Source organism: Dermacentor variabilis, chromosome 6 (genome assembly GCF_050947875.1).
Source record: "Dermacentor variabilis isolate Ectoservices chromosome 6, ASM5094787v1, whole genome shotgun sequence".
Lineage (NCBI taxonomy): Eukaryota > Metazoa > Arthropoda > Arachnida > Ixodida > Ixodidae > Dermacentor > Dermacentor variabilis.
Genome location: NC_134573.1, coordinates 102,432,606 through 102,718,169, shown reverse-complemented (window position 1 = coordinate 102,718,169; position 285,564 = coordinate 102,432,606). Strand labels below are relative to the sequence as shown.

The following is a 285,564-nucleotide window of genomic DNA, read 5'->3' as shown; positions in this document are numbered from 1 at the left end:
AAGGTGCCTCTGTTTTCTATATCTTAATGTAGAACTAGCAAAAAGAAAAAGAATAGTAAACTTGTGCGACCTTGCGTAATCATAACGCGATTGCCAGCTAAGCTTCTTCTTTCGGGTAGTTGCAATAATAATTTCACTCGCTTGCAAACAAATCACATCTTTTAAAACCCTGCCCGCATACGACTCGCCAGTTTGAAACATTGCGTGCATATAACGCCTTCGAGCACTTGTTGAGAATTTTTCGCAGAGGCAGTAGCACACCCGCACATAGAGTACATCGCGAGATCATTAGCTATTTATGTCCCACCCATGTTCACTTAGTCTAGCATTGCGGGCACTTGTATAGTGCTGCCAGGGCAGCGTGCTAAATTTTACAGCACTCGCAAAATGCACTCATAACGGCGTGGAGCACTCGCATACGTAATTTATTCCGAAGGGTGCACTTAATTCACATACCTTGATCTTTAATTAAACATGACCGATAATTATTAATGGGGTTTTTACGCGCCAAAACCACTTTCTGATTATGAGGCACGCTGTAGTGGAGGACTCCGGAAATTTCGACCACCTGGGGTTCTTTAACGTGCACCTAAATCTAAGTATACGGGTGTTTTCGCATTTCGCCCCCATCGGAATGCGGCCGCCGTGGCCGGGATTCGATCCCGCGACGTCGTGCTCAGCAACCTAGCACCATAGCCACTGAGCAACCACGGCGGGTAAACATAACCGATAACGTGATCCTCATATTCGCGAAATATAGGCAAGGTGCCTGATTCAACTTGCCGAGGACACCGGGAAAGCCTACTAAGAATTTAGTGTCACGAATGAAAATAAGTAATGAACGAGAATTGCGTAATTAGTTACAATGCTCCTAATTAGGCCATAAACGATGAAGTTTCGCTGGAATACACTTAACATGTCCACAATTTTCACCGAACGTGAACTCGGTGTCGTGTATAGTTAGTTTATGACTCTGAGAAACGTTGCGGATGACGGCCGTATGGCACTCTGAAATGCTTCATTTAGTAAATTTCTGCAAAGTCTGCAATTACCTACACAGAATGGACGTTTGTCGAACGTGCTTCCCATTTCAACGAAATATATACAACGTGCCGGGCATGGTTCACCGAACAGACCGGAAGGAACCGAGCACATTCCTTATGTACCGCATGCTTATTATTTTGAAGAAGGCGGGAATTGAGTAATTATTTTCAAAGCATATAATTAATCTACGCACTTCACACTTTCGGTAGACGTTATCTGCTTCTCGCACTGCTTCTCGTATTACAATGATGACACTGAAAACATATTTAATAAATAAAGGTCACTTTTATTAAGATTGAGATTTGCAATTCGGGCAACCATGCTTCAAACCTTTCTATTATTCCTTTCGTCCAACATTTGTTTACGTATACAGCTGGATAATACCAATATGCTAGAAAAAAAAATACTTGTATAGCGTTGCCAAGCGTTACCATTAGCGCATATATCTACATTTGTTTATTGATTGTGCATGAAGCTCCTTTTAGCTTTCTTGAATATATATTTTACACATGTGTAGATGATGATATCTTTTGCACCTATGCAATTTAGTTTCTTTTATCTTTTGCACCTATGCAATTTAGTTTCTTTTTTGTATTTGCTTAACTCTTTGCCAAAGAAACGGTCTAGAATCAGGTCAAGCGGCTGTTTCCTTGCCCTTCCATTTGGTTCTTATTGTTTCTCTGTAAGAAACGGGGAGAAAATGAGAAATAAGGTTGAAAGTTAACAATCACCTATAGCAGGCCTTTATTATTTCATAAAAAATTCCTGCCGTCTTTGGTCCTCCCAGAGCAGTAGAGAGGCTTTGTAAACGTTTCAGATACCGCTTCCAAGGAGGCCGAAAACGGGGATTTACCCCATGTTCATTTAGTCCCTAATTAACGCATACACTTCAAAATGTCCCTGTATTAGAAAGAATATAAAGATCTCATCCCGTCCCTCCTTTTTTTCATGCCTTTCCTTTTGTCCCCGCTCTTCTTTCCATCTTTACTTCCCTTTTTCCTTCCCTTAGTGCAAGGTAGCAAAACCGGAGGCTTTAACCCTGGTTAACCTCCCTGCCTTTCTCTCATTCTCATCGCTCTCTCTCAACATGTCCCTGCGTATTAACCTGTAATATCTTCAGCATTTCCACAATATATATATCCGTGAGTGATAAGAGCTTTCTAAGAAAACCGTGAAAACAGGCACATAAGGTGTTTGAGGGGTTCTAGCTGCACTAACAGCTTCACCGTAAAAAAAAAAAAGCTTTTTTTTTCTAGTTATTACGCACATTCGGTAAACCAAACGGAACCCTAGATAGGCACTCACCGTAACAAACTTAATCTGAAGTCGTGCTTTGCTGAAAACTGTTAGGACTCGGACGACTAATGTCAGCATCGTTTTTCAACCCTGCGACCAGCATCGCAACAGGGAGCTCAAGTTGCGGCACCGCCGACTCAGCTGCCTATGGGACCATTCCAGCTGCTCGCCCCTGATGTCTACATGCCCGCAGGAAATGCCAACTACGGCTTCGTCCTCCCTTCCCATCTGTTTCCACAAGCCCCGCCAGGTGAGAAGGCCTAACGCGACGCCCTGCAAGCACGAGGATCGCGCAGCAGTTAGCGTAGACCCACATAGAAAACGCAGGGGCGAGCACACGTAGCGACGGTGCGTTCAATTAAAGAGCACACAGCCCTTCCTAAAATGACCGTTTTCATTCTACGTATATGTTAGCGTAAACGTGTCAATCGCGTCAAATTTAACATTGAAATATTTTTGTCATTAATTTCACGGAAACGGCCTTGAAACACAGCAACGTTTCAAGTGCGTTATGACATCTGAAGGAGTCGCTACCAGACCTTGTACCAACTGTATGACGTACCACTGAAACAGAATCTCGGTGCCATTGTTAATATCCGTTACTCTAGATGGTTTCGAAATTACACACGAAGTTACCATAGGAACAAGGTGATATTATCGAGACAATGAACCGTTATAAGTCATATGAAAAAAAAAATGACTGCAAACTTTGGGGACCTTGCAGAATCACAACCCAAATGCCAGCTGCGCCTGCTACGTCCTGCCTGCTCTTTGCTATACGGGAGCGCCATGACGCCAAAAAAGAAAACGTCATTTTCAGTTCCCGTGCAACTTTTTCGCACCTCTCTTTTACCGTCCTCACGGCCTGTGCATGCCGCTCTGAGCCCAGCTATCATGCCAGTGTCCTTTAACGTGCTTCTATTCCCAATTAATGATTGCAAATAACACTTGTGGACATTGAAAGCTATTTGCAATACCTTATTCAAAATGTAGATGGCGAACTGTATATGTTAGCACTTCTTCAAGCAGATATATCTCGCCATTTGCGCACAGACGCGATTCTCAAACTTATGTATACCAGCAGAACTTTTTGTTGGGCTAGTTGGTGCATCTTACTGAAGTACTAAAGCGCCAAACAGGAGACACAGGAAGAGACACGGACGAGCGCTTACACTGTTCGAAGGACCATCTCAAAGGCTCTGGCGACACTTCAGAGATGTTCTGCGGTGCACTTGATGCACCTGCAACTTCAAAATTTCTCCAGCATGTTCCTCCCAAAGCACAGTGTGATACCACATAGCTCCATATTTATGCAATTGTTATTGTTCACAAACGTTAAGGCGTTCTACATTGGCGCGGCTGAGCGCGGCCGCGTGGACAGTATCTTGAAAGCAATCTGTGATAAGTACACTGCCTAGGTGCGCCGAGGGCTGATAGCTTCGTAAGCCCTGTGGTCTCGCCACCTAATTCGCGTTGAAGCGAGAGGCAACACGAAAGCCAATTCGCTCGCTGCTGCTGCCGCCCTTCCTCACGTTTTCATATCAAGTGTCCGCGGTCATCTACTGAGGTTCGTTTATGTTTGCCTGTGAGGGCGCGACACCATGCTTCTTAATTTAGTTAGTTTAGTTAGTAACCGAATGTTTACGATTTGGGAAGTTACCGCAAGGAACACACGAGACTTGAACAAAGGAGCAACACGAAGGGGACCAGCACCTTCAAGGATGCGCGTCTCTTTCTCTTCTGGCGGTGCCTTGTCAGCTATTCGTTGCACAGCCGTGAGCCAATCAGTCTTGTCCACTGAAGGGACCAGACTGTATTTAGGACCGTGCTGCCGCAGTGCTTCCACTTGAGCAGGAACAGTTGCGCTGTCTTAATGGGTGACCGGAACACCACCGACTTCACTTTTTGCCATCTTGGGAAGCCGTCCACGCACTCGGTTCCAGAGGGAAATCTGTCGATAACTGCTGTGTGCGTTTGAAGCATCGCCAACACCTCCAGCCAGACGAACTGTCCTCCACCTGTTGAAAGCACAAGGTGCGAAGCCATTCCTTGAAGATTCTGACTTGTCTCGATTTCGACTTGGCACGGTTCGTCTGGCTGGAGGCGTTGGCGACAGTTCAAACGCACGGCGCAGCTATCGACAGATTTCCTCTGCAACCGAGTGCGTGGACAGCTTCCCAGTAATGCAAAAGGGGAAGTCGCGAAAGTTTCATGCACTGGAAACAGTTTTACAGTGCATGAAAAACGGCTGATGCTTCAAAATATAGTGTTGTGCGAAATGCGGCACATTGAATTAATATGCGACCCGGTTGCTCCTGATGGTTTCATTTTGGTGTTTCGGCATCTGTTGCAGCGAACACAGTGTTCGCGTCCAATGTGCCTCCTCCGTATCCTGGCCTTTACCCGCGCGATCCGACAAGTACATCGTACGCTCCTCCTTCAGTCACCGAGGAATTTAAGCGCTCAGCACAGCCCCCACCGCCGGGAATCAAGAGTTCTGCGAGTCATCCTGAGCAAAGTGGCAAGGAAGCAGATGAAGCGCCCGGTGCGCAGGCCCCGGCACAAGGATCCCAGGGCTCTTCGAGCAAGGAGTCACGAGACTGATTCTACGACTGCGAGCTACGTGACTCCACTTGTGCGCAAGTGAAATTAGCAGGGACACTCTGTCACAGGCTTCAGATAAAGCATTCGGAGAATGGAAAAATCGTCAACATGCCTGAGCATTCCATGCTACATTAAGGAAAGCCTATACATAAATGTTCGCTGTGCCAAAAAAAAAATGCCAAGTCGCAAGTTAATAAACCTGCAAATTTGGTTTGTTCATTTGCTATAAAATCCAACGCTAGATACATAAACAAGCATTCTTTTTTTTTCTTCCTGTACTCTTATTTTTAATGCTTTCGCTTGTTAGCTGACGCAAGTGATTACGCACAACACTGCTTCCTGCCAGTAAACAGGGTTCGAAATTTCCAAAGCAAATGGAAAAGTCACCCTTATTACAGGTTATGAATTAGCACGCCGGAGCGTTAATGTGGCGATCTCGGCACACTAAAATAAAGAAAAGAAAGAAAAGAACTACCGTAAATAAACTCTGTGGTGTACGTGCCAGAAACACGATGTGATTATGAGGCACGCCATAGTGGGATACCCTGGGTTATTTTTTACAACCTGGTGTTCTCCAACGGGCACCTAAATTTAAGTACACGAATGATTGTGGCATGTTTCTGTGGGCAGATCATGCCTTCGTCTTGCTTCACGCCTTGTCGTGACGGCGAAATGCACATACGAAAGCAAGCGTCCAAACGGCAGGCGACTCGTTCAAAGCTTAGAAATTAGCTCACAAAACCATAAACGTACACATAGCCCGCAAATTTCGAAGTACAGTGCGTGCTCTCGTAGCGGTGAAGAGCGGGTAGGAGAGGGGGCGGGTCGTATTGTCACTCATTCGTCACTCATTCGGAGGAGGAGGAGGAGGCAATGCTGTTACGCACTCGTTTGCAGCGCGTCATGTTCGTTCGTTCGGGCTATTCGCTTATACTATCAGTCATTGTCGATTATTTCTGCGCAGTTTTACACCGAAGCTGCATATGGTTAGGGCTCCATGTACTTTTCCTGCACGTTCGTCAACAATAAAAAGGTGCGCGTGAGCTGATCCCGGAGATAATGCAATACCAAGCCGATGCGCTGTGAGGGTGAAGCAGGAGCCAAGCACTCGACCCCTCATAATAATAATTATTATTATTATTATTATTATTATTATTATTATTATTATTATTATTATTATTATTATTATTATTATTATTATTATTATTATTATTATTATTATTATTATTATTATTATTATTATTATTAATGAACTAAATAGATAAATAAAGGTGCATTGTTTCAAGTCAATGGGTATACTGGAATCGTTTGTGAAAAGCACATGGACTCCCGAACAGAAGGCGCTGCCATATAATCAAAGGCCAAAATGTATCTGCACCCATACACCTTTGACTCGCGAGAGAACAACGCCACAGACTGTGGGAATGTCTGGGCCGTACAAACTGAAAACTGAATGGCGATATCCACTGTGTATATGATGACCACGCACTTTGCATGCATTAGCCGTGATGACACTACCCCTGTGAACATCGATGGAGACTTCAGTGGGGACACTTATAAACCCGGCAAGAAATGGTTCACTCAGTTCGTGCTAAAAGAGTTTGGTTTGAAGTGCCACGCCAATTCATGTCACTCAACTACTCAAGAACTGTCATGTATACATCTAACTTTGGCCAAGATTCTGTCTAAGGTTCTAACCGAGTCAATCAGTGTATGTCACAGTAATCACAAAAATATCGTCACTAACATCACCAGATGATGAAAATAAATTTAGTTCATCATCATCATCATCATCATCATCACCATCATCCTGGTTACGCCCACTGCAGGGCAAAAGCGTCTCCCATACTTCTCCAACTACCCCGGTTATGTACTAATTGTGGCCATGTTGTCCCTGCAAACTTCTTAATCTCATCCGCCCACCTAACTTTCTGTCGCCCCCTGCTATGCTTCCCTTTCCTCGGAATCCAGTCCGTAACCCTTAATTACCATCGGTTATCTTCCCTCCTCATTACATGACCTGCCCATGCCCCATTTCTTTTTCTTGATTTCGACTAAGATGTCATTAACTCGCGTTTGTTCCCTCACCCAATCTGCTCTTTTCTTATCCCTTAACGTTACACCCATCATTCTTCTTTCCATAGCTCGTTGCGTCGTCCTCAATTTAAGTAGAACCCTTTTCGTAAGCCTCCAGGTTTCTGCCCCGTACGTGAGTACTGGTGAGACACAGCTGTTATACACATTTCGATAATGGTTTAGTTAAATCTTAAACTGTTCTGTGTATTTCATCATCTTTTTATTCCTATTGGCTGACGAGCTGTACTTGATTGTGATTTCATCGATATTTCTTAACTACTCTTCGGTATTTATTATCTCGGCCTCTGAGATCTCCTTGACTTCGGGCTCGTGTCGCAGCCAAGTGCTCGCTATTGACGGTAGTAAGCCGTCGAAGCTACTGCCCAATGCTTTGGCGCTGTCGTCGACGTAGAGGTAGCCGGGATGTCGATGATCAACTCCCCAGCTTTTTTCCTTTCCTACCCCGTAATCGCAGCAACGGCGGTAGTGGTTGATCACTAACTCGTTGCTGTCCACGTAGACCGCTTCTTCGGATGCGCGACAGAACTCGGTGATCCTATGTATCGCCGCAGAGCAAACAGCTCGAGCGCGAGCGATGTACTTGAGCGTAAAGTTGTGCTTGACTACACCCGAATGAGTGTTCAGGATCCTGGACCGCAGCGGCAGCACACCCCGCCGAACGTAGTCGTGGTTCAATTGGTGCTCGTAGCAAAAGGTGCGGCTCCTCAGAACAAGGCTGCCCACTTTGCGCGCGCCCCGCCTACTTTCGACGTTCTCGATTAAGGCCGACAGGTTGCCGCCGTACTTGCCGCTTGGGACTACGAGTTCGTCGAAGTCGACGTTCACGAAGTACTCCGTCTTAAAGCGGGACCGGAACGCGCAGTCCGACAGCATCGCGGCCTGGCCCCAGCCGACGTTTGAGTCGTTGTACGGGATAGTCAACTTGAAGGGCACCAGTGTGACGTCCCAGCCTTCGGCTTGCAGTCGCCCCACCAGCCGCAGCATGGACTGACTCATATTCAAGTCGTAGAAGAAGAACGACTCGGCGCCGATCATCCTGTAGTGAGTCACAAACTCGACGACCTCCCACAGCCTGATCGTTCGTCCGTGAACGGGTCGCACGCACACGGAGCTGCATTTGGTGGGCGCTGCTGCAGGTGGCTTCTGCACCGGCAGCTGCACTTGTTCAGTCTCGGGTGTCCCAACGGCTCTGAGAGTTATAGACGCGTGCTCCGGAAGTTCAGCAACGTCTTGCAGAGGGCAGATCAGGTGAGTCCTGAGGAACACGTGGGGGAACTCTTCCGACATTTCTTTCATGAGCACGCGCCTTCGCAGCGACTGTCCGTCGGCGGTGCGAACGAGGCATTCGATCGCGCCTGTACGCGACGAGGACGAGTTGCCCAGCTTGACGTCTCTTCGCACGAGGCCGACGACGTGGATGCCCGAAACAGTAGCGTTCGACAGGTAAGCCGAGAAGACGTGGACCTTGTCCTTCAGCAGAACACTCCACGACGTCGATTCTGCTCGAGAAATTGCCTCGTCACTGGTGTTTTGCAGCCGCCGGATCAGAGGCCCTTCCCAGTCGTCTATGTACCTCGTCAGAAGCCGCTCGTTCTGGCTCGGACACATCATTTCTGGAGAAAACGCGCGAGAGAAGAAAAACAAGGTGCAGCTCAGAGTTTCGGCCGACGCCCCAAGTTTCTGACGACACTAAAAAAACTTTGTATCCCGAGTGTCTTCCAATGCGGATGTAAAGCATTTCTCTTCGCATATTACATTTCCGTGGTTGTTTACGTTGTGTGCATCTTGGACCCTCACTGTAAGTGACCATTCCATACGCTCGTCCGAAGCGTCGAATAAAATGCCTCACTAACTTCCTGTACCTTTCACGAATCGTGCATTAATCGCACCGTGCTATCACGAGCTGTTAAGCGACTGGCTGTGATGGCTCGGCACCTGAGCGTTAAGAAACTCGTTTCATTCTGAGAATAAAACGAGTTTCTTAACAAACGAGCGGCGGCTGTGCTGTGGTCGCCGCTCGAGCCTTTGCATTGTCCGTGGCTCGTAGCCCAATACGGTAAACGTCTGCGCCCAGGGCAGATGAATGGGCTGATGAAGAGAATGGACTGAAGGAGAAAAGTGCTGACGCACAGCGTGCGCGGTGTAAGCTTAGATATGTTGCCCTTTTGAATTATTTCACTTTCATTGTACGGAATGCGCGTTAAGAAATAGGAGGTAGTGGCAAGAGAAAAGGGGAACGGAGTTGGGGGGACACGTCGAGCAGCCGCATTGACTGCCGGGAAGAAGTGCAGTGACGTCACTGGTTAGGGTACGCGTACAAAAAGATCCCGTTGTCGAAATTAATCTAGAGCCCTCCACCGCGGTCTCTCTCGTATGCCGTGCATACTCTCGTAACGTTGGGCGCTATGCTCTATGAACTCATCAGCCAACGATGTCTAAAGAGTAACACCTTCCAAATGGAACAGCGCGAAATACGGGACAATTTGAGACAAACACAAAATCCATAGAATCCCTTCAGAATCGATCAGCCCGTTTTATTATGTCGAACTATTCACGTACCGCTAGTGTCTCGCAGATGAAATCGTGACTTAACCTTCCCAACTTTCAAACTCGGCCCAACATCACGAGCCTTTGTTTATTCCACAAAGTGTTTCCATCACCGTTCATCGAATCAGCAAGTCATTTCACAGCCAGTGTAGTTATCTTCCCGTATCGATCACAGCAATAAGGTAGCTGTTCCTCTTTGTCGCACTGACATGTTCCTGCATTCTTTTATGCCGAAAACCTGTTTTGAGTGGAACCGCCTTCCCTCTTCTATCACCACCTTAACCGATGCATCATCATTCAAGACCGCTGTAACAGATCATCTTTTAAAATGACTCGAATTTTGCTGTTTTTTTTTCTTTTTATTTTGCTGATGTTACTCTGTTTATCTTTTCCTTGTGCTTATAAGCTTGAATATCTTTTTTTTTTTTGTAAACCATGTACCCAACCCCTCTGTAATGCCTATTGGGCCCACAGGGTATGATAATAAATAAATAAATAAATAAATAAATAAATAAATAAATAAATAAATAAATAAATAAATAAATAAATAAATAAATAAGTAAATACTGAATTCTCTAGCGCAGTGGGCGAAATGCGCACCGGAAGGTGCATGGAGAAGGGGAGACACGAGGTGGCAGAGCGCACACTACCAATCTTCTTTTTTTCTTCTTTTTCTTTATGGAGTGCCAAGACGCCAATATAAAGGCAGGTTGCACTTGCGCCACCTGGAGGGAACCAGCCGTCTATAAAAATGTTTAATTTATAATTATTATTTGCGTATCTTGTCAGCCTTTTTGAGCAGAAAGGTCAACCACATGTCACTTCAACCTGATGATACCAAAAGACCGCGCGTGGATCGGCCTTACTATAACATGAGCGAGAGAGTGGTACCAATACAAACACTGAACGTAATATCAAACTCGAAGCAGTCAACTTAAATTAACTGACACCTGCGTCAAGTTCAGGAAACCAACATGGATTTAAAAACATGGCACTTAAAATTTTTTTGCGTTTATTGGGTCCTGAGTGGGTGGGGAGGGGGTTCCTCAGGACCCAATAAAGTTATTTCCTCCTCCTCCTCCGTTCCTTCCTCTCTCGTCTCTCCATTTTATCGCGCAGTTTGCGGTGTGAATTTCGCGTAGTACACTGCACGATTCAGCGAAAGACAAACACAGTGAGCAACTACAGTAAGAAAAATTTAACACAGTGATCGGCTGTTCAGCTTTTGTCGAACACTACCGTGCTCGGGAAAGGATACTCAAGATTTAAGATTCGAGATTCATTTTATTTCTCTAGGAGAAAATGCGCGGCACACAAAAAATGCCTTGAAGCAGCTTGGCGTGGCCCGGGGCACGTCAAGCAAGGAGTAGAGCATTTGGTACAGTTTTCACGTGCATCGTAAGTAAACAAGCAGCACACATGCCTCATTTAAGTTCACAGAAATCGAACCAAATTATGAAACAGTCTTTCGTACACCACATCTGACGCCGTGCCAGGAGACCGACATATCAAATATCTAAAGGGCGGCTCAGCAAAAATGCTAGCAAGGGTGAGTATATAGCTTGCTGATTCTCCCGCAGCGCCCATCCTCCCTCATCTTCTTTTTACTCGTTTCGAAAAGCAAAGACACTTCTTTTATTGGTCATAGGCTTGCCAGAAACCGTCGCGAACTCCACATGCAATTATTTCACGCGGCACATTTTATGACACTAATGGATGGTTGAATTAAATTAAGTTTCTGCAGGTTATTATTCTTCTCTTATCGGGATTTGTCTCACCTGTAGTAGACAGTATGGTCCGTCGAGGTCGGTTTTGGTGCCAAAGCTTTCTTTTACTCAGTATTACACCGTCTTTGGAGATCATCTGTGAGTGATAGTATTTCGAATGCCTTCTCTTTTGACTGTATCATGAGAAGCCAACAAACAAACACACCAAGGACAACAACACACCAAAGACACCAAGGTTGTCCTTGGTGTCTTTCTTTGTTGGCTTCTCATGATACGATTAATAAAAATCGGGCCCCTCGGTTAACCCGTTTTCTTCTCGTTCTCTTTTGACTAATGATTTTAAACACAGTTTTGAAGCCTTGTGACGCGTTACAATACCTATGTGCCCAATACTACGTACACGTACCTCGGTGCGAGCGACTCTAAACGCGTAGCTGCGTTACATGTAAGAGACTAGATTATGCGACCAAATGAGTGGGTAAGAATTTACAACGGTGAGACGTAGTATATGTATGTATGCGACATTGTCACTGTGTGTGACCACGTCGCGCCTTGACAGACTGTTTGGCAGCACCCACGCGAATGCTTCAATTATTTCATTATTTTGTCTCATTTTTCGCCCCATTTTCTCCTTATCCGTTACAGTGTAGCAAACCGGAGACAGCCTCTGGTTAACCTCCACGTCTTTTTGCTTTTCCTTGTATCACTTTCTTTTTTTTCCTTCCTCCAATTTCCCCTGCCCAACAATACATCAGACAGCGAAGCAACATTTATACACTTAACTGCTAACAACCAAAGGGGGCTGCTTACCAGAAGCCTCATCCACCTCGAATAGAGCGGGTGCCGTTAACGAAGATGATGGCTTCACCGTGGTCCAAATCAGGTACGTCACCCCACAGACGATCAGCGCACAGGCCAGGGTAGATTGCGGTCGAGGTGATGCTGAACATGCATATACCCATTTTCAGTGCAATCGCTCTCACAAGCACCCAGTCACGAAATTACGCAGTACCATGGCCTCTATCTTTTTACATCGCCTATATACACATAATCCATAGTCCCCTATTGCCCTTGGCGGCTGACACTGTGGTTAGATGCAGCCAATGAAAGCATTATGTGCAAACGGAGTTTCATCATCATCGTCATCGTCATCGTAATACCGTTTTATGCTCACTGCCAGACAAATACCTCCTCCAGCGATGTCGATTATTCCTGTCTTGCGTAACTTGACTCCATATCCTGCTTCCGTATTTCATTATCTCGTTCAGCGCCCCCTAATCTTTTGCCCTCCCTGCCTGCGTTTCTCTTCCCTTTGCACCCATACATATTAGTAAAGATCCTCCATGGTTGCTTAGTGGCTATCGTCTTGGGCTGCTTAGCACGAGGTCGCGGGATCGAATCCCGGCCACGGCGGCCGCATTTTGATGGGGGCGAAATGCGAAAACACTCACGTACTTAGATTTAGGTGCACGTTAAGGAACCCTAGGTGATCTAAGTTTTCGGAGTCTCCCATTACGGCGTGCCTTAATCAGATTGTGGTTTTGGCACGTAAAACCCCATAAATTAATTTCGGCTATTACTAAAGTTCACCTCCGTTCATCTGTTCGCCGCATTAAGTAGTTTTACTTTGTCCGTAAAGGCAGTGCCCATATCGGAATACCGGGTCACCAGAGATATAAACGCGAGTGGAATGAGTAGAAGGGTTGGTGGCGCGCTTTGATGGAGCATATTTTAACCTGGGAGGACACAAAGCTATTAATTATTGCAGTAACCAAGTATGTTATACTTAGCTGCTCTCGTAAATTTTGAGCAGTGTCGTAAACATGTAGCTGTTCTTTTGTTTGTTTGTTTGTTTGTTTGTTTGTTTGTTTGTTTGTTTTTCGACAAGGACACCCGCATAATACCAAAGCATGTTTGGCATGTTGTGAATCAACAAAGGGTCACAAGATGTTGGTACCAGCGTTGTTGCGTCAGCTCACGCCTCCAGTAAACCGGTATTCCGTGAAGAATAGTATGTTCACGGACAAGCTATAGCGGACGAGCCCGATGCGGGCTGAGTTTCCGGCGCGTAGTTTCGGGAATATTACGTGACCTGTTGGCAGTGAACATACATCTGTGCTGCTGTGCTGAATCGGGCTCTTTTGCAGCTCTTCTGACCTCGCTGCTACGGCCTACAGTAATTAAGAGTAACCATTAGGTTGTTCCAGAAGAGTGATTCACTAATCAAGTCGACCTTAATATCCTTATTTAGAGTCATTTTCAAGGCCAGCCTCAACATTTTTTTTTCCCTGTTGAGCACGAAACCGCACGAGTGTGGTTCAAGCGCAGACAGCGCGAAAGAGGCGTGATCATGCTGTAGTACCGCCATACCTGGTTCAGCCATTTCCTCCCTCGTTCTTCTTTCCGGGTACAAGACGCTGAACTTTGGCGCGGCTGCAGCAATTGCGAGGAAAATCACATTAGTTACGACGGAAAATACGTGAGGTCACTAGCTCAAGTTCGCGCAAGGAATGACTTGCAGATACAGTAGCCAATTCCCGCATTTCGGCTACTCCAGCAAGCTTCCTACCGTGCGCAACTCGGCATAGTGGAAAAACTCGAAAGCATAACGATGAGTTGATGCTGCCGTGATCAAACGCACTGCATGCATGAGAGGCGAAATAACAGACAACAAAAAACAAAGCTATAAAATTACGACACTACGAAGACCTACAAAAGGCTTCACCACGTTGTCCAAGAGCCGCAGCAAAACACTGGAGTTTCATGCGCCGATGCCAGTGGCAACTTTCCTCCTGCCTTAAAAACGCTGGTCCAGCTTCCGAAGTCGGCAGATGCCTTGGTTTGTAAGAACTGCCTGCTTTGGCTCAAACTATAGCTTATTACACTATATATCTTTAAAATGCAGCAGACCGTTACTGCCGGACTAAGGAGCCGGTAGCGAGCTGGAAGTAAATCCCAGAAGAGCCACACATGATTCGCCAACCACAGTTAGGTTAGCCATCGTAGTTCGGTCACCCACGGTGAAGGCTGCAGGCAAACGTAACATCGCGAAGATGCAGTGGCTCAAACGTCAATAAGCCTAAGAGATGACCGCCTCCCCGGAGTGCCGTGCGCACAGGCCGTAATAGTTGCAGTTGATGCAACATGACAAATTTTATACTCATGTGAGATTCAAGCTACATATTAGCAAACTAAAAAGAGAGAGAGAGAAAGAAAAGCGGGGGAGAGGGACTGCGATGCAGAATTTAGAAAAAGACATAATAAATCTATCAGCGCTTCAAAAAGTAGAGATGAATACACCGATATTCTGCTGCTTCTTCGCCATCTAACGCTTAGATTGATATATACCTGACCTCAAATATAGATATTAAAAAATGCCACCATGTGTTCACCCTGACTTTCCTTAAAATGCACTCCAGTGCAGTTCTGTCGCAACTGCGCTAATCCTAAAATGAAAACTGGAACTCCGATTAATAGAAACGTTCGTTCACAGAAGACGGTGGTGCAGGACCCTCACGACGTCACGCTCCAAGAAGGCGCTCCTTTGGCAACTGAGCTTGGTGACGCCGTGGGAGAATCGAGAGACTGCACAAAGCAAGCCGCGACGCGGTACGGCCTGCCCAAATTCGATCGAAAGGCATCTGCCGCTGGTAGGGTGAGGCTAACGTGTCTGCGTGTTTTCATGCGTCTGATAGGAAGCAATGCGTAGTTTAATTAGGAAAGCCCTCTTTAATTAACTAATTTGCGCGTGCCACGTTCTTCTTGACGCCCACTAAAGGGTAAATTGGAATCGTGTTGTGGGCGAACATTCCCGTTGAATAATATGGCTCCGCCTTAGGAGTTTCTCCGCAATTCATTCCTCTGATTCCTAACGGCCGCCGCCGCTAAATAATGTGCTGCTTGGAGGAGGACGGGGGGGTGGGGGGGTTGTTATGATCTGTAAGTGTCCACCTGGTGACATGTCCAATTCATCTGCTGAAGTTCTGATTGGCTAAGCTCGGCTACACGTCAGAATACAGGCGCCCCCAGCCTATCATCGCTTCAGCAGCAGACGAAGTGGATATGTCCACTAGGTGAGCTCTTAGAGAATCCACCTCCCCCCCCCCCCGCCCCATTATTTCATCACAACTGAACTGTGACCTTCTTTGGTTTGCATATAGCACATTGAAATGTCTGGGCAGCCTCGACTCACGAATATACTGGCGTGTCATAACACCGCGCGCTGGTCACTTTTGCCGGGATGAGTCTGTCTGCACAAACTGTGGAGACCGCCCACCGTCATATCGCTTTCCGCAGTCGTTATCCGCGAAGCAGCAAAAAAAAAAACTCAGTGCCCTCACACTAAGTGAAGAATGAACAGCGAAGCTGCCTATATGTGGGCCCCTTAATGGCAAACTACACACCAGCCGCGGATTGGCTCGGCTTCGCACTATATCTCTTCGGGATCGGCGCGCATGTAGGGAGTGCTTAACGCCTGCGTCACCTCCGCCGCAGGTCGGCCCGATATTGCACTATCTTCAGTATCGGCCCATGTTTTGTGTCTACATACGGACACGATCCTGGAGGAACTAGCCCTTAACAGCCCCGCTGTAAAATTACGAACGCTTCCCCTATCAGAAAATGGGGGTAAGCGAAGTTTTGTCCAGCGTGCACCTGACCTTCGTCACGGTTAAGTAACCACCAGGTAACGGTGCCGCATTGATGCGGCCTCCGGCTCCCTTAGCTCGTGACCTTCTCGTTGCTGTCGGATTGCTGGGCTCGGCGGCTGGATCGGCGCGCCGACGGCGAGCCCTTTCACGGGCGAGTTCTAGCCGCCGCTCGTCGAACGCTGCCAGTTCCTCGGGGGAACGAACAACGCGTGGCCACCCCATCCGTTTTCCGAGGATGAACTGAACGGAAACGAAACCGGCGCAGTACACGAAACCCTTTGCTGCCCTTTCCCTCCTCGACGGAAGCGAAACGGCTCTGATTGGTTGCGGAATTCCTGTTAACGACCCACGCTCCGGAGCCGGCGCAGCTGTCAACTCATCAAACCGCCCTTTCCCGCAGCTGCTCTGCTCAAGAAGCAACTGGGTTTCCGCATGACCACTGCAACGCCACTTGTGCGCCCCCCCCCCCAATACAAGCTTCGCTTGAAAAAGAAAAAAAACGTGGCCAGGTATTCCCCGGCGCATTTTCCCTCACATGTTGCTTCCTGAGCCAGTGCCGCACAGATGTGGTTTCTCATACCGCATTAGTCAGTAATTGAAAACTCGGTACGCAAATTCTTTTTTCCATGCTCTCGGTAAATCAGAACGCATGTGTGTGTCGATAATTTGATACAAGATCGTATTGTTGGCGCATAAGTAATGGATATTTAATCTGACTAACTGTAAGATATCAGACCACACATCTGATTCACCAGATGAGCGTGCCTTCGAGTTTGTGAAACCAATAAAGTGAACTTATCTAAATCTATTGCCCTGAATAGCGGAATGCACTGCAAGAACAACGGAAACAGGTTTAATGCATGGCATGCAAGCATTAAACGAAGCCACGTACTCATATTTGAAGCGGCCCTCTCGGTCAGTTGGTCGGTTGATTGAACCCAGGTGATATGGCTAAACCCACTACGGCGGATAGGTCATGAATTGTCGTAATTGTTGCCACAGAACATGGCTGGACAGTACGAGAGGAAAAAAACTGAAAAAAAATTGTCATAAATACAAAATAATAAATTGTAATATTCGTCAACTTGAATGAATAACCTCAGTAAAATAGCTTAATTCCCAGAAATCATTGACTAGAATTTTAGCTATATGTAATAAAGAAGCGCTAATATTAATATTGTTCGTCATTTATGATGACAGAGAAGAAACCATTGGGGAAATTAGAGCAGCAGTCTCTGTTTCACCATAAAATTAAACATGGTACCAAGTACGTTCCTGTTATAGCAACCTAGTGGTGACTCCCCTAGCATGAGTGTCATGGGTGGCGTAAGGTCCAGCCCAAGTCGACGAAGGGAACCTTCCAGAAGTCGTTTCCTCCGATTTCTAAGCGTACGACCTCCTAAAAATAAATGCTCCGTCGTTTCAGGTTCACTGCAGTGATGACATTGTGGAGGACGTACCAGACCTGTGTGAATAAAAAAATTCCGGTAGAATAAACCTTACATTGTTCATGCGATTAGCATTTGTCAAATGTAGCTACACAGCGTATCGCCAAATTCTTCACTTCTTCGTAGCCAACTCCTTCAATTTTGTGCTACCGTCATATTCACTTCTTTGTGGCTAAACGCTCCTTGCTCAATGCACGCTCCGGAACCATTGATGATGATGATGATGATGATGATGATGATGATGATGATGATGATGATGATGCTGATGATGATGATGATGATGATGCCTCAATTAATGGCACAAACCCACTATGGGGGATAGGCCACGAATCGGGGGTAATAAGATTGAAAAAAATAAAATAAATTAACAAATCAACTCATTCTTGGTTGACTGGTTGGTAGGTTGGTCTTCCTCTACAAGTGGATCATACCCACTGTGAAGGATTGGCTGAGAATCGGGTGAGTTACGGAAATAATTTGAGCCTACAAAGGGACACTAGGTAAGCGTTGAATTTCTCATCAGGTTATGAGAAATTCTCAAAAGAAAAAATAATGAGGTCAGACACTGACCTCCACTAAAATTACGTCCTCTAGTGGAGATAAGTGAGTCAGACACTGACCTCCTTGCCTTTCCCCTCTCTGTCTATCTCTCTCTCTCTCTCGACTATCAGTCAAGTCACCCGACGTGGTTGCTCAATGGCTATGATGTTGGACTGCTGAGGTCGCGGGATCAAATCCCGGCCACGGCGGCCGCATTTCGATGGGGGTGAAATGCGAAAATACCCGTGTACTTAGATTTAGGTGCACGTTAAAGAATCAGGAACACCTTAGACTTCTGTCAACCAAAGGACCAGGCAGGATTCCGTAAAGGCTACTCAATAGACCATATTCACGCTATCAATCAAGTGATAGATAAATGTGCAGAATATAAGCAACCGTTATATATAGCTTTCATTGATTACTAGAAAGCGTTTGATTCAGTCGAAACCTCAGCAGTCATGGAGGCATTACGGAATCAGGGTGTAGATGAGCCATATGTAAAAATACTGGAAGATATCTATAGCGGCTCCACAGCCACCCTAGTCCTCCATAAAGCAAGCAACAAAATCCCAATAAAGAAAGGCGTCAGGCAGGGAGATACGATATCTCCAATGCTATTCACAGCGTGTTTACAGGAGGTATTCAGAGACCTGGATTGGGAAGAATTGGGGATAAAAGTTAATGGAGAATACCTTAGTAACTTGCGATTCGCTGATGATATTGCCTTGCTTAGTAACTCAGGGGACCAATTGCAATGCATGCTCACTGACCTGGAGAGGCAAAGCAGAAAAGTGGGTCTAAAAATTAATATGCAGAAAACTAAAGTAATGCTTAACAGTCTCGGGAGAGAACAGCAATTTACAATAGGCAGCGAGGCACTGGAAGTCGTAAAGAAATACATCTACTTAGGGCAGGTAGTGACGGCGGATCCGGAGCATGAGACGGAAATAATCAGAAGAATAAGAATGGGCTGGAGTGCGTTTGGCAGGCATTCCCAAATCATGAACAGCAGGTTGCCGTTATCCCTCAAGAGAAAAGTATATAATAGCTGTGTCTTACCAGTACTCACCTACGGGGCAGAAACCTGGAGGCTTACGAAAAGGGTTCTACTCAAATTGAGGACGACACAACGAGCTATGGAAAGAAGAATGATAGGGGTAACGTTAAGGGATAAGAAAAGAGCAGATTGGGTGAGGGAACAAACGCGAGTTAATGACATCTTAGTTGAAATCAAGAAAAGGAAATCGGCATGGGCAGGACATGTAATGAGGAGGGAAGATAACCGATGGTCATTAAGGGTTACGGACTGGATCCCAAGGGAAGGGAAGCGTAGCAGGGGGCGGCAGAAAGTCAGGTGGGCGGATGAGATTAAGAAGTTTGCAGGGACGGCATGGCCACAATTGGTACATGACCGGGGTTGTTGGAGAAACATGGGAGAGGCCTTTGCCCTGCAGTGGGCGTAACCAGGCTGATGATGATGATGATGATGATGATGAAAGAACCCCAGGTGCTCGAAATTTCCTGAGTCCTCCACTACGGAGTGTCTCATAATCAGAAAGTTGTTTTGGCACGTAAAACCCCATAATTTATTATTCAGTCAAGTCAGCTAAAGATTTAAGAATTTACCAACGAAATCGTGCTGATTCAATTGTAAACCTCACAAGAGCTGAACCAACATTCTATAATTCTGTTCATTTCACTTCTTTCTCCGCACTCGGCTGCTTTTGATGCCAACCTTTTCACTTCTCTGTAACTGACTTTTTCAATTTTCTGTTTCCGAGTTCTTCACTTCTTGCCTCTTGTTCTGCGTGTCTATCATTGCACCTACCCAGTGGCACATATAGCTAGTACGGGTCAGTAAGTTAACGGGAAGCAAAGACCTAATATTATGTTTCCATTGCAAACCTTGGCGAACCACCCCTCGCGGGCACGTGCCATAAGTCGAAGACGACAACAAGAACAACAACCCATTCTAGGAGGATTGGCCAAGAAAGTTCAAACATTTAGTGTCATATGCCCAGTCGCATATATTCAGAGTTCCAAGTTGACGTGAAAGAGGTCAGATGCGGACATACATCACACATACCGCAAAGAGAGTCAGGTTCACAAAGAATTGTAAGCGGAATAAAATGAAGCTGTAGTATCTGGCAACACAGCCCCGTATAAGAAACTTCAAACTTCTTTGTAGAGCACCACTTGCGGTTCTAAGGGAAGTTAATGTGCTGAAAATCAGTGTGATTTCAGGCTGATGATTTGGCATGTTCCTCATGAACAGCAGACCTTTCTTAATCGTAATATAGGCCGAAGGTCGTACAACACTCAGGACCGGGAATTTGTGGGGTGCCATTGCAAATGCACCCATTGGCTCATTTAATGCTAAGCCTGGTGCCCCGATCAAACGGACGAGACGTAAGTATAGCGTAAATTGATAAATAAAATTATCGGAGAATGTTTGATGGATTTGGCACTGACACAGAGAAACAAAGCGACGGGAAATTGGACATGATAACTGCTGAGGAAAAAACGTGGAGACATTCTAGAGATTAAATTATCTCTAATAACTATAGCTGGAATATTCATGCGAAGTCAGGGTGACGAAGTTAAAGATGCCAGTTTAACGATGGTGGAAGGATGCCCGCTCCTGCCAAAATCACTGAAGTCATATGTGCCAAACACTGTGTATTTATTTGGAGGTTCTTAAGGTGGTCGTTCAACAAGAGTTTTGGGTATCTATTCAGTCTCGAAGGACGGAATAACGACGATGGTTTTCTTGGCCTCTTTCAACACCAATAGAAAGTTCAAGCTGTCAGTTCCAACCAGCGTTCCACAACTTATTCCTAGGCGATCGAAACCATAACATTTTCTAAAAATTCACTCTTATGTCGGTGTCGCATATTTATCGGGAGATTTCAGCTAGTCATGCCTTACGCTTTTGTCAAAATGCATGAATATTTTATTGTTCTTGTTCGTTATTTTGTTCTCATTTGGAAATGGCTTACGGAAATTTATATTTGATACTTTTTTTCTGTGTAGGCGTGGTCGCCTTCGTTGCCGGAGGTCCGTCGCTGTCCGCACTTGTGCCAGTAAACTGGTCGCATTTATTTTTACATATAGTAATGGTGAGTCTGACGCTGCATTTGTTTTAGCATTTAGTTGTTTTTTTTTGCACCTTGGCCTACACTATAGTTGCCTATTTAAATAAAAGCTGGAGGTTCGGTCCATGTAGAAATTTTACGAGTGACTTATCAGTCTTTTCGTTGCAAGCCTCATTTCTGGAGTCACAATATTAGTAGTTTTTAAGAAAAGCAAACAAAATGTCCAGGCTCGCTTCCCGATAGACAGTGTCCAGGGCATAGCCCGGATGCAGAGTTTGTTACTTTGAATGCGCCTTCCTGCATATTCTTCGGACTTGTATATTCACGTTATATGGGACTGGTGCATTGTCTACTGAACTACGCACCATAGTTCAAAACGCAGCATTGATAGCTTTCAACCGCAAAGAAAGGCATCCGTGCCATCATGCATGGTCATCATTCTAGCACGAGAGCGAAACACCTTCATTTTCTTCTTCCTGAAAGCGGGAAAAAATCCTGTTGTGTAAATATGGTTTCAGCATAAACATTTCTTTTCTGTCCTTGTAGCTTCAAAGCTCTGAATTCACAAGAAAAAAAACACAAAGTCACAGGAACGCGCTCGCACCACGGTGGACAATTTTGTTCGTCTGTCCATATATCTTCCTTCTTATTTCGGTAGCAACGTTGACCCTCTAAAAGCCTATGCGCCGGCGTCGCCGTGTTGCCTTTGTATCGGCGGCACACGCGCGTGGAGGGTAGGAAGGTCTCAGGACACGAGAGACGCGTAGTGCGTTTTTACCTGCAAAAACGACGAAGCCAAGGGGCCGCACCTTCAATGATTGTATAACTTACCAAATTGCCGACCGCGTATCCGAAATTATTTTATTACCGTAAAATTTGCTGCTCGTGCATATTCAATTATTACCTTCTTTTTAAATTCAGTCCCTCTAAAATGAGTCTGTTTACAAATTATTTCGAAAATTTCTACTTTACTCTGCCTAACTGTCTCTTTCAACATGTGTGCACCTTCCCTTCAACCGCCGGTTTCCTGGCAAATCACCCGTAGTGATAAACGCCGTAGAACGAGGAGCAAGCAAGGATCAAGCAATGCGCGCTGCGCTCAATCGGCTCTGTAGTGCAGCCAGGACAGTGTGCCACCTACCGCTGCTGGCGTGACCTTTGCGCGCACAAACAACCGCGTTTCTGCCGTGCAGCTACGTACGCATACCACACACGGTGCCGCGTGCAGTTGTCCGAGCGCAACGAACAGCACATTTCGGGCTACAAGCGATGACAGTTTTCCCTTATCTCTCACGCCGTACCTGAGTGAAGTGCGACATTGAGATTTTGCATTCCGCCTAGCTGAAACATTGGTCTATGTTAATTAATCAACTTCTCCGGTATTATAAGTACATGAAAAGTGTCAATCAGAAAATTGTAGAGCGACGTGAAAAACTCCCGATACAGCTTTCTGCTGCCCAATACGTGCTGCATAAAAGTGTTTTTCCGAGAGTGAAAGAAGCCCGCGAATGCACGCAAACTGCCTCGAGTGGCCAGCCCCGCGGCACCACACAAACTTGCCCAGCTCTCAGTTTTGATGGGTACTGTGTAGGCGAAGTGCGAAGTGTGTGGACTAATTAAAGCCTTATCAGTGACTTATGTACGTGAGCATTTCGGAGCGTCATAAAGGTGATTTACAAAAGGCGCATAACTTAGACCGCTGCCCTGGTATGACTGTAAACGCCACCGAAACCAAATCAGCGAAAATAGGAAGAACAGCACGGCAAATGTGTATGCAAAGCCAGATACATCTGGACCAAATACAGCCTTTGTAAAAAGAATTTTTAAGCAAGTGCTCGAAGGCTTTAGCTGTGGGCAAGGTTTTTAACGGGCGAGTCATATATACGAAGGCAACGTTTTAAAGTATTTCGTTGAATTAAAGGCAACTGAAATTTTGATGCATTATGATGGAAAGATTTCGTTGGAAATTGAGTTGTGATTCTTCAATGTCACAGAAATGTGCAATCTTTCTTCAATAAAACTTGGTGCTGGGCTAGTTGGTGATGCATTCTTTAAAACTGATGGTAGCGCTAAAAAGGACGGACACACGATGAAAAGACGACACGACGACGAGGAAAGACACGACGACACGACGACGAGGTTTCCTCGTCGTCGTGTCGTCTTTTCATTGTGTGTCCATCCTTTTTAGCGCTACCATCAGTTTTAAAGAGTGCAATCTTTCTTTTCCTATTTTCGATTTTTATTTCGTTCTGTTTACACCTAAAAGTAACAATGTTCGCCTGCAAGCGTCACGAAGGTCTTTAATCGTATAGGAACAGTACAGACACTTCGCAAAAGTTTCGGCGTGCTGCTGCGCTTCCGCAGACTATAGCAGAAACGCCAAATCTTTCGAGCTTCGGGCGTATCAAACGTATTATTTATCTGAGTGCGGTGATGCTTGACAATCCGATGCTTGAAATTTCTCTCCATCTTTCTGTGCACGAACGACCTCTGTTCCACGGGAAGGCGTTCACACGGATTCTTGCGTACTTGACATTCGTTGTACCGATCTGAAGGAGCCCTCAACCAGATCTTTCCTCGCAGCGAAGCTGTAACTTTAACTAAAGCGCTCCAAAACGCAGCATGAGTGTTTTCAAGGTGAGCTGAAAGAACTAAATTATTTGACTAATCTTACCTGAAAAAAATTTGTCCACTGCTGCGGTTGATGTACAAGTTGTACAAGTTGATGGCGAGATATGAAGTGTGTGAGATGGTTACGGACTAAATAAAAATCTCGAAACCCTCGTTTTCTGCCCGTTTAGAGGCTTCATATGAAATGCTTAAAAAACTCCTGTGCTTCCGTGGGAGAAACAAATGTGGCAGCAATCTTATGTTTAGAAAGACTGGGGGCTATTTTATGTGTAACGTTCACCGAAAGTTTCAAGCGTGACCTTTGAAAATAATTACTAGTTACTCGTGTTCACGCTATATTCAATCGGATACGAGGTGGGTTGCTGGTTGTCTCGGTCTCTTTGGTGAACCAAATGAGGCACATTGGTTAAATTTCGCTAAACAGTAAAATTTTCTGGGTGCTGTAAGATAAGAGTTTAAATTGTGTAGGTTAAGCACAACTTTTGTGAAAAAATTGCTCATAAAAGCGTTCCAGACCATTACAAGCGTATGCTACAAAGCACGCGGGAACGTTTATGGAGAATTCAACCTGCGATAATTTTGACATTTCGAGGGAATAGACAAAATTTTACTAGTTGTTTGGGATCTATGCTTCAAGAATGTCAGTTATTTTCAGTCATTTTCAGTAAAAAAGATTTCATGAAGTGCTTGAAATTATTATACGGTCGTTATTCTCAATGTTTCCTAATGTACTAGGAGAACTGTACGTAATATCGTGTTCACAATGGATGGAAATGGGTGCTATGTTAAGGGTAATGTGGGTTTGAAAGTAAGTTTTTGACTAAGTTATGGTTGTTGCAATTTAACTGTGGCATGCTCGTTTTCTGAATATTTGGTTACGTTCTACGAGGCGCCTAGTAGGTTTCCCCGGTGTCCCTTGGGAAGTAAACCAGACAGCATGTTTACATTGGGCGGGAAAAAGTTTAGTTTATGGAGGATCTGCCCGATATGTAGCAAAATGCCTGGGTCAGTTGCACTTCTTGCAGTAGATAATGTATGTAGGCGCTCCGGTGCGTTATGCGAGGGTTTTGCGAGCGTCGCAAAATTTGTCCCGCTGTTCTTGGAGAACCATGACGGCTACCATGATCAAAATTTGTTACAATGTGGGGAACGAAATGGTCGATACACGTGCAGGTAGGAAAATTTCTGCATTTCTAAAAAAAATTCTTCAGCAGGTTCTCCAACGTGTTATACAGCCGCTCTCTGCTATTCTTCTAAGAATACCGAGGCAACTCTATATGTCACACCATTTTTACGTTTGCTAAACATGTCGGTCATGTAAACCGTAACGCGTAGCGAAATCTAAATGTTTACGGCGCAATTATGAGCTTTGCCAATAATTACTGCATTCTCATTTTCTGCCTATAATAATGCTCTGCACAGGGCGCTATATATAGTTTCTCTGGAAACTGAACGGAACATCCCGTTTACATTTCGTGGAAACATAAACAGATCATGGCTGGTGGGACCGCGAAGTTCCAAGTGTGTGCGTTAATTACGGCTTTTGCAGTAAATTACTCGTGCACGCGCTCCTGGGCGCAATAAGACTGTTTGTCTTTTAAAGATAGAGTAGAATTTAGCTAGCTGTAACCGCCGCTCAGATCAAGTTAGATCAAGATGGAGGGTGTGGTTAATTATAGATGATGTGAATGTTAACAGCCTTCAAACGGGTGTATCATATGCGGGCAAGGTTTTAACGTGTGTGGTTTAATTACAGGAACCTGAAATCATTTATGAAACTGCTCCAAGAAAAGCAGCTTTGCTGAAATATAGGGCTTTCATTCTCCAAGGTCGTCGAAGTCTGCTGTCTTTCTTTCTTTTTTTTTTTTGTTCTCCGACGTGGCTGCAACAATTTTTTCATTGGTTAAATCATTTCTTAGCCTCTAAACTATTCCAACATCCTTTTTGTGCGTCTGTATTTCGTATTATGTCTACTTAGGTCATGTTAATTCATTTGATGCCACATAGAGTAGAGTTTTGCGAGCCTTTATACCGTGACGAAGTAATCTACTCAATCGCTGTGGGCTCCTTGTGCGCTTATGTGTGCTTGATCACTCCAGTTCGCATATTAACTATTTGCAGTTTATCTGCACTTAAAAGATGTAAATACAACTTCCACAACGTCGTGTGAAATTCGGTGCCTGGGCTGTCTCCTATTGTTGTCTTTAACATCCACACCTCCTGCAAGGCAGTGATACCTTCAAAAATTCAACAGTATACTACAACTGTGAAAGCAAGTCCTTAACCAGAGTTCTTATACAGGGTGTCCCCCGTAGCTTTAGCCAAACACTAAAAATATGCAAATGCCACGTAACTGGACAGAACAAAGGTAATGTTGTTTGCCGTCGCTTGGAGACAGTCTGGTTATTTCTTTTTCATTCCGCCTAATTACATAATTATTCTTAACTAAATCAATAATCAACTTCTCAAATATTATAGTTAGATGAAAAGTCCCAGTGACAAAATTGTAGAGCAACGTGAAAAAACTCCCGATACGGCTTCGCGTTGCTCAATACGTGCTTCATAAAAGTGTTTTTCCAAGCGTGAGAGAAGCCCGCGATTACACGCGAAGTGCCTCGAGCGGCCAGTCGCGCCGCGTTTTGCGTGTATTTACGGGCTTCTTTCACGCTCGGAAAAACACCTTTATGTAGCACGTATTGAGCAACACGGGAGTTTTTTCATGTTCCTCTACAGTTGTCTTATTGAAAGTTTTCGTATTATTATAATATTTGAGATGTTCATTAATTAATTAGGACTAATTATGTAATTGGGCGGCATGCAAAAAATGATCTTAGTGTCTCCAACTGACGCCAAACAACATTACCTTGATTCTGTTCAGCTGCATGGCATTATTTAGATATTTTTAAAGCTTGGCTAAAGTTACGTGGGATGCCCTGTATAGTTACTTCTGTACCATGGTACCATCGTTACTATTGTTTCTCTGCAAATATTATGAATATAATGAAACTGTTTGACACGTGAATACTCAAGCCAAAAACTTAAAGTACGAATGGCAACCCCGTGGGTTGAATGACAAGCAACATGGACGTCTTTATTAGCGAAAAAATCAAAGCCAAGTAGAACATTGCTCTTCTGTATATTTCTTGCACTCTTCAAATTCACTGTTGCAAGCGTCAATCGATTGAGGTTTTTCAGGGCAATCTTGGGATTTCGTTTCGGCTTCTTGACTGAGCTTTTTCCAAAGGTAGCACCCTATAAAAGGTATGTTTTTGCGGTAATAAAACAAAGTCCCGAGTAACGAAAACAAGAAACATGCTCTTTTCCTATTTCTGCTGATTACCAGAAATACGTACGTTCAAGAGAGATTAACAAAATGTAGGAAACTAGGTCCATTGAGTATGGTGTTGAATAAAACTGCACGCCCAACCAAGATGCGACAAATAACATTAAAGTGCCCAAATAATTGAGATATGTATGTCAGCTTTTAATGTTGCGTCCATCAAACATATCTTTTTTTAGGAAGAGTATTAAACTTCGCTTTATTTACGAAAACTTGCGCAATCTGTAAATTTCCCGTCGGCCACTTAAAACCGTGTTCGTAAGTATTCAGATGTGTTCTTAATTTATGCGAACGGAGAAACCACTTCTGCAGCCGTTGCTGAATGTCTGCTTACGGGGAAAATACATGCAGAAAAAATAAACGTGTTTGTTTTATTATTAAGTGGAGAAAAGTTGCTAGGCATGCCTCTTTAGGTTTGGCTATGGCTGAAGCCAAAAACTCTATCTAGGGAAAGAACAAGAAAAAAAAACAAATTAGAAATAACAACAAATACCCACATTATAAGACGTGTAACAAGCACACAGGTCGTGGCACCATGGGCATTCGCATTGGAGCGACAATTTATTTATTTGGTACAGTCACCACATCACATTGGCAGAATGCAACGCAAAAATTAACAAGTAACATCCAAACCTCTACACAAACTTAAACGGAACTCATAATACAACCGACGTTCAAACATCCGACTGTGCAGAAACTTTAAAATTTCAGCCGAGCCCATCTCATGATGATTGCCGGCGTTAATGTGATTAGCAATCAAGCGATGTAGCCACCCACTGTATGATGAAGATACATCTTGATGACGAGACTCTGACGAATAGTTGGAGCCACGCTACTACTGAAAGGGAGACACTCTAATTGCTTTTATACAGGGTGTTTCAGCGAACACTTTAAATATTGTTTAAGCTTGCCTGTTGCGGATAGCACAATTCAGTCCATTGCTCGAAGAGATGGACATTACTTGGAAAAAATGAAATGCATAATCGACTAATTAATAAAAATGCACTAATTAAGTTTCTAACTGATTACCTTATGGCACGTATTGCAATTGGCAAATACTAGCGGGTTAGACTGCAATGCACATCCACTTGAAAATAATTGTGCGGATGACACCATTTTCGAAATATGCGCCGTCAAACTTGCGGTAAAAGGCACTGTTGTTCCATTGACATTCTTAACAAAATGTCATTTTATGCATTGAATCACAAAACTAATTTGAACGCCTGTGCATTTCTCCGCAAAGTAATAAACATCTCGAAACTGGTGTCGTCCTGAGAATTCGTTCCAAGTGGATCCGCCTCGTGAACTCGCCGGCTAGTATTTGTAAATGGCAACATGCGCCATACGGTAATTAGTCGAAAACTTAATTAATGAATTTTTAATTAGTCGATTATGCATTTCAATTTTTTGTGCAAGTAATGTCCGCCTCTTCCAGTAGACCAGCTCCTTGATTAGAATTGTGTTATCTGTCACAAGCAATTTTTACAAATTTCTTTATAGTGTTTGCTTAAACATCCTCTATATAACCGTGAGCGAGGTAATTTAGAGGTCACCGCGCTATACTGTGATTGGGTCGCAGCGTGCGTGTGCCGGCAGAATTGGTGTTCAGTATATCCGACTTCGAATGAACTATTACACGGCGCGAGTGGATACGCTTCTCTTTTCAGGCGTGACATTTCGGAAAGAATTGCCTTCACGATGTTCTGGCCGGTAGTTTCGTTTCATTTCGTTTCGTTCACCGATGGCCTCCGTGGATGCCATGCGTATCTTCCTCTTCCGTGGTGCACAATATCGCTAGGACTCTCGCAGCTCTTATCACACAACACTGAATCCCCACAATCTTTAATTTTCATCGTCATTTGGAAAAGCGTGCGTTCTTACTTTTATCGGTAAATGGTTGCCATGCGACGCGGCTCACGTGTCAAGGGTCTCGAAGCGCTGACTTTGCAGGCACGGAGTACGATAAACATGAATCAGAACCAGAATCGGTTCCATTATGCATAGGATATCTTGCATGTACATGGACTATACAGGAGCGTAGTTTTCCTATCTTGCAAGCACTTGGCGCGGCCAACTAATGTCTCAGCGATAAAAGGCTCCCATTATTCCGCTTCTGCCTCCACTCCACTCACGTTCTCTTCTTCGTGGATTTCAAAGGCACTCTCCTCCCTTTGCCGCTTTCATAGCTGTTGGCGCCTAATAAGCGCGCCGCGTTTTGGTCAAGTCTAGAAATGAACGTGTCGAGAACCTTTTCAGCTATGAAAATATTAGAAGATGCAGGGCGTGCATATGACGTTGTCGCCCGGTAAACATGCGATTAGCCTATTCCAAAAGAGAAGAAGTCTTGCGTCCTACAACCACTTTTTTCCTGTGTAGGCTAGCAAACTGGACGCTCGTTTCATTGTCCTCCCTGCTATACCTCTCTCTCTCTCTCTCTCTCTCTCTCTCTCTCTCTCTCTCTCTCTCTCTCTCTCTCTCTCTCTCTCTATCTCTCTCTCTCTCTCTTTGCGTCGGCGAGCTTACCCATCACAGTTCTGCTTGCGAAGGTAGAAACGATAACAGCGCAATGTAGTGTGTGGCAAATACACCTGAAAGGTTCAATTGCATGTGGAGATGCTAGTCTGGTTGCAGACATCAGAAGCTGCAGCATGCCGGTTGCAGAAGGCTGCAACACAGGCTCAAGCTTGCCGTAACTCACCGTTAAAAAACACGTGACACGAAATCACCCATACGTAAGAAAATATGTACATAGAATTTTCTCGCAGTCATGGTGCCCTAGCTATCCCGCATGGTGTTTCTTAAAGGAGACGGGCCATTCTACACGAAGGTAACCAATGGCATATTCCTCACAGTCGATTAGAGTAGGTACCAATAGTTATTTTGTTGGCGCCCTTCAATATAATAATTAATTATGACCAAGCGTCTCAACCAACGCCTCCTAGATAGCACAAGGCCGATGCACTTCTATCCGTGACGTCATGTGTGATAACAGAGCGACGTGACTGAGTTGGCTATCTTGTGCGCATGTCTTCCGTGTTAAACCCGTCGCACTTGTGCCGATAAGCGATACATCGTGCCTACATAAACCCTTGTTTTTTGTGCAATAAAGGAATCTTGCAAAAGCTGCTGCTGCGTCCACATCGGTTATTACACTTGCGACGAGGCATGGTTGTGCCCATGCAGGGAGGGCGTTTCCAGCAAGATGGCCTTCGGCGTCCGTATCGGCGAATTTCACTTAAGTGGTAACTATTCATGGGAGGATTTCGTCGAGCGTGTAGAGCTATGCTGCACTGCAAACAAGCTCAAGGAAGACGCCGACAAGACGGCAGTATTGCTGAGCTGCTGTGGGGAGGATACATACTCCCTGATAGCTACCCTCGTCAAGCCTCTCCGACCACCGAACGCTGACTACCAGTCCATCGTAAAAGCCGTGAAGAACCACATCAACCCGAAGCCATCCGAGCTATATTCAAGGTACGTGTTCTCGAAGCGAGATCAGCACGACGCCGAATCTGTCGCAGACTACGTTACAGCTTTACGTAAGCTAGCCGAGAACTGCGGGTTCAACGACAACCAGCTTCCTCTTGACGTAATGCTAAGGGACCGGTTGGTTTTTGGAATCTCTGACAGCATTGTGCAGCAACGTTTGTTGGCCGAGAAAGACCTAACTTTTAAGACTTCCTACGATCTAGCAGTGACGGCAGAGGCTGCTGCAAAACATCAAAGGGTTATGGGCGGCCTACGTCAGGACGTCCCTGATTTGACAGCTTAAGTGGACGGGCAACCCATGAAGCAGCATAAGAATGGGCAAGATGTAAAAACTTCAAGCGAGCAGTTGAAACGGCAGTGTTTCCGGTGTTTGGGCAACCACGCTGCATACCGTTGCAGGTTTAAAACCGCAGTATGCTTCAACTGTTCCATGAAAGGGCACTTGGCCAAAGCGTGTCGCAAGAAACAAAGACGTCAGGTTAACCACCAGTTAGAAAATATGTCAAACTCTGAGCAAACTGAGTATGATGACTTGATAAATATTAGTCAAGTGACTAGCGGTTGCCCCAAGTTTATGGTGGCCGTAAGTATAGGCGGTGAAATAGTGCCCATGGAAGTCGACTCGGGAGCAGCTATGTCGATTATCAGTGAAAACACGTTCAGCAAACTAAAGGTGGCAAGGCACATAAAGCTTGAAGAATCGGACACCAAGCTCGTAACTTGGACTAAGGAAGGATTGGACGTTGTCGGAAAAGCCACACTTCCGGTCAAATTCAAGGAACAAGACTTCGAGCTGCCGATACTCGTTGTGAGAAACGAAGGTAGCACGCTTTCGGACCGTGATTGGTTCAAGGTATTGAACATTAATGTCACTGGGCTTCACAGCATCAAACAAAACGCAGAAGCCCTTATCAAAAAGTTTCCGGATGTTTTTGACGAAACATTTCCAGGCGCTGCTCTGCCACCCCTACACATCGAGCTCAAGGAAGACTCCCGGCCCAAGTTTCTAAAATGCCGCAGCATTCTGTTCGCACTGAAGGATGACGTCATCACAGAACTGGAAAAACTGGAACGACAAGGTGTTCTGCAACCGACGCAGTACTCAGAATGGGCCACCCCTGTGGTCATCGTCCGTAAAAAGGATGGGTCATTAAGAATATGCGGCGACTATCGAAGTACAGTAAACCAAGCGGTAAGGAACAACGTTTATCCTTTACCTACTAGCAAGGAACTTTTCGCAAAGTTGGGGAAGGCCGTACTTTTTCTAAAATTGACTTGACGCAAGCGTACCAGCAACTTGCAGTTGATGATGCTACAGCAGAAGTGCTCACAATAAATACAGTAAAGGGCCTGTACAAAGTGCGACGTTTGCCGTTTGGTGTCACGGTAGCACCCGGATTATTTCAAAGAGCAATTGATACAGTGCTTGCAGGTCTATGCCAGGTGGCGGCATACCTCGACGACATCCTTGTGGCCAGCGAAACAATAGAGGAGCACCACGAAATCCTCATGGAGGTTCTCAGGCGACTGTCAAAAGCGGGACTGCGTATACAAAGCGCCAAGTGTCAGTTCTTCAAAGAGAGCCTGGAGTATTTGGGACACCGGATAGACACCACCGGCATCTACCCGTCAAAGGCTAAAGTCGAGGCGATTCACAAAGAACAAGGAGCTCCAAGCTTTTCTAGGTATGGTGAATTTCTACAATCGTTTCCTAACGGGTCGGTCCGAAGTTGCAGAAGTGCTCTACCGCCTACTGGACAGCGAGAGTACGTGGAACTGGGGTGAAGAGCAGCAACTAGCTTTCGAAAGACTAAAGACGTTGCTGACGTCCGAGCCACATTTAGCGCATTTCAACCCTGATGCACCCTTAATTCTGTCTTGTGTTACATCACCCGTGGGTGTGGGAGCTGTATTAGCTCACCGCGATGCTCAAGGACGCGAGCAACCTGTTGCTTATGCGTCAAGAACACTCACTAAGGCGGAACGTAATTACGCCCAGATTGATCGCGAGCCGCTAGCTATTGTCTATGGCGTCCGTCAATTTCATCAGTACCTTTGTGGGCGAGAATTCCGCATCTTGACAGATCATAAGCCACTATTCAGTATCTTTCAACGAGACAAGCAGATTCCCGTTTTGTCACCGCGCATGTTGCGATGGTCTTTGTTGTTATCTGCTTACGAATACAAACTAGAGTATAGAAGGACGCAAGATCACGCAAACGCTGACTGTCTAAGCAGGCTACCGATACCTGGTGACAGGAGGGACATCGAGCCTCCTGGCGACGTGCTTTCGTTGGAAGCAGTGGAGTACCCTCCTGTGAGCGCAGCAGACGTCTCATCAACCACTATGCGTGATCCTTGCCTGTCACGGGTGAAGAAATGGGTCGCAACTGGCTGGCCAGAACAAGGTGTGCCCCCAGAATATGCTGTCTACAAGAGGGGGGGGGGGGGTGCGGAGAGCTGTCTTTTCACCGTGACTGCCTTCTGTGGGGTAACAAGGTCATACTGCCAGAACTGAGAAAAAAGTCCTCGCTATTCTGCATGCAAAGCACCCTGGCAAAACGGCCATGAAAACTCTGGTAAGGTCATATGTGTGGTGGCCGAAGATCGATGCCCAGATTGAAGATTTCGTGCGTCATTGCAAACTCTGTCAAGATAACAGGCAAAGCGAACCTAAAACGCCTGCATTTTTGGACGAAACCCGAAAGCCCGTGGAGCAGAATTCATAGATTTTGCAGGGCCGGTTAAGGGCGTTTTCTTGTTGTCGTGGACGCGCTATCAAACTGGGCCGAGATCGAGATAATGCCATCGCTTCATTCCTCAGCTGTGATCGAAAAACTTCGAAGAATGTTTGCCTCATATGGATTGCCGGAGTTGGTTGTTTCTGATAACGGCACAGCCTTCTCGAGCTACGAAATGCAATCTTTCTTGAACAAGAATGACGTGCGCTACATGTATACCGCTCCATACCATCCCGCAAGCAACGGAAGGCCTGAACGCATGGTTCGTGAGCTAAAGTGTGCGCTTCGGAAACAGAGCCAGGGCACAGTGGCATGTAAAGTTTCTCGTTTTTTGTTCTAGCAGCACTCCACGCCCCACTCGGAAACCGTAAGGACGCCAGCAGAACTCATGCTGGGCAGGAGCTTCCGCTCTGTCTTTTCGAGTCTTCACCCTGGCGCAAAAGGCCCTGGATGTACGAAGCCCCCATCCTCGAGGGAGTTTCTGCAAGGTGGCCCCGTGTATGTGCGGAACTTCTCTCGTGGTCAGAAGTGGCTGGCCGCACGGATACTGCGTCGTTTGGGCCACGTCATGTACACACTAGACTTCCGATGGTTCAGTACACCGACGTCATCACAACCACGTGCTGAGAGCATGGGATGCTATACCGATAGTCTCTCACGCTAACCCCAGCTTCCAGCGACTGAAACTGCAGTGCAGAGATCGCCTATCCTTCCAGCGACGCCAACTGCAGTGCAAAGATCGCCTAGTCCAGACGTTCCGCAAGCATGCCGTAGGTCTACTCGTGTTCGTCGCCCAGTGCTTCGTTATGGCATTGATTACTAGGTGGGAAGGGATGTGATAACAGAGCGACGTGACTGAGTTGGCTATCTTGTGCGCATGTCTTTCGTGTTAAACCCGTCGCACTTGTGCCGATAAGCGATACATCGTGCCTACATAAACCCTTGTTTTTTTTGTGCAATAAAGGAATCTTGCAAAAGCTGCTGCTGCGTCCACATCGGTTATTACATCATGCTACCTTGCCGAACTGCAAGAGAACCTAATGGGGACGCTCCCGAGTAAGCCGCGGTGATTTTGACGTCCCCAATTTCGTCACGCCGGGCTTGGCAATGAAAATTTTGGTCCAAGTAGCATGATGCCAGAGTGCACAGGCCTGCTATCCGGGAGGTGCTGTCTCAATGCGCTCGCTTCTCCGCGAGGAGTTCATAACTCGAAGGACCGCTCATTGGCGTTTAATTGGACGTTAATGCTTTCGCATTCTCGACTGAAAAGTGCTTAAGTTCCTTGGGATCTTTTAGCGAGGCTTTTCCTGTTTGTTGTTATATTGCTTGAGATCGCTGAGGTAAGGCGTGTATCGAAAAATTCACACAGGAACTCCTCTGGAAGTTGTCTAAGTATGCGTAAACATATTGCCACTTGCTCATCTCCACGCAGTCAGGTTCCACCACCATGAATTGATGACGCCAGCAAACTGCTGCATGTTGCGGCGCCAGGTGTGCACTGATGACATCCCGATTATTATAAACCGTTATCACTCTTTAGTGCCTTATCAATCGGCGTCGAAGTATTATCAACCGTGATCAACCATACTCCGGCGGTGGCTGCGTATGGCGCTGTCGTGCGGGCCCTATCTTGGAAGCGATCTGCAATGGGGACAAAGTGCGCCGAGTGCTGATGTCTTCGTGTGCGCTGTGTTCTCGCCGCTTAGTTCGCGTTGAAGCGAGAGGAAGCACGAAGGCCGATGTGCCTGCTGATGCGGGCCCTATCTTGAAAGCGATGGTCTTACGTGGCGGACGGACAGATGGACGCGTTTCCCCGTTGAGTAGTGTTACGTCTCAAAGTGGTGACGCACATTCCTCAGATGCTTCCCACAAGGCAGCCTCTATCATCAGCGCCCGCCCAGACAACGATGGGACCCGACATAGACTGGGACGCGCAAACAAAAGAGCTCACTTCGTTGTGACAATCGCCGCCCTCCATGGAAGCGCTAACTACCGCGAAGGCCAGTCTCCCGAACCAGTCACCCTGATCCTCACAGAGATCTCACTAATTGATGCAAGCGGCCAACGTCGAGGACTTCCGTGGGTACGTCTTCTACATCGGTTTCCCAAATTGCCACGTGGTTGCCTCGCATGCGAGGGCGATCGCGCAACATTGGAGGCGGAGTCCGGCGGAGCGTTCGGACGTCATGGGTAGGATTTTGCGAACGATTGGACGATTGTAATTGGCCGAGACACAGTCATCAGATTCTCTAGTCTAGTCACCTAGAGAAATGAACTGTTTTAAAAGCGGGTACTTTCGGTACAGTGGTGTGTCCTGACGTGTCCTGATGTATGCTCAGACATGTGTGGGCTCAGAGATTTAAAGTGCTCCTTTATGGAGTGGGCTTCCATATCAGGCGCCAGTGTGAATGTGTATAACAATATATTTTTCTTTTGCTCCTACTCCCGGGCTTGCTCATTCGTGTGCCTGGAGGACCCCTGACCTAAACGCAACGCCGAGCCGCAACAGTAGGCATTGAAATGCTTACGCATTTAATACAGGTGTGCTTCTCAATAAAGCTTTGGTTTCAAGTCAAACCCAAAACTCGTATGGGTTTCTCATTCTGCACCCGAATGTAGCACGAAGCTATAAAGGAAACCCATACGAGTTTCTCATTCTCCATCCAAATGTGGCACGAAGCTATAAACGCAGCCCATACGAGCTTCTCATTCCTCACCAGAATGTAGCACGACACTACAAAGGAAAACCATACGAGTTTCTCACTCTACATTCGAATATAGCATGAAGCTACAAAGCCAACCAATACAAGTTTCTCATTCTGCACCCGAATGTAGCACGAAGCTACAGAGGATACACATATGAGTTTCTCATTCTGCCCCCGAATGTAGCATGAAGCTACAAAGAAAACCCATACGAGTTTCTCAAAATGAGAGTCATTTGAGTCAGAATGAGAGTCAATAAATGTCTTGAATGAGAGAATTTGTCATCCAAATGGATGACACATAGGATGACAAATTTTCCCTGTCATTGTCTGCTTTGCTTACATTCATATTTTTTTAATTCTGGTTAACCCCTCTGCCTTTCACCTCTTGTCTCCCTTCTTCCCTTCCCTTCATTTCTTCAAGTTTGCGGGTGTGTTCATCCGGTGTGCTTCTTTCTTTCCTTGAGATTTAAGCTCGTTTCATGCAGGGGCATGGTAATTCTAGACGCCAAACCGTGACATTCCTTTTTCTTTGTTACGCCCATTTTCTTTTTGTCGGTCACTTACTTAGCTGCATTTAGGCACAAACGTACATCTTAGGAAGGCTATGGAGAGGATAGCTACGCGAAGGCAAGGGGTCGAATGCTTCGGAAGCGAAAACAAGCTCCGCCACGCGTCTCACCGGAAATGAACCTCGCCAAAATGCGGCGTAGCCATTGTAGCCGGGAGCTAAGTTTCCCCCACTACAAGTCAATTGGCGCGATACGTCACTCAGACATCGGTTATGTAAATGGGCACGATGCGTCACACGTTAAGCGACTCCTGCACTCCACATTGTCCAGAGCGTGTTGCCACTTTGCATGTGTAAATTTCGTAGAGTGGTGTGGCATTGGTAGCGGAGGTGGTTCGCCACTCTCACGTTTTTCGTCACTACGTTGATTCATTCGTCTTTGAAGGCTGCGTGAATGGCATGACGCTGGTGGCAACATTTAATTAGCCCCCTTTCCTGTACCTCACTTTTCCTGGCTGATCTCTAGACCAGGCTGGTGCACATTACATTCAAAAATAACCAATTACAGTCATAAATACTCGTTTGAAATCGTAATTGTTTAATGTTATTCCGCACTACCTCACGAAAATAATCGCGCTCTTAATAAAAAGTAACCGATTACATTTACTATAATTTTCTGCTTCTTTTTATCCCCTTGCACAAGTACAGTAAATAAAACAAGCTGGTCCTGCTCCTTCGGTGCGTCTTTCACAACCCTTCACTCGACGTTCATCTTCACTAACAATCGTTTCTTTTTTCTTTCAACTTTTTTCCAATCATCTTCCATCGTTTTTCGTTTTGTTCTTGTTTTTTTTATGTGTGTGTATGTGAAGATATGTGCAGTGATACTAAAAACTGCCCGATGTGTACGCTGGAGAGAAGGGCTGTGTTGTAACGCACGAGCACCTCGAGCACAAGATTGGTTCTCGCGTCTGGTTCTCTGTGAAGCGATCCGCTTCATTGTTGCTGAGACCCGGAGAAGGCACTCCCGCGGTATGGGCCAATTAAAAGTTGGAAAAATTATCCGTAGGCGATCTGCTGTCGTCAATGCCCGATGTGACCATCGCTATCGAGCCATTGCAGCGTCGGTTCAATTTATCGGCAAAAACCTGGTGCAGCGTTAAAATGAAGGAGCAATAATCAGTGCCTGGGATTCCTCTGCGAACTTGCGCATTCTTTTCAAACATTTCTGAAAGCTCTGTCGCCTGTTGCACCTTGTCTCGTCTCCAGAATGACTCATTACATTTGGTTACGGCAGACATTATTAAACTTAAACTTAAAGTGCGCCTTATTGAGTCAGAAGCTATTTGATCAATTACAAAACTACAAGAAAATGTGATAGTATAATGTGAAGTATAAGTCTGCTCTCGACAGAGTGGAGAGAGAAAGAGAAAGAGCGAGGATCGTATGCATGTCAAATTAGAGCACTGCATGGAACGCTCTTTGCGCCCGGCCCGAACCCGACAGTGTCATGCGCTGGCCCGCCCGTTGTATTAAAACCTGTACCGTACTAGACCCGGCCCCATTCGCATCGTTAGCCCTTGAGCGAAAAACAAAGGATGGTCCAGTTAGATTATTGTGACGATACCAGCCACGCGCAGATTCTTTGGTAGAGACAGACTTGACTGTCAGATTTTACGCTGGAGTTTTCGCGGACAAGCCAACTTATACAGCAGAACGAAAAAATACACCCCTCAAAAATCCGAGCTACTTCTTCTGCCATCACACTGGGGGGCCGGAAAACACATGTCTAGTCTACATGTCATCCTAAACCACATCCCCGTTACTAGAGTGGACAGGCTCCGGGTGCTCGGTTTACACATTCAAAGCAACCGGCTCTACACATTTACCCTACATACACTCCACACCACAGTCGATCACACCCTGCGCCTTCTAGGGCGAGCGTCCAATAAACATGGCGGACTAAAGGAGGCCGAACTTCTCCGCTTGATTCGGGCCTTCGTTATCAGTAGGATTACATTCGCAACACCATATCTACATTTCCTTAAATCAGAATCAGATAAGATCGACACTCTTTTACGCAAAATATATAAATTCGCTCTGGGGGTCCCCATACGTACCCCTACTGAAATGCTAATGCTTAATGGAACTTTCAACACATTTACTGAACTCACAGAAGCCCACCTCACATCCCAATATAGCAGACTTTCAAACACCGCAACAGGTCGACACATTCTACAAACTCTTTCTATCACTCCGGCACCCATCATCAAGACTAAATACACCATTCCACATCACATACATGAGAACCTCTGCATCCCCCCACTTCCTAAAAACATGCACCCTGTGCATCACAAACAGCGCAGGAGGCAGCGAGCAAAGGCTCTCCAAAAACAATTCTCCACCTCTAAAGACGTGATCTATGTTGGTGTCGCCGAATATGGGAACAGAAATCATTACGCAATATCAGTCATTAACTCTCACGGCCAGATCGCTGCGGCCGCCTCCATTCCTGGCTCTTCCTCGGAGGAGGCGGAGGAAGCGGCCATAGCCCTGGCCCTCACAATCCCAAATTCATCAGTTATCGTTAGCGACTCCAAATCAGCCATACATAACTTCGGAGCGGGTAGGGTCTCTAAGCCAGCCCTTTCTCTCCTCTTGGCCCATCCTTTCCATCAAACTGTGGCATTATTCTGGACTCCCGCGCATGCGGGCCTTGCCGGAAACGAGGCGGCTCATGCCAGTGCCCGAGGATTTACAGTCCGGGCTCAGGCATCAGATGTGTCGGACCTCGCCACGGAGGAGGCGCCGTTTGCAGCGCGGAATCGACTTATTACTTACCACGACATCTGCACACACTACCGATTAGACCGCTTAACCTTTCCGCCACTCATGGGCAAATCCCCGCGTAGGTGTGAAGTTCTGTGGCGATAGCTGCAGACTCGCACCTTTCCGTCCCCTTACTTCCTTCACCGCATTCTTCCCGCCATTTACCTTTCTCCCTCTTGTAAATTCTGTGTATCTCCCAAAGCAGACTTAAGCCACATCATGTGGGGGTGCCCTAAGCACCCCCTTCCCCCTTTCCTGATGCAATTAATATCTAGTGAGGAGCAGTGGGAGGCTGCCTTGCGCAGCTCCAGGCTCGATCTTCAGGAAGCCATCCTGGAGTGGGCTGAGAGGATAAAGGAGGCCTACTTCAAATATTTCCTCCCTCCACTCTCTATTCCATTGCCCCCTTCCCTTTAAAGAGGGATAAATAAAGTTTTTCATCATCATCATCATATGTTCATCATGCCCGTGCTTTACTGTGTGATATCAACGTCCGTACTACATTTGTTAAATAGTTTCACAGCAATATACAGTGAAGCCATAAGTAAATGACTACTCTTGTGCTCAACGTTAGCCATTTGATCTTACTCTTCAATACTGATGAATCATTTCAACACACCATGCAAGAATTAAGACGAACGAAATTGGCAGGAATGTCAATTTAAATACACTGGTCTACTGGGTTTCGGAAATAATGGACTGCCGTTATAAGTTCTTCTAGCTTTATTGTATGTAAACAGGTGACACGCAAGGGTAACGCTCCTGCGCGAACAGATATATTGTCACGTGGAACAATAAATGCATATTGCTTTAGTAAACTTCACGTTAATGTCATCAATTTCTTAGTCACTAATTCAATTATCCGTGTTTTGTAATAAGAGCGAATTTCGGTTCTGTATATGTACTTTTATGCTACCATATGAGGTGTTAAGCACAGTGCCATATACCGCGAAGACAATGCAACTTTGAGATACGATGTCATAATTCTTTATTCCTGCTAATTACCAGTGAATCCGCGCAGTGCCAGAGAAAACGAATACAAGGCAATGAAAACGAGGGTCGCGCCACTTAAAGTGTGAAAATTTTGTTCAAAATAAAAATGCATTGAGAGATTACATTTCTTTCTGCCTTGTGCATCCCCTTCACCAAAGTTGTAAGGTTTTACAACATCTGACTTAGTTTTCAGTAGTTATCTTAGAACGCTTGAAAGTAATAATACAATTACATTAGATTAATTATAGAGAAGTTTTGGCATATTATTAAGCTCGCTTAACTAAAGAAAGAAGAAACTATATGGAAACCAATAATGAGCTGCTCTAGGCCTTATCATGTGAGTCAACTTGTGAATGTATATTCGCGAATTTATTTGTTGCTAGAGTAATGAATGATGTTATCGCTCTATGAAAGCATTAAAAATTTGTCTAATTTTTGTGTAATACAAAATGGACGATTAGTGACCGCCACCAAAAGGTAGTTTTGTGCAGAAATAAACGATTGTCCAATGGCTATGATTCAAGCATTTCTGCTCTGAAAGTATACCCGGATGCATTCCGCTTGTTTCACTGCTTTTGATTATGGATTTTATACAATGAATATTTCGCGCAACTAAAAAATGTCTATAAAACATCTCTGCAACGCCATCGCAATTAAATATCTAGCTCAATTCTGCCTATCAAACATCTATATAGCTCAGTTGTTCGTCCCCTTTACTTGTATGTTCTGCTTGGTGCCCATGACACTGCGATAAAGCTGTCTCAGTCGGCGTCATTTTGTTTGGACTCTGTGACGTCTTGCCACTCTTGTTTCGTCATTCGCCACCACTGTCCACCCAGCTAATTGTGTGTTTCACTTTTCACGTACAGCGTCCAAACATGCATCGCCATATCAGGAGCGAGGCTAAAGGCAGCGTGTGCCTCACGAAGTCGAGCCTCCTGCTGCGGACAAACACGGCATTTCAGACGGCAACAAGCTTCCTTGGATGGCAGTATTAGAATCACACAAAAAAGGAACGTTCACAATTCTGTGCAGCATATAAATTTTTCGACATAGCCATTTTTTGAATTACAGCTGCGAAAAGAATTAAGACGGAGAGCACAAAAAAAATAAATAATCTGCCATCCGAAGACTACAATATGTGGAAATTGTGTGGTATGACTTAAGTAATGGATCCATGACTATTTTCCCTTCCATTTGTTGTCCGCCGGGTAGCTATCACACATCTCGCGACCTACATTCCAATTTCTAATGTCCGCTTGTCCGTCTCAGGGAGGGCTATTCTGAAAGTGTCCAGCTAGCGCACATGTTCATTTCGTCTGCCGCTGAAGTTCCGATTGGTTGGGCTGGGGTACGCGTCAAGAAGGATGCAGGCGCCCTCAGCCAATCAGCACTATAGCAGTAGACGAAATGAACATGTTCACTAGGTGGATACTTACAGAATGCCCCCCCTCCCTCCCCCAGGGTAGCACGAAGCTCACGTCAAGAAATCATGCCTTAATAACCTGTGAACTACGTTGACCAAGGTTTCTAAGCATCGCGAAGACGGAAAAAGTTGAACGCACGTGGACACGAGTAGCCATTTGTATCGTTTTGCTAGAGATCAGGTGGTGCCCCCCAACGTAGACTAATCGATGGAGTGTACTGCTACCGTACATGTAGTGGCCTGCCTCCTCCTGCTTTCCTGTACGACGACAAACGCCGCTGAACCAAAATTCTATAAGGACATCAATTTTTATGGTCGACAGTCTAGGGAAGGTAAAAATACCATAACCAAGCCTATTACGTGCCCGACTGAAGCCCGAGCCCGAAGCTTCTAGGCCCGAGCCCGCTTCAAAACTTGCTTACCCAGCCCAAGCTTGGCCCGCGGACTAGGCTTTTGTGTAAACCCGAGCCCATGGTCTCTGCCACGGGTTTGGTCTCTGGCGCGTTATTTGTCGTGAGTTAGTTCGGGAGCATCAGCCGAGGCTTTAAAAGCAATCTTCCAACCCCTTGGAAAGGTTACGGACGGAGGATCGGTGCTCTGCACCTTCGGCTCTGCCAAGTTTTATGCGTCAGATCCAGTGTTAACTTGTGAATAACTGCTTTTAAATGTTCTATATATAAAGGCTCGTTATCTCCGAAGTATGAACTGTCTATGGCTTCCCATCTCGGATGGCATGGAGCAACGAAGGCGGCGGCCAACAGTTTCGCCCCCAAGGCACCTGGCTATGTTTGCTTGAGAAAGCAAGACACTAGAATTATGGTATAAGAAACATTTAGTATACCTTTGAATGTCGCGGAGAAAGCGGTTCTTGTTGTTATGTCCCGTTCTCAGTTTTAATGCATTTCTCGCTTCGGTAGTTTAAAACCGCGTACAACAAACAGGTGCGTGTCATTCGAGTTCTAGTACGAAGAGCAGCCATCATACTCATAGTCTCGTGTAATAGAATTATTTTGCGCCTCTGTCAGGCGAATCTTGGATTGTCTCCTTGTCTCCGACTCACAGTAAAGAAGGTGTGCGAAATACCACATCCTGAGCAACGTTTCAATACTCAAACAAAACACTTCGCGAGGAAAGCGATCTTGTTCCTTTTTTTCCCCAAATTACTTGCAAGAGAAGTTTACAAGACAACAGATTCGCTTGCCATAATACCGTGCCTTTGCTATTCCAATAATTGAACTCTCTAAGAAAAATCAAAATTTTTACCTTGCATTGACATGCCCGATAGCACGAAGCAAGTTGATCCATCAAATTTCAAAAGCTCATGTGTCTGGTATTCTGTTGGAGACAATAACAATATCAAATAACACGGAAGCTTTCACTACATAGCAAATATAAAAATATTCTTACCTACAGATGCGCCGCTTTCTGAAGTCGTGAAGGAAATAACAGCCGGTTGGTGCGAGCTCCGAGAGGTTGATGGAGTGCCTGTATAGACTAAAGTTTCCCTGTTGAAAGAAAATTGAGAACCAACCAACAGAAATATTTCTCAAGCACAAAAGTACGCTTAAAGTGCCTTAATGTGAGGCTAACCTAGAGCTGTAGTTGCACTACCATATAGTACTCATTGGCAACATTCTTAAAAAATGAATGCATCGGTGGCTTTCCGACAAGACGCCTGCGTTGTTACGCCTCAAAAACAAAAAATATGCCCAAATGGTAACCTATACCAAACGATATTTTAACGCTGTCAGTCTATTTCCTCGTGGTTACAAGCATGCTTCAAATATCGATAGTTATCAAGAGGGTCCCAGTTGTGAGAAGTGTGGTGCAGGGCTTCTATAATGTGAAGCGCACCAATCGCGACGACGAAACGCCGACAAGAGGACAATGCACGGCAGCCACCCAAAAGTTGCGACGCACTAGCGCCGGAACGTGAAATGATATAAAAAGAAATTGCAGGTGTATGAAAAAGAAAAAAGAAAGACAACTTCCCGCTGGTGGCTGTACACGTTATTGGGAGGTTGTTGATCTACCATCCGGCGGTATGTTGTCTTCCAGTTTCGTGTCACGTTTCATCTCATAAGGATAGCTTTAACAACCTGTAATTATTTCTACAGGTAAACCTTAAGAAGGAGCCATAAATGTATATAAAATTTTGCTTTCACTGTGGTAAAGCTGTTATTTTGTCCCGTTACTCTTAGTTGTGTGTGCGTGTGCGTGTGTGTGTGTGTGTGTGTGTGTGTGTGTGTGTGTGTGTGTGTGTGTGTGTGTGTGTGTGTGTGTGTGTGTGTGTGTGTGTGTGTGTGTGTGTGTGTGTGTGTGTGTGTGTGTATGTGTGTGTGTGTGTGTGTTTGTGTGTGTGTGTGTGTGTGTGTGTGTGCGTGCGTGCGCGCGCGAAAAGTCAATGTCAAATAGTATTGTAATTTTGAAATAATTTGCGAAGTTATCAACTGATCTTATTGAAACAAATGTTTCAATAAGATTTCAATAAGCAGTAATTACGAATATTTTACATTGTTTGCGTTTTCTAAGCATTGTCTACATGGTTCCGCAATAATTTAGGCACTGTAATTAGTAATTTGCGCAGAAACTCTGACGGACCGTTGGCGAGGACGTCTAGAATTCATGTTTAGCATTCTTCTAGAGCACGCTGCTTGTTAGTGCATACACTTCCTGTTTTTCTAATTCCAACGACAATATAATGGTTTAGCGTCAAATAAGGGATTTGTGGCAGCCAGTTATTTGGACCAATTTGGCCGTGCGAACACCCGGGAAAGTGGCTGCCAATGCACTCATGAACAAGCTGCACAAGCGTGGAAGCTAGGTGTGGCATCTTGGACAAATCTAAGCCATATACGTTATCGTAGGGGCACAAAAAATCTCACACTTTGTTTAGCACAGACAAGTGTCGTTCTGTATTTGCAGTATCCCGAAAAAGAAGTGGGCACTCAACTCGGCCTGGTGTCTTGCCCCTCAAGGCTGTCCCAATCGGGCGATGTTGCAGAGATTCCAAAGTAGCTCCCCAATTACCTTTTCCACAGTGCAGGCAGTTGTGGCGGCTCACAAGACTGCACACGCCACTCAAGCATTGGGGTTTCTAAAATCTGTTACGTTGTCCGTTTTGCTCTTCTTTCTTTTCCTCCTTTTCGCCGCCACCCTGTGTGAACGCAGTCAAACCAACTCCGTGGTATGGTAACCAGCACCGCCGTATCAAAGTACACCGCCATCGTAAGAAATGGTGCTGGTAGCTTAATAATAAACGAGCTCATTAGTACAAGGTTTCCCAGTTAGTCAACTGACAATTATGTTTCAAGCTTGAAATTCCTGTCCGTCAACCCAGTGGCGATTGTGTCATGGTACAAGCCTTTTTCAAAGTCCTCTACAAATATAAAATGTCACAGTGTGCATCCCCCTAAATCAGCTTCAGACTGTCAGCATGAAAAATATCATGGCAAACTTTAGTATGAATTTAGCCGCTAAGAACAACTAGCTCCACTAATTAGTTGCTGACTCTCCAGTCATTAAGTTTATGCAGTCAGCTTTAACTCTTGTTCCACGCAACGAGCCATAAGTACACCCGACTCACCATTTCGACTCTTCCAGGTAGTCCACAATTGTAAGGTATGGAGGGGTACTGTTAACCATCTCCACTGTGATACAGTCTGAGTTTAGGCCAAGAAAAGGGGCCGTTTTACCATCCAGAATATACTTCACTCGAGTTCCAACTTTCAGCAACTAAGGAGAAGAAAAAAACAGAAGAAGGCAACCAAGCATTTCCAACACAGTCATGAAATTTATGCCGCCACGTGGCCTTCGCAATCGTACGCTCTCGCACAAAAATGCCTCCCGCGCAATCGAGCTGCGGGGCACTTGTCGCCGAACGCCAACGAGCTCTTTGAAACGCACGTCTTGTCCCGAGAGACCTCTTTGACGTCAAGGCTCACGCTCAGTACACTTAACACAATTCACCTTGTCCTGCACCCCACCTCTCTGAATGACTGACTCACTCCCCGAACCCACACCTCTCTTCGCCTCCAGGCTAACGGGACAGAGCGCCTCCCGTTGTCCTCTCTTGCGTGCTGTGTGTTGATTTTTGGCGCCTTAAAAATAGGTCGTCATCATCATCATCATCAGCCTGGTTACGCCCACTGCAGGGCAAAGGCCTCTCCCATACTTCTCCAACAACCCCGGTCATGTACTAATTGTGGCCATGTCGTCCCTGCACTTCTTAATCTCATCCACCGACCTAACTTTCTGCAGCCCCCTGCTACGCTTCCCTTCCCTTGGAATCCAGTCCGTAACCCTTAATGATCATCGGTTATCTTCGCTCCTCATTACATGTCCTGCCCATGACCCATTTCTTTTTCTTGATTTCAACTAAGATGTCATTAACCGGCGTTTTTTCCCTCACCCAATCTGCTCTTTTCTTATGCGTTAACGTTACACCCATCATTCTTCTTTCCATAGCTCGTTGCGTCGTCCTCAATTTAAGCAGAACCCTTTTCGTACGCGTCCAGGTTTCTGTCCTGTACGTGAGTACTGGTAAGACACAGCTGTTATACACTTTTCTCTTGAGGGATAATGGCAACCTGCTATGCATGATCTGAGAATGCCTGCCAAACGCACCCCCAGCTCATTCTTATTCTTCTGATTATTTCAGTCTCATGATCCGGATCCATGGTCACTACCCGCCCTAAGTAGATGTATTCCCTTACCACTTCCAGTGCCTCGCTACCTATCGTAAACTGTTGTTCTCTTCCGAGACTGTTAAACATTACTTTAGTTTTCTGCAGATTAATTTTTAGACCCACCCTTCTGCTTTGCCTCTCCAGGTCAGTGAGCATGCATTGCAATTGGTCTCCTGAGTTACAAAGCAAGGCAATATCATCAGCGAATCGCAAGTTGCTAAGGTATTCTCCATCAACTTTTGTCCCCAATTCTTCCCACTCCAGGTCTCTGAATACCTCCTGTAAACACGCTGTGAATAGCATTGGAGAGATCGTATCTCCCTGTCTGACGCCTTTCTTTATTGGGATTTTGTTGCTTTCTTTATGGAGGACTACGGTGGCTGTGGAGCCGCTATAGATATCTTGCAGTATTTTTACGTATGGCTCATCTACACCCTGATTCCATAATGCCTCCACGACTGCTGAGGTTTCGACTGAATCAAACGCTTTTTCGTAATCAATGAAAGCTATATATGAGGGTTGGTTATACTCCGCACATTTCTCTATCACCTCATTGATAGTGTGAATATGGTCTATTGTTGAGTAGCCTTTACAGAATCCTGCCTGGTACTTTGGTTGACAGAAGTCTAAGGTGTTCCTGGTTCTATTTGTGATTACCTTAGTAAATACTTTGTAGGCAACGGACAGTAAGCTGATCGGTCTATAATTTTTCAAGTGTTTGGCATCCCCTTTCTTATGGATTAGGATTATGTTAGCGTTCTTCCAAGATACCGGCATGCTCGAAGTCATGAGGCATTGTGTATATAGGGTGGCCAGTCTTTCCAGAGCAATGTTCCGACCATCCTTCAACAAATCTGCTGTTACCTGATCCTCCCCAGCTGCCTTCCCCCTTTGCATAGCTCCCAAGGCGTTCTTTACTTCTTCCGGCGTTACTTGTGCGATTTCAAATTCCTATAGACTATCCTCTCTCACATTATCGTCGTGGGTGCTACTGGTACTGAATAAATCTCTATAGAACTCCTCAGCCACTTGAACTATCTCATCCATATTAGTAACGATATTGCCGGCTTTGTCTCTTAACGCATACATCTGATTCTTGCCTATTCCTAGTTTCTTCTTCACTGCTTTTAGGCTTCCTCCGTTCCTGAGAGCATGTTCAATTCTATCCATATTATAGTTCCTTAAGCGAGCTGTCTTACGCTTGTTGATTAACTTAGAAAGTTCTGCCAGTTCTATTCTAGCTGTAGGGTTAGAGGCTTTCATACATTGGCGTTTCTTGATCAGATCTTTCGTCTCCTCCGATAGCTTACTGGTATCCTGTCTAACGGAGTTGCCACCAACTTCTATTGCACACTCCTTAATGATGCCCCTAAGATTGTCGTTCATTGCTTCAACACTAATGTCCTCTTCCTGAGTTAAAGCCGGAAACCTGTTCTGCAGCTTGATCCGGAATTCCTCTAGTTTCCCTCTTACTGCTAACTCATTGATTGGCTTCTTATGTACCAGTTTCTTCCGTTCCCTCCTCAAGTCTAGGCTAATTCGAGTTCTTACCATCCTATGGTCACTGCAGCGCACGTTGCCGAGTACGTCCACATCTTTTATGATGCCAGGGTTAGCGCAGAGTATGAAGTCCATTTCATTTCTAGTCTCGCCATTGGGGCTCCTCCACGTCCACTTTCGGCTAACCCGCTTGCAGAAGGTATTCATTATCCGCATATTATTCTGTTCTGCAAATTCTACTAATAACTCTCCCCTGCTATTCCTAGAGCCTATGCCATATTCCCCCACTGACTTGTCTCCAGCCTGCTTCTTGCCTACCTTGGCATTGAAGTCGCCCATCAGTATAGTGTATTTTGTTTTGACTTTACCCATCGCCGATTCCACGTCTTCATAAAAGCTTTCGACTTCCTGGTCATCATGACTGCATGTAGGGGCATAGACTTGTACTACCTTCAATTTGGACCTCTTATTAAGTTTCACAACAAGACCTGCCACCCTCTCGTTAATGCTATAGAATTTCTGTATGTTACCAGCTATATCCTTATTTATCAGGAATCAGACTCTTGGTTCTCGTCTCTCCGCTAAGCCCCGGTAGCACAGTACGTGCCCGCTTTTTAGCACTGCATATGCTTCTTTTGTCCTCCTAACTTCACTGAGCCCTATTATATCCCATTTACTGCCCTCTAATCCCTCCAATAACACTGCTAGACTCGCCACGATAGATAACGTTTTAACGTTAAACGTTGCCAGGTTCAGATTACAATGGCGGCCAACTTGCCCAGCAAGAAGTTCTCTTATTCCGGTTTGCTACCCTGCACTGGGGTGGGGGATATATGGTTTGTAATGACGATAAAGACAGAAAGGAGAACAAAAGTAGAAAGAAAAGAAATAATAAAAAATAAACCAGGTAACAGAAAAGTCGTTCCAATCACAGGCGTTCACACAGGCCGGCCAATCTCCTGGAGCGCATTAGCGCTTGCACGGCCTTCTGATGAGATGTTAAGTCGCATCGATGTTTCATAATTCTTTTTTCCGACAAAGGTTGGTCGTCCAACTGGTTCAGCGCGACGGAAAGCGATTTTCTCTGCGTGTTGTACTGCGGGCACTGGCATAGACCATGACGAATGGCGAAAACCGCGAAGCTGTGAAGCGCTCATTCTGTTTAGATGCTTCGAACAAAGGGCACCTTATTAAAAAGCAGGTGACGGCGCCCTCAAGAAAGCGTCACACAATCTCCCATGCGTTGCAGGGAATCGGCTGCTGCTCTACCTGTCGATGGCACTGAAATGCCACCTGCGGCTTAGAACGTTCGGTGTACGCTCGCCTCGGCTATCTGCATGCTGACTGTACAACCTGGTGTCTGTGAGCATTAAAGGCTTTTAACAGGGCATTCAACCTCGTTTTGAATGCCTCTTAATTTCACTTCCCAGTAATGGTAAACGCCTGAACTTCGAAGACCTGATGTCTGCAACTAATGCAGCTTCACTTTACCCCAGCTTTGTCCTGCGTTGTGGTCAATTATGAAACCTTCATGTTTCTTTCTTTTTTCTTTTCTTGGTAGTGGTGCTTGCGAGTGTTTGGTCCCTTTTTCTTCTTTTGCATGAAATGGATCAATATATGTTGATGTTGCTTTACTGTAGTTGGCTCTGCTTTGAAAATGATTTCGATGTAGCACGTGGTTTACAAGAATTATTCAGTGCCGTGCTTTGCATTTGCTTTCAAACTTTTGATTTAATGTCAATGTACTCTTCTAACTAATTAAAAAGCGCTGCATTGGCTCTTCAGACTCGGGGCACTACAACAAGCAATACAACATGCAGTTTAATTCTGGATTTGGGTGCGAGGGTGATATTAGTAAAAATGGTAGTGACACTAAAATGACATAAAATGAAAAAAGCAATATGCTCTTGACTGGCCAGGGAGGCATATTTTCAGCTATGACATCTTCTGACATTTCATTCACGTGCTCCGGTGAAATCATCGAAACGCGCTGCTTGTTTAACGATGGAACATGTGAAATCCGTGCTGGGCAGACAGTGGCAAGACGCAAGCACAAAAACAATCAACCCTTGATTATTGCCGGAATCCTATTTGTGCTATTTTTTCTCAAGCTCATCGGGCTGGTTTGCAAACTTTACCGTCGCTGGCTTCTCACCTGGCCGCGCCTGTACGAACCACGCATTCGCAGGCGCGACAGCGCTCCCTCAATCTGCTATAAAAAATACATGGCACGTAAACCAAGCAAGCGTGCGCATTAAGAACGTCGGTTGACGAGCCAGCAAATGAAGCCATTAGCGGCCGGGGCGTTATAATGAAAGCGGCATACCGGTAATGAGCTCCACTTCGTAGGCAAGCTTGTTGAGGCTCATCTGCGGCAAACACTTGGCGCGTAAGAACACAATGTCGTCCCAGGCAGCCGTGATGCCGGACACATGTCCACTATTGTGCAGTGCGATTTCCTTGCGCACACTGACACCGCAGAAGTAACTATTTGGGACGCGCACAAGCGGCAAATCGCACGTACGCACTTCAACCACGCCTGCAGTGGAAGCAGGCGACCCCGGCATGAGGCCCGCCTGCGGTTCAAACGGCCGCCGCCCGGTGGCTTTTAGTGGCGCCCCTATAGGGGCTGCGCATAACGTATACTCGTACTTCACTATTTCACTGTTAGCGCTGAATGCGTGCTTCCGAATTGCTGGTGGACACTGGGCGTCCATAGCGTGCCCGCAGGAAGTCTTGTCCTCATTCTGAATGGCATCCTGAACATCACTTCGTTGTTCAGTTCGTAAGCGATTCTCTCCCGGCGGGCTTTTTATTTATTTTTTGCAAGAAAAAGGTATTCGTAGTGGCCTCACTCCGACAAAGCACTGCGTTGTTCCAGGGAACAACAGTGTTCTCTTATCCCTTTCTTCGCTAAATATCACCGCGTAGTATTAAGAATAAATTCAAGATGTGCGCTGTTAGGTAAATCTCAAGTATACCGCACAAAACAGCAAAAACCGGCCTGATGGCACCTCGACGACAGCCGTTCCATGGCGACGACATTGACAATGTTGGGACAACCATCGCCACGATGGTTTACAAGTCTTCACTTCCAAGTTCCTGTAGTAACCGCGGTCGCAGTGTGTGCTTCGCGCGGGCATGATTGCTGAGTTTTCATTAGACACTTCTAGTTTAGCCCACGCAAAGCCCTTGCATAGGCTCTGAAATAGAGGGTCCCAAATGCGCAATAGTTTTCGCAGCCACGCAAACATGTAAGCTTTTGGATTTACCGTAGCTGTAGCCACGTAACCTAAATGGCGGCGCCCAGGCCACTCGCCCTCTACTCGAATTCACACTTGCTACTTGCTTTTAGTCACGACAGCAAGGTATAAATGGTGAACTCAGCTTTCGTTTAGTCTCAACTAATTTCGTACGGTAAGTGTGAGCGATATTCTGTCGCTATTTAGGAGATCAGCTGTCTGCATTGACGCAGTTATACCTATATAATGAAGCATCACTGATGCTGCCACAAAGGCTCTTTAATTTCTTTGTACCGCACTGCGCCAGAACGTTTAGCGTTGGCCATTGCTTTGGTGATGTGGACCGCTCTACTGTAAGCCTCCTCGAGAACACACGCGTAGCCATGCTGTATCCTTTTTGCATGCGTTCATGTATGCTGCCGAAACACCGCATAAAACTGCATATCTTCAGCCACTACCTGATAGAGGCTGGACCTCCACCGTACATAATATTGAGCCAAGGAAGAGCCGATGAGCTCTGCCTCCAATAATAAAAAATAATTAAGAAAGTCGACATGAAGCGTATCATGCACCTCGTTGTGTCTCCAAACTGCAAGTATACAAATGCCTAGCGCAAGAGAATAACGTGAGAACTTAAGCGTCTATGACTCCTTCCCCACGCCAAACAGGACGGCAATGTTGGGTTCTGCTTACACTTGTCGCGTCAATAGGTGAGTCCCCGGCAGAGCATCTGTGAAGTGTGTCACACAGCACGAACAAAAAGCTGCAGCTTAAGAGAAACTTCATGTCTTCGGTTTCTCTTCACACGGTCTAGGGCAGTTTGATCGAGGTTACGAAGCAGAAGTGTCACTACCTTATCCGTTGCAGAACTGCCAGCCGTAGCTTCCCATGTAAACGTAGCAGCATGGCATTTACCGTGTTTGCAAAATTGATTCTCTTCATCAAGGACGCCATCAGCAATGTTGCTTCGCGCTTTCATCCATCATAGTATGATTGTAAAGGTTAAGCGGCAGTCTTTGGCAACAACAACAAAATTAAACATTGCTTCATAATTGGATCGTATGAGTAGGATATTTTTTTCTCTCTAACAATGTTATCGAGCATCGCTGACAAGCCGGGACCTCGCTCGTTTCATTACCACCCGACAGTGAGGCACGAACAGTCAAGTCACTCATGAACGCCTGCTAATTAAGGGCGCACACTTGGGAAATGTCAAACGCCTCTTCTGAAACACTCTGCTACAGCGCGGATCAAAAAGAAAAGAAGGAGAGTTTTCAGGCCTCCTGTAAGTCCAAAATAGTCTGTAAAGAAAGTCCGCTAGTCTTTAAAATTTAATTGTGGGTTTTAACATTCGAAGCTCCACATAGGTTATATCAGGGGCGTTGTATCAGAAGGCCCTGAATTAATTTTGACCACCTTGGTTTGTCTTACCTGCACCAAGGGCACCGTGAGCGCTTTTGCGCACCGCTGCCATCGTAATGCGGACGCTGCGGCTGAGAATCGAACTCCCCACCTAATGCTGAGGTGTTATTCTTGTATGAGCAAATGGTTTTCAGTGTAATTTTACTCCATTTCTGTTTGTTTTTACACCCAAGCTGTATATGGCTAGCCGGTTCGTCCGCCCGTCCGTCTCCTGTACGTCGAAAACTCCTCTGGCACAAACCCATGCGCATGCGCGAAAATAAAGAAAGAGAGGCGCACACTTGGCTGCGCCAGTAGTGCCGTCGTTGCTCTCCGTCGCAGCCGAGCGCGCGCGCAGAATTTTCTATCCGCCTCCGAAATGGGCACGCCACGTGTCATACGTACTCCTGAGGGATAGGCAGCTTTCGATCAGCAACGCCGAGAGCAGAACCGGGAACGAGCTCGTCGACGCCGTGCCAATGCTGCAGCCCGGGCTCGAGAACAGGCTCGTGCAGCCGAGCGCAAGCAGCAACTACGTACCGAAGATCCCGCAGCCTACCAAGACGTTGTTTAATGAGCCGTTGGGATTAACCCACTAATAAACACCGGGGCCGCGCATTTCAGCCTCGCTGGTTAACCATCTGTACGGACGGCGCAGGCGGTGATTGTTTTCTTTTCTCTCGCTCTCTTTTATGGGTAGGGAAGAAAACGGGGCGAAATGCTGCTTCCTAATTTTGTCTTGGGATAACCGACTCTTACGCGCATAAGGCTATCTACACGGGTTTGTTCCAGTAAAAGCATCAATATCATTGCTGACCAAAGCGTCTAATGTGTTTCAAAAAACAAAAAAACACCAAATATTCAAAAACGAACCCCAGAAATGGGTCTTCAGCAAGCAAAATGTTCGAATCGAATTGAATACGAATATTCGAGCGTGACTTGCGGTAGGGAAACGACCAGCAATAGGACTCAAATATAATATCGAATATTTTTAATTTAAATACGTGAATATGCTTCATGGCGTCCGCTTAACAACAAAAAGTTTATTGAGGTTATTTCGCGCATCTGATGCCGTTAGCAAGTGGACAGCAGGTCAACTGACAAGCTTGTGTGAAAGAATGGAAATTTGATCGTATCTGATGAACTATGACAATTACGTAATGAAACAATTTAACATCACCTCTCCGGAAGGATGTAATAAAATTTAATGCTTGTTGAACGAGCCAAGTGCAATATTATAGCATTGAACTTCCACATAAATGTGACAGGTTCCTAAAGGAATCCAAAAATATATAAGACATGTAATAAATTGCTTTCCCAGAATCGATTCAGCAGATTTGTAGGCTGCTTAAAGTGAGACATGGTTATCTAAATACTTAACCCCGTATTCAGAAATTCATCTTACCTTGAAGCCCACACTTGACTTTATTTAAATGACGCCTGTCGTGAACGCACCAGAGGAAACGCAATGAGCGTCTGGGACGCGTTCACACCAGTTGCCATTTATATCAAGTCAAGCATGGGCTTCAAGTTAACATGCATTTCTGTATACGGTGTTTAGACACGACTGTAGAGAAGGGATTTCTTGCATGCCTGCGATCGTGTACTGGTTCGTCTACGCATGCGACCACGGTTCTGCGGCACCATAATCATTCGGAAGAGCCACCACTTGCACTGGTCTTTCTACCTGTAGCATGCAACAACTTATTGTCCCTTATAACATTCAGATGGCCTAAACGTCCGATGACTTCGAATAGCTACATCTCGCATCGAATACGAATCTAATATGAAATGCTATTCGAAATGCTTCCGCAAGTTAAAAAGAGAGAGCGTAAACTTTCATTTTCAAATCAACGAGATTTGAGTCCGGCGTCTTTTTAGTGGGTCTGGGCACCCGCAGCGTTTCTTTTTCTTTTCTCATGTGCTTACGTCAACTCTGCACACGACGCCAATTCCCGTAAGAAGCAGCTGGTCACAGCTCGAAGCCTGCTGGGCTGCGCATACATCATCGCCACGAAACTAGCCTGCCCACCTCATTCTTCAAAATAAATTAAACGAAGTAAAAAGAAAGGCGAAAGATTAAAATAAATATAATTGGCACACTGCAAATATCATTTCCCACGTCAGATCTACCATTGCACACAATTCCAAGCGGTTAAAAGACCACCTGCTTGACGCCGGCGCCTAATGTAGTGCTTCTAATGAGACACGCAATGTAATGATGACTGAATCAGCGTTTCTCGAAGTGTGTCCGACCTTACTTCGTCCAATTTGAGTGACTACGGCCGGCGAAGAAAATGAAAATGCGAGCTCTGAGCGTGCCATTCGCATACGTTTCAGCGTGTTCAAGTTTATTTGCTGCGTTTCTTAAGCCAAGTTGCAGGGCTCGAACGCAGAATAAAATTTCCAGCTTTCTCATAAAAGAGTTTTGTTGGAATCCACTGAACCGTATAATAAGCTGCTGATGGTGTTTCTCTCTGTCACACACACACACGCTGAAACCACTCGAAAATTTCGGCGCAAGCCCGTCCAAGGACATAACATTCCCACGAATGTTGTTGTTGTTGTTGTTGTTGTTGTTGTTGTTGTTGTTGTTGTTGTTGTTGTTGTTGTTGTTGTTGTTGTTGTTGTTGTTGTTGTTGTTGTTGTTGTTGTTGTTGTTGTTGTTGTTGTTGTTGTTGTTGTTGTTGTTGTTGTTGTTCCGGAAAGCAGTCCAGACCTTCAAAAAGCGACACCTCATCTTTAAAGGACACTCGGTTGGCCAGCCCCACTGTTTATCCAGATGCGAGGGGGGAAATGTCACTGCATGGAGAGCGAATGACCTGGCCCACCGCACTGGAAGTAGAAAGCAGGATGGCTTCCGAGATCCGTGCGCCTCCCGATCATAGAAGCCGTGGTAGCAGTATAGAGTCTCCGACAAAAATTAATAGAGGGAACTCTGACGCTCCGCTCATTCAGTGACCATAGGGGCAATGAGCAGTACAGTTATTTGTCTAATCTTATTCGTTGCAAAAAACTGTATTTCTGCGTTATATTTGGCACTTAATCTTTCTAAACGTCCAAGCAATCACAGTTTTCGAAACACGGCATGACGGTCCCGGGCGAATGGTTGCATTTCAAAAGCAATATTTTGCTGAAATTTATCATGTGCCGCAGTACAAGAATACAGTGCAGTTCTGAGAGATATGTCAGCGGGTGAGACATAGAACAGGCGTCTGCCCGCAACCAGACACAGGAGTCTGCAGAAGATGCGGCCTCCAAGGTACAGTCAAAAACTACGAATGCAGCCCGCACTGAGCCACCTGCGGTGAGGCGCATATTACCGGAGATCGCAGCTACAAAAGACGCCAGAAGCCCGTACATAAACGAGAAGACCACCACGGACATGGAGTGCGACGAGGAAGGAATCCACCGCACCCTGGTGCACAAAGTCAACGACCGCGCTGGTTCGAGCCCGAGGAAGGGGGGGGGGGGGGGGGAGCGGCGGTACAGTGGCGTGGAGTACCCGGAGCTCGCCGGCGCGAGAGCGAGGCCGGTACTCAAAATCACACCCAGAGTTCCGCCGAGGTCCAAATCGAGATCGAGGTCGAGATATACAACAAGGGTCCAGATCAAGGAAGGCAAGAAACACCCCGCACCTCATCCCAAACCCCCTTCTCAGAACCACCCGAAGTCCAAGGCCGACCCGACAAATCAACGGGCACAGGTAAGCTGGGCAAAAGTCGTATTCCCCACTGCTATGTCTTTAACGCAAAGTCCAGAATATTTAAATATCATAGAGAAAAACAGACTACTTAAGGCCAGTTTGGCCGAAATCAAAAGAGGGTTGGTCACTCTCAAACACCAAACGCACACGGAGGGACAACCCCAGTTGAGACAATATCGAAAACGCAAAAAAGCAATCAAACAGATATCGCAACACAGCTGGCCAACATGACACAACAAATGCAACTAATGTTTGCAGAGATATTTAAACTGAAAAAAAAACAAATAGAAGACAACGCAAAAATCGCTACGTGGGCCAGCGGAAACGCATCAGTACTAGCCCGGGGGCCCCCCACTTGACGACTGAAAGCTATAGACCGTTTTTTCGTAGGCGCCGCCATATTGCGAACGCAGTGGCGCCGCCTATGAGCAGCGCCGTACTGGCTTGGGTGAAAGCGGTCTTTTGCATGGCAGGTATACGCTTGGCGGCAGCTTCTGGCGTTTGTTTTCGCGGTCGTGCGGTCTGTTTACTATGACGTGCGTCTTCTACGTAGTGAACGGTTCTGTGAGACGTGCTGAAGTGGTTTAAGGCATCATGGCCGGAATTTCTGCTGGCGTTGAGGTGGACAGAACACGCAACGCGATGTGTGCGCGCATATTCGAGTCTGCAATCAGCTTCGGAGATGAATTGTGTATTTCTGAATGTTCCAGTCACTAATGTGACCTTATTGCAGTATTATCCTCTATTTCTAAGCTGCGGAAACATACGCGACGATCATAACAGCGTGATCGTGGGTACCGTTCTGCTACGATAGGAGCTGTGATGTTATACTTTGGCAAGCGTTCAAACTGTTTGCTGCAGGTTACATTGTGTGACTACTTGGTTCGATGGGTGAGGTTCCCGCACCTGAATAAAATAGTTTTGGCAAGTGATAGCAGCATACCTTACAGTCTGAATTACGCTTGTCCAGCAAAGGGACTGTTTACGAACTGCGCGAGCGTCCTAAGCAGTGGTAAGTGCTGGATTACATATATCTTTGTTCTATATACCGCATGGTCCAAGCATACCGCATCAGCGGTTATATATTTATAAACGTTGTGCGGCCTGACTATGCGAGGCCCTATTGCGGCGTTAGCCCGTTTTCTCTTGCTTTTTCGAGAAAGAGGATTATAACCGAATTTCTTTTTCGGTTGTGTTTGTTCCGTTCACTACGACGCACTCACACGCATTACGGAAATTTTGTCCTCAGAAATAGGCATCGCATTCTTCTTATGCGATCCTTCATATATTATGGCTGTATGCAGGCAAAAAAGGCAATGCTGAAGCGCACAGCTTACATATGTACCGAGCTGGTTCACAAACCGCAGTGATCGCTGTGTTGAGCAGCGCCATCAGCCTCATGCAGGAAGGCTAGCGTAGACATATGGTAATTTGAAGCCTACTAGACTTGAAATGCGCGAGAACGATGCCGGTGCATCACAAATATTTGATTGCGCCTGCCGCTTAGATGTTTCGTGGTTGCCTTAGGTTGGCCGTGCACGAGCACGCGCTCTTATGTTTATGCTTTGCTCCCTACGCCAAGCGATCAGATATTGAGCAGATTTACCATTTCATGCAGCTAATACAGAGACACCGGGTTTGTTTGTTGAATTAAAACCGATATAAGTAAAATAGTTCACAACACATACACACACCGCGACTGATAATGTGCGTACACCGCGGCTTATAAAACGCGTCACATTTCTGCGCTCCCAAAAGATATTTCCGCCTACTGTAGTTACCGATGCACCGAAAGGCTTCCCTGACGACCTTATATGAACGGACACGGCGTAAATTTCACAAAATACCATCTAAAACATCTCAAAATCGCTCCGCAGCACGCGACAGCAATACTTTTAAGCAGCGCCGCACCGGATCGCCCAAGCCAGAGAGGAGGAAAGGCTCTCCGCGCGCACTATCCTCCTCGCCCGATGAAACGGTCTATAGAGACTAGGTATAGCGAAAGCATCAATAATGGTTAGCAACCAAACGAGAAACAAAGAAAATCACGAATTATGGCAGTGAGAGTGCCGTACACTATGAAATAAGTACTGGGCCTTAATTATCTCAATACATAGAATCATCGCCAGTCCAGCCAGATATTATACGTATTCAAGGAATTGACAATAAACACAGAAACACAAAAGGGTACGTACTTCACACGCAACTGAATTATCCCCAAATTGCAACGCTATCTAACAAGGATGTCACGCTAAGTATACACACAGTCCCCACCGACGAGGTCCAGCACCAAAAAAATCGAGGGACAATTAGTCATCCCTATGTGGAGGAATGCGAAAGCATCGTGGCCCACCGCCCAATGCTTAGTGATTATGCCACAACGCAAGGTTGTGTATTCCACTCTCACCATAGGTTGCGGGCTCGACTCCCAACAGAGGTCGTGGGTTCGAGTGCCTTAATTAGCCCTATACCTTTATTCACTGTGCCTTAACTAACACCAAAGGCCGAGGGTTCGACCTTTGGTTCGACAACGCCAACAATTACGCCGTATTTTCTGCCTCATGAGTCGTATAACGCTTTCGCAATAATAATTACGGTATGGCCACATAAACTAGGCAAACCGAAGACTATCACGGCTAACATATACAGCCCACCCAATGAACGTGCAGGACACGTATTACAACAGAAATCATCACAAACACTAAGTTAATAACAGTAATAGGGGACAAAACCATAATTTTGGGAGATTTCGATGGCCCCCGCCCAGATTAGGACTATTTCACAGGCTCCGCCAAAAGACGAAACTTCTTGAGGGCAACTGAGAACCAGAACCTAGAATTAACAACAACACACTTCTACTAGCCGACGTTGCATGGCAAGGGGCACTTCCCCAGACGTCACCTTTACAAATGACCACGAACACATTACATGACAAATTTTGAACAAAGTCTGAGAAGGGACCACTATGTCATAGGCAGATCCATCGATTCAGCAAAAACCACAAGGGTAACTGGGCAGCCACATTAACGCATTGAACAGCGTGCCGAGCTGAGCAAAAACGCGTACACCAAATAGAGGACGCCATGGAAGGGGCATAAACTGCGGCAGATGCACGAGAAAACTGCACGCACAATAAACACCGCAACAGGAAAGCCAGCGGTTGAGCCACGTCTTCTATACACTTAGGGGAGGCGAGATGTAGCCTAAGAGAAATATGGGAACAACAGGAAATTCAAAATCCGATTAACAGAACTAACACAGCAGGCAAACGAGTATGCAAAGACAATAAAAATTCGCTTCGATTGTGTGACTCGTTGCGAGGCACCCTCCACATCAAAAAGAAAAATGACACACCGTTTGGCTGTGCAGCCACAGAATATTGTGCGAAAGCACATTTTCTTGTACCAAATTAGCCATTTTTTCGCACCAAGTTACGTATTGATAGGCTAAGGAGGAGTGGCTAAGCGGTGCGTGTACGTTTTAAAGACCCTTTTCCCGGCGATCCTGTTCGCGCTGTCATGTTTGATCACGAGGTCACGCGTTCATTGCTTACCTCAGCTGCCTCGGTTGCCTCCGTTTTTACAATGCATGCGCATGTAGCCGGTGCGGAGCAGCAAACCTTCGTTTCGACATATATGTTTAATTTATTCCCCAATACTACTCAGATTAATTTGGTCACCTTCGCAAGACCAAATTAATCTGAATAGACGTTTACAGGCATTAGACTAGTGGTGTTTAAAATGGGACATGGAAATAAACTATAGCAAAACAACATTTACGCATATTCGCTGAAGTAGGAGCGCACTTTCCTTCATATACCACATCGAAAACCATCCTCTGAATAATGCAGCTTTTTTCAAATACTTAGGAGTCAGTATTATGTACACATTGCAATGGCATTCACACATTGATAGCATATGTTCCAAGGCAAACTAAAAACTATACTTTTTAAAGAAAAAACTGGAATGCGCTACACGGTACGTGAAATTAACAGCCTACAAAACTTTTGTACGACCAGTCTTGGAGTACGCTTGTGTTGTGTGGTTCCCTCATCAGAAAGTCCTGAAAGCAAAAATAGAAAGAATACAAATATTGGCAGTCCGTTTCATATGCGGAAAATACCGACACATGGAGTCTGTTACAGCCTTGTTAGAACCTTGTGAACTAGAGCCTCTGGAGGAACGCAGACGTAAGAACAGGCTAAAGTTTCTTTTTTAAAATCATGAGTGGGCGAACAAAAATAAACAAGGATCTATATCTACAACCTTCAGGAAGGAGATGCGATCGTCTCAACAATAGCAGAGCTATTCAACCTTATTTAACACGTACTGATGCTTTTCATTTCTCCTTTTTTCCTGACACGATTGAAATGTGGAACAGATTGCCTAATGCAGTTGTGAGCAACGAGGGCTCTGCCAAATTTGAAAATGCGTTAGATACTTTCTTTTGCGAGGATGTATACTAAATTTTTGCTACGAGCATTTTTGTTGACTTTTCTTTGTGTAATTACTGCTCTTTGCTCCTTTCTTTTCTCGTTGTTGCTGTTAACTACCAAGAGCGCCAGTGAATTTGTATGTTACATAGAAAGACAATTATGTATCATGTATTCTTGACACACCAACCTCCCTGTAATGACCCCAAGAACGGGGTTGACAGTATCAAATAAATAAAATAAATAAATAAATATCGCAGATGATCACTGCAAGGCCACTGCAAGGTCACAAGAAGTTTTGGCCCCAGCTTTAGAATGCATCGAAGTGCTTTCGGAGCTCATTACACCTTGTCCAAGCGACACGAGCAGCCTATATGGTGCTTGTTCTAAAATCTGGGCTAAATATGCATTCTAAGTTGTCCAAACCTGCCGCTTGTGAATTAAATCACGATCAGTGTGTTTCATTCTTCATTCTTTATTTGGTAAACATTCTGAAGCAGCAGCTCGTCATTTTTCTGACTCAGCAAAGTTCTTCGGGGAGGTACCACTATCTGATCTGCTCACAACACTTGGAGCGTAAACGTTGTGTACCTTGTGATAGCTTGTAGCAAAGACGCATTATCGCTAGTCACTCGCTTACTCTGTGGACCGTTACGAGACGTTCAGCTTTGAAGATTCGTGTGTTAATTGTCGGTGTAGTAACCATCACTCATGCTTCAGCGCACTGATTCGAGTGCGCGCCCATTGACTTATTCTAAATATGTTGGCGATAGAGTGGGCGTAAGTTGCATGTGATTATAATTCGCGTGTGAGTACTACGCCAGTAAATGGCGCTAGTTCCTTTTGTAAAGAGCGGTACTCAGTTTTATTAGCCGATTTCCCGGGGTTGAAGTTCTTTCTCTGGAGGTCAGCGATACAGCGCTCGCAGATGAGCGATTTTTTTACGCACGAGGAAAACCGTGCATTGCGAAAGGCCAGCGATACAGACAGTCCCTATGTAGCAGTGGTAATATAAATTGATTTCATTCCTTAAAGGAGCACTGACACAAAAATTTGAAGTTGAGATAACTTGTGAGATTGATTTTGTTGGTCACGCACACATCGTGTATAAAATATCAGCGGCGAATATCGCTTAGAACATATTTAAAATCAATTTTAAAGTACGTGCGCGCAGCCAACCGCAAAACAGAGCACCTCGCGACATTGACATGAACCGGGATTGTAAATAGCCAAGAAAACGCTACGTCATATGGCTACGTCACGAATTTTCGTTGGCTGCCATGCGGCTTACATGTGCTCTTCTCCTCTGTTGTTGCTTGTTCTAGCTGTTGTACTTGTAGTGCGACGCTCTCCGTGTCGCTGCAACTGCAGTTTTTGTCGTGTCCATCGGGATATTTCCCACACTATCAGCTTGACTGCGCTGCCACAACGTTCAACGCCGATTTGTTGTGTCTTACCATTGATTGTGGCCGATGCGAGAGTTTTGTTGAGGTTCGTCCTCGCCATCGCCGGCCGCAATATCTGAGTCGCTAAGTGATTGGCCACGTCTAAAGCGCGAGACACATGGCGCGATTTTCCGTACGATCTGTAGTACGGCGCGTCCTGTGCGACTTGCCGCATGCGGCGATTCGGGACACATGGTACGAATGAGCGAACGGCGGCCCAGAACCGGCGCCCCTGCGTGGAAGTCCGGAATCCTGCGTAACTTCGAACAGAAAGTGAAAGCAACCGTATTTGCACAGCTATCTTGTTTGAAAAAAACGATGACAATATAAACACGTCTATGCGAGCACTGTAGACGTGTTTCCGCAAGGCCGCGTTAGCAGTATCGGATCCGTTGACAGCTGCCGATGGCCAAGAGCCGGCAGGCATAGCTCGCTGGGCCATCGAATCCGACACCGGTTGCGCTTGTGACACGATCGCTTGCAGCTCGTATAACGAAGCGCCTATGTTAGTCGGCACAACGCGTACACAGTTATGTCACGCTTAAATTGCAGCACATTTGATTTCATTGGCGCCGACAGAAGCGAACGAGCATGCCAAGCGAGCTTGCGATCGCTGGGAGACGATGTAGGCCTAGCTCGCCGGCCGTCTATCCGATGCGATGCGTGTACGTATACAAGCAAGTGCTATAACGCATTTAATTCTTTAAATAAAGAAGTTGTTACATCATGAACAAATTGTGCAGAGCAGGTGATGGTAGCGATTTGATGAGGAAGGCCATTCCAGTCTCTAGATGCTCGGTAGAAAAATGAGGCTGAAAATGTATTTGTGCGTGAACGCGGTTGTGCTACCTGCTGGTGATGGCCAATGCGTCGTGACCGGCGCGTTGGGGGAACAATGTATGGTGGTGGATTGAATGCCGAATAGTACAACATGTGGAAGAGGGAAAGGATGGCAATGCGGCGACGAAGGGATAGAAGCTATAAGGAAGATTCTTTTTTAAAGATGATATGCTGACGTTGTAAGAGTATGTGGAATGAATATACCTGGTGGCGCGATCTTGAACTGCCTCGAGGGCATTGGCGAGATATGCTTGATGCGGATCCCAGATGGCAGATGCGTATTCGAGTTTCGTTCTTACCAATGATCTATAGGCTAACAGTTTTACATGCAGTGGAGCGAGGCGAAAGTGACGTCTCAGAAATCCCAATGTTTTGTTAGCCGATGAAATAACATTAGTGACATGCGCATTCTAGGTTAGATCATTAGTCAAGGTACCTAGGTATTTGTAGGATTCCACTTATTCCACGGTGACATCACCAACCCGATAAGGAAAACGAAGAGGGTGATGACGACGGGTATAAACTAGACAAGTTTGCATTTATTAGAGTTGAGTGTCATCAGCCAAACATCACACCATTCTTGTACCCGGTTAAGGTCGGATTGAAGAGTTATTTGGTCAGTGATGGTATTGACTGCGCGGTAAGTAACGCAGTCATCGGCAAACATACGGATATGGCAGGACACATTCAAGGGTAAGTCGTTAATGTAAATTAAGAAAAGAAGGGGGCCAAGGACGGGCCCCTGTGGTACGCCTGATGTGACGAGTGCAATGTTTGAAGCGTGGTTGTTAAATAAGACGTACTGTGAGCGGTTAGTTAAAAATTGCACAAGCCATTTTAGGATATCAGGAGGCAAATGAAAACGAGAAAGTTTTAGTAATAGGCGTTGATGAGCTATTTTGTCAAACGCTTTCGCGTAATCCAAAAAAATGGCGTCTTTGGGTATTTTACGGTCAAGATTAGCATGAACGTCATGAAGAAATAGTACAAGCTGGGTCTTGCAAGAAAAGCTCCTGCGGAACCCGTGCTGTGAAGGATGAAAGAAGTTGTTAGCGTCTAGAAAGTTCATAATATGAGAGGAGATTACATGCTCCATGATCTTGCTGGGAACATTTGTCAATGAGATGGGGCGGTAATTTAGGGGAGAATTTTCGTTGCCCGATTTGTAGACTGGAATAACCTTCCCCATCTTCCACTCGTATGTCACGGTGCCTTTGGAAAGCGACTGTGAAAATAATAAATAGAGGAACTGCAGAAATGTGTTTCGTGTTTTTAGTATTTTAGAGTTAATGTCATCGATGCCAGATGATGAAAACAACTTAATATCTTCTCTCACAGATAAAAGCCCATGTACTGTGAATGTGATGGCTGACATGTTGCATTGTATATTTGTGGTTAGCGGAGGAGGAAGTGTGTCCATTTCACTTGTGAAGACTGAAGAAAACACGTTGTCCAACATATTAGCGCTGGTTAAATCTGTCACCGATTCACTCAGCTCGTTAGTAAGATTATTGATTCGCGCTTCTTTGGGGTTTATCACCTGCCAGAATTTTCTTGGATTAGTAAGTAATCTATGGTACAACTTATTGAAAGAGTTTTAAATGAGCGCATGATGGGGATCATATATCTCAAAATTCGTTACTTAGCCCAAGTCAAATAGGCCTCCAGCCTGGTCTCTCCATTTGGTGTGCACATGTAGGCTTGCAAAGCAGTATCCAACTTGCTCGGCATAGAAGAATTTAGTGCCTTGTGACTCTTGACGTAGCGAAAGTTTATGACATCGTCGAGTACTTAATATTGCTGGACAGGTTACAGTCCTACAAGTTTCCGAGATATATAACGGCATGGATTTTCGAATTTTCAAGAAACAAAAAATAACTCTTTTCAAAACGGCTTTTCTTTAACAAAGGTGGACCAGACAAGAGGGCTGCCCCCGGGGGCTGTTCTGTCTCCTGTACTATTTAACCTGTTGATGAGTTCAGTTCCACTGCGCAAGGATGTGCATCTGTATGTCTATGCAGATGACATCGAATTTTTCGCGACAGCAAGAGGCATCGATTCCCTTTACCTGTCTTTGCAAACGTACCTCTGTACTCTAGAGACGTGGCTTCACAATCTTCACTTGTCACTAAAGGTAAACAAAAGTGCAGTCCTTGTCTTTGCGCTTCCCGGGCCGATACAGTTATAATTAGTACATGAACAGAGAGCTATTACGCCGCTTAAGTACTCGGGCATCACATATGACTGAAAACTTAACTGGTGTTCTGACATAGAAAATATTGCAACGAAATGGTCACGAGCAATAGGTTTACTATGGAGAATCAGTAACCGGCGTCTTGGTATCTGAAGGGACACACTAATTATGATTTGCCGCATGTATGTACAAACTATTCTAAAATTTGGTTGCGTTTTGTTCTCCGGAACTATAAAATATAAAATAAGACCACTTGTTCTTTCAGAGACAGAAGCTCTTCGACTATGTTTGGGTTTTCCTAAATTCGTTGCTAATAATGTGTTATACCAGGAAGTGAGCCTACCTCCTCTTCACAAGAGATCGCCTCTGGGACGTACACAATATGAATTTTTTAGTGAACCAAGTTTTTTTTTTAGAACACGTGGCCACTGTTGCATGCCCCACAGGTTGTATTTGTGCTGGCACAATTAGGCCCTTTAAATCTTCGCCTCAGGGAAATCATTCCGCTTGATAGTTTCACGTTGTCGCCCAAATTGAATTTGCAGGTATTTTTTTCCAATAAAGCCAAATAGTTTCCCCCAACATATTCGAATGTCATTTTGCAAGACTGTTTGGCCCATTTTCTAATAAATGTAATAGCTACTGATGCTTCTTCGTGTGAAGAGAAGGCAGGCGTGGGAATCTACTCGCCATCCCTCGAGTGGTCTTTTTCACTTCGCCTGAAAGATTGCACATCAGTTTTTCAGGCCGAAGTTATGGCAATAGTTCTTGCTTTGAGAAAGCTACCCATTCAAGTTACAAAAGTTGTTATTGTTACAGATTATCCTTCTGTGTGCAGCACGCTTAACGCGTCTACAAATTCGACGGCTTTGAACACATTTTATAAATTAGCTCTGCCCCACTTACGTTTAGTCCATATAGAATGGGTACCGCGCCATCTAGACGTTCATCTTAATGAAATAGCCGTTTCCTTAGCACGAGCTTCTTCCAAAGGTCCGGTCATATATGTGCTGCCGGCAACTGCGCATATCACTTCAGTTTTCTTTGACCGAAGACAGAAAGAAACCTCTCATTATTAAAATCTACAAACCTTATGCATCTAAATTATTCTTGGAACCGACAATGGTGTTCTAACCGGTAAATTGAAGTATCATTTACAAGGCTGTGTTGCCCTATTCCACCACGTAATATTTACTTGCGTAGATGTGGTCTGGCGGTATCCCCTTTACTTCCTCTGCAATGAGCCGGAATCTATCGATCACTTTGTTATCGTGCCAGCGATTGTCTACTCAACTAAAACGATGTTTAGAAATTCCGCTTCGAAATCTAGGACTGTCTTTATGCAGTACTGTTATACTTTCACTTGGAGCAACGGTGTTAGGCTAAAGCCACAGGAACGTTTGCCGACCCATTTATAATTTCCTCTGTGACACAAAATGATTGCCTTGTTAATATTTCGTTTTTTCCATGATCGATCTATTTCTTCAATAAATTATAAATTTAGAAGACTCAAAGTGTAAACACAAGTTCAGAGTTATAGTATTATTAATATTATTATTCAAAATTTACCTTCCTAATTTTTACTTCTCTCCTTTACTTTGTGTATTTTATTAATAAGTTCGCGTTACTATTCCTATCTAAGCAAGGCTGACTGTCTTATTATACACTATTTGATTCCATTTATTACGGGTTTACTTCTCATCTGTGAGTATTCATTTATTTTCTTTTTCTTTATTACTTATTTATTTATTAACTAACTTATTTCATTTCTCAATCATATTACCAGCCGATTCATGGCCTATCCCCTACAGTGGACTTGTGCTATTAATTGAGGCTTCATCATCATCATCATCATCATCATCATCATCATCATCATCATCATTTTTCCCGCGCTTGGCTTAACCACCTTACTTAGAGCTACCGTAGACACATTTTGGTAGAGAAATTTTATGGGGAACATGACATCACGTGCCCGCGGTTTGCCTTCTCGCCGTAGAGTTTCTCAATACATTACCTAGAGGGAAATCTGGCGCTGCTGCGCTGTGGTATGCATGGGAATGCCGGTATATTGTGACTTCGGATTGGCATCGTTCTCGGAGAGACAGGACACCTTGAAGACGCGCTTGGCAAGCACCGTTCCGTCTGTCACAACGATTTATTTTCTATGAAAACAGCACGTGAAAAGGTGCTTTAGCTTTATTATTACGCGAGAACATGTTTTGTTTAACTATGAGAACTTGTTATTGCGTGTACGTAAAATGTATCAGCGGGCCGCTAAAGTTGGCGGACAGACGACAAGGTTCGCGCTCGCTTTAAAACAGTTTGTCGTCTGTTCTTGCTCTTCTTCGCCTGGTCATGCATTGTGGGTGAGTAAAGATGTAATATGCGTGAATGGAAACATTTTATGAAGATTTTACTTTGAGAACGCGCTATTCGCGTAGCCGTATCCACGTTTTAGACGGAGCCTCTTACAACACCAGCCAATACGAGCTTCGCAGACACATATACCGTCATTCCCATGACGGCACGGTGCCCCCTTAAGAAACTCCCATAGACGGTGGCGCCAGATTACCCTGTAGGTGTTATAGTGAGAAACTCTGTGCTTCTCGCTACATACCCGTTGGCTCCACCGGTTATCGTCTATGGAATTCATTTGTGGAACCCGGCAAAAATAACAAGAATCCAATTTAACCACAGAGTGTTCGTCTTGTGGTCTCTGCATCCCCACACGATCCTAATCATTCTTGTTGAAGTACAACCGCCGCTGAAATGAAGCGCATCTACAACAAAACTTTTCCTGTGCGCTACCATGCGTACTTGCGACAGTAACAAAAGTATAAGGGAAGTCGTCGAGGCTTCGTGTGCTAGAGAGATGTTGCCGCCGCCGGGTAAAATAATTTTCTCATCAGAACGCTGACGTTGCTTTAACTCTTGCCAACACTTGTGACTTGAATAATCTACAACGCAAACGAATCATTGGATATTTCCGTTATGCGTACGATCTCCTTTTCTTTTATTTATTTTTTATTTATTTAACCATACTGCAGGCCAATTCTTTGGCAGTAGCAGGAAGGGCATTTTCGGAATGACAAACAATAAATAACAGCAATAAACTCGCAAACAGCAAAATGGCCAAAAGCAACAACGCTAACGCATTGGAGAAGCAATTCTCAACAAAACAAAAAGAACCAAAACACTCAATGCCCTTCCTTTTTTTTTTTACTGGTGTATTAAACTGCGTAAAGGTTGAGGCACATTTTGCTTTCACGAAGTACAAGCCAATCCGTGACATTTAGCATGACATTCCATAACGATATACGCTCGGCATGTACACACAAGTGCATCTTAGCATACATAAAATATGCGCTCGCTGCATAAGGAAGTCAAATGTAGAAAAAAAAATTCCTGGAAGTGCGCGCCAGACATTGAAAGCGGTTGCAGCATGTACAATCATCACATTTTAATTGGCGCCCCCTGCGCTCTGACGCGCGTCCTGCGGGACCTTTAATAAAGGTTATCCAATCCAATGCTCATCAGAATCATTAAGACGTATTTTTTTCGATAACATATATATAACAACGCGGGCAGATTAAAAAAAAAATAGTATTCGGTTTCGAAAGTACATCCCCGCTTCTTCAGAGCATGCCGTCACCATGGCAAGTACAGAAAATGACCGCAGCTGGTCATTTAAATATATGAAAACTTTTTGTGATACAGTTGAAACTCGATTTAACGAAGTGATGACTCCGCTATAAACATCTCGTTAAATCGGGCAGTTCGGAAAATCGAGTAAGGGATTTTTCGGTCCTTCCAAATCTAAAATTGTAACATAGCAACACCCAAAAAGTACCGCGGCATTGTATTTGTCGCTAACCCACGCCTGCACGTGTAAAAAGTCCGCGAGGGCGGCCGAACTACTACCGCTCCTAGCGCCATCTGGTACGTAAGAACGCTAGCGACTGCTGCGTCCGTTGTTCTGTGTATGGGCGCGGCGTGCAGCCTCGTCGAAATAAAGCTATGGCAGTGACTATAGGGTGCCTAGATGGTTTAATTCGATAGCGTTATAGCGCACGCTAGAAGAGAAACCTGTCTGCGTCAAAATTAGAAAGAAATCACAGCTTTTGTTACTCTTTTATTTCTGGAAAAACTTGGTTAAATCAGGTGTAATGCAAGCTTGTTTCGTTAATTAGGGTTGATGAAAACATTCAACCTTATGGGTACTTGCCGGGGAATAGAAATTTCTTCGTTAGATCTAGTTTTAACTGTACATTTACGGGCGTTGTTGCTGTATTTGTCGTTTAACGAAAGGAAAAGGAGAAGGATAGGCCGCGAACTCCGTAACTGTCTTACATTACGGTGGACACCGGAACTGTCGGGCAGCCAAACAATGTGAAAATGAAAGACCAAATGAAAGAGAGAAAGCTGACGCTAAGAGAGCGAGTAAATCGAAGATACACATGCGCAAGATTAGCTGCCACGAGGAAAGACAAACTGCAAGTACCAGCCGCGGTGGCATAGCGGCTATGGTGTTGCGTTCTTAAGCACGAGGTCGCGGGATCAAATCCTGACCGAGGCACCCGCTTTTCGATGGGGGCGAAATGCAAGAAAGCCAGTGCCACGTGCATTGTGGCCACGTTAACGATCCCCATGAAATGCCCAGATTAATCCAGAGATCCCCTACTACGGCGTGCCTCATGATCAAATCGTGGTTTTGGCACGAAAACTGAAGAATTCGATGAACTACCCCCCCCCCCCATGTCAAATTATTATACTCCAAAACACTATAATTTTGTGGCCCCAATTGTTCGCGAGTCGACGACTTTGGGTATCTTCGCGGTATTAGATTCTCTATTTAGGGCTTGTGACGTGCAGCTCACTTGAGACACAACTCATTCGCCTCTTTTTTTTATCCATTCCCAATTCGGTACGCCAACGTAATCGCAATGCAGCTGAAGCAGGGCAAATATGACGAAGGTCCTTTAGCGCGCTCAGTGATGAATTCACTGCATGCCGTCTGGCTCATGGAAGTATGGCACGCTCTCTCTGCGAGCACGGGGACTCCAGAAGCCGGGCCGGCGACTCGTCCACTGTGTAGTATATGGCGAGCAGGAGGCACGCGGGCGCCATCATCACGAGCTGCACCACCGCCCAGCCGGCCTTGAAGAAACGCGTGAGGAACAGCGCGACAGGCGATGCGACCACCAGCAGCGCTGCACTCGCCACGCTGTACACCGGCATCTTCTCCATGGGTGTCACTTCGTACACGAGAGCGACCAGCGGCGGCACTAGGGCGCTGATGGCCGCCGACACGATGGAGCGCACGGCCACGGACGAGTGGAAGTCGTTGGGGATGCTGCTCGCTACGCCCGCTATGAGCATCGCCGGCAAGGCGACGAACACGACGATCCGGCGACCGATGTAGTCTCCCAGCGCGCCCGCCAAGGCCAGTGAGGCCATGCAAGCGACCGAGTGTACGAGCCACGCAACCGCAATCAGCCAGCGCCGGTCGCACACGAGGCTCCACTGGCTCACGATGATGTGGCCGCGCGCGCTAAGGTCGAACTCCCACGACGTGCAGCCCACGACGCGAGCCGCGCTCCCGGCGCCAGGCGGGTCGCGAACGGTGCAGTGGCTGTGCTTTCCGCGCTCGTCCACGGGGATGGCGAGCTCCATCCACTCGGCCGCGCTGAGGTTCTCGAAGAATGCCGGCCGCCTGCACCAGTGGTCCATGACGGTGGCCGTCACCTTGAAGCTGTTGGAGTGTAGCGCGAAGGTGCCCGCCGCGAGGGACAGGGTCATTATGATGTGGAACTGGAAGGCGCCCGTTCCGAAGGGAGGCTTTTCTTCGTACCGGTCAGATAGCGCGACGGTCTTCTTTGGTACTGACGCTGGCGGTGCAGAAACGGAAGGCCGACTTTCCTTCGACACAGGCATCTCATTCGAGGGGATCTTCTTCTTCTGGTGATGACGATGATGATCATGGTGATGATCCTGCACAGCTTTTCATATTTCCTCCTCCACTTCTTACGGAAATGTAGCGTGATTACAACAGGGAGCAATTATTATGGCCAAGGTGGATATCGAGTTCATGCAGAATTAGCGTTGGTTTCTTGCTTCCATTGTCTGATTTCCTGGTTTTGTCCTTGACAGCGAGAAACCCTAAAGACTATACCCGTGAAACACAGAAGCAGGTAATTGATGTCTAAAAGATGTCTTCACCACCTAATCCCAATTTCTAGTAGCTGTCTTCGTCAAGACATCTTGTAGCCGTTGACGTCTATAGAGCAACTTCAGTTAAGCCCTACTAACGTTAATCTAAAAGTTGGCTAAAGGGACATCTTGCCAAGAAAGACTGGAAACTTTTATCAAACATCTCCCAAAATTTGTGTGGCAGCGTTTACAGTAACACGAGTAGTGTCCACAGTTATAATTTATTATTTAATGAGGCGGTCGATATCAGAAAATGTTTCTATTGTCGAATGATGGTGCACAGGAGGTTCTCCCAGATGTGAACCATTCTTAGGAAGTAGCTGTAGCATTGCACTAGTGGTCAGGCCCGACTGGTCAACAAGCTCGTTTTGCTTAGTCCTATCAACTGAATGCCGCCTGTTACAATTATTTCTGAAATAAAAAAGATCTGTTTTGAGTGCCGGTGTTATGCTAATATGCATGTATCGACTCGAACAAGGATGTCCCCTCTGCCTGAAACACATAATTATGACAAAATGTTGCTTTGCTGTGCCTACTGAGAAACGAAAGAGTTTCTAGCAGGGGAACATTGTCGGTGATGGTGCGGTTCAGGCAGAAACCACATCCTGGTCTCCGTTATAGGTGGAAGATAAGCACGACACCAACATACAAAACACAAAGCTGTGCTACAATGATTATTTACCTATGAACAACAGTCTGTGCATCCCTGTATCCGTCAATATAAAGATTATTTGCTGATTGTCGTGCCACATTTCAAAGTGAATTGTAACTTACTTTGTGTGTGCCCTTAGTAAAATATGGTCCTATGCTGGCGTAGCATCGCACAAACAATGACCAGCCATTCGGCATACCGCTCACTTGCGAATTCCATAGCATATGACATGTTACTGGAACTGAAAAATTAATCAGAATATGCTGGTACACTTTCTTTACGCACACTTTTCAACTGTATTCTTCATGCTATGCAGTACACAACATGTAAGCAGGCTAAAATGCTGCAGAGCATCTTCTTTACGCCATTAGCCAAACTTTATTGTATAATAAACTAGAAAACATAAGAATGTGTAATTAACAACAGTGAAAAATAGCAGCAAATGGGGCCATAAAGGCATATTGTAGATGATCGCTGCTATTGCCATAGCATGCCAGCTGGGCTGCCCGGGAAATTTTCTTTGGTAGGAGAGCACTGGCTGCCCACAAAATTTTGCTATCGTAGGTCACATGTGAAGGTTCTTGCAGACACAAGAAAGGAACATCTGCACACAAGATAAAAATGCAAGAGAGGAAATGAAAACGCGTAATTTGGAACTTAATCAGCGATATGTGCCAAGCAAAACGTTTGGCTGACATTAGAAATAAATTTAAGCTACCCTTTCTCTTAATCGAGTAAAATGCAATTCCGGTGATTTTTTTTACCGTGTCAAGATAATGACATCTTTAGGTTCAGCTGATTCGTGAGCGCGTCGGAACATTGGCACGATGTCTACGGGTCACGATGTCAGCTTCACTAGGATTTCGGAGTTGTCAAACCGTGGCAGCGACGATTCCGACGAATTCTACAGCCATGAATTGCCGTTCGCATTCGACCCAGCACCGCGAGAGCCAGCACACAGCCCAACACATCGCGCTTCAAAAATAAAGAACAAGGGCAGCTCGAACCACTGGTGTGGTACGTGCTGCTTACTATTTTAATTGTTTGGCCTCTTCTCAGGGAAGCGTTTCGCATAATCTTTTTAAGAGGTTGTGGAGCGCTGCTTTCCACATTTGTATGTATATTTAAAACCGCACAATTTTCCCAGAAGAACGCCGTCCAAAGCACTGACCAGTGCATTTACTTACATCGGCATGGCACAGCGACCGCTCTTCGTTCGTACATTGGTTAGGGTTCCTGTACGTGTTCCCAAAGGGTGCAGAGTTGTGCATACTTCCCTAAGGTCCCTGAATAAAACTAAAAGGTAGCGACACGCTTTTATCTTGCCCCAACGCTGCAGCGAGGAGCATGCGAGGAGGCCGGAGAGTAGGTTTGCGTCTCCCAATTGGTTGATCGCCGTCACATGGAATTATTGCACCCAAATTACGCATGCAAGCGATCCGGAGCTTTAGGGATGTGTTTTGCGAACAAGTAATTTATCCCGTTGCCCTGAGAGAACCTTGAACTCAACCGATATCAAAACTAGCGGAAATCGAGTGGGGGGGGGGGGGGACAGGGAGGAAGGGAGGGAGGACACCATGGTACATGCTATGGCGAAGTAACTTGTATGTTGATGAACAACTGCCTTTTCAAAAATTCCCAAAAAGAAGTTTTTCAAAGCATTACGCGGGCAAGTTTTCAAACGGAACCGTCACACACATACGGGCAGCGTACTCAACTGTGCGATATAATTACAAGAAACTGAAACTTTTATTGCAGCTGTTCTAAAGAAACAGCTTTGCTGGAAATTAGGTTGTAAACCTCCAAGGTCGCACGCATCTGCCGACTTTCTTGTGGATATTGCAATTAATATATGTTGATTGTACTTCGTTGCGTATAACCACGATGATACCATTACCTTAACTAGCGATGCATTTACGCTGTAAACTTGAACGTTAAGTACAACTTTTCGTTTAATTATTAAAATTGTTTTGTAGCAAATGTGCGTTTTTTATGTGGGCTGTACTGTTGCTACTGGGCGGTATCCGGCACCTCTGTGGGCACTCGTTGCCAATTGTCCCTGCCTCATCTTGAGGTTTATATATAGTTGCAAGAAATAACAGCGAATTCAATTAATTTTTTAGGCCCCCATAGTTCCCCATGTGGGATTAATAAGTAGGTCTGTGTCTGTTAAGTATAAATATACTTGACGGAAGCATTTCCAGGCTCTTTCACTTGCTGTATTAGTAATTACCAATATACATATACAGGGTGTCCCACATAACTTGAGCCAAGAATTTTAAAAAAAATTAAATTATGGGGTTTTACGTGCCAAAACCACTTTCTGATTATGAGGCACGCCGTAGTGGGGGACTCCGGAAATTTCGACCACCTGGGGTTCTTTAACGTGCACCTAAATCTAAGTACACGGGTGTTTTCGCATTTCGCCCCCATCGAAATGCGGCCGCCGTGGCCGGGATTCGATCCCGCGACCTCGTGCTCAGCAGCCTAACAAAGAATTTAAAAGTGGAAGGCGCGTCGGAAGCGAATTGAACAGAACACATACTATTCGCAATAGCCTATAGTAACTCAGACGAATTTTGTTTTCCCCATAACTTCCTAATTAAGTTTAATTACCCAACTTTTTCATTGGCTGAGGACCCCATGTATGATACTCAGATTTGTAGAGCACATTCAGAAGCCACCGGTCGAGTTGTTTCCTTTACGATACGTCTCATGTAGTCATTTTTTTCCGGGTTGCAATCAAAGCCCGCGAAATATGAAAAAGAAAACATGTGTCGCAGCGTTTGCGCAGTGTTATTGTGCCACTCTCAAGCGTGCGTTCGCTGAACAAGGTCGGCTGCATCGTGACTGGCGACGAGGAAGAGGCAGGGCCTTTCGCCATATACTTTCTTGCGTATTTATGTTTTACTACTACGAGAACTAACCTTGGAAGTGCTAGCCAGCGCCACCACTCACAAACCTTAGCGGCGGATGTGGAACATCCTTTCTGCCGCAGGCATCATGAGTACGTGATCTCTATGGGTGAAGGCAACTGTCTAAAACCCACAAATGCTATGTGAAAGCATCAATGCTGCCAGATTCTAGGCTATCGTTACGTAATGAACGAGAAGAAAAGGGGTGAACGAAGGGCCCGATATTTATTAATATCGTAAGAAGCCGACAAACAATGACACCAAGGACAACATAGGAGAAATTACTTCTAAGTACTAATTGAATTAAAGAAATGATAAATTAATGGATACGAAAGTGGATGAAGAAACAACTTGCCGCATGTGGGGGGAACGATCCCACGTCTTCGCATTACGCGTGCGATGCTCCACCAACTGAGCTACCGCGGCGCCGTTTCACCATCCCCTTTTTTGAGTATTTATGGTTTACTAACTAACCCTTACAAGTAATTTCCACTATGTTGCCCTCCGTGTTATTGTTTGTCGGCTTCTTATATTATTAATAAAAATCGGGCCGCTCAGTTAACCCCCGTTCTTCTTGTTCATTACATTACAAAGGTCTCGAATCCGGCAACATCGATATATACAGGGTGTCCCAGCTTAAAAACTAATTAATTAAATTATGGGGTTTTACGCGCCAAAACCACTTTCTGATCATGAGGCACGCCGTAGTGGACGACTCCGGAAATTTTGACCACCTGAGGTTCTTTAAAGCGCACCTAAATCTAAGTACCACGGGTGTTTTCGCATTTTGCCTCCATCGAAATGCGGTCGCCGTGGCCGGGATTCGATCCCGCGACCTCGTGCTCGGCAGCCCAACACCATGGCCAGGGTGTTCCAACTAACTTGGACCAAGATTTTGAAAAACCTATGCGTTCTACAGAAGAGAAATCGCGTGGATGTTGTTAACGTTTATCTAAACTTACAGTACCATTTTATTGCTCGTCTTTCTATGAGTAATTATCTGAGATAAATCAATTAACTTTGTAAATATAGCTTGAAACGTTCAAGCCTCAATAAAAGCATTGTGGAGCTCTACAAATATTGCCCAACCAAGACACTTCCAACGAGATAGACTTAGCGTGGCCGTTGTTATTCGGGAAAAACGAAAGCCCGCGGAGTTTAAGAAATACCACGTGACAGCGCGCCCTGTGCGCCCGAATGCGCCACGATTACAGCGCTCCCAACCGTGCTTTGTAAAAAAACATCGGCAGCTTCGCGCCTTTCGTGCTGCCTAAGACAGAGCATCGCGTTGTGCTTGGTTCCGAGATAAATGCCAGTTGGTTTGGGTGGCAGTTGAAATACAGCGCGGCTCCCGTTTCTGCGGCGATGATTGCACTCTCACGCTAGCAGAATGCATGCGGAGGAAAAATGACAAGCTCGTGAGTTCGAATTTGGGAGCAAGGCCCCCAACAAGCAAACACGCATCATAGCAAGCTTGATAACGTCGTGTGATGAATTACGCTGCTTTTCACAAAAGAAAGAATTGTAAACTGACACGGAAGGTTGCTTTTTAGCTTCCTGCCCATTCCTTGTCAGAATTAGTAATTTTATATTACTTACGTGCCTTTTCCACGTCGTACAATAGTTTCACACATATGGCTCTTTTCATGGATAACTGCTGTAGATATTTATTCGCTGTGATGTCAGTCTAAAGAATGTGTTCAAGCAAGTCGCCCTCTGCCATAATGCAGTATTGGCACCTTTTCAGCACGTCCGATGTAGCTTTTTTGCTGACGCAAGACGGTATCTCGCTGCAGGCTTCAGCAATCTCTGCCTTTAGCGCTTCTGGTGTAGTGGTAGGTTTGCGGAACACTCGGTCTTGCACATGTCCCCACAAGAAGCAGTCAAGAGGTGTCAAGTCCGGTGACCTTGCAGGCCGTGCCACTGGTCCATGCCACCCGACACACTGGCGTTTGAAGGCTTCGTCAAGCCAGACTCGGGCAAGGCTACTGTTGTGAGCTGGTGCACCGTCGTGCTGATACCAAGTTCGCTTTAAAAACGCAAGAGGAATATCACAGCGAAAATCTTCGACTGGGCTTTCAAAGATGTCGTTCACGCACCGCTGAGCAGTGAGCATATGGTCAAAAAATATGGGGCCAATTATTCTTCCGTCAAAGATACCGCACCACACACTAAATGACCATTGGTACCGGTGTCTGGTCTGCGCCACCCAATGCGAGTTCGTATCGCTCCAGTAATGTGCATTATGGATGTTGACTTGAGAATTTCTAGAGAAGGTTGTCTCATCTGTCCATAGCACTTTGTCAACAAAATCCGGTATTTCTTCACTGTTCGCAAGGATCCAGTTTGAGAAATCAAGCCGCCATTGAAAGTCTCTTTCTTGCAGCTTTTGATGCAGTTGGAGGTGATACGGTTGCATTTCAGCCTTCCTAAGAACTCTTGACACTGAAGACCTTGATATGCCGACCTCCCCACTCACATCACGCACGCTGGAATGAGGGTTTGCAGTCATGGAAGCCAAAATGTCTCCTTCAGCCGCTTCACTGATGGTGCCCTTTCTGTGCCGCGTCTTGTTGAAGCTACCCGTTTCTTTCAGCGTCAAGTAACTCCTCATAATTGTGTTCGCGCTAGGTCTTCCCCCACATTGCCAATTTGGGTATACTTTGGCAGCTTTCCTCTTGTTGCCCCATGCCGCTCCCAAGGCTAAGACCATGTTCGCCTTCTGCTCGCTTGAGTACGACATGCTTTAGGCACTGCGAGCAAATTCTTCTAAACGGTTGCGCGGCACGACAGTAATAGACAGTCGAGCTCACATGCATCTAGCCGCTGGTACAGCTAGGAAGAAAAGCGGCGTTGTAGCAAATGATGCTCTCTCTCGCACAGGTTCCAGATGTATGATGCATGTTTTGTGTGTTTTTTCTATTCCGCATCAGCCTGAACGCTGGGAAAAAAAATTGCTCTTCTCGTCATATCGGAATGAACGGCTGACGGCGCGTTCTTCGGCGACAGGCGCGAGCGGCTGCTGGCGAAGCGCTTTTTCGGAGCGCCGTCGCCAACCGCTGCCGGTAATGTCAGAGCCGAGCAAAGGTTGAAGCCCTTTCTGGTAAGAGAACGCGCGGCGCTGGCAATGTTTTTACGCCTTTTACAAATCACTCATGAAAGCACAGAGGAAGGAAACTGAGGAGAGGCCCTACCCCCTCCGCGCGCTAGAAAAGTGTGGAGGAAATGACGTAGTAGGTTCTCCTTTTTTTGCTGTTTTTTTATTTCTTTGCTGTAGCGGCCACGCCTTTCGAGCCACAATGGCGGCCTTGTTATGGTTCTGTGCGCTGACACGTGTTGCTCCGCAGATGGGAAACAAGCGGTTGCTTTGACTTAAGGAACGAATCCTCCCTACCGCAGGCGTATCTTATCTGTGCGCGCGTGAAGCGCAGGAAAGTGAAGTTTAGCGGATGCGCTGCAAGAGTCGGCAAGGCTCCACAGAACGTACGCCTGCGAACACGTCAAACGGCTGTTCCATTGGTCGCATGTAGGCCGGTTCTACGCGCGTACTGTACCGCACCGTGCGCCGGCTACCGCAAAACTTTGGTTCCGTGAAGCTTCACTTACCGTGGTAAGAAGGTACCTCAGACCGCAGTCGATGAATCTGAACGCGGACTCATAAATGACATATGCATGCCTCCGCGCGCCGGCGCGCTGTCGTAATATGTGCGGCCACCCGAAGTTTGTTCAATAAAGCACGACGATTCCTCAAGCGAGAATGTGTTTGTGCTCATAAACTCCAGATGGATCGCAAATGGGTTGGTGTTTCGTACGTGTCTCCAGTGCATTCTTGCAGTACAGTAATGCGTACATTTTTTTCGTATCGCCTGACGCGTCTAGCTAGCAAGACCGTCTGAAAGCCCCAGGCAGCCCAAGCAGAGAAAAACAAGTAGAAGGCAGCGATAAAGGTGACCTTTTTTCAAAAACACGCAAGAACTGGGCAGCGGCCGGTACCTGCGGTTGATGAGAACAGTTCACTTGGCTGGCCTTGTAAGGCATGTTTATTTTCACAAAAGCCGGTAAAAGCGGCCGATTAGACCTCACGGCCCAATTTCCGACGTTCATAATGAACTTCTTTTAACATGACTTCGGCAACGGCAATGCAATGAGACATCGCGATTGTTTAGTATTGCTGCGGAGCGCGCGCGTCCGAGCAGCCCGGTTGCGCGCAGCGCGGCGTGGTTTCGCGAGAAATGTAAACAAGAGAGCTGGCCCGATAGGCGGAGCAACGCCGTGAGCAACGCCAACTTTCGGCTTCACTTTAGCTTCACAAAGAGTGACGTCAGGGTCTCTCCCGAGTTCATCATCATCATCATCATTTATTATTCCCTTAAGGGTCCCTTCGGGGACATTACATAAGGGGGGGGGGGGGGAAACAGTTGCCATCCTCCGTGCATGAGAGCGTTGTAACCGCGGCGCATTCGGGCGCACAGAGCGCTATGTCACGTGGTATTTTTTAAAACTCCGCGGGCTCTCGTTTTTCCGGAATAAAAACGGCCACGCTAAGTCTATCTCGTTAGAAGTACCTGGGTTGGGCAATATTTGTGAAGGTCTGCAACTTTCTTATTGACGCCTGAACGCCGTAAGCTATATTTAAAAAGTGAATTAGTTTATCTCGGCTAATTATTCAAAAAAAGACCAGCAAAAAAGTGGTACTGTATGTTTAGATAAACGCTAACATCCCCGCGATTTCTGTTCTGAAGAACGCATAGATTTTTTTCACAGCTTGTTCCAAGTTAGCTGGTAAACCTTATATATATATATATATATATATATATATATATATATATATATATATATATATATATATATATATATATTGTTACGCCCACAAAAGGCGTTACTTTGAAGCCGGGAAGAGTTAGAAGCGATGACCTTGATCAGCTGAACGCCTGTCGAGATTCAGCCAGCCAGCCACACGTCGTCTTCTTCGTTCACCACTCTTCGGTGCCCCCGCATACTGCTTGTTGAGGCGTGAACCCACTATGCACCTAAGAGCGTCACATTTCCCTCCGCGCAGACGAAGCCCGCCGGGCAAGTCAAACAGGCTGTCGAGAAATAAAGGGCTTTAAACGGGCGACATGCGAAAGTTCAGTCTTTGCTGACCGTCGGCCATTTGATGTGAGACGTGCTATGCGGTAGGTTAATTCGCTGATGCGCTCCGTAATAACATAGGGTCCAACATAGTGGGCCAGCAGTTTTTCACATAGTCCACGTTTCCTGGTTGGTTTCCAGAGCAACACTAAATCACCAGGGTCATATATCACGTGTCGGCGTCGGCGGTCGCAGCGTGCCTTCGAGCGGTCTTGTGAAACAAGAGTGCGTAAAGAAGCAAGTCGTCGGGCTTCTTCAGCAAGACAGACTGTCTCTGATATACAATGATTATCGTGGCTGGAAAACGGGAAGATAGTGTCTAGTGTATAACGAGGCGGACGAGCGTAAAGAAGAAAGAAGGGACTGTAGCCCGTAACTTCATGCTTTGAGGTGTTAAATGCATACGTAATGAAAGGGAGCACGCTGTCCCAGTTCTTATGATCTGACTCGACATACATGGACAGCATGTTAGTAAGAGTTCTGTTCGTGCGTTCCGTAAGGCCATTTGTTTGGGGATGATACGGGGTGGAATGGCGAAACCTTGAAGCACATAGACGAAGCATCTCTTCGACCACGTCTGCAGTGAACTGCCGCCCACGATCGCTGATGATGACTCTGGGAGGTCCATGTCGGACAATGACAAAACGCAGCAGAAAAATACACACTTCGGTTGCAGTAGCCGATGGTATTGCAGCTGTCTCACAGTAGCGTGTCAAGTGATCGGCACACACGATAATCCAGCGATTCCCATCGGATGAACGCGGGAAAGGACCGAGGAGGTCGATGCCAACTTGCTCAAAGGGAGTGCTGGGGGGTGGCACTGGATGGAGTTGACCAGGAGGAGCACTCGTCGGACGCTTATAACGTTGACACTCGCTGCAGCTGGACACATACTGGGCGGTCGTCTGGCGCATTTTAGGCCAGTAGAACCTTTCTTGAAGGCGGTAGAGAGTTCGCGCAGAACCCAAATGTCCAGATGTTGGATCGTCATGCATAGCGCGCAAGACGGAGACACGGAGACTCTCCGGGACCACCAGAAGATACCGTGGGCCTGTAGTAGAATAGTTCTTTTTGTAAAGAACCCCATCACGAACACAGAAACGAGTGGATGGTGCTGATTATTGCCTTGCAGTAATGAGCAGTGGTTCTAAAGTTCTGTCTGTTTGTTGCTCGACCTTGAAGGTATTTATATCAGGAAATTCCGGCTCCAGTGATGCGATATAGCAGTCGAAGTTGTCCGCGTCGCAGTCCGTCGTTGGAAGCGGCATGCGCGAGAGGCAGTCAGCGTCGGCGTGTCGGCGGCCGCTTTTATAAGAAACGGTAAAGTTATATTCCTGTAAACGGAGTGTCCAACGCGCAAGCCGGCCCGACAGATCACGGAGATTAACCAGCCAGCAGAGAGAATGATGGTCTGTCACCACAGTGAAGGGGCGCCCGTACAGGTACGACCGGAAGCGCTGTACTGCGAAAATAACTGCAAGACATTCTTGCTCTGTAACGGTGTAGTTACGCTCGGACTTACTTAAAGAACGACTCGCATAGGCGACGACGTGTTCTTTGGTGTCGACGCGTTGAATAAGGACAGCGCCGATGCCAATACCGCTAGCGTCCGTATGAACTTCTGTGGGAGCCGCATGGTCGAAGTGTCGGAGAATGGGATGAGACGTCAGACGAGACTTCAGCTCACGAAAACTAGCTTCACATTCAGGAGTCCATTCAAAGGGAACGCCCTTCTGGAGGAGGCATGTCAGCGGATACGCGATGTTGGCAAATCCACGAATAAACCGGCGGAAGTACGAGCAAAGCCCTAGGAAACTGCGTAGCTCTTTTACATGGCGAGGTTGCTTGAAGGCTTCCACCGTAGCAGTCTTCGCTGGATCAGGTCGTATCCCGTCCTTATCCACTAGGTGTCCCAGAACGAGCGTTTGGCGCTCTCCAAAATGGCACTTCTTCGAGTTGAGGACCAAACCCGCTTTGTCCAAGTAGTCTAGCACAAGATTGAGACGTGCGTTGTGCTCACTGAACATGCGCCCGAAAATCACTACATCATCTAGATAGCACACGCATACTTCCCACTTCAAACCACGCAGGATGTTTTCCATGAAGCGCTCGAAAGTTGCAGGCGCATTACAGAGCCCGAACGGCATCACATTACATTCAAAAAGTCCATCTGGTGTTACAAATGCCGTTTTCTCCTTGTCTGCCTCGTGCATAGGAATCTGCCAGTACCCCGACCTCAAGTCAACAGACGAAAAGTAAGACGCTGATGAGAGGCAGTCGATAGCATCATCAATACGCGGAAGAGGATATACGTTCTTTTTAGTGATGGTGTTGAGGCGGCGGTAGTCGACACAAAATCGCCATGTACCATCTTTCTTTCTAACCAGGATCACTGGCATTGCCCACGGACTACAGGATTCTTGGATTACATTCTTATTTAGCATTTCGTGGACTTGGTCATTGATCACCTTGCGTTCCGATGGTGAGACTCTGTATGGTTTCTGTCGCAGCGGTTGGGCAGATCCCGTATCTATGCGATGGTGTATACGAGAAGGAGGAAACAATGGTGGTCCCTCTTGCTGGAAGAAGTCAAACAGTCGGGCATGTTTTAGCAGAATATTCGCCACTTCGTGACGCTGCTTAGTGCTGAGCGACTTGTTTACCATAGCCAGAAATGAGGAGTGCGCCGCAGGGCAGACATTAGCGAAATGGCCCTCATCCGCAGAATGAAGGGCCTCTGTAAGAATGGCGAGCGATAGCACGTGATCTTCATGGTAGGCGGCAAGTTTCAGACCCTGTGGTAGTATTGCAGGTTCACTCGAACAGTTTACGGCCCATAAGTTGGTGCGTCCCTGAACAACTGACAACGTGCAATACGGTATCAGTACATTCCTCTTGATGCAACTCAGGTGAACGGGCTCCACGGTAGCGTCAAACGTTCCGTCGGTGGCGGGGAAACATGCGACTGAAACACACGTTGCGGATAACGGAGGCGCAACGGTATCCCGGGATACACAAAGCACACTTTCACGACACGGTGGGCCTTCCATAAACGCAGCAGAAAAGCTCGTACCTACACTGATTTCACCCGTTTTGCAGTCGACGGTGGCACCACACAGTTTCAAAAAATCAAGGCCCAGGATTACGTCATGCGTAGAATGAGGTAGAACAGCGAACTCCACGTTAAATATTTGACCACCCAAGGTTACGTCTACATTACACACGCCCACAGGATACAACAACTCCCCACTCACTCCGCGAAACGTATCGGCACGGTCCCAGCGAAACATCACCTTTCGTCCTAGAAGGCTTTTAAACGCCAGACTCATCACTGAAACGGTTGCTCCCGTGTCCACTAAGGCCATAGATGAAACCCCGTCAATTAATACAAACACCTTATTCTTAAACATCCAAATGGTTGGAGGTATCTCTGTCGACATCGAAGATTGTCCAGCGACCTCACCTCCAACGGCCGCGCTGGCTAGTTTTCCGGAGGTGGCGACGGGTATCGACGCCGCGGAGAGGGCGATCGGCTTACACGAGGAGCGGGTGGTGGTGTCAAGCTGCGATCGGATGCTGGAGAACGGTTCCGCAGCGGCTCCGGGTGCTGGTGAGGCAAGCTTCCTCAATGTGACGCTCTTAGGTGCATAGTGGGTTCACGCCTCAACAAACAGTATGCGGGGGCACCGAAGAGTGGTGAACGAAGAAGACGACGTGTGGCTGGCTGGCTGAATATGTGTGCGAGGGCGAATATATTTCGCCCAGAGGAGCGCGGTACCGCCTAGACATCGTCGATCGGTCGAACCTCGGTGGTTGGCGGCGATTGCAGTACCTGGCAATGTGACCCAAGTCGCCACAGCTATAACACACAGGTAAACGACGATTGATGAACTGCCCTTCGAAGCGCTCAGCCGTGGGGGGTCGTGTAGCCGAGCGAAGCGGCTGAGCCTGCTGCACAGGAGGAACGGTCGGTCTGCGTGCAAACCTGCTGGGGCGAGGGTGTTCTGCAGGTCGGTGTTCGGGCGTAAATGTGTCCTCACGTGGCCATGGAGCACCTCTGTGGTTGACGTCTGTGACACATACCGCCGGTTGCCAGGAAGCGCAGGGTGCGGCAGGCGCCATGTGTTGCGGGTAATAAGCGTCAGGTTGTCGTATGACGTCGCGCGCAAGTTCCTGGTGCCGCAGTAGTTCTTCACGCACGATCTGCCGTATAGTAGAAGAAAGATCGGCAGACGGGCTCTCATCAACGCTGGCAATGGTTGTCACATTCGCCAGGTGTCCAAACTTTGGCACAATGCGACGTGTTTTCAACGTCTCAAACGTACGGCAATGACGCACGACATCTGAGACGGAATCAACGTGTTCCCGACTTATGAGGAAATTGTACACATCTTCTGCGATTCCTTTGAGGAGATGTCCGACTCGGTCTTCCTCGGACATCTGCGGATTTACGATTTTGCACAGCTTGAGGATTTCCTCTATGTATATAGTGCCTGTTTCTCTAGGAGCTTGAGCTCTTTGAGCAAGTGTTCTCTCGGCGCGTTTCTGTTTGGCATGGGTGTCGCCAAAACACTTCTTAATTTCCTCGACAAAGTGCTCCCACGTTGTTAGGGAGTCTTCCTGGTTTTCATACCACATCAGCGCTGTCTCACTCAGAAAGAGCGCAACATATTCAAGCTGAGTGACAGAATCCCAACGGTTAATTGTAGCGGCTCACCCTTGCGTAGTGCATCAGCCACTCGTCGACGTCTTCGCCCACTTTTCCCGCGAACGAGCGTGGTTCCATGTAGTGCCGCAAAAGACCAATTGGCGCTGACCTTTGAGAAGGTGAAACTAGAGCTGGCATTTGTCCACCTCCGTCCTGAGCCATAGGGAAGGTCGTTGGCAAGAGACCGGCAAGACGACGGCTCCGGCGAAGTTCTGGATGTTGTGACTCCGTGGTACGTTCTGTCGTACCCAGCACCTCCACCACTCTGTTACGCCCACAAAAGGCGTTACTTTGAAGCCGGGAAGAGTTAGAAGTGATGACCTTGATCAGCTGAGCGCCTGTCGAGATTCAGCCAGCCAGCCACACGTCGTCTTCTTCGTTCACCACTCTTCGGTGCCCCCGCATACTGTTTGTTGAGGCGTGAACCAACTATGCACCTAAGAGCGTCACATTCGTGAACCCACTATGCACCTAAGAGCGTCACAATATATATATATATATATATACAAGAGAAAGGGTGCGAGGCACGCGCGATCGAGCAGTACATATGCACCCGCAACGGCATGCTCCCCCGCAGTACTCGTCCGCCTGTGTCACGTGGAAACGTCGCCACGCACTCTGTGTCCTATTCCTGCCAGGATATCTGCTCGCAGATCGTCGCACGTCGCCATTCACAGCTGTCGTCGCTATCCCGATGCGATAAGCACCTTCCATTACCCGTTTCGCAGCGCGTACGTGTGGCGTGGTGCCGTTGGAAACGTATACACTGCACGCTTTTAAATGGCGATAGCCCAAATGTTCGCTGCACTTGCTGCAGGGGACGCCATGGCAAAACACGACGCTCACATCGAGCGTCACGTTTCACTCTGGCGGCGTCGTATTCCGGCGTTGCGCACAAGCCCGATTTCGTTTCGGTTTCAAATGGCTGTCTTAAAACAACTGCGCGTCTCGGATAGATCGGGCCCCACGAGCTCGACGCGCGCCGGCTACTCTTACCGCAACGATTCTCGCCGAGTGGGCGTGTCAAGAGTTTCCGCCAAAATGCTCTGCCCGAAGAAGCTAATGAGCCGGGCCGAAATCGCGAAGCGCAAACGTAAAGCTGCAAACACGAAAATGCGCATCTTTGCCTCCATTAGATCTGCATGCGTCGGCGTGTCGTGCTGCAACGAGTCACGCAACGCTTCGCATGTCGTAGACGTCAACTACAGCCGAGTCTGCCGAATTTTTTGCTGACTCCGGATCGTACGTTTTCCCGGTTAGTGCATTATTTCATGCGTTTTTTTTTTCAGAGCGTATGAACGAGGTTGTGTACTGTATTTTCGCCATTCATGATGGGAATAACTTACCAAGTTAGGCACAGAGCATAAAGCTGGCTCGCATTTGTCTTGCAATGAAGTCCCAGGGTAATAGAGTGCAATAGCATGAAATTACAATGTAGCCTATTTATTCTTCTTTTGTTTCCTAGAGCAATACACATGCCTCTGAACAGCGTCACGCAACAACCCTGGCGTGCGCAAAACAAAAGACAAAGCAACCGCAATGTGCTGCTTTGCTTGTGGAACATGTACAACCCTTGCGGCCTCTTCGGACGGAGACGAGAGGAGGCCTTAATACAGGAGGCTAGGAGTTTTGTGATGCCTGTCGTCATGACGGCGTAACACGTTTCCTAAAGAAAGAAGCAATGACTTTGTCTTCAACTTTGTACAACAGTCTAAAGCAGGGCCTGACTGAGTTGGGAGGGAAAGGAAGGCCTGCATGCCATAATACACACAAAGTAGGGTAAAGGAAAGACGGTTGGACACCAATTCGCGAAACACCAAGGAGGGCATCAGGCATGTCACTGATATATTACCACAGGAGAGGAGAAAGTTCTTTCTATATTTTTTTTTAGAGGAGGCCTGCTGTAAGGAGGGGATATTTAACACAGGCGGACTATGCAAACAAGCACAGCATTTACAAGAAGTGCGGCAAAAATATCACCACAATGTTTTTCAGGCTTCTTTTCTTTCATCAGAGTCTCACGCACATCAGCCACTCATTCCAGGGTGGTGCACTGCAGGCAGGACAGTAGGCGCTAAGACTGGCCCACAGAACATGAAATTACGACGAGGCTATCCTAAGAGGATAGGAAGTACGACGACAACGGGCGGAGAAAACGTCCCTGTCAAGCTCCTCAAAGGGGAGCAGGCAGTCTTTCTTTTTTTTTTTTCCTTGTCTCTCTTTGTACAGTGGCCCAGAAGGGAGGAGGGGGTGGGGCGTGGCGAATAGTACAGGCGAGGCCAGCGCTGAGGGTGGTGGCAAGGGGTTTCCCACTCTCATGAGGCCTTTCTAACGCACACGAGATGCTGCATCTTGTCAGCCGGGTGGCTCACAGCTGCTGGTCGAAGGTGCCAGCACGTGCACTTGCGTGGCTCGGCTCCAATTGTATATTTGGCCAGGCAGGAATGGCTCCAGCTTGGCGGTGCCCTGCGCACTGCTGCCTTCAGAACCTGCATAAAAGAAAGAGAGAACATGGGGAGAGGCAGTATTATGCACAGTTGCCCTGAACAAGCATTGAAGTTGACACTACAAGGAACTCAAGGACACACCAAGGCCCGGGACCACGTAACAATTCTATTCCAATGTTATTCCTGTTCATGGTTCGTCAGGGGCTTGTCTACATTATCAACATGAATGGCCAATTGTGAATGATAAGAAATGAGTAGAATGGAGTGGGAGGAACCCTTACATTGTACCGAAATAGATTAGAAAGATTTGAAATCGGCTTTGAGCTACACATAGCTACACATAAGGTAACAATAACAACAAGGTAATCACATCAAGAAACCCCATGAATAAGTCAGATTTGAACCCACAGCCTGTCCCTGACTTTACGTAAGGCCAGAGCTGTGATCGCAATGTTCCACCAGCTTACTGAGGCTCTTGGAGGGTGTTCCCCCGGACGAGGACGGCGGGATGTAACGTGACAGCCTCACTGTGGGCACAGGCAAGAACCCGACCTGCAGTGGCTTCACTTCCAGCATGACGGTCTGCTCACGCTGCTCAGGGCTCAGCTGCAACACCCCTGCACATAGATAAAGAAGGCAAGACAAGTTCCATAGTGCTTGCAAAACTTGGCAAATGCTGCTGCAGGCTTGAGCAAGGCATTATGCAACATTACATCAGAGTTTGCCACACCGCACTTTCAGGGTCGAAGTTGCAGTGTTTGTTTTGTCAAGCAAGGCACTGTCTACATGAAAATCTGACAGGAAACTGTACAGAACCAAGTAGTTAATCCTGAGCACACAGGACGAATCAGAAAGTCTTTGCCCCTATTTTTATTAGCCAAAATAAGGTACACACAGGTAATTACAAATATACATACTATTCTACGTACCTTACACTATTTTTCCACATAGTCCCCATCCTGATTCAGGCCCATCGTATGTCCCATTGCAGCACTAAATTTGAGGTACCCCTGTCGTCAGTCAGTGACGCATGCGGCTACCCCGAATGCTCATTTTCATGCAAGTCTTCACGGCCTTTTGCAAACTAATGCCACCACCACCTCACACTTCTCAGAGCGAGACACCTTTCGCAATACGTGGGCTGAATTTTCCTTTGGATTCTGTTAGCGTTCATCCCTTGCTCCCTAGAAAATGAAATGCACTTTGTTGCTCATATGCCGTGGACATGTGAAGTGCAACCGCCATCTTCAGCAACTGACAGCAGCGCCATGCCATGGAGCTGCCGGCAGATAAGGCCGAGCCAGTCCAAGAAAGGTCCACTGCTGGGAATGGATATGTTGACTTCACATTTACAGCCGCAATTTGGCTAATAGGGGCAAAGACTTTCGGATTCGCCCTCATGTACTAGAGGTTCAAAGCAGGCAACTAAATGGCATTGTCAACACACTTTTGGTTTTTTGTAGGCAGGATAAAGCATTTACACAGGACATGTAGACCATCAACGAACTCACCAGCTGCTTCTGCAAATCAGCCATGTTTTCCTAGTCATTGAAGCCTGACCTAGCATGTTGCATCATTAGTCTTCACTACATACACTTTCATACTTAGCAGCCAACACTGTGGAAGCCACCCAGGCATAGTTCTGTCATAGAAATCTCACTCTTGACATTTTACAGTGCGGTGCAGTTGTTCTTGATATGCAATGGTTTCTGCAAAATAGTTCCTTAGTACTATATTACAACTACAACTCACATATAATTTGTGCACTTCCGTGCTTCCCTTATGTGACATAGTACTACATCTTGGTTATGAGCACTATCTGTGTGCTGTGGCCGCTAGTCGCAGAATTGTGCCGCTTGACTGTTCAATGGCAAATTGGCTCGCATCTGGAGTGGCACCTGACCACCTTTACCAAGGTCAACTTATGTGTTCTTTTAAATGTGAGATGATTAAGAATACTATACCCACATAAGAAACATTGCAAACTTACTACAGAATCAGACTTTCTGCTATATTGATACACTGAACACTGGGCAATTCCGTGCCCACAAACCAGTTAAGGCTCTCGAACACTATCCTATGTCTTCCCATCACTTAACAAGTACAAACTAAGCGATGAAAACATATGTCATGTATCTAAAAACACATTACTGCAAATGCTTTTGTGAATTCTAACTTTTTTTGTTGGTGACTAGAGAAGTATTTCTTTGCTGTTTCACAGTTGTGAAATTTCTGCTCTTGATATAAGTATTGTTTTCTTATCTTGCCACAAGTATGCATAATAAATATGTTGCCACGTTGCTGCAAGGAGGTGGGATCTCCTTGTTAGTGCTGTTATGCAGCTTTTACCCTGCCATTGCAACCGCTTATGTACACCCTAGCGATTCCTTAACAATATAGTGTGAGCGTCGACTGCACGGCATGTCAGTGGCCTTGTAGAGGTGAGGTGCACCCCTAAAGAGAACTCCGCTGCAGAATACGTTCGAACTAGAATTCATCTTGAACGACCGCACATAAAGTTGCCAATCCTGCTGTCCCTCGCCACTACAAGGCCGCTGACACGCCATGCGGTCGTCGCTCACGTGATATTGATCATCAGTGTACAGTTGAACCCACTTATAACAATATCCAAGTGCCACGAAAATTCCATTGTTATAACCGATAATTGTTATAACTGGGTTGCATGAAAAAAAATAAATCAAAATGGTGATGGCGTAGCTGTTCTGAGAAATCTATAATGGCAGGGAGGCCAGTTCTCCTCCCCACCACCTTCCTCCATCCGGCTTCAGATTGTGTTGACTCGTTTAACTGTTTAACTCTGCTTCCTGCACACTGCGACCATACCTTGTTAACAAGCTGCAGCCATCGGCATTCAAGAATGGTACTGCTATAACAACTGCAAACGGGGGTCACGGGCGGCAAGTGACATATGAGCTCCGCTGAAACATTGCTTTGATGGCAACAAAAAGTGCCTTTTGAAAAATGCGGGAAGGTTACCGCGGCAGCATCTCAGCTTGAGAAATCTAGAAGAAACGCTGGGACGAGATCGCCACGAGCATCTCGCCATGTACTTCCCACTGGCTTGCACGAGAAAACTGCATGTCCATCAGCTTTGCTTGCTTTACGCGAAGCATGCCGACATCCTTCTCCAAGGTATCCAGGTGCTCCACGTAGTGCAGTGGAAGGTTCCTCGCGAAAACGAAGCCCCAGAGTGCCTGAATCAACTACAGGACCTCCTGTGGGGACATTGTTGAGGCAGCCTGCCCTACTGTGTCAGCACCGCCGTCGTAGCCGTCACTGTCGTTACACGATGCAAGCATGTTCACAACAATCGCCTGATCGGATACGAGGATTCAGGCACTCCGTTTCCAAATCTATAGCAGTGCTCTTTCTATTGACCGACAATGTTGTGCACTGCTGATGATCAGCGGGTGGATCAGCCATGTTCCGTTTCAGTGGCTAGCGAAACGAGGCTGATAAATTACGCAGCCAGGAACGACTTCAACGCAACGAACAAAGACAAGCACGAGCGACTTAATCCATTAGCATAATTGCGCAGAATGAGGATCCAGCGAGCAATCTGGGAGCAGCACCGGCAGCGTTTTCAGCACAGTTTGGGCGGTCCGTTTGTGTTTCGGAGGGTGGCGTGGCCCAGAGCTATGGGCGCAGCCCATTCGTGTTCGGAGGGGTGAAAGAGGGACAGCAGAGAAGCGCATGGCAGCAGTTGGGGTGGCTGGCGATTGTGCAGCGACTCGAATTGCACTTTTACTTTTTTTTTTCAAGGACTTCGCATTCCATTACCTTTTGGCATGGACACTCAGCAGCCAGACTTCATTGTTATAACCGATAATGCAGCATGGGGACATTCATTGCAGTAAGCAGGTTATTTCTCCATAGAAAACATACATAAGTCGGCAGTGCAGAAGCTCTTCATTGTTATAAGCGATATACTGTTAAAACCGGTATCGTTATAAGTGAGTTCAACTGTACTTATGTGGTAAATAAACTTCTATTTTATTTTATTCTATTAAATTACGCAAATTATACCTATGCCTTGCTTTAATATATGTTTCACTATTTCTTGGTCACAGATAAGAGCAGTGAGGGAAGTCTTTAGCCTTCGTAGCACTGCCTGCTATGTATGAAACAGAGGTAAGGGGTCACTAAAGGCAAATGCTAAGTCAACACGGACTGTTTAAGTACCTTTCCAGAAACCTCGCAATGCTTGTTTCGTGCCAAGAAAAGACTTAGTTTATGAGGAAATTGTATCTGAAGGGTCCGAATACCTTTTTCGAAATTCAAATCTCTCGCCACCCAACCAACCCGGGAAGTGGTGACGTTGCATACACCGCCACCGCTCTTTGCTGCCGTTGGTGAGAAAAACGGCGCTCGACAGATCGCAGCACCGAGCCAAGACAGAGCGGCGGATTCGCCACTGCAGCTGCTCTTTGGTCAAGTGGCATAGACCATTCAGGCATCCCGCGACATCACATGGAAGTTGAATTTCCTACTACTTGCAGTTTGTGCGAGTTTCGCGAGCCAGCAAAACCACTGTGGCACTACGCGATCAGGAAAGTACTGAAACGCGAAAACGTGGGCGGCACACAGTCGAGTGAAAAAGAAATTTTTGACCATCGTTGTCAACGGTAATTTCAATGAGTTCTTTTTTCTGAACATGAAATGGAACTGGACAAGAAGCATTTTATTTGATCTTATAATACAATACGAGGATGTTTTTTGCAACGAGTAGTTGAGTAATAGTGACAGAATTTAATTGAGGAGTGCTTTCATCATCGGGCAAGTGCTCTAATCATGTCCTGCATTTACTTCGATTTCTCGGTTATTAAGGCTGTGTTTGTGATAACATTGACACCTTAGAGAGACTCGAGCACTAATCTATCACTTTAGCTTTACTTAGTATTTGCCTTTAGTGTCCCTTTGGGAGTCACAGCATAACAAATTATTTTGAAACTTCAAGATAACACCTACATCTTGAAAGGAAACCCAAAGGCCACTCTCAGAATTCAAAAGCATCTGCGAATGAGAGCACACTGCAGCACCGCCTAGTGTTGAAAAGGAATCCGCGAGTACTTACGAAGGCCTTCTTTTTCGTGTCCCGAATGTGATCCTGCAGCAGCAAAGGTGGCACTAACAAAAACTCGTCTGCTTCAAACCTCGCAACTCTACATCGCAATGGAAGGACATAGGTACCCACCTGCGGTGCGTCCAAGCACGGCCCAGGCAGTCGCATCTGGAACAAGCTCATACATGATTGCGGATGGCGCTGTTGTCTGCAGCTGACTGATTTGCACGTGCAGGCTACATGCGCAGTCTGTCCGGCAGAACTCAGCTCCAGACTGCGGCTCCACTCGCACACGTACTGTGTATAGAGTCTGAGGGGACAGAGGTTGGGGAGGCAAAAAAAGAAAGTAAGACAGTCATGTACTGCAAGATGGCTCCGAGATCCCAGTCAGGTGTCACCTTAAGCCACAGAGCCATCTTATTTTGCACTGCATGGTATAAATAAACAAATAAAAAAGCAAATTAAATGCTTTTCGCCAGTCTTCTTCGTTATGACGTCATATGGTAAGCGGCGCAAGAATCATACAGGAGAAATGGACGAAACAGGCACTGATGATACAAATTAGAAACCCGTATTGGGTTTCCTTTGAAGCTTACTGCAAAGTTGCAAATGATATAGGTAAAAAAAAAATGTGAAAGAAAGCAAGAAAGCACCCGCACAAAAAATTATTCCATTCATGACTAGGATATCCTGTGTGTGTGCAGGGGGTGGGGAGTTAATCATTTAGATATGCAATCTATGTCCCTAGTAATCGAATGGATGCCGCATCTGCGCCCTTCATGAGCATCATGTTTTACAGCTTGCCTTTATGTCTCACAGCTTGTCTATGTGGGACACAATAGTGGGAAACTCTGGATAAACTTTCCCATCTGGAGTTCATCAAAGTGGCCCGAATCACATTTTATTGAAGTCAGGAAATGCATTTGAAGTTCAACTAGACTATTTCAGAAATACTTTTACGCACAGAGTAGTTCAATGCGTGAAGCAAAAGCGGAGTTATTGGCAATAAATGGTCCCCTTCACGGTGCTCCTGCTCCTTCTTCAATGCCTTGCACTGCGAAGGCTACAGTAAAGCTGCGCATGCCCACAATGCTCTGCCTACTGAACGTCACTGTGGCATGCAGTTCAAATTTGATTTTGGATGTTCACTGTCAATAGCTCAATACAAAGTGAAGTCTGCCAAGGCATCTAGCCAGGAGTGAGGGCACGCTGGCAAGCATGCTTGTGGTATGTCCTTAAATTTTGCACAGTTTGAGGCTAGTTGAGTGTTCAAAACTAATCGAAATCACAGAGACCTGATGACTACGACATCAATAAGCAGTCTGGCCCAAATTCACTTCGTATGCGGGCGGCCGCGACTGAGCGTGAGTAGGCGATAGTCGGCTTGTTCAGCAAGTACGCAATTCTTACCAAAATTAGAAAGCAGATTTTCGCTTACTTCAGCCTGTTTATTAAACTGCGTAAGTAAACATACACACTAACAGCAGGAAGAAGTGCACCGATCCAAACATCCTCCTTGACTGATATCAGCTATTGCCCAATAGCAGCTGGATATGGGAATCTGCTATATTACAAAATAAAGTGTCCCGAAAAGAGTGAGAAGCAGGCAGGCTTCTGTTGAAAAGAGAATGTTTGAGAAAAAGGCGACTTAGAACTCCGCTTCCAAGCTCCATTCACTGCACACAACTGCAAAATTCGACTGAGATGTCTGCAGCAGCATATGCTATCCGTGGACTGCATCTTTTCACCAAGCCCGAGGGTTGGTTCGGACCCCTCTAATGGTAGCAGAAATCTCAGTACATAAACTGAGCGTTTTCCCAATCTGTCCCTATTTAAACGCAGCAGCAGTGGCAAGGAATTTAACCCGCAATCTTGTGCTAAGCGGTAGAACGCCATAGCCACTAAAGCTGCAGTGACAGGTGGTGTGGAATGGCGGGCGCCTGCAGTTGATACCAAGTTCAATCTTGCACATACTAGCTGGGAAGGTACAGTATAGTAATACATACGGTATGCACTTGGTACATAAACATCACTAGCAAGCATTTGAACACCATACATGCTTTGCTATTGTAATACCATCACACTGAAATGCAGCACAGAACAAAAGCACTAGGTGAAAACATCCTGTGGCTGCGTTTAATGAACGTAATGAAAATGCTCTGTTTCTACCTGAGGGTGTTGTTGCCAGAGTATAAAGAAAACCTACCATATGAAGATCACATTCATAACGAAACTTCTGTGTAAGGATGGCAGGGCCCAGACTCAATTTACAGCAACAGTTCAGTCTCAACATATTTCAGTATTGCTTCACAAGGTGTTGCTATTAGAGAAGTGTACTGGCACAGCAACACAGCCACAGCAGCAATAATCAGTCTGCAAAGTTAAAGCACTCCTGCATTGTAAATCAGGATATACAGCATGCATAAGGTGGGCCGTGTAGTTAAGAGAAATATCTTGCCATTTATATTAGCTGCTTCTGGAGAGAACAAAAAATATGTGAAAGGAACACAACACTCCCATCTTGCCAAATCTTTGCAATGCAGCTAGGCTAGGGCTCATGTCAGTCTATCAGTAACGAAAGAAGTCTGCAAGTTCCAGAGAACGAAGGGAGGCTCACACATGGTGCACTGCTATAATCCAGAGCTTCTATTCACTTAGCTTCATGTGGCAGGCAATCACAGGTGAACAATAGAGGAGCCATTCTCATGGCTCCTTTTCTCCTGGTTGGCCGACACGACCCACAATTTCACTGCACTACATGGAGTTGGTAAGGTGAAGTACAAATGCAAGCATTAAATCAACCTAAAGCTAGAGATTAGTTCTCTAATTTGCCACAGAGAACTTGTAGTAAACATTAGACAGGACTGGCATAGCCACTGAGAAAAATGCAATACCAGTTCCCATGAAGCTACAAGCCCTATTTATGACTCGTAAACTACAGTCAACTAGTACTAACTGGAAAATCAATCGTGCTGCATTTCAATATTCAAAGAAAATGTGGTTTGGCCCATGTTACTAGATTTTTCTGCTGAAGAATTCAGTGAATACCTACCTCATATTGCTCTGTTCGTGCTATCTGAGTGAGTGTGGCACCCTCTCTGAGCAGACCTTTCATTCAAAGCAGGCATTAGTGACCAGCTGAGCACAACCTTAAGATTGGCAGCGCAGCTGGTATTTATTAGGCTCCTTTCACCGCAGGTGGCTTGAAATACGGAAGATTAGCGCAGCGCTTCTATTCACAATTTCTTCTTCAGCTAAGTCATCTCTTGGCATGAAACAAATATTGGCAGGCTTCTAGGAGAGTGATTTGACATTCTAGATTGATGACAAGTTTGTTGGAACCGAGTGTCTCAACAGCACATGAACAATGAGAACATAGCAGCGGGGGACTCCGAATTACTTTTGTAAGCTTGGCTTTTTCAACTTGCATCCAAAGCAAGACGCGTGAATGTTTTTGTAATCTGTCTCCATTGAAATGCGGCCGTGGCAGCCGAGAATCAAGCCTGTGACCTAGGAGCAGGTTGCCATAACTACTCAGCCACTACAGCAGGTGTGTGATGTGCATAAAGTGTGTTGATTCAAAGCTTGCCTTCAGTCTCTCTTCAAGAGCCATTCATATAAGTGCCGAACGTGCTTGAATAGTCACACACGTGAACGCGCGCGCGCACACGCACACACACACACACAGACACACACACACCTGGTAATCCTCGATGCGGAAGGTGTGGCTGAAGCTGTTTTCGACACGATCCTCGCCCGTGCCGTGTGCATACAGCACTGAGAAGGAGAGGCGCAGCGGCTGGCCCTCGGCGTTGAGCAGCTCCCAAAGGAAGCACGCCATTTGAGCAGGACTCACTCTCTGGATAAAGGCAAACAGCGTGGTCTCTCTCTTTCACACTATCAATGGAAAAACCTAGGCGGAGTACTAGTTTACGCACTTGCTTTGCGTGCTCTGCCGATGAGGCGAGCAGCCCTGGTTGACACCCCAATTTTCCAGTTTCCAAAAAAACTTCAAGCACGCAAGGAAAGATTCTGTGCTGTGTTACATATTGATTGAGCTCCCCGAGACACGCAATGCTATGGCTGGCAATGGTATCAGTGGCCTCATACTCTGAACCAAAATCTGCTTTAATATAGGTGGACGTTTGCTCTGCTGTAATGCTTGCGTAGGCCTGTAATGCCTTTGTAATGCTGTACGCACATGGCCACACGCTGATGCATATGTCATCTTCTCATATTTTTCTTGGTTTGCATCCTTTTAATTAATTCGTGCCAGCTCACTCAAATGTAACTTCTGTGCAAGGTTGGAATTTAGACCCGAACTGGGAAAGAATAAGGGATGGGCAAGTGTAGAAAAGCAACGAACTTCTACAACATTCATGGGATTCGAACTCACACTTTTCGTGTCACGGGTGACAAGAAATGAAAAAAAGTGGAGGAAAAGAGTGCCGACAAAATATATTCTCGGGGCATTTTTGTTGTTAAACTTCTTTAATTTCTGATGAAATAAACACATATATATAAATGCTGCTTCATGTTCATCACAAGGAGACTCTACACTATCTTCAAGTAAGAAGCATTATTAGATAACCAATAGCAAGTGCAGTAATGCCACTCATCTACAGTTAGTTTTCAGTGTCACCTACAGCACAATGCATTAGTAAGAGATAGAACTGGTTCTTTTGGTAAAACCACTCAGATGGTTCCTCTCAAATTTCCCACAGAGCTGGTATATTTTGCTGTCTTTTGTTTAACGCTGTACTTGGATGCAGTACTTGCTTGTTATGTCCTGAGAAATTTAAAAGCTCACATCACCTACATTTATGCCAGAGAGAAAATGGCAATTTTATCAGTAACCAATCAGTGGCGCTACCTATCCCTGTCCTAGTGGAACACGGTATGTGACCTGTTTTGTCATATACCAATTACAGATGATAGCGGCACTGCTTCTCTCATAAAGAAAAATAAAGAGGCCTCAGAGGCCATGCAAAACCTTATGCACGCACAAAACTTTGTCAAAATGTTATGAAGTTGGATGACACTTTAAGAATATCAATGTCTGACCTGTCTTCTGCCACAACCAATCAGTCTTGTCAATGCCTAGTCCTTTCTATATTTTCCCCTCCTTTTGATGCAATGGCCCACTGATTTCCAATACAGTCGCCGACCAATAATTCGGACTTGACGAGGACTGCCAAAAAGTCCAAATAACCTAGAGTCCCAAATACCAGATTCAACAGAAAATAAGTGACCTTATTCCACAAATGGCCGAAAAAGATGAGCCGTATTCTCAGATCGTCACTTTTGGGAACACATACTTTCAATTTTCACGTGACTAGCACAAGATGCCTCGGTGTCTCTTCATTCTTGGTAAAGTACTGACTGTATTCTTGGCACAATGCCAAGTATCCTATCTTATCACAATGCGAAACACTGCTACCCGTCTATGCGTCCAGTGCTAGTCCCGCGAAATGTCATGAAAGCGAAAGCATCTTCGAAAGCAATCCTCTGAGAATGCGGCCTAAGTTTGTCAACGCATTGCTCCGCGCATATGTATGCTTGTCTTTGGCCTAGACAGTTCATGGCCGCAATATTTTAGTGATGCCTTTTATATTATTCCTTTTCACGATTCTCGCACTTCGTCAGTGGTCAGCATCAGTGGTCCCGTGTTACAGTGGGATCAGCCAGCCATGAATGGTGGATGAAAAGCGGTGAATGGAACACACATGGCAAATTGTGCAAATTGCAAACGCAGCCTTTATGACTTAGTGGCTTGGTTTTGTCCTGTGATTTGTGCGTGGTCGGCGAATACTACAAAAACAAAATTGCATTAACAAGGCTTTGCTAGCTTTGGTTTTAAGGAGGTGCCAGTGAGGCATAAAAATGAAATTACCGTTGAACCTCGTTATATAACAAAACGAGAGATAATGAAATAATGAATATAATGAACTGAAATTCCCCTTGTGGATATCAACAGGAAGTTCACTTAATTCATTATATCCATTATTCTGTTATATTCTGTTTTCTTACAATGTTTTTTGATGGTAATTTGGAATTTCCCTCAAGTGAAATTTCCATTGAGATGCTCATAGAGGTTCATATTCCATTGAAATGCTCATAGAGGTTCATATTGCAGTACATGCAATAATGAGTATAATGAAGTAATCAATACTGTTACGGCACAACCAAGAGTGGCACCAGTCAGAAGACGATTTCACATGTAGTGGTGGAATCGGTCTCGACAGCCACCTTGTTTATGCATTGCTGTCTCTATTCTAAATACTGTAAATACAACTTTATATGCGACTTCTGCAACGAATGGGTAAGAGGTGTGGGGTACCCATGAGAAACAACAACAGAGCTCTGCAGTGGTCGTCACCTCAGGCTGGATAACATGACGGATGAAACAGGACCCAATATGCGGCCCACATCAACACCTACAACCGCGACGGTTCTGCTGGCTCAGCCGCAGGATCCAGGAATGTTCTGCGGCACCGACTACCTCGACATGGAAGACTGGATCACCCCATATGAGTGTGTAAGTGCCCACGACAAATGGGACCCAACGATTAGGTTGGCTAACTTGGTCTTCTACCTACAAGGCACGGCGAAGGTGTGGTATGACAATCACGAGGAAGAGCTTAATGACTGGGACACGTGCAAACAGAAGCTGAGGGACTTATTCGGCCATCCCATCGGGTGGAAGAGCACCACTAAGAAAGAACTAGCAACCCGCACCCAGACGTCCACAGAATCATACATTTCTTACATCCAGGTCGTGCTGGCTCTGTGTTGTGAGGCCGACAGCAATATAGCTGAGACCATGTTGGGCATGTACTGAAGGGGATCACTGACGATGCTTTCAACCTGCTCATGTGCAGAAATTGTGAAACAGTACAGGACATTATAAAAGAGTGTCAAAGCTCAGAGCAGGCCAAGAGCCGCCGCACTGAAACGCCGTTCACACATCTGCAGAACACAGCTGTGACATCCTCTTGTGACAACAGGTTATAGTCGGGTACAACTTTAGAAAAAAGGGGAGGCCCCACCCACACGATTGAAGCGTGACAGCCGATTGCCTCCGCGACTGAAATAGTCCCACTCAAAAATACTGTGCTTCTAAAATGCGTATTCTCGGTATAAATAAAGACTTTTGTGTTTTGATGACTCGTTTGGTAGAGCTCTCGTGATTGGAATGCTACAGCACATACCGGATCGCGGGAGACAAATAACCCCCTGCCTTCTACAATGCTGCGCGTCGTCTGCTTTTTAGCTTCGTTGCAAGGGACAAAAGAAGAAAGAGCAGCTCCGCATTGCTTTTGCGCTGGTTTACATGTAGACGGCACACTTACTACTTGTTTTCCGAGCTTAAAATGAATCAGTTGCTATTTAACAAGTGCTTAAAAAAAACAATGCATTTATCGAAACCATTACAAACCTCGGGTGAGAAGACGATTGAGGCAGGAAAGATACAAAAACGCTTCATCCATCATTTTAAATAAATACTCTTGGTTTTAAATTGCATCAGATTTATATTTTGTGTGTGTGTGTGTTGAGTTTTCACACCTTATTTTCAGGAATGTGAAATGTTTTTTCTTTTTTCGTTCCTTTTCACGTTCTTTTTTTTTTTTTTTCATGCCTGCAGTCTCGCCAATTCACATATAGCGATGCTCACTGCAATCTTTCGTCACCGGATTACGGCTCAGAATAAACGCATGCGGCACAAATGATGCATCGTAAGCTCGCCATAATATTTCCAGTATGATAGACCACCACAAACAGTTTGCGAATTCACTCTGATGAGGGGCAGACGCATACGACTGACGTGACTCGGCCCAGTTCGATGCGTGGGCGGCCATCTCGTCCATCGGCGGGGTCACCGGCTGCCCGGCTCGTGATGTCATTCTAGAGTGCACGCCCATTGGAAGCTCGTGTGCATTCGCCTTGGCAGAGTAAATGCCCCTTTTTTCTAAAGTTGTACACGACTATAGAAGTGCAGCAACCATCATCACCAGATGATCTGACACGAATAGTGCAGCGAGAACTTCAAGCTATGGCTCCTGCAGCCCTCTTTTCCTGCCCCAGTGAACCGAACAACTTGCCCACAGCACCATTTGTGCAGGCAATAGACCGTAAAGAATTCACTAATCTTGGAGTTCATTTTGTATGTGCCGTTACAGCTTCACGGCTGTCTCATGCTCAAGGTCCATCGACTGGTCCCTGGTATCCTGCACGCTACAGAAATCCAGCCGAGTGGCGAACTGCAGACGATCAGCCACAAAGTTTTGCCTGCTGGTGTATTGGTCACTTTGCTCGCCATTGTAACAACAGTACTGTCTCCTCCCCTCTGTGACTGTCATTCACTAGTTATTATCGCCCCAAACAGAGCAAGCGTCGTTAGCAACCTCCATTGGCACTGCAAAAGCCAAAGAATGATGCTCATGCTCCTTGGAACAGTTCCTTTCGTCATTCCGACACCACCAGTCCTGTTTGCCATCAGCTCGTCGATCATCGTCCCAATCACCACAGGCACGTCGCCCACAGTCCCCAATGCAGCTTGACGCCCGTCTCCGCAAAACGAAGCGATGCACCTCCTGGAGGTGACGCTGCATTGACGACTCAACCGCAAACCCCTCTGATCATTTTACTGACCAAACAGAACCTGATGGACGTTTTAGTCAATGGTGTCAGTGTCCCAGCACTCCTTGACGCACTCAACCGCAAAACCCTTTGATCACTTTGCCAACCAAACAGAACTTGATGGACATTTTAGTTGATGGCGTCAGTGTCCCAGCGCTCCTTGACACAGGCACGCACGTATCCGTGATGAGTGTCCGATTGCGCCGACGCCTGAATAAAGTTCTCGTACCCGCTGCATCACACACCTTCTGCTTCGCTGACGGAGGAACGCTTACCGTGCTTGGTATGAGCACCACTCGCATTGGCATCGTGGGGTGCCTCACGACTGTTTTGTTTGCCATTTTGGAACAATGCCCCTATGACATTATACTTGGCTTAAACTTTTTATCATCCCATTGAGCCCTTTTAGATCACACGTCTAGTGTTATTTAGCTTGAACTGCCCCACGGCTGCTATAGTCCACCAGTCACACAACCACGGTTATGCTCTCCCAAAGACATGTGCCTGTCGCCTCAAGCCGCTATATACATCACTCTACTATTGTTCCCACCTGTTTCCGATGGCACCTATTCAGTACGTCCCACCGCTGACATAAGGCTTGAAAGAAATTTGGCCATTCCTTGTACCGTGCTCACTGTTACAGGCAATCAGACTTTGCTCCCTCGACTTAACTTTAACTGCTTGACTCAAATTATTCTCAGAGGCATGTCTTTGGGCGACATCTCGCCTGCGAACAATTGCAAGATATCGGCTCTTAACACCGAAATTCCGTCACCCTCTACAGGAACCTCCAATTCACCGACAAACTTAGCAAGATGATTGCACCTGATCTTCTTCTGGCACAAGCTGCTTACTTCCGTCGTCTCTTGGAAACTTACTGTGACATTTTTGACCTTGATGACTGCCCTTTAGCCCAGACATCGGTAGTCCCCCATCGTATTTACACCGGAGATGCCAATCCGATACGCCGCCGGCCGAACCATGTTTCACATGCTGAACAGCAAGTGATACAATGAGAAGACAATAAGATGTTGACGAAAGGTGTTATTGAGCCATATTGCAGTCCATGGGCATCCCCTGTTGTCCTTGTTAAAAAGAAGGATGGCAGATGGTGCTTTTGTGTGGATTACAGACACCATTACAAAATCACACGCAAAGATGTGTACCCCTTGCCATGCATTGATGATGCCTTGGACTGCCTGCACGGAGTCAAGTACTTTTCATTCATAGACCTCTGATCAGGCTATTGGCAAATCTCGGTAGATGACATGGACCGTGAGAAAACTCCCTTCGTAACACTTGACGGCCTCTACCAATTCAAGGTTATGCCACTCGGCCTTTGTAATGCCCCGGCAACCTTCGACATCAGGATGTTTGATTTCCTCCTAGATCCGTTGCCCTCCTACGGACACCATGTCACCACATCGGCTTGTCTGACAAGCTGCTGCCACGCTACACAGGGCCCTACAAGATATTGCATCAGCTTGGCGATGCCAACTACAAGATCGCTCCAGTGGACTCGCATGTCCCCACGAACGTTATGCATATGTCCCGGCTAAAGCGTTACTTTGCCGCGAGTTCATCTTCCTTATAGTTAGTGCCAAGACGGCGTCTTTACAGGCGGAGGTTATGTTACTGAGCAACCAACTGTGGCGCCAGTCAGAAGGAGACGATTTGACGTGTAGAGGTGGAATCGGTCACGACAGCCATCTTGTTTATGCGTCGTTTTCTCTCTTATAAATATTGTAAATCCATCTTAGTATGTGACTTCTGCAACGTAACAATACAATGAAGTAATTATGGCTCCCCCTTCAACTTCGCTATAGCGAGGTTTTACTGTATCTCTATTTCTGCTTGACTCACTGGCCACATTAGCACATGGCCGTGCAGTAGGAGTTTGAATTATCGCGCAATGTGCTATAAGGTGTCTGAAGTTTCAGTTGCCCTTATACATTAAGTCTATAAGGCCACTGGCGGAGCCACGGAGCTGTCCAAATAATCAAGCATGTCCGAAGAATCGGCCAGCGACTGTGTACTCTAAGAGGGCCATCACTGTGGGGAGCGGAGCGCGGGCACCACCTATTTATGCAATATCTTGTATTTTATAGCGCCAACACAGCATAGCTGTAAATGTGCTATCACCAAACTGATCACTGACCAGCAGCTGTGAGCTTGAGTGGAGGGGTTTGAGGTACACAGGCTCGTTGTCCAGTGCCAGCAGGGTGGCATTCCCCACTGTGAAGGGCTGTGATGTCAGGCCCTGCAGGTTCACTTGGAGGTACTTCCTGCAGCACGCACACACACGTGTCAAGCCTTGTCAGGGACGTGATGCCCACAACAGCACAGCCTAAAATGTGCTGCATGCGCCGAAGCTACTGCGATAACTCAAAATTATAACCCATTCACTACCACAAGCATTTATTATATATGTAAAAATGCTTGTGTTTCAATAACTCTGCTTGCGGCGCAGAAGAAGTTGTAGATAGCATCAGCCAATCAGGTATGTGAACCAGTTACATGCCTCAGTGAAAGCACAAATGCTTGCTGATTGTGAGCCACTAATCCTTTTCTGATCCTCTCATTCATGTAGCTCGCAGAAATTAGCAACGGACAATAGCAAAACCTTCTTGCAGTTTTTGTAATTTGTATTCACGCGACAAATTATAAGGGACGGCACTAGAAATCAGATCAACTTTACACTCAGTAACGAGTTTTGTTTTTTGTTTTTCAATAGTGGTGTTATAAGATAAGGGGTGCTACGAATTAAACGGTGATAAAGTTTGCAAGCAAAGAATGCTGCTGGCTGAAGCAAGACAGGGGTAATTGGGAAATCGCTGCAAGAGGTTATCATCCTGTAGTGGACATAAATTATGCTGGTGATAATGATGAAGCTTCACTTTATTTCGGTAATGCATGAACGTGCTGATACAGCAGGTGAAAGACCATTTGGACAAGGATTCTTGAGGATTTTAAAAGACACACATCACTGCCAGTGGCAACATTATGTGCAGGCTTACTAAGATAACAGCAGAGCAATGTAATTCAGCCAGAGGGCCACACCACAATACAGAAGATTTTCATTCGCACTATCGCGTTTCATACGATTTCCTGGCATCAACATTCGTGATCGAGGACACAAAAAATTGCCCTGTACAAATGCGCTTCTTTTATGCCGGTTGACATGTTCCCGGAAAACATGATTTTTGGCACTAATGTTCAGTATATCACCAAACTGTGAGCGCCTCGAATGGTACATGCAACCACTAGATTCGACGTAAACACCAAAAGGTGACCTGGAACACCGAAAGGTGACCCAGAACAGTAGCCACCCATTGCAGCAGCTTCCCCGCTGTGCTTGCCCGCCCGTGTCACATGAAAACACTGGCGTGCATTCAGTTTCATATTCCAGTACCAGCAAACCGCTTGCAAGCCTTCGCATGCCATGGTCACGGCTATCACTGCCAACCCTATTTCAATAATACTCATACCTTCACCTACCTGTGTCACGGTGTGTGTGGTATAGTGCCACTGGAAGTGTACTGCACGCTTTTAATCAGTGGTGTGCCAATACTCGAACATCGTCGAATCAAATCGAATAGTGAACGTTTGAATAATTCGATTCGAGGATCAAGTGTCTACTATTTGATTTTTCGAACGTTTGATATATTCGCTATAGAGACTCATGCAGTGCCACATGTTGTGTGCGCCGTGGAGCTCCTCGCGCTTGATGCCATCCAAGGGAGCGTTTCACTTCATTTTCGGCACAAAAGGAGCACCGAGCGTGCCGCGGATGGGCTGCCCCGACTGATGCAGCAGCATACTTTGTCGCCGCAACCGCTCCCCGACGTCGGCCCGATTCGTTCGGGTCGACAGGACCAATCCAAATGATAATGCGATGCGGACAGAGGGAACAGCAACAGAAGCAGCATGTATTTCATAAAGTGCAAAGATTGGGCCCCATGGATAGGAACGCATATAGTGTTGCATACGCGGCTATGAAATTCACGTCGCATCAACAACCGTCGATTACTAATGAGATACGTACCCACATGAACATATTAGTGGCAAGTATTCCGCGACCGCTTGCGGCCCATTATCACATCAACCAACAGTGAATTTTCATCACGGCCATACTGCCTAGGCTATTAGGCCTAATCGGTGCCGCTTCGTTGAGCGTTGGTGACTAAAGCTATGGTTTGGTGCCAAATCGATGTAGATCTATTTGCAGTAGCCACGCGGCTCTAGTAAAGCTGTCAAACCACCCCACAAATGAAAGTAAGAGACAGTGGGTGAACGAGGAGGAGGAGGAAGAAAAGGAGGGGGGCGTAGCGAGCGTCACATGAACTTTCTGTAATCCTCCAGGAGCCCTGGACTGAGGGCGCCTACCCGTACAGACACACCTGCTTGTCCTCTGCTTTATTTTTTTTTCTATAAATGCTTTTCCTCCTCCTCCAGATTTCAGGTTCTTTGACAGGTGACAAATCACACCGAACCTGACAATGAAATCGCACGGACAGCACCTGCTCTTTACCATCGACGTCGGCTACACACAGAGCAGTGATCGGAGTTATGTGATGCGTAGTCCTTTTGCCTGTCACGCAGATTGGCCTTACAATAATCCAACTGCCATAAAGGTAGGAAAGCAAAACGTTATATTCAATAAATAAGTGGCTGCCGCAAAACACAGGTCCACTATAAAATTGAGAACCTCATTGGTATTTAGCTCAACAGAACGTCCCTAATACATTGGTTTCAGAGGTAAAAAATCACTTGCTTCTATTCAACAGAAGTTCTATTGATAAAAAAAAGTCTTTATGAGAACCTCATATATGAGAACTGAGCTGTAATCAGCACTGGCATGCTAATTTGGTATTCCCTTTAGTAAGAGTAAGCTGTATATCTTGAATTCTATGCACCTCAATTAGTTATAGCGTGCAATGTTCTTGCTATGCAATATTAGGAGACACCCAAGCATGTGCACCACTGTATTTTCTTACCCAAAATTTGTAAGTATTACTTTCTGTGAAAATTTTTCCGATATTCTATATTAAATTCAGTATTTGGCTTTTCTTTCTTGGTTAGATTCGATATTCGATTCAAATTCTACAATCCGGTATTCACATACCCCTTCCTTTAATAGATGATAACCCAAACGTGCCAAAGTTTTCTGCTGATGGCGCCATGTAAGCTTCATGTATTCCTCTGGTGGTATCGTATTCTGGCGGAGCTGAACACCTCGGTTTCGTTTTAAAAACACTACGCAATAGAAAAAAAAAATGACAACGCTCATCTGGGCCGCTTAAGCCTCGCCTTCTTCGACATGTGTCGGCATCGCGTGCCGCAACAATTCGTACCCAGTAAGGACATCAAAACTTATCGCCAGAATGCCCTCCTCCGAATAAGCTATACTGAATCAGGCCAAATTCGAGAAGCGCGAACGTAAGCTTGCCGTACCCGCCAAAAACAACAACGTACATCTCGGGTTGCTCAGACACCACCAGCCTGGCGCACGCCTGCGTCTCGTGCTGCAACAATTTGCGCAATGCTTCACATTGCATAGATTTCAACTACAGCTGAGTCTGCCAAAGATTTCAGTGACTTCAGATCATATGTTCTTCTGGTTAATATGTTTTTCTCACATTTCCTTTCTTTTTGTTCGAAGGCAGAAGGCCTTCTTACATGAACTACAACTATGCATAGCACAATGCTTATTGTGGCTACCATGCAGGGCACTTAACAGCCCTGAGCTATTGCTTCCCTTGTCCTGCGAAGTCCACAAGAAACTTTGGAAACTCTGCGACATTTCTTCTCATATGCAAAGATGCTTACTGTATTTGCACGATTCTAACGTACACCTTTCTTTAATAAAAAGCGAGTTCAAATTTGCATGTGCGTTACAATCGTAACTAATTCTATTCAAAATAAGAAACGAAACTGGTTAGTGCTAAAAAAAAAATCTCAATGCAAGGTAGCTAACCAGACTGCCATTGAACGGACATTGTGTCTTTATGCTTAATTTCGCGGTCGCCATTTTCCAGTTTGCTGTACGTGTGGCATTTGTAATGCAATAGATGGAACTTAAGATGGCTTTCTGTGGTCAGTAGACAGCGAAAAGGAGGCGTTGTCGGACTCCGATGGCGACTCACCGCTAAGATTCAGATGTGTGCTTGCCTGAGTACCTTTGTGTGCTCCATAAAGTTGTTTTAACATGGTATGCGTCAGCTCAGGTTTCGTTACTTGATGTGTGCGGTAGAATCTGCACCAAGTTTTTTTTTTATTATTTGGGTGATAATATAACTGCGCATAACAATTGGGGGCACAGTAGACTCGTGCAAATACAGTATACCCAAGAATGCGGAGGGCATGTGAAGCCCTGTCAAGAATTACAGAAAAGTGGAACAATTTTCTAGTTTTACACTGCCTCATGCATTGTGGCATGGTATGAGGGCAGTACTGCACCACTTCTGAGGCAAAGCATTCCGGTGGTGTGGGTGGAGTGGTTACAAAGCATAGAAAGAAAGGCAGGATTGGCAGCAATGGCAGCGGAGATAGCTTTAAAAGATTACAATACCAACACGGTCGGCTCAGGTGTGTGACTGACAGCAGCATCGTGCAGTGAACTCACCGCTGGTCAAAAGTCTGCAGCCGGTGGCTGCAGGCAAAGGGTGCCAGAAAGTGGAGTGCCACTGTCTGCGACGACCCCAGAACAGCAACACCATCTGAGTTTTCCACTGCTAGCGCCACCTGGTGTGAGGCAGGTGAGGACGACGGTCCCAGCGGTGCTTGAAGCACCAGAGAGAAGGTGCGCCCTTCTGTTGACGATGCTGCCAGACCGGGCTCTCCAACTGGCACACGGCACTCATCAGCGAAAGGTGGAGACAATGGAGACAACGAAGGCAGAGGACACTCGGAGCTCGCCTCTTCAGCTTCAGAGTCTGTCTTTCTAGGGCTGGGCTGCAGGCAGCAGATGTTTCATCATTTAGGTACAGCACGTATGCTGCTTTCACTGTGTGCACTTTTACCTTTATACAATCAAACCTCGTAATAACAAAGTTGCATCCGACATGGAAATAATTTCGTTATATCTGATACATTAGAACATTGTTAGCAGGTTTTAGAAGGAAAAAAACACAAAAAAGAACTTACTAACCCAGAAAACGTATGATCCAAAGTGAAAAAGAAAATGGCAGATTTCACTGTAGTGGAATAATGCAAAGCGCTGCATGAACTGCAGTAGCATGAGACGCTGATGAGCACAGAGCTGATAGGGCCCGAGCAGCCAGAGATGCACATTGCCATTCTTGCAGCTTTAGCAAGCTTACTTTTGCCCTCCTCAAATTTTACCTGAGTCAGCAGCATCTTCAGGTGGGATGTTCTGACTTGACATGCTCACTTAGAATTAATTGTTGAAGCACAAGATGCCGATGCACGTTGAGCTTGGAGAGAGGGGGGGTCCAAGCGGACAGAGGTGCATATTGTCGTTTTTCTGTTGTGTAGTATTTCAAGACGCAATGTAAACCGAAACAAAACAGAAACAAAACCAAGCTGGTGGGCGGCGCCACATTACAATGCTGCCAGAGCGTAACATGGCACTTACTATGCGCCACCTGCAACAGGGAACAGCGGCACATTTGCGCTATCGCCTATTAAAAGCATGCAGTACATTTCCAACAGCACTACGCTACGCGCTCTGCGACACAGGTAGGTGAAGATGTTTGTCGCAATAGGGTTGGTGTCGATTGCTGTGAATTTGGCATGCAATGACCACGAGGAGATTTGCTGGTACCAGAATAGGAAACTGAGTGGGCCGATTTTTTTAGGTGACAAGGGTGGGCGAGCACTGCAGTAAAGCTGCTGTGGTGGGCAGCTACTGTTCCTGATTGTGCACGCCTCACGCCTTTTCTTGTTTAGATGAAATCTAGAGGCAGAAAAATGTATAATATGATCACAGTTTGTTGATGTACTGAACATTAGTGCTGAAAGATAGTGTTTTCCAGGAATGCATCAATGAGTAAAAAAAGAAGCATAACTGTTTTGGGTCATTTTTTGTTTTTTCAATCGTGAACATTGGCATTGGGAAATCGTACTAAACAGAATCATATCAACGAGCTTCTACTGTATTTGTTATAACGTATAAGCATATACGATTTGTTACACACTGATAATGGCTTAAAAAATATTACATTCAGGAACTTTAACCTTTTTATATCTGATAATTTGTTTTATTCAAGTTCGTTATGTCAAGGTTAACTGCATAACTATACAATATGTTCACTGTGAATGCAAAAAAAGAAGGCAATGAGGGGCTTACCGTATCTACTCGAATCTAGGCCGACCCGACTCTAAGCCGACCCCCTAAAGTCCGAAGCCAACAAAAAAAATATATATATTACCTCGAATGTAGGTCGAACAAAAAAAAAGCGAGGACAGCGTTTACAAAATGCAAACAGCATTTATTGAATCTGAACATGCAGAGCTCATTCAACGTCGTCGCTGCTAGACTTGTCGCTGTGTTCCTTTTCACTGTCACCTTCAAACAGTGCACTATCTTCGATACCATCAAGCGCATTAGATATGCTGCACTTTCGCGGTGCGCACGATCAAAGTACCTGGGATGTTGTCCCACACTGCAGCTACCCAGCCCGCCAGCTGCGATAGCGATGCACGTTTGATGCGGCCCATTGCCGTTAGCATGTGGTCTTCGTCAGTCAACCAGTCCGTGTAATATTTCCGCAGACGATCCTTGAAAGGTTTGTTGATGCAGACATCAAGTGGCTGCAACTGGCCCGTCATGCCGCCCGGTATAACAGCGAGGTCCGTGTTCGCTTGGGCGAGCGCAGCCTTCACGTTGGTCAAGTGCCCATGGTAAAAGTCGACGACAAGGAGCGAGTTCTTTGTCAAAAGGGCTCCTGGACGCCATCGCCACACAATCTTAACCCACTCTTCCACCATCGCGCCCATCATCCACCCGTTCTCATTTGCCCGCATAATGACATTTCTTGGGAAAGTTTCTCAAGCAGGCAGTGTCTTCCTTTTAAATATCATAAAGGAGGGAGTTCATGTTCATCAGCTGTGCAGCACAGCATCACAGTTGCGTGCTGCTTCTCGTAGCCCGCAGAGTGCATCTTCACCTCCTTGGCACCCTTTTCATTCATGGTGTACGCCACTGGCATATCAAAATACACAGCCGTCTGGTCAGTGTTGCCGATTTGCCCAAGGTTGTAGCCTGCTGCCTCTTTCTTTCGCAGCACGTAGCGCTGAAAAGCTATCAGCTTTTCTTCGAAATCGCTTGGCAGCTTCTGGGCGATTGAAGTGCGACGTTGGAGGCTGAAGCTGAAGCGCTTCATGAATTTCTGAAGCCAACCCCGACTGGCTTTGAAATCCTTTGGTGTTAGGCCTTGCTCCCTCGAAAGTTCCCTAGCTTTCGCTTGGAGCACTTCTGTTCTTACTGGAAGGGCAGCTGCTCTCTGCGTCTAAACAAAGTCGGCCAAAACTGTCTCCACTTCGTGGTGACGGCCTTTCTTTGGCTCTCTAAATGCCATCCTCGTTGCGGCACACGCAAAAAGCTGCTGTTGTTGTCCCCTCCAACGACACGTTTTTCTCGTCGACGCCAAAGTCTTGCCCGGCTTGAAGGTTTGACGATGCCTCTGTGGTAATCACAACTTTTTGCTTGAAAGCGGCACTGTAGTGGCATCTCCTGCTTGGTGCCATCGCGATAACACCACGCCACACATTGATACGACCGACACGACACAGGTGAAAATGGCGACCTCGCTTGTGTCCTGTTGGGTACTGGCACGGCTAGTAGCGGCTACGATACTGACTTTTCTAGATGGCGCTAGCTATGCACCACATTTAGCAGTTTCAATTAAAAACTGCCGCATTTTTTAAAATCCTCGAATCTAAGCCGACTCTAGAGTTTGGAATATGATCACGTATTTGGAAAAAACTATCGGCCTAGATTCGAATAAATACGGTATTAGGTGCCTATTAAAGAAGCCCTTAAGAGAATGATAAATACAAAAAAAAAAGGATTAACCTCTTTTTGTTTTTGGTTGGGATGGGGCTAAAGTGAAATGAAATGACAGACTATGACGTCACAGCTCAGCTAGAAAGAAACCAAAAGCAACATGTGGCTGTTGCTGCTTTGTTGTTCCTTGATGGCATTGCTATCTTTCTTTTAGCATCATATGCACTTTTTAAAAGGACCCGAATTACGCATGAGTTTACATCCCAAAGCCACACAGAAACGAGAGACCCACATTAACAACCTTACTGTGCATATTTTCATTTTGTCAAGGGCACAGACATGCAGGAGCTGTGCCGCATTTACCTGATGCTTTTGCACATGTGCGAATTGTGAGAGAAAGGTTTGAGGGCTGCATCTAGGTACTATGGAGGAGGACACACTTTGTTCCATTCATCCCTAGCCGATGGCAGTGCACGCTATGCGAGAACCAGCGCTTAATTTTTGTCCAAACAAAATTACAGTGGCCGATACAAAGTCAATAATGAGGAAGCATACAAAACAACAAATTTACAGTAAGATGTAATTATTCATTGGTAAGCGGCCACTAAAGTGGCATCTACTAGGTCCCCACCCCCGCTTAGTGCTGGGTCGCTTCGCTCCCCTTAGCAGGAACTCTCCATGTCAGGCCTGGTGGTGAAGCATAGGTAAAGAACCACTGCAGAAATCAAAGGGGGAAACGACATAATACTGCAAAAAAAAAAAAAAAAGCACACTGTACCTGTGATTCGAACTACAGACCCCTCAATTACAAGTGCAGTATTGTAACCTTTACAAAACATATGTGGAGAGAGAGCTTTAGAGGAGTTCAGTTAAAACTCAATACAAGAAACTTCAATATAATGAAATTCTCAATATAACAAAGTATTTAACTTTTTATAACCTCTTGTCCATTGAACACCATATAATTAGAACCTCAATATAAAGAAGTGTGTTTGTATGCGATTTCAATACAACGAAATTTTATTTCCGCAGCAAAGGAATGCCGAGACAATAAATGGGAACTTCCGTGGATGCAAATGGTCAAATGATTGAATTACGAGCAGCTGCTTGCAAACGCACCTCAAATTATGTGCGGCACGACAAGAGCAACCGCCAAAGTGAAGCTGCATTATGTTCCGTATAAACTCCAAGTGCGATAAGATCCTATCGTGCACCCACGCACTTTGTGCTTTAGGTGCAAATGAAAGTGTGTGAGGGTGAGAAAGAAAGATGGTGGTTTTCCGCATGGCTGCCGCCTCCCCATGCGAGCAATGGGAAAGAGGAGGAGGGGAGTGAGCTCGCAGTAACGCAATCAAGTCAGTGCGAGGGGAAGGGCAGTATGGGGGGGGAGGGGTAATCTTGCAGACGTCTCGGCCGTGGCTACGCATGGCTATAAGTGCAGCTGAGTGCATAAGCAGTCGCGCACCCCTCTTTAGAGATAGTCTGCCACGTGCGTGCAAAGAGTGGGAATGCCGAGACTGCATGGCATCATGTAAGCTGTCTTCCCACCTCTTTAGTGTTGAAGGTTGCGTAATCTCAAGTTTCGGAGGCCCCTTGGAGCAAGAGGTAGACAAAGTATTCACTCCCCACTGTCAGCACTTTTCATGATAGCGCCGTCACAGTGCAGGTGATGCTATGAGCCGCAGGGGTGAAATGCATGCAAAAGCGTGTCTGGCTTCGCTTAATTCATACCGTCTATGTGAAGATATCATCAACATGGCGTGAAACCAATCCATTCGTCGCCAAATTCATTAAAACTAATAGTTTTCTCATTCAAATTTGCTTTTTTGGAGTGCTTGATCATTCTGAATATTCTGCGGCCCCTTTCCATGTAAGAAAAATTGATAAGTGACTGTACTTCTTTGCATAAAAGGTCAAATTTCAATACAACAAAATTTCGATGTAACGAAGCAAATGTCCCAATTTTACCTACTACGTTATATCAAGGTTTAATTGTATTTATCCATGGTCAGGCAGTTCAGCTCAGCTAAGGACGCACGGAGGAAAGCGTGTCCTCCTCCGTAATACCTCCGTAATAGGAAGCAGTCCCAAAATTTTTCTTGCTCAACTAGCGCATGCACACAGCGGTCAGGGAAACACAACGTATCTCTCACATGTCTGCACCCTTGACCAAATGGAAACACATCTCGTTAGCAGAACGCCACCGCCACTCCAATGCTTTCAACATCTCAGGTAGTGATGAGAAGAGCAAGGGAGGCACAAGCAACACGTACCCTGATCAGCAGCCCCTTGGAGGCCTTGAGGTGAAGTTGGTGCTCGGCAGTGAGAGGAATGCTGCCACTTGTCAGCACCACCTCTAGCCTCTGCCGCACCCCAGCCAGGAGCTCACCTGCACGAGTGTCGGGAGCACAGAGCACACCGAGCTCGTCAGTGACGAGTACAGGCTTCAGGACTGGATGGTATGGCTGAGACGCGATGCGCAATAACATGGCGCAGAAATATGGAAACAAGTCGACTGGCACAGACATGACCATGCAACAGTGATAGCTTGCTATAGTGAAATGGTTTCCAGTGAACTAATAAATCACATTTCCACTTGAAGTTCTCATGAAAACCCAAGAAGAATTTCCTATAAATGGATATAATGAGCCATTTTTTAATTCATAATGAAGATTTACTGATCGCCGTTGAAGAGATTCACAGTGAAACGCAGTGGAGATGACGAAAGGCAAACATGAGCAAACATAACTTTCAAATGAAGTTGACTGTGATATGCACGATATACAGTGGCTTATTACAAAGACAACAACTAAGTAACGAATGTCACAAAGAAATCTCAGCTTGCCCCTCAACTTCTTTAGATTCTTTCTTTCTTTGCTGTGCTCATGACTGTTTGATCCTTCAATAAACACAAAAATTCATATGTTCAGTCAGCATTTATTCAAGCTCCTAGAAGCCAAACTGCAAACTTGTGCTTGAATAACGTGAAGGTAAATAGGATGTAGTCCAACAAGAACTGTGAGTAATACCAGGAAATATATACACAACACGACAGAAGTATAAAAGCAGATAAACAAACTCGTCATTTGAAATGCATGGCTGCTTTTAGTGGCACTACCTCGTACTAGTACAAAGAAACATACACAGCAGCCTGAGCAGGAAATGTGGGCATTGTTTGGCTATTGATGACTTATGAATGTCTTTGCGTCAGACATTTTTCTAGCATCCTTCTTTGGAAAGCCAAAGAGTTTGAATTTTTACTATTTGAAGGTCAATTCTTTATATTGCACATTTAAAATCTTAGAGAACAGATGAGTGAATATTTTTTAAGTGACAGTAAGGTGACAAAAATATTTTTACATTTAGAGCATACATAATTTATTTTTTAATCATTTATCGAAACACTAAATTAAGTACTGCTTTAGAAATAGTACTGTACAATTTAGGCAACTCGAGAATGGAAAAAATTAGGGCCAACATAATCATCGAAATGAAGAACAGAACTACTGGGAGCAGGGCATCAAAAATTATGAGGGACGATAAATTTGCAGCAAACACTGTTAAGGCTGGCTTTATTTTATTTAATAAGCCAACCATACAAAAAAGGTAAATTAAAAGCTGAGAATGCAAAGAAAAGAAAGTGACAAGGCAGTGCAAAAATAACCTCAAAAGAGGGCAAGTTAGCATGAGAAGCTGTGTGGCAATGTGGATCCGAATTGTCATGTCCAAAACTAAATAAGTAGCCACAATATTCACTGAAGTAACAAAAAATTGGTTACTTCGGCCACAGGTGAAAAAAGTAGCCAAGCTGTGGTAGAGTGATATGAAAGAAACCCACACGCCACGACACTCCATGCCATTTTAAAGCCGCTTTTGAGCGATAGCCTGATATTACATGGCATTATCACTGAAGACATAAATATTACTTCTAGCTTAGTTACATGCTACTGTTACAGTGCAAGGAATGACTGTGCAAAACTCAATTACTACTGCCATTTTATGGTCCTGGTATGACATCTGGCATTAATTTCAAGAGAGCTAAGCAGCGGATTAGCGGGCATTTTCCTGACTAGCAAGCCTCAAAAGTAGCCAGTCTGGCACTAAATCGCCAAAACATAGTTCTGAGGCTGCTTCGTGAGAACAGGAACACATACACATGGCAGAGGTAAAATGTGAACCATCTGCATAGTGCCTGCCGTGTTCTCGCCACTGTCAATCTCACCCTGTGGAAAGTGCAATGCCACCTTGGGGCTGTCATAGTAGATGGTGAAGGCGGGTGGCCGGGCCATTGAAAGCCTTGCTCCCCTGCTTGTGAGACCCCCACCCAGTGTGAGCTGTGCCAGGCTCAGCTGCTCCCAGCGTAGGTCCAGCTGCCGACCCATGTAATAGCCCACTTGAGATACCTGCAGGGAAGCAACACTGTTGTCACAGAGCCACTACAGGAAAGAACTAGAATCAAACTGTGGGGTTTAAAGGGGAATGCTAATTCAGCTTATACTGATCGAGTATTCTTTCAAAACTGTATTTGGGTTGATTTCACAGTACCAGGTTCACAGACCATTGTAAGCAAAAGTTAAGGTCAAAGTTTCCCTTTTTGAATTTAGCAACAAAGCTCCAGTGCTGGTACGTCCCCTCAGTGCAACGTCACAGATTTCATAGTACTACAGTCGACTTCCGTTAATTCCGCCCTCACGTTATCGGCGAAACTGACCAAATTATCCCGCATGTCGAATTAAACAAGATGCAGAAGAAATGCCAAAACATACCACTGATTCATTTGGCCGTATTTGCCCAAGTCTATCACACCTCCGAATCAAACGTGCGCCCACTTTTTATATGTCCTAAGTAGAAGACTAACGTAGACATTACACTGAAGTTTCTAAACAAAATAGAAATCTAACGCGCACCCGATTTCCTAGGAAAAAAAAAAAATGAGCAAGGGTATAATATGTGTAGCACAATGGCGGCCCGTTTCCTAAAACCAGCTTCGCCGCATAAATTTTAGTCAGCTTCGCCGCAATACATTCGTGTTATGCGGTAAAGCATACAAACGCCGCGAAGGCGGTTTTGGTTTTGCATCCGATTGCACCGAGCAGGCAATTGTCGGCCCAATTTTCTCGAAAACAAAAATGCCGCGCTTTAGAATCAGGTAAGTACCGCAATCAAACATTGTGAGCTACGATTATTTCTCAAGAATGGTATTGGCGTTGGCCGAAAATAGGCGTTTTCGACGGGAGATATTCACCACTGGAAGAAGCCAACTATTGTCTGTTCAGGCTCGGCCGCAGCCAACCACGTAGAAATTAAACTTTGGCCACCCTACTTAACGGTGTCGTAGCCATTGGGCCTCACTAATTTCGACTAACTTAAATGCTCAAGTAGCCTCAACCACACAAAACTTAAGGTCCGACCACATGCAGGCTCACCAGCATGCGCTCGCTCCTGGTTGCTAATAGTTAGATGCCTTGGCAGACTTCGCTTCATATTGAGTTATTAATAACGCTTCAATATGTGCAGGTTGGATGTGGCTACTATCCATTGGTCAAGCTGGTGTAGGGTAAAGCTGGTCCACACCACGTAGCATGGCCAGATTGGAGCATATGAGAGTGAACGCACAGCCAAGCACTGTCATGCACAAAGGAAACGCTGCACATACGCACTACAGTTGCATGTAGTTGCAGTCTGCTACATAGTGTAGGCACCATGGCCGTTGCGGGGTGCCGCAATGAGTTTGCTGACTGAGTGCAGTGCGACTCGCTGAGGACAACTGCATTTCGTGCATACAGTAAAAGCTCGTTAATTCGAATTCCACGGGGACGCTACAGAAATTCTAATTATACAAAATTCGAACTAATGAAAGTCCCCAAGAAATGGCCGAGTTAAGTGCATATATAGTCCGACGTGGCGTAAGCATGCAGGCACACACGATACGTCTTGTTGGTGTGAAGAACAATGCCTATAATTCAAAGCACTGGCGCAGCCAGCGTAACCGGACGCGGTCCGACATGCCCAACGTCGAGATAACTCTTGCTCCCTCTGCGCATTCGTCGCGCCAACCGGTGCGGAGAAAAAATAAATGTCGCAGTTTCGCTTGAAAAGCAAAGCATCGATTGCGATTGCAAATTAGTCTATAGCTATGTGAAGTAAGGATAATAGTTTTATTGGCCACATGAACCTGTAAACATTCGCTAACTAAATTAACAAGTACGGTGTCACGCGCGCACAGGTAAACATTAACACATCTCACTTGATGAACGCGGAAACTCGCTGAAAAAACGGTAGTGTGAGGAATCGCGGCAGTAGCAGCAAGTGAACTGGCCTCTGTACAGTGCTCATTTCAATGCGAACGAAACGTAGAAAGCACATCACATACGAAGCTATTGGCACTACGCGCACTATGCAAACATCGCAGATCGATTTGAGGATGAGGCCCACACGCGCGCACACTTTGGCTACGTCGCAGATCGCTTTCAAGATACTACAGCCCCATGGCCACGTCGTAAGCAGCAGCAGCTGCACAAGAACATCCCCTCCCCCTCCCTCCCTCCATTTCATCCCCGTGCCTCACGCACGACAGGAGAGAGCGTGCACCCGCCCCACCTTCCTCACTCGCGCTCGCGAGATTGAGCCGCGTACGCCGGCTCACCCTTGCACACACTTTCACTCGCACATACAGCATACGGCGTATGGCGACGATTTTGTCACCCTTGAGCTTTATACAGAACCTCATGAGAGAGAAGCAACCTGCAACAGAGGCATTGGCCATGCCTGGCCAGGCGCAAACGCATCTCTCTCCAGTCAGGCCTAAAAAAGAGCCATAGATAGAAAAAGCAAAGCCGCGCAACCGGCGCAGCTACACCAGCGTCGCCAATGTGCTCTTGCACACTAGCACTCTCTCATTCCACAACTGCATGGAATGCGAATTATCAGCGACGATGTGGATTTCAGTGTGAATTAGCGGGATGCGTTACATATTACTTTGAATACATTGCTGGACGGACCACGGTGGCCACTTCGAATTATCCAAAATTTCGAATTAACGAGTTGTGAATGAACGAGCTTTTACTGTAATAGGTGCCAAAATTGGAACTTGTGGCGTCTACGTGAGCATGCAAAATCAAATTTGAAGCATGCACCACGGTGACATTCAGTAGGCAGAGCATTGTGGTCACGCCCCGCTTTGCCATAGATTTCGTAGTGCAAGTCATTAAAGGAGCGGAAGCTCCCCACAAGGGATGTTTGATTGCCAGTAACTCTGCTTCTGCTGAACGCATTAGGCATTCAACTTTTTGAAGTAAAATATTTCTGAAACAGTCTACTTTAACTTCAAATGCATTTCTAGACTTCGACAAAAAATGGTTCAGGCCCCCTTTAAGGCAACAGGGGCCACATTCAAGACTGATCACTTTCGGCAACAGCATTTTCAGTGTGTGTTGATTGGCTAAACCAACAGATGTGTCAGAAGTACTTCACTTTGGCCTAGTTGGTGTTTACCGCCCGTGCTGTTTATGGTGTTCTCTCCCTCTGTCCCCGTCTTTATTTGCGGTCAATATGATATGCAACAGATGTGTACATGACCAAAAGAATCGAACACCTTCCGTTTGTATTACTTTCACCTTCCGTTTGTATTACTTTCTGATCTCATAGTTCTCTAAGCTGAAATTGATCACACAAACAAACCACTGCCACAGGGAAAATTACGGCACGAAAATGTGAAATAATTTCTCAAAATTACTGATTGGGAATAGAAGTCTGTACCAGATACTACAGAACTCCCCACCTTGTGGCGGAAGGTGAAACGATTGAGTCCCGGCACTAGGTCAACACCCTGGAGCTGGAACTCGACGGTGTCGCTGCTTCCACTGGCATTAGTGAGGCACGGTGCAGGGGGCGGCACGGTGGGCAGGTTGGAGCACACCAGTCCCACGGATCCCGCATTGTGGTGGCCGGAGCTCCCTCGGCCTGCAGCAGGGCTTGTTGCCGCACGGGGTACCAGCACAGCCATGCGAGGGCTCCACCCACCAGGGCGGCCACTCGAAGCTAGCCAACTCCACCGGCCACGATGCTTCTGCTGGAGGCGAGGGACACCAGTTGGTAGGACCAGCCCAAATAGCCAAGTCATGTCAGACAGGATTGTACATAACCATAAAGAAATGACTGTCCATTCTCTTGGGGAAGTCACCGTAGCACAGATAAAATGGGCACGAAGAACAGAAGAATAAAGAAAAAAAAGAATTAAGAATAAAGGAAACAATCATCTGCCAGCACATAACATGACTTGAAGCTGTGAACCTCGATTCCACGAGATTGAGATTCTGGGCAGAAGCAAGGAAAGCACTGCACATTAACTTTTGGGGACTTTTCATATAAGAAAACGAGGCACATAGTATGTCAGAAATACTTCTGTTACTTCTATTTGGGAGCAAGATTTGGTTTCATGATTCATGCTCTTTGCTGTAATGGATTTGTGTGCATGCACATTATTTCGTACTTATTATCCATTCCTTCTTGGGACTGTAATAAATCAGCCATGCATGTAGTGCCAGTGCTGTCCGGTCTTCTGATTTTTTGTGTCTGTCTAATTTGCACTCTGACGGCTCCTCCAAGTATCAACACACTTGCTTATCAGGTTCTTTTGTGTCCATCCATTATAGAGTAAGAAGAGACACCAAGATATGCTCAGTTCTCCTATTTTGTGTGCACATGCTACTTCACGATGCTGCACCTGCTGTTTATCATATAACCACTGTTCACTCCTTCTTGTGGTGCCAGCTGGTGTCACTTGAGACAATATGGAGCTTTAGATTTTGCGCAGCCAACATTCAGGGACATAAATCACCATGCTTACAAAAGAATGCAGGAAAGTATACAAAAGACAGCAAAATTGGTACAAAACAATGTATGCAGGACATGGCAGCTCGGTTGCGCAAATGTCCCTATGGCTACCCAAAGCTGTTTCCGTACGAAAAATCTAAAACTCCCTAGTGGGTTAAGTAGACATGAACAGTTCGAAGATGTGTGGAAAAGGAAAAGGCATAAACAGGTCGTCGCCTGTAAAACTTTATATGCTCCGACAGATATAATGAGATATTGCAGTGACTCCTGCGTCCCGTTTCTTTGTAGCAGTATAACACCCAGTCACGTGAAGGGTGGCCAGACCACTTTTCATTTATTTCTTTGAACCAGTGTTTGTTATATAAAATTTCATACTGGCTACAAACCATTTCTGAATGGTTAAGAATTTGCTTCAACCATAACTCCTAGAGGACTAAGTAGACTCTAGGCCTCACAATAACGGCTACACATATCTACTACAGTTAAACCTCAATATAACAAACTTCAATATAATAAAATTCTCAATATAATGAAGTATTTATTTTTCATAACCTCTTGTTCATAGAACACCATGTATTTAGAACCCCAATATAACAAAGTGTGTTTGTATGCCATTTCAATATAACGAAATTTCACTGCCGCTGCAAAGGGATGCCGAGACAATAAATGGAAACTTCTGCGAACGCAGAAGATCAAACGAGTGATTTACAAGCGGCTGTTTACAAACGCACCTCTCAAATTGCGCGCTGCATGACAAGAGCGACTGCCGAAGTGGAGCTGCATAATGCCCCGCACAAAGTGCAAGTGCGATAATATCCTATCGCACCCCGCGCACTGTGTGCTTGAGGTGCAAGTGCAAGTGTGCGAGGGTGACAGAAGAAAGATGGCGGCTTCACGACTGCCACCGTCCAGCACGAGCAAAGGGAAAGAGGGGGAGGGGAGCGAGCTTGCGGTAATGCGATCAAGCACGCGCAAGGGGGCTAGGGGGAGGCGAGGCGGAGTGGAGGGTAAGTTGGCACGCGTCTCAGCCATGGTTGCACATGGCTGTAAGCACGGCTGAGCGCATACGCCACCACATACCCTGGTTGAGAGGTAATCTGCCGCGTATGCAAAGGGTAGGCATGCCGAGACAGCATGGCACCGTGTAAGCTGTCTTACCGCGCATTTAGTATTGGATGTTGCATAATCTCAAGTTTCAGTGACCCGGTGCAGTGAGAGACAGACGAAGCATTCGCTCCCCGCTGCCAGCACTTTCCTGATAGCGTCATCCCAGTGCGGGCGACACTATCAGCCACGGGGGCAGAGTGCACGTGAAAGCATGGCCGGCTTCGCTGAATTCGTACTGCCAAGAAGATATCGTCGATGAACGTGGCGTGAAACCGTACCATTCGTCGCAGACTCCCAAATTTATCAAAATGACTTGATTTCTCATTCACGTTTGGTTTTTCATTTGCCCAATAATTCGGAAAATTCTGTGGCCCCTTTCCGTGTAAGAAAAATCGATCGGTGACTGTACTTACTTGCATAAAAGGTTGAATTTCAATCGAACGAAATTTCAATACAACAAATTGCCGATTTTACTGACTTTTTTATATCGAGGTTTAACTGTACAAACAGCCCGCAAATCCAGAATAAATCGACATTTCACATGATAATGCTTCAAGTACTGATATGCATTTGTCAGCAGTACCACCTCGTTTGTGAACATTTCTTTTTCTTGCGCTAGAGGTGGCAACCCTAATGACCCTTTGATCAATTAGCCAAGAAAATAATAGTTAATAAAGCTTGGCAAAAGTTGGCAGGCATGCATGTTTTAACTACAAAGCTGAAGTGCTGTGAAACATGGCTGAGACCCTGAGACCTCTTACAGTTGGTGTGTTGGTGACGGATGGAGGTGCCTCTAGCCGATTCAGGTGTAGGGTCAGGATGCACCCTTTGAGAGTAGCGGGCAGTTGGCTTGTCAAGGTCAACGACAGCTCGACCTCACTGCCCTCTGCCCACCGAGGCACTGTCGATGCAGGCGGTGCGAGGGCATGACTAGCCTCATCGGCTTCTAGCGACACCAGGCCCTCCATGGGCAGTGCCACAGGCCCGTCTCCTGTACATGATGGTGCATAAAACGTCTTAATGCATTGTGGTCCACAACAAATTCACTTAAGTCTAAGCCATGATTCCTTCACAGTGTCATTCACAGTCCCTACAGCTCTTTGAAGCTCCCTATGATGACGAGCCTCTTAACTCAAATATGGCCGTGTTAGTCAAAAAGTTCTATTAAAAAAATGTCCAATAACAATGACTGTAAATGTGCATGTTGGTACACATTAGGCATCAGCATGTGATGCATTTTTGCTGTGGCTAACGCTTCCTACTGGTAAACCCTGACAGCATGAGTGGCGGTACTAAACACAATGCCATCTTGCTTGAGGAGAAGGCTAGTATCTTGCAAGAAATCTCAATCAGTGAGAAGAAAAAGGATGTTACCCCTCATCTCGGGAAACCATAGGGCTCACTCTCCACTATCTTAAAGTTGGAAGAAGCTATTCATGACTCTATAAAGACAGATTGCCATAAGATTGATTGAAATATTGCAATTAACAGACTACATTTACTGCAAATCGAAATGTTTTCAGTGAGTGCACCGCACAAGCAACAAGTTTTGGATATAAGTAGCTGACCAATATTCAGGATTCCGTGCCAGGTCTTACTAGGACTAAGCTCGCGGCACCGTTACCTACTCAACAGAACCAATGCATAAAGGCAACAGAAATTAAAGAAGCTGCACTGACTCTTGCTCAGTTTTTCGAACATGATGTGTGTAAGCGATGTTGCAAACCAGCAAATGTGGCAGGCGTAAACAAAGTTCCTGTTATTGTCATTGAGGCTGTCGTCTAACTTCTATTCAATTTAAAGCACAGCTTTCTCATCATTCGAGAAATGTCGATGCCATGTTGGTTGAACTGTCTAAACAGTGGTTCACTGAAGTGAACATTACCCTTGGTGTCACACAATTCTAGGTGAAAAAGAAAGTTGTGGATGCAAAAGCTCCACTTACACCAAGTACCACAGTGCACTGGACCTACTTATTTTTGGGGCTTTCCAAGTACCTCATGGCCTCTGTGAAGAGCTCTTTGTCAACACAGCATCAAACCATTACTTTGGTCGCCTACTCTCAATTTCAATGAAACAGTTTTTTCCACTGGCCGATTATTCGGACATTTCTTGCAGCCTCTTCTGTGTAAGAAAGATAAGTCGGCAGCTGCACTTCTTTCAATGCAAGGTCAAACTTCAATGTAGTGAAATTTCAATACGCCAAGTAAAGCGCCAATTTTACCAACTGGATTATATCGAGATTTAGCTGCAGTAGTGTAATTAGCACTATGGTAATTAGTTCGTTAACCGGATCAATTAAACAAATGAATAACAAATGGCTTCGGAATCGAAGAAAGCATGTTTATTTTCAAATGGTAAATGATGGGGTACACTAGCACCTACTCATCATCACTGAACACAGCAAACACCCGCCGTGGTTGCTCAGTGGCTATGGTGTTGGGCTGCTGAGCACGAGGTCGCGGGATCAAATCCCGGCCATGGCGGCCGCATTTCGATGGGGGCAAAATGCAAAAACACCTGTGTATTTCGATTTAGGTGCACGTTAAAGAACCTCAGGTGGTCGAAATTTCCAGAGTCCTCCACTACTGCGTGCCTCATAATCAGAAAGTGGTTTTGGCATGTAAAACGCCATAATTTTGAACACAGCAAACGACTCTTCCGAGTCGGTTCAGAATAGGAGGTCAACGCATTCATTGCTGACACTCATGCAACTTGAATAGACCATGGGCTATCTGATGCCTGCAAGTCGGTTATGCAAGTACCCTACTGCGAGTACCTGTAGTTGCCATAGTTGAGGCGCTTTAGGTCATCACACTTGGAATCGCACTTGTGGATTCTTTTTCTGTCTATCTTGGAAGTGCCGAGGGATGCAGCTCACATTCTTTCCCTACGTGTGGTGCCACTTGACAACTTCAATCTTCCTAGCGACGGCGTAGGAGTGGCACTGTGGCTAGCGGATTGCATGAGAAGTGGGGGAACAGCGGCTGCGTGCACGCCTTATCACGATGTTTCTCACAAAAGCCCTGCGACCATTGGGTTTTCTTTCAAGGACTGTTCATTGTCACCCTGCATTATCTTCCCTCTCACCGGTCTTTCCATTTCCACCTCAAGGAAGCGAATACCCCCATCATCGCCCTTAGCGGTCTCATAGTGAACGCAGTGAGGTGAATATTTCTGCTGATGCTGGCGCTTTGGAGAGGGTGGGTGTAAACATACTGTATTTTTTGGTGTATAAGTTGAATTTTTTTTCTGGAATTTTCATCGGTGCATCTTATGCACAGGTGCGACTTATATATGAATTTTCCTTTTTTTCACGTGAAACATATTGCATTGACCTCCTCTGGCAGTTGCTACAGGTTGTGCGCGTGCTATGGAGGTACCGGGTGCTTCTCGTGATCGTGTCTCAGAGGGCAGTGCGAGAAAGATGGGCCAGCAATGCAAGCGGTGGCAGGCCACGAGTTAGCAGACTCTGAAGTTGTCACATCTGCAGATCACCTTCAAGATACAGCGCACGCCGCTGTGCAAACTGCGCGGTTGCTACCAAAGTACAAATTTTATAGTAGGCTCCTAGTTTCTTTCTCGCACAAAATTTGTATGCATAAAATTTGTATTAATTTTTTTATATTGCATATTCGATTCAATATTCATATATTTTCTTGATTGGATTCGATTCAACATTCGATTCAATATCTACTATCTGGTATTCGCACACCCCTACTAAAAAAGTTGCAGAGTTTTGCAGGGGTGCCTTGTGTCAAGTGAAGAATACTGAGGTAGTCGTTGACATACTGAAATACTTTGATCGCATCACCCGTATGATCATCTGTCTCTGAGATGTGGTCATAGCTAGCCAGAAGCAGATCGCTGAGAACAAGAACCAAGAAAGAACCGATGCATACGCTTTCCTCATGAACAAATAGGGTCTCGTTCTGGCTGCCGAGGTAGCAATGAAGTAGGTCAAGAAATCTGTCTGTGCTGGTGCTTATGACATACTGAAAGCGAACAGATCCATAACTTTCGATGCCTCCTGTTACAACTTTGTCAAGGGCAGCATGAGGTAAGGAATAATATCTTCTCCTTTCTAAGGTTTAAATGTAGCCTTGCACAAAATAAACATTTAGTTCGTAGTCGGCGCTCTGTCTTGTGTCTTCCTGTTTAGTCCAGCACTGTTTGCTTTCGAAGTCATGTGCCAACTAGCTCACCAATGCACTTTATTACAAAGGAAGCTGTTTTCCTGCTTGGATTTGAGCTACGCATGATGTTACTGTAGCGACAAGGTAACCACAGCAACAAGTCATATTGATGAGATATACAAACAAATCTTTGCAAAAACCCAGGAGGTCAACAGCTACAGCTGTTAATAGGGGCACAAAAGTTCAGGTTTCGTAACTCTTCATAATTTTTTTTTTTACTACAGGAGCAGCAACGCAGCACCAGATGGCAGCACGAACCCATCTCACGCAGGTTCTGCATGCACGGCTGAACCTCTTCGAATAGCTGGAGACGTTCGTCCAGAGGTAGCGCGGAACAGGCGGCCAAGGCGAGCGCCGTGCGCACGTAGCGCCCCCACTCGCACGTCTGAGCATAGCAGTCGAGCAAGCGGCGCTGCCCAATGGCTGCCAGCCGGTGCCATCCTTCGTCTGCCTGGCTCCGCACCAGCTCCACGAGGAAGGGCACCGCCTTCTGTGGCTCACCCAGTTGCCTGCACGGATTCATGAGCAACAAGGAGGATGTTCGTCTGCAGACTACAGAGTAGTGTTTTCTACCAGTGAATGCTTGAGATTATAGTCGTAGCACTGATAAGTAGCAGAGTAGAGTAAGGATCACTACGAGCTGTTGCTTGCTGTGAATTATTTTTGCTGCATGACAAGATGGTAACAGAGAAGAGAGAGAATAAATCAAATTTGAGTGGAACACAGGAGCAAGCACATTATTTTTACATAAATCCAGAAGGTGGAGGAAGAAAGTTGGCACCCATCTGAATGTAGCAAAAAGCTACTGAAGAAACTCCTCAGTTCCTCGGAAAGCAAGACTCACAGGCGAATAAAAAATCATCTTGAACCAGGAACCGAGCCTGTCACCATCGCTTTTCCACAGCAGTCACTCAACCAAGAGAGCTAACCATGAGCTTATCTCACTTTGTGAAACAAGCGTCGCATTTTGCGATGTGAAAGCTGATGATAACGTAGATAAACACAGGGCTGCGGTTTTGTCTGTCCACTTTCTCACCCAGTCTTTTACGCCCACTAAGTATGACACCATACCAACTTGCGCAGCTATCAAGCTGTAAAATTTGGTAATGTAAAATTTTACTAATGGCATTAGAATGGGTAATAGACTAGTCGTCAAAGAGAGAGACAAAAACATTTCTTAAACAAATATAGATGAATAAACAAAGATATGATAAAGGACAACTCAGAGGTTGCTTTTTATTTATTTAGTTTGACTAAGGCGTTTAGTAGAGCAATGAAGGGGGCTAGTTGGTGAACGTTCATGGTTATATTGCGCTCAGTTTTACAAACACGATATTAAGGAAGGACAGGTCGTGGACGGATGTAGCGCCGTCCACGTCCTGTCCTTCATCGTGTTTTTAAAACTGAGCGCAATATAACCATTGACTAAGGCTTTTGTGTTTAACTTATGTTTATGCTTTTACATAGCAGGTAGTGCAAATTGGGTGAATACAGCACTAAGACGAGACAAAAAAAAATGGATGCAAATAAACCTGCAAACAAGTCAACCGTCTGTTCTTTCTTCGTGTCTTGTTGTAACAGCACCCCATTTCTTGAGTACTTGCTTATGACCCCATAAAATGCTAGAAAACTAGTACTAATGTAGCTAAACTCAAATACTAATATGTTTTTCTTTATCAGTAGTTGACACAGGTAGTTCAATCGGTGTGTTCAGCAGCACAGTGAAAAGGCACTGATAAAATTAGTACTACAGTGCAGTAAGAAACAACATGTAATGTGCATATAAGCTATGTTTGTAATCACTCATGAGCTAGTAATTAATTCCCTGTAGAGCAGTAACTCTCGAGGCTAAGCATCATAGGTAACGCTTGCCACTCATTTGCTCCTGTGACAATGTTTCAGCAGATGCTTGACGCCTTCATCAACAAATTTAACAAACAAGCACGCAAAATCCCTTTAAATAACAAGCTAAAACCCAAAAGTAAACTGGCTCTGCCTGGCTTACAAGCCTGCCTTCTATAACACTAACATTTAAAAAATTTGCTCTTGCAAGAGACATTCACTCATCAAAATGTTGCAATCAAGATACCTCAGAGTGCATAATGTCACGAGTAAAACAAAGTCTCAGCTTCAGGAGATGGCCACAGAATGTCATCATTTCTAAGGCAATATTCTCAGAAACAAAGTCTGCTTACACTGCTGTGAATACATCCCATTACATAGGGGGGGGGGGGGGCTTAAAGAGTGAAATTTGATAATTTAATTTAACTGAATATGAATATATTAAAAATATGGATTTTAAATAGTGATACAAATGCAGAATTGTTTCTGCTTGCCAAATTTAGAAAAATAAAGGATACATAAAAAGATACAGTTAAAAAAAAGAAGAAAAAAACCCTTTGGTTTAAGTTTGTTGCAGTGGGCAGCTTGCAAATGAGTGAAAACCGATAGTTGACTGCAGCTCTTGGTTTGCCTACAATGAACACTTGAAGCTACCAGCAGAACATGCGTGTGAGCCTTTTTCCATGGCAGAAAGCCATAAATAATCAAAGCAACCCTGCACATTTGGCCATATTTAAATAGCTGAAAAAATTTAAATTAGTATTTTCTATTTGAATGCTTCAATATGAAACAAAAGTGCACAATTCACATTTGAAATCACAAATACTCCATGTACCCCTACCTACCGTATTTACTCGCATAATGATCACAAATTTTTGTCAGAAAAATTGACGCAAATTCTGGGGTGCGATCATTATGCAGATTAAATTTCCCGCGAAAAGAAACATTTTCTTTTTTCATTCCGCATTTGCTGGGGAATGACAAGGGGTCAACGAGCAGGCGGCTGCCGCTGTCAGTGTGGGACACCAAAACAAAAATGGCGGCTGGCAGAGCAAGCCGAATGCGCCGAACGCAATTATTTTTCTTCTCGCAAGTACATTACGCGCATTGCAACAGTTTCTTCTATATCAGTAATGAATAATATTGCTACGGCATGAGCCGGGCGAGCAGAAGAGGAAGAAGACGTTAGCGTGTGCAGCCTCGGGACGCCATCTTGACTTCACCATCAATCCCGTCCCTTAAATAAAGCCGTTTTAACATTAACCGTAACAGTTTTGTGGTGGAGGTGCTGGGTACTTCGACCAAGACGACGGAGCTGCTGCAGCAAGCACCACACCGTAGCCTGACGCCCCCAACCAGTCGCCAACGCCGTTCACCGTCACCACGGCGACGTGCTGTGTCACCACCGCCGTCGGGAAACTAGCCGGCGCGACCAATGGAGGTAAGGTCGCCGGACAGTCTGCGTCTCTGCGAAATACTCCTCTGCCTATTATGATGGTGAAGAACAAAGTGCGTGTGTTAATTGATAGTATACCTGCAACAGCATTAGTGGATACTGGTGCTACCGTTTCCGTCATGAGTGTGACATTCAAAGAGAGGCTGGGTCGGAAAGTTATGTTCCCGTGGAATGGTGGTGTGACGTTTCGTGGTGTCAGTGGAGAGTGCCTAGTTCCCCTTGGTATTTGTGTTGCAAGTGTTTTGTTCGGAGGAGAAGATCTTATAACAGAATTTCTCGTACTACCGCGGTGCACTCACGACGTGATTCTCGGGATTGACTTTCTTCAGGATTGTGGTGCATCCGTTAACTGTGGCACAGGCGAAATTACTTTGAATAGCGCGCTTCTCGCCACCCTTGCCGACACATCCTTACCAGTGAAAAACTATTGTGTTGTTTCGAAAGATTTGCTCGTACCGCCTTGGTCGCTGTCACGTATCCCTGTCAACTTCGCTGCTGCCGACCTTTCATCGTTTGACGCGCAAGTCCAGCCACTTACGTCGAGCTACGCAAAGAAAGATGTACTCGTACCACGCTCTGTCGTGAGAGTAGTGAATGGCGTCTCAAATTTGTGGGCATTCAATTGTTCTTGCGTCCCTGCTGTTCTTCCGCGTGATATGAAGCTCGCTGAATTTGACGAGATTACTTACAGCTCCATTACAGTTCTAAGCGAGGAGGAGCAGTCTCGTACTAGCGATCCTCACCAAAGCACTTCTGAAGAGCAGATCCTATGGATGATCAACAAGGCGCTGCCCTCACATGAGCGCCACGTTCTCGCAGAAGTTTTGTGGGCACATCTTTCTGTATTCGATTTCGCACAAGGCGACAAGCAGGCTTCACTCCCTCGTTCTCGTGCTCGCCACAGAATTGACACCGGATCTGCGCATCCCATTCGGCAAAAGCCTTACCGCGTTTCTGCAACAGAGAGGACAGTTATTGCTGAACAGGTGAAAGACATGCTGCGGAAAAGTGTTGTTCAAGAGTCCTCTAGTCCGTGGGCAGCACCAGTAATCTTAGTAAAGAAGAAGGATGGATCGTGGCGGTTTTGCGTTGATTACAGGAAACTGAATGCAGTCACCAAAAAGGATGTGTATCCACTTCCTAGAATTGATGATGTCATCAATTGTTTACATTCCGCTGCCTACTTTTCATCACTGGATTTGCGATCAGGGTATTGGCAGATACCCATGCACCCAGACGATAAGGAGAAAACGGCCTTCGTGACACCAGATGGTCTTTATGAATTTAACGTTATGCCGTTCGGCCTTTGTAACGCGCCAGCAACATTCGAACGATTCATGGATACTATCCTCCGAGGACTTAAATGGGAAATTTGTTTGTGCTACCTCGATGATGTGGTGATTTTTGGCAGCACATTGAGTGAGCATAACAGCCGTCTCAGTCTTGTTCTGGATTGTGTCAAACAAGCCGGCTTGATCCTAAATTCCAAGAAATGTCGTTTCGGGGAAACGGAGACGTTAGTACTTGGGCATCTGGTCGACAAAAACGGTGTGAGGCCAGATCCACGGAAGATTGAGGCAGTCAGCTCCTTCGAAGCACCGAAGTCAGTGCGGGAGTTGAGGAGTTTCTTGGGCCTGTGCTCGTATTTTCGGCGCTTCATCCCAAGGTTCGCTGACGTGGTGTACCCCCTAACATGTCTTCTCCAAAAAGCCGTCCCCTTCAACTGGACATCGGCTTGCGACGACGCGTTCCACCAGCTAAAATTTCTACTAATGTCAGGGCCCGTATTGCGTCACTTCGATGCATCCGCACCTACGGAAGTGCACGCTGATGCCAGTGGCATCGGCATCGGTGCTGTACTAGTGCAACGTCATGACGGAGCTGAACACGTTGTCGCTTATGCTAGTCGCTCTTTGACTAAGGCGGAACGCAATTACACTGTGACCGAGCAAGAATGCTTGGCAGCTGTTTTCGCTGTCCACAAATTTCGGCCCTATATCTACGGACGCCCGTTCGCTATCGTTACTGACCACCACGCGTTATGCTGGTTGGTGAATCTCCGTGACCCGAGTGGACGACTGGCACGTTGGGCTCTTCGACTGCAGGAGTACGACTTCGTTATTTTCTACAAGTCCGGGCGTCGCCACGCAGATGCAGACTGTCTCTCCCGCCTTCCTCTGACGACGACGGAGTGTGACGCAGACAATTTTGATAACTGTTTTGCTCCCATTTCTTCTACATTCCCAGACTCGACGACTTTCAAAGCAGAGCAGGAAAATGATATTAGTTTGGAACCTCTATTTGTAGCCGCATCGCGTCCTGGAGCCACTGGCCGATTTTGTGTCCGCGACGGCCTGCTTTACAAGACAAATTATTCAGCTAAAGGCGCACGCTTCCTTCTGGTGGTGCCGCAGAGTCTGCGAACGGACATACTGAGAGCCATGCACGACGATGTGACCTCTGGCCATCTAGGATTCATCAGAACTTTGAACCGGACACAGGAGCGTTTTCACTGGCCCAAAATGCGGGACACAGTCAAGCACTACGTCGCCAGTTGCGAACAATGTCAACGCTACAAACGCCCTACGACCGCTCCGCCAGGTCTTCTCCAACCTCTGCCGCCGCCTCGCCTGCCATTTGAACAAGTGGGTATCGATCTTCTGGGCCCATTTCCCCGATCATCTAACGACAACCGATGGGTGATCGTATGTGTCGACCATCTGACCCGTTACGCGGAAACGGCAGCCGTACCATCTTCAACAGCTGTGTCCGTTGCAACGTTTTTGCTTCGATTCATTATTCTTCGACATGGTCCCCCCCGTGTCATCATTAGCGATCGCGGTCGTCAGTTTGTTGCGGCCGCCGTAGAAGAACTGCTTCGTCTCTGCAGTTCACAGTTCCGTCATTCAACGCCTTATCACCCTCAGACAAATGGGCTTGTAGAACGTACGAACAGAACTCTAACTAACATGCTGGCCATGTACGTATCTTCCGAACACAAGGACTGGGATGACGTACTCCCCTTCATCACCTATGCTTATAATACTGCAAAGCATGAGACGACCGATTACAGTCCTTTTTATCTCCTCTACGCACGTTCACCGCTAAGCTGCATTGACACTATACTACAGTTTGACTTTCACAGCGAGTACTCTGTTGCCAAGACGCTTTGTCTTGCCGAAGAAGCCCGGCGTATCGCTCGCCTTCGTACTGTGGCATCGCAACACCGATCGAAAGAGCGCTATGACAGCCGACACCAGTCTGTCTCGTACGCTAAAGGAGACTTTGTGTGGTTGTGGACTCCGGAACGTAAACGTGGCTTATGCGAAAAGTTTTTACCCCAGTACACGGGCCCATTCGTCATTGTAGATCGCTTGAGTGACTTGACGTACGTGGTGGCACGCTTGACGTCCGCTGGTCGTCGGTCTAGCCGGACCCAGTTAGTACATGTTGCCCGTCTTAAGCGGTTTCACCCTGCGCTTTCCGAGTGATTTGGACTTGCCCAGCGGGCTTCGTCTGGCAACCGGGGATTGCTACGGCATGAGCCGGGCGAGCAGAAGAGGAAGAAGACGTTAGCGTGTGCAGCCTCGGGACGCCATCTTGACTTCACCATCAATCCCGTCCCTTAAATAAAGCCGTTTTAACATTAACCGTAACAATATCGTTAATAACGGCAAGTTTGTGACTATAATGTGGCCATGTCCACTTTGAGGGGATACAAACAGAGATGGGCGCACTTAGCTGCCAGTGACATAGAAACACATGGCAGGCATGCTGCTGAAACTGCGGCATTTGTCTTCATTGCTATCCTAATACGGCACGTTTCCGCTAAGGGTGGGTGAATATCTTAGCTGCATTACAAGCGTTGGCGTATGAATAGGGTACACTTCTAACGTATCAGTGTAAATGTGGCCACTATCGTTGCCGCTAGCAATTTGTTGCGCGCGCACGAGTGCAGACGAGAAGAATCAAAAGGCGCCCTTTCTATTGTTGTTGTTGACCAAAACCCATTATGAAGCCTACAAATAATAAAGCCAAGGCAAGTTTGGTTGTAGCTTTTTTTTTCATGGAAGTGCAGAAAGTGATGAAAGGAATAAATGGGGCATCTGCTTAAGAATGTTTGGTGTGTGCAGACCGCTTGGTATGTCTTCCAAGAGCCGTTCGCATAGCATTTGACAGATGGTAAGCGTGATCATCCTTAGCTAGACTTGGCACACAACATATCGCTGTGACAAGTTCACGATGTGATCATTAGGGGTGCGATCAGGGGTGCGATCATTACACAAGTGCAATCATTATGCAAGTAAATACGGTATCATATATTTAACTGTTTCCTTACCACAAAAAACATTCCCATTTTTGCCGCTTTTATGTTTTAACATTTGATTTCAAGACGTAGTCGTCGCGATGTATACTGCAATACATCAAATTATAGCCCGATTACTGTTGTTTTGAATGGATGTATAGCAGTAATAATTGCTCCATCAACTTCTGAGAATTCTCATGTGAAACTTTAAAGAAGCACCACAAGGAACCTGAATTAAATTAAGGATTTGCTATTTTCAGTATAAGTACCGAGAGTAAAAAAAATTGAATATATATAAAATATGCACCTGTTTCCTAGTTCTCAACTTTTGCAAGTCAGATCATGCAAAAAAATTATTATTCAGTTTTGTTGGTCTAAATACTAGCCATAGCAATGCTCCTACTATGTGGGAAAGCCATAGCTTCGCAAATGTGATCATGGGTAAGTTCCTATTGCGCAGTGAGAACTTGTTTTTACTCATTGCAGCAGGCATCCTGTTAATTTTTTACTGCACTCTTTAGGCTCCCAAAGCAATGGCTGTCAGGTCAGGGTGCATGCAGAAGCCTCCTCACACTTGATTATTGCATTCGGTCGGCTTTTCTGTGCAAGCACGGTGGTCTCATGTGCGTTCAAATGTCATAGGAGCCTCCACATGATGTTGCACAAAACTGTATAGTAATGAATAACGACACTTGCATTAGAGGTGTCCAAAATGTAAGAAATAAGACAGCTAGTCAAGCCTCGGTCGAAGATCAATCAAAGGTCAGTCTGGAATCAAATTGCGTGGCCTTACGCGAGTGAAAACCCCACATGACGGGAAGGATTGCTCGTAATAATTCGCACATACGCTGCCAAAGCGCTGATGAATAAAAGACACCCATTATGGGGAAAATAAAGTTGGACTTGATATTAGCCGAACACAACTACTAAAATAACACCCACTCAGGGCATCTTCCATTGTTTGAGATATCATTAAAACAGTTTATATGTTGAAGCGGAAAATTGACAACTAGAGAGAAGTGTCTGTGTTTTCAATGATGCTGTAGCTTAAAAATTATGTTGCTGAGTTGACCAAAGTGCAAATTTTGCATCTTTTTATTGAAGAAGTACTAAGAGCACCGGAGGCTAGCTTCATTGATACCTCCAGTCTCCGGACAATTCAGTCTGCCAAAAATTGTCAAATTTGACAAATAGTTCAAGTTTAGTCATCATTTCAGACAGTGCAATCATGTTGCTAGTAGACGAATCCTAATGGAAATGTTTAACAACACACGGTCCAGTCAGTCTCACTGCTGACTGGGGGACGAAAAAACGGGAGCGAGGTGCCTGGCTCAACACCGGGGACATTCACTGACAGCTTATACCGGTCGACTGGGCAGAGAAGGCCAAGCAGGCCCAGGGCCTTACTTGAGCGCAATCTCTCAGCCCCCTCCTCCCTTCCCCCTCCCCCTTTCAATAATGTTTATCACTACCACCAACAACACGCAGAAAAAGTGTCAGTCAAATTAATCGATTCCTATAAGTGCAGTAACGTAAGAGTTAATTTGAGTAAGATCGTGCCCCAAATTGACAAGCATAGCCCACATCAGTGGAATGCCCCACACATTATGCTTCACCACGCTTCATCAATGGCATAGCTGCATGGGACCGCTCACATGCCATTTTTCTGCAATACTTCACCGTGTACGCAAATCACGCATTATGATCAAATGGCCAAATCCGTGGTTTTCACTACATGAAGCTTGTGGGTCACTCACATGTACAACTCAGCCAGATCTCTGCCCACAAGCCTGGCTGACCGTAGTCTCCCTGTGTGCTTGAACATGATCATGGTGTGCTCCGACAGATCCTGCGCAGGCAAAAGGAAAAGATTAATCTAAGCCGCAAGTGAAGAAACATAGTCCAGAATCATGATGAAGATAAAACACCACTAATTACTACATTTAAGACACAAGCTACACAACGTAATAAATGAAGTCGGCAGTTGCTCTTTTTTTTTCTTTTTCATCACAGTGAAAAGAAAACCGCAAGAAAAAGTCTAAAACCTGACAGTAAGCTAAAGTTCCATAAGAGAATAAGAGAAGAAACGAAAAGCAAGTGCGGCCCTCGACGCTCAAATGATGCACTAGTACACAAAAATATTTCAGTCATACTGTACCATGGTACCTGGTTCCTTGCTAGAGCAGAGAACGTCTATCATGTTAGAGTGAGACGCAGACACACACCTCTATTAATTAATATATATTCAACTTCGGCTAATTTGGCACTGGCAGAAATGCAAGGATGTGGCAGACTGGAAGAAAGGGTGAGAAAATGCTGGAGAATTTCAGCTAGTTTTTTTCTTTTTTTTTTTTTCTTCAGAATACTGTATCTGCATTATTGTAACACTAAGAAGAACTTGACAACATCCTCCCTTCCCTTCCCAGAAAGCAAAAAAGCAAAGAAATGTCATCATTGTTCAACTAAATATAGTCATACGGTTAAACTTAAAACAGAATTTTTAGTGTGGCGTGACACACAATGTGCTACAGTGATACAGGAACCCACACGGATCTGTTTACGCAGGCACGCATTGTGGTTACAGATCAGCCATCACAAAAACATTTCAAAAAGGTCACTATACCGCATACATGCACACCTGGGTAGCTGTGTCGGCGCATGTGAGGACACAATAGTGTGACATAGCAATAGTGGACCGGGCCTTCCGAGACCACCGCACAGTCATATCACCCTCACTTCGTTACACGCACTCGTGATTTATTGCACACATAAGCCCACATTCACAATGAAATTTCCAGGCTTTCATAGCTCAGTCGTCTGGTGGGTGAGTTTGCCCCGTATTCAAGAGTGAAAAATGAAAAAAAAATCATGCATTGTTCTGAATGTAATGCTAGGCACTTTCACATACTGGTAGTTCTGCAAGAAAATTCGGTGAAGAATTATGTGACTTTTAGCAGATAAACATTCCACATAGCGAACATCTCTTGTGCAACAGCTGCAGTGATGAACAAGAAGGGGAACTGAAGAGCCTGAGTTTTACTATTATCACAATCACACAAATTCAATGGACAATGAAACCAAGAAAAACATACAGTAAACTACCTGTTGCTTTTTGTTTTTATTTTAAATGCTGAAATGACAAAGTAAAGAGAAATGGAAGTGGACAAAAATCAACTTGCCGCAGGTGGGAACTGAAGCTACACCTTCGCATTACATGTGCAGGTATTTTCCCAATCACGCTACTGGGGCACCATTTCCCCATCCACTGAACTGAACTTGTGAACTTGCGTGCGTGCTAGATCTTGTTGTAGTGATGACACACAATAGAAGGATCGACATTTGGGCAAGTTGGTACTGGTTGAACATCATGAAGGGGCAGCGCAAGACGACGAAGACAAAAGGCAGGAACAGCACTGTGCTGTGTGTTTCTGCCTTCTGTCTTCGTCATCTTGCACTGCCCCTTCATGTTGACACACAGGTGATTCAGCTTCCTTTGCATATATATATGGCAAATTATTAATGATTCCGTGTGGATGAGGCGCTCCACGGCAGTGGAAGACACTTAACAAAACTGTGGCAATTCTACGTCGATGACACCTCTGATCATGGATCTGGAAGAAACTTGGCGCGGTTGTGGTGGAATCACAGTCAAATTCACTGTGGAGGAGCAACCCTGTTCCACTGCTACTGCGATATGCAAGAGTGGCACCATCTGGTGGCACATTCTAAATATAGTGCCTCGTGAAAAAGTTAAGAGGAAGCAGCCGCAAGTAAAGCTAGTGGTGCCGCTATGCTCCACACCACGCAATAATGAAGGGTCAATAAAGAGTTCAGGTAGTGGTAATTATCTGTTGTGGTTAATCAGCATGACAAAAAAAAAAGAGTTTGCACAAGAGGTGCTATTAGAAGCTGCTCGCTGTAAAATTTTTGTATTAGCTATAATTTGTGAAGACAGGGTACTATGCAATCATCAGCTGCCATTTGTACTACGGTCAAAACTCGCGATAACGAAATCCTGCAGCAACGAAACATTTTCATATCTCCGGCGAACACCCATAACATTCAATGCATTTCGCACCTCTCGGCAACGAAATCTCACTGTACTGCAATCCCGCATCAACAAAATTTGCCGGAACGTAACTCCGCATATTACCTACTCGCGTAAGGCTAGCAGGCTCCAAGATGTGTTCAAATGCGATTGTCTTGCACTAAAATTGCGTAAAATACCATCCTATTATACTTGTGTGGGCACCGCCATTTTTGTTCACAAAAACAACAAAGCGCCGGAAGTGACCAGTGCACTGGAAACACGTCATGGCTGCCATCTTGTTTGCGGATCGTTCGTTTGAAGTGGCACGCATGTTGCTACTGATATGTGATGATGGTTTTTGCACACCTACGAGGCAAGATCATAGATTGTTGTTCGAAATGTGCGTTCAGTTAATGTTCCCCGCGGCTGACAACTTGGTGAGGCCTATAGGCCAATCGCGTGAGGCGAAACTGAATGCAAACTGAATGTGCGTTTCAAACAACAATCACCGATCGCGCCAGCGCACTGCATAATGTGCGCCTTGGTGAGAAAAATGCAATAAAAATAAGGAAATCCATGTCCCACCGACACGGAATTGTTTATGGTGCTTGGGATGGCGGTCGCAGCATATGGAGGGTCACACATCGGTCCATGATTGAGGGATTGTCTGGGAATACAAATCCCTTGCTTCAAGAACGCTGGTTTTGGTGCCATCTGACAGGCATCGCACGCGTATTCGGCGCTGGACGTAGATTTACGCAAAAAGGATGTTATCTCGATCATTTACCTTCGGGTACACGAGATTCGATCACTTTTGCGCTCGGCACCGGACACGTTGGCGCCTACGGGCAACAGCGTGCCCTGCATAAATGCTGCTGCATGCTCTGTTGCTCTGTGTCCGGTGCCGAGTTGTGCAAAATCTCGCCAAAGTGATCGCACCTTCGAAATCAATAGACCGAGAATACTGCGCCATGGCAGTACTGCCACTGCTGGTCAACGTATGCGGTGCACTTTGTACTGTCGGCAATGCAGTTCTATATCCTCGAGCAAAGCTTGCCAAAGTAGGCAAACAAAATTTTCACAGTGAAGTTTTGTTCTGCGACGCATTACCTATCTGTGCTGTCTCTTTTCACAACAACGAAATTCTCACGAAAGCGAATTTTTTCGCGTTCCCCGCCGATTTCGTTATTGCGAGGTTCAACTGTAATAATATGCCTGAAGTGAGCGATGGGTTGAGATACGCAAATTTGACATTGGTTGTGTGTGAGAACCTTTTATGGTTTCAAATCTAGCTTCTGCAGTGCTCCAAGATACAGACACCATCGAGTAGTTTAAAAGGCGATCTTCAGCCCTAATCATGTCACTGTACAGCTATAATGTGGTGCTGATCACGGCTTCAGAAATAATGTCACTTGTCATGTGACAGCAAACTTCTATGAATGTCACTTAACTGTAAAGATTGCAAAAAAAGAACAAAAAAAAAGAAAGCATCGAACAAGATATTGATAAATATTGGTGAAACTCACTGCATCTCCAATAGCTTTGACTGCTGAGATGGCGTCAAGAGAAGCCCAAGCACAGTACTCGCATTCTTTGCTCACTAAAATGTTTTTTTTTTTTTTTTTACATCTGCATGAAGTTCCTTTACATTTTTCTGGCCCTGCTTCCTGCACGAAAATGTGTTTTTTGAATGCTGCGGCTCTCACAGAGGGCTATAGTAGCTATTTTTTTCTAAATGAACCAGAATTTGGCCGGAACTGCTCTTTTTCCAGCTTCTTTACACTGTTTACATTGTTACTGTTTATTTACATGACTAAGCAGGATTACGTAGGTTTTGCACCATCCTGCACAAGGTTGCTGAGCTTTGAGGATGACTAAAACAAGCAGTCAGCGACCAATTTTGAGATAGCTCATTTTTCGAACCTGCTCAATTATGCGGATTACGCAGCACTCTAGCCTTCTCCGTTAAACTAATTTATAACAGCAAACAATGTTCTAGACGCAGTATGCGGTCTCAATAGATTTTTCAAACATGTTCACTCTGCCTGAGAACACATGACCCATGTGTCATGAACCATAAACAAAGTTGGTGCAATTCAGGTTGTTCCCTGTACCCTTGCCTTGCCTTGATTGGTGCAGCAGCTTTGCAGCTTTACGAGTGCTATGAAACCACTACGGATAGATAAAGTGTAGCCTCGGCAACTCACCATAACTTCAGTTGCCAATCCTGGCAAAGCAGCATTTGTGGGACCTAGTGGTCTGGCCCTAGGCAGCCAGCTACTGTGGGAAGCTTGCTGCTAATACATTTTCACAAACATTAGCGATCAGGAGTGGGATTACGTGTAAGGTTTTCACTAACGGCCATATTAGAAGTGGCATTAGGCTCTGAGGATGACCATCCAGTGCCCGGTGAAAACGTGCCTACACTCTGTGTGCTCACTGGAAGGGGAAAAGAGTAAACTTGCATGCAGCCAGAGAGCTTTGCAGCAAGCTTGTGCAGAATACAAACAACATTAACTGTCAGTGGCATACGGCCATGAAGCGGCATATGGATGAGGAGCTACCCACCAGGTAGTGTTTGAGAAAGGATTCCTTGGAAGAGAGTGCCTCCCTCAGCTGGCTGTGTGGAGACTGGCTGTCCAACTCTGCGTATAGAAATATAAAACCAGAACACAGTGAAGCTGATAACGAGGATTACTGTTTGCAATGTCGGTGCAATGAATGGCGCTTCTCCTGAAATTAGAAAACCAACATGGCTTAGGCTTAATGAGTAAATAAAATCATTGCGTAAAAATGTTGTTTTTACTACAGACCACTTCTTTATTGTTTCTGTTAGGTACGATGCCCCAAATTATCATGTTTTCATGCACACAACCTGCCCCCACAAACAGGCTGTTTCACCCGTTAAGCCCCTAAAAAAAAAAGAACATACCACCTTTACTGAAACCATAATGCATATAATATGTGCAAATAAGAATAACAATATACAGCAATACTAAGTTATTTAAATAGGCAGCCTTACATGTTGGAACTAAGCCAAAAACAATTTTGTTATGTTTGTTCAGTCATTCCCTCTCTACATGCTGCAATATGTTGTGGCGAAGCGTGGCTTTAAGTGCAGGCAAAGTTTGCATTACACTAATTCACACCTTCCTTCATTTATGAGGCTAGATTTTGTAGTGTGGGCAGTATGTGAAAACACAGGATAGAGTGGAATTATGATGATACAAATCTCTGGGGATGGTGAAAAAGCTTCTATTATTTGAGATTCACATCACCGAAAAACATAAAAGAATCGGGAAATTGGCAGTGGAATGGCCGACTTGCTCAAAATTTCTTATCTTTTATTATTTATTTCTCACTATCTTAAGACCTTTCTTTATCTCATAGCAAAATATTTCAAAGCAATACGCAGCAGAATTTGAGAAAATTTGACTTCTTTAGTGTGTTGTTTTCGAAACCAGGAAGAAAATCGTGCCTCGGTAGGCGCTATCACACAGATAACCGCTTGAGGGCAGCTTTCTACTGACGCAGCGCTGGCATCTTAGTATGGGCTGGCTTATTAGTACCCCTGTAAACACGAGAGAAAATGTTCTGATAGCCGCAGCACTGTATCTTTCTATGCAGAAGTAAAAGCAACAAAAGTGAGCGCGATAAGGAAAAATTAGGGTCGCAGTTTGTTACTGCAGCTCCGAGGCCAACATTTCTTAAATCCCTGGTAATCTCTAGTTTCTTTCATTGCTGCATCCTATCTGCTGCATGATGGTAATAGGGACATTATTTGTACGAGATAAAGTATCTGTTTGCTGTGCTTTGCAGTGGCAAATCAGTGATAGGGCTACCCATGAATGCCAATGCCGCCAATCTTGCTGGCATAGCAACACTGGGTCTCGTGTGATTGCCGAGCTCCTGATAAAGTTACAAGGCATTTGAATACAGCCGACAAGGTTCATTATACTGCACAAAGCAAAAGCTTTCTTTTATTTTGGGGGGGAGGGGGGGGGAGACGTGCAAGGTTGCTGTCATAGTGGAGTGACACAGATCGTCCTGGCACCAGGAATGCGGCCAGCACATCAGCGTAGCCACTATGCTGGTCTGGTGCTACCGGCATGCCGGTGCCTCTATCTTGTACATGCAATTACATAGACTTTCATAATTAAATGCCTTGTATATCTTTGTTCACCACTGAACAAGCAAACTTGCCATCTATACATTAAGCTGATTTCACAGTGCCACTTACATGCCATGGTTGGTGGTGAGTAGCACAAGATTTATTAAAGGTAGCCCACAAAACAACCTCCTCAGCATGTGTGTGTGTGTTGTCAAACAGATACTAAAGAAGTTTTTATTGTCTGACTAAATGTTTCAGAAAACCTGAATTATGAATCTGTACATCATGCTTCACACATTTCAAGCTAGCCTAAACACACATATTTCAAAAAATGCCCTCTCATAATGCGGAATAGCCACTTACGAAGGAGAAAACATAAGGAATAATACAACATTACAAAACAAGCACTACATTTTTCGACCAGCACAAAGCTTCTACCCGAAAGCTTCTTTATCAGTAGCTACACTATCATCCCAGGTGATGTTTCACACTTGCACACTGTTGAGTACAAAAATCTAGTGACTCCCATGGTGTTGCAGTCTGTTTCTGTTGCAACAAAATTTGCTACTAGAAAAAATTTGATTAACCTTCAGAAACACCCCTATCCCATAGAAATTAACAAAATAAAAAAGACCTCTGAAAGCAGAATTGTTATGTTTTACTGGAGTTTTTAAGGTACCACATAATTTTCCCGTTACATAAATAACAACCTAAACAAGTGTTGAAGTCTACTCCTGAGGACTTTGTGAGTAAAATATAAAATGTAAGCTCCACAATAAGAGATATTTATCGCAGGCCTAGATTTTTATCCTAGTATAGAGAGAAAAACAGTTTTGTAGTATCTGTAAGAAGCCTAATACGTATGCACAAGCACAATCCCATTGAACCATATGTGGGTGTCACACTGGTGCAAGACAACCCAATTTCAGTTCTGCTGCCCCACACACTTAGTGCAGACCAAAATGCATCACTGTGCTGTCAGCTGGTGAAACAAGCCAAGCAAAGCTTTGGCCACTGGCAGGGCTTGGCTTCCACTGGCACTTTTATCATAAGCTCCCCAAAAGACAACACTCTCCCCTTTAACATGATCTCTAGTATGCTTTATCAGTTATCATGCCAGTGTGCACTGTGGAACAAGTCACTGATGAGACACCCTCATTTGCCAAACAACTATTCATTTGCGCCTGTGTTTATGAAACTCATGGTAACTTGTGAAAGGTTTAAAGAATGTGACAACACAACAAAGGTCTTTAAAGCAATCATGTCTACAGGCAAAAGCTAATGTACAAAACGTGTGACATGAACCATGCATGCCACTCATTCTTCAAGTGTTCAATGTCATGAATTTACCAACGTGCACAGTGTCCCGGATAGCAAGCAGCGACTCCTGCAATGCCCAGAATCATGTCGCAGTGCTGCTGTAATGCGGTTACTGGAAGAACAAAAACAGCTCACGGAAGCAGTCAACGCTGGCACCTGCAACTAAAAGTTATTCACGTGGTCTCATGTTTGGTCCGCCCATTGTTTTCTTTACTTGTTTCACCACAACGAAGTTTCACTACAAGAATATTTTTCATATTTTCCACAAATCGCCTTGAGGTAGGTCACATTTGACTAGAGTTACAACATAGTCAAAGAAAACGAACTTTTAATTCCAATTTTTTAGTACTTCTTTCTCATTTCTCGTAATTCTCATTTTCTAGCAATCTTTTGCTAATACACACATCTTAAGAGAGCTTTCACTACTTTGATGATACCTGTCCACACACATTAGCCCAACGTTGCTGCTCATTGGAATAAACTTTAAAAAGTTCAATTGCTCTGCAGAGAGGGACATGAACTATAAGCTAATGAACTTTGCAGGATTCTGTGCTGTAAGCAGTAACAGTAATGCTACTGAACCCAAGCCATTTCGGAGCAGCCAAAAATGCATCTTGGAGCAGTAAAAAGTAAAGTGTACTTTTGGAACATATCTATGAGAGAAATTGCAAACTATATTTACAAACAGCTTTTACAGTGGACAAGCCATATGAAAGCAGTAAGTGGTCGTTGGTTGATAACCCCGATCCAAACACTAAAAATGGCACACGCCCTTCATCGCGGTTTTTACTACAGACTGCAATAGAGCAGTGGTGTCCTAAGATGCACTTAAAAAGCATTTCAGTGGCTTAGAAAAGCATGGAAGCACTTGTACAGGCTACAAGCAGATTTCGAAGGCATTTTGAGAACCTTCAGCGTGGTCTTTTGCTATAAATGCATCCTTTAACGTAGCCCGCCATCACGTCGGCCAGCAGTAAATTTTTGCCATGGCCGTGAGACATAGCTCGGCCTAACCAGTGCCACTTTATCAGTACCCGGTGGCAAAAGTTGCTTTTAGTGCAGAGTCGACCATAATCTTAGTAGCAACCATACAGCATTCTTTAAGCTGTGAAATTGGCTCATAAATGTATGCAGGGGATAAGTGACAAATCGAACATGGCAACTTTGTTTTCAACCACCATCTCTGCGAAATCGTGCGCATTATGTTTGAAAAATCGAGTGAGATACCTAACATTGTCCAAAATTTCGGTCATCATTTTAACATTGATCATACACGAGTGCGACACCCGGCTCGGCGTCAGCACGATCGCTCACTGCAACATGAAAACTGACGCTGTCTCGTTACCTGAGCAACCTACACACAGTGGGGAGGAAGGTATTGCAAATAAATAACAGCCCACAGAAGAAACACCGGTACCATCTTTGCTCAATTATAGGGGATTGGCTCGGTCCACCGTGAAGTTAACGCAGCCCTTGGTCTATGCCATGCTACTTTAGATGGTGCGGAGAAACGGAGCTTGAGGATTTCGTTCCATTTTAGAAACCCCAAGCAAACATTTCGGCACCAAGGTGGGCACAGCTTTGTCATATTTTGCTGAAATGTAGCAGGATGTAGTAGGGTTCGCCTATCAGCGAAATTCGCGAAGTGTCAATTTGTCAATGGCAATTGGCACAGTGGTAGCATCCCCATCATAATCGCCCATGCACAAAGTGTTCCACTGAACAAAACAGACTCAAAACGTTGATTATCCTGCGACTCACAGCAAGAGGAAGTGACAGAGGGATCTCACTTGAGAGAAGGCGAGTTGCCTAACACTCACCGGCTTCCAACGACTGCATGCCCGAAAGAAGTGTGATCACCATGAGCAGCTGCTCAGAAGTGGACTCCCTGCCAGGCATCAGGCCACACAGCTCACCCAACTGCTTGAGCTGAAGGTGACAGAGAGAGCTCGTGAAAAAAGCAGCCAGCCTCACCTGGACTGCTGGCAGAGTATGTTGTACCCCTGTCACACGGGTAAACTTAAGCGCATTTTGAGCGAGTGCACTTCACCGCTAGCGCCATTCACAGGCTACCACATGGAACGCTTAGTGACACTTACTGCAGAGCGCACTAGTCAGCGAGTGTGTTCGGCGAACACACTTCATGGCGGCGAAGTGTGTAGCCTTGTTAGCAATGAGTAAAAATAAGGAAAGTTATATTGAAAGCAGAGTCAGAAGTAATTTTTAATAAAATTTTTTTAATTGCTAATGTTACAAGGCAATAAAATGCGCCACATTGCAAAAAAAAAATCTACTCTCACTCTCAGGTTGTTTACAGCCACGCCGGGTAATGGCCGCGCAATTGTCTGGCGGAATGCGTCATTTAGGCCATAGAGTTTCCTACAATAATTACTAAAGGGAACTCTGGTACTGCAATCGTTCAGCCACCATGGGAATGATGGGACGTACATGGCTCTATCTGATCTTCGTGCTTGTGGATACAAACATTCTTGTGGCTTTGTTTATCAAGCTTTATATGCCTTCACTGTTGCAAATTTCAGAGCAATCTATACTTTTAGAAGTGCAGAAGGCGCTATGAGCATGCACAATCACTACTAATTACAACGGCTCATCTTGACGAGGTGGCCAAATTGAAACACACTAAGCATCTCATAAAGGCATTTCGAATTCATAAGGGCATTTAATGTCGTTTGTCGACGCATGCGTCCGTGGAATAATGGTTTCAGTATTGGGCATCTGTGCTACAGGTTCTGTGTTCACATCCTGGCATCGGACAATTTTAATCATGTTTATTTAATTGTTTATTATGCATTGCTTTGTTGAACATGACAAGCTTACAAAGTCACGAAGCCGTTTGAAGCCAGAAAGATGAAGTTTAGGCAAACCCGTGTACTTCCCGTAATTCCCAAGCTGGTCAACCGCTCCCACTGCAGCTCCCGTAGACACTAGCGCCAGAGTTCCCTCCAGTAATTATTGTATGAAACTTCATGGTTCATGGTTGTCTTGTCTTGGCTCTTGATGATTAATCTTGTTATTGAGGTTGCAATGAATTACTTCACTTGCGCTTAAGTTGATTGTAAATTCTGCTTCTAATAATAACAAACTGTTTTTGTGCATACATTTTTAAGTTAACAAATATATGCTCTGCCTTCTGACTCCAGATTGTCATCGCCATGAACTTGAAAGAGCACTTTTGTTTCTCATGTAGCAGTGCCCTGCCAAAATGACACTCGTGCGCTGAAGTGCGCTGTGGTTTGCCTGTGTGACAGAGGTATTAGCCGGGATGCACCGAAAAAGCAACACATACAATGTGATGAGAATTCAGAGAACATGGCACTCATTTTGTAAGTAAACTAAACACTTGTATCCGTTGACATCTTCCAGGCTTAGTAGCGCTTTGCCCATAAAGGGGCTCATATTACTACATGCTATATATTAACTTCGGTGCATATGCACCTTAAGTGTGCATAAGCTATAACGTATGCCAGTAACCCCCAGTAACATCTCACAAGCCCTGAAACAGTAGGGTGTCTGTGGGACTATTTTTGTGAGCAAGCAACCGTATTTTTGTGCACATAACACTCACCAAAAATTCAACATATATAACAGTAACATCGGTGTGCGAGTAATACACCGATGTTACCGTTATTGTAACAGTTGCCAATATGCAAATTTTGCCTTGAGGTGTTTTTTGACAGCAGCGCAGTGTGCGCTGCTGTGAAGCCACTCCTTAAGGCAAGGTTTGCTACCATTCAAATTTTCGTTGCCTCCTATGGAACCCCACCCTCTCCTAACTCCTGCTTGTTGAAGTAGTCTTCTCCACTCCTTCACGGTTGCCCATTCTCCTCCTCTTCAGGAGCACCATTTTGCATTTAGTAGTTAGCGAAGTGCATGCGGCAATAGCAATAGTGCACGCGTTACCAGTGAACTAGAATTCGGACCACAGTGAGCTGCCCTCAGCGACTGTCTACAGCTCAGCAGAAGCTGAAAATTACCAGCATCATCAAAAGGGGGAGGGGGGGGGAGCTGCAGGCCAAAGAAATGATGTGAACGAGTCGTGCGTCCAAGAATGAAGGCTGTATTTGTAAAGACGTGAGCATTGTTGTATGCAGTTACTTCCGCAATAAACAGGGTTCCTCGGGGACGGGGGTCTGCTGTAATTGTGGGTGTGGGTTATATGTGATAGTGGGTTATACTTGGAACGATATGGTAAACACTGGCACTCATTGCCTTCTTCGGCATATTCACCCATAACGTCGCCCATAACACACTACATATTAACACCTGTATGTGATGCACATTAGGTGTATTTAATACACCTAATTTAATACATTACAATAATACCTCTAAAACACCTCGTAAACCCTGAAACAGTAGGAGTTCACACGAGAATGCGGTTCACAGGAAGATGGAGACAAAGTTATTGACAGTGGCTGAACAAGGGAAGCCAGAATCTGGAGCTAATACATTGAAAAGAGGACTTTAAGAGACATTAAAGATATACACTAAATAAGTTTACACTGATAAGGTAATCATTCAAAACACATTTTCATTACTTCATGATGATAGGTTGCTTATCAGAAGAGAAAACGAAGGTAAAAGTTTCATTTTCTGAATTTCGTACCGAAATTCTAGAACCAGTAAGTCAGTGTGATGTCACGAATTTCAAAGTATCTTTGCGTATTCAGGCTATAGTAGCTTAGCGGAAATTTTTGAAACTTGTTAAGCTCAGTTTTAGACAGTTTTAGAATACAATGTGGTCCACGTTTACTGACAAAACTTACTTAGGCATCAGAAAATGTGAAAATCTATGACGTCATGCCGAGCTAATGCGGGAACTTTACGGAGGCGTTGCCATCCATCTTGCGATCTTGCACCTTTCCTGGCTTACCGAGCCTTTTCTCAATGTAAAAGTGACTTCTTTTTTTAGTGTTGTAGGGTAATTTAGTAATACAGTGCAAATCATTTTTCTCTTTAGTGTACCATTAACTTTCTCATTCTTGCCTACACGAAGACTACACTATGGTACTGAAAGGCAAACAAAGACACACACTGTGATTGAGACATGGCAGGTGGTTCAATACTGCGAATATATACCAGTAAGCCCAGCTGTCCACCCTTCTGAAGACTTCTTCCCTTAACGAAATGTCAGCTCTAACCAGAGACACCCCATGACCAACCACTGTTGATGACTAAAACAGTAAGGTACCACAGAGTGCAGTACCCACCTTTTCTCTGGCATAAGACCAGAGCCCCACAGTGTGTAGGGAGTATGCTGCACCATTCACCATTGTAGACTGCTGCTGCTGCTGTGGTTGTTGCTGCGGTTGCTGTGGTTGCTGCTGTGCCTGTTTCTCCCCCCGCCGCGACAGAGGCGGTGTAGCATTGGCAGGTGCCACTTCTTCTGTTGGGCCGTCCCCCTCGCACGCAGACAGCACCTCCAGGCAGCTGGTGAACACCCAGCAGGCCACTGCCCCTGGCGGTGTAGTCACCTAGGAACAGTGACAGGGCAAGACGCAGTTTGGCACACATTTTTGTTTTACTGCAGACAGGCTGCATATACAGTCGCCGACTGACAATGCAAACTCAACAAGAACCACCAAAAAGTCCAATAATCGCAAGTCTGAAACATTGATTTTACCAGGAAATAAAGTAACTTTATTTCACAAGTGGCCAGAAAAGCTGGTCAATGGATTGCTGCACACACATACACTTTCCTGTGACCTGGTTAGTCCGTATTTCGACCACTGTCATGCTGCTGCTACAGGTACATGATAGTATGGTCAACGCATTCACAAAATCTCCATCCCCTGGTAACCATAACACAAGTTGACCACACACTGCTGTGATAGCCATATGATCGCGGGTTTCTTTGCGACAGCTATCGTACCCCCCCACCCTGACACTTCCCTCACTTAATCCCCGCCCTCCTCGGCGCAGACTTCGAGGGCAGATATGGCACCATTTGAAACTGCTGGTGATATTGACCAATGAAAATTCCCAATAGTAATCAAAGAAGTTTCCCCACGGCCATGTGACTATTTGAAACATAAATCAACAAATCTAGATGCGTGAAACTCGCATGACAAACTGCAGATGCAGCCTTTAGAACTTAGCTATATTCTAGGCACGATGCCTTTGCTTATTTGGCAGCTTGGCCTCGCTTGTCCCGTGCTTTAGGCTTGGCTGGTGACGACTAAATTGACTAGGCTTCACTAGTTTCGGTTTCGAGAAGGTGCTGGAAACATGGCCCATGACTATGCTCACAGCATATAAAAAAAAATATTGCTCTTTCTGCTTGGCTTGGTAGCCCCATTAGCACACAAGTTGTGTAGGCCACGTCCACATTATTGAACGGAGTGCTGTACGATGTCCGAAAGTTCAGTCATCCTTATGCATTAAAAGGACACTACAGGCAAATACTAAGTCGATGTGGACAGTTTAAATACCATTCCAGAAACCTCGCAATGCTTGTTTCGCGCCAAGAAAAAACTTAGTTTACAAGGAAATTGTATCTGATGAGTCCGAATACCTTTTTCGAAATTCAAATCTCTTGCCACCCAACCAACCCGGGAAGTGGTGACGTTGCATACACCGTCACCGCTCTTTGCTGCCGTTGGTGAGCAAAACGGCGCTCGATAGATCGCAGCACCGAGCCAAGACAGAGCAGCGGATTCGCCACTGCAGCTGCTCTTTGGTCAAGTGGCGTAGACCATTCAGGCATCCCGCAACATCACATGGAAGTTGAATTCCCTACTACTTGCAGTTTGTGCGAGTTTCGCGAGCCAGCAAAACCACTGCGGCACTACGCGATCAGGAAAGTACTGAAACGCGAAAACGTGGACGGCACAGAGTCGAGTGAAAATGAAACCTATCAACCACCCACGTCATTGTCAACGGTAATTTCAATTAGTTCTTTTTTCTAAAAAATGAAATAGAACTGGACAAGTAGCATTTTATTTCGTCGTATAATACAACAAAAGGATGTTTTTTGCAACAAATGGTTGAGTACTAGTGACAGAATTTAACTGGAGAGTGCTTTCGTCATCAGGCTAGTACTTGATTGTCCTGGGGGAGTCTCTAAACATGTCCTGCATCTACCTCAATTTCTCGATTATTAAGGCTCAGTTCGCAATAATATTGACGCCTTAGAGATTCTCGAGCACTAACCTATTGCTTTAGCCTGACTTAATATTTGCCTTTAGTGCCCCTTTAAGTCTATAGGGCCAGTGGTGGTGCTGCGAAGCTGCCCGAATAATCGAGCATGTCTGATATTCCGGTGTGGGAGTGAGCATGCAGAGACAAGAAGAGTACTGGAGCATGTCAAATGTTTTTGCAATGACACAGCAACAAGAAATGTATAGGTACACCACAAGTGATGTTCAGGCAATGTATACCATTGTTTGTATATCACTGAAACCGATGCCGATTATAGGTGGATGCCATGTACAGCCAACATCAGCACTTTATGGACCACAAGATAAAAAAAAGACGTTGCATTTCAAAGCTGCTTATAACTGCACTGTTCTCAATGTAGCATGCCCACAAAGAAAGTCTCACCTCCAGAATGGCCAGTTCATGGACGGTGTTGTGTAGGAATGAGAGCGTGCGTGATGCCATCTCAGATGCCCGATTCTGGAAATAAGAATGCACGCTAAGCCGCATAACACAAGTACTAAAGTATGCATACTGCAACTGAGGTCATCCTTATTCAGAAACAATGGAAGAAAGGACAACTCGGTTCGTTTGAAGTCACCTAATAAAAAAAAAAGTTTTGAATTTGCTTTTGTGTGCCACTGCCTGCAAACATTATCCAAAACTCTGCTGCTGAAAATTTTCAGTGAAATATGAATATATTTTTTTCCAGCACCTTTAGTATGGTAGAAAAACAGGAGAAGCACAAACTACTAATTTACTTATCCCACCAAGTTCTGCTGGAGAATTTACAAGTAAATGCTCTACAATTGCTGCCTCAGTTGAAAGCACTGTTTGTTTTCCACAGTCCTGAAGTGCATGTCACAAGTGTATTTGCTACAAGCTATAGCAAAGTTTGGAGCCAGTGTGCTGCAATGAAAATCTAAAGGACACAAGCTGAATTTTTGTATGTGGCATTCAAGATTTCAATTTTTACAGCATACCTAAGTGGGAAGTTTCGGACTTTCCATTAGCTGTAGGTATTACCCATTAATGCTGCATGCTTATAGTCAAAACAGCATCAGACATGTTTCGACTGCTCATTACTTATGAATCTCTTCTCATCAGCCATTTAGGCTTCTCTGTTAGCCTGAAGGTAACAGAACTAAACAACGAACCAATTTAGCTGGCTCAAAACACATAGAGAACAAGAAGGAACAAACAAATGTCAAATTTATTCATTTTAATGGAAATTTTCAATTATCTTTGAATTTGTATTATCGAGAGCCAAACGGTACCTCATGCCCATGAGAATCATACCATGTTCCCTATCAGTGTATGACAAGAGCCACACAATGAGCACAAACACTAAAGGCCCCTCAAATTAAATTGTGATTGAAAGGATTTGCAGTAGAATGTACAGGTCTCTCTAGCACACAGTGCCACTGGCACAAATGCTCCTGCTCATCAATAACCCCTTCATGTGCATGTTGACGAAGTTCCACTGGCAATGTGCAGATAATATGCACCTTGGCAAAGCCTCTACTTTTGGTACTGAACAATAATGTAACGCCATCTAGCATGCACTCAATGAATGTCAACCATTCCTTCTTCCTTTTAAGATTTAAATGAACAGCTTTGAGTCTTTTCCCCACTTTTATTATCAATTCACTTTCTGTGTGGTTACACATATGACACACAAGAGGCTTCAGACAAGATGAAACGAACCAGTACAAACACCAAGTAACACTTAGGCAAATCATAAGTGCTACAACATTGTGACACAGCAGCAAAAGAAGAAGCAGGTTAGTTAGCTAGACATTGTCGTGTTAATTAATTATGGGGTTTTACATGCCAAAACCACTTTCTGATTATGAGACATGCCGTAGTGGAGGACTCCGGAAATTTCGGCCACCTGGGGTTCTGTAATGTGCACCTAAATCTAAGTACACGGGTGTTTTCGCATTTCGCCCCCATCGAAATGCAGCCACCGTGGCCGGGATTCGATCCCGTGACCTTGTGCTCAGCAGCCTAACACCATAGCCACTCAGCAACCACAGCGGGTAGACACTGTCATGTTGGCTAGCCTACATGTGAGAAGGGGAATAGGGAGTGAAACATGATGAGACGAGGCAAAGAGTTTGGGCAGATTGCATGTACTAACTATGCAAAGCACAGTGACGATCAGTACCTGCAGGCGAAGTAGGGCACACTGCCGGGAGAAGAGGTAGTTGCGCAGCTGCAGCAGGGAACCCTTTTTATGCAGCAGAAGCTGCCGTTCAGGGCTGTGTGCAGGGTCCACGCCGAGCTGCAGCCCTCCCCAAGCCTCGCAGCCCAGTTGTGCAAGCTGGCACAGCCACTCGGGCATCTCTGCAGCACAGGCAATAGGCAATGCGCTTTGCACCCCAATTCAGGGTTACCAGCTTGGCTGCTCTGCAACAAGCCACTTTTGGTGCAACAAAATCTTATTAGCAGTTGAGTTATTGCATCACGGGTGGCAATGAGGAATCCAAACACGTGGGAAACACAACCACACATGAAATATAAGGGGGGCTAGTAATGAGCTTCCACTTGGTGTTCTAATCAAAGAATGTTATTGGTTTTTCTATCATGCCTGGAAATTACCAGTAGCTATTCCAACCTTTTCATGCTTTTTCACACCCATGTTCTTTTTTATGCTTTTTTTTGCACTGCCCTCAGTTGCATCACCTACAGCTTGGCTAGTCTGCGTGACAAATAATTCCAAGCTGGCCCACATTTGTCTAACGCCACAAGAGACCAGGAAAAGAAAAAAAGAACGACACTGACCTCCACTGGCCGAATTGATGACCACCTGGGTAAACAGGGCATCAAGCTCATCGTACTGCACCAGGGCTTCATCATACAATCCCAATGCCTCTAGCACAAATGCCAGCTCCTCCTAGGAAAGAACCACAATATGGCAGGTGTAGACGAGTGGCGCACTACAGCAGCATGAGAAGTTTACACCTAGTGTGATCAGTTTATTCCATACTGCAACAAACAAATGACTGCAACTGTTACAAAACCGTCGTCCTTTTCTTGCACTCAAGCTTCATCACTGCCTCAAAAGACAGCCGAACACTAATATGCAAAACTATACTTATAGAAAGTTTGTTGTTTGGTGCAAATGAAACGAGAAAAGTAAGATGGCGAGTTCAGATTGCCAAAGACTCTCAGGCAACAAGTACAGCACACTGAATTGATTAACAATGGGCGAACAAGGGACGCCTCAGCCTCGAGCCAATGCTCCAACGAGAGGACTTGCTACATTGGTACAACCTGCTTTCCCAAGCACGACTTGTCTTCATTGTGTGAATGGTTTAAGGAAGTCTGTAAAAATGACCCATATGAAATATAGAGGTTGTAAACAAAAGCAGCTGCTTAGTGACTACTCTCAAGATGGCTTTTTGACATATTTGCCACATTACTTTAGGCTCCTATCAAACAGCAGAACTATGTAACAAACACTGCAATTGAGAAGTGAAACTGAAATTCCCTTTAGAGTTCTTTTAAAAGCACAGCTACTCAAGATAAGTTAAAAAGGACGCACCCCTGCCTGCTTATGAAAAAGAAATTAAACTAGTTTGTTTTGATGAGGCACTTAGTTCAAATCCTAGGTCAAGCTAAAGTGATAGGTTGACGCAAGAAGCTACGATATTTTCAAGAGCAAAGCTTTTATAACAAAGATGATAATGTAAATGCAGGACAGGATTGGCACAATCGCTATGAAAATGTGGCAGCAGCTCTCATAATCTAGCCTGCCTCATTTATAATTGCTAGATGCAGTCAGCCCTTGACCCTTAGTCACTGTGCTTTGTGTTTTGGAGCAGCCTGGGTGAAATTCGAGGCAATTTTGCAGCTCTGGCACAACTTGTTACATTAAGTCACAAAGATAGCACACTGAAGCAATCGGCGCAGCAGTCCCGTACCTGGCTACAGTGTATACTAAGGAAACCGGCAGTCAACCTAAGCGGTGTGCAAGTAGTGAATAGCAGATTTCGAATTGAGTATTGAATCGAATCAAGGAAAGAAAGAACGAATGTTGAAGTTAATATTGAATAGAAGAAAAATTAACAGGCTTTTATGCTTACAAATTTTAAGCAAAAAAAACAGTACTAGGGAGGCTACTCACATTACGTAAAAAGAATTTCATTAGCTATCAGTAACTTAGGTACCTATGAATTGACATTGACATCACTGATAATAACGTAGTTCATATTTCATTTCATATGAATTTATTGTTTCTAACACATTACAGGTCAGCAAAAGGTGTGGCTAAAGGCAGACAAGACTGCCTAACGATGGCCCTACCACCCATGCACTGTTAAGCAGTAGTGTGAACATTCTATAAGAAATTAAACAGTAGCTAGCACATGCATTGTACAGGAAAGAAACTTAGTACAGCAAAATTAAAGACAATAACACACACACACACACACACACACAAACAAAACATTTTTACACACATTGTAAACCACATGATGCTTGAGGTCACACATATTCTATGCAGCTATACAGGACAACAAGTAAGACTTAACATTGTTGAAACAAGATATTTACATAGATTATTTCACAATAATTGAAACTTGTGGGTGGTGCTAACTTAAAAAAGTAAGTATTAGTACTTAAGTTGTTTAGTTCCATATTTGGTTCTACAGAGGTAAACTTGAAAGTGGCTACTGTATCTTAGTTTGCACTGCTTGCTACTAGATAAGTATGTGTCTAGAAATCCACACCCATTTTTTTGTATTTCACACTGTATGCATACAGTTAGCTTGAGGTTACATAGCTCATTAACTTTCAGTATTTCATTTTATGAGAACTCTGTTGTGTAATTGAGCCATCCGAGGTTTTCTATGTGGCGGACAGCTTATTTTCGAAGGACTGTTAGCCTACCTAAGTTTGTTTTGCTTGTGGTGGCTCAGATCAATAGGCAGTAGTACAGATGAGAATGGATGAGTGAATAATACAATTGACATTTTAACCAAGTCAGAACCAGATGCCGGATTTTAGAAAACATGCTGCTAGACCTGGAAACGCTAGGATGTACTTTATTTTTGTGAGGAGTCCAATTCAAATTTTCTTCGAAAAGTACTCCTAGAAATTTAAATACAGACACCCGTTCGATTGCCCAGGTATCAAAACAAAGAGAAATATCAGTGATATCAGGTTTGTTCCTGGGCATAAAAACAATAAACTTAGTTTTAGAAATAGTTATTTCAAGTTGATTGACAGAAAACCAAACTGCAGGATATCCAACGTGCAAAATATGCAAATGTACGGAAAATATTTTTCATCGATATAATGTCTGTCGAATAGAATCACGCACTTTATTCCCTCTTAAGCTGAAGAAATAGCTAAGTTGTCCTAAATAACAATGAGATTTTTCAGTTTAATAGTGGGCCATACTGTGCTTAATGACTAGAAAGCTTTGCTTCCCAGTTTTCTTCCAGGAAACAGGAAGGTTTTTCCATCTTTATGGCAAGTGGTTTCTGCGGGTTACTGTATTTACTCAAATCTAACACGCACTTTCTTTCCGATAAGACTGGTCCAAAAATTGTGTGCGCATTAGAATCGAGTACGACCCTAAATTTGCATTACCATATCACCATCGGCATTTCAAAATGCCCGCCTCGTACACGCTTTGAGCCTAGCTGCCGTAGCTTGCTCCATGGGCTGTAGTACGTATCCTTCCCTTAGGCAATGCCTCCTTTGGTTTAGGTTAGTGCACCGTCCGTATTCCCGGTTCCTGCGTTTGCTCTATCACCACGGAAGTGCCGACTGCAAAGACATGCCGAGTTCATCATGATGCTGCAATTAAAAGGAAAGCGATCACGTGTGTCGAGACGGATGGAAATCGGTCCGCGTCAAGGGCGTTCGGAGTTCCAGAAACTTTCGTGCAGGACTGGCGCAAAGAGGAGAGGCGTTCTACACCAGCGGCTGCTAGATATGGCGCGGCCGCGCGGCCCCTATCTTGAAAGCGATCTGCGACGGAGACAAGAGCCTATGCATCTAGGTGCACCATGCTGTGTTCTCATCACTTAGCTCGCGTTGAAGCGAGAGGCCGCACAAAGGTCAATTCCCTTGCTCCTGCTACCGCACTTCCTCGCTCCAGCGTTTTGATAAAGAGCTTCCACGGTCATTCAGTGAGACGTGCTCATGTTTGCTTGTGCGCGCGAGACACCATGCTTGTTGTTTATCCAGTAAGCGAATGTTTAAAAGGTTACACGGCCGATAAAACTACTATCCTTACTTTTCGTATAGCTGTCTACTAATTTACTATCAAAATCAATGCTTCGCCTTTCGGAAGAAACTGTGACTTTATTTATCGCAACTTTAGTGCATTGGGAGTAAATCTTTGTTCTTTTCAAAATGAGAGAAAGTTGTATATCTGTATTGAGGAATGAGTTACACAGTACTGTAAAGGACTTTTCTTTTTTTTAGGCCACGGTAAACATGTGTGCATTACAATCGAGAGCGTTTTTTGCCCCCCTTCTTTTGGTCACGGAAAACGAGTGCGCGTTAGAATCAAGTAAATACAGTATCATCAGCTCGTTAAGGCCTATCCACACGACAGACAAAAGCATGGAATGCTCGTCACATGACACCACCGCTCTGCATGGTCATCGGTGCCACACGGGCCGACCACGGTTGGCACTAACAATAAATGGTTCTCAAGTCGGGAAGTGTGCGATGCCCCCCCCCCCCTCCAGCCCAGCTCGTCCCCCATTTTTTTTTTATTTCCTTCACGTCCATCTGCTGTCTGTGTAAATGTATCTGCAGCTAGGGAGCAGGGCACTAGACACATTACATTTTCAAGCCCAATGTAAATCAAAAGGTCATTGTCCTCAAGGCTAAGAGAAGACACCACTGTGTGCCCATGCAGTGTTTTGTAAAGATGACGACTAATGATGGCGTAAAGATGAATAGCATTCATCCCATACACTCATGCAAGCACATGTGCCAAGTTCGTCTCTGTGCTCGCATGTGGGGAGAAAGCTCCGAATTATGCAAATCTGTGTGCGTGGAACACTGAACACGCATATAGCTAATTGGCCCGATCTTCATACATGCTTCCATGCTTTCCATAAATGCTGCTTTTGTGCTTCCCTCTGTTCACATAGTGTTAAACATTTCGATTGATCCGGTCGAACTGGTTGAACCTTGTACCAATAGATATAGCGCCTTGTAGGATTGCTGCACGCGTCAAGGCACCAACCACGGCTGGGTTCAAAAGACCAAATATTCGAGAAATCGAATGCTAAATATTCAATTTGCAAATTCTATTATTTAGATGCTCACTATTCGATTCGAAATCAAGTAGTCAAGTACTTGCACACCCCTGCCTAGCAAGTTTCAAGAACATTTCCTAAACCAAAAGAGTGAAAATATGAGGGAAAAAAAAACAATGTACAGCGCGAAGGACAAGGATTGCGAGAGACGACACACACTGCACAGTGTTTGTCGTCTCTTGCAGTCCTTGTCTCTCGCGTTGTACATTTTTACAATGTTTTTTTACCATGTTTTTACCACGTTTTTTTTATGTTTTTACCATGTTCGTTTTTACCACGAATTACCAACTAGCCCAAGCAACCACCCTAGTTCACGAGAAAGAACATTGGAATCTTTGACATCATGATGATGTACCAGTACTGATGTCGCAGTATAAAATTCAGAAGAAAGATGTTTTGCCTACATTTTGAATAATAATATCATGAACTAGGGGTGTGTGAATACCACACAATAGATGCCAAATCGAAAATCGAATCGAATCAAGACAAAAAAGCCAAATAGAATATCGAATATCAGAATATTTAACACAAACTTTTAGGCTTCCAAAGTTTGTGCAAGAAACACAGTGCTACACATGCTCGGGAGGCTAATCTCATTACTTAACAAGAATCTTGCTGGTTGTTAGTAACTTAGGTACATGCTTATCAAGATGCATAGTATGCTCTACTCTATTTAAAGGGAATACCAAATTAGTATGCAAACACTGATAACAACTCAGTTTGTAACGAAGGTCTGGAGAATACTTTTTATTAATAGAATGTCTGTCAAACAGAATCATGTGCTTTTTTCTTTCTGAAGCTGAAGAAATAGTGAAGTTGTCCTATGTACCAATGACATCTTCAGTTTAATAGTGGGCTATACTGCACTTAATGGCAATCGGTTATCAACAGCTTGTTAAGGTCAATCTGAGCGACAAACAAAAGGGGGGAATGCGCATCACATCACTCAGCACTGCTCCGCAAAGTCATCAGCGTCACACGTGGCAACAGTAAGGAGTTCTCAAATCGGGAGGCCCACAGCAAGTTTGCACGAGGTCCCCCCCATTTTGTGTCTGCATCCATCTGCCGTCTGTGTAAATGTATCTGCAGCCAGAGGTCAGTGCACTGTCACATATTTTAAAGCTCGTTATGTAAATCCAAAGCTAGTCTTGTGACATGTCACTCGAACCTACGAAAAAAGACTCTTGTGCACCTACGAACAGCGTTCGGAACGAGGGGCCACCGTATGGTATTTCGCAAAGATGACAGCCATGAACATGCAACAGTCATCTCATGCAATTGCTTTCTTTGGTGAGGCAGTTAGTCGGCTTCTGAGGGTTGTACGACCACTGTGAATAGATCTGTGTTGATTCGGTATGAAAACAACCTTAGTCGCCAACTCCCGACGATGCAGATCCTTAAGAGGCTTAACGAGCCAGACAGTGTGGCCAATAGTGTAGCCATGATGAAAATTCACCGCCGGCTAGTATGATAACAGGCTGCAAATCGTCGCAGAAAGCTTGCCGCCAATATGTTCCTAGGGCTAACTCATCAGTGATTGGTTGCAAGACCAATCATATATGGCAGACTGACGGCCATCGAAGCGGCGTTCGTGTGCATGGTTGACCAACTGGGAACTACCATGAGCACGCATTTCAAATTAACCTGTGTGCTCGAATGTGGGTAGAAAGCTCTGAACTGCATAAATTTGCGTGCGTAAACACTAAACTTGCATATTCAATGCGATCAGTGTGCTTTCAGGTGGCTAATCAGTCCGATCTTCACACATGCTTCCATACTTTTCATAGACGCTGCTTTAATTGTTTACCCCATTTGCATAGCATTAATCACTTTTTATCATTAATCACTGCGTTTCAATCACTCTGGTCGACCTGGTAGAACCTTGTACCGATAAAGATTGCATGCCGTGGGAACAATGCGCACACACCGACCACGACTGGGTTATTCTCGGAAAGTGTCGATAATGAAAAAATTGAATACTTGAGAAATCAAATATTTAATATTCGATTTACAAATCAAATTATTCAAATGCAAACACACATTTAGATGTAGTCATGATTTATCACAGAGATCAAGGAAAACAAAAGCACTCTGATCAACAGCAAAGCAGAAAAACCGCAAGCATCATCAACAGTCTTCTTTTTTATCATCTGCCGGTGTTCGTATATATATTACTACGAAACGTTCTCTATTCGATTCGAAATCGAACTTTCGTGTATTTGCACACCACTAGTGTAAACCTTTTTCTGTCAAATGAATGAAGATAGAGTTTTAAAATACTACTTTATCAGTTAAAAATTTTTCTGCTCTTAAGTGTCCCTTTCCAAAATCATGTCCAACAATCGCAGCATGTCCCAACATGTCCGCACCCTAATTGTTAGTCTCCCTTGCTGCATACCTGCAGGAAAAAGAAGTGCAGAAAAGACCAGTTGGGCACGGTTCGCCTCTCCCGCTGCGTCCGTATCAGCTCCTCATAACGGCCCAGGAGGCGCCCTGTGGCATGCAACAAAAGCTGCCGCAGGCGCCCCAGCAGTGCCGCCTGAACCGACCCACTTGAGTCTGCATATACCTGCACACACCTGCAAGGGAGCCAGGTATAGCCCATTGAACGGTTACAACGTGAAGAGGACAAAATGACAAGGAACGAACAGACAGTAGACTCATCAAAAAGCACAGTGGACTCATCTCAGTTCAAACTCCAAGTTACATTACCATAGAGTTTTGTTTGAATTAACTGAAATTTTAAATATGCTATGAAACAGAGTGACAGGTTGTTACATGAACATATGCACAAACAACCGCAATTCTGCCTAGAGCACTCAATTGCTGCACTGCAGCAAAGGAAACATATTAATCACAGTACCTAGCTATGAAATTCAAGGCACATGGCTGAGTAACATGTGGCTCCCATCTCCATTTAATTGCTGGTGCCCATCGGTATGTCGTTCTCTCAAACGGAGCAGCAAGGCAAAATAATTGTTCAGTTTCATTCGCATCACAGCACACCACTCAAGTGCTCCAGAAAGAACTGTGGACATCTGTGCAAGACTGACCAACTGGCAATTTGCCAACACTGGGTTCCAAAGCAGAGAGGACAGAATGACTATGTTGGTGGCTACTTGTAGCTACCTCTGTGAACATTAACAGGAGCCTGAATATCAAACATTGCCATGCCTTAGCTACTAAATGGATTACCTCCAATCAGCTGTTTCTATCCATGCCTGCTGTGCCTTAAAAGGCCAAAACATTCTGCATTAACGAGAACTTGTTTAAACTAACTGGCTTCAAAACAATTTGGGCAAACCAAATTTCCTTGATTAAATTAACTGATAACTCAGTTATAACGGTTGACAAATCATAAGCTGATAAATAATACCATAAAACCTCATTAATTCAACCCTTGCTACTTCAGAAAATCAGCTCATTCGAACTCGTCCTCTGGTCCTGGCAGGTGCATGCATTATTTAATGCAGTCAAACTCTCGTTAATTTGGGCATACACTCAAACCTCGTCATAACGAGGTTGAAGGGGGAGCCGAAATTACTTAATTACATCCGTTACTTCGTTACATCCATTATTGCCATTCACTGCAATATATCCCCAATGGGGTTCACTATTGTAAACATGGAAATAAGAAGATGGCATTGTGGCTAGCAGAACCGCTACACGACCACGCATCTGATGAAATTTGAATAAAACAACAAAACAATCTTCTTTGCGTGCAACACGTGACTTCTTGGCAGCTGATGTAACAGCCTTTAGACAGCTGCCTTCTGTTCCATTGTGATGGTCTTTCGTGTCCACTCTCCCCTTGGCTCGTCGCGGTCGAGCAGCACGTGACACACAACACAGCACTCCGTTATGTGATCGAGGAAGAAAGTTAACTTGGCTTGGCCAGCTCGTAGCCTCCGAGATCGCACTGGTAGCAATGCGATCTATGAGACCATGGCCAGATGCCAGTCCATGTGGCATGCTGCAGAGAGAAGTGAATGCACGGCTTCGGCAAGACCACCAAAATTTCACCGGGGAGATCTTGGAGGCCAGGTCATGGCACACCATAGATAAAGAGAGAAGTGAATGCACTAATCCTTCACACTGCTGCACTTATCCACACAGCATGGCACGACTTGCGCAGGATTGTGCGGGACCCCCGAGTCTGTATCGGGGAGATCTCGGAGATGCACCGAGCTGTGTTACGCAGTAGAAGCGAATGCACCTATCTTTTGCACAGCCGCGCGGAGTGGTGCCACTCGTGTAGCCAGGCACGCGCAAGAGAGAGAGAGGTCCGTCGAGAAGTGCGATAGTGAGCCGTTGCTTGTGCGCAGCTACGCGTGGCAGTGAAAAAGACCAGTGTTTCTCGATGGTGCATTCAATGCGGGAGTTTTCAACTGCTGCGGTGAATGGGTGCAGAACCCTGTATAAGGTTATGTATTCAGCGTGCAACGGTTGGGTATTTTTTGGTTTCAGAGGCGAATCTAGTTTGTTATATCTGTTGGCAGGACAACTTCACTTCATTATAAAGAGGTTTTAAATATGTGGATCTCTATGGAGGTTTCATGGGAAATTTCATTTACTTCGTTATAACCATTACTTTGTTATATCCCATTTCACTATAATGAGGTTCCAGTGTATTTGCCTGGACATTGGTTAATAATAATCAGACAACTCTGAGCTCGGAGAGCATGGAGCGCCTCAAAAGAGCAAGAATGGCACCAGCATACGACCAAAACGAAGTGGCAGAGTTCACATCGATATAATCATTGGTGGAAATCGTACCTGTATGAGAGTAACACCGGAACGCTTTGTGCTTCTTTTGCCTTTAAAGCCTTTCTTCTTGCGTTTACCGCTGTGCATAGGCCACGTGCCTTCATAACTACATAGTCATCATCTATGATTGCGTTGATAGCAACCGTGGTTTCGTCCACAGTTGTTGCACCAAACGGTAGTTTTGTTTTGACTCGGTGCGTGCGTTCCCATGCCTTCAGAACTCCAAGGTCGCCACCCACACTAGCGCCGATGGCAGCCGCAGTTTTGTCTGCAGTGGTTACGGCAAACAGTTTTGATTTGACTCAGTTCAAAGCTGTCGAGGATGAAGAGCACTGGCTACATCGCAATGAATAGACAATCTGTTGACGAGCTCAGGGGCAAAAAAAAGAATAACTGGGTTGTGTGTGCGGATGGAAAAGTGTGTTTCAGATGAAGGCATGGCAGCACTAGGAAAGAAGTTGCAAGGCCATTGCCGCTTCAAGAGCCAATCAGTGATGAGATGACGTGAATTGCAGTTTCTGCACTGCTTTTGTGCAGAATAGAAACAGGACTTGCTAATTCTTAAAGTAAATAAAAGCGAGTTGTCATAGCAAGCATTTGTTTATTGCTTTCTTGATACCCTCAATAATTTGACATTCAGTGAATTTTTTTCAGTTCGGTGAAATTTGAATTAATGAGGTTTTACTGTAGCGCACTGAATGAATATCAGGAGAGGATAACGTACTTGAATTCTAAAAATAAGAAGATGCACAATTACGGTTATAACAAAACCTGATTTTACATACAGTGATTTCAGCCAAAGGCCTAACGGAAGTACTACTAGCACACATATATGCCATATTCCCACAAATATAACACAGCAATGAAAATAACACAAGGATGAACTTTTTGATAAATCAGAAAAGATACATATTAACAACATTGCCATGATAACATGAACCACTGCTATTGTAATGCATGCTAAACAAGCTACTGGTGCGAACATTCCTACAAGTGTGAACTGCAGTTACATCAGATGTCACATCGGCAAAAAGATTTTCCATATGATGCAAGGAATTGACTTAACTAATTGAATTTCTAAAGCTAAAATATATAGAAAAACCGCAAACTACGACTTGCACAGAACCTACAGACATGATAGCTCTCGGATTGTAATTTGACTATACGTGAAAACGTAATTCTGTTACGCGAAAACTCAAAGAAACCTCTTCACACACATAAACCAGCCGCAGTGTTCACAGACCGGACGAGGGGTCTGCCATTTAGCGCTTGCCATCGCGATGGTTGTCTTGGGGGCCATGGAACAGCAAGCGCGGTTTTATATATTAACTCCAGCTGACGCTAGCCTCCGCCACATCACGGCCCACGCAAGAGGCCATGGTTCCACCACAAAACTCGCCTTCATGCATAGCGTTCCCAGCAAGCATTTCCAGGTAAACATTATGGTCACAGTTAGGAATCTCTGAATACTACTGCGTTCCACTTTTAAAGGCGAAGCTTAAGTCTTCTCCAAATTTTTCTCCCTACACCACCAAGAGGTCGGAATTAAGTGTCTGACCTTCTCCAACTTTGAGAAACTGCAACAGATGTTAAGTCATGTGTAAGTGAAAGTAATCACCCAAATCAATCCCTTGACAACAGAGCCTCCTTGTCTGCACGTGCACGATGGACATTGAAATGGCAGAACTACTGCACGAGATTCCTAGGTGATTCAGGTTCAGGTCCTAAAGGAGCGCAAACTTCCATTTCAGCGAATGATACCACTCCTGAAATGGCCCCATTTCATAATCCACTGTTTAAAAGCGTTCAGTATGTTCCCAGCATAACAAATCAGTCGAAAGTCTACAAACCGATCGAAATTCTTGCTGGGGAAGTCAGCACGCATGCGGTCGAAGACAGTCGCCCGTGAGAGGAGCTTGGCCTTGTTGGCACGCCGTGCATCCGTCAGCTCCACGGCGATCAGCATCCAGTCACAGATTCCGTACTCCTTGAGCTGAGACATCCACTCGATAATTTCATCTCGCACATGAGACCGGTACGTTTCCAGGTCCTGCAATAAAGGGACGGGAGGATAGCTGATCTTTGGACATGTATGGAGAGGTTCTGCTTTGTTGGCAAGACATGTTAACAGTGTTCAGACACTCTAAAGAACTTAGACAAAGTGACTAGAGACACAGTACTTGTGCATGCGCATGCACCATGTTTTGCTTAGCTGCACAACACTGCAGCAGCTTAAGAACAGAAGTTTCTCATTTTCAGTTTACTTTTAGGCTTTTTTTTTTCTGCAGATACTATACCACTGTTAATGAGACAGTTGAATATATATATATTTATTTATCATGTTCCTAACCTTTCTTTATTTTTCAGTCTTCCATTCACTAGTCTCAGTTACCAAACCAAGGTCCCCAGCATGACACCCTACTTTCAATGTACACATTTGTTAGACTCACGCACATATAATCGGCCACTTTTCTCCATTCCATTGTGTTCGCAAACCTGTCATGATCACAAACTCGTCATGTGATGTACTGCCGTAACTTGCATAACTCTGACAGTCCTATGAACTGGAATTAAATTGTAAAGAAGTGCGTATTATTAAATTATTTACTGTGTACTTGCAGCTTGTGCATTGAGCATAGTTAGGTGACTGTGTATGATAAAGAAAGAAATAAAAAGCTACACTCAAATTTTTCACACTTGTACTCTTAGTACAGTTTTCAGTTTTTATCTCTCCTAACTGGATGTCCAAATTTCGCGACATACCAAATGATAGTTCCTATTGGGGGTGAGCTCCACCACTGGAAAAGCTGGCGCCACCATCGGTGTGACATGGCATGAGGGATCGCATGGACAGAGCAACTGCGTAAGCTCCAAAGCAAGCTGGAAACGAAAGTTTAAAGTCCCACCTGCGCTGCGGTTCTGATTAAGTGGTGAGGCTTTACCGCCTTGGGTGTCTGCTTGACAACATTTGAAATCCCTATAGTAGTAAGGTAGTGGCTGCCTTTGGAGGCGTGCAGCATGGTAAGCTTCTGCTCGGTGCCGCAGTGCCGGACTTACGCAACGGAGCCCGGTGTCAGCCTTATTCACACATAGCCGCGAGACAAGAATCTGCGTGAAGCTTGGTTCGCGAAACTTAGAACTGGCAAACAGCCATCGGCTACAACTTGGGTATGCAGCAAGAACAGACGCGAGGAATATTTATGCTACAGCGCCGGGATTGCGCGATGTTCGGTGAGTAGCAGAAAACACACACTGATACGTTCGCCCGCGCTCCCTGCCCGGCTAATGTGACGCCGGTTTGGTCTATGAACTTGTTAATGCTAGACACTGGCAAGTACGCTCGAATGGAAAGAGAGTGGTAAGAAGCACAATAAATAAAGGCATGGCATACGGTCACATTTGTGTTATGAATTAACGCACTGGATTACGAAAAAGAAGCAGCGCGAAATCACCCGCTGACTGCATACAGTGCGATGCAACTTTAGAAATAATATTGAAACAACCAAGAATTTAGAAGAAAAAAGGATACTGAATCATCGTGACGGCACATCACAGTCGCTGTAGGCATCAAAGAACCTTGTTAAAACGAAATTGTCTTTGAACAGCTCTGATAACATCTACGCAACAGTGGTTGCTTGTGGACTGTCAAATGTTCATATGCTGCGGCCTAAAGCTCACAGCACAATGCGAAAATGCTCTCAGTGAAAGCGAAACATTGTGTGCGGACATGCATGCAGACGCGCAGTCGGTCACCACGAACTCGTGCGATCGCTGCATGCATTGAGCTTCGTTCTGTTATGCGCCATTTGGTTATACAGACCGCCCACTATAAGAACATATTTCACATAGTTTGCACTCAGCGATTGCTGACCTTTCCCGCAAGAAGCTGGTTCGGGAGACTCCATCACAGCGAATGCGCGCTATGGCTTTCACTGTACGTATTCGGTAAAGAGATAGCATCTGTAAACGATTCTGTGCTTTCAGTCTGCCCAAGATTGTTATTTCGACTGTAATAAAGTTCGCTCGTTTTGAGAGTACTTACAGAAATGTGCAGGAGGGCTTCCACGCGGTGTTTTTATTAAGCGCCGTAAGCCAAACCTATGAGGAGTGCGCCGCATGATCCCTCATACTATGCAAGGGAGGCGCTTATGACAGATGGCGACTCCGTAAGTCCTCGCCCCCAATATCAGGTCAAGACTCATAAGTAGGGGTGTGCGAATACCAAATAGCAGATTTTGAATCGAATCAATAAAAAAAAGACGATATCAAATCGAACATAAAAAAATTTGACCTTTATGTTTCCAAATTCTGTGCAAAAAGCACAGCGCTGTACATGCTCAGAAGGCTCATCACACTACTTAAAAAGTATCTTGATAGCTATAAGTAATTTAGGTACCTATGAATTGAGATGCATAGTATGCTCTACTCTACTAAATATTTTTCCAGACAGAATGTCTACCGATTAGAATCAAGTGTTTCTCCCCCTTGAAGCTAAGGAAATAGCGAAGCTGTCCTAAATACCAATGGGGATATTCAGTTTAACAGTGGGCCATACTGTGCACAGAAATCTTCCATCATTTACAAAGTATTGCTTTCCAGTTTTCTTCTAGAAACAGGAAGGTTTTTCTATCTTTATGGTAGGTGTTTTCTGTGGGTTATCGTCAGCTCCTTATAAGGCCAATCTGCATGACAGACAAAAGTGGGGAATGCGCATCATGTCACCTGGCACCGCTCCGTGCGGTCCTTGTCCACGACGGTAAAGAGTTCTGAAATCGGGAGGCCCATGGCAAGCTCGTGCGACGTAAGCCCCCCTCTTCCCCTTTCCCTTTTCTTTCTTCTACTTCTTCCTCTTTTCTTTTTTTTGTCCCTGTCTATATTGCCTTGCTTAGTAACTCAGGGGACCAATTGCAATGCATGCTCACTGACCTGGACAGGCAAAGCAGAAGGGTGGGTCTAAAATTTAATCTGCAGAAAACTAAAGTAATGTTTAGCAGTCTCGGAAGTGAACAGCAGTTACGATAGGTAGCGAGGCACTGGAAGTGGTAAGAAAATATGTCTCCTTAGGGCAGGTAGTGACCGCGGATCAGGATCATGAGACTGACATAATCAGAAGCATAAGAATGGGCTGGAGTGCATTTGATAGGCATTCTCAGATCATGAACAGCAGGTTGCCATTATCCCTCAAGAGAAAAGTGTATAACAGCTGTGTCTTACCAGTACTCACCTATGGGGCAGAAACCTGGAGGCTTACGAAAAGGGTTCTACTTAAATTGAGGACGATGCAACGAGCTATGAAAAGAAGAATGATTGGTGTAACGTTAAGGGATAAGAAAAAAAATTATTGGGTGAGGGAACAAATGCGAGTTAATCACATCTTAGTTGAAATAAAGAAAAAGAAATGGGCATGGGCAGGACATGTAATGAGGAGGGAAGAGAACCGATGGTAATTAAGGGTTACAGACTGGATTCCAAGAGAAGAGAAGTGTACCAGGGGGCGGCAGAAAGTTAGGTGGGCGGATGAGATTAAGAAGTTTGCAGGGACAACATGACCACAATTAGTACATGACCGGGGTAGTTGGAGAAGTATGGGAGAGGCCTTTGCCCTGCAGTGGGCACAGCCTGGCTGATGATGATGATCTGCCGTCGGTGTAAACGCGTCTGCAGCTGTGGGTCAGCACCCTGTCACATGATATTTTCGAGCCCGCCATGTAAATCCAAAGCATGTCTTGCGACGGGTCACTCCAAGCTATGAAACGAGATCATTGTGTGCCTATGAACGGCATTCAGAACACGGGGCCATCGTACAGTATTTTGCAAAGACGGCATCCATGAATATGCAATAGTCATCGCGTACACTCGCTTTCATTTGTGAGGCAGTCTGCTGGCTTTCTGAGGACCGTACGGCCACTGTGAATAAATCTGTGTTGATTTGGTATGAAATAGCAACTTTAGTCGTTGACACCCGAAGACGCAGCTATAAGAACCCTAATGGGCTAGACAGTGTGCACAATAGTGTAGCAATGACAAAATTCGCCACCGGCCAATGTGATAACGGGCCGCAAACCGTCGCAGAAAGCTTGTTGCTATTAATGGGTGTCTCATCAGTGATTGGTCACGAGATCCTGTGCATGGGTTAGATTGACTGCCATTGAAGCTGCCTTCGGGCCTGCAGTTGACCAGCCTGCAATTGCCGTGAGCTTGCGTGCCAAGTTTGTCTGTTTGCTTGCATGTGGGTACAAAGCGCCCAACTGTGTGAACCTCCGTGCGTGAATACTGAACTCATGTATTCGATGCGGTCAGCGTGTCTTCCAGTGGCTAATAAAGTCAATCTTCACACATGCTTCTGTGCTTTCCACACGTGCTGCTCTTGTTGGTCTCTCTGTATGCATAGCATTAATGGTTTCAGTCAGTTCAAACCTTATACCGATAAAGATCAAACGTTATGATAACGCTGCACACATCAAGCCACCGACCACGGCAAGGTCATTCACTGACAGTAATGAAATTGAATGTTAGATACTCAATTCCCAAGTTGAATTATTCGGACATTCACTATTCGATTCGAAATTGAATATTCAATTATTCACACAACCCTACTCATAAGCGACAGAAAGGGGGATTCCCATCTGATGTATAGTCTTGCAGCAAATTACGAGCAAACTGTCAATGCTTGTTTGGAAAGCAAAGCTCCGCAGAAGTTTCTGTACAGCCATGTCTGTTCAGTTGCTAAAAATTCAGAATCGCCTCTGCAATACAAACTGTTTATGAAGCCTCTATAGGTTGCATTTTATAGGTTCAAAGGCACTGAGTAGATAAATAAAGTGAAGACACTATACAAAGGAATCTTTTTGCAGTCCAAGCCTGCTGTTTTGTCATACAACACTGACAAGTTTCACATAGGCAAGAAATAACCTAAATATATTTAGGTATGTCCCCACAGAACAAATGTTTTAAAGGCTATTCACAAATTTTTCATTACACTAAAATTTTCATAAAGTATTAACTAGACAATGTAGAGAAATATGCAGTTAAGCTGCACTTATACATTACACTTCTGCAATAAAAAAAAAAACAGTAATTCTTACCATACATGGAAGCCCGGTAAGTTGGAAATGACTCACAAACAAAAAAGGGATGGTGACACTGCCACTAGTTCATGCAACTGGCAGCCATAATGTCATGGATTTTGACAGTGTGCACTTCGGCCTTGTTAAATGTTTAGAGGTAAATAATGACTACATTGGACTCTAAAGGGACCACACACTCGATCTATCAAATTTTGATAACTTTTTCTGTGGCAAAATGGTCCCATGAATGAAATATTATTTTGAAATCTGTGATGTACGTACTGGTGCTGAGGTTTCGTCATAAAATTGAAAAGAAGGAAGTTCAGCTTTCCGTTGGCTCCAGTAATAACCATCATTTTTCTGCCAAATAATATGTAACTAATATACAATTTAAAAGAATAGTTTAAACATTTAAAATGACTGATTGTTGCTCTTCAGTGTCATTTTAGGCCCATGCTACTGAACCACTACTAGAACGGTAAAATACACGTCAACAATTGGATACACAGAGTTGTGCTTACGTTGCAGTCAGTGCAGTACACATGCAAGTGTGCCTGATCGAGCAAGCGGCCATCCTTCTCTCGAGACAGCTGGGCCACATCATACTCGACAAAGCGGCACTCCACCCGCACCGTCTTCGGGCCCCGCCCGTAGGACCTGCATGGTCATGCTCAGTCAGTAAAGCGTTTCCTCTGCTTTTCTGTGCCAACTCCTTTTATCCAGTGTTGTATACACAACCTAAAGCCCTAACCTTAAAGAAATAATAAGATGACATTTTCAACTTCTCTCTCTTAATTTTCGGATTAAATGAGAAGCCCAAATCCCCTAAACAATACAAGAGATACTCACATGCATCAGAGCACTCTGGATAATTTACTATTATACTTGTTCATACAATCCAGTTTCGGTTTTGCTACCCAGCAGATGCACATGTCATGATGTAATCATACAATGACTTGCTCTATTCCTGCAATCACTGTGGATAATACATGTGAGTGCAGTCAGAAGAAATGTACACAGCACTGTTGCTTATAAAGTTTTTTTTCCTGAGCGATGTTGTCATGCTAAGCCTCACTGCTACATGATGTCAGCAAACCTTGCTTTGTGTTATAATGTCACGATTATGTCCATGATGCCAGGTCCAGCATTTCAAGACCTGCTTTAGTATCAGATTAAAATGTCTTAAGACCGTTTTCCAGCCTTTGCACATGCTAAGTGCCATCCTTCTGCCACCATCCTTTTGCCTGCAAGAAGCAAGTAACACAGTTTTTTTACAACTTCAAAAATATGTTTCAGTACGCCTTCAAGTCCATGCTGCAAGTATCTTCCACAATGACACGGCTGGATGCCAAAACTAGAAAATGTGACAGTTGCGCTTGTACACGTCAACTTTGAGTCTAAATCTTTTCCATTATACCACTTTGATTTTACTGAGTATAGGACAGTATTTCCCTCCGAATGAAGTCAACATTATGTATCAATAATACCCTTTGGCCATTTCTATGATGATAAGCTGATTTCTATGATGACTAGTCACTTTCTATGAGAAGCAGCAAACACACAAAAATTCGAGAGTCTAGCTAATGACTTATAAGTCTCTCCTATCTATGTGCATGAACCCCAGGCACCACACGAGTGGGAAACATTCAGACGTGTTCATTCAGTTGCACCAGCAAAAATTTTGTGAACTAGTAGCTATGAAAAAGAACAAAAAAAGAGAAGGCTACGCAAGCCTTGCCAGTGCCCTCCAACTAGCTTTCCGTTAAAGCACTACGCATTTGTCATAGAAATTCAATTTGCTAGAAAATATTTATGGCTGTAACAGAGCTTTGATAAGCTAGCACACAATTTTGTTTATGGCGAGTTTCACTTGGTTGCTGTCTCACTGGCATGATTCATTTTTGGACAGTTTCACTGACAACTGCGAGATTATCTTCAAGCACATTAAGCTTTCCAAGCAATAAAGTTAAACATGTAAACAACGGGAGAGCCCGTCAATCTGCCCATCAAGCAAATTTCTTATAAAGGGACACTAAAGGCAAATAATAAGTCAAGCTAAAGTGACTGGTTAATACTCGAGAGCGTCTAAGGCATCAATATTGTTACACATGAGGTGTTTAATGCAGAACCAGATGAATCTGGTTGATAGGAGCGGTTGTTGCAGAGCGGTCTCATGGCAGCTTGGCTAACATCGTTCTCTTCTTTCTTTCATCTGGTTGTCTGCGCGGCAGGTGTGGTTCATGACAGCTTGTGACATTTCCCCGCTAGCAGACGAAGCCTGCCGGGCGAGTCAGTCATCTCGTGGGTTGTAACGCCTCAGACGCGTGACGTGTGTCACTTCAGCCCTGGCCGAGCGTCGTCCACTGCTCGTGACACGCGCAATGCGGTAGTTTACTTCGCTGAGGCGCTCCAGAATAACGTAAGGGCCGGCGTAGTGGGCGAGAAACTTCTGGCACAAGCCACGCTTCCGCAACGGCGTCCAGAGCCACACAAGGTCACCAGGATTGAAGTAAATGTGGCGGTGACGCCTGTCATAGCGTATCTTGGACCGGTCCTGCGATGCTAGGGTGCGTAGCCTAGCGAGGCGTCGCGCTTCTTCTGCTCGACATAGGATCTCGTCAATTGATTCGTTGTCATGAGCGAAGTAGGGAAATATGGTGTCGAGGGTGTAGCGTGGTGGACGAGCATACAGAAGGAAAAATGGTGAGTAACCAGTGGTCTCGTGTCTCGCGGTATTGAAGGCATAGGTAATGAAAGGCAAGATACTGTCCCAATTCTTGTGTGCTGAATCGACATACATGGACAGCATGTTGGCAAGCGTTCTGTTTGTGCGCTCGACCAGACCATTAGTTTGTGGATGGTAGGGCGTAGAATGGCGGAAGCGACATGAACACAGACGAAGGGTTTCTTCAACCACGTCCGCGGTAAACTGTCGCCCACGATCGCTGATTACTATGCGAGGAGGTCCATGTCGGAGTATAACGTTAGCCAGCAAGAAGATAGAAACTTCTGTAGCTGTGGCCGATGGCAATGCGGCGGTCTCACAATAGTGGGTAAGGTGATCTACGCAAATGATAACCCAACGATTACCCTTGGAGGATCACCGGAAAGGGCCCAGAAGATCTATACCAACTTGCTCAAAGGGGACGCTAGAAGGGGGAACTGGTTGAAGCAGGCCATGTGGCACTTGTGGCAGACGCTTGTAGCGCTGGCATTGAGAGCAGCTGGCGACGTACCATTCGATATCTTTCCACATCTTAGGCCAGTAAAAACGTTCTTGAGCCCGGTAGAGTGTACGTATGGAACCAAGATGACCGGAAGTTGGGTCATCGTGCATGGCGAGTAATACTTGGTGGCGAAGGTTCTTGGGGACAACTAAAAGGTAGCGTGCACCGGTGGTCGAGTAGCTCTTCTTATACAGCGCGCCACCATCACGTAGGCGAAAGCGACTGCCTGCAGGTGACTCCTGTGCTGCCACGAAAAGCGGTTGTAAGCTCTCGTCCTTGTGCTGCTTGGATATGACGGTACCCATATCCGGAAATTCCGGTGACACAAAAGCGATGTCTTCATCAAAATTGTCCGCATCACATTCAGTTGTTTGAAGTCGCATCCGAGAGAGACAATCAGTGTCAGCATGTCGCCGGCCACTTTTGTAGCAAATAACGAAATCGTATTCCTGTAGATGGAGGGCCTAGCGCGCTAGTCGTCCTGAGGGATCCCGCAGATTCACAAGCCAGCATAGCGAATGATGATCTGTTATCACAGTGAAGGGGTGCCCATAGAGATACGAACGAAACCGTTGCACGGCGAAGATGACCGCCAGACACTCTTGTTCGCTGACTGTGTAGTTGCGCTCGGAGCGGCTCAAGGACCGGCTAGCGTAAAAGATCACGTGCTCACTGTCGCCAACATGCTGAACTAGCACAGCACCGATGCCTACGCCGCTGGCATCAGTGTGAATCTCAGTTGGTGATGAAGGATCAAAGTGGCGAAGAATTGGTTGGGATGTCTACAGGAACTTGAGCTGGCGAAACGATGAGTTGCAATCTGCAGTCCACTCAAAGGGAACACCTTTTTGGAGAAGGTGTGTAAGGGGATGAGCCATGTCAGCAAACTGGAGAATGAATCGGCGAAAATAGGAGCACAAGCCCAAGAAACTTCTTAACTGCTTGACAGAGTTGGGTACTCTGAATGCTTCTACGGCAGCAGTCTTTTGTGGATCTGGTCGGATGCCTTCTTTAGCGACCAGATGGCCTAGCACAAGAGTTTATCTTTCCCCAAAACGGCATTTTTTTTAATCGAGCACAAGACCCGCTTTCTCCAAGCAGTTCAAGACCAAATCCAAACGTTTGTTGTGCTCACTAAACGTTCACCCGAAGATCACAATGTCATCTAAGTAGTACATGCAAACTTCCCATTTTAAGTCGCAAAATATTGTGTATCGTAATAGCCCATTAAGCCGTGTAATATCGCACCAAGGCGACAGTGACGTGAATCGCGGTGGAGGGGATGGTGATCAGGAGGCTCGTAAGGCTGGTGGTGGCGTCAGAGTACGGTCGGAGGCAGGGGAGCGGTAGCGGTTCTGGGTTCTTTCTTCTCCAAAGTAGGTCTCCTGGGCGGTGCATCGGTCCTCTCGAAAGTGGCTTCCTGAAGTGGAGTCTCCTGGCCACTGAGTGCGCAGTGTACGACCGCTAGACCGCATAGTCGGCGCTGACGATACGTAGTTTGATGCTCGGCGTCGGCTACAGTACCTAGCTATATGGCCAGGCATGCCGCAGCAGTAACACACTGGCGAAGGACGAACTTCAGAATGCGGATTGAAGTATTCTGCCACAGACATCGGTTGAGAGTAACGAGGCTCTTCCCCTTGAAAGTCGTAGGTAGCGGCGAGTCTTCGAGGACGAAAGTTGCGTGGGCGTGGATCAAGACGTTGAGGGGGCGAATCATTGCGTGGTGGTTCGGTCGTAATGTAATGCGGTTCGTCTCTGGAGTCGTTAAGATCCGCGATGTTCACCGAGTGGTTCCAAGTAGCCGAAGGGGGTTCCCAAAGAGTGTCTCGGAAAACGGAGGAGCTGCAACGTGGCGCCGCGTAACGTGCCTGTTCGTCATGTCGCTGGAGCTCCTCGCGGACTATCTGGCGGATGGCGGATGAAAGGTCTGGGAGCAGAGGACTCGTGTCAATGCTTGCTACGGTCGTTACATTGGCCAGCCGTCCAAACTTTGGTGTAATTCGGCGAGTCTTCAGCGCCTCGAATGTACGGCAGTGCCGTATCAGTTCTGATACAGTGTGCAAGTTCTCTTTACCAATGAGGAAGTTGTACACGTCTTCCGCTATTCCTTTTACCACGTGCCCCACTTTATCTTTCTCTGTCATTTGAGGGTTGACGGTTCGGCACAGCTTCAAAATTTCTTCGATATAGGTAGTGCAAGTCTCACCGGGTACCTGAGCTCTCTGGGCTAATGTGAGTTCTGCACGTTTCCTCTTTGCGTCCGAGTCACCGAAACACTTTTTGATCTCCTCAACGAAGCGTGTCCATGTAGTTAGCATGTCCGCGTGGTTGTCATACCATACCAACGCCGTGCCGGCCAAGAAGAAAACAACGTTCCTAAGCTGACTGGCAGCGTTCCAGTTATTTTACTGGCTTACCCTTTCGTAATGGGTTAGCCACTCATCCACACCATCCTCTGCCTTTGCCGAGAACGTGCGTGGCTCTCGGTAGTGCTGGATAGGGACTGGGCTCGCCGAGGCACTGCTGGTGAGGGTATTTTTCTCTGTGGCCATGATTGAGTGCAACGGCGAAAGTCCGGCGAGGCAACGGCTTCGGCGTAGCTCTTGTGCTGGTGGTTCCGTTGTAGGTCATGGGAGTTACCCCGCACAGCTCCACCAAATGTTATACACGAGGTGTTTAATGCAGAACCAGATGAATCTGGTTGATAGGCGCGGTTGTTGCAGAGCGGTCTCGCGGCAGCTTGGCTAACGTCGTTCGCTTCTTTCTTTCATCTGGTTGTCTGCGCGGCAGGCGTGGTTCATGACAGCTTGTGACAATATTATCGAGAACAAGGCCTTAGTAATCGAGAAACTGAATTAAATGCAGGACACAACTTGAGACTCCACCAGGACACTCAAGTACTAGCCCAATGATGTAGCAACTCCTCCTTATAATTTTGTCCCTAGTCTTCAATTACTCATAATACAAAGATTTAATTTGCATTGCATTAAGAATTAAATTGCATTATGTGATGGAAGAAAATTATAATTGTAAACTTCTATTCAATTTTTAGAAAAAATAACTCTTTGACGTTACCCTTGACAATGACGTGGCCGGTTGAAAGGTTTAGCTTTCACTCGACTCTGCGCTGCCTGCCCTTTTGTGTTTCAGTAGTTTCAGCATTGCACAGTGCTATGCTGCTTTTGCAGGCTCATGAAACTTACACAAACTGCAAGTAGGAGACAACAAAGCCCATCGTGACAACTGCCGAAGATCATGTTTATGATTATGTGCGTGCTTTCCCTTCCTCTTTCGCACTGTGGGCTCTGTCTTGGTTCGGTTTCTGGCCGTGCTTTTGTGTTTTGCGCAAGAAACCGTAGCACCGACAGCAAAAGAGGGCAGTGATGGCGTATGCAATGTCACGATTCCCTACTCGGGGGCGGGTGATTTTAATTGTGCTAGAGGTACATGGACCCTTTAGACAAGATTTTCTCTTGATCTATGTCTTTTCTTGGCTTGAAACAAGTGTTGCGAGGTTTCTGGAATGGTAGTCTAACAGTCCACATTCACTTAATATTTGCCTTTGGTGTCCCTTCAGCGCAAATAGCTTTGTTTACCTCTTTCGCCTATTTTTGTGGTTGGTCAGACTCAACAGAGAATGTTGATTTGTTCGTTCGTTCATTTGCTTGGGCTATCCGCTCACACTGCCAATTATCATTGATGCTTCCTGCGCATAATTTTACTTTTTTCTCACCTGCTCAAGTTGCTGGAATATGCAGCAAAGTGAATTAAGTTGAGTGGAAAATTTCCTGACATTTTCAAGCTTTCTGCGTTTCTCAGGCTGCTAGACATGCAGCATAACGTACCGTGTCCACTCAACAGGCTCCTGCGGCAACCCTTCCAGAAACAGGTTCTCAAGGGCTTTGAACACTGGCTTGTCACCTGCATCTGAGAACAACAGCATGGAGGAAAAGACCAGCGTGAATACCTCAGCCCATAAAAAAGAACAGACAAACAAAATATGCAATCAGCAACAACCTCGAAGTGTCATCATGCTAAGCCAGGATCAAAGATCTTTACCTAAGCTTAAAACTCTGTGGAACTTACCAACATTTGCAGTGCCATTAAATTTGCAGAATCGATTGTGGCAGTTAGCAAAATTCAAATAGCTGAGCTGGATTACTTGAATAGGCAGATGTTACTTGCATAAATATCAAACTGCCTAATTGACCAATTAACAAATTTCAGTAATCAAATTGAACTAAGTATTTTACGACACATATTGCAATTAAAAATTGCAACCGGTGAGCTCACAAGGCATATTCATGTGAAACAAACTCTGAGGTTGAGGCCAGTATTGAGGTATGCGTTCGAAAGTTTGCATTGTTATGCGCATTGCAAAGAGTGCATTGAAATTTTTTTCTAGAAATGTATAAAAAGGCATTTTGTTAATAAACTGAGTGGAACACTATCAGTCACAAGGCCATTTTTAAAGGTACGTAATGTATAACTCACTTTACACACACAGTACACGAGGTACACAAACAGACATCTGCACACACACTTTTACCAAGAAAAGAACATTCATAAGTGAAACAAATCACAAACACATGACAGCATTGGTGCGGCCCCTGCGTAAACGCAGTAGCAGCACCCATAAGGTAACATGTCCAATAAATTGATGCATTTTAATCAGCCAATAATAGTAAAGGTAATTTGGTTGCATTTCAACATGAAATACAATGCAGCTTGACCAATTTTGTAGGATTTTCCCACAAAAGAACTGACCGGTGCCGCCTCTTCACACAACTATATCAATGCCCTTAACAGAAATGTGCTGCCCTCTCTGTGTAGGTCTCCGATTCAAAGCATGTAGCAGCACCTGGCAGAGCACAACCTTCAAGATTGCCAGTGCAACTATTTTGGGTGCCCATTAAGAGTTATTTGCATAGCAGAATTGCACAGTGTCCTGAGTCCCGATTTTCCGCACAACTACGTCATCTCCAGACATGATACAAAAAAAGGTTTCTAGAAGAATAATCTAACAATTTAGGTCGACTTAACATTTGCTTTTAGCATCTTTTTAAAAAGGCCAAAAATCGAACTGGGACAAAATTTCACTCTAGTTATGAGTGGTATGCACTTGCTGAAGGGGTATTGGTAAGCTAATCGTTGGTTGGCCACTGCTGTTCTAAAGGCAGCGTACTTATTGACCATTGGACAAACACTGTTTCTGTGATTTAGCATTCATCCAAGTGTCAACAAGTGTGCTGCTGCCTTTAGAACAATAGTATGTACTACTGAAGAAATCTTGACGAAGCAGCATTCTAATTTTCCCATTAACAGTCATTAAATAGCACCTAAGCAGACGACACGAAAAGCTGGTGGCAAGTGGATGCGACGCCAAAACCCAGTCAATCACCTCTGAAGATCTTCAGCCCACCATGGGTGCCGGCTAACTTTGGAGGTTTTACCAAGGTGCTGTGCTGATTAGTCCTAAAGTTCCAGGTCATGCGTCACTTTCAACAAGCTATAATGACTGAGTTTTTTTTTTTTTTTCCGTTTCACAACATAAAGTTTTTTCAAGCTTTTTTGCGATGCATTGACTCATATTTCAAAAATCTTTTGCACAGAGGCTGCTTTATATCTACGCTATCTGGAACTAGAATTTTTACGTGGTCCAAAATTTATTTTTGGTAAGCTTTTAATGCAAGCTTGAACCAGGCAAGGAACAATGGTTGCACAAATGTTCCCTGCAGCTTTACTGCAGAGTCATAGTGACTAGCATTGAAAACCTAGCATAAAGGCTGCATGAATCCAGATATAGGACAGAAGATGTGGGAGGAGGAGGAGGGGGGGAGGGATTTGACCATGTAGCCTGCCTAGTAAACTTTGCATGCTCATCCTATCAGTAGCATGATCAGCAGGCTTGTGGTGTTCTTGATGTTTGCTAACATAATGGCCAAGAACAACAAAAAGAATAGCGCAGGTACAAGCACCAAATGACCTACAAACACAGAACTCATAACAGGAAATGTTAACAAAACCAAAATGAAAAAAAAAAAAGAAATGGTTGCTCATGCATGTCGCTGGTAAATAAAATGATGAGCACAACTACTGTGCTGGCTAGTATGGAAGTACCGATGCCAGAGAATGTGAATTGTGCAGTTTTCTGTGTCACAGATTCTTTTTTTACATTTCCCTTTATTTAAACCTTAAAGTCATTTTACTTCATTTATTTAATTTCAGGGCCCAAAGGCATTACAGAAAAAAGTGGGTCTTGAAATATATACATTAGTTGACATGGCTACGAAATTACATTGGATTACAGTTCAAGTGATTTTGCAAATGGCGTGATTTCGATGTGCAGTAGATGTGTTGCTTCTGTGCTAAAGCAGAATATGCACAGCAGGCAACATCTTCATAAAATTGTGACAAAAATTTTGTCAATGGCCTTGCATTTAGTAAAGCCAAGTGACAGGAACATTGTGGAATTGTGCAGTGACCGTCTCGGCAACTGAATTTCATCTTGACTAAGCAGTAACACCCCATATTTGCTTTCTTTTGGACACATCACAGTGTCCTACAGTAATATTGTCCTAGGGAGGTTATAAAGGGAAACTGCAAGACATATCATATAATGAAGAGATTGTAATACTCAAGAAATGTGCACCTACAGCACTGCAAGCAGAAGTAAAATGCACAAAAGATGCATTGGTTAGGTAGAATCATTTTCTATGCAATCAAGAAATTAGGACTTGTAATTACAAGTTCCCAGTACTAAAGAAAGCAATGAAAACACTATACAATACAAATAAAATAAAAAAATCCTGCTTGGTACTCAACAATCGTACTACAGAATTACTTTGATGCAAGGTGTTAGAAGTAACAAAGAATCAATTTTTTAATTCGAACGATAAAGCTACAATATGTAATTTCTTTCTCAAAGCAAGCAGATCACGCATGTTAACAAAATTGTTGGGAGGACCATCCCAATATATATATATTATAATATATATATTATATATTATTATCCCACAAGGCAATTCCAAAAGGTTCAAAAACATTTTTCGTCCAAACACATACACAGCAAGCCTCAGTGGTTGTGAAGATGATGAGATACATGAGACAAATGAGCAACTAGCAGTACAAGAGCATGGAGGCCATAAAATATTTTCTGTATGAGGCAAAGAAGCACAGCTATCCTGCATGACCGTAGGTATGTAAACGACAACACCAACTCAATATCAGTCACACCTAAATGCTGTTTTGCAGTCAGGATGGAGTGCACCATGTGGCTTTTCATAGCTTTGGGTTGCATCAGGGATGCCTGGTGAGGCGACCATGTGGATGACTCAAATTCAAGTTGAAGGCAAGCAAATGTTAAGCACACAAGCTCTCATGGAAAGGCTGGAAAACTTATCTGCTTTTCTTCTCTCTCCATAGTGTTTACCTCCCATGTGTTTGTGTCAGGCCACTTATTGTGTTGTGCCACTTACTTGCATTTAACCCTTTACAGCTATGTGTCAGGCAGCTCCTCAATGTGATCGAACATCTGATTGAGCACACGCATACTCATTTCCTTTCCTTTCCACGACCATGATGGCAAGTGCCAGTTATTCTTTTACCACCTGACTACTGCACCCTACATATCATTAACCAGTTTCCAGTAGTGCAGTTGACAGAATGCATAACACTACTAAAGCATGGAAATATTTATTCTGATTATGTTTTATGGGACTGACAAGAATAAATTTAGAGAATCGTGAGATATTATTCTGCCGAGAAGTAACTAGCTGCACAGCACTGAAGGACAGGAGACTGTTTTATAAAGCAACACACGCACTACAAATTTCAGCCTCTACTTTGGTGAATTTTTCAAGAGTCACAATAGTATGGTTGAGTTTCATTTATGGAAATTGGAACGTGAAAGTAATGCAGAATTAAATAATTTCTTGCATGTTTCTATACAGGCGAGAGATATTTGTGCACAATGTCCAAAGGCCAGGAGACAGTTTCTGACTGGAACAACTTCACATAGGATTGAATGCAAGCAGTCAATTACATTTACCAGAGAATGTTTTTACGGCCAACGTGGTTGAAGTGTCCCTCAACAGCAGTGTCGTACAGGGATGGACAGTGGAAACATGCAGGATAGATAAGCAGTACATCCCGACAAGAGTGATTAGATAACAAGCATCAGCTTAGTGCAGCATAACTGTCGCTTGAAAACAATGTCCATGTGAGTTAACTATCACACACATTCTTGCAGACTGCGGTCATGATAAATTTATCACCAAGGATATACATTGACCCTGTGCTCTGATCCGGTATGAAGTGGCTGGCAGGGTGTGCCTCAACTTCTGTTGCATGCAAAGTGAGAGATAAAGCCTGCTTTTGACAGCCTGTTTGATCACTACGTATGAGAGACCTCGTAACTAAGTCCAACATTGCTCTGCTGGCCTGTAATTTTTTTGGCATAGCAATGACATTTGCTTTCCCTGTGTTTGATTCATGAGGTCAAAAGTGTGTTTGCTTGAATGAATATGTGCATTGTTAGTTATACTCGCTGACAACCTGCTGTGGCAATAAAGAGAAAGTTACAATAGCAAACTGCTCACACATTACATCCCTCTAGAAAATAGTCCCTAAAGTCTCATTCATGTTCATTTGGGCTGGGGAACAGAAAACATCCTACTTCCTACAGCATATATACAGTGGCTTTCATCAATTCAACTCTGGGGTTAATTTGATCCCAACCAAGAATCCCAGTTGGTGCCCATGCCCATAGGTCACAACTTGTTATTTTGATCCTGAAATTGGCCTTCACCAAATAATTCGAACTTGACTGGCCAGCACAGATGCACCTGACCCAAATGATGACTTCAACTGTGAGCCCCATGGCTGCACCATCAGTTTTGGCAGCGCTAGGAAACAGTGAATCTGTCGAATGCCTGTTACCTCCCGCCAAGAATGCCTATTTCTGGCTTCCCCCAGGAAAATTTTCAATCGGAAACGGCAACTCACACTGAATGATTACCTGTATTTACCCGTTTTTAATGCAGACATTTTTTTCCAGAAAACACTGGTAAAAAAATTGCCGAAATTGGGCGATTAGAAACATAAGTGTGTTCATGGCATTGCCAACAGTCTCCTGTCAGAGCCTGCCCCACCTCTTTAATGACAGGTTGGTGACAGAACAAGTTCTCACATAGGAAGCCAACAACGTTGTGTTGCTCTCAGTCTGACTGCAAAAGCTCATTCAAAAGTTCGAAGTCATTTTGCGTGCTAAGCTAGAGGCAACAATGTCGCACTCTCGAGAATTGCGTGTTGTGCACGGCAAATTAGCCCTGTGGTTAGTCTAGGCATGGGCCACCATTTCCCTTTCCAATTGCTGTGGAGTCTTTTGGTAAATGTGGGATATCAAATGTGCAATGAACTGTACAAAGGACAGTATGGTGTGGTCCATAGACAGCGACAAAGTACTGTGAGAGAGACGACGACTGACATTATGTGTCAATACATTTCCATGTCGTGAAGACGAACTTTGCTGGTTTTACCTTTTTCTGATTGCTGAAAGTGTAGGCGTGATACATTTCTCTTGTTAAAAAATCAGGTGAGTCGTCCTTCCTAAATATTTTACTCAAGGAGCTCTAATGCTGTTTTTATGTTAGTTTTCTGCTTTGTACCCATAAAAACTAGGCGCATGTTATTCAGGGAAATGTTAGAATAAGGCTAATACTGCCAAACAAAACAACAGCGTGTCTTAGCATGCTTCCTGCTGTCTTTTTCAATTCGACCTGCTGGATAATTAGATCAATTTCTTCAGACCCTTCAAGGTCAAATTAACAGAGGTTGGCTGCACTAGAATAAGGCATAAAACACAGCACTCAATGTTAAATTATATTTTGTTTTGCTTTGCTCTTAACGTTTTGGCAAATGCAGAACCGTTGTAAGTAGTGAGCTATGCTGATTCAGTACCTCAGATAATGATGTGAAACTCAGCTGGATTACCTGGCACATTAAAACGCAGCAGCACCACCCCTGTAGTTTTCCCTTTAACTCCACAAAGTTTTCTGCACAGTTAGTGTTTTATGGCGCAACAGATAAGTTTGACTACAGTTGACAAATTTGCACAGACGCTAAATGTCTTAAAGGTGCTTGTTGAGCCTTTACAGAGCAAACAGTTTTCCACGAAACATGTTACAAATACAATGATGATCCTTCCAAACGCGGCTCCACATTAGAACTACGGCTCTGCCATATGTATTGAACCTGTGGAAGGTAACCACCCATTCCCCTACTTTTATTCTGCAAAAGTGAGGAGACAACATATTACGACTCCTGGAGTTGCTGGGCAGTTCCGTTCTTTCGCCTGCATTACAACAAATGAAGTATTTTTGAATGCAACTGTACTTAAACTTTTCTCTACTGATGACGAGTATGGTCGTCACAGGAAGTCGTACCAATAGAGCAGACAACAAGTAGACTCATAACGAGCAAAAAATACCTATCGCAGTGAACTGCTGACAAATATGTTAATTAAATAGCTTCTAGTTACAGTTTTTGACACTAGAGGACAGTCCATGTTTGCTTCTTCCTGTGCTGCCTTTTTCTTTACTAGTGGCTGCTCTGATGTCTGTGACGGAAACATGGCTCCCTTCTTTTCATGACAAGATTAAGGTGCTAAAAAAAAAGGAAGTACTCAGATGACTAATCATAGCGAAACACCTCTATTAGCAGCGAGAACTTGGGGTGGCGCCCTCTCATGAGTAACGTCATGGCCAGGACGCCACTTGCCCTGGCTCGCTCGGCTGCCATGCAAACTCGTTCTCTTCGTGTACGCTTGGGGTATGAGAGGCTCGAACCGTACTTACTGATGGATATGTCAGCTTCTTTATGTTTCCATGCCTGAACCACAGTTCTTTCTTCTAAAGCACATGAGCCGACAAAATTTGGGGCTTGAATATCACAAGCTATGTAGCGTTGAAGGGTCTACTGGTTTTGCAATGCATATATGCGCCGTGCCTGTCCATAAATTTTGCGTAAAAAGAATGTCTCCAAATTGAACACGTGAAGTTGTGTAAGAAAAATCTTGGTATTTGGTGTGAACATGTTATTTGTGTTAGAAAGACACTGCCCAGCCAAGCTGTCATCACGATTATTATTACTCCGGTGAGTTGTTCTAGTCAAATATGGCCACTTTATTAATGCATAAACGAAAGAGTTAGGCATGCATTTCGTATGAAAAACTTTGCTGTTACTTCCACCATTCTCTGAAACAGGCCCCAATAAAACGAATTGCTCATGGCTGCTACTATGACGGCATATCATGTAGAGTATTTACACAGTTAATTCACAAATAACATAGTAGCAATCACCTGGAAGAAAAGTTTCATGGACAAGATTAAGAGACAATCAATTGCAAGTGATGAAATGCTTCTTGGTGACCCTCAGTAGCCTTTATCGACAATATGGATCACCCTTCACACAACCATAGCAACCGACTGTTATTATGGCGAGGCACGCATTGTTCTAGAAACCCATCAGTTCACTACAACTTCGAATTGAAACCATGAAAGAGTTTTTTACAGCACCAATCCCGATGCCTAAAGTATACTCAAGGTACTACAGCACAGCTTAGGGCACCTAGAAGAGGAAAATTCAAGCACCTTCTGCCTCCCCATGTCATGATCCAGCGTTGTTCAATTATACAAACGGAGAACTATTCACTTCGTCAGTACATAAAAGAGAACCTTGCAAATCTTCACAAGGAAGACACCACAAGCCTTACATATTTCACTTGATTTTTTTACCCTCAGTTAGGGAATTCTACCTTCAATATGTCTCATACTAACTAATGAATGACACTGGCTTCTTTCTGGCTGCAGCCATACAGTCTAATAAGCATATTTCACTAAAAAATTTGGGCCGAGAAGTGTGTGTCAGTTCACCAAACAGATTCGTCATATATATTCCTCAAGCAACAAACACCAGTGAATTGCTTAAGTGAGTTGAACGTGTAGCATGGAAAAGGTAATATAAATTGGTACATTTTTTTTTCATATACTGCAAACAGCTGTAAGCCTCAATTAGCTTTACTTCAAATTATCACCACTTAAACGTGAGGAACCACCTTATTTTGAGAAGCAGTTAAAGAAGCAAGTGGTGCTGGTAGAATCTAAACTGCAGTGTTACTTAAAGGGACACTAGAAGCAAATAAAAAGTCAAGCTAAAGTGATAGATTAGTGCACGAGAATCTCTAAGGTGCCAATATTATAGTGAACAGAGCTTTAATAATTGAGAAATCAACGTAAATGCAGGACATGATTAGAGACTCCCCCGGGACATTCAAGCACTTGCCCGATGATCAAAGCACTCCTCAGTTAAATTCTGTCACTAGTACTCAACTACTTGTTGCAAAAAACATCCTCATATTGTATTGTAAAATGAAATAAAATGCTACTTGCCCAGTTCTATTCCATGCTCAGAAAAAAGAACTCATTGAAATTACCGTTGACAGTGACGCAGGCGGTCGAAAGGTTTCATTTTCACTCGACTCTGCGCCGCCCACGCTTTCGCGTTTCAGTACTTTCCTGATCGCGTAGTGCATAAGTGGTTTTGCTGGCTTGCGAAACTCTCACAAACTGCAAGTAGCAGAGAATTCAACTTCCATGTGATGCTGCGGGATGCCCGAACGGTCTACGTCACTTGACCAAAAAGCAGCTGCAGCAGTGAATCCACTGCTTTGTCTTGGCTCGGTGCCGCCGTCCAACCACTGACAGCAGCAAAGGGCGGTAATGGCGTATGCAACGTCACCACTCCCCCCGGTTAGGTGGCGGGAGATTTGAATTTCAAGAAAGGTATTCGGACCATTCAGATACAATTTTCTCATAAACTAAGTCTCTTCTTGGCACTAAACAAGCATTTCAAGGTTTCTGGAATGCTATTTGCCTTTAGTGTCCCTTTAAGTCCTCGTGTTACTGCCGAGCGTTTCTGGGAAGAAATGCAAAGATTCAATATTATACCATGAACTGCTCATCGTGAGCAAACCTGTTCTAGCAGATTAAAATCAAGGTAACAGTTGTAGAAGTCATATATAGCCAGCGTTTATGATATACTTGTTGCATCACAGCAGGTATGGTATCATAACTGGATTCTCATATGCTATGCTCTTGCGGTTGTCGATCCGCACATGAAAAACTCGCAATGGGGTGGTCTGCACTTGTTCAGTTGGCACTGTAGCATTGCCTTTGAGAACTGTATTGTCATCTAAGAAATAAGCTCCTTGAATATATTTTCGCGAACGAAGACGTCAGAAAAATATATTTGAGACGACCACCATAAGTATATAAGCAGAGGGAACGAGAGTGAACAAACGAAAACACTGCAGAGGGCACCTGGGCACCGCCCAAACTGCAGCAGATGACAGGCGCGAGTTCCTGCCCTGACATCAGCGAGCGGTGCTCGCAGTACCCCTGTAGTTCCTTCTCGGGGCTAACGTATAGTGTTTTGCTCTGAAACTGAAAGTGGTGTGTTTCTATTTGAGAAATCCACCTACAAACCAAAGCTCTTTAACAATGTACATGAGTGGTTCACCTTTGATGTACTATAGAAAGAGAGAGAGAGGATATTTAATGGCAGAAAGGTGGAGAGGTTGGCCTGAGTGACGTGCCTCTAGCCTGCTACTCCACGCTGGGGAAGGGGTTTAGGGGAATAACAGAGGTGGGATGAGAAGAGGAAGGAGGGTGGTGGTATGGTGATTATGATGAGGACCGTAGAATACACTGTTTCTGTGCAATGCGTACGTGTACGCTTCACAGCACAGCACAGTCGTCTTTGCGGGCAAAGGTAGAAGTTGCTACAGTGCAGCTAGGAGACTGTCTATAGCTGTCATAATTTTTGCCGCTGTTAGATCCACTGGCGTATTTAAACCAGACAGTAGCAGCTGCAGACCGTCGATTATTTGTCGCAGCATAGCTTTGATGACAGAGTCCAATGGTGACAGCTAAGCGCAATGTCCTTGCTCGTGCTGACAGTCTAAGGCCCATGTGCGCAGCAGCAAGCATGGCCATACGTTCGATTCCAGGTTTGCACAGCTCTCTTAAAGCAATGGTCTGGAGAGATCTACTGATGCCGATTCAACTACCTTCTCTGCTGGACCTGCAGAATTGGAGCCAGGGAGCTCTCATTTGGACCTACAGCTTGTCCACACCGACGATGCAATGTACTACAACTGCCTGCATCACCATGGTTCTGCTTCCAGTTTTCTTAAAAGCCTGGTATAATTGTAATATCGACCAGACAATGTTGAGGCATGGTTTGAACTTTCTTTTTTTTTTAGAAAGTAATTACTGCAAGAACCCCAATGCCAAGCAGAAAGGTAAACTTACAAAGTTACATTTTGTTCAAGTTGATATACAAAGAAAGCTTGTAAATAAAAAAAAATTGAATTGATAAAATTGTAAAGTTTCATTATGAAAAAAAATTCCTGCACAAATTTGGCCAAAAGAAAAAGAAAAGGTTTTGGAAAATTTTTGCCACTTCACAGTAGTCCTGTGCCAGCTTTTAGTAACTGATCAACAGCCTGGGAAGTTCACCTAAGCAGCTAAAGCCTTGTTTCTGATGTTATAAAAAACTTCGGGGCCATGTTTAGTACAGAACCCAACTGAGTAGTTCATTTACTATTATGAATTAAGGGAGCATCACACTACCAATAAAATGACAGGAGATTCGTAAGCCAAAGCGAAAACAATTCTAACCGCATCTCACCAGCCCATTTCTTGCTTACATCTGCTTAATGTCAACTTATGCACCATTCTAATAGTCATTAATGCCACAAATGAAAACCTGTTTAATACGAATGTGAGGTACTAATGCCTACAGCAACAGCTGCTGTCCAAGGCGTCATAGTGAGGTCGGAGTAACGGCACGTGCCTTTCGAATTAGCGGATGCTTTGTATTACACAAAACAATGAGCGCAACGTTATCTTGCAGGAACACATGTTATTCATGGTTTTGCTATCTGCTGCATTGTAATGTGCTCCACAGTTCCCGCTTTTTTTAATCAGACACAACAGGGGGGGCCCCGACATCCTGTTCTTTCATTAACACCACAGCCCCTTCTCTCTCCTTTTTTTTTTTATCTCTACTGCGTACTCACGACATCAAAGGCTTGCAAAGCAAGTAAAGCTTACACTGCTTTTTGGCAATAATACTGCTAAGGAGTTGAAAAGAACTTGGCTCAACCATACAGCCAGAGCATATCTAGGGCCAGACACCCGCCACAGTAGCTTGGCAGCTATGATGGTGTGCTGCTGAGGATAAGTTTGTGGGTTTGGTCTACGCTACAGCAGCCACATTTTGATGGGGGCAGAATGCGAGAACACTTGTGTACTATGCATTGGGAGCACACTAAAAAAAAACCTAGGCGGCGAAATTTAATCCAGAATTTTTACAATGTCGTGCCTCATAACAATATCGTGATTTTGTTGCACAAAACTGCAGAATTCAATTTCATTTTTGTTACGCTCAGAGTTGTTGCTCACATTCCTTCTCTCTTACACGCGTTAAAAGAAAGAAAACATGGGGGCAACAGTGGCAGCTGGTTTAGCATAATCACAACTCTGAACAGAAGTGAAGCACATCCAACCTTCTTTTTCTTGGTCTCCTCAGAGTTACTGTGAAACATGTGAAGAGTGACAAGGTTGTAAGCCATTTTTGCAAGTAAAACATTTAAAAGATTGAAAGCATTTTGGTTTCTTTCAGGGCCAATTTATTCAATTATACAATTGAATAAATTTTCAAAGAGAGATTAACAAAAAGTATACATAGCAAAAGGAAAGTGCAAATCAGTTCTGCGGAAGCCCACAAGGTGAAGGAAAATACCTGAAAGGAAGAGAATTGGCATCCACCCAAACTGTAGCAGGAAGCTACAAAGGAAACCCATACAGGTTTCTCAAAAAGAAAGCCTCGCAGTTGAAGAAATGAGATACAATTCGGGCGGATGCTAATTTTCCCTTTCATGTACTTTTCTCCACCTTGCGGGCTTCTGCAGAACTGGTTTGCCATTTTCAGTCTCCCAATGCTTCAAGTTGTCAATTAATTCGCCCTCGCTCTGCGATCTGCTAGCCTCCTGGTTAGCTCATGGTTATCTCAGATGGTAGAGCGGCCACCCTGGAAAGAAAGGCATTGGTTCCGGCTTCAAGTCCTGAACCAGGACAAATTTTTCTACAACTGCGAGGCTTTCTTTCCGAGAAATCTGTATGGCTTTCCTTTGTAGCCTGTTGCTACAATTAGGGTGGATGCCAATTTTCCCCTTTCAGAGCAAAAGAAAGTGAAAACGATCAAATGTAGCTAAGCTCGTCCATTAGTAGTCTCTTTTATGGAGGAGCAGCAAACAAAACAATTAAAAAAAAAAACATCAAACCCTGAAGTTTTAGATGCCAATGCCACGATCTGATTATGATGCAGCATACCGTAGTGGGGGACTTCAGATTAATTTCGACCACTTATTTTGGGCATCTGGAATTCTTTATATGCCCATACAGTGCTCACAGAATGCAACACATCAATTTAAGGCTAACTAATGCGCATATTTTCATTTCCACTGGCTGCAGTTTGTGTCACATCAACGTTATCTTGGTGCATACACTTAGGTCGGAGTCTGCAGCACCTTTGGTGACCAGATTCCTAGCGACATGACATGGTACTCTCGAGCACTTTGCACATATGCAGGGTTTCACTAAATGCTCCCTGTCGCATTTCATTCCGTGAGCACTGTACAACTATATACATCAGCATTATTGTGTTTTGCACCCCCCCTCCCCCCGACTAAAATCAAGCCCTCAAACTCGAGCTCAATAGCACAACGCCGTAGTCATGGAGCTACCACAGTGAACAGCAATAAAAGAAATCTTAAGCATCATTATACGACTGGATGCATGCAGCATGACACAACAGTTCCGATACACAGTTCAAAGAGCAGACAGTAAAATTTAGACCAGCAGTTTCGATTGCCAATGAAACCAAAATAGGCTTCACATGTGATCTTTCAGAATGAAGGTCAGGATCTGGTCGAGATCACTCTTAAGAAGTGGCTTCTTGAAGGCAATGGGACTTGCAGCAGCACAGTGAGCAAATTGAGCTGAATTGATTAATTTATTTAATTAAGGGGTTTAACACCCAAGATTGTGGTGTTCAACATCCCACTGTAAGTAAATTCAAAACGTTGGGTGTTTTCTTTAGAGAAAATATTTCCTTGGATGGCCATGTTGGTCATACAGCATCAAAACTAATTGGCATCTTTAACCACCATAAATCGTAATGCTACTACATCGCAGTGTTTAATCATTATCTAAATTATCGTGTACTTGCGTGAGGGACAACAACATTCAGCAAAATTTTAAAAAACAACGTCCACTAAAAAACAGGGCCTTACAATTTAATACTAGATCTCCATTTGAATCATCAGCAGAGCCTATGCACAAAAAACTTGGTGTACTCTGCACCCCAAATATATATAATTATCAGCTTTGTAAATGCTTAATGAAAGAATGCATATGTCAAAATCAATTTTTGGCAAAACTGAGTGGACTACAACTTAAGGAATCTACGGGATATCAGAGAGGTAATCCTGAATGTCGGAAGGCGTCTGTACAAAGAACTAACTCTGCGATTCAAGCAATAATTTATTATCTCCCATTGCTCAACAACTACATTAGTCAAGGCACTGATTTATTAATGCTTGAAACAAACAAGCTTCATCAACTGTTTCTATAGCTATAGTGCTAGATTGCATTTTTATTTGTTTTGTTTCTTTTAGAAATGAACTGTTTAAAAACAACCATTTTGATAGATAAATTGGTTAGTTACTTTTGTGTACCACTTTCTAGTGAGTGGTTGTCTATATTTTCTTTGGCTTCCTTTGGCCTGTGAGCAGCCACTTCAACGTATTTGTATGCGTTGGTGGATTACTGTCATGTATGACTGCTGTTGCTTCGTTAAATGTGCGGCTTGTGCAATAAATATTCTTAAAAATTTTTGCTACTGTGCTAGTTACTATATTAGCAATTCTTCATGCACATTTTTACAATGTTTTTCTATCTGTATGCCTTGAATTTTGGGGAGGAGGGGGGGGAAAGAGTCTATCAAGCTGTTTCCAGGCTTCTTTCTCTGCCTCCTCCAAATGTATACATGGAAACTCAATAAACAAATAAACAAACAAACAAATAAATAAATAAATAAATAAAATGCACAGTGGTTTATAAAGGACACTGCCCTGGAGGACTCCGGATTCATTTTTACCACCTGGGGTTCTTTGGTGCGCATCTAAATCTAAATAAGCAAACGAGCATTTTTGCATTCCAGCTATGTCAGAATGCAACTGCCATGGCCAAGAATCGAACCTGTGACCTCGTGCCCAGCAGTGTAATGTTAAAGCAAGTGAGCCAGCGCAGCAAGATAAGTTGAGTCAGACTTCCACTGAAACAGCTCACCAAATGACCTCCCCACAGTTGTCCTACAATTTTTTCTAGAAAAGCATAGCTGACAACCAGGACTCAAGCAGTCAGAGGGCACGAGCTGCAAACGCACAGCTGCAAAATAACAACTGCGCTCGATGCATGGCGAAGCAGACAAGGTCGGCACTGTACAGCAGCTGTTTCGAGATGCCTTTTTATCTCATATTGTATTCAGACGGACAAACAGGATGAGAGAAGAGCACGTTGAGAGAAAGAGGAAATAACATGGGCACAACAGTAACAAGTGGGTGTCCTAGAAAATAATCATGAAGCAAGAAAAAAGGAATAGAGGGGCGCTATGAACTACAGGAGTTCAAGCCAGAGACACAAAACTACAGAAAAGAAAAAAGTTTCATTCCCTTGCAAACAAGAGCTTTTGAGCTGTAGCTTTCTGTTGACTTTTTCATAGAAAGTCTATTAAATATCAAACCTCTTGTTTCTTAATGTGGTTGTGACTAACAAAACAATGTTGTTGATCTTAACCTGGTGACTGCTAAATGCACCTTCCAGATAGACATATGTAAATTTAATCTGAATTAAGTGAGTCACCTTAATGGCATTATTTGAGGTAATTATATATGAAAGCTGTGATGCAACGATATGAATGAGAATCTCTGGTTATCCTAGGAGTACTCGTGCACAATATCCATGTCGATGAGTTTCTTTTTTTCTTTTTTAATCCTTGTTACAATCACACTCATTTGCTTAAGACGACCTTCAGCTAACAGTTCCTCATTTCCTTTGTTCCCTAGACCTCAGTCGCTCTTATTTTACCTTCACTGAGTGCTCAAGTGAGAGGTGCAAAGGCAGATGGAGACTTCATGTTTTCAACAGCGGTCGACAATCCTTGTTTAACCAATGTTAAGCACTGTCTTGTCTGGACGCTACAGATTGCTGCAGACAAGTGCTTTTTAACTACTCAGGTCACTGCCTTGCTAATATTGATCACATTGTGAATGTGGCAGTCAGCTGAATGTCACCTACTACATCCTCTACACCTGAATCATGGTTATCCAATTAAAGGGACACTCAAGAGAAACACTAATCAAGCTGAATTGTTTGTTTGCACTTCTGAGAAATGAGAGTAAAACATGGTTTGTGATGCCACAACTAGATTTCAGAATCAGGCAAATAAGCTTTGCCTGATTACCAGTTGATTATTAAAGAAGAAATCTAAGTTTATTCAGAAATTTGGAAAAATTCAATTTGAAAACTGACAGTCCTTTCTTTTTCTAGCAGAAAAAAAATTATAGTGCAAATATGAGATGGGACTATGGAATGCGTGGTGCCAGAGAATAATATCGCTGAATGGTTTTGATGCAACACTAAATTCCCAGTAACAGTTATAGCTGGCTCTCCACAAGGGAGAGGCTTACGAATAACATACACAAATAGCTTGCACATGGTAAAGGGAACATGGCATATCCTGAGAATACTGTTAGTAGCACTCCACGTGCACCGAATCGAGCTGTTTTGTCCACAGGGTGGACTACGCCTGCTAACTCTGGGACCACGGTTCCTGAAGCTCCAGACTAAGCACAGTAAAGCACACGGTGTCACTCACACTGAACAACTGCTGTAGTTTCCCACAAACAATTGCAACAAAAACAGGTTTTTTTTGCATGTGACCAGCCTGTCCAGTATGAAGGTACCTTGGTCTGGACCTGGCCCTAAGCTGTAGACAAAGGGAGTCTGAGTGGTACAAGAACTTGTGCCTTATTCTGGGTTGGGTAAAGGCACTGAGGTTAAGCCTGAGCCCATGAAGAGCTATGCATATGCACTCGTTAAGCAAACCATGTATAGAGAGCTATTACATGGTAGTCTGCTGCTTACATGCTGCCTTGCACTACAATTGTAGTGGCTCAACTTTTATTCTTCTTGCTCGGTAAAAACATGGAGAATTCACAGTACCAAAAATGAGTACCCTACCTGTGCCGCCTGATTTAGCATGTGACTTAAACGTCCTCTAACACTGTGTATGAACGTTATTCGAGACTACTCAGCTTCAAAAGACGTTTGACCTGCAGCGATAGCTCAGGAGCAATGGTTTTGTTACTGAGCGATAGGTAGCAGTGGGTCCGATTATCAGCTGCATCCCGGCACAAGTAAAATGTAAGAATGGTCGTGAATTTAATATTTAGGTGCATATTAATGAACCACTGGTAGTCAAACCTTATCTGGGACCTTCCACTATGGCGTCACTCACAGCCTGGTGCTGCTTTAGAATATTAGATTCCATTGATAAGAAAACCCTGGACATTTCAAGTGAGCGATGTTCCTTGTCAAGCATGCATCAAATTAAGAGTTGCACAGCAAAATGATGTTAATGACAGCAGTATGTTGGCTGTACACATTCTCAGAGTTATAAATTTAACTTCAAGCTCTATTTCAGAATCTTTAACCACAGCAGCAGGAAAGTTACTTCCAGTAAATTTATTAACAACACACATACGAAATTGACACAATATGTCAAATTTATTTTAAAAACTTGCACCTTAACCGGATTAGGTGACAAAGTTCTCCATATGAGAAATATGGAAATGTAAAGGCAGGCTGGAAGATAATGCAAACAGGACAATGAGAACCAGCATAATATCTTTCATGCATAACTGAAGCTGTGGTGTTGAATTTTCTGGCAAATGGCTGCTTTGCAGCTTCGGTTGCACACGAAAACAATGTGGAAACACTAACACATGGTATAGTTTACTCTTTCACGATTTCATTTCACTTCAGCTTGCCTCATATCAAAATGAACTTAATCTGTGCTTCTGGCGACACACTTAACATCCCATGAAATTAAGACAAAAAATTTAAATGTATTAAAACATCATTTAACAAAAACAATTATTCACAACTAGGTGATTTATATTGTGCCTCAGTTCATTGTGAACTTGTGTCTGATGGTCTTCAATGGAGCAAGTGTATCTGAGGTTGACAATTCTAAGGCTAGCATTATTGAAGTCCACATGTCTATCAGACTGAATTGGTTTTAAAGAGGCGCCACGACACCATCCAGCACCAAAGAAGAAGATAAGCGAATGGTGTCAGGTCCAGGAACTCAACCCATCACGTTTTTCTTCGCCTGTATTAGTTGGTGCCTCTTCTGCATAGTGCATCAACTACATAAAGAGCAGTTAGTTAACTCACACAGTGTTACTCGCTAACTGATTAAAAGATGATGCAACATTCACTTACATTTATCGAAGTCACTAGTATGGCATAATAATTTCATGAATGAAAATTTGTCGACCTGAGAACTCATGTGCAATAGGAAACGCTGGTCATTACAAGCCACAAGAAATAAGCACCTGATCTGTGTCCTTGAGTATCTGGATGTTTTTTTGTCACCTAGCCTGCCTACACAACAAAACAGGCCATTGAGGAAGGAAGGTTAATCATGCAATTAGAATAGAGGTTATCCTGGCCCGCACCTATCAAGTGAAGGATGAGCAAGAGAATGTTTTCGAAAGTGGGAATAGTGTGCTATAGGAGTCTGGCCCATCGCAAGCACACTGTTCACAGAGAACTAAGACCTGCAGAGTTAACTACACACACACTGGTATTCCTCATATGGCAGAAAACGCTTCACGAATGTTTCTTAGCACTGTTCCATTTACTGTCTTGCTACAAGAGATGGTCGGCGGGACAAACTCCGCATTTCCGCATGCCCAGCTGGTCGACCTACCGCCGCGGCATTGTGATGTGAGACAATAATCGGAGGACGGTTATGCGTATCGCGGTGGCTCACGGAACAGCTCATATCGGTCTATATGACTCATTTTATCGCCTCACTTTAGCAGACATGCGCGTTCCAGCTGCCACCGGCTGACCATATGAGTCCGCGAACCGTTATGAAACCGGTTTCCGTCTTGGAGCAACCGCGGCACTGAGCTTCGGTACAAGAGCACGTCCGCGCTCGCGAGCGCGGAACTTGTGGATGCTTACACGTGACGATCGGTTTGCAGTTCATTCTGGGCACGGCCATGCATCCCAGGGCAGGGTCACAGCGTTGGAAGAGCGCTTTCTGCTAGCCGCGGAGCCAGCGGACACTGCATCTTGGAGGAGGCGGTGACGGAACGCCGCCGCACCACCGACAGCGAATTGCGATCGCGTGTCGTCGATGGTCCGCGTTGCTAGTTGCCGGCTTTCGTCCGGCTGCTTATGCATCCGATTTCGGGGTCCCGCCGGTACGCGCTACACCACCTCCTTAACTAACGTAGAAGCGTCATAACGCATTACTTTACACCACAGCAGAGGCTTCCACTTTCGATGCACGATCAGCCGCTCTAGTAACGGCTAACGGCCTGCGTTGGCTCACGCTGGCCTTTTGGATTCCGAAATCCAAAACTAGATAATTACGAAGCCAAGACAAACCAAATTTGCAGAAAAGATTTTTTTTTTTTTTTAAGGTAGCAGAGAAATAGAGTGGCAAAAAAGCTGCATGAAAAATAACTTTTAACTTCCTCTGACATAGCAGCGAGGTGCATTGTGCGTACGTGCCGGTAGCACCTGATGCTGCCCGACAAGGCACCGTATTCAACAACAAAAAACTGTGCGATAAGGTAGCTAGAGGGCCGAGCAGCGGCGTTTGTACTTCCGAGCAGAGGAGCTATCAAGTGCAAGATCTCGCGCTGTGGCGGTGTCTTCTGTGTCTACGCGGCTTAAATGAAATATCCACATAAAGAAGTCGCGCCGGATGCTACGAGAAAACGTATTATTCTATGGAAAGGTGGCAAACGAGCGGCCCCTTGCACTCTGCTTTATTTGCACAGCCCAGCATGTGTGCAACGCAACTTTGCAGTCGCGAACTACCGGATGGCACGCGCCCCTTTATTGCTCAAGTAGTATGCAAGCGCTCTTAGACGCATGTGACGCGCGAGCATCTACCGCCCCCAGCCAAAGCCCTGCCGCTCGACGGCCGCAGGAAACGGGCGTTCCGCTTTTGGAGCCACGCAAGCGCCTTCTCAAGCGCTCTTCCCCCGCTTTCCTTCGCCCGCCTTCCTTCTCTCTCTTTACAGAAACGGCTGCCGTGGCCGTGTAGGAATTCGAATATTACTGATACTACTTGTGAAATCCATCACCAGGCTGGGACAAAAGTGAATACACGGTATACTTGAGGTGAGCTTTAGAACCGCCCTGGCGATGGGGTTTTTGTTGCAGCTGTTGCGGTGCCAGTCATATATGCGCGCTTGCTGCTCTGACTTCCATGCCCCCGGCTGCGCCAACTACCGTGTGTCCTCGATGGCACCAAAAGAGTCAAACCTTCGATATGCTCTGCAGCGTGTTCCGTGACCACGGCTTGACCTTGTGTTGCACGCTTATGAACGGCGAGGTTACTAATGCGTGGTCTGCGTAGTTGTTAGCTTCCAAGGTCGCGGTTGGCCTTTTGTTGCGCAAGTACGCACTTAACGACGCGCTGCGGCGTCGTTAGGGCGACGCCATGTTGAATGCGTACGCAGTGTTTTTCCTAGAGTCCATACCGTTGTGAAACCAAAAGATACGCCGATGAGTGCGCCTTGCCGCCAAGTGGTTGCGTTAGGTTTCTCAAGTTGGGTGTCGTTGCAATCCAACGCGGCTGGCTCAGTGTTACCGGTTTGGACAGGGTCCGCTATCGTCGCGCAGAAGGCAGCCACGATGGATAAGCCTACAGCCAGTGGTAGTACATGTACGGGAAACCAGCGTGCATTATCAGTGACGCGGCGGTAGAATGAAGTTCTCCGATAGCCATTCACTGCTTCGTTCGGCGTCCCGACTGTGGCACATTGAGGCTGTTGATGTTTTCAATGGTAAGCAAGCAAGCTTTTTTCCACGGGACCGCTTTCTCGTGGCTATTCCGCCTATATTCCGGATATGTTTCGTACTGCTAGTGTCCAGTGTATCATTTTTCTTTAAGAAGAAACCATCCGTAGCGCATGTTTCAAATATTTTAGGTCTATTGGCAAGCATTATCGGGTTGATTTCCATGCGTTCAGAGTGTATTGGTTCTGACCTCTTTTTGGATGTTGCTGTCGATTTTTTCTGTTGGGGTACACTCGCAAGCATACAGACTGAAGGCTGAATTAATCTGCCGGTAGCGTTTTCCTGTGTAGTTGCCGACAGCAGTGCCACCGCGAGTCGCCCTTTCTCGGTACATAGGAGACTATGCTCGGTGTTTCGGAATGTCGAAGCAGCCCCGTAAGTAGCAGTGGTGTACAAGTGGGCGTTTCCGCCAGCTATTCAAGCACAACAGTTTTGACGATTATTTTGGCTGCGAACTCGTTTCATTTGTATTTTGTTAAAGACGGCTGAAGAGGCCGGCCAGCTTCTAAAACTAATGTTCCCGACGTGCTGTACACGGACGCTGCGAGTCTTAGTACGGCATAGCTGTTTTATTGCTTTAATTTGTATTTAGATAGGGTGCCGCTTGATCTATGCTGCAGTGATAGTTCACGAACACCCGCGTGCCGCCTAGAACTTGCCGAAGTGCGGAGTCAGTAGAATAAACAAATTGAACGTGTGAATGAAGCGATGACTGTAGCAGAATATGTTTCCACAGGGCGGATGAACGATGTTTGTCGGTCGGCGATGCCCAGCGCCTTTATCTCTGCGATTAGTTGTGGGCTTCCGGTTAAGAAATGTGGGCGCCCTCTTTTTTTGACAGCCAATAAGCACCATTGCCGCGTGTATTTAATCTGGACTCCATTTATCCGCATCTGGCCAATAAATAGTGGCCCGCTAACGCTACAAAAGTGTGTTGCGAAATAAATGTACTCGTACGCGAAGTTGCTCACCTTCCGAACTCATTTCCGCCTGACTGGTGTGTGAAGTTTAGGATTGTAGGTTTCATAATTGGGCTAAACCGTAAGGTATTTAAACAGTAAGGTATTGTGATCTTCATATTTAAAAGCACAATTTGGTATGTCCGTGCTTTTCGTCAACTCAACAGGCCACAAGCTCGTCACTAAAAATATTTCCTCAACTTGCCTCAGTGTTGCTATTTTACTCGTGATTGCGCCTGCATCATTTCCTTGTGGAGTGGTTGGCTTTTCTTCCCGCCATAAGGAAATAGCAGCTCGTGGCGCAGCATAACGACGTTGGTAGGAAAGTCTGGAAATGACTTTTGCATAAAGTGACTCTTATTTACAATCAAGTTCGATATTTATGTGCCTGAGAATGCACAGCTTCCCTTGCCATGACAGATGGTATGAAGAATTGGTCCTTTGCTTGCCTATACCTCTCAATAGTAGTGCCAGGGATAGGGGTTGTTAGTCTAACCAAGAAATGGCGCCATGTCAGTGGTGATTGTTGGAGCATCCAGGCAAAAAGTTCTGCCGCACAGATGTATGCATATACGATAACATATCAGTGAGAGACTAGACGCAGCGTGCCACTTTCCTTTGATGCCAGTCTTAATCTGACATGTTGTTTGCAGACATAGTTTGCTCTTGCCACTGCCTCAGTTGTCTGTTCTCCGTCATGGAGACTAGGGTGGAAGTTTCTTGCTAAAAGCAAGTGTCAGAGCGGCAGATGGTGTACACATGGATGAATTAAGTGTAAGATAGGTTCCCCCTAAACTCGTGAATTTTATTAGGTTGTCTAGCACTGTGGTTTTATGGCCATAAAGGCAGCATTCTGATTGAGTAAAGAAAAGACAGGCTTTTATTTTTTTAAACAACTTATTAGAGGTACCTTTTGAGATCTATGTAGCAGTTACATTTGATGCATTCATAGCTCTGTTCCTCGTATGTTTCTGTGTGCCTGCTGGGGAGAATAAATGCGAGGTTGTCATTTGCATGAGCCTGTCATCTCTTGTCACCTTAAACTATGTTAAATCTTCAAACTGATTATTTCATGCACGAGTCATTTAGGGAGCTGCATGTGGCTTGGATAATATATGCAACTTCTCTATATTTTTTCAATAGATAGGTTTTAAAAAAAAAAAATCCTATACATGCTTGGTTGTAACAGTGAAACGATGAGAGCACAGTGCAGAGCAGGGGAAAATAATTTTTCTTCTGTGAAACCACTCATGGCAAAAATTGGATGAGAGAAACCAACAAAATGAGACCAGTTTGTAAAAGCAGATAATCATTTTCCTTTGCCTAATTTTATAAAAAGCAGAGCCTTCTGTCTGGAAAGTGGACAGCCATACTGTCATCCCTAGCTGCTTCTACACGCATATGGATGCCTTTCCCTTACAGACCTAGCATAAAGCTACTGCTAGAAACTTGTAGAAATTCTAGTCTGCTTTACTTAAAGAATGTCAATGCTAGTCATTAATGCCTAGAGGTCACATCAAAGCCAATGTGGTTTTCTTTTTTTTGTGTGTGTGCTTTTGATGGCGTAGCCAAACATTGTCTTTATGACCAAGCTGACAAAAATGCCGGACTTTTATGTTGAAAAGATGCCATGGCATCACTATGGTGTTGGACATCATTTTGGGCAGTGAATAGCCTGTGTCACAGCTTCCGATCCTTTTGGAGGACTACTGATGTTATTTTCGACTTTATTCATTTTCTTTTTTCTAAATGGAGGCCCTAGATTTTAAAACCCTAGTAGAAATACTGGGGCAAGCCTCGGAGTGCCTTAAATGTTAGTACTTGAAGATATACTATGATAACTTTTCTACAAACCAGTTTCAGTTTGGTTTCCCAGGAAGTGTTAGTGTCGTGACATCATAAAGCATGTGGGACCAGAACATTGCGACGTTCTGGCAATGGCTTACACTCGCTTGGTCATCTGCTATGCCGCAACATCGATCTACAAAAAGAAACTAAAGGTAGAAAATTTTATGTCAGCGTTCCCTTTAGAAATTTGTCAGGGAAGAACACATCATATTTCTTTTCTATCATATTCGACCTGTTGTATCTATATTTGCTAAACTTTCTGGGCTGGTCTTTTGAGGCAGATGCGGTGATAAAAAGAAATTGACCAAGTAGAACTCTGAATAATTGAAGCATTGCGAATTTACTGGCAGAGCCTTGATAAAAACCTTGCCCTGGCTGATACATATATCATTGCACCTGGGCATTCAAATCACACGTAACAGTGTTGCTCAAAAGTTGCTCGAAAGACTTGTGCTTGGCTACACCTACTTAGTGTTGTTTCCCAAGCTTTCGTTTGACTACAGTGTTCCAGGGTGTTTTTCTGTTCCTTTGTCTGACTGCTGTCAAACAGAAGAGCTAGAAATAGCCACAATGGCTGTTCTGTGGGCAAACTCAAAGGCAGTGTAGCAGTCTGCAAACAGCTACCAAAGTTGCAAATCGGGAGGCTTATGTGCGTTGCGTCAAAAAACAATAAAAGAAACAGTTGTAGACACTCCCTAAAGGAAAGCTGCGAGTGCTGCCCAAAACAGCAATAAGTGGCCCAACAATAATGGTGATGACGGTGATGACTTCATTATCGCTTCATCCTTCATGACAGCTCATTCATCATAGATCAGGGGTTAAGTCTTGGGTGGGGAAAGGTATTTTTTTCTGATGGCTTCTCTCGGGGAAACATGATAGCAGACTCCAATGATAGTGATAATGATGATTGCTGCAAGAAATGCTGCAAAGACTGGAGGAACTAACAGTAGCAGCTGCGGCTTTAAATAAAGTCTAGTGCTTGTTAAAAAGTCTTTGCCTTTTATGTGTGCACATGCATAGTCATTAGAAGGTGTGGGAATAATGCTGGGCATGTATAACTTAAATTTATTCCCATCTGTTTTTCTAAATCCACCATTAGTCCGTGATATGTCAAAATGGCTCAGGTTCTACCCATATGGGCGTGGCACCCGCCCATATGGGCTGGACCTGAACCATTCAGACTTGCCATGGAGGGCTAATGGCAGATTTGGAATAAAAATAGATTGGAATAGTTTTACATTATACTGACCATGAAGCGTGAACTTGCTACATTGCATATGCAGCTGAGGGTTATTTTTTTATGACCATATTAGTAGGCTAGCTCCCATGTGCTGGGAATATCTGCATGCTAGCAATAATGGCAGGAATCGCATCTCGGGAAAATTACAATAGGGCCAACAGGTACTTAGGCAAGCAGCCAGATGCAAGAGTTCTCGATTGTTGATTTCTTGTTAGTTGAATTAATTTTGTAACTTCATCGACATTAAATTTCATGGGATAGCTGTGTGGGTTGTTTGCAGAAGCAATTTTGTTTTTGCAGATTCATAGGCCTTCCACAAAAGCAGTTAAAATTGGGTCCACACATAAAGTAGGTAATTTGCAGCATGCCTTAGTGCTGCTACATTTGTACTGTATGAAAATTACTTGATAGTGATAGTCTGTGCATGGGAAAAATAGTGCATCATATTTCAGTATTCTGCAAAAGTACTTCAGCCTGAGAGTGCTTAATGTTAGATAAAAGCTTCGCCCACCTCAGTTGTTTTCATCAGTTTACCTCAAAAGATTTGAGCATCAGGATCTGGTTTATGGTCCCAAAGTGAAGTCAGCAGCTTATAAAAAGATATGGGAGCTAGATTATTATGGCAGCTCGCATGTCATGAAGTAATGCAAAATGTTCACGTGACACATGCCTTACAGATGGTGATATCACTTTTCATTTAGTAAAATAGTACAGATGCGTTTTAGTTCACACACAAAAAAAATGCATAAAGTGGGGCACTGTGAGTGACACAGAAAAAACAGCCCCCGTGCACATTGAAAAAATATACTACTGTACAGTGTGATGTTCTGAGCATTCTACACTGCAGATTTTTCCTGTACGTTACTCATTTCATGCACTTAGTCTGTAAGTTTGTAGTGCGGAAGTGGAGTGTTCCATTCATTCACACTTGTTCTGGAGCACAGTTTCATGTCATTATTTGGTTATTTAGTATGTGCTGTTCTGGGAAACAATTATTGATTCCTTTTGTTTAATTGTTGATTGATATAGTAATCCTACCAACTACTGTCTTTTCCAAAGTTTAGGCCCTTCAGATGGATTGTCCAGAATCATTTTGTGGGAAGTTCTGGGATAAGGCATAACTGGTATCACTGTTATAAAATTGGTGTTTTGAAAAATTGCTACAGAAAAAAACTTGTCCAATTTGCTGGTGCAGGGCTGCCAGCAGGCATTGCAGTTTTATTTCTGATGAACAGAAGAAAAAAGTTTGCATACAATGTCACGCAGAGTGCTTTGACCATATGCTGCTCCTATCATAGAAAAAAACAATGCATAGGATGCCGCACACAGTCCTGATGCTTCTGCTATGGAATAGTTTGCTTACTAGTATATTAAAAAAGTTACATATTATTGGTGGAACCTGCGGATTGCTCAGAATAGATCTTAAAGGGCCCCTCACCAGGTCTGGCCATTTTGAGCTGACAATTGCCCCCGAAGCTTACACGGAGCAAAACATCATTGCTACACAGGATTCGGCTCGGCGTTGCTTTCACCCGTCGCTACGCACACCTCATTGGCCAATCGAACAGCCCTGATTGTGTACACTGCCAGTTGCCCGAAACACTGCAGCATGTACTGTGCGACTGCCCAGCATATATGCTGGAGCGAAGGACGTTAGACAGTTTCTTAGCCGGCGTTGACAGGCAACTACTGTCGGAGGAAGCTATCCTCGGCCCATGGCCTGACACTGCAATTTCAATGCGTGCAACAAAAGTATTGTTGAAGTTCCTGCAGGACACCAAGCTCGACGAGCGGCTCTAGCGAGGCAACTGTCTCATGTACATAAGCACTCACCACTTCTCTTATCATCATCATCCATTCCAATACTTTCACTCCCCTTCCCTCTTCCCCAGTGCAGAGTAGCAGACTAGAGCGCACTAGCTCAGGTCGACCTCTCTGTCTTTCCTATCAATAAATTCTATTCATTCATTCATTGAGCTGACAAGAACAGAGCATGCATTGCGCTATGACAATCGTTTCTGTGAAGTATTACATCGCTACGCGCCGCGGAAAGGCCCGAAATTTCAATCCAAATGCCGTTTTCCTCTTCACTCGCACCGAATCCGCCCGGAGAGGGACGGGGACATAGTTGGGCTCCTGTGCCTACGTAATCGTTCGCAGTGTGACGTCGCTTGTGGTGACATGTGACTGAGAATTATACAAGGAAACATCTGTTATCTGTGCGATCTGTTGCTTGAATTGACGAATTGAAGTTTACAGAAATAATAAAACACACAAGCAGAATGTGTGCATGTTTTTTGTTTTACTTCGCACTGAAGCAAGAGAAATGTACTTCCGCTTCATCTGCTTGTTCCCACGGACGTGCGGTCATGTGCGCAGGTACCAAAACTATGTCATTTTCTACTGTGTCCCAGCGCGTGATTACGCTCTGCGATCCACTTGTTCTGCCTCAGTATTCGTGTAGCGCTGAACTATACCGCTAGTCATATTTCCTTGTGCACAGCGAGGAAAATCGTGCGCTGTGTGTCCCAGCGCGTGATTACGCTCTGCGATCCACTTGTTCTGCCTCAGTATTCGTGTAGCACTGAACTATACCGCTAGTCATATTTCCTTGTGCACAGCGAGGAAAATCGTGCGCTGCGCGAACGAGACAACAGCTCACACGCGACGCCATCGGCAGAAATGCGTAGTGCCGTAAAAAGAAAAACAAGATGAAGGCGGGGCCTGTGATGTATGCGTCACGCTCCTCAAGGTCCAGTATGGGAGAACGCAGGGAAGGAATTTTGCTTGCTTAGGCTAGAGGAAGCAAGTGGAGAGAGCGTCTTGATTGACAGTGGAGCCCGCCTGCTGAAATCATGGGTTTGCGGCACTGAAATGTTTCTATCTCGGCTGTTAATGAGCCGATTTGAAAATTGTTTGCGGCAGAATGCTCCCTAGAGGACACGTAACAACTTCGAGTGTATAACCTATGGGACCTGGTGAGGGAGGGGCCCTTTAAGGCTGATAGTTTACTGATGTTGGGAGATGAATGGAAATATGATTCTGTGGACCCTTCTAGAATGCCATTTCAGATTGATTACTGAAATGTTGTACATTTGAGCAAGTACAAAACTAGTAGCACGATAGTGTCCCAAAGTTATAAGCAGTCAAGTCAGTACAGTGCTACCAGGCATTGCAGTTTTATTTCTGTTGAAAGAAAGAAAAAAAAAGTTTGCATTGAATGTCGCACACAGATCGTTTGACCATAAGCTGGACTCCCATCATGGAAAATTTTCACTTGACCGTCTCCATAGCATCGGGCATGTAATGGCGAGCTGTGTATGTGGAGCGCCTAAAGAGCACGGTCACAGCAGCCATTGTCTGAAGCTGTTGAGTTGGCAGGCTGCCCTCCCTTAGTGCAAACACCTAGTCTGCATCTGTTTACCTCTATGAAAGATGGACTGTCTCGTGCTTGTTGACTGATAAGAGAGTTTGGCAGACCTAGAACCAACTCTGGCAGCCGTCACCAACAAACAGGTTGCAAGCACTTGTGGGGCAGATTTCACATGACTGCTGCTTGCTTTGGGGCTGAGCCACCATGGAGGATAGGGTCTGTGCTGACGATTGATCTGGAAGCTTGGCAAATTTCAACGTCACTGTCAGCTCTATAATGTGCTGCATGACAAATGCATTTTCTAGTGACACCCCAGTTACTCAGTTCTTGTGTCAGCTGACTTGCCAAGTGGCAAATTTATTATTATTGGACGACGCTGTATCATACTGGAAGGTAACACGCCATGCTGACAGACGGTGCACAAGAATGGACATACACATCACTTTTCAAAGCTCTATTACTCAAGTACTTGTTGCCACCAGTGGCAGTTAAAATATTTAATAATTTAGTAATGTAAAGTTTAATAGATTTAATAAGACCATTCATTGCATCTTCTGCAATTCACGAGCTCAGGCTGCTTGTTCACTGCAGAGGAAGCTAGATGAAAACTGTTATGCAGATACCATGCACTGTTCGAATCTGTGTACACAAAGCTTTCATGAGCCAGCATGACGTAATGACTTATTATGACAAGAGGTGCACTGCCATGATGTACCTCGCAGCGCAATCGGAAGTTTCATTCAGCATCAAAACTCGTTGAATTCCAAGACACGACAGGCTCGACCTTGTAGGAACTCGCCACAGTACGATGAGAGACACGCAGCAAATTTAGGCAACGAATGCATCCCATAATTTCCTTTCAGTGTCAGCTAGAAGATGCATGCCCTCACTTTTTAGAAGTAAATTCTTGCTGATTGACGTGGCCTAATGCACCCAAAGGGCTGGTTTGCATGCGAGAAATCCTTGATTGTGTTTACTCCGCCTTTTTAGCCATACCTCTGTTGCCTAATGGTTAGAGAGTAAGGCTTGCATACTGGGGGAACCATGTTTGAAATAAACCATTGAATTGTAATTTATGTATGTATATATACAGGATGTCCAACATAACTTGTGCCAAAATCGTAAAATGTGAGAGTGCCACGTAGCTGGACAGGACCAAGGTAATGTTTGCTTTTGCTTGGAGCAAGTTAGACTATAGTTGTATTTTGTCTAATTAAATAATTAGCCATTAATAATTAATTTCTAAAATATTATAATTGACAAAATTGTCAATCGGAAAATTGTAGGCCATAAAAAATTCGCAATCCATCTTTCTGTTGCTCAATACATGCTATAAAAGTTTTTGCAAGTGTTAAAGAAAGCCTGCACAATACGGAAAAGTGTGACGCAACTAATAGCACGGCACTTTCCATGTGATTGTGCTTTCTTCTTTCAAAAGTATGATGCACATCTAAATACATTGAAGGTTCCATATCCCTTGTGTCAGGGGCACACACACAGTGAACCAAGTTGCCTACTAGGCTAGATGGCAGCTAGTAGCATGTTGTCTACTCAAGCACCTACTAAGTGACCGGAGTTATACACTATTTCCACGAATGTATCCTGCAAGGAAACTGCATATACCCAGTGGTACAATTTCTCTACTCTGCAAGATAGCCAGTGCGTTCCCAGTGGCCCAAGTTGTCTATATATCGCAAATATATTTGCCAAGGAAACGATGACAAATACCAAACCCTGAAGGAGAGCCAATGAAAATTTTGCTGTAAGAACTGCTTGTTTAAATTTATCGGAAAGTGAGAATCCGCAGTGAAGCCTGTCTTCGCTCTTGATTCTTAAATCTTCCACCTGGCATAAAGCCCGGAGAGTAGTTTAATGTGATGAAGCCTTAACACATCTTTAGTCTTTTTTTTTTTACACCCAAAAGTAACAATGTGAAATTAAAACAAAATTTCGCATAAGAAGGGAACCAGAAGGTGCAGCCAGAACCGTACAGCTGATAAGTTTGATGTACATGTTTTTTTGTTTCCATGTTGTTATTTTGTGTGTCTGTTTTGAAACCTTTCTGCTGTGTTTGTAGAAAATTAGTTTGATGTCACGTTGACTATAGCAAATCTATTTAGTCTTGCATTTCTAGTTAGGCAAATAAAATATATTGCCAGTTCATATTCTTTACCTGTATAAAATTGCATTACGCACTGCAAAATTTTGTAGTGCATAGTGTGGAAGTTGGTCTATTTCAAATTGTGTCCGAAAAAAATTTGTTTCAGGCGATTCAAAATTTCAGGAAATTTTGCATCTACATGTGAGGCACATAAGGGATGCCACAAAGGAAATTGAGTGGTTTAATGTGAGGCCAAGTTATACTAGTAAATCCACTAGTTTGTGCCGGTAATGCCATATTCGTACAGGCTGCAGTAGTCCACTGGAAACAGCTCAGTTCATGCCTCTGAATTGAATATTTCTTAGCCGACAGGAAACAATTGCACTGACGGAAGTATCTGCAGACTTCCTTTCTCCCTGTGGTCTCGCTATCTATCCGCACTTCCGATCACAATAACAAGCTTCTTGACTTTGTACTGCTGTTTGCACTTGATGACAGGAATCTTGTTTTGAGAGTGCATATGTAGAATGAGTTAGTGCAATTGCACTTGTCACAAAAGGAAGTGCTACTTAGGGTAGCTAGTGCAGCAGTTACTAATTTACTGCATTCACTTGTTTACCAACAGCTGCTGTGTATTTAATAGTGAACACTCGACTGTTGTGTGGTAGCTTATAGCCGTTAGTACAGTATTAAATCAAGGAAAGTTTTTGTTGAATTTACAATGATTATTTTGATTCACCTGAACATGTGATAGGCGTCTTTGTGTCATGGAAGTACAAATGCATTTAACCTAATGGGATTAAGTTGAGGCAAGTACATTTACCAGTGTGGTACTACTGCCTGCATTGCAGGTTAGTTCAGATTTAGTGTTGTTATATACAGCTATTAAGTCATATATGTCATTAGGAATAAAAAGAACTGTAGTTATTGATAGTAAATCCTGCATCTGGCAAAATTCAGCTATGAGAGGCAGTTGCCACCTCATCTCCATAGTATATATAATGTTGCTTTCCACATTGCTGTTGCAAAGGGAAGTGCAAGGGCTAAGCAGCCGTAGCTCAAAGTACGTTGTGGCACCCAGCAGACGGGGAATGTCTTTATCTGAGTGCAATCATGAGAGGGGCATCCTAGCAACAGTCATCCAGATATGATAAGGCTGTCGTCATCACTCCAGGCTCTCGTGTAGAGTGGATAAAAAACATCTGTTACAAGCCAGGACAGCATTCATCCATTAGAAGCATTCGCAGCTTGCATGGTATCTTTAAAACAGTTTGTTTCTACGTACTCATTTTGGATACTGTTGAAAGTTTATTTTGGATATGCTAGTGGTGAGTTATTTTCATTGGAGGGCAGGAGCTATTGAGCAGACATCACTGGTGTTGGAGGGTCTGCAGCTAGCGTTCAGTAATGCCCACCGCAGTGGCTTAGTGACTATGGTGTTGTGCTTCTAAAGAAGCACGAGGTCGCGGCATCAAATCCCTGCCGCAGCGGCCGCATATCGATGGGTGCAAAGTGCAAAAATTCCCGGGTCCTATGTATTGGGTGCCTGTGAAAGATCCCCTGGTGGTCAAAATTGATCCGGAGTCCCCCGCTATGGCGTGCCTCATAATCAAATCGCAGTTTTTGCACTTAAAACCCCAGAAAAAAAGAAAGTGTTCAGTAAGAATCGAAAAACATAGAAGATGGCAGGCAAAATTATAAATTTTGTGGCAGTCTGCACTCTAGTGCTGTGCTTTGTTTGGCATGGCTAAGCGTTGTTTTACGAATACTATCCTTCAAAAATTTTTGTTGCTTATCAGTGGTTCATTCTCTGCCATTATTGCTCAGATTAGCCACTAAGAGTGACAGATAGGGGGAAAAACCGTAATTGAAGGAAAATAATTGCTGAGAAACACGGCTATAGGTTATCATTCGTGCTCAAAGAAGTTAGGAATGGGGGAATTCTGTCATAGTTACTTTTTGACAGCTTCTGGTAACAGTGCCTCTGCCATCATTTCTTTTTATACATTTACGAATTACAACTGCTTTCAATTTTTTCACTGCTAACACTTCAACATATTAAAATTTATGATGCCCATGCTTCTACTCACTTGTGGATAAAAAAGTTTACTGAGAAAGTGATAATTTGTAGTAGTGTTAAAGGACCTGACTGTCAAGGCATTAGTTGGCACACTAGCTAATAAGGCTCATCTCTGTCAACTGCGAGGGAGGGGCAATCTGTTCCAAGTTACCAGCTGCAGTATCTGAGCACATTTTTAACTTCCAGCAGAATAAGAAAAAGAAAGCTGGTGTCAGCTTTGTTTTCTTTTGGGATTGCTTCTCTTGTACTACATGGCATTTTTCATGAATGCTTGATTCCTGGACGCATGCGTTCCTTGGTTGAGTCCAAGCGTGCAGTGAAACCTGTTCTTCAGGCTACCTGCATAGTGGCTTTTACTCTGTGTCTACTTTCTGTGTGCTGCTATAAAGATATGAATGCCCTTAACGGCTGTACACTCGACAAACTGCAGCCATATATCCCCTCCGGGTAGGCGGCTCACATTGCTTTCCTGTAATGAAGAGTGGCTTGTGCCAGCAAAGGAGATGTCTCACTTGCTAGACATTCACTTCGTTTGAGCAGACAAATCGTCCTCACACTTCTTTCTGGGAGGTTCTTTAACTTCCGAGACATTCATATCGCAGTGAGTGATATTTTACCAATCGCTATTCTTCACTCTGTGCTTATCCAGAAGCCCACTGTTTTTGAGCAGCTGCTCAGGTTGCATTTTCTGCAAGCACGTTTACTGCAAGTTTACTGTGACATGTGCCGTGTGCCTCCTGTATGCCACACATTAGAAACTCAAAAAAAAAAGTTATTAGTAAAGTGCAAGCAAGCAGCTTCTGTGTTTTTGCTCCTGAGGGTAGTTCAAGCAATCATTCTAGGTGAGGCAGTGAACTTCACAGCATAAAGAAATTTAATGGGGTGGGGGGCATAGACAGATCATTATGGTTGACACCTTTGTTATGCAGGCTGGTTTTATGCATCTTCAGTATGTGATGTAATAGACGCAGTTTATCATTGAGGTCAGTTATAGTTGTTACTGGACAGTGCTGCATTTTTGCATGTGGCATTCAGCAGGATGGTTTCTCACTAGACATGTCTTAAAGGTATTCCAGGCTCCTCAAGAAAGGTGCCAATTCTAAGTCCCCCCCCCCCAACTTGGCATTGCGATTGTGTGCCTCTGTACTCTGAGTGTCGTTTTTCCTTCTATGTAGGTAAGAAACTCCGTGGTTGATGCTTCCACCATTCTGTGTTGTCATTCCAGAAGACCTTCTAAGCCACACATACATTTTGGCACTTTAATTCCAGCCCTTGTCCTTTCGACTTGGCCGATATCCTATTACTCTGTACCATCCCTCCAATTCCTTCATTCTACTAGGGCTCACTGTGAGCATTATGGGGTTTGCGGGTGCAGTAAACGCCCTTGGTGATTGTTTGCACTACTGTTATAATTCCTTTGTACCAAGACCATGTTTGAGAACCCCACAACATTCATACTATTAGTGCTCTGATTTCAGCGACACCTACCTGTCTCTTCAGCTTGGCCTGTATTCTAACACTTTGAGTCATCCTTCCCTGTCTTTTATCCTCTTTGGGTTCCGTGAAGCAGTTGCTTCCATATAGTTATGTGTTGGGGCATCACAGATGGCTCTGTGTAGTACCAAACCACCGTTTTGGGAAGGGACAATAGAACAGCTGTTTTGTTTGCACCTTTTTTTTGTGTGTGATGTGTATTGATAACTTAATGATTACTGTGCTCTGATAAAGAGTCCTCACAATTGGAAGTTCCCAGTGAAAGATAAAAAAAAGCATGTGACACAGTACTGTGCTAAGTCCTCACAAGCAGAAGTTCCCCGTGAAAGATAAAAAAGTACATGACACAGGGCTGCCCCAGCTATTGAGAGCCTTGTCTAATCACACTTGCCATTTGGGATTCCAGGAGATTGCCAAAGCATTCTGGAACTCTGGCTACAGACACGCTTCATTAGGAATTTCTGCAGTTTCAGTTAACTTTATGTAATACAGAGAGAAGGCCTTGCTTGCTGCTGTCTGATTAGTGCATACTATGCCTATTTCAACTCTGTAAAGAGGCTTCACATTTGTAGCACATTCATCTATGTTTATACACCTGTTAAAGGGACACTAAAGGTTACCAGAAAGTCAAGTTAAATTGATAAAGCAATGCTCTAGAACGTCTAAGGCGTCAATATAATCGCGAACAGAGCTTTAGTAACCGAGAAATTGAGGTAAATGCATGACACGATTTGAGACCCCCCAGCGACATTCCGGTACTAGCCCGATGACGAAAGCACTCATCATAATTTATGTCACTAGTACTCAACTACTCGTATTAAAAAGATCATCTCATTAGATTATAAGACGGAAGAAAATACTACTTGTCTACTTCTATTCAATTCTAAGAAAAAGTAACATTTTGGCGTTACTTAAGTAGTATGGGTGATCGAAAGGTTTCGTTTTCGCTCGACTCTGCGCGCTCGACTTTGCGCCGCGCGCGCTTTGGAGTTTCAGTTGTTTCTTTATCGCGTCGTGCTGCGGTTGTCCTACTGGTTCGCGAAACTTGCATTTGGAACAAGCAACGAGAATGCCACGTCCATGAGATGTCGTGGGATGCGCGAACGGTCCGCGGAACTTGGCCAAGGGCAGTTGCAGCGGTGAATGCAACGTTACTTGTCACTGTGTGCCAACGAGTGAACCTCTCCGATCGAAGTGGTTAAGTGCCGCACCTCTGCCACAGCGCGCTGGCAAAGAGCCGAAAAATCACGTCGTGTGCTCGCTGCACTTTCGTCCAGAGGATTACGAGTTCAATGCTGACTTACTGAAGTCGCGTTATCACCATAGTCGCGTGGAATGCCTTTCAAAGCAGGCCGTGGTCGTAGTAGTACGCAACGACGCCGGCAGCGCGAGACCTCAACAGCAGGTCACGTTCATCAGTGCTTAAATCGCTGAACTCGAGCCCAGCATCGCGAGCTAATGTGTCGTCGTTGGTCATCCATTGCAACGAGCGTCGAAGTTGGCGTCATAAAATAAAGAACCAGCTTATCGTCGTGCGCGTTGCCTTCCGCTAGCCTTTCGCGCTGCTGTCGGCTCTGTCTTGGCTCTTCCTGGCCACGCGTTTGCGTTTTGTGCAGAAAAGCCGTAGCGCCGTCTGCGAGAGCCGTTTTACTCACCGACGGCGCAACGTCACTATATATGAGACCATGACGTCAATACTCCTCGATCGGAGGGCGGGTGATTTGAACTGCGCTAGACGTACGCGGACGCTTCAGAACGCATTTTCTTTTAAAGTAAGTCTCTTCTTCGCACGAAACAAGTGTTTCGAGGTTTGTGGGATGGTAGTTCAACAGTCAACGTTGACTTAATACTAACATTTAGTTGTCCCTTTAAGTGTTTCATAGTTGGAAAATCATGACTCGTATGCTTTTTACATTGAATCACATTAGTATTATTTTTACATTGTGCTTCATGCTAATGGGAGGTCAGTCAACTACACCTTTCTCTAAATGTTCACAGCATAGTACTGCATAATAGTTGCAAAGTTCTGATTCTGGCGTCACTGGTGATTTGGTGCTTTTTCCTGGTCTTTTTATTGCGTGTTTTGAACTTTTGCTTTAAAGTTTTCTTCTGTGCTTCATTTGAGCACTCCATGATTACATCCGGCTTCTATACTGAACTTGAAGGGGACAGTCCTTTACCTTTTTCTCCCCCCCTCCCCCCCACCTGATGTGTCTGGTTTTAACTGAAATTCCCACTTGTCACCTATTGCATGGCAATAAGTTAATTATACGTGCCTGACCAGAATTGGACTCAAACTGGCAGTTTCACTTGCAAGCTGCAACTGCTGTTGGTGGCTCATCTGACACCATTGCACAAGTCTCTTGTTGCATTCACAAAGAAGGAATTATCCTAATCTAATCTGCTGTCGAAGTTTCCAGCAACAGCATGTGTCACTCATTACCATTGTTGCAGCTGATTAACTAGCAGTAGCAGCCTTGGAGAGGGAAACACCCGCAAGTCAGCTGCAGTTTTGTTGTTGGTAATTGTGGTTTGCCAAGACGGAAACTGGCCTTTCTTCATTCAACATTCGAGTCTGTATTCACCTGTCTGATGGCCAAAGGTGAGCTTTGCTGGGATCAAGAAATGTGTAGATGCTGAACGTACCAATAGAATAGTTGAACAAGTGGAAGAAGTATGCTTAGTAGCGGTGCTTGAATCCTTCCTTGTCTATTTAGCCTTTTAGCATACAAAAATAGCCCAACATGCCCAAACTTGCCATGTTTTCTTGTCCTCTTTGCTGCCCAGAAACATATCGCATTTACTTGTAGGCAAATACTTGGGGAGCTGCGGTCACGATCAAGATGTTGCTTTGTTTGAAACCAGGCGGAACTTTATATGAGGTTATAACAGCCACCAACTTTTACGATTTATTGCATTTTGCCACATTTTGAGAGCTTCTTTATTGTTTTGATGATGCCAGTTATTTTACTTCTTTTTTTACTTGCATTTAGTTGGAGCAAAATTGGTTTTAAAAGAACACGGGTACAGTTGCTTACCAATTTCTCAGTCAGATTTTTTAGATCCGCTTGATTGATTATGCGAACCTAGGCACCGTACTGCATTCCACTCCACAGAACTAATGCAGGATTCACACATGACCTTGAAACCCTCGAGTTTCTTGAGTAATACAGTCTAAAATTATGTTAACTGCTTTCTATGGCAGATCAGTATGGGACTTGCAAACTTCCCATTCTAGAAACAATGGTATGCCATTGAGTTGTTTTATATATATATATATATAAAGAAATTTAGCCCCGGTGTGAAGCAGATTGCATGCACAACAACAACTTGCGCATAACTGGAACACCTCACAAAGGGCGAGAGTTAAAGACGCCAGTGCTTGGCGCTGGTTTCCCTCACGTGTTGATAATGCTCTCTCTGCACCTAGTTAGGAACATGAAGTGATCAAGGCTGGATATTTACAATGTATTTTCGTATCTGGTGCAATACAGCTATATTTAGTGTTTTGGAAAAGTTGTTACAGTAAAGAATTGCTTCATGATATGCAACTCTACACCCTTGAAGAAGCTTTGACAGGGCCTTGAAGGTCCTTCAGTACCGTTGAATTTTTATCTCTTAAACATTTACAAACCCTGAATGTGTAACAGCAACAGGAATTTCAGCTGACACTATGTGCATACTGCATGAATGAATTGCATGAATATTTCTATGGACCTGTGATGCATACCACTCTAGCTGCAACTGAAAAAGAAGTGTGCCTGTTCAGGGTTCCTACTCCACTATCTACATGTTTGTTTAATATAAAATCAACATGGGTTCAGTTCAGTTTCAATAATAAACACCTTAAGGTTGGCAGGTGCTTGTGCCTGATCTGAAAGGTAAGTTTCATTTGGCTGCCAAGGTGAAATGAAAAAAAGCTTGCAAGGACTTCATAAGGAGTGCTAGTCAGCTGACAAAAAGAATGAAATAATCGTGTGCAAATTAACAAGTTGTCAATTTATAACCGATACAACTTATCACTGAGATATACATTTAGTAGCACTTGTAATATCTACAATAGCTTGAACAGAACACACAACAAAAAGCAATTTAAAAAATAGTGGTAGGAGTATTTTGCAACGATACGGTAAACAATATACTTACACTTCGAGATACATTTCCACATTATAAAGAAACATAATCTGGTTAAGGTATGAATGAAAAGACTGACTGAAGAAGTGCTAGTGAATAATAAAAAAAAATAGATTGTCATGTGATGAGACATAGAAAGCTGTTTGCTATTTTTCATCCTGTCTTAAAGATCTGTGTTTGTTAAAAAAACCTCTGCCACCTATACTTGTGTGTGTTGGCTAGCGTCGTCGGTGCAGTGTGGTTGCTAAGGCAGTGGCTACAAGGTGCACTGTTGTCCGCCTTCTTGCAGGCGCCTACGATGGTGCGCACAGAGTTGGCGCAGCGGGGGCCGCCTGCCTTTTCGGCTCTTGAGCAGACAGCGGTTACAGATGGGCCCGTGGTGGCAAAGTACCCGAAGATGGCCGTTGCCCTTGACTATAGCCGAGAAGAAAACAGGCTTGCCACTTTTCGTGGGTGGCCCCCAGATGCCCCGGTATCTGCCAAGAAGCTGGCTCAGGTGGGCATGTCTGTCTCAGAAAGGGAAAAGTGGCGCTTTTCTTAGTTTGAATATTTAAAAGATGGCACAATTATATAAATGGGGGCAGGGGGGCTATGTGGTGGAAACTGCTGATGCCTTCACAGCAGCTACTCTTGGCTGTGTTGTTGAAGAGCTGCGTTAGTGTCTTTGATTTGACGCTAGATGGCATGTTTTGTCAATGGATCCCATCCTCGTCGCCGGTGTCACAATTCACCTGGGTTCGTAAACAAGTGAGGGCTCGAGGCACCCTCCGATAGATGGACGCTCCGCAGCGTGCTGGTGCTGAACGATGACTGACCGGCGAGCAGCCATGCTCGTCGGTGTTTATTGCGGTGCGGTGACCAATGTTGCCTGCCGAGCTTTAGCAGGCCACCGAGCCTGGCGACGAACGAACATTATGCCTGGGGGGCGTCACATGCTTGCTACACCCAGCTTGCTGCCGCATGCCTCCGCCGCGTACCCTTGCGACGGCTACCCTTGCCGCGGGCTTGTCTGGTACCTGGGCTTGAATCAGGCTGCTGCTGCTGTTTGCTGTTCGGTATCTCAAGCGACCAACCGGGACCCAGTCCTGTCTCAGGTGGTCAAGGCAGTGTCCCGTGGAGAGGAATTTGTGCAGCAGACCTATAGCCACAAGGCCACTGAGCTGAGCTTGCAGCAGGGCTGCCTACTGTGGGGTTCGAGGGTGGTGATCCCACAAAGTCTCCGGTCCAAGGTTCTGCAGTTGCTGCACACGGGTCATCCAGGGATAGAAAAGACCAAGATGGTGGCCCGGTCCCATGTTTGGTGGCCTGGCCTGGACCAAGACATCGCTCACTTGGTGCAGAGCTGCCAAATCTGCCAGGAGAATCAGCGAGCCTCTCGTCGTGGGGAAATCACCCCCTGGCCGTTCCCACAGAGACCCTGGTCCCGCCTACATGTGGATTTTGGGGGACCCTTCAAGGGCCATTACTTCCTGGTGGTGGTGGACGCCTTTTCAAAGTGGGTGGAGGTTCTACCTGTCACCACTCCATCAGCAGGCACGACCATTGCAGTGCTACGACAGGTCTTCACCGCCCAGGGGTTGCCGGATGTCATCGTGTCCGACAATGGTCCTGCTTTCGCCAGCACAGAGTACCTGGCCTGGCTGACAAAGAGCGGTATACGCCAGATAATGGTTCCGCCGTACCACCCTGCTTCAAATGGTGCAGCCGAGCGGGTGGTGCAAGCCATCAAAGACAAGCTCAAGAAGAGCCAGACTGGGGATTTTCGGATGCAGATTGCCCGGATATTATTTCAGTACCGGACCACGCCCCACGATATCACTGGTCGTGCCCCCTGTGAGCTCCTGCTGGGTCGAATGGTCAAGACCCCCTTGGACGTCTTGCATCCGGACCTCCGATCCACAGTGCTTTTGAAGCAGCTGAGGCAGAAGCTGGCTGCTGACCAAGGGTGCCGTCCCGGGCCTTTGCCAGAGTCGGCAGCCCCAGTTTTCGCCAGGAACTTCCGTCCTGGCCCACCCTGGTCTGCTGGACAGGTGGTGTCGCCTGCCAACGCCTCATCGCTGCTCGTCCGCATGCCAGATGGGGCCATGTGGCACAGACACGCCGACCATGTCAGGCCTCGCCTCGGGACCTGGCCAGCACCCTCGACTGCCACTTCCGAGTTGCAGCCTGCAGGAGGACTAGTGGCAACACCAGTCGCTTCCAGCGGAGCACCACCCACCTCGGAGGCAGCAACCGTAGCCAGTGGTGCGGCACCTGTTGGACCGGTGTCGAGCCCGGTACCACTCACAAAGCTGACCACTACGGACCCTCTGGATGGAGCGAGGCTGGCTCAGGCAGCACCCGGCGTTGCCACACCCAACCCATCAACACCGGTGCCCAGGCGGAGTACTCGACGGCGGAGGCCACTGGACCGTTACTCGCCTGGATAGCAGGCACCGTCGACCCAGCTAGGGGGGAGGCAGAGCCTCATATTTAAAACATGGACATTTGTTTTTTCTTTAACAAACTGGGGGTAAGGGGGTGTAGCAAGCGTGTGACGCCCCCAGGCATAATGTTCGTTCGCCGCCAGGCTCGGTGGCCTGCTAAAGCTCGGCAGGCAACATTGGTCACTGCACCGCAGTAAACACCGACGAGCACAGCTGCTCGCTGGTCAGTCATCGTTCAGCACCACCACGTTGTGGAGCGTCCGTCTATCGGAGGGCGCCTCGAGCCCTCCCTTGTTCACGACCCCGGGTGGATCGTGACACATTTGCTTTGAACATGTGTGTGCGAAACATGATTTCACTTTTAATCCATGAAACAGAATGTGTTTTCATCCCTAATAAGGTGTAAATTGACTGGTTGAATCTTCTGTTTTTTGAGGCACAGAAAAAAAAACTGCTATGCAAAGAATTGCAAAACGGAAATATTTGTTTTTGCCATTAACAGCCACTTCAAAGAGGTAGCTACTAATATGGGCAGGATGACTTTAATAGAAAAGGATATGACACACTGCTTATTTTTAATTGGTCATCCATGAAAGTGGGCTTTTTATTTTGGCTCATCATTTGGAATAAGTGTGTACTCTTGGTGCCTTGATTCTGACCCATGTGCACCCTAGTGGTTTAAGTGTTCTAAATCTCCTCTCTCCTTTATTTATTTATTTATTTATTTGTTTCTCTCATCACAGGGTGGCTTTGTGTGTATAAGTGCTCCCGGGCATCTCACAAAGTGCTTCAAGTGTGGGCTCGAGGTTTCCGACTGGAAAATTGCAGACTCTGTCGTTGATAGACACCGCGCTGTGCGGCCAAACTGTGCGTTCGTGCGATCCCTTCCAAGCCCGCGTGTTCTGGTGGCAGCAAGCCCCATTTATTCCGCAGCCGGTGCATCATCTGTCGGTGCAACACGTGTAGAGCAACCAATGCAGGTTGACAGTGTGATTCCCCAGCTGCCACGCGTCGCCAGTGCACCGTTTGTGCGCAGTGTTGCTTGTGAGCCTGTGCCTAGGAATGGTGTAGAAAATGATATGCAGCTTCGCCGGCTGCAGGCATCAGAGGAAGAGCGGTTCAACACCTTCTCCGACTGGCCGCTGGACTTCCTGCCAGCACGGACGCTTGCTCAGGCGGGCTTTTACTATCTTCACGAAGAAGACAAGGTGCGTGTTGGCTAGCTTGATTAATGTGTTGCTTCAGTGTCAAAGTTCTAAATTGACAAAGAAAGTGACCATCATTCAATGTATATGCTCATTTTCATGATGGTATGTTTAGTTTCTGGCCATCAAATATGTGCTTTACGTAACAGCCATGCGCTTCTTTAATATGGTTCCATTAATTTTTTTTCGTTGCAGAAAAGTTCATTTGAATAACCAACTCTTAGTGGAATGTGTGTTCTGCCTTGTTAATGCTAGCAAGTATTTGACATAGCTTGACTTAGTCACTTCGTTCTTGAAAAAGGATGTTACTAGTGACTGTGTAGCTGATTTTACTGTTGCTCTTATGCCACATATCGCTACAATGGATGTCACATTGCTTTTGTAGCGAAACTGTTTTCTGTGGATGAGCAACTGAAGGAGCAGCGGAATACATTCCAGCTGCAATTTTGCCTCTGCAACAGCATGGCTGTCTTACAGTGCAGAATACCTACGCTGAAGTTACAACAATAATGGGCGAACCACAGGCGATAGCTACAAGGTGTTCGGTCCCAGTGCAAAATGAGTCAGGTGCTGTTCCTGCTTGAAGCAGAAACCACATGGAATGCATTTTGCTTGAACATGACAAGGTATCATTCGTGCATTTAAACACGCTGACACTGCATTGAAGTCACAGCTAATATATGTTCGATCTGTTTTGTGGTTATGCCTATTTGCCTTCTCGAAGATGCATAGTTAGGATCATACTGTAGTTCCTAAACACATGGTACTCTAGCTTCGGGCCTTTTCTTTTTTCTTTTTTTTCCCCCCAGGTGCGGTGTGCCTTCTGCAAGGGCACAGTGCACAACTGGGAACCAGGGGACGACCCCCTGCGAGAACATGCCCGCCACTACCCGTGTTGCCCATTCCTTCTGAACCCAGATTTGGCTGGCCGGGACGAGTGTGGTCATACGTCATGGCAACGGGCACGCTCTGCACCCGAGCATGAGCAGCTGCTCATTGGGCATGGGTGCGTGTGAATCGGACTGCAAGCCTCTTTTGTCGGTTGTGAGGCAGATGTTGTGAGCAGGCCAAGCTCAGCTTCCCACTAGCGCTGAACCTTCTGGGCAAGGAGCATCTGGCTGGTGCTCCCAACATTATCTAAATGTTTAGCCAATTTTCGAGCTTTGGCCTTAAGCACCACAGCAATGAGAACCCTTGTGGCTGCCATGTGGCAGGCAGTGAAGAGCGGTTGCCCGCCACCACGTCAAGTAAATTAACTGTAATGCTAGTGTCGAACTGCAGCACACTCGCATTGCTAATGGCAGTGTTAGTAATGCTATATCATTGGCGATTTGATTACTTCTATGCTGTGGTGGCACAGCAGGATGTATTACATGTTAAAGTCAGTGTGACCATATTAGCTCGGACCATCAAGTAAATAGTCTGCTTATGAATGATTAAATCTGCTTGTAAAGAGCAAGGGCCATATTTGTTTTAGTATTTTTCTTTAATTCTATCCTTATCACCCGTCTCAGTGAGCAGCTGATAGTGGCAATAATGACCTCGCTTCATGCCAGCCATTGACGTGGAGCAAAAAGAATGGAAAGTGTAAGTAATGCTTAACGAAGTATGGCCTTGCAGCTGGTTATCCTGTTAAAGCCTGGCATATTATGTGTGAGGGGAAAGTTAACAGCGCAAACTTGCACGTGGCAAATCTTGTTCACGTGTGCTCACAGACCACTGGGGTTGTCTTGGTAGATCCCAGGGAGTGCATTTGAAAGGAGGCACTCCTCCTTCAGAGCTGTCTGGCCTCGGTGTGTCCGTACACGTCGGGCCGAAGCATCCATCGCAAGCGTCACCCGATGCCCGGCTGCGGACTTTCGAAAAGTGGCCTGCCACGTGTCCCAAGCGGCCTCAGGAATTGGTGCCTGCTGGATTTTTTTACATTGGTAAGCATGAATTAAAATTTATTTTTCCAAGTCTCCGGACAAGTGAATTCAGGATCGTACGCTAAAATGTGCTTTGCTCTTATTGTTCGCAATTTGATGGTCATGCTGCTCTTGTATTCATCATTGAAGTTCCTTTTTATATTAATTTCACTGGGGATCACAGACCCCTATATGCCCTCCATAAGTGAGCAGTTTCACGCAGTCATTCTCTATCTCAGGGCCTCTGAAAACTGTCACAGTTTATCAAGGCATGTTCAGTTATTCGTGTTAGCTTCATATGGCAACTCCACTTTCTCCGTAGATTTAATGTATAAAGGCAAGTGAAATTTTAGATTCCGTACACTTCGCCATTTAGCATTTCAGACTCCACCTGGACAAATGTGCAAAATTGGCCACAGAGGTGAGCACAAAGAGTATATGTGTAAGCTTCATATACTGACAAGCTTTCCTGGCTACTTGCGGAAAGAAACTTTTCTTTTTTTCGTCCTGGTGAATTGGTTTCCTTGATCTCCAAGTTATTCGTACTTCTTCGTGGTCCCCACAATATCCAACCTTTTGGTCGGCAACTTTAGTGCTGTATTCTTGACACATCGAATTCTCGCATTTATGCAGTAGGCTGTCTTGAAAAATCCTAGAATCGAACTCCAGAAACTTCGAATCTAGAATAGGAAGAGTTGAGGGAAAAAAAATACAGTCGGGTACAGTAGAAAAAAAAATTCAATTCTGGGTTTTTGTGTGCCAAAACCACAATATTATGTGCAGTACTGGAGGACTCAACTAATTTTGACCACCAGGGGATCTTTAATGTGCCCTCAATGCATGAGACACGGGTGTTATTGCATTTTGCCCTCTCTAATGCGGCTGCCGGGGCTGGGATTTTGTCCTGTGACCTTGTGCTTAGCAGCGCAGCACCATAGCTACTAAGCCACAGTGGTGGTTCCAGGTGCGGTAGAGATTGAACGTAATGATTGAAGACAAGTGGAGATTAATGATGGATAATCAAAGAAGTATGCTGACATAACTTGCTAATGTTGAAGATTGGGCAAGTTAGTATAACATGCTTATATGTGGCGCAAAAATACACACAACACAAAAGGAGAGGCATCTTTAGTCTTGTGGAGATTGTTGTGCTATCGGCAAGTATATTGTATAAGGCGGAATTGACAGATGCCAAGACGGCAGTCAGTGGAGGTTGCTAAGAAAAACCTTCATCCAGGAGCGAGAGGGCCACAACTTATTCTTGCCTCTACTGGCCATTCACAATTAACTTCCTTGACTTTGTCTTGGAAGTGGTGGCTGACTCGTCGCCTTGCTTTTGCCCGCAGGTCTCCAGGACTACACCAAGTGCTTCCACTGTGATGGCGGCCTCTGCAATTGGGATGCGACGGACGACCCCTGGGAGGAACATGCCCGCTGGTTTCCCCGCTGCCAGTTTGTGCTGCTGTCCAAGGGCGAGACATATGTGGAGGACTGCCTCCAGCGACATCAGTCACATCTCAGTGCAGTAAGACGACCACACTTTTTCTTGTAGCAAACACTGTGGTTCGGCTAGTTGTCACCTACGTTTTAGAATTGTGAACAGAGCCCAGTAATTAATACAGTTAACATGTCATAACTGGAACTGTGTACAGGCAATTAAAACTTAACATTTGGCCCACCATGTGTTCAGCACATATTAAGGCCACCTAATGGTTCACATGCAGCTTTTGCTTTAATTCAGTTGTCATGCTTCTCTCTACAAAGCACTGACCGAAGAGACTTGAGTGTGTAACGCTGCATCTGCAGATCAACCGCATCAGAGCCAGCTGTGGAAGAAGACGGTGGCAAACACGCAAGCAGTGGCCCGTGCACGTTACCACAGTTACGCCGATGCTCAACTCGGGAATGGGTGCCTGAGCACTGCACTCTAAAAAGATGGACCAAGGGTCCAACATGTGTTGCACAGTGGCAGTTGGTTTCCTAAAGTCAGCTTCTGCGCAATGCATCCATGTTATGCTGTAATGCATACGTATGCAGCGAAGGCGGTTTTGGTATCATCTCTGATTGCACCACGCAAGCAATTTTCGATCCAGTGTTCCTGGAAAAAAAGAAGAGTGGCATGTTAGAATTTGGTAAATACCGTAGTCAGACATTGTGAGCTACTGTTATTGCTTGAAAATCTTCCTAGGGTAGGCCTGAAATTGGCATTTCCAACGGCAAATTTTTTGGCAGTGTGTCTCAATAACGATCGATATTGGGGTCACCATAAAGGTCTGGCGCATGAGTGCTGACTGATAAAGTTAGAATCATTCAGCAAAGGCCAATTTTAGGATCAAAATAATTTGGAATAATAATTTGGACCCATATAAATACAAATGTGCCGACTGGGACCGTCGGCCAGGATCAAACCGGAGTATAATTAACAGAAGTCTACTGTATTGGTTTTATGATGTAAGAACTGCTTTTATGATTAACTGCATCACAAGTTGGTTGGAAACAAAGCTTGAGGCAAAAGCATGCAAAAGTTACACTGGCGAGCTGTTTTCTTCTCGTAAAGAAATAAGGGATGTCACTTTTGCGAGTGCACCATGCAGTGAGGTAAAGCTCATGAAAATTATTGAACGTTCAGCAGGCAACGCAAAACTTCATTACCACATTCATAAGCATAAGCGAGCTGATATGAGCAGTTATATTCACAAATCATGGACATAATGTGATCACATTTCCTACAACAATCAGTTCAGATGCTCTTTGTTTCATGCATTTGAAGAGAACATAGCAGAAAAAGGGTGGGGAGCACTGGCACCATAATGAACGGCACATATTACATGGCATCAGTGCAGACCTGGAGGTGACAATCTGGTGATGGTTCAACGAGTGGGGACATTGAGGCAGCTGTGGATGTCATCCATTGTGCATGCCTTCCTGGAAACAGTAGCATTGGGTGTTGGATACTGGTCCACAGTCCCTGTTCGTTGTCAACCTTTGCCTTGCCATGGCGATTCACAAGCTTCCCAAGGATCATTTTCTTTTCTCTTAACTGCAGTCAAATCATGATATAACGAATTGCGCGGGATTGCCGAAAATTGTTCGTTATTCTGAAAGGTCTTATATCACGTGAAAGCCCCAAAATTAACCACTCCCCCCATCAACCCATCAGTTCATAAGTTGTCACCGTTTGAGCTATCCATGAAAACGTCGCTGTTGACTCTCGGCCCGCACTGCTGCTATTTTCCATAGATTCCGCCACCACGCACCACCGAAGCACCGTGAGTGACGCGCGCAAAGCAGGTGCTGACGCTGAGAAAACTACTGACAAAAAGGAAGCTCCATGTCGCTTCCAATGCGCAATGTTTCTTACTTATTTGTTTTCACATTTCTTACCATGTACACTGCAACTGTCTTGCTCGAGGCAGATGCCGCCCTAAAAGTGCAAAGTGTGACTGTGACATCCCCGCGAGTACAGAGATTACATTCCTCCGCGTACAGAGAGTATGGCCGCAGAAAAAAGGGCAAAAGAAGGAAGAGAAGCACCTCCGTTGCTAGGCTACACTAGCTTGGCGGAGCATGCACTCACAAAACCCGATGTGTCATTGCCTCGGGAATAGATTTTAAAAAAAATATTCTCACCAGCGGGGTTTTTTTTTTTTTTTCATACGCTGTCTCAGGTTTTTCGAATTCATGCACCATGGCGTCTACTAGCCGCGTGCGTCTAAATGTCGTACAAAAATCCCTCACGGGACCTGATCCTAGGTGCCTAGGGGCAGGATCGTTTAGGGAATATTGAGAAGGCCCGACAGTGACGCCGTGGCGTGTTCGTCCTCGGCGTGATTGTTCTCTGGACCACGCGTTGTTCATCATTGCTCATATGATTGTGCTTGCGTTGCTTGTGTGTTGGTTGTAGATTCTGTGTTACTTGGCGGAAAGCCGTGATCAGTGGTAGTGCGACTCGGTGAGCCCTGGCAGTACAGAATCTGCGTTGTGTGACCCGTGCTTCCTTGAGAACCCGGCGGTAGTGACAATTGAAATGTCGAAGTGGCCTAGCGCCTCGGCAGCAAAGTTCTGCGAACCGCAATGTGGCGTGACCGTGTCAGACTTTGCTTAACTGACATCGAGGGATGTGCGGCTCGCTACAAGTCATGTAAATGCGACTGCATCGACCGCCCACTGTTCAGCGCTGAATGTGTGTTTGGTGCACTCTGCTTGAAACGAGTGGTGCAGCCGTGCAGCGGGGGTGGTGGAGGAGCAGAGTGGCTTAGGTGCTCCATTTGCGTGTTCACAGACATGTGCTCCCATTTTGGTCTCATTAGCTGCTGCCGCAGGATTGTGGTGTGCTCTTTGCCAAGTACGAAGTTTACAGCATGTTCGCGTTTTTCCGTGCTATGTCATTTGCATGACGACCAAGTTGAAAATGAGGCATATGTCTGTGTTCTTTGCATTTGTGTTGTAAATTACTTTCTATTGTGGAATTGCTGGCAGTCTTATTACGTAAGGAGTACGAACGTAAACATATAAACATATTTCTGTGTGCCTGAAATTTTGTATTACCCATAATACCCTTTACGGCTGATAAGTGGGCTACACAGCCCGTGTGAATCGGCTACCTTTTGTTGTCACGCTCTTCCATGTGGTAGACTGATGCATGGTACACATTTATTTCTGTACTGTTGTAAAAACCATTTGTTTATTCACTGCTTCTTTGCCGCAATGCACTTTAGTTACGCGGTGAAGCATACTAAAAGTGGGGGGGGCCGCTATCACCCAGCATAGTATGTCCACTTAGGCGACCTGAGAGACAGCGGGTACGCAAGTGTATAATTAAAAAAACTCTTATTATGTCCAGTGACTGTGGCCCTTTTCTACTTTTAGTATGCTTCACCGCAGTACATTGCTTAGGCTTCACTGCGAAATATTAGTGTATTGTGTGAAAGATAATCCTAAAGAGCCTAATTATGCAAAGTTTCTTTTGTAGCTTGCTACACCGCAATACAGGGGTGTAAATAAGCATCGTGCAGTAAAGCATACTAAGAGTGGAAAGGGCACATAGGTTTACACTGTGCTCATTATTTTCAATTGTGATATAATTTGCAAGTGCATCTGTGCTCGTGGTAAGTTCATTGACAGTTCTTTGTAAATTACAAATTCATATTGCAGGGTAGCTTACTAAAACACATTCACCAATATGAAACGCATTATTCACCTTCAATCCAGGAGCACAATGCAGATTCATGCCCATGCTTTTGGTTGGACTGCACGTACTCTTTGAGAATTGATTCGTTGTTCATAAGTGCACTGGTACTTCTAAACTGGAGGGCTGAAGTTGATATGGAAGCACAATTTTTATTAAGGGGACAAGATGTTGCCAAGGCACTTGCAGCAGAGCATTTCTTTTTCTTCCAAGCACCTTTTCTACTAGAAGCTTCGCTAAAAGTGTTTCAAGCGTCTTTGAGCCAGCACATAGTGTATATAAAAATCAGACACTGATTGAGCTTGGGAACATCACCTATGCGCCCTGCAGTAAGCTGTGCACAGGAGAAGTTCATGCCTATCTATAGTAAAAAGATGTAGCACGACCAGACAAAATAAAAGAAGGGGGTGGGCTGCAGCAATACTAAGTGTTAAATGATGTTTTATCCTTTTCCTTGAGTTTTCTGTTTTTGCGCTTTTTATTATGGATCCTCCGCAGTAACCACGCGAGTGCCGAACTTGAGCTTGTTGGTTTTGTCTCATGGTTGTTACTAACGCAACAATGTGATAGCCAAACAAGGGCTTGGAGGCATCCAGTCACGTTGCTTGTCTCATGGTGTCGCTCCATGAGCACTGTTAGCCTCCAGACCAACTCGGAAGAGGTTTGTTACAAATGGTTATGAACTATATTGCCACCATGCCAACAGTGCTCTCAATGACAACTTTTGGAGAGTAGAATGCTTGCACCCAGCAAAGTTTAAGAATGAATCATTCAGGATGTGTAAAGTGGGCCTTTTGAAGCTGGCAGCATTGCTGAAGGGGCTTTGCCTGCCTGCCCTCTTTATGGATGCACAGCGATGATTTCCTCTTTCAGAGGGATGGTTTCAGAGGTCATTACATGGCAACAGTGTTGGGTGTTTGTAGCAGAGAAGGTTGTCTTTGCCCACTGTCAATAATCTGTTCCTTCTCCAGTGCCCCTGTGAAGGGCCTACTTTTTGGACACAATGTGCTGTCTATGCATGCAATTCTTAGCTTGTAAAGATGTCTATTACCCCTTGCCTCAAGCTGGTCCTTGCTGGTATCACCCAAGAAGGCATTGGGGAGTATGGCGGTGCACACTTACAAAACGCTGCTGATACCAGTGAAACCAGATTAATGGAGCTGCTCTTTTTGTTTTTTGCCCACTCCATCCTCGTCAGTTACAATGAGCAGTTCTTTGTCCGAACAGAAGGCATATGTAGTTGGTCGTGCATAGCCTGCAAGCTGACTTGTGTTATGACAGAGACCTGCCTGGGAACCTTAGCACAGTGTATGTATGCAAAAACCTTCTGATGTGTTGATGACTTCCTTCTCTTGTTTCACACTTTGCCTGATGAAGCCAGCAACAAGGTCAACCAGATGTTCAACAGGCTTCCCACTAGTTTTCCTAGCCTCTCCTTTACCAGGGTGCTGCTCGTAGATATCTGTTTTCTTGACCTTGCGCTGCACTTCAACCATGGCCACACCTGCTGAATCTATAGCATGCGATCAAAAAAAGTGCTGTACATCATGTTGCTCCAGACTCATGACATGTGCTACAAAGCCTTGAGGAACACCCTCATTTATTTATGCCCTCGTCGTACTGTACGAAGCTTTGCATGATAAGTGCAGTGATTAACATCTGCTAGTTTTTCAGTGTTATTCCTGTCCAGCTTGCTGAAAGCTACCCTGAATGTTTCAAAAGCAAAAGACCACTGCTGGACAAGAAGTGCATAAAACAAGGGTCACTATAACCACATATGTCACACAAAATGAAGAAGACCACTCAGTGTACAGGCGGTTTACTTCATATCCAACAAGCTTGGTTCTCGCTTCGCAAGCGGCTCAACTCAACTTGCCCCGAAGACACGGCCTGTGACAAACTATGTGCCAGATTCTGTGTCCCCTGCAAAGCTGAAGATGTGTACAAGATTCTGACACCCCGCAGCAGCTTCTACACTGGGCAAACAGGTCACTATAAAAACTACTGCCTTTACTGACATGCTAATAACATGAAAACGGGCAGAAATTTGGCTATTTGTTGGCCCCAACTGCAGGTGCAAGCCACTCTTCCACCAGATGTGTGTTGTTCGCAAGAACTGGAGCTATACAAATGCACATAAGGACAATGATGTTTGAAAGTGGTGTTTTTAGAGTTGAACAATATTCTGCACAAGCAGCGCTACCTGCAGCGCTGGTGCCTTATAGCCACAATCCATCACTGCGCCACCATGCAAAGGCGCTATATGTGAATTAACTTCTACTTATTATATTTATGGGGGCAATACAATGCAAGTACATATCATCCATATTGCGTGCAATATGGTTAAATGATGTCAACTATGATAGCCATTCCTAATCTGAAATGCAACAAAAGAGCAAAAATAGGCAACAAATTGTAATTCCGAAAGACAAAGACAACCAGTGCACAGGATAAGTGACAAACTTCCTTTTATTGAAAAAAAAATTACATGTGCGAATATGCCACCAGCAGTGGGCAGCAGACTTTCAAGCTTGGGTGACAGAGGTAAAACTTGGCAAAATGCTACACTCGCACTCAAATGTAAAACAGCCTTGGACACAGAAAAGACATTATAGTGTACAGAATGAAATGGCAACACTCCATCCAAGAACACTCTATGGCACCACATACTTGACATGGTGTAGAAGATCTTTACATGCCCTCCCTATAAACTAACTGAAACAAAAGCAAGAACATGAAAAGCATTCCTGAAAATGCAATATGCAGAGTCTGAAACCCAGAAAAAATAACCCAAGAAAGGTTTCACTAAGTGTTTCAATGATTACAATTGTCAATCTGTCTCGCCACTTCTTAATGAACCTGCACAGTTGAACAGGAAAGAAAGCCCAATAGCAGGCCCGCAGAAAATGTCACCGAATAAGTATACTTTGTTTACCAAGGATACCTCCGGTTTAGTTGTGGTCTGACTTTGCACAATAATTGTGTATAAGCTTTTCTTGTTTAGAATGGTTTAGCAGATAGGAAAGAAATGGCCATGAGAGGACCAGGTGTATGCACAGTCTACGCACAAAAATCCGCTGCTTTCTTACTTTTCTTTTCTCTACTACTATGGAGGGGATCAGAAATAACTTTTTTGTTTGTAAACAGAAAGGGCTGAAATTGGCACACACACTGCACATTGCAATAAAGAGACGAATCTAAAATTTCATTAGGATATCTTCATTAGTTTTTGTTTTATAAGAATTTATAAGTTCCTTGCTTGTGGAAAGCTGGGCACAGTAACAAAACACAATAGGGAGCTAGGAATACCTTGCATGTTTGCCCAAATGTCTAATTTACACCGACAGTGTTTGTCTTTTTTTTTTTTTAGTGCGCTAATAATTTTTTGCTCAACATAACATGCACACGACTGTGCTTCACTGCATGGAGCCATGTAGTTATTGTGAAATAGTTAAATAGTGAAAAGATGAACATTTCAAGACTAAGTACAGCACAGCTTGTGGATGGCAGCAAAACAAACTGGACCAAAATCGGTCTATAAGGCTGTAATATTTTGAATGATTGCTGTCGGGCATCTTCTTACATCTTTGCCTCTTTGTTTGGCGGGCTTTGTATGCCTTCTTCAGGTGTTCTTTATCCTTTTCTTGAACCCTCTGGAGTAGTGCATGACCACCATTTTCACTGCCAAACCAAGCCTAGTATCGCAGTGTGCACTTAAGAATGCTGTTGGCATCTTGGGCACAGAGTTATCAAAGAGTTCATCGCGGAAACCTGCACAATAATGAACTCAGTCACAAGGGGCTGAAATTTGTTCTTGGCCTTGCTGGCCCATCAAACTGAACTCCCGCTCAGTTGCGGACACTGCGCGAAGGGAGTTGCGAACGCTGCATGCCTGCGCTTCTGCAGTCACCACTGACACAGAACGCAGCTCTAGGCGCGTCTGAATCGTGCGACGTTCGGGCAGCGATTCGTCTGGTGAGCCTTGAGTGATGATACCGTATGTAGCGCGTCGACGGTTGGGGCTCACTCGCAGGCTGCGTGTCCCTGTCTCGCGATGCGTCGGAAACGGAACACCGCCTCTGCCGGCGATGGTGTGTGTTCGTTCGTTCGTTCGTTAGTCATTTTCATTATCGCAACTGTTTGCCCGCTTCTTATATTATGCAGCACGGTGCTGGTAGTACATGCATTTTACACGTCTTATCAGCTTTGCATTACTGTTCAAGACTTTTTTTCACTATGTGGCAAATGTGTTTTTTCAAAGAACACTAAATAACTGGCTACCTTAACCTATGCTTTTCAGTGACATGCACGGTAACATGCATACAATCAACACACGCACTCTAAAATAAACTTGGGCCTTACGTTTTAGCTTGTGGTGTCGGTGCCTCCGCCAATGCACCAGCATCAGTAAATCGTCAAGTTTCTACTAGTCCATTGCTTGTTGCTTCTGCTTGCTCATCGGCCGCGCTTGAACGAAATGGCGCTTAATTGCAGTTTGTTTTGAAGTGCTGCTTGGTCAACCTAGTTCATCAATCGCACAGAACACAATTGTCCTGGTGTAACACGTGAAGTTAACTTATGCGCAGTTCACATTGCCAGCAGTTCAAGGAAGAATTGCCATATTTTGCGTTCACCAACACACTCTCTCGCAAGAGAACGCATCAAACCATGTGCAGCGTTTGCGTTCGGCAGCATGTCTCTTGGAAGTCGCACGTAATCGTTCATGCGTGTTGAGGTAGTGATGCTTTCGATCGGGTCACGCGTGCTCATAGCAATGTAGCACAGGTTGCTTTCAGAGAGAACGCGTTGCGCGCATCAAGCAAAGTTTTTAAGGCGTAAGCCTTTAGTAGCTCATGAGTGTCAGGACGCAGTCCGTGGTGGTCGCAGGAAAGTGGTGATCACCGGCGAGGGGAGCAAGGAGACGAGGCGTCATGCCAGTAGCGCTGTGCGAGTGGCCGCGTGGGAGAGTGCGGACATGCGCGTGTGGACATCGGCGACAAACCTTGCAGGCATATGGCTGTGATTGCATCCCATGCTCGCGGCCATGGCGGCATCTGTTCGCAGAACAGTTCAGACAACAGTAACAGAAGCACTCATAGATAGGCTTTCGCCTATCGCAGTTTAGCTCAGCAAAGTGCCCATAGATTTTTGATCCCAGCCCTAAAGAAGTTTGGCGATAAGGATGGCCAGGCTTGAGGCATTCATATTCTTCGTGGGAACTGAGCACGTCCACCTCTTCACGCTTAAATTGGATGGCCGTGAGTGTGTCGTTCAAATGTCCTGCACGAGAATTATCACTGCAGCGGCAAAATGCGTTGACATTTGAGTCTACATTTTAATAACTTTTCGTGAAATAGGTTTGCGCTCCAGCAGCTTGACAGTGGCATGTCTGTCGGTTGTTCCAAGTGCATAGTTACTGAAAAGTGGCTTGATGAACTTCGTAGTTATGAGATGCAAAAGCCTTCTGCGGTGAACGGTATCTGTGTTGCCGGATTGCAGAAGTGGTAGTCCCACGAGGAGTTCGACACTCCTTTCCGCGCAAACCTTGAGTGGTTTTGAGAATGATTTTCTATGCGGAAGCACACTGTCGACAAATTTCCTGAGGCATATCAGAAGTTTCATGAGTTCTTGGCTTGGATACATGAGCCCCCCGCGATCTTGATGTGCGATAAGGCCAAGGAGGGGAGTGTTTGCTTTGGTTCCTTGCAGCATTGCAACGCATTCGGCGCAGGGGATGTTTTCGCTTGCCGCTCTCATAATGAATCCTCCAACCATCGCCACGCTGGCGACATCTGGATTCGACGCACATGGCCTGTCTGAGAGGCACTGTTCTTTTAGCCTATTCACCGCCGCGTCTAAAACCTTTTCTGCAGTACTCATGGTCTTTGTTGGAGTCTGGCATACTGGTAGAAGCTGTGTCGACGAAAACGATGTCGAGCTTCTCACATTGCTTTGGGCAGAGGAGGCAACGATGCCGGTCTCAAGCATCTTTTCTGTTCCGCACACTGTGCTTTTTACATCCAGGGCATTGTTGTAGCCAGAGCTGCGGCGTAGAAATCCAAACATGGTCTCTATGGGGTCACTTGAAAACTTGCGCGTAAGCACAAACTTAAATTACTTGTGAGAAAGAAGGAACCGAATAGATTCCACTTATGACATTGTTGTAAAGACGAGCGCATGGTGCGTTTCCTTGCTCGGGAAGGTTTCCGCGCAGCTTTTAGTTTTCAGCTGCTTAGTGTAAGAAAGGAACTCGCCCTCAAGCCAATGCAGCCTTGTGTCATCAATTTCAGAAAACTGACGAGCATCTTCGTCATTGCGATGGATGTGCTGCTGAAGATTGCTCACATCCATGCATGTGAACCACTTGTGAAAGGCTTCCATGAACTGAACAGTCGGCCCCACAGATGCAAATTCAAAATCGCAGCTGTGACCTGCCTGACCCCGGAGGTATTTGAGTGCTGCAGTTACTGCGGGAGAAAATAACTGCACGGCCGTCTTCACACTCATTTTTTTAATATTCGATGGAAAAACATGCTTTCTTGTAAGGAACCTGATCGGCCACACTGTTGATTGTCTCTGCATCTTGTAGAGCATTTTGATGTACTTTGATGAAATTTCCTTGTTTTCACCAAATTCCTTGGCCAGGAATTGAGACCTGATGTTCTTTATAACGTGGCTCTGATCGAATGTGAAAAATATATCCATTGATGGATCTGCCTGATGCGGTGCCCGTGTTTTTGCTTCTCCGCCACTCAGAATTTTCATAGCAGTTACATTGATCTTGTGATTGTCGGTGACAACTCTGATGATGTCAAAACCAATGCTGACAGTTTTGATGACGACGAGACGAACGACATTGGCGAGCTGGTCTCCAGTGCAACCTTTGGTGAAGAAATAACCAACAGGGATCTTATATCTTGCTTGCCGGCCACAAAGCAGAAAACACAGCAGTGAATTCGCCAGATGTTCACCTTCAGCTTCAGGAGCAAGGTACTCGAGGTCAGGGCCTAGGTCGACATCACCAATGAACGCATCCCTTTGCTTGTGGTAGAGCAGCTTTTAATTCTCATCTCGTCAACAACGAGGCTACATACTTTTGACTGTGGTGTGTCCAGATTCTCAAGCTCCGCTTCCAGGCGGGAGCGGAGCAGCTCGCTGAAACCAACTTCGCCGGACGTAGTACCGAAGTATTTTTATAGTGTTGTTCTGCAAGGTAGCTTGAGAAGCTCTTCGCACCTCATGTATTCATAGGCTTTTGTGGAGAGGTGTCGCATTACGATGCCATGCCTGATTGTTACTTCCGACCAGCGTGGTATTTTCTTTTTACAATTTTTTACTTGGTTGAGGAGCAGCACTACATTTAACGTCCCCTCCTCGGCGTCAGCCACAACTTCCAGAAATGCAGAGATGTAGCACTCTTCTTTCAAGTTTTGAAGTTCTTTGTAGGCGTCTACAGTTCTGTGCAGTTTATCATTTCCTGCTCGCAGCGCACATTCTTTTTGTCGCCATCGCTTTCTTTCTACAAACTCGCTTGACGTTGAGCTCCATTTTGTTTGCATCTTGAATGAGCGCAAAGCCTTTGTTGGTTGCCTTTCCTTCTTAGATGCAAACTTCATTGAATCTGTTAGAGTGCTATGGTCTTCTGTTTGTGCATCATTGTCCTCCCCTGCAGCAGGCTCCGAAAAATGCGCTCCATTGTTTTCTGAGTTAACTTGCAAGCCACCAGATGGCAAGGAACCAATCGGAATAGTGCAGCCGGGGCCCCGATTAGGCGCCTAGTCCTCGTTTAGTGTATTTTTACTGGCTGCCACGCCAAACAAAAGTTGCTCATAGCGGGTTGTTCTTGGTTTCGCTGGACAAGTTCCAAACTGCAGCCGGGAACAGCTATTGGGCAAATTTCTGTGGCAGTTCCAGAAGGGTCCTTGTTGAAGTTTGTCTCGGCTGACTGTTCATTGTGTGGCTGCGAGCAAAGTGCCCTGCTTTCAGAAGGCAGCATGCAGCCAAGCGCGCCTGTGGGCGACGAATCTCGCTTGCGTTTTTCTGCTATGGCACACCTGGCGTCTGGCTCTCACGAAAAGCGCTCGCTAAACAAGCTGGGGACCGCTCCGGCCTTAAATCGACGTCACATTTTGCAGCTTTCTCTGAAATCGCACTCCCAAAAGTGCAAACTTCAAACTACCGAACAGTTTGAAGTTAGTGTGGGCATCCAGTTCTCCCTAGGAATAGCCTCAAGTCATCTTTCACGCAAACTGCTGTCGACCAGTATTTCATGAAACGATACACCGGGACATCGGCATTGAGTGCTTCACTTACATTGCGGTACTCAGCAGTAAGGCATGGCGCACTACACAAAAGTGTTGCGGTGAAGTTATTGAAGTCGCACATATACACATTCATTCATCCCAACTTTACAAAGAACCTTGCATCCCATTGCTAAAACTAAGAGTGCGAAAAGCGGGCAGAGATGCAGCTGAACATAATTGCACAGTATTAAGCTCCACCTCACCTCGCTTATTGCGCCCTTAGTACGAATAATATTAAACATCTACTCTGCATTTTAGTTCGTGGAATTCTGGCAGACCATGCTCTGTTAAGTTCACAGCACTACGCGATAAATGTCGTAAAGCCCACAATAAAAGTAAATCACATGAAGTCACGGATGGCGCACCAGCGCTGAGCACAATTGAAATCTGCGCTGCCCCATTACAAGGACTCATGAACAGTCGTGAGCAAACACCACCTTAAGCATTATATTACGTAACGTAAGTCGTGGCGAAGAACACGTACAATACCTCCCCCTACGACGCTCATCAAGTAAAGGTGCATGTGCGATGTGATGACGCTGCTGCACAGCGACGGTTTGCAAATTGCATTGCCGAGGCGCTACGCTGCTTCAATATTCCGATCGTCAGCACCACTGAATTCTTCAGAAATATGGGTCTCGCACCACCAGAGTTCACAGAGTCCAGAAGCCGACATGCCACACCCCTACTACTGCACAACTTTTCGCCAACAAATACTGAACCCACTGCAGAGACATCATACGACCAGCAGTTGGCGTGGGCCGAAGATTCAAAGTGCCACAAACCAACTTTGGCGCCATATCATAGCGCCTTCTCAAAAGTCCCTAAACGGTAGCTGATAAAAGGTAGCTGATTCACATGGGCTGTGTAGTCCACTTATCAGCCGTAAAGGGTATTGTGGGTAATTCAAAATTTCAGGCACACAGAAATATTTTTCTATGTTTACGTTCATACTCCTTGCGTAATAAGACTGCCAGCAATTCCTCAATAGAAAGTAGTTTACAACACAAACGCGAAGAACACAGACATATGCTTCGTTTTCAACTCGGCCGTCATGCAAATGACATAGCACGGAAAAACGTGAACATGCTGTGTGTTAGCATCGTAAACTTCATAATTGGCAAGGAGCACACCACAATCCCGCGGCAGCCGCTAATGAGACTAAAACGGGAGCACGTGTCTGTGAACGCGCCAATGGAGCACCTAAGCCACTCTGCTCCTCCACCACCCCCGCTGCGCGGCTGCACCACTCGTTTCAAGCACAGCACACACATTCAGCGCTGAACAGTGGGCGGTCGAAGCAGTCGCATTTACATGACTTGTAGCGAGCAGCACAGAGTTGAATGTTTGTATCCTGCTTCTAGTCCATTTGTTTTGGCTGCTTGGTAGAACTTGTTACCCAAAACTTTGCTCTTTTTCCACTGGCAGGTTGCGGCATCAACAAGCTCGCAAGGGCAGTCTGGAGGCGCCGATGAAGGAATGGCGACCGAACTGGCGGCGCTCATGCGGTCGGAGGATGTGCAGTTTTACCTGTCACAAGGGGTTCCTGCAGAGACATTGCGTGCTGCATTAATAAAGCACATGCGCAGCCAGGGCCGCGGTTTCGCAAGCCGTGACGAACTTCTGCAAGTTCTTGGGCAGCTGCTTGCCTTACCAAGGTAAATTTGGGGCAGATGGAAGCCAGGGGCAATTTTTCGCAGTATGGTATGCCCACATAACTAAAGCTCACTTAGTTTATACATCTGTTGGAAATGTGTGCAATGTGTTGGAAAGATGAGCTATGGTTAAGTTGTTAACATTGGTCACTTAATGACTCCATATGCATCTGTTAAATACTTTGTCTTTGAAATTCAGTCTGTTTTAAGATCATCTTAAACACTGCAATTTGTTGGGCAAAAATGGCATGCAGGAAAGTAATCAAAGTTTCTTAATGATACATAACAGCCTGTTTTTAGTGGCAGGGCCGCAGAACCCTTTCAAAGGTTTTATCTGTGGTCTATACACAGGGAACTTGCACTGTCGTGTAGTCACACTACCTTTATGATGTATTGTGTGCATTGTTTATGAATTGCATAGCACAGTTAAAGCGTTGCTTTCGTGAGAATATTCAGGCACTAGCAGAAGTCTGTTCCATTGTCGACCACTGATAGCTGAAGTGTGATTGCTGTGGGTGCATGAGCAGATGTGTTTCACGTGTCACAGAGCAACAGAAGTTTACTTTTATCTATCATAAACGCATTTTGCCATAATGCACACTGAAATGGCGTGTTAGCATCAGCGTAAAATCACTCGGGTATAAAGTGCATGCAATTTATCGTTTACCATATCAACCGGTCTATTGAGCAAGTTCACTGGAAAGATGAGGCTATGGAAATGAGAGTATCCATGCAGCACTCGGGGACGTCAATTCTGCTCTTGGTTGTTATCGCGAGAGTTGAGCAGACACTTCTTGGAATGGCTACATTTGCTCACGCACTCGAAAAAGCCACTTGAGTGTGGGTGTAAACTGCCTGAGTTCCAGAGTTCATCAGATTAGATAGATGGTACGAACGTCACTGTTGCTGAGCAGCTTTTGCGGAGCCGCCTTTGCTGTGCACTGGTTGTCTTCTGTGATTGTTACAGCTCTCGGCAACCAATTGCACTTCTATTGATGCAACTGCAGTCAAAACCCAATATAACGAATCACGCAGGACCACCAAAAATCATTCGTTATTTTGAAATATCGTTGTAATGAAAAATGTGCAGTTATAAACCAGTGGCGAAACCTAGGAATGAAAATGACGTACCTTGGCAGTATCATAAGAAGCCAACCCTGACACCAAGGACAACATACAGGGAAATTACTTGTACTTAATAAATGAAATAAAGAAATGATAAATTAATGGAAATGAAAGTGGATGAATAAACAAAAACAGTTGTTTTTTCATCCACCTTCATGCCACACCATAAGGCCAGGTTCTCCGCCATTCAGTTTCGTGATCTAGGAAACCCTGTCCTCTCCTCACCCTTGGATTTTGAAGCTCCCCTCTCCGCTCCATGGTGACCCATTCTCCTCTTTACTAATCGCCATCTAGTGCTTAGTAGTTAGTGAGCAGTGCTAGCGGCGCCTGCAAACTGGGACTTGGATCACGATCAGCTGTGCTCAATGGCTATCCTAGCACAGCAGAAGCCGATGATAAAGCAAATCGTGATTTGAGCTTGCAGATAGCATATAAAGGGATCATACGTGCATCACCCTTTCCTGCAGTGCCTCCAAGTCTGCGTGAAGCACTTCACAATACGACTTGGTCGCGTTTGCTTTGTCATTGTTGCCCCATGCGATAGCGGCTCCGTATGCGCTGTCATCCTCTGTCATGCAAATGCTAGCTGTGAAGAGATCAGATTCACATCACATGTCACGTGACTGATTCGTCCATTATGACGCCTGTTGTGCGAATCCAGCTTTATCAGCATCACCGAAGAGACTATATGGAAAAGTCGTCCATTCGCATATGCAAATTTTTTATATTTTTGTTTGGGTTGGTGCCCATTGGGGGTACAGATTATATGCAGTGGTGAGTTATATGCATCTGGTCATGCAAATTAGCATGCAGTCGTGAAGTCAGAGTCCGAATTACAGTGCAGTCCACTTATAACGATATCGAGAAAGACGAAAAATATGATCGTTATAACCGATGATCGCTATATCTGGACTGCAGTTATTAAAAAAAAAAATTTTAATAAAGAACGGGACACACCTTTGCAGCTCCGAACTCGAATTCACTACTTGCTCTAAAGAATAGATGATGTAGAAAGTGGGCTGTGAAAAACAAACTTTATTTCTAGCGCCAATGACCGTGTCACGGGTTAGGCGCGCTGAAATAGTCCGAAATCTGCACTTGCTTTTGCGGCAGCTTCAGCTTCACAACCGCGGTGTGCATGGATTCCAGCGGCTGCGCGAACACTGGCGGCAATCCTTTAGCATGCACAAAATCAATTAAGGAGTCGATCGACGACAGTGCACTTTGCGTGGACATCGAGGTCAGGTTCAAGGAGCCACTGTCAATCTCGTTGTCACTGTCACTGCTGCTGTCGCCACCGTCGCACAAATTTGCCGTCTGTCAAGACAGCAGATCTTCGACGATCGCCTCGTCAGTGACCTCATTGCAGAACGAGGCAGCACTGTCTGCAGTCAAAATCTCCTCCTTCAACGCACCACCTGTGTCACCAGTAGGAACAAGCTCCCAGTGCTCGGTTATGTCAGCGGCTTCCACCGTGTTGGTCTCAGTGGGTTGGGGAAGTTCGTCCTTATGCACAAAGCCCGCCTTTTTAAAGCAATTGGTGATGAACCACTGGTAAAGCGCCTCTTCAACATCGGCATACAAAGGGTCTCTAACCCTTTTCCACTGATCGGCATGGCCGCTGATAGCTCCTGCCTTCACAATCGTGGTGCTCCCAGTTTTCAAGATGGTTGATATTGTAACTGGGCGAGCTCATACTTCTTCACAAGGGCACTCACCTTGAAGCTGCATTGAGAGTCCTGCAAAATATCCACCTTCGTGTCAAGCGACACAACTTTGCGCTTTGTCGGCGCCATCTTTGAACTGGGTTGAACCGTTGGTTGCACGCTGCTTCGGTGGCATCAGCCTGCTATCGCAAGAGAAAGATGCGTGGGGCGGGCGCTACCACGCCACTTTGCTTGTCACTTTTTTTTTTCTTTCTCTCTCTTTCGGAGTGACTGTGGCCGATGCGCATGAAGCAGCTAGCGCCATCTTGTGGCGCGCTGCGCCTACTCAGGTACTCTCCGGTGCACTGTCGGGGCGGGACGTGCTGCACGGTAATGGCGGCAGATACGAACTTACGTATGTAAACGTCGCCTCGTCTCGACGTCATTCGTTTCAGGGAACTAAGCAATGCAAATGTTACGCTTATTTGGCACGGAAAACGCCATCCAGATGGCAAAATTTTGATTGTTATATCCGATACGCGGTGAATAACCTATCGTTATAAATGGTTTTTTTCCCCATAGACCTAATGCATAAAATGATACTCTCATGCCGACCTATCGTTATATGTGGTATCGTTATAAGTGGACTGCACTGTATTGCATGGCATGCTGCAAGGTAATCGAAATTTTGATTGTCCCTTGTACGTTGTTTGTGAGGCCAGTCACTGTGCAGCAGAGCTGTACAAATAGTAAAACATATCTCAGTTATTGTTGTCTGAATTATTGGTTGGCGACTGTATTGGCGAGACATTTTATATTTACTTAGTTATATCCATGTTCATTATACAGTCACCGACCGTTTATTCAGACCTCACGGGGACTGCGGAAATGTCTGAATAAACAGGTGTCTGAAAAAGCAGACTAAAAAAAAAAAATGAAATCCTTTATTTCCACGCACTTATTCGGGCTCGGCAGTAGGCTTGAAGAAATCGTGAATGCGCCGTTGCACGCTGTTCCGTTTACGTGCAATCAGATAAGCCTGATTCTCAGAGAGAGTCATACGGTCACTATAGGCGGCTGAAAGCACAGTCACTGCTTGTGCATGCGACGGCAGCGTAGCACATTGTGCGTCATCTTCCAACTCGGGGAGTCATCGTCCAGCGGTGCAACAGAAACTTGACGAATGATCTCGCCGTCATCGAGTTCTGCGCATGTCAGTACAGCAGCGTGAGCACCTGTGAAACTGTCAAATGAGATGGTGTCCGGAACCACTGCACAGGTCTTGGCAGAACACTTTCAGCGTCAGTAGGGTGCACGTCAGAAGGCGACAAATGCTAGGCCTCCTGGCACCCGCTTGCCGGCATTCCCCAGCGCAGTCTGCGCGGGCACTGTCGGTGCCATTAGACACTTAACACTATGTTTTCGTATGCCACGTTGCATCACCACAACCTCGACACAGCACACAAAGCAAACATTACCACGCCGTCACGCCGATACCAGTCGCACAAACGAAAAACGTGGCCTACTCGCAGCGTCGTGCACGAAGAAACAAACAAATCAGCTGCTGGATTGTCTTGACATGGCTTACTAAGCTGAGACCCACGAACCAGGCAGAAATGATGGTGATGAGCGGGGATTTGCAGTAGCGCCACTTCGTGGGGCAGAAGGAGGCTCCGTTCAAAACAAAAATGGCGTTCAGCCAGTCGAACCATGCACCGGTCAGAGTCTGTGCATGGGGCTTTCGATCGAGTTGGCTCAAGGAGTGTCCAAAAAATCAGACGAGAGGTTGCAAGGTGTCCGAACTTTCGGCAGTTGTTATACATTATGGTCTATGGGGAGAATGGCGGTGCAGTGAAGCAGTCTGAATAATCGAGCATGTCCGAATTTTTGGAGTCAGAAAAATCAGTCAGTGACTGTATTGAGGCTTGACTGTAATGAACTTAAGATGTGTCGTGCCAGTAGGAGCTTATAATTGATATATGCATATCACAGATATTGGATATAACGTGATTCAGTCGTAATGCAACAAGTCACTGTTTCATCACTGGGGACCAGTTGGGTTGGCAGTGAAGGCTAGTCAAATGTTAAAATTTCCACTATTGTCATCTTTCTGTATACACTAACAGAATACACGGGACAATGTCTTGTTCTTGTTTTGATGTGCCATGTCTCACACAGCTTTGTTGAATTGTGCAGGGCCTCTGCTGACCAGACTCCACAGCCATCCACTGCAAGTGGTGTCACGATCACCAAGCTGGCTACCAACCCTCACCTGGAAAGCGTAGTTTCCAGTAAGTGACTGACATTTTCCTAATACAGTCGAACCCGGCTATATCGAACTCGCAGAAAAATCGCCTATCAGTTCGATATAGAGCATAATTCGATATAAGCCTGCTAAATAATTGGATGTCATAAACGCACGTACCATTTATACAATCACTTTATTGATGAAACCAGCTTAGTTTCGCATGAAATAGTCCTGCATTTTCTTCTGCTTGGGCAACTTCACTGCCTGCAACGCACGCACCTCTCCACATTGTCTAAGGAGTCGGAGCAGCTGAGGCCGTAACTTTCCGCATTCGCGCAGAAGCACCGGACTAGTGCGAGCGCACCAATCACTTCGGAGGATGTGAGCCACGGACCGTCGTTTCTCTCCTCATTGTGCCCACTTTCACTTGTGCTCGCTACAATGTCGGCAATGTAGTCTTCGTTTTCGGGCTCTCCTGTGGTCGCAACACCATCATTTGTACTCACAAACTCATCCACCGTTGATTCAACAACAACTTCCGGAAATTCTGACAACTCGCTCCAAACTTGAGCAACAGCGGCAACGGCTTCGTCTCATTCATCAGAATTTACACACATCACCGAGCACGCGGAAGCCGGCACAGCTAAAGCAATTTCGGATGAACCACTCGTACACAGCCCTGTATACCGTATTTACACTATTGTAAGTCGACCCCCCCATATCGCTTGACCGGAAAAAAAAAAAAAAAACCAGAGGGCGCATTCGATAACGAAAATTTATTAGTAGCTGACATGGTCACTGGACTACTCGTCTTCATTAGTGCTGCCATCGTCATCGTTGCTGCGGTCCCACAGCGCGTCGTGGTCCAGCGAAATTTCAAATTTGGCAAACGACCGCACCAGGACATCTTGCAGAACAGCAGCCCACGCCAAATGCACCCAACCACACGCAGCCGTCAGGGAGGCTCTTTTGACAGGTCCGGTCGGCGTAATTTCGCATTCTTCTGCCGCCAGCCACTCGTACTCACGGCGGAGCAGAACCTTAAAATTAAGGCGAAGGTCCGGGCTTGTTTCATGACCACGTCACACTTCACTGGCAGGGACCGATCACGCATTTCAGCGACGCTGCCGCAAGCTTAGCCTACAGGTCCGGAAAGCGTCCAGACTTCGGCACGTCGGAAATTTCTCACTTGCCGTCACAGGGTGAAAATTTCGCTTCGCTGCAGTCGCCGCTCTCGCACCACCCGTTTAGAAACATCGAAATTGCGGCCCGCTGCGCAGTGATTTGTTTCTTCGGCGTAAAGGATGGCAGCCCTCTTGAACGCTGCTGTGAACGAGTGCCGAAAGATTAGTGAGCCTGCAGCACTCATGATGACTGGGGAAGCATAGAAGTAGCACGTAGCCTGCAGTCAAGTGGAACCGTTGTCAGATGGGAAGAGGACTTGGCACCTTTGAAGGCACCGCGTCCATGAGCGTACATATACTCATCAACCCATCATCGTCCAATACATTGAGTCAAGTGGAGCGCGTCAAAAAGTTGGTCAAACCAATGCCAATGCCTTTAAACAGAGAAAGAGAAACCCGCGAACGGTGTCTGCTCTTCCATGAACTACCGATACTCCCCGCAAGCGCCGCCGTTCTAAGGGTGCCGCCGCAAATGGGAATAGCGGCGCTTCCGTCAACTATCGACACCCCCCATGAGTGTTGCATGCACTGTAAGACTCTCAAAAATGTTGAAAAACCCTTCCGAAAAGCGAACAAACATGCGGGATAGCGAAAAGATACGGGTAGGACCATAGAGCAAACATAAAATTGTAACTACGTTGTAGCTCTCGTTGGTATCGCTTTTTTTTGGCGGGGCCATGTTTTGGTTTCGATTGTAAGTGGACCCCCCAACTTCAGACTTTCAAATTTTAAAGAAAGGGGTCGACTTACAGTCGTGTAAATACGGTACGCATCCGGCGCCACGGGCACTGGGTCGCGAGTTTGGCCACTGTGGCACTAATCTCCCCCTTATTCTTCAAGATCGTGCTCAGAGTGCTCCTCGGAATCTTGCACGCTACGGGGACATCCGACTTCTCACCGCGTTTGACCCGATTTATTATTTTGAGCTTCACGACGGAAGACGAATTCTGCCGCTCCATCATGGCAAAATTGCGGGAGAAGGCCCACAAGGCACACACACAATGAACCAGAAAAGCAGCGAGACAACTCGCACTTTCGCCACCTTGTACGGCGAGGGCACAATAGCCTCTGATTGGCTGTCTGAGCAAGTGCTGCGGGTGGGCCAGGATCATTTTTTGCAGGGGGGTGTCGACAGCTCGCTCGACGCAGCGCGGTCACGGTAGGGAGAGTGGTTGGATGGAGCCGCGTCGCCAGGTTTGCCCGCCACCGCAAAGGAAAGCAAACTTCAGGGGGCACTTTTCCGCTGCTTAACGTTCTATATATCGGGATTCGCTGCTATTTTTGTTCGATGTAAGCGTAATTTTTGCTATATATGCTCATTGTAACTGTACCTTGCCCAGAAATTGTTTGATATATAGAATAATTAATGAATAAAGGAAAGGTCAGACATCTACCTGTTCTTAGCAACTGCTACAAAGGGAACCCATACGGGTTCCTCGAAAGAAAGGCCTCATAGTTGAAGAAAAATTTAGAATGCACAAAATGTGGCACAGTGGTAGAATAATAGTAGGAAATTCCTGAAATACCGTTTTCAAAATATAGATTTTTTTGAGATTCTTTAGTCTAAAACCAGTTTCCCCCCCTTAACGAACCGCGCTACAACGGACTATCGGCTACAGCAGGCAAAATTAGCGGCAATTTTTTTCAGATTGTAACTATACCTTGCCCAGAAATTGTTCGATATATAGAATAATTCTATGCAAACGGGTTCGATATAGTCGGGTTTGGCTGTACAGTCGAACCCGACTATATCGAACCCATTTACATTGAATTATTCTATGACGTAGTAGTTCTGCGGAAACCCGCAAGGTGGAGAGAAGCAATGAATAAAGGAATGATCAGAATCCACCAGTTCGTAGCAACTGCTACAAGGGAACCGATACGAGTTCCTCGAAAGAAAGGCCTCATAGTTGAAGAAAAATTCGTCCTCATCCGAGACTTCATCCCGGATGTGATCCATGATGTGCCGTCGCGACGATTCAATCTTTTTTTTTCTTCTAAATTCTTTGACCTTTCAATATTATTTCTCGAGTTGCGTCGCACTGTATGTTTATCGGTGTTCTCAGCGTTCAATTTCCCGCTGCTCCTTTTTTGTAATCCAGTGCATTAATTCATAACACAAGCATGACCATATGCCATGCTTTTTTTAAATGTGCTTCTTACCGCTGCCTTTCCACTCCACTGAACTTGCGAGTATCTATAGCATCGACAAGTTCATAGGCCAAACCGTCATGACATTAGTCGGGCAGCAGACTCGGGCGAGCGTCTCAGTGCGCGTTTTCAGAACATCGCAGACCGGGCGACGTAGCAGAAATCTTCTACGCGTCTGTGCTTCCTGCATACCCGAGTTGTACCCGATGACTGTTTGCCGGTTTTATGTTTCGCGAGCCAAGCTTCACGCAGCTTCTTGTCCTGCGGCTACGTGTGAATAAGACTGACACCGGCCTCCGTTACGTGCGTCCGGCCCTGCGGAACCGAGCTGTAGCCTACCATGTTGCACGCCTTCAAAGGCAGCCACTACCTATTGTAGTGCTTTGAAGCGTTGTAAAGGAGACACTCGAAGCGGGAAAATTTCGCCACTAAATGAGGACCGCAGCGTACGAGGGAATTTAAACTCGTTTTCAGCTCGCTTCGGCGCGCCTGAAGCAGCCGACGCGGCCGCTATGTCCACGCGATCCCTCCTAGCACGTCACGCCGACGGTGGCGCCAGCTTTTCCAGTGGTGGAGCTCGAGGCCAATATTGAAAGAAAGCTTGAAAAAAAACGGCACCAAAGGCCATCAGTAGGGACTAGGTATAATTCATAGCCGTTTGCCGTTGCCGGTCGACGACATAGCGTGCACTGCTAATGCGTTCACTTAAAAGGATTGCATGTTTTCAGGCCCTCAATTCCCCACCAGCTCTGTCCCGACGCAACTTCACCGCAGATCTCTCAAGCCACAGTCAGTTTAGTAGTGAGACCATAATCCTGATTGCTCCGCACCAGCTGCGCAGTAACACTCCATGTATTACACTAAAAAATGCCGAGAAGATTGTTCACTGCTGCACATCCGACGACAATGTATGGAATAGCGGGCTTCATGGCCGAGGCAGTTGCACTATCGGCAGTTGGATCTTCGAAACACGGAATCTTTCGCTCCGTGGCCGTCGTAGATGCAATCTTGTCGAGCGTAGCTTTCTCATGTGCGCTTACCTTTTCCGCTTCCTCTTCAGTTATAACAGCCGTGTTCAATTCTTACGCGAATGTAACCGGCATGTGGATATGTGTGATCTGACAAAGCAGTTGAGGCATCGACATTCGGCAGCGGTACGACTTCAGCGGCGAGCTGCCGGGTATCCTGTGCCGACTGCAATGATGGAATCGATTTCGGAAGTTTATTGCGCCTCGTACGTTTCTGCCCGTAACAATTTACAGAACGAAACTTTGTTCGACCTCGAACATATCCAGAGTCGCAGTCACGAGACTAAGACAAAATGGTGGCTGTTTTCGTCGTTTGAGCGTTTGTGGTCCTTGGAGCCCATCATGACTTGCCATCTTGGTCACATGCTCAAACTGACCAATAATAGCGTTCACCACGAATGTCTTTTTCTGTTGTTGTTTTTTTTTTTTTTTTTTTTTCGTGACCGCAGCGCGAGAAAAGTTGCTGACCGACAAATAAAGAAAGCCAGTAACGTGAGCTTTCAAATGATACCAAAATGGCACGGGCAGAGCGCGTACCGTATTTACACGATTGTAAGTCGGCCTTTTTTTTTTTTTTTTTAAGTTGAAAATCTGAGGGGGGGGGGGGTCGACTTACAATCGAAACCAAAACATGACACCGCCAAAGAAGCGAGACCAACGAGATATCAGGGGAGCTACAACGTAGTTACAATTTTATGTTTTCTGTATGGCCCTACCCGTAGTTTTCGCTATTCCTCACGTTTGGTCGCTTTTCGAAAGGGTTTTTCAACATTTTTCAGAGTTTTACAGCACCATGTACTGCGCACACAACACTTATGGGGGGTGTCGATGGTCAATGGAAGAGCAGACGGCGCTCATGTGTTTCTATTTCCCTGTAGCTCATAGTTTGACGCGTTCGACTCGACTGCCGGCTACGTGCTGCTTCCGTGCTTCCTCAGTATCATGAGTGCTCCAGGCCCACTAAACATTCGGCCCTCATTCACAGCAGAGTTCAAGAGGGCTGCCATCCTTTACGCCGAAGAAACAAATCACTGCGCAGCGGGCCACAAGTTCGATGTTTCTGAACGGGTGGTGCAAGAGTGGTGACTGCAGCGAAGCAAAATTTTCACCTGTGACGGCAAGCGAAGAATTTCCCATAGACAGAAGTCTGGACGCTTTCCGGAGCTGTAGGCCAAGCTTGCAGGGTACGTTGCTGAAATGCATGATTGGTCCCTGCCTGTGAAGTGCGACATGGTCATGAAACAAGCCCGAATCTTCGCCTTTTAAGGACCTGCTCTGCCGTGATTACAACTAGTGGCTGGTGGCAGAAGACCGCGAACTTATGCCAACCGGACCTGTCAAAAGAACCTCCCTGACGGCTGCGTGTGGTTGGGTGCGGTCGTTTGCCAAATGTGGAATTTCGCTGGATGATGACACGCTGTGGAACCATACTAGTGATGACGATGGCAGCACTAGTGAGGAAGATGGCACAAGTGGAGTCGAGTAGTCCAGTGACCATGCCAGCTACTAATAAATTTTCGTTCTGGAATGCGCCCTCGGGTATGCTCTTTTTTTCTTTTTTTCTTGTCGCGCGATATGGGGTTGTCGACTTATATTCGAGTGGACTTACAATCGTATAAATACGGTAATTGTAGAGTTATACGCGACAAAAATCGGCCGCAATTTGTCCGCAATTTAAAGGCCAACGCTTGCGGACTCGCATCTTTAGGCCACAATAACGAAATAATTATGTGGTATTTTGTAACCAAATTTCGGAGATAGGCGCGGAAACGCGTCAGGATCGCAGAAAATAAAAGTTGAAAATTAAAATTTTGGGCTGATTTTCGGTGCCAAAGACTAGGGTCGAACTTCGTTGCATTAATTAAATAGCTAGAATAAACTAAGGTCGAAATATGGTCCATTATATACAAAAGTTTGCTGTATGTAGGTCCATTGTAACAAGCATAGAATAATTAATTTGGTTGAATAATGTTCGATTTATTGACCCTTCAAAGGTCAATTTTTTTTTTTGCCATATGCAATCATCCAGGGTCATTTTTTATTGGAGATTTAATATCTTGCCTGACCCGTTTCAAAAAACATTTGCTGCAATTTTTTTAGAATAGCCCTAAAGGGAAAACAAAAATTTCCCATAGGTAAACATGCATTATTTATTTATGAGAACAGATGGGCTAGCATAAATACAAGAAGAAAAAATTGGCTGACGATTACGCTTCTTGTTAATGCATTCTTTGAGAGCAGCTGCTGCCGTATTTCAACAACAGGCAACCGCATACAGAACACGTAGTGCCGAACGGAGGCAGTTCTGCGTTTCAGATTGGGCAGCACACACCGCGATCCACCGCTATCGAGCCGGCGCTCCGGCGAAGCACCATTGTACCATATTATAGTGGGTCACTGCAGCGGAGAGGGGGGCAGGGAGATTAGCAATTACTGTTTAATGTTTCTTCTGAGGTGGGACGAGGAAACGGGTGGAGAACAGGGGTATTGAGTAGAGGTCACACACTCATTCACTTATAGGCGGCCCTCAATGTGGCCGCACAAGGTGGGGGTGGGAAGTAGAACTAAAGGGACAAAACTGTCTTTCGAGGGACCGCGATGGCACCGCGCCAGGTAAGGGGAGGTATAGGGCAAAAGTGGAGGCGGGAGGACAGCCAGGCGCAAGCACTGCCAGAGGCAACAAATGCCACTGAGGAATGCGCCCTGCAAACGGGGAAGCAAGAGACACCGCTGAGAGCCATACAGCCACGCGACGCGGGGACGGAGGAGCGGAGAACTGTGGATCACGCGTGAGGCTGCAAGGAGCGCCAGCCATCGGCACCGCGGCAGTGCCGCAACAGTGGGAGAAGGGACGGCGAGGGCACAGTGGACGGTAACAGCGAGAGTCACTGCAACGGCACTGCGCGGAGGAAGGGGGCGAGAGGATAAGCGAGAACATGTGATCCGGCTTTGGAGAACAAGGGGAGAGCAAGACTTGTGCCGTGCGCATGAGATGGCAGCAAAAGCGCGCGGTGCTAGAGCAGTCTGCGGATGATGACCTTGGTTACGGCGAGGGACGACGGCGCCACGAAATGCAGCAACGGGTGCCAAAGAGGTGCGCTCTAAAACTAAATACCCTGGAATATACCGTATTTACTTGCTTAATGATCGCACTTGCGTAATGATCGCACCCCTGAATTTTGTCGTCGAAATTCGATTTTTTTTTTTAGTTACCCGTGTAATGATCACACCCCGAACTTGCTGCAGCGATATGTCGTGTGCCAAGTCTAGCTACTAATGATGGCGCTTACCATCTGTCGAATGCTACGCGAACGACTCTTCAAGACAAACCAAGCGGTCTGCACGCACCAAACGTTCTTAAATAGATGCCCCATCTCATTACTTTCATCACTTTCAGCACTTCCAAAAAGAGGTACAACCAAACTTGCCTTTATTATAAAGGTTGTGATCAACAACAACAAAAAAAGGTGCCTTTCGAGTCTTTTCATCTGCACTCGTGGGCACGCAACAAATCGCGAGCGGCAACAATAGTAGCCACGTTTACACTGATACGTTAGAAGTGTACCCTATTCATATGCCGACGCTTGTAACACAGCTAAGATATTCGCCCACCCTTAGCGGAAACGTGCCATATTAGGATAGTAGTGAAGACAGATGCCGCAGTTTCCGCAGCATGCCGGCCATGTGTTTCTATGTCACTGGCAGCTAAGCGCGCCCATCTCTTTCTGTCCCCTCAAAGAGGACGGGGCTATGCTATTGCCACAAACTTGCCGATATTAATGATAATATTCATTACTGATAAGGAAGCAACTGTTTCAGTGCACGTAATGTACTCACGAGAAGAAGAAAAAATTGCGTTTGGCGCGTTCAGCTTGCTCCGCCGGCCGCCATTTTTGTTTTGATGTGCCGCACTACATACAGCGGCAGCCGCCTATTTGTTGACCTGTTGTCATCCTGCAGCAAACACGGGATGAAAAAATATATATTTTTTTTTGCGCGGGAAACTTAACTGGCCTGTTGATCGCACCCCTGAATTTGCATCAATTTTTTTTTACAAAAAAGTGCAATCATTATGCGAGTAAATACAGTAGTTCAGTTCGCCACATGAGCAATAGTCTGCATCGAAGGAACCTCCACTCGACTTGCCTGCAGAAGAGCAACCTGCGTGCATGTCCTTAGCATAATCGAACTGTGTACATGAGCCCACGCAAGTATACTCTATTGTTTTGCTATGCGCCCATCAGAAAAAACAAATGAGTAAGAAGCTTGCAGTAAACCTTTGTTCCATTGCCGACGAGGGCCAATCAGTTTTCGCGAGCCTCAAGAAAAGAAATGCAGGCATGACAGCATCTTTCATGTACAGAAGCATCGTTTGTATATACCGTCTGTGAACAGATGTAATCACACCCCTGTGAGCAATAAACGAGCGAGTACCTAGTGGTAACACTTTGAGGTATTAGAAACATGATAGACAACAGTTTTTGCAACCGTGACAAACAGAAACAGTTTGTGAGACGAAACCAAAACTAACTGCCATACCTACAATCGTGTGTATATTGCGAGTGGTCGCCGACGCGCCGGTGTAAACAAGCCGTGGAATTAAATCCAAGAGATTACAGAGAGAAAAAAAATTCCTGTGTTCACACAGGGTGGCAGCACTTGATGGGCAACAGTGTTGAAAAATTGCCGCATCTTTCAAACATACCGACAGTGTCGTAAATATACCGCACTGACCATTTGTGACTTGTTTGTGGCACCGTATATATACATCTTTCAACGTCTTTGACCCTCAAAGGGATAAGCTGTGTTCACATGACAGGACGAATTGCCTACATCAGTCTACAGACGAGTGTGACATGGCTGAGCTGCAAGTAGTGCCGCAAGCAGCTTGTCACCAGCTTCCCTTTGTGCGATGGGATCCGGCGCCGCTGTGCCATGCTATGCTCAACCACAGATTGAACCACCAGTCCATCTCGTCGTGTGAATTCAGATTTACTGGCACAAACGAAGGCCAGCTTACTCTATCTGAAATATTGCGCAAAAGGCTCTATACCAGTAGGTCAGTGTGATGCATTATTGCAATATCGATTATGTGAACACTTTAGGTGCATTCACGTTGTCGATTTGTATGCACCTCAAGAAGGTTTGAGGTTTTTGGTGATCGAAATTTTGGGAATTCTCATCTCAGGAACGAAGCATTCATCACCGGAGGGCCTGACGGAAGGGTCGGAGTCTTCTGACCTGGCTCTGGAGAACCTGCGACTCAAGGACCAGCGTCTCTGCAAGGTGTGTCTCGATGCCGAGGTAGGCGTCGTGTTCCTGCCGTGCGGCCACCTGGTGGCGTGCCCAGCCTGCGCCTCCGCCCTGTCGGACTGCCCCGTCTGTCGCGCTTCCATCCGCGGCACTGTGCGGACGTTCTTCTCTTGAAATCGATAACAAAAGAAGAAAGGGGCATGACATGCGTCGCTACAACGGTGTCTTCAGCAAATTTAGGAGAGGCAACGACCGTTTTTAACTAATTTAGAAACGCTTGAAAGTTCACATAATTTCCTTCCTTTCTACTTGTCTACAGTAACTTGTTTTGAGTAGAGGGTGTAATCTGCACGGCTTAATCCTGTAAGACCAATTCATGACTGTGGCAGTTAGGCAACGTATGGTGGTGAACTGCACAGCAAGCACACAGCGTGCCTACAGAGTTTAGAGTGGCGGCAGAAAAATTCAGGATGGCGCTTGCCTGCTTGCCTGCAAAAAAAAAAGTTGGCCATTATCTTTTTGCACAAATTCAACTTGCAAAGCCTAAAATTTTGTCTGGGCCATTAGGCACTTTGATTGACCAATGCATTGCAACTGCACTAGCACCAGAAACAATTACTTCGGAGAATTTCTCCACTTTCTAACTTCGGTACCGTTGCCCTTAGTCTGAGCTGCAGGTCTTGAAACACCTGCTACCACATGCTCAGTGGGAGAACTCGCTGCTCACCGAGTGGTCGAGGTAGCGAGCTGCAGGAAACAATGCCAACAGACATCCAAGGGGAAAAAAAAGGACTGCGCCTCAGCTGCGACATTCCCCACCCTTGTTGCAGTTGCCTCAAGTGTAGTTCATCAGCAAGATGTCTGTGGTCATGGCAGGGTCTTGTGCGGCGGGCCTTTCGTAAATTTTGCAAACGAATGCCAAAAAGCGGCACAGGGCTTGCCAAGTCAAGCTGTGCTCTATGTTATATTAATTCACTTCAGAAAATTAGCTGAAGTAGCTTCCTTGCAGTGGCTCATGGCTTGCACTAATTGACTTGGAGCAGCATTTTTCTGTCCTATGGACGGGAGTAAAGTAAATGATGGAATGGTTATATAGGTACTACCTGCTCCAGATCAATCCATGGGATTCCTCATTACCATCGGAGGATCGGCAGCATGTGCATTTTTAAAACGACGGTTATTAAAGCAATGGTTCTCTCTGCTGTGTGCACACATTTGTGCGTGCAGTGCGCACTTGCAAGCATGCAAGATATGTATGTATGCTTTGTACTTGCGTGCATTTCCAGAACCCCTGTTTCCATCTCCTGAGAAGTGAGGCTATGGACAAGAAGCCAATTTAGCAATCTTGCAAGGAATTCGGTTAAGCTGCAGTCAGAGTTGATGGTGTTCATGTTGCTTCACCTGTACACTGTCTGCCCAGGTAGCAATTTGCACACGTCTCAAGACATGACACGATCAGTATGGGGATTAAGGTGCTTGATAGAAACACCCAGCATATGCAGCAGTCAACAACTCAAAGCTATGCTTAATCCTCCGTGTATAAAAAAGGGAGGGCTTGTGTTCAACAAAACTTTGTTTTAAACACGATCTGGGCCTCATTGGTGAACAGACATGTCTGTCAAGTTTGGATAATCATACCCGATATGCCACATGGAGATGTCACAGTGCCCACCTTATGCTTTTAAAGAAAAAAGAACTGAAAAGAGACCTAGTTACTTTTAGATTGGCACGATATTAAATTTCAAGAATCTACTTTTTTTTTTCCCATGGAACTGTTCAATGCGCACTGGTGACCAAAATTTCAGGTCTGTATGGTGTCTCGGTTGATTTTTCAAACGTGGCTTGGATGCGTGATGTTGCAAGTATGGCCATGAACTGTGTTGGCACTGTTCAAGCTGTTGCCTACATCTTCACTTTTGTTTACAGGGCGATTTATTGGCCTTCCAAATGTATTCCAGCGTCGAAAAGAGATATTCAACTGCACTGCAGCAAACACTTTTTTTTTCTTCTCGGTTCTATTATAATCTTTAGGTTGTCAGGTCTGGGATATGTATTGACGAGTTATGACATAGTTTGGTTAAGGCTTAAAACATGGCAAAGAGTTGCAGAGTGAGTTTGGAAGCGGAACACTGTCACAGCCAGAATTCAGGCTGTGGAAAGAAATAGAAATGAGTGTAAGTTTGTTAAACTTGATTTTATTTTACCAAGCACTGTTCATATGTCTATTTTGTTAAGCAGAGACTTGCATGTTCTTGAACGAGATGTCTTTATTTACAAAGCCTTTGCAAAATTGGCAAAGATGAATGGAAGCTTTTTTGTTTGTTTTGCATTGTACTCTCGATCTATTTATTTCTTCGGATTATCACAATTGTTGGCCGTTTCTTAGATTTTCTCTTAATGCATAGAAGCAAATGCAAACTGTTTTAACGAGGTGTTACACAGGAGGCTAAGACTGGCATCCGTTCCTCGTGGCTGTAGGCAGAAAAAAAGAAAAGAGAGCGAGATGTTCCTTTTCTTTTTCACATCTGTTTTCTTTTAACTATGATATGTGACCTCAGTATAAAAAATGGTGCACAAACTCTTATTCAATCTACACACTTTCGAAGACACACAAAGGCAGCTAGCACATTTTCTAGTGTGTTGTGTGGGTAGTGAGAGGCTAATTGATAAGTACTCTGTCATGCACTAGGTTTATTCATGTTAGTGAATTACTGGGTTTGTACGCACAGGTGTCGTTGCATTAGTAAACTGTCTTTTTGTTTAAGCATTCATTCTCTGCACCTTGTGAACTATTGCGAAATGAACAAGCCTCTTCGTTGGCTTTTCTTGTTTGTTTGTGCTTGCAATGCGGCATGCCTGCAGGCAAGCACTGCTGGTTTAGTCGTATCTCATTGTATCCACACTGCAGACATCTTCACTCTATTACAGTTACAGCACTGATGTATCTAAATAAATACATTTCTGTTCGTATCTCTTCGGATGCTTTTGTGACATTGTGTTTTTGCACCAATTGTGCAGCATGCATATAAACACTACTGAGTGCTTTGTGTAACTTGAACCAGAGATTTCAAAGAAATTAGAAATCTGCAGGCTTCGATGTTCCTTTTCGATTTAAACTGACTTACTGTGACAAAAGTTTTCACAGTGGCCACTGCCACATACTCAAGCAAGCCTCTCTGCAATGCACACATTGTGAATTCATCAATGCCTGCAGTCTTGCCTACTGTGGCCTGCGAAATACATAGACAAGCGTCACTGCTCTCGGAGTCTGTACAAGTTGCGACGCACATCCATGTTTCGTAACTTAGGTGGCGCAGGAGTTCAGTGGCAGTAGCAGAGTTTTTTCTGTTGTACGGTGAGAATTAAAATGAGGATGGAGAGGTGGCCTCGTGGGGGCCTTGTAATAGAAAGGACAGACGAACTGATGGACATAACAAACTCAGTTTCGAGAAGAGGGAGGAGAAGGGGAGTGTGTGTGTTAGCCAAGGAAGCCTTTCAACGCGATAGCGTTAAGGAACCCATGTCACAGAAAATCTGGCGTCCCGCGTCTGGTGTCATTGGCCATGCTGGGGAAAGAAGAGAAGTGACCGGAAAGCTCACCTTCGAGCATGACCTTTTCCGGTAGAGATAACAGTTGCATAAGCTGCAGTTGCCGGGAGGTGGCAACTGTAGCATATGAAGCAGGGAGTGATGTAACTACACTTTCATATCTAAAGGAAGAACCCGCCAAGCAACTGATTTCATTTGTGTTGTGATAATGCTACAGGAAGGCCACGTATAGTTAGGACTCCCGAAGAGCAGTGCGAATGCAATGAGCAATAACTGGAACAGCAGTCTATATGTACAACGATGTCATGCTCAGGCTAGGCAGGACTCAGCGGTTCCTGGCCAAAGCAAGTCATGCACAATTGGGACTCCTGAAGAGCAGCGCGAATACGATGAACAATAACAAAAGGAACAGCAACATCAATATACACATCAACAGCATGCTCAGGCTCGGCAGGACCCAGTTCAAGCCTACGTCACATTGGTCTATCGGATCAGGTGATGCCACAGCTTCGCTGTGCTAATGCTGTGATAATGCTACAGGAAGGCCACGTATACTTAGGACTCCCGAAGAGCAGTGCGAATGCAATGAGCGATAACTGGAACAGCAGTCTATATGTACAACGATGTCGTGCTCAGGCTAGGCAGGACTCAGCGGTTCCTGGCCAAAGCAAGTCATGCACAATTGGGACTCCTGAAGAGCAGCGCGAATACGATGAACAATAACAAAAGGAACAGCAACATCAATATACACATCAACAGCATGCTCAGGCTCGGCAGGACCCAGTTCAAGGCTACGTCACATTGGTCTATCTGATCAGGTGATGCCACAGCTTCGCTGTGCTAATGCTGTGATAATGCTACAGGAAGGCCACGTATACTTAGGACTCCCGAAGAGCAGTGCGAATGCAATGAGCGATAACTGAAACAGCAGTCTATATGTACAACGATGTCGTGCTCAGGCTAGGCAGGACTCAGCGGTTCCTGGCCAAAGCAAGTCATGCACAATTGGGACTCCTGAAGAGCAGCGCGAATACGATGAACAATAACAAAAGGAACAGCAACATCAATATACACATCAACAGCATGCTCAGGCTCGGCAGGACCCAGTTCAAGGCTACGTCACATTGGTCTATCTGATCAGGTGATGCCACAGCTTCGCTGTGCTAATGCTGTGATAATGCTACAGGAAGGCCACGTATACTTAGGACTCCCGAAGAGCAGTGCGAATGCAATGAGCGATAACTGGAACAGCAGTCTATATGTACAACGATGTCGTGCTCAGGCTAGGCAGGACTCAGCGGTTCCTGGCCAAAGCAAGTCATGCACAATTGGGACTCCTGAAGAGCAGCGCGAATACGATGAACAATAACAAAAGGAACAGCAACATCAATATACACATCAACAGCATGCTCAGGCTCGGCAGGACCCAGTTCAAGGCTACGTCACATTGGTCTATCTGATCAGGTGATGCCACAGCTTCGCTGTGCTAATGCTGTGATAATGCTACAGGAAGGCCACGTATACTTAGGACTCCCGAAGAGCAGTGCGAATGCAAAGAGCGATAACTGGAACAGCAGTCTATATGTACAACGATGTCGTGCTCAGGCTAGGCAGGACTCAGCGGTTCCTGGCCAAAGCAAGTCATGCACAATTGGGACTCCTGAAGAGCAGCGCGAATACGATGAACAATAACAAAAGGAACAGTAACATCAATATACACATCAACAGCATGCTCAGGCTCGGCAGGACCCAGTTCAAGGCTACGTCACATTGGTCTATCGGAGCAGGTGATGCCACAGCTTCGCTGGCTAACCACCTTCACAGCATGCATTGGAGCCCCCCCCCCCTTTTCTTTTAATGTGTCACTGAAGCGAGACAAAAAATGTCTAAAGTGTGCTGCAAGGTTGCCAAAAACGTTGCTAAAACTTTCAAGTTAACTTTAAGTAGCATAGGGTATGGGAGCACAGTACGACCTAGTGTTAACAGTGCAAAACGTAGACGGGACAAGAGACTAGAAGACTCCAACAAGCCTAAGCTGCTATTCTAGCGAGTATGTCCTAACTTGGCAGGTAAATTATTTGCCTAAACATCTCGCGTTTGTCTATGGGGTCTATGCAGGTGAGGAATGAACAATGAATTGGCCAGCAGTGTGTAGCAGGTTTTTTATTTTACTTAACAGTGGACCGTGATGACAGCTGAAATTCAACATTTACCTTCAGTTTGTGAGGTTGCGAATTCAGTGCAATTCAAAGGAACATGGGTAATCTGATCTTCCTAGCACGCAAGGGCATATATATGGTCCCACATTATCCCTGCAAGTTTTCTAGTTCTTGGTGCCCCCGCTGAATTCCACGTCACACACTCGTTCGAAGGTTAACATTGCAGTGGTGAGTACATGACAGTTATGCAGATAGAATACTATGCTACCGTCCCTTGATCTATCTGAAAGCTCTTCGCAGATGTGATTTGTCCAAATGCCATAGGAAAAGGAAGCAGTGTGTTCAGACTTGTGTGAACTGGCCCATCCACTCCAATATTTATGCCTTTTGACAGTCGATGCATCTTATTCACTTGCTACTTTCTGAACCTTGCCTTAAAATTTATTGCAATAGGTAGGTAAATTTATTTATGGCATCTGTTGCAAATGTGCTCTAATAAAATGTATATAGTGAAAGCACAGAACACTCGGTGTTTGCTCATTCCAATAGGTTTCGTAAAGAATTTAAAAAGTATTAAAAAGCATGCATTTTGTGAGCCCAGTGTGAATCCTTTGAAGGCCACCATACTGTGATGCAGTGTGAGCGCCACTGACGCAAAGGCAATCATTGCTTCATTATAGTCGCAGAGCCCATGCATCGTACAGCCAATTTCTACCGCTGAAATGTAGCTTTTGAGTAATGAAGTGTGCTTTAGAAGGCCATTTTCGAAGCAATTTTCCCAAGTTCGAAGTCGCTGAAATTTTAGCAATTTTTCTTTCGCATCACTAAAGAATAGTTGCCAGTCGCTAAAAAAAATTTTGTCACTGAACAGCCGAGAAAGTCAAATCTGTGACAAAATAATAGACTGGCAACACTGGTAATTTATCACATTTGGCTAAGACTTGCTACATGTTTCAAAAACTTGGTTCAAGTTACATGAAACCCCCAGTATACGCTTTCCATGTGCCTTTTCCATGTGCTTGACTTGTGTTGTGACCATGTGGAAGTGTGGACACAAGTGTAACAGCATTAGCTGGTCCACAACAGGTTCATGACTCGTAATAGGTTTGAACTCCATCAAACAAACTGAAGCCACAGTGATTCGTTGGTTTTGGCCGATTTCTTTCCCTCTAAAGTAGCTAATGGGAGTGATGAGCTCTGTACTTATTTAAGCATTGTTTTAAAGAGGTCCTCCTACACACTTCTTAAATGAAAGTGTAAAATGTCTTGTGTACGACAGGGCACGGCTTTGTAAACTTGCACCCACAGTATTATAAGTTCCATACACTACAGAGTTGCAAAGAGTCAATGGTTGCACTTCGCCAACTTGAGGCATATTCCAACTGGTCGTTTCAAAGTTATTGTGCATGGATGTGAAGCTTTTGAAAGACAATTTTAATGCGTTACTACAAGAATAAGTTTGTTCAGTAGTGATCAGCCATCTTCGTTATTGCAAATTAAGCCCACTTATTTCACTGTAAACTTCAGTTATTTCACTCTGTCTGCAGTGTTGCCAGAAGGCAGTGAAATGACAAGTAGGATAAAAATGATATGCCATTTAATGAGACTTGCTCTCCATGTGTCATTCTTGGCAGACCAGTAGCTGTGAAATCCCTTTTACCAGTGAAGGTGAGATTGGCACTTAATGGTATGTTTTCACACTGTACTTTAACTTTCTCATATGGTGAGCTCGTATCACTTTCTGTGCTGTTGCACCAACTGCAAGTGGCTGTTTGTTTGCTGCGTTTTTGTGAAGTCTGGCATGGAAAACAGCAAACACTTTAAAAAGTATATTATGCAGATCCAATGCACATCTTGGAATCGATGCAAAATGGTTAAGTGCTATAAATATGCCCATATCATTCCTGCATTTTTTTTTTTTTTTTGCTTAAGGGAACTGATGCATGATCATGTGCTCTGGTGCACCCATGCTGTGCACTGTTACACACATGGCAATAATATCTAAGAGCTAGTTTTGCGTTACCTTGATAGAAGTATACATGCGATTGGGACCTATGGTTAGAGCATTGGGATGCTGCGCGTGTTGTGGGACTGAGGTTCGATCCTGTCATCAGCCATGTAATGCTTTTTCTTTCCTTTTTTATTTTTTATATTTTTGAGTGCGAGCTTTTTGGCGGGACAGCAGCAGCAGCCACGGTCAGGAAAGTCCAGGAGGGTTCGCGGAGAAAGCTTCATTTTAAGAGAGGCTGCGAAGGACACAGGCATACCCTGAACAGAATTCTAAGCTTGCATGTTCTTCGCATCATTTAGCGCCTGGGGAAGTTGTCGTGCCATGTTCAAGTGGCTTGGAACAAGTCTCGCAAATGGGGCTTGTCAGGGTAGAGGCTCTGAACACAGCTGGTGTGACAGATTGCAGCCGTCATGGTCATCTTGTGATATGTGGTTTTCATGCATAGGTGGCAACACTGTGGAGGCTGAAGTTTGTTTCACACTCCTTCGTTTGCGATCAAAAAGTAGTGCATGCATCATGACAGGAAGCAATAGGAGTGTGTTGCATAGTTTGGCACAAGATAGGCTTCATAAGTTATAGTTGTGGTATATAGAGAAATTATGGTGTTGACATTGCATGTCACCACAAGACAAGTGGCGTGATATTTGTACTACTACGCTCTTTGCACAGCTTCCAAAGCACTCCGCCTCCATTTGCAACCAAGGTATAGTGCATCGCATACTAGAAGCAAAAATGTATACAGATAACATGTAATCTGTGCGCAATAGCATCGCATGTTTTTTCACATACATGGCAATATATTATCCTTTAATATATGAAGAAGTTATTCAGAATGCATACTGTGGAGTGCACATAATGATCGATTTCTGTTTCCGTGGCATCACTTGCCAAGCATTAAGTACAGTGTAGAAAATGTTCATTCGGGACAATGAATGGCCATAGTTTTTAATGCTGTATATTGTAGTTTTGCTATGGACTTTGTGTAAATACTAAATTGCAGTTGCGGCATTCGCAATGTTTAAAGCTAGTTATAGGAATGGGCGATGTACAGAAATATGTACATGTGCAGGTAGTGAAGCACCTTATCTTGTCCATAAATGCTTTTGTATATACATGGCATTGTAAAGTGGCCCTGATAATGTCTGTTCACAGTTGTGTTTTTTTATGAGTAAGCTGAAAGTGTTTGAAGGCTATATTGATGTCATGGTGTCAAGCTGCATGGCAGAGTAGGCTGTCATATATCCTTGCGAATCAACGTCTCTCTTTTGTCAACTAGATTTTCTGGCTCAAAAGGCTTCCTTGGTCGACTAACTAGTTGGTTCACTTGGTTTCTTTACTTAATGAATAAAAAGGTCCTGGAACAATTTTCTGATAGACTTTGTAAACAGTTGCATTTGGATGTTAAGTATGTATGCTTGTGGCCAAAGTTCTCGCATCTCTGCTCTTTTGCCAGTTACACTAGTATCATGATCCTTTAGTATAGGGAATGGGAAATGACATCTGGCATTATATGGTGTTGGTCATGAACCGAAGTCCTATCTTTCTTTTTTTTTGCACGTAGTGAGCTATGTATGTTACTATTGCACATTGTCTTTCAAATATGATATTCCAGCTTTTTTTACATAACAATTTGGGGTAGTTGGCTTCGTGCTGAATTTTTTAGGCAATCAAAACAGCTCTTCCGGTCTCATGTCTTTGCAGGAAGCAATCCGTGTGGTGTCAAAAACTTTAGCTCATCTTTTATTGATTAGCAGGTTGCACTGCATACAGGGGATTTTAAGATGAAATCGTACATCTCTGTATTGCTTCCTCTCAGAATGACCACCACTCTTCCTTCCATATCGCTGGCTAAGAGACACACTGCAACACGTCAGTTGGGATGTGATTGCAACAAGCATAGTGGTGGACCAGTATACCTTCCCAGAAGTAAATCATTACGAAAGCATGGGATATTTCATTTTCTTTTGCGATGGGTGTGTTGATGTTTGGAAGCCTCGGGGGGGGGGAGTGCTTTCATTCAAAGTTGAACCCTGACATGCGGAATTGTCATTGGCCTCTGTGAAATGTTGTAGAGTGTACAACAAAAAAACTAGCTCCCTCTCTCTATGAATAAAATGGCTACTCACATTTTTGTGCGATCTGTTTCAGTTGCGAGATGAATGAAATTTGTGAGTGCTGTATGTTAGACATGTGCTGCAAATGACATGAAGAAAACACTAACCAGGCCACAGGTAACACAAGTGTCAACTGACTTTCTGAATTGATAGAATAGACCAGTTTCACCTAGTTAAAGTGCATCTGCAGCTGCCCTGCCAGCACCGTAGAACTTGCTGCAAGATTTACTACTAGGAACTCGTGCTGTGGTGATATAAAGCTTTGCTGTTTCTGGAATACAGAAGCCTTAGCAATTGTTCAGGTACCAAGAGAGTGATGTGTAGTACAGTTGAACCTCGATATAACGAAGTCTAAAATCTGCAGTTTGATTCATTGTATGAAAATTTCATTGTATTGAAATTCGACCTTTTATGTAAGTAAATCCAGTCACCGATTGATTTTTCTTACTAGGAAAGGGGCTGCAGAATTTTCCATATTATCGGGCAATCGAAAAAAGCAAACTTGAATGAGAAAACAGTTAATTTTGATGAATTTTGGAGTCGGTGACAAATGATGCGGTTTTATGCCATGTCAATGATATCTTCACATCAGCGGTACGAATTAAGCAATGCCAACCATGCTTTCGCATGCACTCTTCCCCTGCAGTACGCCTGCGCCCATGCAGGGGGGGGGGGTGCGGTGGTTGCTTTCGTTATTTCATGGTTTATGTGACAGATGGCTGGACTAGCAGCAAATACAATGCCGTGGTAGATGTTCAGGGTGTCTACCAACCTGGAAAACCGGGAATTCTCAGGGATTTTCAATAGTCGGGAAAAACTCGGGGAATTCGAGCGTCTATCAGGGAAAATTAGCTGTAATTTTATTGAAAGGGAAAGAAAGTCGCGGTAAAGCTGGCTCGAGTAGGAGGAGTTGCCAATGTTTAGTCAATGACCGACTTTCCCGACGCCCGATAATTCGGACGGACATAAGTAGCAAAAAATTCCTTTCTCGATTTTACGAACTTCCCGATTTACAGAAATAATTTGATCGGGGTCATCACTTTGTTAAATCAAGTTTCAGCTGTATTATCATCATCATTATCATTATTATTATTATTGTTATTATTATTATTATTATTCAGTTTTATATTTCTGAATGTAAGTCAATTGATAGCTGCGATTTCTGTGATGTGGTTAATTTTCACTTCCATGCCATTTGCAGCACATAAAATGCAATATTTGCAGCCACTGTAGGCATGTTTTTGTTGGATGCTGTCGTGATCTTAAAGGCATGATCTGAGTGGACACTGTCAAACTTCTTGTTGCAGTGAGTTGGTGCATGCGCGTCAGGGTTGTTGCCACCCATTTTAATGCTAGGTATCTCCTTGCCTACTCCTCCCCAAAAAAAACGGTTTTAACCTGATCTCGCCTCGAATATAGTGGCTCACATGCTGACAAAATCTCCTATCTAAATACATGGGAACTGAAACATATTTTTTTTTGGCAACCACTAAACCTATTTTGTTGAGTTTTGTTGCATTTGAAAGAAAAAGTTAAAATCTAGTGACTGTTGGCAGCAGAACATTGATTTAGGCAGTCAATTTTTTAAAAAATTGTTGAACATCGAAAATTTCAAAAAATCTAATTATCACTTTTACAGTTGTGTAACTCGGCAGTGAAATTAGATATTGCAATTTTCTGTAAACTGCACCGAATAATGCATCCAAAGCGGACAAAAATGATCTACCGCGCTATGAAAATACCACTATTTGCAAATAAGACTTTTGCAAAACACTTGTAAACACTGCAACAAAATAACATAAGCTGTAAATTTAATATAAAATTTATCCGCTTTAGATGCTCTAACTGGTGCACCTTACAGAACAGCAATATCTGTTTTGGGGCAGAATTATGCTTTGTAAACTTGGTGCTTCTACTTTAATATGATAGTAACGTATGGCTCATGAAGCAGAAAATCTGATGGCGTGACCAGAGATGGTGCAGAAAGCCATGTGGTCACAGCCAATCAACAGATTGTATGCACTTTGTGGGCTGCTAGGTTCCTTGAAGCGCCCTCGAATGACGCTCGTCTCCGTGCATCCATGGCAGTGCAGGAGTGTATGACAATGTAAATTGCAACATTTTGTGACATATTCTTGAAGGGGAAGGCTGAGGCGACGATTGTATACAGCTTTTGAGAGAGATTTGCATAGAAAGTAATGTTTGCGTTGAATGGGAAGGGATGAGGAGCGAGGAGCCAGTTGATATCAACAAGAGACTGAGGCAGGGGTGCCCTTTATCCCTATTGCTGTTTATGGTGTACATGGTAAGGATGGAAAGGATGCTAGAGAGAAGGCAATATCGGGTTTAATCTCTCATACAAACAGGTGGGCACCATAGTTGAGCAGCAACTTCCAGGTTTGTTTTATGCAGACATTTTGTTGCTAGCTAAAAAGCCAAAGGATACACAATGTCTGCCTGATATCTGTGGAAAAGAGGGTGAGAACCCAGGATTAAAATTTAGCATTAAGAAATCAGGTTTTATGGCATTGAATTAAAACAGTCAACATACAACATTAATACAAGGCCGGGAAATACCTCAGGTAAAAGAATACAAATACTTTGGTGTATGGATAAATGGAGGCGATAGATATCTGGAGACAGGAAAAATCAATGACAACAAAAGGGAAGAGAAATGCGGTCATAATGAAACACTGAGCGCAAGGGGAATATAATAGGTACGAGGTACTCCAGGGTATGTGGAAAAGTGTAATGGTTCCAGCACTTGCATTTGTATATGCAATTGTTTGCTTGAAGTAAAGGTACGAGCTGGACTCAATGGCAACCAAAGGTCAGTGGTATGCCTTGCATAGGGTGCTCATGCGAGCACTACAAAGGAAGCTGTACAGGATGATATGGGCTGGACAAGTTTTGAAGTGAGCAGTCGTTCCCATAATTTTATTACTTGTACATGTTATGGAATTTGCATCAACTCTTTTAGGCCCCTTTACAGCCACGGCACATTAAGATCACAGAACCTGTCAGTCCACTGCGAACTCATTAACATTAACGTGACGCTCTTTGGCCACACCTGGTCCTTGCACCATTAAACATCAAATATTCATTTATTCAAGTTTTGAAGTGAGGAAAGCTCAGGGTAAAATTGATTTTGAACAACTTAGGAAAATGGAAGATAGTAGATGAGTTGCTAGAGTGTTCAGATATTTGTACAGGGAAAATACTGATTCACAGTTGAGGAGAAGAACCAGAAAGCTTACCAGCAAATGTGCGACCGCTATAGGAAGTAACATGGCGAAAAAGAATGTCAACTGCAAGGTCAGAGAGATGGAGACAATCTCGTAGATAGTGGCAATGAAAAAGAAACCTGCTTTGAGTAACTACTTAAGAGGAAAGAACTAAATTAGGAAAGAAGCATTATATGATAGTTCAAAGGGAAGCTCTTTACTTTTCAAAGAGAGATCAGGATGCCTTAGAATGTGTACTTATAAAGCGAGGTGCAACAAAGAAGAAGAAGCATGTGCATGCTGAGGTAAAGCTACGGAAGCAATGGAACATGTTTTATTAGAATGTGAAGATATCTACCCAGCAGTCATTTTAGGCTCCTCAAGCCTCCTTGAAGTACTGGGGTTGAGTGATAGCAGGGGGAAAGTAAACATGTCCGCTATAGAAATCGGTAAGAAGCAATTGCAAGTTTGGTGGCAGAAAAGTAGGCGGATCACAGAAAACGGAGGCGTATAAAAGCAAGCTCCGAATAGTGGCTAAGGAAACTTGATGCTGGGAATTCTTTTCTTCTTCTTTTTTCTTTCTTTCTAAATGTTGGCACGATATTATGCGAATTAATAACAAGAGCCTAGTGGTGCAACCCAGTGCGCCTTTTCAAAAGGAACACTCATAGCATCCATCCATTCATCAGTGGCAGTGCCAGCTTTATGGGTGAAAGAAAAAGAACCAGAAAGCTTGCCTTCGCACGTAGTGTTTGCTGCAAGCGTTTCCCAGTAAAGATTATGGTTGCATAAGCTGCAGTTGCCGGCAAGTAGCAACTGTGTGGCTGGTCTACTTATACTGCCAGGCGTCACGGCACTGCCAGTCGGTGTAGTGGTTTCGGTGAGTTCTGTCGTGCGTCCTGATGGATGAATTATGACTTCGACTTTTCAGTCAATAACTGTGCTCGGCTCAGTCAATAAACAAGGCCGGCACAGTCAATAACTGTGCTCGGCCTTGTTTGTGTACGCAAGTACACAAACAAGGCCAAAACGTCACCGGAGAAACATCACAATGCTTTTGCATTCATCCACCTAGGGATGCTTAAGTGGCCTTGAATTTTCATATTTTTTTTTCAAGCATACCAATTTTCGTCAGTGGTTTTATAAAATTCAAAGCCCTAAATAAAAGAATCCACTTTTAACAGTCACTAGAATTTAACTTCTGCTTTCAAATACTACAAATTTCCTTCAAATTAGTCCTGGGGTTACATCTTAAAAGTGTTCCTGCATTTTATGCCTACTGTTTCAGTAGGCGACATTAGAGTTGGTCCTGAGCTAAAGCTGCTGCTTGACAATTAAGTGTTCTCTAATGGTAAAAGTGATCACTTCAATATTGCTCAAACTGTAATGAATGTCAGCCACAGACTATGAAGAATAAATTGCACCCCACCTCAGTAATCAATGAACAGCGCTGCTGTGTGCCACATAAAGCTTTGTCGCATATGCCACCTTGAAAAAGGCAAGTCCACTTGTCGAAACGTGGGCTTCTGCTTTCAACTTGTTCTCATTTTCTCATCATAAAGCTTTGTGTAGCACGACTGTGTTCCCGATCTTCTGATAGGGTACTTCTGATATATCTTCTGATAGGATGATATCTTTTGATGGGGCTGCCCGCATCTGTCATCTCCGGCCCCTACCAATGAGAAGCCATGCAAGTTAACATGAAGAAATAGACATTTATTTCTGTATGTTTCTTCGGGTTAGTTTGCCCTTCAGCATGAAAGCTTTGCTACACTTGACTGCATCATGCAGGGCTACATGGTATTATTTCGATGCATATTTTAAAATTGTTTGGTCTAGTGTGCTATGCTGCTAATTGCAAGATTTTTTTTTTCAATAAGTAAGAGTGAGAGACACACTCGGGCCATTAAAGGACCCTTCACCAGGTTTGGAGATCGCAAATTGATAAGCACAGTGCATAGATCGTACAGTCATGTCGGATGATGTCTGCACCACCATCTAGATAAAACTAGAGAAATGGTGATCAGAGGAGCTATTCCAATCGTCGGCGAGACATCATGAGGCAGTCACCTCCACTTCACACACAGTGCCTGCAGCATGCAGATAGGGGGTTTCCACATGGCCCACCTTGGTGGCATCTTTCTCAAAGTAATGGAAACCAGTCGCTATACCAGGGGTGAGCCAAGAAGTTTGGGTTAGGAATAGAGTGAAAAAAATTATTAAGGCAGGGATTGTGATGCAGACATTACGGGGCTCTAATATGGAAGCTATAAGGCATGGAAGGAATGTCGCTTACAGGTGCAGGCCAAAGCAGTGGCCAAGTGGGTAATCAGATAACTAGATCCGTCTCGCAACACTTCTGATTATTTCTTCTGCCTGCATTATAATGATAAACCTTTTTCAATAATTCTAGAGCAGCACGCTCCCTCAACGGCACTTTTCAACTTTCAGTGTGTAACCAAAACTTGCAATGGGCCCTGGTGAGAGGGCCATCACTGTGAATGTTACTCTGGATTGCATTGCAAAACTGGCAGTAAAATCTCTACCTCGTGTGTGTGTGTGTGTTTTGTGTGTGCGTGTGGGCATATGCGTGCACATCAGTGCAACTCATTGGCATATTATCGTTATCTACCACCAGGTGGTGCCATTACTCTAATCACTGAAAAAGAAAGGAACTATAGAAAATACATTTATCAGCACAGATGACTTAGTTCCAGAAGAGAACACTGACAGAATTAGGGATTTTGGCAGCCAAAATTGGGAAAATACCAAGGACAAGGTCCCTAGGTACACAATGAAAGAGCTAGATGAAATTACTACTGTTAATATAATGAACGAACTGGGGAAAGGAATCAAGGAAGCTTTGCTAAAGGCACTGGACCATCGCATAGCCTCAACAAATCCCAGATAGCTGGTGCCATAGCAGAACGAATTTGATCTACAAAGCCACATGAGGTAAAAATGACAATAAATCGTAAAAACCCTTGGTAATAATGTCCATAACATGTAGGATTACAATCCAGGAGATAAAATGTGAGCTTGAGACATGGGTAGAATGTAACGGAGTGGAGTATATTAGAAGAACTACACAGCAGCTTTAGAGAGGGCAGGAAATTAGATGATAAACTGTTTGTGCTACTGCAATGCATAGAAATAGCAACGGCTGACACTAGACCATCATATATAGCTTTCTTGGACCTAACTGGTGCATATGACAATGTGAATAGGAAGTTTTTGTGGAATACTGTGAGAGATGAGGGTGTGAATGAGGGCATTGTAGAACTCCTAAAGGAAGTATACTGAAATAATATAGTTCAGATTTCATGGCAAGGCTTGGAGTAGCCCTGAAATACTTTTCTAACTAGTAATCGGGACTATTGAAAATGCGGCCTCATAAATCTCATGCGGTAAGAATGTTTCAAATGTACGAGTTAGACAAACTACTGCACTGATGAGCAGCTTTCTGTCTCATTTCGTCTCCATTAGCACACTGGAACCTACACAGGGGAGGTGGCAAGAGGGCTTCTCACAGCAGCCCGTGGCAGGGGAAGCATCTATTCTATGCAGCATGCTACTGCTGGCGTGTGTTGGCCAGGAGAGCAAAGATAAAATGCTTTTTCTGCCTTTTTTAGATCACAGCCATATACAGGGTCTGTCCTGAAAGTAATGTCAGTGAATTTATTGTGACACACGCGACTGTACGTCGGGGCGCGGTCTAACTGGTTGAAACTGTTGGTGAGGGAACCCAGATAAGCAGCGCTCTGTTGCCCAGTGTGCTCCGAGCATCGGAGAGTGTAGGACGGGCCTGACCGTGAGAGTTGTTTTTTATTCTTTTGCAAGTGAAAATGCAGCGCTCATTAGAATAGAGATGTGCGATCAAGTTTTGTGTGAAACTTGGCAAGACCGCTGCGGAAACTGTTACCATGCTCAAAACTGCTTACAAACAACATGCTCTGTCAGATCGCCAAGTGTTTTGGTGACACAAGGCCTTTTTGGAAGGCCGGGAAGAGGTTTACGGCGAGGACCGTGCCGGATGGCCATCCACAACCACCACGGCTGGCATTGCGACGCGAGTGATGGAACTGTTGAACTCAGACCAACGATTAAGTGTTCGTTTAATGGCCGACATGTCAAACATTCGAAAACTCAAGTTCATGAAATCGTTACAAGCGATATCGGCATGCGGACGGTGTGTGCAAAAATAGTTCCAAAAGTGCTCACTGGCAACCAAAAGTCATGCCGCATTGAAATGTGCCAAGAAAACCTCAACATATGCAAACATGATCGAAAATTTTTGGACAAGGTCATTACCGGTGACAAGTCTTGGGTATTTGATTGAATATGACCTGGAGACTAAAAGGCAATGATCGGAGTGGCACACGCACTCGTCCCCTTGCCAGAAGAAAGCCAGGATGAGCAAATCAAAGATCAAGATCATGCTCATCGTTTTTTCTTTGACATCCACGGACTGGTTCATCACGAGTTTGTAGAACCTGGAACCACTGTGAACTCCAATTATTATGTGGAAGTCCTCAAAAGACTGAACGCAGTGTTCAACGCATCCGGTCAGACATCGCAGACAACTGGAAGTTGCGCCACAATAATGTCACCAACTGAGGTAGTCAATGTTGAGGTAGTCACCAACTACCTGGTAGTTGGTGACTACCTCAACTACCTCAAGTCTGGCCATGCTACGTGGTGCAGACTGGCTTTGCCCTGCACCAGCTTGACCTACAGATAGTAGCCACATCCGACTTACGCATTTTGAACCGCTATCAGTAGCTCAATATCAAGTGAACTCTGCCAAGCCGTCTAGCCAGGAACGGCCAGGAGTGAGCCTGCACTGGCAAGCTTGAGTGTGGCCTGACCTTAAGTTCCGCCTGGTTCGAGGCTAGTTGAGTGTTCAAAACTAGCCTAATAAGCGAGACGTTATGGCTAACACACCGATAAGCAGGGTGGCCAAAGTCTAATCCCTACACGGGTGGCTGCGGCCAAGTGTATGCAGACAATAGCCTGCTTCTTTTGTAACTACATAATCATTATCGAAATTCGAAAGCAGATTTTCACTTACTTCAGCCTGTTTATTAAACTGCGTCAATAAATATACACAGTAACAGTAGGAACAAGCGCACTGATCCAAACACCCTTCTTGATTGATGTCAGCTATTGCCCAATAGCACCTGTGTAAGCGAATGTGCTCTATATTACGAAATAAAGCATCCCGAAAAGAATGGGGAGCAAGCGTCTCTTGAAAAGAGAGCATTTGAGAAAAAGGTGACTTCGCACACCGCTTGCGAGCTCCACGCCGCGCATGGCTGCAAAATTTGGCTGAGGTGTTCACAGCAGCGTATGCTATCTATGGACTTTGTTTTTTAACCAAGCCCGAGGGGTGGTTCAGGACCCCCTTAGATATGGAGGGAATGGTAGGTATCAACAAGTCTGTAACAAGGCTGTTCATTGTCACCATTCTTTTTTTCATCATCCACATGAGGGGAATGGAGAGGAAGTTGGAGAGCAGTAAAATAGGCTTTAACCTATCACACATACTGAATGGAGTATTTATTAACAGATATTCGGAGTGGTATTCAGCAGCTTGCATCTAATGCACACTTAGTGTACAAAGATCGGGTCTTGTTGTGTTTCATCGTAATGCAGATTAAGGCGTCCAAATACAGGATTGCCAATTGCCTAAGATATCTGGGAGAGTGCATAAATGGGGGAACAGTGTATTTGAGTAACGACATTGATGTACTTAAAGCAAAAGGCAAGAGAAATGCAGCTATAACGAAGCTTGTGCAGTGCATTATGGGGGTACAGCAAGTAGGAAGTATTCGGATCACTGTGGAAAGGGGTAACGTATGTTACCAGGGCTCAACGTTCGAAAATGCCATGCTGTATTTGAGACCAGAAGTACAGTAGGAGTTTGAAGCAAGTTTCCAAAAAGCAGTAGGTAGGTTAGTCCATGGAAAAATGGCAAATGTAATGGTTACAAGGAGACATTTATTGGGCATCATTCAAGGTTGTAGGAAAGCACAAAGGAAAATGTGTTCTGAGAAAAGACTGAAACGTGGAGAGCAAAGGTGTTTTTGGTATAGACAAAATTTAGATTCTCAGTAGTAGAAAAGAACTAGAAAATTATATGGTAGGTACACAGGCCATATTACAAAGAGTGAGACAAAAAAAAAGGCTTAAAGGGGGAGTGTGAGCGGTGGTTGGAGACGGAAAATAAAACAATGGAAAACCATAACATAAGGAAAAAGATCAAAACGTGCATTTTTTTACCATATCTCAAGGGGCAATGTTTTTCTTATTGAGGTTAGGAAGGGTGGCCTATGATCGCAAAGTTATTCAAGGAGGTCTGCCTAACCCCTTCAGATGCCAATAATTTCTGGCCATTGAAATTTAGTTTGACTACATTTCTTGCATCCTTAGATTTATGAAGAGTGTACAGCTGCAGAAAGAATGAGGAATTTTCAATTATTCCGTGAGTTTTCTCAAGCTTATAGAATGTCGACTCCATGCGAGAAATCTTTACGGGAACGTTAGATATGACAATATAAGCTTTTTATTGTGATAGCAATTATATGGACACTCGGCCACATTTCTGCCGTCGCCGTGAGGTTCCGTATAAAGTCGAAGGGCGATAGAATTGTTGCTGCGCCCCGTATGTTGCATGTGCGTGTAAAAGCGTGGGAGGGTGAGCCGGCGAATGCGGCTCAATGTCGCATGCGGGAGTGAGGATGACGTTATGAGCATCCCCTTTGGAACGAGGTGGTGGATTGCACCACCAAGCTCTTGCTATTATACTGCCTAACGCCCTACCTAGGCTAAAAAAATACGAGAAAATACGACGAATTCCCACAACCGAATTTTCTGACCCCCCCCCATTGTGGACTTTGTTTTTCCACGTCTCCATTTTTTGTAGTTTCCCTACTTCCACCAATCCTCCAATCGCATCTTACTAATTCCTATTGCGGACTTGTTTGCTTTACCGCTGCTCCAGCTGAACCCAAGGGCTTCAAGGAGGCCAGTGGTGCCTAAATCGACCGCTGGGTAGACGTCTTCACATTCTAATGAGACATGCTCCGTCGTTTCCCTAGCTTTACCGCAGCAAGCACATGCTTCTTCTTCCTTCTTATATCTCGCTTTATAGGTGCGTGTTCTAAGGCATCTCGATCTCGCTTCGAAAAGTAATGAGCTTCCCTTTGAGTTATCATAAATGGTTTCTTTTCCATTGCCGCCACCCATGAGATTATTTCAGCCTCTCTACTTTCCGCTTGACCTTGTTTGTTGCTGTGTTGCCCACCCTACAGGCCGCATACTTACTGGTAAGCTTCCTAGTTCTTTTCCTCCACTGTGAATCAATGTTTTTCCTGTACAGATACCAGAACACTCTCCCAGCCCATTTACTTTCTTCCATATTCCTCAGCTGTTCTTCATACTCAATTTTACTGCGAGCTGCCCTCACTTCAAAACTAGTCCAGCCCATATCACCCTGCACAGCTTCATTTGTAGTCTTCCAGTGAGCGCCCAATGCGAGCCGACCCACTGACCTTTGGCTCCCGTCGAGTCCTGATTGTACCCCTGATTTAAAGCAAAGAACCGCATTTCCAAAAGTAAGTCCTGGAACCATTACACCTTTCCACATACCTCGGAGGACCTCGTACCTATCGTATCCCCATAGCGCTCTGTGCATCATTATGGCTGCATTTCTCTTCCCCTTTACTGTTATGTTTTTTTCCTGTGTTTGCATATATCTATTGCCTTCGTTTATCCATATACCAAAGTATTTATATTCTGTTACCCGAGGTATTTCTTGGCCCTGTATCTCCACTTTCTGTTCACTGTTTTCATTGAATACCATAACACCTGATTTTCGAACACTAAATTTCAAACCTAAATTGTTACCTTCCTGTCCACAGATATTTGGCCACTTGCCAGACGTTTCAAATCACTTTCCTTGTTAGCTAGCAACACAATGTCGTCCGCATAAGATAAACCTGGAAGATGCTGCTCTGCTACTGTACCCGCCTGTTTGTATGAGAGATTAAAACCGATATTACTTCCTTCTAGCGCCCTCTCCATCCTCGCCATGTACTTCATAAACATAAACAGCAGTGGAGATAAAGGGCACCCTTGCCTCAGTCACTTGTTGATATGAACTTTCTCCTCGCTCATAATCTCTTCCCATTCAACGCAAACGGTATTTTCAAGGTAAATCTCTCTCAAAAGCTGTAGACAATCATCACCTAAGCCTTCCCCTTCCAGAATATCCCACAAAATGTTGCGGTCTACTTGTCATAGGCTCCTGTAATTTCTAAAAAGGCCACATATAACGGTCTGCTTTCTACTTTTGATATTTCAATACACTGAGTAAGAACAAATAAGTTATCATCTAAAGGCCTACCTATTCTGAAGCCATTCTGAAGTTCTCCCAAAATGCCATTATTCTCTGCCCGTGCTTGAAGCTTTAATTTGATTGCCTGCATTGCTAGCCTGTATATTACCGATGTAGTGGTCAACGGTCTTACGAGTGAATTCTATCTTTCTGCCCCTTGCCTTTATAAATTCAATTCATTCTACTTTGTCTCCAACTGTCTCGTATTCGTCTGTCTTTTAAAGTTTTTTTCCACTGCCTTCACCAGAGTTTCCTTACTTTTTGGTCCTAGTTCACTAATCAGCCTATCGGGAACCTTGTCTAGCCCTGTGGCTGTGCGCTTAGGAATTTTCTCTTCCGCTTTCTTCCAGTTTAAATTTGTCAGCACCAGCTCCTTTTCCACCTGGGTCTCTTTCATACTCTCTTTTTCTTCAAATAAAACGTCGGCATTGCCTTGGGAAGATTCGGCTGTTATTTTTCGGATGTAATTTATTGCCGCTTCTCCTTCCAATCTGTTTTCATCTTTATCTAGGATATGTTGTTGTATTGTTGACTTCCTGCCCAATAATTTTATGTGGTTCCAATATATTCTAGGTGCGGCCTTCTTTTTCTCACGTATTTCTGACAACTAACGTTCACTTTCAGCTTTTAATTTTGCTTGCACCAGTATTTGAACCATAGACTTTTTCTCCCGGTATATTTCCCATTTACTGGTTACTTCATCCTGCGGCAACTGCGCCTTCTTTGCCTGCCTATGCTCTTGGGATGCTTTCTGTCGTTCGGTGATCACTTCTCATATCTCCCTGTTCCACCAGCTTTTCGGTTTCTTTTTTTCCTTTCCAACGAACATGTTTCTCTTTCTGTATTTCTGTCATTATTACACTTCGAAGCTCACTATATCGCCACTCTTTATTTGGCCACTTGCCAAGTTCTTCCTCGACTCTAGTGACGACATCTGTTATTTGTTCAGCATTCAGATTCGTACTGGCCATTTCGCACTCCTTGCTCTCTTTCCCAACTACATATCCCATTTTCAAAATGATGCGTTTATGGTTACTCCCTATGCTGCTATACCATTCCTCATCAATGACAATTTCTCTCAACTTATCATGAGTTCCTTCTGTCATCAGACAGTAATTAATGGTTGATTGCCTGTTTCCCACTTCGCACGTGATCTGCCCTTCACACTTAGGGCAACTCCCTCTCCCTTTCTTTGCGACTTAGTTCTGCTGCACCCTTCGCAAACATCATTCTCAATCACTGGTGCTTTTCTGAGTCTCTAAGGTGCGTTTCTGTCACCGCATACACTCCTATTTGTTCTCTATTTAAACTGCTCCTCAATCTCTGCCCATTTTTACCTTTCTTCTGCCGCCCTGCATGTTTATATGTAGCATATTGCATGGCGAGCTCTCTTTCTTGCTTTCCTCCTTTTTCTGTTATCGACGGCAATGCTCTCCTGAGGTTCCCCTAGGGGACCTTCTTCATTGCTACCTACTCTGCCCTCCTAAGTGCCTGTGGGCCACCTAGAAAAGCAACAGCGTGACCACCAAGTCGCCAGCCCACGTCTCGTGCCAGCCTGTAATTGAAGTGGATCCCGTCTCGTTTAAAAACCCCACCTTCTCACTTCCCTGTTTACTTCGACAACCTTGAAAGTTTTTTCTCTCAGCTTATTTTCCATATCGTCTCATTAGCAGCCACTATGGCCCTTTGTATGTGACTGTCACGTACAGGCACCTCCAGCACCGTGCACACCACAATCTGCATCTGAGGGGATAGCTCGCGCACGTTGCCCACCCCCTTTGTCTAGCACTGGGCTAGTGTTGTCCCTTTCCTGTTTAGGACGTCATTTAGCCCACCTGCTACTGTGACAAAGTTGCACACGTGGGCATTTTCCACAAACTTTCTTTTTGCTCGCTCCATGACAAAACCCAGTGTCTGCCCTGGAAGTGTCCCTACCGCCACTCTTATTGCCTTTCACCTTCTCCACAATTGCTTCTGAGCACCCAGCCAGGTTTGAGTCGCCGGCGATAATCACCCTTTCACTCTCTCCTACCTCTGCCCGCGGCCATTTGTCCTTTTCCGCGTGATTTGGACTCGACAAGGGGCATTGTCCCCTGTGCCCCTCCGTTTTCCACGTGGTGGCCTCAAGGTAGGTGTCGCTCTTTTCAGCTAACCCTTCACCATGTTGCACGCATTCCATGTACTTTGCTAGCACTCCCTCTCCTGTCACGTCGGGGGACTGCCTTCCATTGTCACGCACATTCCCGTTCACAATGGTGGCCCTGTTCAGTTTTTTCTCGGCTACTTCAAGTCTTTTTTCAACTACCGTCCATGCATCATGCTCCCTGTTTAGCTCATTTCTGAGCTGGTCCACCTGTTTGACAAGCTCTTCCTGGAATGCCTCCATTTTCTGCAGCCTAGTATCGACATCACAGTGTGTGCCGGTTGACACGATTCCCTCTCCATTGTCATCCATCCCCTCATCTGCCTTGAGGGACCCCCCACGCACTGCCTGCTTTCCCAGCTTTCTTGCCATGTATTGCACGGCTTTTTCTGATGCAAATACTATAATAATGCAGAGCACGTGCCTTTAGCAAAAGCCAATACGCACAGAATCGAAATCCTCAAAATGTTGCAAAGCAATTCTCACCACTGTTTCAAAAGCAATCAATGCTGCGGAGACCTAAGATATGACACGCTCTCGCACGCGCTCAACCACGCAGCCACGCTCTCACTTTCCTACCAAAACACGCACAGTAAAACCACTAATAGCTATTAGTCTCAACTATTAGTCAACTATTAGTAGTCTATTAGTGGTCAGCTCAACTATTAGTAGTCTCGACTGTTACTAGTAGCTATTAGTCTCTCTAATAACTCAACATCTCATCTGGCTGCACGTGTTGAAGCACATGGCGCGAAAGGGCGCTCTAACCATCCTGCAAAACCAAGTGTACACGAAACACACCCGCGCACACGAAATACGAGAGACAAAAAGAAGGAAAAAAGAAACACCCAATTACAATTTAAAGGCAAAAAAACGGCAAATCAAAAACAGAAGCAAGCTCAAAGCATGCACAAAAACTGATGATTTCGTCGGTGCCACGGAGCCCCGAAAAGCACATCCATTTGCCACAAAATCTCAAGCCAGCCGCCAGAAAAGCGGGGAGGAAGTGCGCCCCCTTCCGTCGCGCTCGATAGATCAGGAGAGTGGAGGGAGGAAGGCGGGCCTTAGGATTCGGTGGTTTGTGAATCTGTCGTTGTGCGACGCGTGTATTTGCCTTGTTTGACGCATTATATACTGTGACTTTTTCTTAGATACGTAGATTTATTGGAGACTTATACGTATATTTAATTATCTTGTTCCGAGGTTTTGTGTGTACGTGCACTGAACTTAATTTGTTTCCAGTGACACTATTTTGTCCCCTTATCAAGCTGTATCTTCGCATTTCTAATGTACGAGGGTGAAAGTGAGCCGACCCACCCCGCGCAATAATGGTTCAGTTCATTATCTGCAAGGCATGTGCATAGCACACAGGCATCTCTCATTTACAAAAGTGACTCGCAGGTGTGAAGATAAATGTTCTTTAATGCTCTCATACACTGGGTTGAGCATGACTGCGTGACAAAATGGACGCTCCAAAACTTGAAGAGCGTGGTGCCGTAAGGTTTATGACAGCTGAAGGCATTTCCCAAAAAGAAATTAGTCGCCGTATGGCTGTCATGTACGTTGAACATTGTGTTTCATTGGCCACTGTGAAGCATTGGAGCAAACGGTTCGAAGAAGTACAAGAAGGTTGCAAAGACTATCCAAGACCTGGCCAAGGGCACCGTGTAATCACCCCCAACGCAATTGCAAAGGTTGATGAGCTGATTAAACAAGAACGAAGCATAAGGATCGATGAACTGGCAAAGCATGTCAACATCAGTCACGGTTCGGTTCACACCATAATTCATGAACATCTCGTTTATTGGCTCTTGTATGCGCGAGGGTTGCCCAAGATTTTGAACCACCGCCAGAAGGCGGAGAGGTTCGGTGCAGCCTTGACTCATTTGATCCGGTAACACAAAAGGATGACGACTTCCTGTCTGCAATTGTGATCGGGGACGAATCATGGTGCCGCTACTACGAGCCTGAAACACGACTGCAAAGTTCACACTGGAAACATTCGAATTCACCACCCCCTGAGAAAGCAAAGGCCGTCATTTCCGCTGGAAAGGTGATGACTTTTTTTTTTCGATAGTCAGGAGCCATAACTGATCGAATTTGCTAAACTTGGAGAGGATATCAATCATTTCCGACACTGTGAAACGCCGGATTTGGCTGCGTGTCGCACTCAAGAACAAACGACGTGGAAAATTGCCGAATGGGATCATCTTGCTCCACGACAATGCCCGTCCCCACGTAGCTGATGTGGCTAAAACAAAACTGGCAAAGTTCAAATGGGAAACGGCCAAGACCTGTGGCTTTGCGACTTCCACATTTTGAGGCAATTGAAGAAACAGCTCAAGGGAACCAGATTCATGTTGGACGATGACGTGAAAGAGTCAGTTACAGATTTTTTAAAGCAGCAACCCAAGGAGTTTTATGAGAAGGGAATCACGCGACTCGTTAGTCAGTGGGACAAATGTCTAAATGCTCATGGAGACTACTTTGAAATAAAGTACCCCCTTTACCATATATTCGCACTGCCTCACTTTCATTTGAATCGCCGTCGTATATTTTGCAGAACTCCTGCTCTTTATATGTGCTCTCTGTTGCGACTATAATTTTGGTGCAATTTCAATACACGACCGGTGACAGCTGCTCCTGCGCAATACATTGAAACACAGGATAGCGCCAATGAGATTTTTTCCTGGCCGTTGGATATGTTCAAAAATGTCAGCAAGATTCTTGAATGACAAAGTTTCATTGAAATATTTGTTCTCAATTTGTTCATTTCAGGGCCCTTACATTTTTCATATCAGCGGCATGCACTGCTTTGCTGGTTTCGAACTGATATTGTTCTGAAGTTCGTGTGATATTTTCTTTACTTATTAAATCGACAAAAAGCATGGAAGCGTTGATATGAGTTATTTTGGGGAGTATTTTTGGGACATACCAGTATAATCTTTTACGAAAAAATACATATTTCACTTTTCTTGACAGCACGTAGCGTTCAAGAATTCGTTTTCAGCATCTTTGGCAATGGCTGTGCAGTTATTATTCATGTATTTGATCTATCAACAAATTCTATAAGGAGAAGGCCGAGCTGGAATGTGAGCTCCCCCCCCTCTCTCGAACGAAATTTCTGGCTACGCCGCTGCTGCACACGTTACTTTGCCATAACATTCACCATAACGTCCTACCTTCCTTGCTGCCGACCCACCCATCTCAATTTCCGCTAGGTTTGATATCTGTTGAGTTCACAGTTATCCCAGGGCAGCAAGATAAATTCTCCGTTCGCAAAACACATGCATAAAACTCCGGATCACTTGCATGCTTAATTACTGCAAATGTCATAATTAGTTCCCTGTCTTTGAAGTTTACCTACATATTGCGAAGAACGTACCCTTGTTTTTCGCCAATTATAAACAGAATGTCTTGTTTAGTTCACCGAGGACATCGCTAAAACCCAGTTGGAACATGTTATGACGCCTGTAAATAGGGAATTTCCTATTTTTTCCTATCAGTAATTACTTACAACGCTTCTAACTGGACCAGGAACGTAAAAATTTTGTCGCCTATTGCAGTTACCATGTCCCCAGTTGTTGTGCCATAACACGTGGCTATCATCGAGGCGACGGCAGCTGCCGTACTACGTGCACCACGTGACTATCATCGAGGCCATGGGAGCTGTCATGCTACGTGCATCACTTGGCTATCATTGAGGCGACGGGAGCTGTCATATTACGTGCACCACGTGGGTATCATCGAGGTGACGGGAGCTGCCATACTACGTGCATCATGTGCATATCAGCGAGGCGACAGGAGCTGTCATACTACGTGCACCACGTGACTATCATTGAGGCGACGGGAGCTGCCATATTACGTGCACCACGTGGCTATCATCGAGGCGACGGGAGCTGCCATACTACGTGCACCATGTGCATATCAGCGAGGCGACAGAAGCTGTCATACTACGTGCACCACGTGACTATCATTGAGGCGACGGGAGCTGCCATATTACGTGCACCACGTGGCTATCATCGAGGCGACGGGAGCTGCCATACTACGTGCACCATGTATATCAGCGAGGCGACGGGAGCTGCCATACTACGTGCACCACGTGACTATCATTGAGGCGACGGGAGCTGCCATATTACGTGCACCACGTGGCTATCATCGAGGCGACGGGAGCTGCCATACTACGTGCATCATGTGCATATCAGCGAGGCGACAGGAGCTGTCATACTACGTGCACCACGTGACTATCACTGAGGCGACGGGAGTTGCCATATTACGTGCACCACGTGGCTATCATCGAGGCGACGGGAGCTGCCATACTACGTGCACCATGTGCATATCAGCGAGGCGACGGGAGCTGCCATACTACGTGCACCACGTGGTTATCATCGAGACGACGAGAGATGCCATACTACGTGTACCACGTAGGTATCATCGAGGTGACGGGAGCTGCCATACTACGTGCACCACGTGCTATCATCGAGGCGACAGGAACTGCCATACTACGTGCACTACGTGTATATCAGCGAGGCGACGAGAGCTTCCACTTTTCTGCGACAAATCAACGATTTGAAGAGGGGGACTTCAAGAGGCACCCAGCCATCTCCGCAACGAATCAAGAATTCGACGCGAGTGACTTAGGCACCTGCCAAACTGGCTCCTGCCGACGAGGGGTCGCCAAAGGGACTAAAGGGAGAACCAGCCCATTGTGAGGAGAGAGAGTCGCTTCCAGCCGCCCAGTCGGTCTGATGCGCTCTTGCAGCTACGTGTATGCTATCATTCACTATCTGTAAATAATGTATAAAGTTTTTCGTTTCTTCTTCGTCTGCGTAAAGAGTCCATCTTTCGTCCTCCTCCCCGAAGTCAACACCGGTCCGCTTTCCACAAAATATAAACCTGTTGTAAAGTATAGCTATGTCAAACACTGGGAAGCATAGCTGATAGCAGCCATATCACACGCTCTAACACTTAATTAAGAACTTTTTTACAAAGGCCGTGTTTGAGCCAGCCGTACTTCACACAGAGAGTTTCCATAGCGTGCCCCCATTTTTGGGTAAATTTGGTCTTGGTGGCTTTTATAGTTCTGCCAGGGCTGCGGGCTCAGTTCTCTCCCGATTGTTAGGCACGTTCATTAGAGTGCTTGCATATGTAATTTATTGCAAAAGCCCGTAGATTTGAACTTCACCTACACTTCACCCATTAACTTGTCCTTGCAGTCATCAAACAAAACGAATCTCTCTTTTATTTTAGTGAGGGTGCCAGACGAAAAATATTTCACGCATTAAAAAGTAGAAAAAAAAATATGGGGGTTGATTAATTATTCTTAGCGCCTCTAAATGTGCCAGAAACGTTAAACCTAAATTGCTGCCTATTCCTTCAAAGTATATGAAACACGGAGTTCTCTTGGGACATTGGGAAACCTGGCTATTAGGAGCAGCGTGATATTTTTGAACACTTGCTTACATTTTTGTAACGCTGTATTTGATTAACACACATTTACCATCGCACATAAACTTGGCATATTGTTCCCCTTACGTTCCCAAAATTTTGCCTCAGTTGTAGTAATTATGTCAGCGCTGTCATCTTAAGTTTTACACCGCTCGTAAAACAGACTCGTATTGCTATGGACCACTTGCATATGTATTATACTGGAAAATGCGCATTTAACCCACCCATTTGGAACATTGCTTACACATTGGCCATACCATGCCCCTAATTTACTCCCATTTATAAACAAGATGCTTTGTTTAGCTCACCGTGTACACCAGAGGAACAAACTACGAATCTCGTATAATCCACGAGCACTCATGGAAAAATGAGGATTTAGTGATAATCCGGCAACACTTCCATTTAAAGTAGGAAAGTGAAAGTTTCGCAACGCATTAATTGCTCTTCAAATTATCTCTATTTTCACGGAATGTCAGCCGTCTCTTGTGCTATTGTTTTAGGAGTCTGGGAAACATTTAGATTAGCGGCTTTGTGACAATCTGGAACTCTTCAATGAGTAGCTTTCCACAAAGGCTTCGATGAACCTACACAGAATAAACTTATGTCGCTCGTTACTCAGAACATTGCTTCATACTGCGGGTAAGTATAAACACCGTGCCTCGCATATTTTACCGAGGATACCGGGAGAAAACAACTAAATGCCATGTATAAAGCATAGGAATTGGGAGAAAGCGACTATCAGTAACTGTTTTCAGAACACATAAGCAACCTACACAGTGCAAATTTTAGGTACATGTCACCAAAAAGTGGCCCTCGTTTTTCAATATACGGAATATCTGCTGTTTTTTTCTCCTGCCGGGAAACAAGTAATAATGTAGCTCTTACTGAAAATGAAATTGTCAAAGTTAGAAGTGACACATTCTTTTAGAAAAAAATCAAGTCAGTATTCTATTGGTATTGAAATAGCTCTGCGCGTTCGACCAAAGTCATTTTCACTAGCATCTCTACGATAAGCCGTGATTGCAGGATGGAATTGGAGTTATACAAGAGGTTTGATTAGATTGTTGATGATGTTAATATACTGGCATCGCCTCCTCTATTGCGAAAGCGCTCATACTGAGACTGCAACGCCACGTAGGCTATCTATAGACAGAGAGTAAATAGTTCCAGCATTTTATAAACCAACGATTTCATGCCGTGTGACACGCCAGTCGTTGGGCACGGCTGATTGTAATACTTTCTCCGGACCTCCCCCTCGCCCGCAGGTTAAATGTACCAAGCTGATTGTGTTTTCGAATACGGAAATAGCGGTCCCAAAAACCTGGGCATAATTCAAGTTATGAAAGGTGACATTTGTTAGGGCGGTATGGCCAATCGCACTCGTCATGCGCTACAGGGCGTCCCGAGAAGGCTCGACTTACCGTCGAAACAGGGGATGCATAGTAAAGAAAAGCATTATACTTATGCGCTCACTCTATTAAGAAAGAAAATTAGGTTCAGCTGTAATTTTGTTCGACTTTCCAGCGTGCAGCCGAAAGTGCCCACTTTCAAAAGTGTGTGTAGGGGAGGGGGGGGGGGGCAAACGCTATACTCTGCCCCCCGCCCACTTTTGAAAATGGGGGGAGGAAAGGTGCCCCCGTTGCCCCCCCCCCTCGGTAGATACGCCTATGTACACATGGCGAACATCCTCATCGCCGTTGCCACAATTTGTCTTAATGTACACACGGAGCTTGCATAGCACTTCCTCACTTGTTCTGCTACCGTGAGCAAACCATGCGTGGCGCTAACGCAGAACCTTTCCTACATTTATTTTTAAAGCGAGAGCGTTAAGGGCCCCGTATCGCAGAAAATCCGGTGTCAGCGTCCAGCGCCGTATTCGGCGTTGGCACACAGTGAGCGAAAAATTTTCTGTATGGCACTAAAGCTTTATCACTAAAGTTGCTCATACCTTGCATTACATTGTTTACAATGTTATTCCTCGGAATTTTGAGAATAACAGCCCACATACAAATCTCATGAAACAAAACACCGACACCGCGTTCCTTGTATGTTAAATCTTCTCACGCTGAAACACTAAAAGCGCGAAACATATCAAAAGCTCGCCGGAGAGCTCGCCTCACCCGCCGTGGTTGCTCAGTGGCTATGGTGTTGGGCTGCTGAGCACGGGGTCGCGGGATCGAATCCCGGCCACGGCGGCCGCATTTCGATGGTGGCGAAATGCGAAAACGCCCGTGTACTTAGATTTAGGTGCACGTTAAAGAACCCCAGGTGGTCGAAATTTCCGGAGACCTCCACTACGGCGTGTCTCATAATCAGAAAGTGGTTTTAGCACGTTCAATCCCATAATTAAAAGCACGCCTTCGCGCATAGCGTTCGCCGCCAGCGTTTCCTAGTAAACATCACGGTTATACATAAGCTGCAGCTGCCGGAAGCTTGAGAAGCGGTCGGGGATCTTTGAATGCTATCGTGTTCCACTCTTAAAGGTGACGCTTAAGAGGAAGCTTTAGCTCAGGTGCTCCTATCCAAAGAGAATTAGTTTTTCTCGGCAACCACTGCACCAAATTTGCTGAGGTTTGTTGCATTTAAAGGGCCCCTCACCAGGCCCCATAGCAAAATTTGGTTATACGCTGGAAGTTGTTACGTGTCTTTTAGGGAGCATTCTGCCGCAATTTTTTTTCAAATAGGTAGAAATATTTCAGTGCCGGCGAACCCATGATTTCAGCAGGCGGGCTCCACTGCCAAGCAAGATGCGCTTTCCACTTGCCCCGGTTTAGCCTACGCAAACGAAATTCCTTCCCCGCGTTCTCCCATACTGGACCTCGAGGATCACGTGACGCATAGGTCACAAGCCCCGCCTTCATTTTCTTTTTTTTTTTTGCTCCTCGCTTTTTTTTGTGCTATGCACTTCCGCCGATGGCGCCGCGCGCGAGCTGTTGTCTCGTTCGCACAGCGCACGATTTTGCGCGCTGTGCACAAGAAAACATGACTAGCGGTACAATTCAGTGCTACACGAATACTCAAGCAGAACAAACGGATCGCATAGTGTGATCACGCGCTGGAACACGGTAGAAAATGGCATGTTTTTGGTACCTGCGCACGTACCCGCACGACCGTGGGAACAAGCAGATGAAGCGGAAGTACACCTCTCTTGCTTCTGTATGAAGTAAAACAAAACACGCAGACATTCCGTTGGTATATTGCTTGAATTGACGTTATCTGTGCGATCTGTTGCTTGAATTGACGATTCAAGCAACAGATCGCACAGATAACAGATGTCTTGAATAATTCTCGAAGTCACGTTTCACCACGAGCGACGTCACACTGCGGACACGATTACGTAGGCGCAGGGGCGCGACTGCGTCACCGCCCGGCTTGGAGTGCGGCGGCCGCGAGTGAAGAGGGAAACGGCGTTCGGTTTGAAATTTCAGATCTTTCCGAGGCGCGTAGCGAGGCAATGCTTTGCAGACACGATTGTTATCGCGCAATGTATGCTCTGCGCTTGTCAGCTCAAAATGGCCAGACCTAGTAAGGGGTCCTTTAAAAGAAATACTTAGAATCTAGTGAATGCAGGTTTCAAAATTTTGATTTAGGTCGTCAAGGTGTTTTTAAAAATCGGGAAAAATCGAAAATTATCGGAAAACGATACTATCAAGTTTACAACTCTAACTCAGCAATGAAAATTTATATCACAATTCTGGGAACTGCATTTAATAGTACATCTAAAGCGGACAAAATTGATATTTTACACATGAATCTCAAAAAAAAAATTTGGTAATATGAGAATACAGCTTTTGCAGGGCGCTTGTACACAACGTAACGAATTCACGTAAGCTATAAATGGACATTGAATTTGTCTGTTTTGAATGATCTAATGGATGCCGTTTATAGAGCCACGATATCTGTTCTTGATTCAAAGCTATTAATTTGTAAACTTCGTGCTTGTATTTTTTTCAAACTCTCGAATTTCCGAAAATTGTTAAAGAAATTCAGGCCCTAAATTGAAATTCCGCTTCCAACAGTCACTAGAATTTAACTTTGTCTCTCAAATGCAACAAATTTCATTAAAATCGGTCCAGTGGAAAGGCACGGAGATACCCATGGTCCAAAAGGTTAGAGTCCTGGGTCTCTGGATCGAAGCCAGGGGAACAAACACGGAAACTATAACACGCCTGGAAAAGAAAGCCACGCCGACCATTCGGATAATACATAGAGTCTCCAACAACAGGAGGGGCATTAAAGAAAGGAACGTCGTACGGCTCGTTCAGGCCTTCGCGATCAGCCACGTCGCGTACGTGGCGGCATTTGTCCACTGGAACAAGGCCGAGAAAGACAAGATCGACGCGCTCATTAGAAAAGCGCACAGAACAGCACTGGGTCTCCCCCAATACACAAAAAACGAAAGGTTACTACAACTCGGGGTGCATAACACGCTGGACGAAATCGCAGAAGCACAGAGGATAACGCAACTCGAAAGACTCTCCGGAACCATAGCGGGCAGAGAAATCATGGAAAAGATCGGCATAAACTACCACGGAATGAACGGCCCCAAGATGCAGGTTCACCCAGACGTCCGAGCCGCAATTAACACGGAAAATATCCCGAAGAACATGCACCCCGTGCACAATGTCGAGAGAAGAAAATGCCGCACGGAAACGATTCTCAAAAACCACGGCGCGCGGCAGGGGGTGGTGCTCTTCGTAGAACCGCGCGGTACGCCCGAAACCGGGACGACAATGGTGGTGTCGGCGCTGACAAAGGTAACTCCCTCTTCGCTATGGCGGTCGTATGCACGAAAGGAAAGACCGTGAGTGCGGGCTCCGTAAGTGCCAGATCGTCGGAGGCAGCGGAAGAAACGGCAATCGCATTGGCTGTAATCAGTGGTGGGCAACAATACAGAACAATAGTCAGCGACTACAAGACGGCTATTAGGAATTTCACAAAGTGCTGGTCCTCCACCGAGGCGGCCAAAATCCTGAACCGCAGAGCAGGAGACTTTAAGAACGGCACAATTACACCCAAATACCTCAAATGGATCCCGGCACATATGGGAGAAGTTACCATGAATGCCTCTCCCATCCTCAACGAGAAGGCCCACCGAGTCGCGCGAAAACTAACCCACCGCGGCACGGACAGTGACGGCCCAACACCCCGCAACCGCCGGGGAAGGGGGAAGGACTGCGGCGGAGGCGATGGAGAAGACGGAGGAGGCGACGACGACGAAGAAGCTATAAAAGACGACAGGGACAGACTGGTCACGTACCACGACATACTGGCACACTACACGAAACAAAGAGAAGCATACCCACAATTTCACAAACAACTCGACAGGTCTCAAGAAAAAGATTGGAGAAGATTGCAAAGCAGAACGTTCCGAAACCCAGTACACTTAAACAGAATAAATTCAACACAATATCCATACGCGAGCTGCAAGCTCTGCAAACACGAACACGCAGACATGGCACACATCTTATGGAAGTGCACACAGATCTGTATATGTAGAGGACAAGATAGAACCGGACCTTCTCGAGGAGCGATGGCTAAGCGCTCTGACTAGCTCAGAACTACACGACCAATTATGGGCTATCAAGCGGGCCCGGGGCAGCGTATTTAGAATTGCCCGTAGATACAGCGGGGCGTGCCACTTTTGACGGAGCTCGACGTTTCTGCGCAGGCGCGAGTAAGAGCGGGCGCGAGAGAGAAAATCTGGGGGCTTTTGCTCCTTGAATATATGACTCAGCCTAGGCACTACGGAGGAGGTTTGTTGTGCGTTGTATTCGTATGTCCCCTAGACATGCCGGCATTGCGGAGTTCGGTCGAGTTGGTTTATACGCTCCGCCGCTGGCTGCCCGCGCGGAGAGGCAGTGGGCTCGGACGCCGCTTGGTGATTGCTGTGTCTGAAGGGACAATGTTCTGGCTGGTGTTTTATAAGTCGCGGGTCGCTTTTTTCGTCGCGACGATAGATCGGATTTTTTACAAGCACTGCTCCAGGAGGGCACATGTAACCGGCAAACGGAGGCCTCAGGAGAGCACCTGAGGTTATGTTAAAGCAGGCGGCGCAGGATCTCCGGGGCACCCAAGCGGTAGTGGGGGGATCAAAGCTGGAAGCCGGGCGGCCCGTGGGTTGGGGCCGCAGAGGCCGAAGCGTGCCTGGGGGTGTTCGCATAAAACATTAGGGATTTTTAGAATAGGGGCCCCAATAGTTTGGGGCCCCAATGAGCTTTGCGGGTGTTAGCGTTGGGGCACGTAGGAGTGAAGAGCTTTAGAATGGGGTTTGACGTTTACGGATAGCGTCTTGCGCTGACAGTGCCACTACGGCGTCAAAGAAAAACTATTAGATATAATTAAATAAAATATACCATTTTATGATAGGAATAATAATTTTTACTTGCGTGTATTCGCGTTTAATTACAATTTAGAGGTTATTCTCTGTAAGCAGCAAACAATTAGTTGCGCTTAGTTTTGAGCAAACCAACTTTACTAGCCTTCACAAGCCAAGCTTAGCTGTGTTAGGCCTACGAGCCATAACATCCACAATCGAATTCAAAATCAGCGGCGTCTAATGAGTCAATCTTCATAACACACGCTAGTTGAGAAAAAGCGATAACCGCACTCACTTCTCCTAGCTTGCGAACTTCACGCGTTACCGCGAATCGAACCCAGTTTTTGTGCTAGGTTAGAGCCGTCGCTTCGATGGGTGCCGCCATGTTTTCCGACGCAAAGCTTTTGGGGCCGCTATTTGGGCTCCCTCTAAATAGCGTTCTCAACGCAAAACCCAAACGGAGTTTGCTTCTTGCGCATGCGCAGTGGCTTCGACGCTATTTCTTTGGGGCACCAAAACGTTTGGGGCCCCTATTCTAATGTTGAATTCCAATGGTAGATCGCGAGCGCTCGGCCGGATCACGAACGGAGCGCGTCGCTCCGACTGAGATCACTCTCATCTGCTCACACCATATCTGCGAAGGGAATGCGTGTGCTCCCGCGGGAGCACTTAGTACAGGAAAATCAAGGGAGAGGGCGCTAGAATAGAGAGAGTAACAAGCGCTTGGAAACGCCACCCACCACCCCATTTCACTGTCCGTGTCAGAAGAATCATCACTCGACTTGGAAATTGTACTGTCTGAGTCGGAGCTGTCTAGGAGCGCGAACAAAATCGCACGGCGCGAAGCGGCGTCCACGTTTTCCATGTCGTCCATAGCTGCCCGCGACCGGAAACATGCGACCGTGACAGGAAGCAGAGGCGGGTGAAGGAAATACGTCACGAGGACTTCCGGTCAAATCTGCCGATTTCGGCGGAGCAAATATTTTTGCTCCACGGAGCAATCCGGGATCAGCGGCTGGTCCCAATCTGCCATTGGAACACACAGCTCACGCTCCCATTCTGCCATTGGAATACGATTGCTCCATACAGAGCAGAAAAACTTGATCTGGATCTGCCATTGGAATTCAACATAAAACTCTCTATTGGCTGTCCGCGATAGCGGACAGCCGATCTTATACTACCCTGGCACGCGCAGGCCTCTGCGAGCCCCAACCCACGGACCAGTCCGGCTTCTAGCTTTGATATCCCCGTTGCCGCTTTGGTGTCCTGGAGGCGCCGCCAATAATGCGAAACAATGACACGTTGTTTTCATTAGTAAAAACATGATCGATTAAATATGATTGCGTCGAGCCGCCAACTTGCGATGCTAAGTTCAGCGCAACCGCGCCCCGCGACTTCTGCCGGCACGCCTAAAGGCACCAATACACTTCGACGTGACCCGGCGCGCGCGCGGTGGTTGCGCTACGTCACGCCAGGTCGGCTACGCCGCGTCACACCGCGCCGCTCCGTGGCGCCTGTCGTGGAACATCGAAACAAATCTTTAGCGCGCTTTCTCTGTCGGTAACGATTGCGACCGCGGACCGGACTGTTGCTCACGATTCGGCGTCCGATCCGACGTGCGGCGCCACATGCTCCGGCATGCGGCATACGACGATTCGGGGCACACGGTGCGTGCATCCGAAAGATTGAGCGGTACCCGCCATGGTTGCTCAGTGGCTATGGT

At 45.2% G+C, this 285,564-nt stretch overlaps 6 protein-coding genes across 13 annotated transcripts in view; 2 read left to right on the top strand and 4 right to left on the bottom strand.

Annotated features, from left to right (window-relative positions):
* The window catches only part of LOC142584302 (postacrosomal sheath WW domain-binding protein-like), a 14,898-nt gene extending 9,777 nt beyond the window's left edge, over positions 1-5,121 (top strand). The window contains exons 5-6 of the mRNA XM_075694447.1: positions 2,441-2,590; positions 4,694-5,121. Coding sequence (XP_075550562.1) covers positions 2,441-2,590; positions 4,694-4,944 — 401 coding nt within the window. The 3' untranslated portion in view covers positions 4,945-5,121. The remainder of the gene's footprint in view (positions 1-2,440; positions 2,591-4,693) is intronic.
* Positions 5,122-7,296: 2,175 nt separating this feature from the next.
* LOC142586241 (uncharacterized) lies at positions 7,297-8,652 on the bottom strand. The gene has a single exon (XM_075697491.1). It carries the CDS (start codon positions 8,650-8,652, stop codon positions 7,297-7,299), a length of 1,356 nt encoding a protein of 451 aa, XP_075553606.1.
* Positions 8,653-26,743: 18,091 nt separating this feature from the next.
* LOC142584301 (uncharacterized) lies at positions 26,744-52,028 on the bottom strand. Of its 2 annotated transcripts, none has more exons than XM_075694445.1 (5): positions 51,833-52,028; positions 45,296-45,444; positions 43,117-43,214; positions 42,973-43,044; positions 26,744-26,930 (listed from the first exon to the last, which is right to left on the bottom strand). In XM_075694445.1, the coding sequence occupies exons 1-5, from the start codon at positions 51,923-51,925 to the stop codon at positions 26,785-26,787; spliced, it is 558 nt and encodes a 185-aa protein (XP_075550560.1). In that variant the 5' UTR covers positions 51,926-52,028; the 3' UTR covers positions 26,744-26,784. The 2 variants fall into 2 exon arrangements, with proteins under 2 accessions (XP_075550560.1, XP_075550561.1); XM_075694446.1 differs by lacking the exon at positions 51,833-52,028 and adding an exon at positions 50,224-50,406.
* An 18,148-nt stretch (positions 52,029-70,176) lies between these two features.
* On the bottom strand, positions 70,177-71,091 carry LOC142586240 (solute carrier family 22 member 20-like). The gene has a single exon (XM_075697490.1). It carries the CDS (start codon positions 71,089-71,091, stop codon positions 70,177-70,179), a length of 915 nt encoding a protein of 304 aa, XP_075553605.1.
* A 15,106-nt stretch (positions 71,092-86,197) lies between these two features.
* Positions 86,198-194,483, bottom strand: SIDL (SIDL trafficking protein particle complex subunit 10). Of its 3 annotated transcripts, none has more exons than XM_075695369.1 (24): positions 194,075-194,483; positions 175,475-175,556; positions 168,921-169,056; positions 163,183-163,382; positions 158,964-159,144; positions 152,061-152,172; positions 151,444-151,622; positions 149,679-149,753; positions 147,347-147,610; positions 143,939-144,047; positions 139,256-139,332; positions 134,415-134,506; positions 125,312-125,562; positions 121,619-121,848; positions 118,696-118,983; positions 115,138-115,318; positions 113,189-113,304; positions 107,571-107,899; positions 103,104-103,230; positions 96,006-96,164; positions 92,438-92,615; positions 92,318-92,350; positions 87,690-87,839; positions 86,198-87,264 (listed from the first exon to the last, which is right to left on the bottom strand). In XM_075695369.1, the coding sequence occupies exons 1-24, from the start codon at positions 194,112-194,114 to the stop codon at positions 87,131-87,133; spliced, it is 3,723 nt and encodes a 1,240-aa protein (XP_075551484.1). In that variant the 5' UTR covers positions 194,115-194,483; the 3' UTR covers positions 86,198-87,130. The 3 variants fall into 3 exon arrangements, with proteins under 3 accessions (XP_075551484.1, XP_075551483.1, XP_075551485.1); XM_075695368.1 differs by having other exon boundaries at positions 118,696-118,986; positions 194,075-194,482; XM_075695370.1 differs by lacking the exon at positions 92,318-92,350 and having other exon boundaries at positions 118,696-118,986; positions 194,075-194,480.
* A 251-nt stretch (positions 194,484-194,734) lies between these two features.
* LOC142584976 (putative inhibitor of apoptosis) lies at positions 194,735-258,322 on the top strand. 5 transcript variants are annotated; one of them, XM_075695376.1, is made up of 10 exons: positions 195,528-195,915; positions 211,478-211,625; positions 213,447-213,653; positions 216,327-216,791; positions 217,598-217,794; positions 218,526-218,716; positions 220,042-220,220; positions 233,615-233,844; positions 238,809-238,903; positions 248,412-258,322. In XM_075695376.1, exons 3-10 carry the CDS (start codon positions 213,456-213,458, stop codon positions 248,648-248,650), a joined length of 1,794 nt encoding a protein of 597 aa, XP_075551491.1. In that variant the 5' UTR covers positions 195,528-195,915; positions 211,478-211,625; positions 213,447-213,455; the 3' UTR covers positions 248,651-258,322. The 5 variants fall into 5 exon arrangements, with proteins under 5 accessions (XP_075551490.1, XP_075551491.1, XP_075551488.1 ...); XM_075695375.1 differs by lacking the exons at positions 195,528-195,915; positions 211,478-211,625 and adding an exon at positions 194,735-195,247; XM_075695373.1 differs by lacking the exon at positions 211,478-211,625.
* The last annotated feature ends 27,242 nt before the right edge of the window (positions 258,323-285,564 follow it).

Excerpts from the sequence above, each read along its gene's own strand:
- LOC142586240 (XM_075697490.1), bottom strand. The coding sequence starts at position 71,091 with ATGCCTGTGTCGAAGGAAAGTCGGCCTTCCGTTTCTGCACCGCCAGCG.
- SIDL (XM_075695368.1), bottom strand. The coding sequence starts at position 194,114 with ATGGCCGTGCCCAGAATGAACTGCAAACCGATCGTCACGT. Across the intron at positions 175,557-194,074 it reads CTGCAAACCGATCGTCACGT|ATGCAGGTGACAAGCCAGTG; the intron begins GTAAGCATCCAC and ends TGTTGTTCTCAG. Across the intron at positions 169,057-175,474 it reads GAGCCTGTTGAGTGGACACG|GTCCTACGGGCGGGGCCCGA; the intron begins GTACGTTATGCT and ends ATGACCATGCAG.
- LOC142586241 (XM_075697491.1), bottom strand. The coding sequence starts at position 8,652 with ATGATGTGTCCGAGCCAGAACGAGCGGCTTCTGACGAGGTACATAGAC.
- LOC142584301 (XM_075694445.1), bottom strand. The coding sequence starts at position 51,925 with ATGAAGTTTCTCTTAAGCTGCAGCTTTTTGTTCGTGCTGTGTGACACA. Across the intron at positions 43,045-43,116 it reads AGAAAGCGGCGCATCTGTAG|AATACCAGACACATGAGCTT; the intron begins GTAAGAATATTT and ends TGTCTCCAACAG. Across the intron at positions 26,931-42,972 it reads ATCGGGCATGTCAATGCAAG|GGTGCTACCTTTGGAAAAAG; the intron begins GTAAAAATTTTG and ends TACCTTTTATAG.
- LOC142584976 (XM_075695372.1), top strand. The coding sequence starts at position 196,271 with ATGCTCGGTGTTTCGGAATGTCGAAGCAGCCCC. Across the intron at positions 216,792-217,597 it reads ATCTTCACGAAGAAGACAAG|GTGCGGTGTGCCTTCTGCAA; the intron begins GTGCGTGTTGGC and ends TTTTCCCCCCAG. Across the intron at positions 238,904-248,411 it reads CCTGGAAAGCGTAGTTTCCA|GAACGAAGCATTCATCACCG; the intron begins GTAAGTGACTGA and ends TTCTCATCTCAG.